This window comes from Plectropomus leopardus, chromosome 8 (genome assembly GCF_008729295.1).
Source record: "Plectropomus leopardus isolate mb chromosome 8, YSFRI_Pleo_2.0, whole genome shotgun sequence".
Classification (NCBI taxonomy): domain Eukaryota; kingdom Metazoa; phylum Chordata; class Actinopteri; order Perciformes; family Serranidae; genus Plectropomus; species Plectropomus leopardus.
Genome location: NC_056470.1, coordinates 23,035,470 through 23,308,414, shown reverse-complemented (window position 1 = coordinate 23,308,414; position 272,945 = coordinate 23,035,470). Strand labels below are relative to the sequence as shown.

Here is a 272,945-nt window from a genome sequence, read left to right as displayed (position 1 = left end):
ATTTTTATCAATTAGGACAACTGGATTTGCTTACTCCTGTCAGAAGACAAAACTGTGGATTCAAGTACTTTCAGATCAGAGTCACGTGGATGTTTTTTCCTTTTTGAGTGGACATAAATGAGTTAATCCAAGGCTGTATTTGAGCTTCAACCCACCATAGTCAGCGTTAATGCGTTAATCCTAATGGGATTACAATTGGTACATAATGCTTAATTTTTCAAATCGCATCAATCCCAGGCAATCCTGGACAATGTTCCTGTCTTTAAAAGGCTGTACTGGACTGAGTTTTAAAGCTAGAGTTGATAATGGTATGAAACTAGAAGAGCTAGCTATCTTCTCAGGAAGGGGGCTAAGTAATGCTCCAAAGTTTGGCTAAGTGTTGGGAGAGGAAAAGGCACGTCCACTTCACAGGGGTCCCTTAACTGCTCACCTCAAATAAAAATGGGTTCTAGTCTCCCTTTCACAGACAGGCCCACATTATGCTAGTCCCATGCAGTTTTTTTTTTTTTTTTGCATACAGTATAAACGTGTTATTTTTCGTCTATTGTATTTGGATATTTATACATATTGGGATCCCTACACAGTCTTGAAATTGCTCCCACCAACAAGCGGAGCACACAGGCGCAGCTAATCAGACAGATGTCAGCAATCAACCACATCAACAAAGCTGGAGAAGCATGGTTTTTGGAGTGTGGAAATTACCACAGACCTGTTGGATGGAACTAAATCAAAGTAGTTCACCACAGCACTTGCTGAATGGTTGAAAACTGACTGCTAACTTGCCAACATCAGTCAACAAATGTTGTCATTTGATTCCAAATCATGACAATCTGGTGAGAACTGCTTTACCTTGTTAATATTGACTTCAAAACTGTTTTAAAAGGCGAAATAATGGAATTGGAAATGTGATTTTAAAAAGCAGTCAATTGCAATTATGTATTGAAATTCAGCAATTAATTGTGATTTTCTTTTTTCTTAAATTTGACAGCATTACTTAAGATAGACAAAAAAAAAATAAATCTCACCACGTAAGGGCATAGTTAAGACCAGAACACAAGCTATATTCATACCATACAGCAATGCATCTTGGTAATTTACATTACAGTTAACTAAAAAAGGGAACATTTGCCTTAAGCCAGCACTCAGCCTTCGCTGTGAAGGATTTTATATCTGGAATTAATTGGTTTCAGTTGATAATGTGTTCCAGAAGACGTAGAAGTTGAATACTTTACACTGGGAACAAACTGATAAAATGTAGCACATGTAAAAAAGTAAAGTTAAGTTAAAAAAAAGTTTTAATGTTCACCATCCTGTGTTTATATAATAAAGAAGACCTTAATTCAATTGAATTTAACATGATTTAAACCATTTGTTAGAAACATCTGACACATTTTGAAGAAAAAATGAGGAAGTGATTCATGGGGACAGGAAATGTTGCTGCATAACGAGTGACTCGTTTCTCCTAAGTGCTGGTCGACGCTGCGCCCAGGGGTTGGTACAAATGACTTCATTCAGATCCAAGGAAATAAGAAAAAATAAGAAAATCAACAGAAGAAAAGGACAGGAGGAGTTACAGATAAAACAACTGGATACACATTTATCTCATGTGGCAGTCGTGTGGCACAGCGTGATGTGAAAACTTTTCTCCCACTGGAGTCGCATTTGTAGAGAGCAGAGCTGGCTCTACCCCCAATAAGCTTTACAGGGCCCCAGAAACAATTATTTTCAATAAACACAAAACAATAATAAAATAAAAAATGAACTTCCTAAATAACATTGAAAATATTCATGACATTTTGACACTTTTATTTATTATTTGGAGGATTTAGTTTGGCCAAGTAAATAACATACTGTCTGCTAAGAAACAAACATTCCAGAGATTTTGTGGTTAAAAAAAAGAAAAGAAAAGAAAAAAACTTTTCTGGTTGAATAAGACAAGGTCATTTTTAAATATCCTATAAGGATGATCTTCACAAGCTGTTCTCTAAACTTGGCAGCACTGCAGCACATGCTTTAAGTTAAATTCTTAACATCTGTGAGGCGGTTCAAGAAAGTGACATGATTCTTTTCATGTTACATCAGCCATATGTTACAGCGTGTCCTCAGATGTCTGCATGATGGCTGTTTCAGTTTGGCATTAACTGTGTTGCAACACATGACTATATTTAAAAGTTCCTCATAAGAAATCATAGGGAAAAGTAGAAATGTACCTCACATCCTGAGGTCTCTGTAATAATAATAATAAGCAGTTTAACAAAATTAAATTAGATAAAAAATAAGAAGTAACGCATGTACATAGTTTTCAAAAGTACTGCTTCAAACTAACTACTGACTTGCTGTATTAGTTTCTTTTGTTGCAATTTTAGGTAATTTTTTTTCATCTTTTTCATTTGATCACTTTACCAGACTTTGCATAATATCATTAGTTATTTGTAATAAATGTATGTCCTTCATCATATGGTTGCCTTGTGTATCATAGGTTTTTGGTAGTTTCATATCCTTTCTACATTTGGACATCTTACATATGAACACAGATGAGAAATAGCTGCTGATGAGTAACCAAGTGGCAACCTCTGTGGCTGAAAAATGAAGCCAACATATAAATGCCAAAAACTGCAGTTCTTCGGACAACCATTTGAGACTGGCCACAGAAGCCAGTCAATAGACAGGTTTTCAGGCCAAAACTGTCCTCGGCTTCTCATTCAGGTCCACCGCTCAAAAACATTAGTCCATGGTAGCTACATCCAGATCTAGATGTAGAACCCTCTGATGAAATTGCTATCTCGTATCTTTTAAACAGACTGGACGATATATTTTGTCTAAAAGAAGAAAACACAACTGCACTTTCAGTTTTCAACCAGCTCTGTGTTGTTGCACTATGGGCAGAACATGCAAATAAAAGACGCTCCTTTCTTGTCAGTGCAACATCTCAAAAACAACTTGAGGGAATTTCTTCAAATTCAGCATAAAATTCCACTTGGATGCAACCATTAACTGATCACAATTCGATGGTCGAAATACCAGGGTCACAACTTAAGAATTCATATGATTATTATGTCAAAATTTCACAAAAACATCCGAGGGGATATAATATTGAGGTGATGATATTTTGTATTATAAAAGTCAAGTGTCAGCTTCACTGTGACATCATAATGTTCTGCAAAAAAAAAAAAAAAAAAAAAAAACTTTCTGGCCATAACTTAACCTCATAACTCAGGAATTGAAGGGAAGGCATTTGGTAAGACTGAACTGGTGACAATAATTTTGAGTCCCCACCTTAAAACTGTGCATGTCTCGATATCCTGGCATGTTTCCTTTGTACACTCAAAAAAAAAAGTACCTCGTGGCTTTACAAACACCTCTTTAAACTACTTTTCACTTTCTGGTATGTCTGGGAAAATCCCTGCACTCAAGCTGACATGCAAACAATGTGCTACCAAAATGACCCTGCATAAATATGCATACAACATTAACTTCACTGATTATTAGATTCTTAGCTTGTTGACCATTTACGATAAGTGATTGATTAAAGCAAGTTCTGTTGTTTTTTTTCTTTTTTAAAAGATTCATAGAATTCACAGATTCCTACCATTGGTCTGCTTTGTTTTCACACCTCTCTTGACTCCGGACAAAACCCTCAGGCCATCTTGGCCCAGTCATCTCCTTCAGAGTTTTATTACCTGTTCAGTTAATTAAAACTGGTTTGAAAAGTGCCAAAGACACCAGAGGTAAATTGAACAGGACCAAACAGATCAGGCATGAAAACAACCTAAAGCTCACATTTAGGCAGCATCAACAAGCAGTAACCTTATTATTTAGTGGCTTTTATGCTACTTATTGCTGATACTTAATTTAAGTCAAGTTTATGAGATGCTTTGCATCTTAAAGCAGAAACACATTCTGCAGGCAAGACAACATGTGTAGCAGTATGAAATTGATGAGCCCTCCGTCTTGAAGGAAGAACAAGGCCGTCTTTAATATCTATATCTAACTGCAGAGCAAAACTGGTGAATATGATACAACACACACAAATATATCTATATACACACAATACCAATGCATGCAAATAAACTAAATCCTACATAGTCACAAATATGCACATACACACATCATACATGCATCTGGCCACATTGAAAATGTATCTATTTATTAATTTATAAAAACTGTGTTTGTTTACTGTTTTAACTGTATCAGCCCTGCACTCTGAAGTTGGATTTCCAGACTGGAAAGAACTTGACTGGTTTGGTCCTGAAATATATCTCCATTGAATGGATAGATGTCAAGACATTTCATACGAACATGTTCCTCAGAGGACTAACTTTGGGGATCCCCTTAATCCTCTTTCGTGACTTGTCATCCAACACCACTCTGATGTTCACACATGTGCTTTTAGAGAGAGATCTCCACAACTAATGGATTTCTATGAAATATATCTAAATGGATCATTTAGTTGTGTCGTAAAGTTGAAAACACCACGCAGGGGAACAAAGAAAATGACCCACACTTAATCACTTCAAGACTTGAAAAGGGTCATGCAGGCTCAACAACACTTGCTTGAGATGTGACTCCCACAAATACAAATGTAAATTTATTTAATATGTTTCAGCCTTTAAAATATGTTCAACTGTGAATAAAACTGTGCTTCAACCACACAAAACACAGCTGACCAAACAATGAAAACAAAGGAAAACCCAACAATTTAAACATATGAAAAGCTAATAACAAGTCTAACAACAACAACAATAATAATAAAGGAAACACATGAGCACAAAAGAACCAAGAAACTGAAAAGAAACTTGATATAACTACACAAACCAACCAAAAAGAAAAGAAAGGGAAAGGAAAGAATAGAAAAGAAAAGGAAAGAAAAGAAAAAGAAACAAAACACACTGCTTGTATTCTCACAGGGAAACCCCTAACATTTCCAGTGTTCTGAGCCGTCAGCTTCCGGCCCCAAACCAATTACCAATTAAAAAACAAAAATTAGCCAGCAAAAACAAAACCAAGTGATGCCTCTTTTGAATAGACAAGCTAAGCGAAGCACTATCGTTGTACTGCAGTTTGTATCTCCTTTAAAGTTTGTGTTTCCACCACCGAGCGGGACGCTTCGCTTTACCAGGAACGAAACACTATTAGGGGAGCACATTTCCACACAACACCTGTAACACAGCAGCTTCCGCCGGTGTGCTGCAGGCGGCACCGGTGACTGACGGCCTCGGAGCTGGACGTTTTGTTGCTGTTTTTTTTTTTTAAATGGAGGATGAAGTTGTCGGGAGGATTGAACAACGAACGACAGAGTAACTACCATCAGGACTGTGCTTCTTCCACTTCAAAGCTGCAGCTCGAGGCTAGCAGGTAAGTTAAGCTAACGTTATGCAGTGTGCTGTTTGACTTTCCGCGGACTCCCGCAAGCAAGTGGGGAAAGAGAGAAAGAAAACGAGTATTGCTGCGCTTAAGTTTTATACTGGGTAGGAAAGCCCTGCTGCTTTTTCTGTTCTAATTTTGGTCCTATATGGTGGGTGCTGGAAAATGAGCGTGCTGAATTGTCGCGAGAGTGAACGCTCACCGTCTGAGCGCGTTCATGCCAAGAACAACAAGGTTGATGTCTAAGCTGTGTTCAAAAGCCTCCCCTCCTTCACTCACTCACTATTCACTATATAGTGTATATTAAATAGTGCACTATATAGGGAATAACCAAACGAGATTTTGGACACTACGTTGGAATTTTTTTCCCCGGAAATACACAGGCGCCTTGCGTTGTTGTAGATGGGAGTTGAATGTGGTTTACATTGTATGTACACTCAAATTTGCTGTGCATTGTGGGCATTTTATAGTGCACTATATAGTGGGTGAAATTAACAGCAAAGAATTCAGAATTCGGACACCACTACAAAATTGCGAACACACTATACAGTGCACTATATCTGCATCTGTAAGGAGATCATGTGAGAAGTAATGCGTAGACACACCTGTAGGAGCCAGGAAATGAGTAGAAATCAGACGTGCAAACTAAACTGCTTATTGTATGTATGGTCTAATTATCTTACATTACAGGAATTTTGATGGAACATTGTACAGAGGGCAAAATCATCGTACAAATACAATAGTTATCGTACATCTGACAAAAGTGTTGCAAAACTGTTGCTTCCAGAGTTTTTGAGAGATTCTGCTATTGTTTTGAGCATTTCTTCTGATGTTTACAGAGTTTCTCCGGTTGTTTCTGCTGTTTTTTCTAGCGTTTCTAATGTTTTTTCAAGTGTTTTTACTGTTGTTTCCCAAGTTTCTACTGTTGTTTTATTTGTCTGCAGCTTTTATGAGAAATTCTATTGTGTTTTGAGTGTCTACTTTTGTTTTGAGTGTTTCTACTGTTGTTTCCAGAGCTTCTACTATTGAAGAGTTTTCAATAGAGTTTCTGTTTTTTTATTTTAGAGTTTTTACTGTTGTTCCTAGACTCTCTTTTGTTGTTTCCAGAGTTTCTACTGTTGTTTCAGAGAATCTGCTGTAGAGTTTCTAATGTTGTTTCTACTGCTGTTGTTTTGTAGTGTTTCTACTCTTCTCTCTAATGTTGTTTCTTGAGCTTTTAGTATTGGCCAAGGCTTTGCCAGCAATACATTCTTTTACTTCATATCAGGATACAGTGTATGGGCCAGTACTATACCGCAGCCTTTTTTCTGTCAAACATATTGGTCAAGATCAGGCCCATTTATGTTTGATTTGACCATCATGCTGTATTATGGACAGTCTTGGGCTGAGAAAGTGGCGTATAATGGGCCAGAAGAAATACAATACGTGGCCTAAGTATCAGCCTTCATAATCTTGCTCTATATCTGAGTGACGCTCATCATAAAAATGTCTGAAGTAGAAAACCCCACAAGAGTAAACATGTGTCTTTAAGGTGATTTAAAAACTGACTCGACAAAAAAGCTATTCTTGCTGACTTAGCAGGCAGAGTAAACACAAAGATAACAAAACAATACAAGCACATATATTCATCAGACGCCCCTGTCAGATCTTTTTGTCTCATTTTCTTTGAATTGGTTGGGAAAGACCTCTCATGTGACAGTGAGAGCGCCTCGTGCTTCCTTGCTCTCACATCCATGAATTGTCTTTTTTAGATTTTATCTGTTGACAGCAGGCAGTGAGGTGAGGGTGGATATCTCTGTCATTGCATTTAATCAACAGTACATTCAAACCATTGCAAAAACACCTATCATGCTTTGTGTCAACAGAACTGTTCAGAATGGAAACCAGTCAAGACAACCAGCATGTTTCACAACATATACTGTGATCTACAGAATGCCTGCCAAATATTTCCTGATAAACTTCAGGCTATATCCAAAATATTGAACTGAAGTAGTTGCACAAGCCTTCTTGCCTGAACATTTGCCCTGTCTTGCTTAACAAGACTCCAATCTGTCGATCTGGTGGCTGTATGTAACAAATTTCTAGTGTTTTATATTGTTGAATAACTATTTATTGTATATATTTATGTCATCATTTCAAGCCAAGAAATATCACTCGTCTAACTTACTTATTCACAGATTTTACACATAATGAGAGAAAACTCTTTTTACATTCCTCTACATTTTGGGCTTATCTCTTAAGTTTCTTGTCAAGAGTTAAACGAGAAGACCACTCATGAATAAGTGGAGGCACTGACGGCTAGGATAACTCAACCATTATAACTAATTTGAGCCGTCGTCAGATCTAATTTTTTCTTGTTTAAGTTTGGGAAGTTTTTGTTCCAAAAGGAGGACTAGGCCAGAGACATTCCTACTTACAGACATCATTAGAGTCTCTGATGTAATTGTCCACAATATTCATGTTAATTTATAACCCAGTCCTCCACTTCAGTTTTACTCTAAACATTTTGTGCTATGGAACAGAACATCATGATTGAAAATGCAGATAAACAAGGTCAAAAGTGCATAGCACCAAATTCTGGACCCTGTACAAACACATTGTATATGGGTTTGTCTCCTGCTCCTTCATTTGATTTTCTGTTGCATACATAAGAGCTCAGCCATAGACACATGCTGTATTACTGTGTAACCCTCCTGATGTCTTGCCCATGCCCTGAATTTGAAACCATATCACACTTTCCAGAACAGTCCCATGAACAGATTTCTTAAGCATTATTCAGTGTTGATAGTAGCGCTCAGGGCCTTAACTTAAAGTATAGCTAATTCAGATCTTCATATATGTTTTATTTTCTTTCTATTACTTAATGAAAAGATCAAACCAACACATTTATCTGTTTCTTAATACCTTCTGACTTCGCTTCATGTCTGCAGCACTACCAAGCCTGTTACAGCTGAAACAGGCATGAATGCAACGCTTCACGTGAGTGGAGTGGACAGGGGTTTTTTTTTCACCTGGTGCACAGATTTCTTTTTTGTGGCTTGTGGTTGCTGCCAGCTTCAAAATGTGCATATTGCCAAGTGATACTGAAATTGGTCATGCAGTGTTTGGAAGCTTATGGCTGTGTCCTGCGTTGTAAAACCTGTGTTTATGAGATACAGGTGAATTTTATCGTGCTGTTTGCTTTGAGTTGTGTAAATCCTATTGAGATGCAATGGGCCAGTCCAGAGGAAAAAAAATGCTGAATCTTGTTCTGAGTCCAACTCTTCCGATACACTATTTTGGTTCTGAATTAACTAACTGGATCATTTTATTTCCAGGATGCATTGATTTGATTGACTTATTTGAATGTGAAATGTAAAAACATTTATAATTGCCTCTGTTCCAACGAGGTATTCTTTTGAATCCTTTGTACCATTTTCTTTTTTACACAATTCCATGTAGTTTTTACCTGTTTTAGGGACCAGCTGCAAAAAAAATAGAGAAGAGCCCGTAGACTATGCAAATAATGAACGAAGCTCCCGTGACATCACCCATTGGTTTGTGTAGTGCAGTTTTGAAGCCTCAAGGTCAGCATTTAGGCTGTTGCCATTTGTGTTTCTTTGGAGCCAGAGTGACCATATTTGGATGAGAGGTTGTAGCTGTGGAGGAGTGAGGGGTGGATCTGACTCATAGACTGCAGCGAACTTACAGCCAGCCTGTCACTCAAGTGGCCAAGCCCCTAAATATATGTAATTTTGGGCCATAATAAAATGTAAATGGGTAAATAATTCAGCGTTGTACCATGAATAGTGAAATAAGCGATTGAGACTTAGGCTGGGTTTTTTTTTTGTTATTTTTTGGTACCAGGCTATAAATGTATTTCTGCTGTAAAGTTGAACATTTCAACATGGAGATCTATCGGGACTAAGTGAACTGCAGTTTTTGGCATTTGCCAGCCTTGGAGGTTGCTACTTAGAAGAGTCACGTGATGACTGCATGGGCAAGCACGGCTTCTGTGGTTAGTGTAGCAGCTTTAGTTTATTACAATTGATGCGATTTGGCTCACGTGTTGCTGCTTCCGTGTCAGATGTATTTTGGCAAATAGTTCCTACTGGAGACATAAATCTAATCACACACATTTCACAGGCATTGTTCCTTATGATTTCATGTGACATATGCATTGATTGATTGATTTTTTTAAAGATGACTTACAAATATGTAGTTTAAATTTTAAAAAAGGTTGATTAATTTCCTAGTGCTGCTGGGCACTGTAGTTTTAAGTAAATGTTACTGTAACATAAGTAAATAGTGCATTTGCTGGTGACTGTTTTCACTGGTGCATTAATACACACTTGGCACTTTAAAGAGTATAGAGAGCACTTAGACTAGAGAGTGCTGCAGGGATGATGTTTTTCTGTAGCCCGCGCGGACGTTAGAGGTGCCCTGGTTCCCTATGAGAGCCTATGAGATTTTTCTATTCTATTTTGGATCAATGCAGAAAATAATCTCAAACGTTTAAGTTACTTACACTTTTTGTTCAGCAAGATAATCTTAACAAATGAACACCACTTTTAGGATTTGTTAAGCCTGAATGCGATCTCCAGAAGTAAAAAGCCAATGCTAGGCTGTAAAGGGTCTACCCTACAGATGCACGACCTCAGCATCGCCACCACAACAAGGCTGGAAAGCCGCGTTCGGCACGGTTCAGCTTGATGATGTTCTGTAGTCTCATTTAGCCATTTTTTAGCAACCACCTTTTTAAAGAAAAATTAAAGCTTCAAAATCAAGAGTAGGGTATTTACTGACGTATTTTATGGCGTAGAACAAAACGAGAAAGTCTCTTAAGCTAGTGTTAACCAGAGACCTTATTTCAGGCGTCTAACCAAAAACCACTGTGTGTCAGATGAGGGAACAGGAGGTGCTGAAATGCATCACATTTCTGGGTTCTAGGACTCATTCCTGCGGTACTCTATTTACGGCAGCAGGATGCAATGGCGGTGGCGTGGCTGATCAAACGATATCAAAAAGTACTCATTACACAGAATAGAAGTCCAGTGTTCTATTATTGTTCTGATTTGGTGATAAAGTTATTGTTTCTAATGTTGTAACAAGTAAACGGCATTTTAATGTGATTGCTGCCAGAGTGGATCAGATTTTAACTACATGACATTTTTGTTGGGTATCGACCACAATGCATGATATTTTATTTGTTCATCACATGTTTTATATTCAAAAGGCAAAATTTCAAGTATGAAAACACAAAATCTCACAGTAGGACAGCAATAAATGACGCAGTTACAGGAGTTTACAATGCTTAATGCTGGAATGTGTTCAAAGCAATGGAATTCACTTCCTGTGTTAATAGATCCCAGACGAAATGTTTTTTTTTCTTTCTCTTGCTTTCTCTGTTGGAGTCTGTCGATCTGTTCCCTGTCAAAAGTAGCCTATAAAGGCGTTTATGTGGATTTGTCAGGTCATACACTAAGACCCCCACTGTCACCGTAAACCAATCCTCCCTATGGTGCAACATGATGGTGTAAAAAAAAAAAAGAAAAAAAAGGGATTCCTTGAGCAGCAGGAAACATCACCTGCCTTAAACAACCTCGCCAGAACCCCGCAGTGATCCGCTGAACTTCTCTGCGAGAGCTGAGTGGATCTGATTTTTCATGCTTGGTGGGTCCACTCGATCACAGTGTCAGAGCAAGGGTGTGTAGCCTTTCATCAGAAATGTTGCTGTCAGAGTTCACATGCAGACTTGTGTTTAAAATGCAAATTGCCTCAAAGGGATAAAGTTTCTAGAACAAGAACAGATGTTGTAAGCATCTATACCTCAAGCTCCCATAAGATTTATTGTAAAATTTTTCATTTTAGTAATTCCCTCAGAAGCTCACTCTGAACAGAAAATACATTATACAGGCAATTTACATTCCAAAAATCAATCTTCCATGACACTTCTGTAGAGACCAGGATCCTGTATTTTGAGGAGAGGTGGGAGGTCTTTAAAAGGGCTGTCTGTCAGCTGCGACAGTTAGTCTCGGTTTGAACTCACTCCGTGCGGGAGGAGCACATCATGCAATGCCTTTAAGAACAGCGCCACATGACGAAGTGTCAAATTTACTTAACAGCAAAATCCTTTCTGTGGAGTGGAACTGAATATATGAAAAGGATCTCTTTGCTTCAATGTGTGTGACAGAGGAGTCCAGTGTTTTCCACTGTCAAACACTTACCAGATGACCATCCTTGTGTCAACCCTGATTCAGAGCAAAGCTAAGGTAGGTGAGAACCTTTTCTATAAATCACTGTAGACAAAAATGTTTCAGTCAGTGCAGGAAAATGATGTTCTGTGTCAGTCTATAAAGTTGTTTGCTTGATTTGCTGACCTACATAGAGATATCATGAACAGCAGGAAGAGAAAAAAAAACATGTGACAGGTGACATTTGCATCATGTGCTGCTGCCTTTACCACATACCAGTGAAATAAATGGTTTTATTTGATTACATTAATTTGATCATCATCAATCAACAAGTGGGTTTCCAATACCCGTCAGAGGTTGGCATAATGTCTGTCAGCTCACACGTAGCTTCTTGTATAACTCTGGGAACCCCCTGTTATCTTCTTTGTTTCAAATGCCACTTTTTACCAGATTATTATTTTGTATTTGCTTTTATAGTTAAAACCACAAGGACACAGGAATTTCCCCCCCTTCCTTCAGATCCTGGCAACATTTGCATGCACATGCTGTACAGTTTGAATGCAAATCATGACACATGGTTACCAGGACACATAATCTTTACAGAGAGAGTCAAGTTTATGTTCCATAATCCAAAAGTTATACAAGAATAAATTGTACAGCTCTGCCTTATATTGGGAACAGACAACAAGAAAGAAAGCAACAGTGAAAGGAATACCTCTTGTCTCTGGTGGCTTTAAAAGAATTGCCTTTTGTGTAGTAATACATCTCAGAAGTAGAACAGGCAATGAGTAAGTCCTGTTTTATTGCTTCAAGTCAGATTTTTGCCAGCTTTTGTCTTAACTGTTGCAGGAGCTGAACACACAGGTCAAGTATCTCAATAAGATGACTATGAAGGAATACCTTCCAGTGCAGACATTTTGCCTGCACTGTGAGGAGCATATGCTTGTCAACATGTTTTAATCGTCAGTAGAAGATTAAGTTCATATGGAGCCCATTTTTACTGTAAAAGCTGCCAGAAGGTGCTTGGTAGCAGACATCATCGCCTACAAGAGGAGTCTGCTGCTCTTCCAGGCTGAGCCTCCGTGGTAGAGGGCACTGTTTGACCGTAGTTGGAACTTGTCTAACACGCGCTAACTCCTCTGAGGTCACACACAGTTAAATAACGGTCACCGGTAGCGCTGCAGCCAAAGAGGCACTGTGCATTTTGCTGAAACTCAAAACGCGATATTTAAACTCATCTAAGGAAACAGAAATACACACAAATAGTGTGCAGGGCTAAAAAAAAATTGATGTTGCTATTGCAGCTCTTGTACGTGTAGTTTATTGAAAATTTCATGGGCGCAGTTGTTCAGATGCATAGTGTTTAACTGTTTTGGCACAAATAGGAGGTAATTCCATTTAGGTTTGCTTTGAACTGCTTAAAGTTTCCTTTTAAAATCATTTATAAGAAATCTCCCTTATAAAGAAAACATTATCACCATTTGGGAGGGAAAGTACCATGCTGAGTGGATTCATATTGAATTGGTTAAGGTCAGGATGCATCCTTGACCCTTAATGTTGTCATAGATGAGATCATTCATCTTTGGGCTGTCAACATGCATGATATATTTGAGTAAGTTTTGTCACGTAATAGTTTTTAGGATGCATCAGTGCACTGGCCAGCTGAGTAAACAACAGAACATTAGTGGTGTGTCCATCACGTACCAGTTACAACACAACAGCTAATTTTCACAATTTTCACCTTAGATTATATATACTGACGAGCCAAAACATTAAAACCAATGGCAGGTGAAGTGTATAACATTGATCACGGTACAATGCAATGGTCTGCTGAGAAACGTTTGGTTCTGGCATTCATGTGGATGTGACTTGACACGTTCCAAACACCATTACAGCGCAAGTATTTCTTCTCATGACTAGAGTTGCAGAGATATATTGGTTTCAAGGTATATTGTGGTATGGAATTTTTTTTTTTTTTATAATATTTTTTGAAATTTCAAGTCTATATCAAAACATGCACTTGTGATATGAAAGTTGATGGTTGTCATTTTGTATTAATGCGCTTATCTATGGTATTTAAAAAATTAAAACTGACAATCTCTTCTGCACATTTGCAACTCCTTTTCCCCCTTGATTCCCTTTTTTATACATACTTCCATCAAAAAAAGTGTCTATTTTAATTATAATTGTTTGTTTCACCAAAGAAGACTCCTGTTTTCATTCTTTTAAGGCTAATTGTAGCTGATCATAATCAGCTACATAATAATATTAATAATAATTGTGTTATACCAAACACTGTGATACCATGAAAGCGTGATATTTTCTGAGATGGTTATCGCACTTTAAAAATCTCATACTGTTGCAGGCCTACTCATTACAATACTCTCTGATGACTAGGGCTGGGTATTGTTTAAAAAAAATGAAAATAAACCTTCAAGTAATTTTATTTGCAATCACAAGAGAGATAGATAGAGAGAAAGGGGGAAAAAAAAGAGCGAGAGAACATTATGCCACTTTTGTAAAAGCACCGGGCGGGTTTACGGCACCCAGTATACAGACACAACACCTGTATTTATCCTCTTTAAACAACCAAACTGGCCACCGACGTTGTTAGGAGTTGATATTTTGTTAAATGCATCCTTTGATGTCTTGTGACGAGAGAAATTGAAGATGTTGCTGTTGCTACTGAGTGTGCACAGAGGAAAGTTGTGTGAGTCCGCCCAGCTGCACACACACAGTGACAGGACTAACTGTTACCTTCACAAGGCTTTTCATCAAGGAGTTTAATGTCAGAGTCCAGCTGTCTTAGTGTCGGTGAGATTAAGTTGGCATGGTGTTGGAGATGGTAGATGCTGCTGCAGCTGTGTAGCTGCTGCTTACCGGGCAGATGTTAAGCTGACTGTTTTCCGTGAGGATAGTGGCTCAGGATGGCTAAGACAGAGAGTCTGCTGATCCGGCGGAAAGATGGTACGGTTTTAGGATCAGACCCCTGACGCAAGAAGGATCGAATGGAAGTGATGTTTGGCACAGAGTTGTTTTGGTACCTTTAAGGTATCAAGTACCAATACCCAGCCCTACTGATGACTCAAGGACCATGCCACACTGTAAAACCTGCTCAGGAATAGTCAGAGTAACGGGACAAGGAGCATCCAACTGGCTGGACTGCTGCCATTGCGGTTTGCCATTCGAAGGGCACTTGGTCTTTAACGGTGTGCGGGTGGGTGGAGTGTATCGGGTGGCTTTTACATGATTGCCAGGACCAAAGGTTTCCCAGCAGAACATTGTATTGTAACAGAATAATAAATGTTTTTTCACTTCACCAGCTACTGGTTTTAATGTTTTGAATGTATTTTCTATATATTCATTATCATACATATTTACAAATGTATTTAGATATCCTGATCTATATTCTTTATCTTTGCCACTTACTTTACAACAATATATATGTATTAGAGCTAGGGGATATGTAGAAAGTAAAATTTCACAATTTCTATCAAATACCTTGATACCAATATTGCAACAATATTGTTGGGTAGACTGTTGGTGCTTTCTCAAAAAATATTTACATGATAAGATTTTAGATAAATAATCATTACTAATGTAGATATAAGTGTGTGTATTATAGTTATCATGTGCAACTATAATGTTTTCTTATCTCATCTTAATTTAAATGTCCACGTGTGTCATCCTTCCCCTCAAAGACTTGAGGGAAGAGAGGATAATGTGCGATCGACTTAATCATAATAATGTTTGCGTGTGTTAGTTGCAGGTAAAGTGTCTGTGTGTAATTATGTTCCTGAGCTTCCCTCTGACTATGGCTGAGGTCCCTGGTCCATGCAGACACTCCATCACGAGGGAGCACCTGCTGACAGTCAGGCATCTGGTAAGTGTTGAAGCAACATGGTTGTTATATCAACATCAGCAACAAAGAGATCACCCTAAATGACCCGGGCTCCAATTTCTCTGTGTTGTTGTTTCTGCAGATGGACAACCAGTTGAGAAGCGGGTGCTCAATAACCTACACATTCATAGAACGGAGAAGTTTGGTAAGGTAACATTTGCTGACTGTTTCCTTTCCAAAACTTTGATCCACTTTCCAGTTTTCCATTATTTGTAACATGCTTTCATGTTTATTACCTCGTTTTCTGATTTCCCACAGAGCAAATGTTGCTTTGTAAAAGCTGCTTTACCTTGGATCCTGGAGCTCCTCACCACCCACTTCAAATACAGTCGGGGTTCAGTCAATGATGGCTACGTTCAGACCCTGAGAGCGCTCATCCTCAACATCTACTCTCAGAAATGTGTGCCTCAGATCAATGAAGAGGTGGAGGTGAGTGCGTGTTCTAAGTACAGCCTGTCTCTTCCAACTGAAGGATAAAATTTTCTATAATATGAAACATGAAGACAAAATATTTGAAGTGAAGAGCTGCCAAGCACAAGGAGATAAATCTGTAATACTTGGGAAAAAATTTAAAGCATGTTTCTCGGAATCTGCTGCAGGACAAGCCAGAGAGTTTTGAGATGCTCTACAGAGGGTCGACTTCAGAGGCGCTGCAGAGGGCTTCGGAGGTGCTCTCTGTGTACTGGGAGCTGATGACAACGAGTGATGCACCAGTAGACTGGACATGCCAGCAGGAATACACAGAAACCTTTGGCTCTACCACAGACCTATACACAGAGTCACCCACACTTTATTTTACAGGTGGGAATCTCTTCTGCAAAAGTTCTGTGATGACTTATGCAGATGTTCATAGCCACTGATATCACAGAATGTGTGTCTTTCTCAACAGAAAATTATGGTAGGAACTCGGTGAATGCCTCACAGAGAAGACCAGTCGCAGACCTGTACAAGCTTGGCTTCATCATTGTCTCCATCTGCGGAGGACTGCTGTTCGTACTCATTCTCTACTGTCTCATCACACAAAAGGTACCAATGCTTTTGTTGTTTTGACTCCCAAATCACATGTGCCCTAATAAAGTTTAGCCATGCATTCCAGTCATATTGCAGTAAACCACGCCTTGGCAGCCAGGCTGTGCTTTCTGGGTAACTCCCTCTGCCCTCCCTTATTGGTAAATACTGAGCACAACAAAATAAGGTGGAGGCTGGACTCACTGGTAGGAGCAGATTTTGCAGCAGCACAAAAGTCTGCAAATGCATGTGTGCATTCATGGCTTTTCTCCTATTTGAGGTTAATTGGTGTAGTCAGCTGTTTTCAAATAATATCTCAAAGCTGTGGTTTATGACAAGCTCAGGTAAACAATCTAACTAAATTACCTGGCGTCATTTGTGTGTACGCAAACAGAGCTGTTGTAGTAGTTTGTGCTACTTTTGTTGTCCAGTGTGCTCTCTGTCATATACATCCAATGTTTTCCTTAGTTCAAGGTTTGACTGGCTCCCTTTAATTATGCCATGTTGTTTCACCCTCTGCTGTAGTGCCACCTGACAGGACTCACTGAATCAATTCCCAATATTCACATAACAGTAGATAATGGAAATAACTTTGCATTTTCTTTGCTCATTTTCTGTGAATTTGGTTAAAATTTACGCCTCATTTAGATGGAAACACAATTATTGCCTTGCACGCAAATTTGAGGACATAAGTTTAGTAAAACATCAGTTCAGGCTTTTAGTTGTAGCTGAGTGCTTTCAACATATTGATCCAGAGAAACACACAAAACATTTGACCTGTTTTAAGCCAAAACAATCTTTTCCTACCCATAACCAAGTAATTTTTGTGCCTAACCCTAATCACACCACAGTGTTTAGAAATGTGAAGTTTAAGTGCATCTGTTACAAAGTAATGTACAAGTGCAAATTATCTGTGGTCTGCAAAAACAATGACAACTTTTCCTTTTGGTGATTGGGTTGTTTTTCAACATTTGCAGTATAGGATGCAGCTTTTTACAGGCTAACAAGTTTTAAAGAAACACTACAGCAGTGGAAAGTGCTTATAGGGATCACATCTACAATGATCAACCAGTTTTATAAATAAAAAAGCTTTTGATAGAATAATTCCAGTGCCATCAGCTATTATTTCAGATTACAGTCTAGCTGAATCTCACAATCAACATTTGTCGTTGTTCATTAAGCCTTGGTAATGACCTTAACATAATTTAATAGTTAAGCAACTAAATTATTTTGCGTAATTGGTATGTTCCCAGGGCCCGATGTCCTTGATTTAAATTAACATTGTAAGAGACTGATAAGTTCAACTTGTAAAAGACTGTAGGGAAACGGGCACTAAAAATCTGTTCACCCACTGTGGATATATTGAGGTCTAAAAAATCAAGGACATTGTCTCGCCTGCAAATTTAGTATTGGTTTCGTATAACATCAGCAGACATTTAGTGGTTCAACATAATGATCCAGGGAGACATACATAGAACAATGACCCTGGGAAAAACATCATAAAATGATCATAAAACCCTTTGAAAGGTCCCCTTATTTTGTCATATTAAGATGATATTGAGCAGGGGGACATAGTCCTGAAACAGCACCAACTGTAGTTTATCACCTGTCAAGGCTGTGGTTTCTTGAGAGCAGTTATATGCTAATAGGCCTGCTAGTAGGTAAAGTTTAACTTTTTTTCTCATGAAGGTCTCCATACATTCTGTGGTTTCATTCACATAACGGTAGACGACACTGATCCTTTAAGCCCAACATTTGCAAAAAAAAAAAAAAAAAAAAAATTAAAAAATCATACTATCAGGAAATCTGGGAATGGTTTTTCCTTTACTAAGTACCAGCCCTAGCATAACAAAATAATGTGAAGGCTAGTGGGAACAGAAGAGTTACTCTGCCGAAGCACATGCACAAAACTCTGCAAATGCACATCAGTGTATTTATGTTCTTTCTTCTATTTGAGGCTATTTGGCAACATAAGCTTTCATTTCAGAGTATTCATCGTATGACTCAGAGTAGTGGTTTTTCAAGTTACTGAGGCTCATGATTCACATTTGGCCATGTTTGTTTAACCTAAATCCTTAGCTTGGCATACTCTTATATTCAAACTCTCACCTATTTCACAAAACAAATACTTCACCAAGTGCAGTGCTTTTATGTCCCCTTAAAAACATGAAACATGCAAAAAAGGTGTAATATGAGCCCAATAAAGTGAGAGCCCTGGAACATTACCAGCTGTGGTGCTTCTCTCAGAGAAAGCTGAAGAAACCTGGCTTTCATTGAATTATGTATAGTAAGTGTTATATTAGGTGTCTGTGGGCTGTGAAGTGCTTACATTAATAGGAAAGCTGGAGATAGTTTTCCTTTTGACAAGAGTCTAAAAAGGCTTGGTGGCAGTAAATGACACTGCTCCATGTTTGTGTTCAGTGTTTATTTTGGAAAGTTTGAAAAGCTACATTTTATATATCCTAGTGGTGAAATTTTGTTTATGCATCTGACCAAGATATGTAATTAGTAAACATTGGGCAGCCACAGCTAAATCCCTAGGGATTAACTAATTCTGATGCCAGAGCTTTAAACAAACTACTACTACTACTACTAATATGCAAGTGATGCATTGATTGAGATCTGCAGGCATGAGCATGTAATCTGCACAAAGGGGCACACTGAGGGGCGCCTCAAGTTCAGATCTTATGTGTTTAAAATGTTCTGCATAGTTTTCACTAGTCATAGTCATAGTTTCATTAGTCATAGTTTTTCTCATAGTTCACTTTTGAGACAGAAATTTATTAAAAACAACATGCTATATGTATGTTAACAACCCAATGATGTGTAAAAATAAATATCAATTCCAAATATTCTATGTAAATCCCAATGTTAAATCCAGTGTTGTAGAACTTAAGATTGGTCTCGTATTAGACTCGACTGCTTATTCTCAGTTGTCTCAGTCTGAGACAAAGAGTCAAGTCAAGTCAGTTTTATTTATATAGCCCATTATCACAAAACATGGTTTGCCTCAGAGGGCTTTACAGTGTACGACATCCCTCTGCCCTTAGACCCTCACATCACCCAAGGAAAAACTCCCCAAAAAGAACCCCTGTAAGAGGACTCATGATTTTATTTAAAGACCACAATCCCTCCACAATACTACATCATCACTAAACAACATCACTAAATTGCCTGTGCAAAAAAAGGAGTTTTGAAAAAAGATGGTTAAACTCATTTCACCCCCTTGGTGTTTGTATTTTTCTGTTCACAGAAAACAAAGGAAAATTCCCACGCACTCACTTCCTTCATATACTGTATGAGGCAATAAAACAGAATTTAGAGGAATCTTCATTTGTTTTCTGTGGGTGTTTTTATGGGGATATGGATATTTCAGATCAGTTTGAGGATTGTCTATGGTTTGCATTTTGCACATTTTGCTGACCCTTGAAAGTCTGGGAGTTGAATCGTCAGTCCAAGACCCCTCAGTGGACTGAGACTGCTTCCAGTCAAGCAGTCATTTTTTTTGCCTGTGTCACAGTCTGGCTTTTGTTCGATATCTAGTTTTTGCAAAAAATGTTGTTGCACATTGCAGGTCTGTTCTTAGCACCGTTAGCTTGTTTACAATACTACATATTGCCGCTGTCACACTAAACGTCCTGTGTAGCCTGTTCAAACTTTAAAACTTCGTATGGAAAAAAGAGAATGAATCGTCAAATATTTGTATTAAGCAGCCTAATCTGATTTGACTGGCATAATTCTGAGTTGGGTACAGCTCTAGTGTTGTCTAGTCTTGGTCATGATTTGGTCTCAGTTTAGGTGGTGTTGACAATAAGGTTTTAGTATGCCATATTGCTGTTTTAAAAAAAAAACTGTAGCTGTCATATTTTGGGGTTATGGTTGTTAGTGTGGTTTTCATGAGATGCCAGACGTTGAGGTTTTCATGGATGTGGTTTCTTGGAAAAATGATAGATACAGTGTGGGCTATTTGCACATTTTTTTAAAAAAAAAATTAAGATTAAGCACTTACATGTATGTTTAATAAAACATATATCTTTTTAATATAAAAATATTGTCAGCAATTACATATAACATACTGTTGTATGTGAAGTTTTCCCTCAAATTTGAGGAAAGTAAGCTTAATGGGAAGAAGAAGAGCTAAATTTGTTTGTTTCCTCTGGCGTTCCCACTTGGGAGGCGCTTCTAAGAATTTGGACGTGCAATTTTATTTGTTGTTTGGATGAGTCAGTCAGCAGCATCATAAACGCTTTAACAAGTCCAATGATATGCTGTTTGTGGTACTCAGCTAAGCCAAGAAAACACTGGCAAGATGGCCTACATCTAATGGTGTTTTTTTTTTTATTTAATGATGAAGTGTTGTGATTTTTCTTGTAAGTATTTGTCATGCAGTCTCATCTTAGTCTGACATAAAGTTTTACTTTAAAATTTGAAAAACAAAAATGCAAAATATATCAGCTAGGAAACTAGGTTTAGCCATTTCACAAACATGTTGGGTTTTATTTTGATTTAAATCACATTACACCGGAACTGAGGGGAAGTTTATATCAGTGACTTTCAGCATTCAATCACATTAGAGTGCAACACAAGTGATGGGTTAATGGCAAACAAATGGGTCTATTTGAGGGGCCCTTTCAACTTGCATTAGCACTAATAGGACTTCATTAGTGAGAAGTTGGTTTCTCAAAGACAGCTTTTGATGATCAATTAAATCAGACATTTTAGCTTGAGGAAGAGTCAGCGAAACACAGTACAAGCAGTTCTTGGTAGATAAAGAGGGTATGCCCCTGGAAGGCAACCTAGGTCATTGGTGAGACTTGTGTTTTGGACACTCAAAATCACACTGAATCCTGCAGTGAAGTAATTTAAAATAGGAAGGGGAAACATACATTCAATTTCCAGCATGAATTGTTCCTGTCTTAAGTAATATAGCTTGAAAGAGCAGATTAAATGTAATTTGAAGCATTTACTGTTGAGATTCTTATTTAACCTATTGCATGCAATGACAGTACACACACAGCAGAGTCATTGGGATGCTGCATGGCTGGCAGTAAATGCACAAACAGACACTGCGTAACTGCAGAAAATTGCTTGATGTGGTTTAATTCTCCATTTGTGCATGCTATTCTTAGACTACAAGCCATGCTTTCTCCCTTTGTCTATGACGCCGCTCATTGTATTTCCTGTCTCGCCTGCTTTCCACCACAGTGTGTGGGTACATGTTTCCTTGCCAACTGCCCCTTAAGGCTTCAACTTTAACCCCTTTGAAGCTTCTCTGCCTTTAATGAACTTCATCTGTGCATGTGCAGTGAGAATGTCTTAAGTACAGAAGGATGCACAGGCATGTAATGCTCCGTGAGGAACACTGGAAATTGTACACCATGAACCTTGGATGAGGACACGAGCAACTTCATGTTTTTACACTTGTGTTTAAATGCAGGGTTATTTCATAATGGTTCTCCACTGAATTAACTGTGTAATAACAGTATTTATCTGCCAAATGTGCAAAAAGAAATCTTGCCAAAACAAGTAGTCCACTCACCTCAACAATCTTTGCAAAGACAGATGGTCAAACATTTTCTAGGCTGTGATGTGTTGTACATGTTGAAAAAACATTAGCTCTGTGAGAGAGTTTGCAGCTACAGCATGGCCGTTAACTGTGAACTGTCTTTGACACATGTGAGCTCTGTCCACCTGTACACCTTCAGGCAATATGGCAGTTTTAAAAAGTTTTATTGGAGGCAAGCCTATAAGTGCATGAAGCTCCAAACAGGAGCCAAACATACGGCTCTTTTTAATACTTAGAGACAAACAAATCGTCTGTTTCTAAACACCTGGAATTCCCATCCCAGCTGCACAGTTTCCCTGCAGCAAGGAGCAGTGTGTCCAAATCATAATCTGCAACACTGAAGATACAAAAGACTTCAAACGTAGTATTTATTTTGGATGGGATCGTCTTAAAACTGACCTTTGACCCGCCTTGGGCCACCACCCACCCATTGAGAAGCTGAATCTATATTTGTTTTGTCTAGAGGGGTGAGAAAAAGTAACGTTAACATTTGATTGCCAAAGACTTTGAAGTGATACTTGGCCGAGAACTCATCTTATGACTGTTTACTCAGTCGAGGAGAATGGAGGCTGTGTTGCAGTTTAGCTGTTAGAATGGATTTCAGCAAATTTGTGGTGGAAAAAAACATTGAATCACCCATAGAAAAATTTCCACTTCTTGCAGCTGTACCTTATACTGCCCTGTCATTTTGTGTGCTCAGTATGTCCCAACTCTGTCATATCTTTGCCAAAAAAAGGTCAAATTAAGTGTTTTTCTCTGTCTTCACATGCAACCCTGTCAGTCAACTGTTGCATCATCAAAAGTAATTTGCTTGAAAAGGGCTGAGTTTCTCCAAATAAGATCTGTGTGTATTGCTATGTGAATAAATCTATAGTTACTCTAATTATATTTCCTTTCCAAAAACAGAGAACTCACAACCGTCACAGATCAAGATCATACACAAACTCAAGGTAAGAACATACTTAAAGCTACAGTTGGTAACTTTGATAAGAAACATCTTTTTTCATATTTACTGACTGTATTCACACAGCACTAAATAAGATGGATAATGTGTAAGGGAAATCATATTCCTCTGTCTGCTCTAGTCCCATGTAGTATTTCTAATAGCCTTACTGCATGTGGACGAAAACAACCAATCAGAACTACGGAGTCTCTAATGCAGTGATAACGTGAGTCACTGCTCATGAACTGCGGTCACACTGTCAAACTAGGCAGTGCTGATCAAATATCAATCGAGATTCTGTAACTGCATTGCCAATTTCTCACCTCAAATGTTTTAACGTACTTTAGTGTACTGTTTAGCTGTGAAATGAGAGTTTGTGACCTGTCTGCTATGTTGGATACAGTTAAACAGGGGTACCATGCACCGCCCACCTGGCAGACCATCTTTATAATTTTACAGCTAAACAGCTAAAATATGTTTCTGAAAACTGAAAACATTTGACGGGAGAAATAGGCAACGCAGGAAGAGAATCTTAATTTATATTTGATCAGCACCGCCTAGTTTGACCACAAAAGTTACCAATTGTAGCTTTAAGGGGAGCTTTGGTATTTTGAACCTGGATCCTGTTTCCCCATGTTTAGTAACTATTGAGGACAACAACTTTTGTAAAAGAAAAAAACTGCATTATAATCTCTAAGGCATTGTACACCGTTAATTTACATCTATTGGTTTAGCCACTGACAGGATCAGATTGTTATCATAAGTAGGGCAGCTCGCTTATGGCAAAAATAATAATCACGATTATTTTTGATTGATATTGAAATCAGGATAATTTAACATGATTACTCATTGGCCTTCGGAACATCATGCAGTTATTGAACATTAACTCTGGTGTTTATTTTTCACTGGATGTCCTTTAACTTTAAATACAAGTGAACTTAAAAACAACAAAAGCTATGTGGTGCAGCCACAACTGTGTAACACATCTTGCTCATTACTGTAGTTTGTTCACATTCGCATAATAATAAAACCTAACCCAACTAAAATAATGTAACAATACATAACAGTTACTGTATCTATAACAGCAAAATCAAAATTTGAGTAAAGTTCAATGATTGTTTCACTAACTCAGGAGAGTCTCAGCACACTGACATTTCTTACTTAGATTGCTAACTTTGGAACTAACTTCTGTCACTTTAATCAGCAGCTGACATAGACATAGGAACGTGTGCTGGGTGTTTAAGAGTTTTAACATTTATTCACTGACAAACAGCCTCAACTGTTGACACATCACAGCTGCCTTTCACTTTATACTCTCTGCTCCTCTAGCTGAAGCGTCACTGTCATCATCACTGGCACACACACGTCCGCTCTTCCCGCTCCTGCTTGTTGTCGCTCGCGCTCTCTCTCTTGCTGCGCACACTGTCTGGATCCAAAATGAGATACTGAAGTTTCAAAACAACCAGAGAGGCAGTGTGTCGTGACTCGCTGTTTTCAATCTGTGCTGAAACTTCTGTTTGGACTTTGGTGGGATGGGCAAAGCACTAGAAAAGGCTATGCTTGATTTACAAAATAAAGGACAAGACAGAAGCAACATTGTTAAACTAATGTTGCACAAAATCGTTTCATCTCGATTCTCTTGTTTTAAAAATCAATGGAAGCCAATATTGTAATGGAAATTGAAATTCAATTAATTGCACAGCTCTAATCATAAGTGTCTGAAAACATTACAGAAAACCAAAATGTTTTTCCATACCTTTTGCTGGTTTATGCTATTTTGACTCAAGGTCTCAAGTCACACTCAACGAGATGTCCTGTTCTGAAATCTTGCAAGAGGTGTCTTGTTGCAGGAAAAACAATGGCCAAAAAATTAGTGAGAGGTGGAGGGAGGGAGTGCTTGGAAATGTTCGTTGTGTGGGGAGTACAGAAAGCGCAGTGCCTTGACGCAGCGAGCCAACAATCGACTGTCGGTCAGTGTTGGGCTGACAGTGAGCATCCGTGAACCTAGTCTCCACGATTGTCCCGCATCATGGGCCCTCATCAGTGCTAGTTGGCTTTTTTTCCAACGATTCAGCGTGTTGAATCAGCCTCCGCAACAGTGGAGCATGTTGGTGATAAAATCACTCTGATTGGCCGGTCAGCTCAATGCACAAGAAGAGACAAGGAAGGGAGGAAAGTAAACAATCAGCTAAAGTCAAGGGGGAGTGAGGTCGAAACAAACTTGTCATATAAGGGAAGATTATTTTTCTTTAGCCATTGCGCTCTGAAGGCACACTTCTTTGTGTTGTTGTTCACAAAATAAATATGCTCTGTACTTTCAGCTTTGGATTGTGGTGTTAATGCGCTGAACTAACTACCCTCATGGTGGTCATCTGGTTTTCCCCGTTTTGATAGACTATTACAAATGGCCACCGTCTGCTGGTATGGAGGGCTGTCTCCTTTCACGCAGGCGCAGAACATTAGTGCTTGTTAGCTGTCCGTTTGTTGTGCGCATGTGCAACTTTTGGCAGAGACACTACTTGTTGCAGCTGGTTCTCTGATTTTGGTTTGGTGGGTGAATATTTAGCTGATTTAAACAATGTGAAAATGCCAGCGAGACTTCAAAACAAAACTTCTTGAGAGACTTGGTCACAATAATAAACAGACGAGTGAAAGGCAAGGGTAAATGTTTCATTACTCTGTAGGATCATTTTTGTAATGTTGGACACTATCTTAGCCTGTCAGTGGTAAAAAGAAGCACATTAAGGGGACATAAATTGATGGTGCACAATGGCCCATAACATTACACTGCAATTTTGCAGCTGCAGCAATCTGTCTCAATAGTGGACCAGTTTGAAAAAAATATTTGTTTCCATTAGTCAGTTACTCACATGTGGTAATAGGGTCCAGGTAAAAAAAAGTTCCCCTTTAACATCTTACAATCACTCTTTCTGTGTTTATTGAACTTATCCAAAATTATTCATTTGTCTGTATTAAAGCAGCAACCTGCAGGACATGGAGATGGAGCCACAATAAAGTGAGTATCCTCCTCACCTACATCACCGACAGTTAAACAGCTGGAGCTGGCACATCATTATATGTCTTAATTTATTGTGTCATCCTCAATGTAAAGTATGACTGTTGTGAACATCCATCTTTATAGTCTTTGTTTTTTCAATATTCATTTTATCTCCACAGATAACACAGGGCACATCGCTGCAGCAGCAGATGGAGCACTTGTGAAGCTGCACATTTAATCCATCATGACCAAGTTTTCATATCAGTATTTGTGTGTGTGTAATATGTCATGCTCACCTATTTAATCAGAAGCTTGGCTTTGACTGAGAGCAAAGATGGGCCTTATTTGGAATAATAATGTATATTATGTTTATGCGTAATGTATTACAGATATCTTTTCACTAAAAAAGTTTTATTTTTACACTAGTTATGTATGTTGAATAATGTGTCTCCATTTGCTACCACTTAACCAACTGTTTGTAACATTTCCACAAGTTATTTATTAGTCTCACTCTATTCAATCACCGAATTGATAATAAAGGTTCCATCACTACCAAATCCAAACTATAACGCTCTCTAGCCGTCCAGCTACCAGCGCATTTATATACGAGCACAACAAAATCACATGTAAAGAGTCGGCAATGACCTCATTAAAGGATCTGGGCCACTTCATAGCCTACATCCTGTTTGACTTAATGCGTTTTTGCTTGTTAAAACAGCCTTTGTGAAGCAGTTTAGTTTCACTCGTTATCAGCCTACAGTGTCGATCAACACACAGTCTGCATGTGGCAAACTTCTAACAGATATGATCAAATATTTCTTCATCCAGTTTCATAACAAATCAGTATGGGCTCAGCGTGAACTCTGGAGAATATTCTGTTAATGTTAAAACACAGCAAGCTGTTGTCAGTTGCAGAGAGGCTGACATACGATCCAGATAGATACACACCAGTCGCTGCTGCAGCTAAACAAGGAATGTCCTCACTGTGCAGGGCATAAAAGACGTTGGTGGGAAATATATACTATCATAGTTTAGTCTTATATGTGACATTTTATCACTACTGAATGGTGGCAGCAAAAGCAGGACGATACAGAGAGAGAGAGAGAGAGGGAGAGAGAGAGAGGCATGCATTCCCTCGTGTTGTCATGACTTTCACTCATGTTTACTCAGTAGTGGTCCAGCCTCTCGTTTTATAATAATCAATTGCATAACGTCTGCATTTGAGAGGAATTTTATTCCCCACGCACTTGAAATGTACACGTCTTGAGGAGAAGACCACAACAGTAAATCCTGTCAAAAGACTCCCACATGTAACTGCATGCATGCGTGTTGGCCTCTAATTTTTTTTTTTTGTAGAATCTATGTAGGAAGCGGAGGTGGAGAAAAAAACAACACAACCCTACCCCACAGCTGCTGCAGAACTGTGTGCAGCCTGCAATATATCACCAACTATAACACTAATTTCACAGGCTGCCGCTTATCAGGGTGCAAACCGCCGCTGCCGCGCTGGCAGTAATCCATTCTATATCCCAAGACTTCGCCACATTACAAAACAAGGAAAGTATTTCTATAATCCAATTTAGTGCCTTTCTACTGAGGATTAAAGGCAGCTGTGCAAGATGAAAAGGCAAGTTGCCTTCAACAATAAATATGTGGGAACTGCCTAAGACCAGTTAGTTGTCAAGAGAGCTGCCGCCCTTTTTCTTTCTCCAAATCTCCCAATCTCACTGTCTTTTGTTTTTACCTTCAAATTAGAAGAAACACAGCATACTGTTGCTAAAATAATAGATCACTCTCGATAATTAGGGACAAAAATAACTCTGGAAGCAGATTTTATTTTCTCAAATGTAATAAGTGGTGGTTTCCAAGATAGAATATTCACTTTGTCATACTTTTGCTGCTAATTGGATAAATGCAGAATCATGATAGCTATGTTATAAATCTTGACATTAGCTTACTGACCATCAAGCACAGTACAGCACACATTGGCTCAGAAATTAAACTCCAAAAAGTGAATGTGTTACCAAACACACTACAAATAAAAACAATTATTAGATTCAATTATTACAGTCTTAAAACAAATATATAATTATCTTTGGCTAATTCATAGGCTCAGTTGAGGAGGAATAAATGTTTTCCATACAGCTTAAAATGTTAATAGACAAGTTGTAAAGTATTTAAAAGTAGTGCTGTCACTGATAGTACATAAGAGAGACTCGGCCAAATAATCATGGCTGCTCAACCTGCTGTTTTATCACCGTGTGCCACATGGTGGAGGCAAAGATCCAAACTGAGTCTCCCACTAATGATAGGAAGCTGAAGACAGGTTACACTTTGCCAGACAGGACACAAGCACAACATGTTGTCATAAGTTCCATCGTATTTATGCTATTTTTGCCAGAAAACATCAACTGCTTAAAGAATTAGTTTGTGGAAAATCATCTGGACTTTTCTCATTGGTCTTTGTCATCCATGTGCCATTCATCTGGATATGTGATTATACAGCTGTGGTATTTCCCGTTGACGAATGCTGGAGCTGTTTAATCATTTGGACAAATAGAAGCTCTCCTAACAGTTAAGAAACACATCTCAAATCTGTTTTCATGGAGTGGACTGTGAACAATTTAGGGTAAACATTGTGACAGGAGATTAGAAGTTGGGGGTAAAACAGATGAAGAAACACTGAATGAGACAAATCAGAGAGTGAGAGAGAGCAGGAAGAGCTACACATCAATAAAGGCAACACGCCGCAAACAGTAGGCAGCCTCAGAAGGAATGTCTTTGGCGCTGATCTCATTGGCATCCAAACGCAGCATTCGCAGCCTGGAGAAGTTTATCATGTCGATTGTACTGCAGAAACTTTTTAGAGAGAACTCTGAAACACAGAAGAGGAGATAGGTATGAAGGGAGGAAACGCGTTTTAGTCATCCTGTGCAGGAACAAATGTATTCAAATCACAGAGAGCAATCAAACCAAGCCAAACTTTATAAAAACGAGTGCTGCTGTGTAATCCCCCTGGGACTTTAAGTATGTTTTTGTGCTAGAAGGTTGGAGTTGGTTCTCATATTTCTATATTAAAGCTACTTTTGTTTGATTAAACTCAGTCAAGACTGTTTTTTTTTCTCCTCTTTTTATTTGGTTTTTTATTGGGAACTTTTGAATTTCGTGTGTGAGCTTCCACTGAAGAAAGTGTTTATAGAAAATCCCTGCCGCTAGAGGAGGGGCATCATTTCAAAGAGTCTTTTGCTTTCACCGATTGGTTGGAAATTTCACTTCGCTGCATGCTCAGTCCCCACCCCGAGAGTAATGTACGGTGTGACATCACTGTTGGGCGTGGCCAAGAGTGCAAGTCGAACTCTCAAAGAAATACCAACATAAAAAAAATCTGAAGCTGAACTGCCAAATGCAATTAAATGGTATAGTGAAAACAGCACAGCTCGAAACTATATGGGTGAACCGGTGCATGCCTGAACTTCACTTTGGGTCCAAAATCACAGAAGTCAACTGGAGTGCATTAAGTCGCTGGAGGGTTCACTAAAGTGTAAATTAAAGGATGCAAAGAGGTAAATGAGATCAGCTCCTTTAAATCAAATTGTTTTCTATCAAACTTCCTTCTCTCTAAAAAAGTTTTTTCTGCAACCTCATTAGCAGATCGTGTTGAGAGGGTCAACAGTTCCAACTTTGTACCCACGTTTGTGCTGTTAAAGATTTGTCAGACTTTTGTGTTGTTAGTCGCTCAGTTCTTATCCCGAGTGAGCAGAACAGTGTGTGTCTTGCTATGCCAACCAACCCAATTATAAAATCCAATTTAAGTAGCTCCTCATGTTTGATTTTAAACTGCGAGAAATGCTCAGGGAAAAAAGGGGTAACTGGCAATAAATAGTCCGATAGCTTGGCACCATAAATCATCACTTATATCAGCTTTTACACAATTTAAGTTTCAGTATGTTATTTTTGATAATTAGAAATAAGAGTAAAGGATTTTTCTAATCACAGAAAAGTTCTTCATGGTACGTCACTCTAATATCTCCTTTAAATCCTTAAATATGTTTACTTTTATATTGCGTTATAATAACAGAGAAGTGTCTCTACCTTTGATGTTATTGGCGTGTAAATAAAGGTTCTCCAGGTTCCTACCGACAACAGGGATCTTCTCCAGTTTATTGAAAGAAAGATCAAGCTCAGACAGCGTGCTGACATTGAAGACATTGGATGGAAGTCCTTTATCTGTCAGCTTGTTATGAGCTAAGCGCACAAACTGCAGTTTGGGATTCATGGTGAGGAAGCCCGCTGGCACGCTCTCTATGTCATTAAACTCCAGGTAGAGCTGCTGCAGCCTCTCAGGGAGGTTGTCAGGGATTTTCCTCAGCTTGTTTTTCCTCATATCCAGCATGGTCAGAGACTTAAGTCCCTTGAACACACCTCCAACATCCTCCAGAACATTTGCTTGGAGCTGAAGGGTGGTGAGGTTGGCCATCCCCCCGAATGAGCTGGGGGAGATTTTTGAGATCTTGTTGTGGCCAAGTCGCAGGTCCATGATGGACTTGGGCAGGTTGGGAGGCACATGTGTGAGCTCATTGTGATCCAAGAGGAGCCGTTCCAGGTGCTTGAGCTTGCTGAAGACATTCTTGCCAATCATGTCTGATTTAAGCTGGTTTTGAAACAGCACAATCCAGACCAAGTTGGTAGCATTGTCAAATATGCCATCTTTGATGCCTGTGATCTGGTTGCGCTGCAGGTAGACATACTTGACATGTGAGGGGACATAGGGAACGTGCTGAAGGTTGCGGCCGTGACAGTACATAGCTGTGGGGAAGGATGAAGGGCAGTCGCACTCCAGGGGGCAGTCCACATCATCGGCCCGCCAGTCGGTGTGCCGCCGCCGTCCTCGTAGATGAGACAGCCACTGCAACTGGCTGTAATACTGACCAATGCTCAGATCCACTGTTCCCATAATGAGGAGGAGCACCACTGTCCGCATGATCACTGATGAAAAACCAGGAAGAAAAAGATATCAAGTCAAAATTACAATACGTGTGACCCAAATCTGTAACGCACTCTGAAATGAAATATTCTGCCACAAACAATGACTCTCTGCTCCACTTTTGAAATGTACAGTTGGTACAGTATACCTACCAGTTGGTTGATCAGAGACGCTGCCTCCTCCCTTGCTCACGTCGCCTGTGTCTTTCTCAGACTGAGTGGATTATGTTGTTGGTATAGAGTAAACACCCCCCCTCTCTACGTAGCTACAGCCCCATCATCAGACACCCACTCTCATTAAAGGACATACATTTTTTTTTAGCTCACATGTAAAACCTACACTGCAACGCATCACCTCCAGCTTGGTCAATATCAATCCCATCTGTGAACCCGGTGCAGACATCTGCTTTTTAACAACCTTATGCTCCTTTACTGTGCTTTGCCTTATCATTAGGAGAGCCACTTGAAGTCTGGCTTGCTGTTTATTGTACAGCGTTGAGGGTATGGAGAGGGTAGGGGGTTTTGGTGTAGAAAATTTAACGAACTGGTCAGACACTGTAATTAGTGGTGTGGTAGTGGGTTTTTCTTATATAACACAATGCATCTTAGTCTAATCCAACTCATAAATTGCAGCATGCTTTTGTACATTGCTCATTGTATGTTTCAACATGTACAAAGTATGACAACCCTGTTATCTGTCAGAAATCCCACTCCGAAAACATGTTTTTCATTCTGTCCCCGTCTGCTTCAGGTACTTATTACTTTACTCAATTACAGTGTAGAAACTGTAGAGAAAGTTAACATTTGAGCTGGCGCCTGCAGACAGGACAGCACCATCATCATCCTGCAGATTGTTTTGAATGAATGGGCCTCACCGTTCATCTGCCTCACCAGAGCAGGAAAGATTGGAGGCAGAGTTACAGAGTTTTTCGTCCCCTCCAGTTTGCTTCCCTCACTCCCTCTAAAGGAGTAAAACAACAATGTGTTGATTTGAAACTGGAAGACGTTCAGCACTTAATAGAAGCTAATCACTAAACAATTACAACAGAGGAAAGGGAACCTGAGGATACACAGATGGGACTCCTTTGCACAAATGACTTGGCAGGTTTTTAGTCACGGTGCAAGTCTTTTGCCAAAAACTTGATTAAAACAGTAAAAACTGTTTTTACAACAGATGTTACATGATCTGATGTTTAAGAAGCGATGCAAATCATTCTGTTATAGCCTATCTAGGATAACATGAAATATAAATCCTTCCTCACAAATGTATCCAAAGTAGCAGTGGGGGACGATAAAAAGTTTCCAGGAAAGCAATATCTCTTTAAAACTTTGATGTTGGATTTTTCATTCAGTTATAATCAAACAATGTTTAGCTATCTACTTTATACAACAGGCATTAATATTTTACATCTGGGCAGCTTTATTTTCTGTGTGACGCAGAATGCGCCACAAAGACTGTCTGAATTGAAACAGGATGCAGACGCTGCATTATAATTAGAGCAACATGTTTTATCCAAAACATTTTGTGTGGCCATCATTTATTCATGGATCCAACTACAGCCTGCAAAACCTTAAAGACTTCATAGTACCAATTTTATGACAGTACACAATAAACATTGATTCCTAAGGCATTTTGCTGTGGCAAGCTGTACCATAAAGTGAAACCAAAACTATTTGATGTCATAAATGGACTGTAATAGGAAAAATATGCTGCTTTAAAAAGTATATGTTTGTTTATTGCCTGGAAATTCTTTAAAAATGAGAAGATCAGAGAGCTGTGATTTTTAATTAGTATGTATTCCAATCTAAATGACAATACTGGTGTCGTTTCGCACATTTACCAACAAAGGCAAATGCTGCTAGTAAATTCTCAAACCAGTTTTTTATAATAGATTACAGCATTTTGAGCAACATCGTGACTGCTCCAGACATTTAATGATAAACTATTGGATGGACCCTGAACCTTGCTTTATGTTCTTTGGAGAAAATGTTCACATGAATTTAACTGTCGTCACTTTCAGCCTAACATTTTTAACAATTTAAAGACGTGTTACATATAGCCTATAGCTAACATGTCATGCATTGAAAATGTTGCAGATTGTCATAATTTTTCGGTCTTACCTTGACAACACGTCTTACTTTTTCACTAGCCTTTGTTATTTTCTTTCATTTATTTTTGTTTCTTATTCAATATTGTTCAAGTTAGTTTACTGTGTAGGTTTGCCCATTTTATATTATTTTTATTTTTTTGATTTACTTTTTATTTTTTATTTTTGGTTTAGTTTTTATGAGTTTTAGAGTTAGTTTTATATATATTTTATTGTAATATTGGGGTAATTGTCATGGATGAGATATAAGAAGTTCAAATAGGCATTACTAAGGCAGTTGACTCACAGTAATGGAGACGTCCCAGTCCCAGTAAACATATGCACTTATACCTACTTGTGCTTGTTAGGCTGAAAAATTTGACCAAATTGACTAAAACTAAGGTAATATCCTACATTTTTATATTATTTCAGTTAGTTTTGTAAGTAAACAACATTGTTTCACTTAGTTGATTTTTTTTTCAGAAGTCTAGTTTTTCATTTTATTTCAGTCAACTCAATCTTTTTAATTACCTTTAAAAGCCATGCTCTCTACATATAAATAGATATAACATATAAAAAATGTAATGGACATTTAGAGGAACCTTACAATTGCAGTCCCCAGAAGTTACACCCTGATTATTCTTGCATAGCCAAATAGAAATGTGTTAGTTTGTAAGCCTATTTCATGGTTATATATTTTGCAAGCAGTTGTTTTTCTGTAACCTCATTACATTCTGTCTCTTTGCGGCCAATGCACCGGTAGCAGATGAAAGTTACCTTTGTGATAAACAGTGGCGCCTTAGAATTATTTTTATTGGGGTGGCCAGATGGGGCTACTGAAAAACTTGGGGTGGCACACTGAAATCAAAAAGCTATAAATCAATTTTGGGAATCCTTTCATGCTTTTGTCATATAGACTACTTGAAAACTATGTCAAAATGAGAGGAAGGGAGTCGCATACTGATATACTTTGGTTTCTTATTTTACAGTAAATGGTACTAATTATTTGATGTGCATGGATGAATAAAGTGCGCTTACAATTTCGAGTTCCACAACAATACTGTTTTAATTTGTAATGTATCTATGCATGTCAGGAGATTCATTGTTCCTTAGGCTGGTTGTCCTTCTCCTTAAAAAGACAAATATGCAGCTTTAATTTGAATGAGTACATCGATTGTAAAGTATAACCACAGACCTCATTTCAGTCAAAGCCCATTCAAAAAAAACATAAACCTGAGACTAGGGAACTGGGAGAGATAAAATGGTAACACATTTCCATGTTTTAGGACTCATTCTTGCACTACTCCATTATTTTTGATTCTTTTTGTGAGAGGAGGCCAGCTGTTTCGCAGGTAACCAGTTTACTGTGCCATATATATCTAGCTGTATCCAGCTGTAAACTAGTCAATCATATTTGTATTTTCTTAAACATGTTAACAAAACAGAACCTGCAGATCCTCTAACTTAATCACTGGCAAAACCCCCTATGTCATGATCAAGTTAAGTCAAGTTATTATTATTATTATTTATTTACTTCAAGGCAATCCGTTTTCAAGATTATTTAAGTAAGATCAAAGTGTCAGATTTTACAGTGTACGTGGTTTCACTGGTTGCAAACTACAGTGGTAGTAATGGCATATTGTGGGGCTTTTATGCAAAGTGAAACTTTTTCAGACACCGATTCATTTTTTTCACTTTTCATGGCATGCTAATTTAACATGCCAGGAAAAACATCCTTCATTTTTTTTAAACAGTTGAGCGACTGGATGTTTATTTGACTACATTCTCACAGGGAACTGCGAGCTGATCAAACAACAGGCAAAAAAAACCCAGTAAATATCAAGAGATTTAATCCGGAGTAAAAGACAGACAGGATAGTGTTGTGCAACATTTACCACTACATTTCATTTACATGTAAAAGTTTACCGTCCCATTTTCTCCCCATGCCTCACACAACAGACATCATGCAACAACTTTTATATCACAGCTTTGAAGAAAATACATTCTATAGAAGTATGTAGAGACCAGTTGGCGGCACAGTATCATCAATCTGCTTCAGTTATCGTCCGTCTTGTGAGCATAGTGAGCTTGATTATTGTTACACATGATAAATACCTTTTAGTAACTGCAAAACTGCAACGTGGCCAGAAAACTCCTACTCTGTGGTCAGGACAAATGCTTCAGCCATCACATCTGGATACAAAACAAACATTGTGGTTTCTGGTAATCGTCATTCAAAAAACAACTATGAATGATGCTTGCAAAATATCTCTCAACAAGCCCCTTAAGACATAAAATGTCAGTCATAATGGTTTCAACACTGAGACAGACAACAATCTAAAAACTGAGTTGACGCCATAAAGCTAACTAAAAAATGTACATGATAAAACTGTCCTACCATAGAAAACATACAGTACCTTTTGTGTCCCCCAGTGAGAGGATTTACAGATAATTGCACACACAGAATACTTTTCAGTGCATTCAAAGAGTTCAAAAGTCCTTGAAGCACATGGACCAAAATGCCTAGATGCATTTCATCTGTGAAAATAAAATAATTCGAGGTGAACAAAAATAAATTAAAACAGCTAAAACTCACTATAAAGGTATTATTTTAAAGCCACTTGGCAATGCACATCATCCCTAAAGCTCTTCTTGAAAGCTTTTTTTCCAACTAAATCTTACTCATGTGTGTAAGTGTTTGTGTGAAACTGAATACCTCTTAAAAAGTCTCGATTTTACGAGCCTGGAAGTTGTGTGGCTGACTTTTTACTTTTCTTCCTTCTCTTCAAGAGTAGAGGATTAGTTGAGTCTTCAATGGTTTTGATTTTAATTTGATCATAGTCCACTCTCATCGTTTGCAGTGCATTTGTCATTTCCTCCTGATAATAACAATAACAAGATCATTTTAATCAAACACAAGTGAGATGAAAACGGTACCCACAATATGCACAAACAGTTTAACTTAATATTATATGGATTTCAGTATGAAGTAACAGAATCGGGTATCCTGAAAGCATAAAATATTTGCATTAAATTAAATATGCTCATTGATTGTACCCCCTGTTCAACCCACTCCTGAGAATTCTCTATATAAACACAATTTAAGAGATGTTTCCAAGTGTCTAAAGAAGCATTAAAAAGTGCTGTACAGACACACTTACCTTAACTTGCTCCCAGACGTCTTGTTCCTCATGCAACACGCGGCTTGTGTGAAGAGGCGTTTGTGGGACCTCCACTGATTGCTGCATTGGTAAACGAACATAAATAAGTGTTCACCAAAATCTCACAAAGATCTCTTTAAAAGCAGCGGTTTTCAAACAGATTCAAGTCTTAAGGGAGCCGCTCACATTAATCCAGGGATGGTTTATGAACTCGGTGATGCTCATTCTCTGGGTAGGCTCAGTTTTCAGTAAGTGGCAGATCAGCTGTTTTGCTGTAACAGGAAATCATCATAATCATTATTCAATGTGTATGTGTGTCCCCCACTAACATGAGACGTATCTTTCGTAGACAGTCGTAGAGGATCTGAGATTATGTGGGACAGTTTTGTGGCGTCAGCCTGAAGTCGTATAACAACATTTCAGAACAGTTAAATAAAAAAAATTAAAATCAGGATGCCTTTGCAATGTGTAATTCATAGAATCCACTGAAAACAATGTGACTGCTTTGCCGTTGTGCTTTTGCACCAAAGCCACAGAATAATGCCATTACTGGGGTCATTTATACAACTAACCACGCGCGGTTTCGCTTCTTGGCTGAGTAAAAGAAAAGGTATGTTTTGTCTTCCCAGAAGAAACACTGTCATGTGGATGAGCACACACGTAAAGTACAGTGGTGGAGGAAGCATTCAGATCCTTTACTTAAGTAAAAGTACAAATACCGCACTGTAACAACGTTACTAGTAAAATCCCACATTGAAAATGTTACTTTAGTAAAAATATGTCGGTGCATTCGGGGAAATGTATTCAAATATTAAAGGTAAAATGACCTGTAATAGTAATTACTAATACTAGTGATTAAAAGAAAAAGCCGCAAGTCCTCATATTTTAGAAGCTAGAACCATGACAATAATAAATAAAATAGCAATTAGGTCACAGCCACTTTCAAGTCAGACTTCACCCACTTCTGGCTACATCTGGTACAGATATGGATCCAGATAATTTAGTTGATTTGACAGGTAAAGACAAAAGTACAGATAATGATGTGTGACAAAATTCAGACATGCCTCCCTCTCACCTTCCTCAGACACGTCGCACCACTCTGGGTTAGGGAACTCATATTGTCCATTGCGGATCCGCCTTTTCATTCCTGGGGATATTGCCAGACCATGATGTGAGAAAAACGGAGGATATCCACAAAGTCTGCGTGTAAGACAGAAGAAAAGAAGACAGCCTAATGACAAGCTAATCCCATGATTAGAGGTAATCTAAAAGTGATCTTAAAAGTGAACCATGTGTCATTGCAAGGTGAAAATGGTAAAATTGCAAAGAAAACACATCACATTGATTGACTTACAAAATATACATAATGACACCCAGAGACCACATGTCGCAGGATCTGTCGTACTTCTCTGGACCAAGAACTTCTGGAGCTACAACAGTGTTAACAGATACTATTTCAATTGGGAGAAACAGTTCTGTTTCACATTTAATACCTACACTCTACACAAAAGACAGATGTCTGTCAAAAAAACCCAAACAGTCATAAAAGTACAGTATACAGGATTTTCCAGGCATTCACAGCATGTAACTTCTCATAACCAACATCCGTCTGGCCAGTTTCCACAGGAAGAAAACTGTTAAGTCTTCTCAAGCATTCAACAAGAAATTGGTTACCTTCCACAAAGCACATGACAAAAATGTGATGAATCAAAATCAGGTTGAAAAGCCCCTCTCCAGCCTAAACCTCCAGGAAGTGCGGCAGGCTTTGAGGCCAATTTTCGTTGTGGCCAAACAGTGGAATTACAACTCCTGAGTCCGTCATGTGATAAAAACACATCAGTAGGCATCACATAATGTGAGTTTTTTAATCTGGTAGGAGAACTTTCCCATCAAAGGTGAAACCTCAAAGGTATGATGATTTATAGTTTGATATGCTGTGCTCGCCCAGTGAGCAAATAGCACAACTAATCAACAATGTTAAGGAAAGGGTCAGAAGAATATGGAATATGCTAAAAATGCCAAAATACACTGGACTGAGGCATGAATAAGTAATGAATTGACAGTGCAAAGAAAATGTTCGGATTTTGTGAATTGTACTGAGATAACGCATTTTGTTCTGTGATCTGTAAGGCTTTTCCATGTACACAAAAATGTGATTATCTCGCATAATCACAGTTGTTACTGTTGGTGTATGGCTGTCATTGACATCAGGAGGCCTCATCTCAAACAACCTCGCACAATTCAATAAGACATTCATCAAAACAAAAGAACATGTTCACAGCTGCACCTGTCAGTACCTCAGCATGGACAGATACTCTGGTGTAACTTCATTATGATAATATTACTTTTACATGTAGATCACATGTTGTGGAGTCTTACCGACATAGTAGGGGGTAAAACACGGTGTTGCTAGAGAGTTTAAGGTGGTGATTTCTTTGGCAAACCCAAAATCTGTCAGCTTGAGGAGGGCATCGGGTCTTTTGGAGGTGTACAACAGGTTCTCTGGCTGAAAGAGACAACAACAGCTGTCAAGTGTCTGGATGACTATATTCAATTCGGTCAGGACCACTTCAAGAAAGACAATTCTTGGCAGCTTATTGCAATTATTAGTATTTTGTGGTATGGCTCTGTTCTGGGGACCCCCTGCCCTTCCTCGTGCTTACGTGGAAAGCGTTAAAAAGGAACACTTTCCTGAGGCAGGGAGAGCAGTAGCAAAAAGAAAAGAACAAAACCCCCCACAGAGCAGGCACCAATGACACAACGTCATAGATCGAGTCAGAACAGCACAAAGGAGGAGGAGGGCGCAAAAGCGGCATGCAGAGGGAACAGGAAAGAGCAGATGGGCTAGAGCAGCTTAACTATGGCGCTGTGAGTGAGAAAAGCGAGTCAGATGCTTAGAGGTAAATCAGCTGGCCATCAGCTGATGATGCTTGCGTGATATCAGCTGATATCAACAGTAGCAGTGCTTGACACCGTGCTACGAACTAACACTATGCCCAATTTAACCCAATCTAAAAAACAGAAGACATACTGTTTTAAAATGATGTCTCGCAGTGCCTTTTGAAACAAAAACAATAACATTTACTATGTGAGTTAGAAATTTTAAGTTTTGTCTTTAAGCTCCAATAACACTCATAGATTGGTGAGGCCACTAGAGAGCCGATAACAACATAAAATGTTAGTATAGTGTCACAATGCTGAACTGTCTAACTTCGATACAACACTGTACCTTAAAAAATATCGATATTCAATACCATTTTCAATACAACCAGAAAAAATACACACCAAGGGTTTACAGGTTTAATTTTTAATTAAAAGATAAATATAACAAGGCTGTAACATTGCAGTGATGACTTCTCTTTTCTTGGTTAGTAAGAGAGAACAGAATAATATTAGTTCTACATTACCCATAACAGAGAGCTAGAAAGTGCAGCTGGTGCCAGTGCATCGATACTAGGAAAAATGACTAATGAAACCGTTTTATAAATCAAAAAATAAATATTTTTTACATCACTGTATTAGAATAGGAAAACAGGCACTGAAGCCCATTAATGAAGCTCAGGAAGTGCAATAACAATTACCAACCCAGTCTCACTCAAAACTCCTCAAACAACGCTTAATCGGTATCTCTCTGCATCCAATACCAACGCACCAAGGCAACCTGTAGTGGTGGTATGAGATGCATCTTGCAGCAGCATTTTTTGATGCTCAGAGTAACAGCTGTAGTATAAAGATCGAGAAAGTTCACAAGGGATGGACAGAAGGGAGGTATATGGGTCAAACAAACTCGACCCAGGAGCCCTCTGTTTGTGTCCTGTGTGAAACCAAAAGTTTTATAGTATGTGATGCTATATAACATTACATCTAAGTTTATTTTGAAAAGAGACAGAACATTATTCAACAAAATATAATGTGCAGAAAATTTCCTATGAAAATATAAGTTTGTTTTGAAAAGACACATTGAATGAAACAAGCGTGAATTGATCCGCCTTCCCTGGGCGTCCAAAACTGACTCTGGAGGGGTACCTTGAGTGGCATAGTTTGATGTGTAGGGCAAGCATTGGTATTTGACAAGCTGGGAGTAAGAATGAACAGATGTTGCAAATACACTGATTTATGCTCAGTTCTCTCCTTTTGTAAATGGTGGCAAAAGCAGGCATACCTGGTCACTGTGAGGGCTTCAGTTTAGTCTGCCTAGTGGCCTCTATTACACGTTACTGCCCTCTCTATCTCCCAATGGCTCCTGTATCTCTTAATAATTAACTGAAGACAAGTATGCCGTATAAATAGTCTTAATATCATATTTTGTAAACCTGGCTCAACTGGCATTACGCATGCTGGAATTGGACCATCAACGTAATTAATCTTTATTACAGTAATACCACCAAATATCCCTCAATAATTTTCAATATTATGTGCGTTCATGTCAAATCAAATTAGTGAAATATACAATGTTCCATTTACATGAGCACTATATATTTTTCGTTGCGTATAGCTGCACTTGATTTGTTCTTTCACTCTACAGTAGATAAGGGGAAAGAAAAAGAAAAAAAACTCAAGAACCTTTTAGAAAAAGCCTCCACTGTTGGAGCTGTTCATGGAAACAATATTATGTTTGTCATTAGAGGCTGTATCTGTCTTATTTAGCTGCCTTCACTGTTTGCTTGGATTTCCATATGTACAGAAGCCAGGAAGACTTCACTTTTGAATCTCCTCTTTTCCCCTGGTTTTTATACTTGGCCCTAAATATGAGCTCTTGGTCATACAAAGGATATTAAATTGTCAGTAGCATATGAGCATGGTAATAATTTTACTAATATGATGGAGGATCCCTTGTTACTTTCAATAAAACCATTCCACTGATGGAAGTCTTATGTCAGATTTAAACAGTGAAGTATTACCTTGATGTCTCTATGAGCAATGTTGATGGAATGCAAGAAATGTATCGCTTCTCCGATACTTTTCATGATGTCAGAGGCCTCTGAGTGAGAAGGAAGAGAGAAAATATGAATATGGTGGAGGTCAAATAATGAAATGCAGATTAAATTATACATTCAGCAGCACAGTTTGTGATTGTTACAGTTGTAATCATTCACAAATTCATAAAATCTCATCTTTCGGTTTTGATTGTTCATCGTGGTTGGCAGTTTTTCAGGAATATCCGTTCGATATAAACATACTTCTCTGTGCAAGATTCGAATTGCCATCACATGCATGAAGGAAACAAGGCATGCATACAATATTATACATTATAGGGATGCAACTACAATATTGCCAATACTCTTGAGCTACTGATTAAGTACAACAAATAACAAATAATCATTTTTGACATTTTTTGGTTTCAACAACTGACACAAGTAATAGTTTATTAAAAGAGGTGCAGATTAATTTCCTGACGACAGCTTTACTGCTAATCATTAACTTTCCAACAGCTGTAGCCTATTAGAACTGTATTTCAAGAATACTTCACTCGCAAAAGGACCAAGGTAATATGCCATGAGTACTTGACATACAAATGGTTAGAGTATTCCTTTTAAATACTACATTGCAAATTGTTTCCTACTGCCACTGCTTCGCATTAAGAGTGTACAACTGGTGAAAAACAGAAGACTTTTGTGGTAAAAACAGACACATTGTAACATCCGTTTGCACTGACCTTGACTTGATCAAAAATTCGTTAACAAAACCAGACAATGTTACTGACAACAGATCAGTTTTTAATACTGCTGGGATATAATAAAACATGTAGGCAGAGCCACCAAAGCTGTTACAGGCTGCACCCCTCCTACTCCTCAGCAAGATGACCAGCTCTCTGCTTTATTGTTGTGTGGAAAACCACTCACGCTGGACACCTTTGGCAAAACAGCATACATTGTTTTGGCTGCAATGTAAACAGATAGAGCAGGTGGTTTTCTGTTGTATTCCTGAGAAATATAGTTCCTTGAGGTTTGTTTGCTGCCCCCAGAAGTTTGAGACTTGGAGTGTTAAATCACACTTGCTCATATCAACAGTAAACACGAGTGCAAAAAATCAGCCAGGGGCCTGCTCCATGAAGCTTGCAAAGAAAAGCGGGGAATTATGGCCAACGCCTGACTTGAATTAACCTAACAAATCAGTCAGCTCTTAAGTTGTTCCATAAAGGTCAATTGCAGTTTGAAACAGATTCAAGATGTCAAGATTATTATTTGTGCTTCCTGAGAGATTTAACTAAGACCAAATCAATTAATCATAGCAAACAGCAGTGGGAAAGAGAGAGCAGCGATGTCCATGGCCTCCGAGCAGCAGGGAAGGGCTAGCAAGACATTGCTTACTGACTTTATGCATAATTTAAATTCTATTAAATCATTATGATACAACTTTTTGGGCACAATACATTCAGGAGGAAAGAAGGACGCGTACATCTACTGCTAGCTCACAGAGCACCACTGTGCTAGCTAATGTTACTGCTCTGGCAAAAAGGATGTCAGTAATGTTTACATCTCAAGCTTTCATGAGCATGAGCCTCTCACACATGAGTAAAGTCTCTCTTCCTTCTGAGCAGTGATATAAGTGGTGGGTGTCATTCGTTAGAAAGAAAATAGTTCCTTTGTGAAAGTGGTCACAACAAGTTCTGTAGATTATCTTGAGTAACTGGGTCATGAATTCTGGAAAGAGACATTGCTGTTGAGATTGTTTTGGGGGTTTTTGGCGCTTTGAGCACCACAAGCCGAGTGTCAACTAGTTTTATAATGTTGGAGTGAAGGTGGACATCTCTACGTCCGATATCTCCAATACTCTGCAAACCAAAATGCAAATTGATAAAGTAACAGTAAAGGCAAGAGGAAAAATTATGCATTTTGGTTGAACTGTTCACTAATTCAATAGCGGAAAGAAAGTTTGAACAGGAAATCCAACAAGTGGAGAAAATTGCAGGCAGAACTGCCAAAATCAAGACAATGACACATTTTTCTTCAACTGATGAGACTTGTATGTCTTGTTTTCATTAAATTAAATTGGAGGAAAAGTGGAAAATAAAAGCAACGAAAAACAGATTCAGTAAAGTCTTAACAGATGGATTGGAATGTTGAAATGTAACGCCAAACAAAATAAGTATTTGCATAAAATGTCTCTTATTACCCTGCCTGTTTTCATGTTGTCAAATATTGCCTTATCACCACAGTCTTCCTCTACAACGATCTTTAGCAGCCTCTCTCTTCTCAGGCAGGCAATGTTATAAAGCACCACAAAACAAGAAACAGTAATTTCACACGCCATTTGTGGAATCACCTGAGATTCGGGTACTGGAAACTAATTTTAATGAGACCAAACTTCATTTCTGTATGAGACTTGGTGCATGCTGGGGAAAGATTGTAGTTGTGCTGTGCCTCTGTCTGGGACGCCTGATGGGGAGTCAAGAGGTAAGACAGACATATCGGTATCCCTTGTCTCCAAGCAAAACCTCTGCATAGAGTACAAAAAAGAAAGCATCTAACTTAATCTACTATTTATTTAAGTTGATTTTGTATTAACTTACATTTTGATGATAATGGTTAAGAAGGTAAAATATCATAACAGCACACCAGAAATCCAATCTTGAAATAACTGCGTTCCTGTCCGGTCAGTGTTACAGAACCTCGGCATGTCTCGACAGCCTGGCTTTGACTAGCAGTTTCCCAGCACAAGTTGCCATGGTAACAAAGCTTAAACTTTGTTGAATTTGCTTTATGGAACCAAAATCAACTAAAATTGAGTCAGACTTATCTAAATAAACCTGGCTTATTTGGTAAACTCACTTTATGGAACAGGCTCCAGGACTTAAATCTTAAGGATTGTAACTTTAACTTGCTTGAGAAATAATAATCCCTTCACCTCTTTCTGTAAACGCGTGATTCCCTCTGTCTTGGATATGACTGAATAATTCACCTCCATCCATGCTGAAAAGAAAAACAGCAGTATAATAAGTTTGTAAAGGTTCATTATTTAACTCCTCAATGGAAAACAATTGAGAATTTCTTCTGCTTCCCCCAATATGGTAACAAATGTGGCAGCAGGAGCACAAGGCTGTCCAAGAACCAGATGTTTCTAATTTGCGGAGTGAAAATCAGTCAAACAAACAAACAAACTAACAAACTAACTAACAAACAATCAATTATTAACCAAACGACTGATGTCGATGGGATTAGCTTTCAGTACAGCTTGATTGGTAAGCTTAATGCAGCAGTGTCATTAACACTTTAAAACTTGGATCAGCATCACTTTTCTTATGCTGCGCTTTTGCCTTTGACAGGTATTTAAACCTTTCAACCTTAAGCAAAGTGATGCAATTTCTTTCAAAAATATGTGGGAAAAAAGGCAATGAGCAACTTGGCAAGAAATGTCCCACAAATTGGAGAAATTAGGAGATTCAGAAAATTATTAAAAATAAAGAAAAAGAAAAATGTCCAGAGATCTATATTTATAATAATCATAATTACTATACTAAAAATTATGTCACAGAATTATTATTTGTATGCACTTTTTTTCTACCTTTTTCCTTTTTTTTGTGTGCCAAATTTCAGGTCATTCTCTTTTACTTTTTTTCTTATTTTTTTATTGGGCCATTTGTTCTTAAGTTGCTCCTTCCTTCGTCCCATGTTTTTGAAAGAAATCAAGCCAGTTTGCTGAGGTTTGAACGGATTAATATCAAGCACAGACACACATCATCATCACTTTAGACATGCAAGAAGTTCACAGAGAAGATTCAACAGATAAACATAAAAGTTTTATGTGCAGTACATCTGACAGGGTTTGAGAGAAATGTCTACACTTCTCGTGGCAGTCGGGAGAAAACTTTTTAAAATGGGATGATTTGGTGGGTTAGGACCTCCAGCTCCTCCTGTAGCAATGTTCCTCAAAAGGGGGTACTGGTACCCCTAGGGGTCCTTTGGAGTACTGCAGGGGGCACAAAAGATTTTTAAAAATATCAGTCATGCATAATTCTTTTAATAATAATAATACTATAATAAATTCATTTTAAATTAATGTAAGTGTATAAACCACATTTTATGGAGAATACTTCTATTTTCAATGCAGTTGTTAAATGTTTTAAACTGTCAACATGTTCATTTTGCTGGTCAGGAGGTACTTGGGGTAGGTAAAGGTAAATTACTGAAAAAAGTTTGAGAGTCACAGTCGTCAGTTGGGGGAGTTGGTGGGCAGGGTGAGAGGGGTCAGACTCCATTATCGTTTTGTTTGTTTTATTGTGCAGGTGTGATATAGTGATTTAATTGGTGATGGGGGGGGGGTGTAATCTTGATGATGTATTGACTCTGCGCTGCAGTTTGTCACATGTGTGCCTATTAGTGCTGCCATAACAATTTGTTATGGATGGGTTAAAGATACTCTCCATGGTGGCTGTGAAGGAGGAGGATTTGTTTAACTTTGACTTTGTCAAGCTGTCGTTGGAAAAACAGTCTGTTCTCAGCTTTTTTTTCGTAATGTGGTCTGTATTGGTCCGTATCTGAGCCAATAAATTTAAAGTAGTCAGTGCTGGTTCTCCTCAGACGTGTATGGGGGGTTTTGGGGGGAGCTGAGTCTGGAATGAGTTAAATTAAAATAATAAACAAAATGTTAATAAGTTAGGAAAAAACAAAACATGTTAAACATGTTTTGATTCTCTTTTTATTTTTTTTCAAAGATAAAAATAAGTAGATAAGTAAATAAATATATCAGTTCTTTAAACTAAACAGAATCAAAGGGGTTTTTTTTATTTCAAAATTAAACTCATTATATACTATAGTTTTTGAGTTTTTAGATGTGTTAAAGGGATAGTTTGGATTTTATGAAGTTGGACTGTAGGAGATACTTAGGTTTAGTCAGTGTGTTACATACATTAGCTGGCGTTGGGTGCGCCTTAGGTTTGTAGAAATAGACAGGGCGCACACTCCACATGAGAAACAAAACTTCACATTGAAAACACTCTCAATACAGCATCCACTTAGGCTGATATGGTATTTTTTGGGGTAGGCTTTTTTTAGGTGGCTAAAACACCTTTTGAGGTCAACCCCTCTATATAGCCTGGACATGCTAAACTGTGGGGGAGCTGCCCCGTCTATTTCTGCAAACCAAGAGCGCACTGACTGCCAGCTACTGTATGTAATACTTACTAAACATAAATATCTCATAAAGCCACACTTCAAAAATACCGAACTATCCCTTTAAGCCAGAGGTGGTCATCAAGACACCATGTGACTGCTTGGGCATCCTGCAGTCTTCATTGTTGTTGGTTATAAGTCTAATTGTGGTGGTGTTATCAGCATATTTAAACAGACAGTTCACCTCAAAATTAAAAATACATACTTTTCCTCTTAGTGGTGCTATTAGTCAATCTGGATGGTTTTGGTGATTGTTGCTGAGTGTTGGAGATATCCAATATGATGCCTAAAGCACCAATGAAATTTTAAAAAAATCATTAACAGCAATGTCTCTTTCCAGAAATCGTGACCTGGTTACTAAAGACAATCCACACACCTTATTTTGAGCAGTTTCGGCAACCCTGTAACTCACACCAAACCTATCTAGATTGAATAATATTGCTACAGGTAGGGAAAAATATGTATTTTTGATTCTGGCATTAACTTTTCCATTATGAATGGTTACTGAGCTGTGGTGGGATGTATGGTTTTGTGTAAAGCTAGAAGAGCCAGGGTGAGAGGACACAAATCTGGGAGACGTCTGTGCTGAGGTTCACTTTTTGGTATTTCTTATTAAAGTTGTGATTGGGACAAAAGATCTCATGCTGTATCCTGATAATCCTGTTGTGGCAAAAGGCTTAAATAACTTTTCTCAACACAATGAACTGTTAGGTGAAAAAGTCCAGATCAAAATTTAAAACAGCCGGAAACATTCCACACATGTAACGACTAAATACTCACTCATCATTAGTCACTTTTATAGCTCAATAAAGAATTATAATGACACCGCGTTAATCGCATCCTATCAAGGTTGAGAGCATTTTTCTATTCTTTTGTAACCACAGAAATGGCTGAGGTTCAGGTAGAGGCTTGCCTTAGACAAAGGAGCCTCTGCCTGCTTTTTATTACTTTCTGGCCTGAAGTGATCTGGAAACTACTCACCTCAGTTGGTGCGCATTAACAAAAGCGGCTCCACCAGCACACAAAGCAACGAATGCAAGCTCCAACTCCCAGGAGCACTTCAAGGATGAGCAATGTCCAAAGAAGGAAATCTTCTTTTGTCAAAATAGATGAGATCATTTTTTAGGATCAAACATGTGTGTGTATGCTCGCGCATGCAAAAGAACTCACCACTCCATCAGGATGAGGAGGCACTTCCTGCCCTGGTAAAGATTCTCATAAACATCTATGATGGATACAATGTAGGGGCAAGTTGACACCCTCCAGTGGAGGTCCACCTCCCGCCGGGCCTCTGGACAATCCTGTAGCATCTGAAATGCACAGAAGAGAGATGAACCTGCCCTCAGTGTAATAGTTCAATATTTTTGTTTCATTTATCAAAATGAAATACCATTCTAGGTGGATGTTTTAAAAGCAATTACGGGGCTCATGCATTTTACCTACAAAGGTAAATTTTACAGCAGTAAAAGGGGAGCTCATATTATATTGATTTTTTTTCTATGAGTCTGTATACTCAGCATCATGGCGAATTCCAGAAATTTAGATGTGGATTTTGGTTTGGTGTGCCACCCCAAGTTTTTCAGTGGCCCCATTAGGCCACACCGATGAAAAATCTCTGGTGGTGGTACTGTTTGCCTCAGTTGCTAATAGAGCTGCTTTATCTATTAATTGATTGGGTAACTGACAAGAAACAGTAACGTTTTCAATGAATAAATTGTTTTTTCACTATTTTCTGAGTTTTTATGGACAAAATCTAGTTGAACTAGTTAAATTAGTTGCAGCTATAGTTGCAAATCAGCTCCATGCCAATTATTGGGTATAGTAGCAAGTGCATTCTTGTTTTTTAACAATGAATTATGAGAACAGTATTTATGCTACACTACGGCTAAACAAATATCTTTCATTTTAAGATACATATTTCATCTTTACATTTAATAGGCCACTTTTCACTGAAGCATATATTCATTCATCTATTGGGAAAAAATAGTAACTGTTGTATTCACCTGTATGAAGAGAGAGGTGCTTTGTTTGGTGCAGAACAATCTGAACAATACTGCTACAAAATGTATTATCTTGTATCACAAGAAAAATGGCTGTGTGCTGAGTTTTGGTGGCATTTGTCATTTTCTCTTCATAAATGTGTTGCAGCCTCAAGGATGTCAGTTTTACAGTCTGCTTTATCAGACTCTTTCACAGGACCCCAGACTATGATTTACTGTGGTTCATTTCTTTGACTGGATGAGCCAGTCTAACTCTGTTTAAAGTATCATAAGAAAATGTTCGCTCAGTTTCTGAGATGCACTGCTTTTACAAACCTCAGAAATGTCAGTAAAGTGATTTATGTTAAATCTGATGGCTCTGTGAAAGATTTGGGTTAACTGATGTTCATACAGATTACGAAGACATCTGTAACTGGATGTTGATGTACATACGTACACTGTGCATGATGGCACTTCGTGTCTGTCCCGTCTCGGTCATACTCAGTGTACACTTATACTGATATTGATCTGATATTGATTTTGTTAGATGGATAAAAAATTGTTTTCTGCGGTCCTGTCTATAACAATACATTGCTTAGATTCTGTGCCAGTGTTGTGGGTATGTACTTTATTTATCAGAGGAGGGAAGGTGGCCAGAGTGTGACTTATTTTTATTAAAAATAAATATAAAATACTACCTTTAAAAGTTGTATGCGCCTTACCTAAGCCAAAAATAAAGACACAAGTCCCTCCTCAGTGCTTAATTTTTTAAAGAATGCCTAAGCCTGTTTTGCAGCATCCCTTTCCCCCTCAAAATAACAAACAGTCCCTATCCCTAACCCCCAAGAGAGGCTGACTAGGAGCATTTGCATAAAGACCTAGTCCAGTTACCATATGACTGAGGTGTGAAATCAAGTTACATTATCTGGGTGTGTTAGAAATTGGATTTAGTACCATGTAAGTCTGTCCCAGATATTTAAATGTATTTTAAAAATCCAGTTTAAGTCAGATTAACACAATAATTCAACTTTTTCTGGCATCATGTAAACATACTGTAAAGTAAGGAAAATCATGCAGTTGGCCTATAAAAATTGCCCCTGATAGTGTTTTGGATTGATATTACTGCTGCATATTGTGTATTTTGCGCTTTACTGCTGTAGATTGTTAAGGTTGTGCTATTTTAACTACATTATATACTACTTATATAGTATATAAATATACTTAGGATGGTAACTTAGGTTAAGCTAAAGCAATATCCTATAAGATCATGATGTGTTTCTAGTGTTGCTGTCCTGAGAGAACCATGTATTTCTAAAAAGTCAGCTTTTCATGACCTCAGAAGAACAGCTGTTTTTTGCTCAGTGACATTGCATTTTACAGCTAATCCAAAAAGTTTTTATAGAGATCATTAAACTTCAATTAAACATTAAACTTGCTCAACTTCAAGTATGAGAATTTTCTAAATGTAGTTGTTTATTCAATGCAATGTTCAAATGTAGTGGAGTAAAAAGTACAATATTTGCCTCAGAGCTGTAGTGGAGTGAAGTATTAAGTTGTATAAAAGGGAAATACTCAAATAAAGTACTTCAGATTTGTAGTTAAGTAGATACACATCACATTCCATCACTGTACTCACTCTGTAAAGTTGGCAAAATGTCTCTAAAGAAACTGCACTGAGCCCATCTAACTGGGTGGGTCTTTAGCAAGAAATCATATTTCAGAAATGCAAATTAGAAGGCACACAAACAAAAATGTGGGACGGGACATTTGCTTCCTATAAAAAAAAAAAAAATGCAAGTAAAGTCTACTCAAATATGCGGCTCTGCAAATAATAAACACATAAAGCAAACCTAAGTCAGGGAAAAGATCAGCCGTTTGCTTGCTTATCCATTTTGTTTACCCATCTAAAACACTGCCTAATGAAAGCTGAGCGTGTGCTATCTGCATGACACCTCGTCCTGCTGTACCACACCAGACGTCATAATCTCTCAGTCATCTCAGGCCTCTCGCATGAGGCTACTTTTAGACACGGCATGTTCCCCTCTCTCTTTCTGGCTGACAGCATTTGGATAGGAAAAGTCAACACTCCTCTTTCAAAACACCTCGACAGGCCTGAGGCTGTATACATTTCACAAACTGTGGAATAGAAATTAGACCCTGACAAAGTCGTTGGTTATGTATGATCCCCTAAATTATAGGTTACCATAAAAAGCAAAACATAACTCATATCCAATACCTACTTTGACATCACTTCTTGAACTCTGGCAGAACTTCAATTGCTGCCTGTCAGTAAAATTGCACAAACCACAACATGTACTCTATAGCTGGATTTGCATCATACATCGCATAGGAGTAACAAATTGATCCACAGGAATGCAGTGGGATAACATCTTTATATATCTCCCCCTACTTGAATTTGAGATTAAAAGGTGACACATGCTGTCCTCTGGAGAGGAATGAGGAGACCGTGTATGAGAAGCAGATTTTCTAAAATCAAAGATAAGAGAGAAGCATCTGTTAACTTTCAACTCCGCTTGATACAACCCGAACTCTGCCTTGACTTCACTTTCTTTGACTCAGTTCTGAGAATCTGACAAATGACAAACACCCTCATCGCATGATATCATCATTTGTCAGGCTTTGATCCTGTTTATGGCACACATATTATGGAAAACAAGTTTCAGAGAAAAAATACTGTTTTAGTTGAGGAGATGAACTTAGATAGTAAGTGACAAGAACACAAGATGCTCTGGGGCCTAGTGGAAATGTTTGGTAAATGTGTATGAAATCGATCAAATGCACAACATGTTTTAGTTGATCCAAACCATTTAAATGGAGATTATAATCAAATCTGTATAATTTATCACAAACTGCTGGATTTTGCTTTTGAATTACTAAATTAAGAGTAGCACAATACACTCCTAAATCATTCTCAAAGCTTCATTCATGCATTAATGAGCTCAATATTACTCTCAGAAGGCCTGTAAACCATGCACAAAACATAAACATCTTGAACCATATCCCGTAGACCATTAATAATTTGTGGTTGTCCTGGATTGTGCAAAGGCCATTGCACTTGCCAGAGGTGACATGACTGGTTCAAGTGAGAAAAATGTGTTGACTGCCTCCTGAGTTATATACAAACAAAAACATTCATCTGCAATGAATCCAAACATGTCTTTCTCCATATCCAAACCTATATGAAAATATTTATCAATGTAATTGAATTTTAAGCAGAAAAATATAATTCCTCTCAAAACTTCTTCTGAGCATTAATATACGCAATCTTTACACTCAGAAGGACTTTTGCACAAAACATAAACATCCTGAGCCAAAGTTCATAGACTAGTAATAATTTGTGGTCATTCTGAATTATGCAAAGGTCATGGCAAGAACAAACTGTGCTCACCATCTCTGACACATCCTCAGCGCTACATACATATAAATACATTAATCTGCAATGAACCAAAACACACGTCTTAGTCTACTCCATGTCCAAACAATATCAAATATCTATCACTGTAAGTGGGCAATGCAACTGTTTACGTATTAGGGTGACATCTGGTTAAATGGGTCAAATAAGGTTTTACATCTCTTTAAAGTGGACCTATTACGTTTTTCGGGGGTATTTCCCTTTTCTTTATTTTTTTGTATAGCATTTTTGTGCTTGTAAAAAAGGTCTCCTTAGTAAAAAAAAAATCTAAGCCGAAGGGAGCTCTCTCTCCCTCAGGAGGCATTGCTCCAAAGCTGCCTTGAGATTCAGTGTTTACATCCGTAACTCGGTAATATCACAAAGTAACAAAAAGAATAGAATATGAATAGAGAGAGCCAGCTGACCAATCAGAGCAGACTGGGCCTCTTTGGAGGCAGGGCACAAGCTCAGAAAGACTGTTTCAGACGGAGAGCAGTATGAGACACATGATGTGTTTTTTTTAACATGAAAGCATGTTAACCTATTCTAGTAGACCCCCAAAATACAAATATGATCCTGAAAATTAGCATAATAAATTAAAAATTAGCAGCCAGTCACCAAACATGTTATTGCATTCGTTGTTACAAATGTACCCTATCATTTCTGTTGATCTGAGATAACTAGCATGGGCACACCAAAGGTTGAAAAAATCCACTGGTCACAAAACTTGCAAGAAAAGCCATGCGGCATGCTGATTATCTCACGTTGGTAATAAGAGTACTGCAGCTAAAATAATAGGGATATAACAACAAAAATTTTGTAAATATTTTAGGATGGTGCATGTTATTAATAGTTTGACTTTTGTTAAAAAATATTTTCACAATACACTTAACTTTTTTTATGGGTGCATACTTAATACATTTAGGTAAAATAGGACCAAAAAAAAACTAAAATAAATTATTTTTCTGCAGTGAAAACAGCTTAGTTTTTTTTTAGCTAACAGATGCCATAAAATCATGACTTACACTATCGTGTGCCATAATCAAATACAAATGACATTTATAGTATTTTTGTCACTCAGAAATATTGAAGATGATGCATCCATGTCAGCCACAGAAGTCCAGAATTAGCCATAATTGTTACTCACATGCAAGTACACAAACATGTCCAATGCAGACGATATGGCAGCAAAGAAACAGTCCACAAAACAACATTCATAAAAATGTCATAGAGTCATAATATAGTATGTCATAAAAATATTATAAAAATTCAATCACAGTATAACGTAAAAGTGTAAAAAATAAAATTAAAAAAATAAAAATCTTAGGATGTCAGAAAAAGTCAAGGTAGACTAACATAATATAGTAGTCTATGTCATAGAAAATGCATAGTATAGTATGTCATAACAAATGTTACATGTACATGTTTTTTAACATGTACCCAGAGGTTACATTGATGATTAAATGAATTATTGACTGAACTGTTAAATTGATTTAACCATTAAAAAACAAAACAAAACCCAAAACATTTCACGTTATGTCTTAATTTACCTGGACATGCCATGGGATTGAGGTAGGGGTAGGCTACTTGATGTGTTTGAAGGGCCACAGTTTCTAAAATATTTTACCTATCATCATATTTTCTTCATAAAAATATAGCAGAGAAAAATAACAAGTTCTAAAAAGAAAAACCTTTATGATAGTATTCAGAGTTTTATGTAGTTTTCTTGGTGGTCCTAACATACCAAAAAATGTCCTAAATTACCTGACGTCACTATAAAAACATGCTCTGCTATCTTTACAAGCAGATTATAGTAGTGCAGGTTTCAAACTCCCCAATTTATTGCACTCGGCCAATGGACGTCATGTTTCACAAGCACAACAGGTGTAAAAACACGAGCACAGAGAAGCGTCCATTCTCCTCTCAGCATAAATTTAACACATGTTAAGTAATTAATAATTAATATCTATAATTACTATAAAGTTGAGGAACAAGATTAAGATAACAGTGTGTTTACCTTCAGTGCATACTTTTCTCCACTCTCTTTGTGAAATACTTCCAACACTCTGCCATTTATCCCCATCCCGAGCACCTGACTCGTTACACTGTAATCGTCTGTTATTACAGTTCTCTTGATTTGAAGAGGATTGTTAAAAGGTTTCACAAAACACTGAGGGAAAGCAGCGGAGTTCAGGTTTGGCTGCGGTTGGATCGGGAAAGCCGGCTGTTTCGACATGTTAACTATCGGGAACACATGAGTCATGACCGTCCGACAGGTGCGCTTCTCCTCTTCTCACGGGTTACTAAGCCGTTTGCAACACCTGACATTAGCTCAGGTTGTCCTTGAGTGATATCAGCCCACCGCTAACGGGACAGCTCCCACTCAAATCCTCCAAAACAAGCGGGTGACTGTCCGGGAAGTTCAGCTTCTTGACAGACTGCCACTGAGTTTAACAAGCTGGCCCGGACTTCAAACCGTCATCTAATGAAAAAAAATTATGCTCATCAATCTGTGGATAAACAAATTACAAAACTTCTGGGCTGAAATGGTGGACGTTAAAGCAGCATCGCTCTCTGACGGTCCGACAGGGGCGTGACTGAGGACAGCAGGGCTGGAGGGCACCTCCGCTGCCACCCAGCTGCCACCACAAAATACTGATGTCTCATTGCCACTGCACAAAAAAACATGCCAACATCTGTAAACATCTGGCTTTTTTAATGCAATAAGAAGGCGTCTGATCAGTACACTGACTCTGCAGTACACAGGAGTTTTTATTGCCTCTGGCTCTGATCGACATTGACGGAAACACAACACCCGGGTGAACCATATACCTCTTTCCCACCAAAATTAGCGTTTGCACGCAGGTTTTTTAAACACAGGTAAACCCGCTAAATGTGACAATTGGCTGTTTTCCCTCTGCCACTAAACTCACCTCTGGAGAGTCAGCCTGTCATGAGCTGGTGTGTGTGTGTGTTTATGTCTTGTCTTGTTGGTGTGTCCGTGCAATGTCACAGACAGGCAGTAGAAACACTTCAACAAACATCAGGGAGATGAGAACCACCTCCAGTGTCAGAAACCGTCTTTGGGAAAAATGTATTTGGCATTTAATTTAAGTTTTTAGTTTGGTGCTGGTCCCATTCACTAATATGGGGGGAGAGGCTTTATGACCGATACTGCAAACAGACACCGGGGGGCGATCGAGATTGAAAAGAAAAGTTAGACGTTGAGGGAACTGTCACGTTCATCTTTATGTACAGTATATGGGGAGAACACGGTAATTTCAGCTTCTTAACCGGCGAGATGCAATGACACGCTATCATAATTACTGTCCGTCTCCACCTAAGCAGCGCTAAAACACTGATCCAAAATCATCTGCACCATGTGTGAAAGTGAGACTGAATAAGTAAGAGATATAAAGAGACGAAGAAACCACTGAAAAGTTTTCAAAGACATTTGTTCCTACTGCCGTCTACTGTTTACCTGCTCTCCAGCTTGTCTGTGACATTGCACGGACACAAAAAAAATAAAAATTGGCATGTACTCTAAGTTTCCAATTTGGCCCGTGTCCCATACACTAACAGGGGGGTAGTCGGGTTTATGACCTGTACTGCAGCCAGTCATCAGGGGGCGATCAAGATATTCATGTTTGGCTATTCAGTAGCCTACATGGCTCAAGCATATTTACAACTTCAGTTATTTAACAAACAGGAAATTGGACACTGCAAACAAAAAAATACGAAAAACAAGACGGAGACAAAAATAATGCAGGACAAACTAACATAAATGGGGTATCAACCAAAGTATCAAATGTTTCACGAATTACAAATGTCCAGTGTTTTCTCATCTTTGCCATCTTTCAGTCCATGTTATGTTTGGATGTAATGTTGTATTTCTATTTTGAATTCTATATTTTGGGTTTCTTTCAAGTCCATTTACATTAATGAATTTAATTTTTATATATACACCTACAGTGCCTCCAGGTCACATGATGCCCAAAAAGACTTTATCCCAGGGAAAGAGACATCTGTAATTTGTTTATTTATTTTTTTTATGGTCTGAAGGCAACAATTGGCCCTTGGTCCAGATTGTGGACCATAATGTTATCAAATACACCTGTGGTTCTCCACTACAATTACACGTAAAATTTCTGCTGTGAAAAAGGTCCTTTGTCATTGTTTAAAGCTCCAGACAATAGATGCATGTATGCGGTTGGACTATTAATTACACAATACTATATCCCCTCCCTTTTTTTTGTCACAGCCAGGTCCTCTTCATTTTGTTTGGATTTCCTCAAATGAGTGAAACAGCGCCCCTCTGCGCAGGTCAACACCTGCCAACCGGAGGACAGGTGAGCTGCTATATCTTGATTAAAACTACTGAAATACCTCTTAATCAGATGTAATCTCTGTCATGTCATTGTAAAACCAAACGGAGATGTCGCTGGAAAAGAAACGTGTTATTGTGAAGTCAGGCACACCCTGTCCTCATAAAAACAACAGAAAGTTTAAATTATTATAATAAAACAGTTGAGAGCGTTAGCTTGTTTCCCCTCTTATGCTAATGCTAATGTTGTTGGCGTTTTTGTTTGTCAAACTGTTAGCTAAGGGCCAAGCAGTTATGTCAACAAAAACACAGACCAGCACAAAAATTGGGACATATGTCATGGATACTTTATCTGAGACTAGGGAAATTAGATGGACATGAAGTCAGTTTGAATTTCTATCCGTCTGTTTTTTTGCTCTCTGGTTTCTTTCATGAAGGTTCAACCTTTCTTTCTTGACTACCTAACTTTAAAGCGATACTTTATATACTTTGTTTAGCATTATGTTTGTGCTTGAAGCATTTTTACAAAGCAGTGAACAATTTCTAATGGCCACTTTTGGGATGCTCCCTGTGGTTTTCGCAGTATATGCACCTTGCACTGGGATAACATAACGTTATTACTGACATAGTAATATCATAAAATAATAATAATACAAAAACACATAAAATAATAACAATAAAATCCTAAAAAACACACTAAAAACATTTTTTATCATACATGCCTGTGTTTCGTTTGTCCTGCGGAACTAACAACGTCACGGTACAGTTTCACGTCGGACATAAATATTCCACGGACTGCCATACCCATCGAGGAGCAGCTGCTCACTGTAAAGCCAATACAAGAAACACATTAAGCTATTTCGCTGCTATTGAGGCGTTGTTTGAGTGTTTGTGTGCTGATCTATTGAAAATAGTCACACCCCGTCAGAGGCGGACATGCTGAATTCATCGCAGAAGTTTTTTATTTTCTGAGAAGATGTTTGCGAAACCGTTTCGTGTCAAGTCCAACACCGCAATCAAAGGATCAGACAGGTGAGTCAGTGCTGCTGTCAGCTCAACCCACACTCATGACTGTCGCCATTTCATCTAAGCCACAGTTTATCATTTTAATCTGTACTCAAGTGATTTTCTGAACACCGCTAAAAAAAGCTAAACGTATCAGAAGGCTGCCCACATATTAGACGCCACCTGATGTTGCTGGCACAAGGTAAAGCTAGTTTGTCTATGCATCTATATAGATTCAGACCCCAGCAGTATATCTGTTTTTAGCTGTAGTTCGCTATTGTGTATTTGTAATTAATCCCACCACCTAAACTGACAGTTTAGGTGGTGAGATTCTTGACAGTATATCATATTTAGCGAGGATATTGTTTAACATTGTTATATTATCTTGGATCATTTTTCATGCTGCAATTTTAATGCAGTTCTGCAAAAGCAATATCAGCCAGATTTACACCCTATTTATCTCTGGAATACTTTGTCACCTGTAACACACTAATGTTATGAATAGTGCACAGTCACAGAATATTTGCCTGCAATTCACCAGTGTCAAACATGAACAACGCTACAATATCAGAGGAAAATAAAATGTCTTTAGCAGGAAGACCCTGGATGAGAAATGGTAAGCAGTTAACCCTTTGATGCAAGAGCAAATTGGCTTGATTTATTTCAGAAACACAGAGGGAGCGACAAACAAATTAACAAGAAATGGCCCCAGAAACTGCAAGAAATTAAAAAACTTAAAAGAGAATTACCTGATAATAATCAAAAAAGACATAAAGAAAAAAGTCAGTTAAAACCCCCTCTCCAAAAAAAAACCAAGAAAATGACAAAAAATTAAGTGCTATTTTTTTTCTTTTTTGTGTTATATAGTTAAAAAATATGTTGAAAGAATTATGAATATTATTTTCTGGACATTTACCCTCCTGATCATATCTAATAATCCCCCCATTTCCCACTTACCTACCTACTCACCCACCTAATTTTCAGACTATTTCCTTTTCACCTTTTAAATTCTATTTTTTTATTTATTTATTTTTTGCCATTTGTGGGACATTTCCTACCAAGTGGCTCATTAAAGGTGTTTCCCATGTTTTTGAAAAGAATCAAACCAATTTTCTCTGGTTTTATATTCTAGTGAAGAAAATTGATATAAATACCTAATTCAGGTATTAAAGAGCTAAGTAAGCCGTAAAGTCTGAGGAATGGTTTATGGGATTATTTGGATGATTGAAAACACCAGAAGGTTGTATTTAGTTTAAGAGAAAACAGTGCACATCGATTTTTTTTAATGAAAACTGTTCAAAATATTGCAACTGTAAAATACATATATCTCTACTTGTAGTCTTTGCTAGTATAATGTTACCCTGTGACTGAGACTTTTGCTTCAACCTTTAGGAGGAAGCTCAAAGCTGACATATCTGCTGCCTTTCCTTCACTGTCTGCTGAGGAGCTGTCTGAGCTGGTCCCCAACAAAGAGGAGTTAAATGTAGTGAAGATTTATGCACATAAGGGAGATGCCGTGACACTTTATGTTCTTCATAAAAATCCATTGTTCTTTGAACTGGAAAAACGACTTTATCCTACAGGTAATGAACAGGCTGTTAAGTTACATTGTGGTGATTGAGTGGACAAAATACTTATTCTAACCGTGCATTGTCATATTATAATTTTCAGTCTATGTGCTTTGGCGCTACCCTGCTCTTCTGCCAGCATTCAGAACATGGCCTCCTGTGCTTCAAAAGTTAATTGGAGGAGCAGGTACACATTATTTTCTAAGATCAAGACACGGGCAGATCTATAATTTTATACATTTGGATTATTATTAAGTAACAAACACCGTGTTTCCCAAAAGATCTAATGCTACCAGGTGTGGTGGTGCCTCCCAGCGGTCTCCCAGATGTGAAACAGGGCGACTGCTGTGCTGTTACGTTAGTGAGTAACAGGTAGGTTACGATAAAAGATTTGGAAAGAATATGTTCCTCACAGATTTGAGTGTGATGTTGTTTTCCTGGTCAACTGCAGAGCTCCTGTTGCAGTCGGCACTGCTGCAGGATCCACAGGAGAGATGCTCAGCTCGGGTATGAAAGGGAGAGGAGTGTGTGTTCTCCACACGTACATGGATAATCTCTGGTGAGTAGCTTTCATCTCCCTGCCGATTTCAGTGTTGCATTTTTTATTTAAAGTGATACTTTGACACGTTCTTACTGAGTGCCAGATGAGAAGATTGATACAGTTTGCTTTAAACTGTGTTTCCACCAAAAACTTTTGGTCTTGAGAAACAAAACTGACATTTACAGACACATACATAGACCTTAGAGCTGTTCAGCTTTTCCACTGCAGACAGTACTTAAATGTGGGTGTGGTTGTTGTTCCTCACTGCTCCATCCAGCTCTTGCTGTATTCCCTCTTCCCCTGCGTTGCAGAGGAATGTCTGCACCTAGGTGGTTAAAAAAAGCTTCAAAACCAGCCACAACTCACCACAGCAAGAGCATTGATTCAACTGACCAAAAAACAGACTGTGGAGCTTCTAGCTCCAATTTTTTTGTCGGATCAGTGTGTTAAGTACCCTAACAGAGATTTACAAAAATAGTGACGGTAAGCAACAGTGCTTCTGGTAGCATCCACAACTTTTCACCATGGATACACAAAAATAACTGTGTTAATGTCTACTGAATTGAACCAGGCTGCTTGGCAGACATGCAGCTTAAGAGAAGTAGCAATCTTGTCATCAACTCTCAGCAAGAAAGCGGCTAAACATATTTCCCCAATTTATTGAACTATTATTTTAATATTGATATCCCAGCATTGATCAAAGTCATCAGCTCATGTTTTTAGATTCTATTATGGTCAACAACTCTCCAAAAAAAATGCCTCATGCAGAGTTGGCACTCTGAAAAATTTTCTTATTTTAGCCAAAATTATGATCTTATACACAGGATCACTGTACAGCTATACACTTTACACATGTGGTTTTACCCTCTTTTTAGGGCTTTTGGAGACAAGTCAGGTCCTCCATCTTTACCAGATGCAGGGAATGAAGGGCAAGAGGTGACTGGAGAGGAATATGAGGTGGATAAGATAGAAGAAGAGAAGGAGGAGGTTGTGGCTGAGAACTGTGCGGAGGTGGAGCAGAATCCCGCCGGTGACACGGCCACGGACGAAGCCTGCTTTGTTATTGAGAAGCTGAGTCTGACTGAGCCGGAGGAGGAGAAGGGTGAAAAGAGCAATGAGGAAGAGGAGGGGAGCCAGGATGACCAGAAAATGCCCCAAGGTACCAGATTTAGTCACACCTCCCATCAATTGTTACAATGTCTTTAAATAAGGAAGTCTTTGAAGTTGTAGATTCGGCTTTGAAGTACCTAGCGCCAGTTGTACTGAATTGGCTTTTATTAAGACTCATAAGCTTCATAAGAACTCTAATCCCCAATTTAAATCAATTTGAGACATTCACTGCTAAATGATTGCAGGGCAGGCCTGAGGGCTCGCCGAGCTGTTTTTGTCAATTTTATGTTTTGTTAATTCAACTGGAGGATAAGATTTTCTGATGTGGCAAAATGGGAGCGTGTTCAGAGAGAAGAGGATGTGACCCAGGTCAAACCCTGATGTTACAGAGATAATGGATGCCCTGCTGCTGCAGTGTTTTCTCCATGCTCTCAAGAGCAAGGTGAAGAAGTCGGAGCTCCCCCTGCTGACCAGCACTTTCCTCCGCAACCACATGTTCTCCTGCTGGTAAAGTACAGTTCATCTTTTAAGATGTGCTGAGGAGGAGTTAAATATAGTACTAAAAACATCTTGTGTTATTTCAGCCCAAGTGGAAAACAACTTGATATCAAGAAATCCAGCTATAAAAAGGTATATAAGATGTCCACAATGTTGCATTTTACTCACATAAAAAGACTTAATTTATAGCTTCATCTGTTTTTTTTTTTGGTTTTTTTTTCCAACAGCTGTCAAAGTTCCTACAGGCAATGCAGAAGCAGCATAACCTCGTGCGAGTGAAAGAACTGACCAAGGGTGTGGAGAGCATTGTGGAGGTGGACTGGAAAAATCAAGAGTGAGCTAAGCCCTGCCCCAACTTAAAGAAATTCCTGGTTGTGATTCAAACTAACAGCCCACCCACATTCAAACTGACTAGCCCTCTTGTTTTTGTTTTTTCTTGCTTTACATTCTTCATAGACTGCGCTCCTTCAAAGTTCCTGAGGAGACTGATGTTGAAGTGGTTAAAGTGCAGGATGGAGGGGAAGGAGAACCTCCGTACCATCCTCCAGAGATCACAACTCTGTACTCTGTGTCGGCTCGACTGGAGCCTCTCTTTCTGGATGCAAAAAAGAGGTGTGTGTTTTCCTAACCAGGCCACTTGATGCGTCCACATGTTTGCACGGTTCAGACCGTAGGGGGACGTAGCCGGAAGTGTTGAAGTTTGTGAATCAGCAAGCATCCATAAGTTTCATGTTTTCTTGAATGTGACACTGAATCTCAAGTTCTCCAGTAGGGCTGCTCTGTAGCTGACCTCGACCTCTGTCGACAATTTTCTCATGATAGAAAGTCACACAAGTCCTAATCTCAGGCTCTTCTAAAATCACTCCCTTGTTTACTGATTTAATGCTCCCTTGTAGAAACTCATTTTATTTTCCCTTTAATGACCAGTAAATTGAAATCCTAGGGCGTGTGTCCACATTGCATTTTTTTTCAACAGAAAAGCTGTGGCAGGGCACTTCAAAATATGCTCCCAGCACTTTTTTAAATGCGTGCTGCGCGTAAGTTTTGTTTCTTTACAAACAACACCTTGACACAAAAGTTGGCTAAGTATGGGGCCAGTGCATTTACTTTTGCCACTCTAGTCAAAAAACAAGTAGGCTGCCCCTCTTTTTGCATTGTGCCATACCAGTAATAACACACAAAGGTCAATTTGCCATACACAAAAAGCAAATAACAGTAACAACAAAGTGTCACCAATATCAAAGTGTGCATGACTTATCATGCAGAGAGTTTGTGAACCCATATATGCTACAAATAATACACCAAATAGATCTTCATAATAAGTTCATTAACCTGCTTCAGAATTCAATACAGCAGAGTGGTGACAACACAGCTATTTTTCAAAAATAATACAAATTCAGCTCTTCAAACAAAAAAATACCTTTGCAAATCTCTCTACTATATACTACTTTCCTGTTTGCAATTGTGTATCAAAAACACATGACCTGCAGACTGCATCTTAAAGACTAGAAAACAACTAAAGCTCACCTTTCATGAGTATACGCAATGTTTTGCAAAGCCAAACTTATGTAATCTCTTTCCAGTCACGAAAACATTCTTCTGCTCAGCTGATTTTTCATGGACCCCAGAAATGCTTGATTAAAATTTTCCAGTCTTCAACACGTCTCTTGCAAGAGCTTACTTTCTCTCACTTCCAAAAACAAAGTTTAAACCAGAAGCAAAACATAACATCCTGCAGGCTGAATAAACCAGGGACAGGGCCTTTTCAGACTCGCTTCATTTGTTAACATCTGACTACAATGACCCACAGAAAACTCTCAGGCAGTAATGGTACCTGCTCCCTCATCCTCTCATTCATGTGTTTTGTTTTGTTTTTTAAACAATTCATTGTACTTACAGAAAGTGTAGCCAGGTATGCTAGGAGCCTGCAGTTACCGCTATTGGTTACTGCACGATTTCAATCATGAATAGTTGGCACACATTTTGCCACCCTTGCTAAAGTGCTGCCGAAGGCAACAGCCTAGTTTGCCTATATGGAGGTGCTGGCTGTAGCTGGATAGCTAGTGTAATGCTACATCAACAGAGGGATGATTACACAGTAAACAACAAGCTTACAAAGCATATGGAGATAAAAGCAAACCAGCAACACTCAGTGCCCGCTGGTTGATATGCTCTCTCAAATGTGCATTTCTGTTCTTTCTGGTCACAGCAGTTGCACAAAGAAGTCAGAGTGCACTGAAAAAACACACTGGGTGCGGTGCCTTTTCTCTAGGCAGCTGCATGCAGCCGCATATGCTCTCTCCTCATTGGGAACGTGAAAAAAGACGCCGGCGCTCAGAAGAAAAAAAAATGCTATGTGTACACAGGCCTTTAGGCGCTCATAAATCATCATTTGGCATCTTTACTGACAGCTCCAGCACTTTTTCATCTTTAAAATGGGACACGTTTTTTGGGCTTTTTTTTTGTTTTTACTGATCTGTTAAGTTTTCCAGTCAGTACATCTTTAGCTGTGTTGCACATACCTGCCATACGAAAAACAGTTTACCTAGTTTGCTATTATGTGCTTCTCATATTACCAGTTTACATTTGCATTAAACTTCATGTTGGGACAGGCATGTAAACTAGTGTTTAAATGCTGTGTTGTGTGACGTTGCCCTTGCTATAAACTTCTCATTAAGTACATAGAATCGATTATTTCAAATAGTCTGTTTTGGCCAGCTCTGTCTTTGTTTTTTTAATTCAGCAGATGAAATTCAGTAGCACTGCAGGAGTCTTTAAAATGCTGTAAGCTGAAGATATATTGGTACATTTCTCCAACATGCACATTTATTCTGATACTTATTTGTGCTTGACCCGACAGGAAAGGAACAATACTGCAGCCTGCTGAAGTGAGACATATTGTCACAGAGTATGTGAAGACGAATGAACTGGTGGATGAAAACAATAAGAAGTAAGCAGATGTATACATTCAATAAAAGGACCTTAGTGTGTTGGAAAAACAAATACTGCGTGTCAGTCAGCTGTCAAAAGAGCAGGAAGATCCTCTGTGATTGAACACCTCTGAAAGCACAGAGCTCTGCTTGAGTTTAAACATAACCACCCTGCCATTTTTTTCACAACTGGGTGAATTAATGAAAAGGCAGCCTTAATGGCTAGAGCTGACCCCAGATCATGTGATGTTTTTATAAATGGCCAAAATGTTAAAAATGTAAACAAAGCAGCATATTTCCTGTTGAGTGCAATGCTTCCAGTCTATGAAGTGCTTTTTTCAGTGTTTTCCTTCTTTGTTAACAGCTATGTGACCATAAACCCGACTCTGTGTGACTGCTTGCTGGAAAAATCAGAGTACCAGGAGGTCCAGTTTCTCAAGTGGGATGACCTCTTTAGCAGGTAAAGACTGATTTCTTATGTATGTATTTATTTTAGGAACCATGTAGGGTTAAAATATAAATGTTGCAATTTGATTAGGTATACCCAAAACTAAAAAAAATTAAGCTAATCCTAAAGTGACAAAAACTGCAGTTCCTCAAATGGCCACGTGAGGCTGGCTATAAAAGTGAGTCAATGCTATGTTAAAATGCCCAAATTCACAGCAGAAAATGGCCTGTCACAATAGTAGAAATAATATTAATAATAATACATTTTTTTTATAGTTGCCTTCCTAAGCACTCAAGGACACTTTACAAGACACAGTCAAAAACAAGCAGCAATGCTTCCATAGATCTTAAAGTCAAACAATCACTAATGAACAGCATTAAGTTAATATAATAACTTTGAAACATTGTCATAAATAACTAGGCATAAAATCATTATAATGAAATCATCATCAGTGCAAATCAAGATGTGTGTGTCACCATAAAATCAGACCAAATATGCCGGCTTGAAAAGGTGTGTTATAATATCGACTTAATGCCCGATATATGGACATGACCTTGATCATTTTGCTGACCTTGTTATTATTATGTGTTTGTTTCTGTTAGAATGTCACTGACATGATGCCAGAATAAACAGCAGGGTTTTCCTGACCATGACAGGACTTAGGAATAGAAATGTCCCTCTTTTTTTCTCTCCCCTCCGCCTACTTGCGTGAGTTAGAAGAAAAACAAAACAATACATAGAGGACAAAACAGCTTAGTTTAATGGTAGCATGCAGCTGCACTTTTGGAATGGAAGAGGCACAGTCCTGATAGTGATTTGCTTGCTAACCCATGGCAACTAGCCAAGAAGTCTTTTGTTTTAAGTTTAACCCTCAAATAAAATCGCCCTCCGCTCCTCAAATCTGCAAGCCAAGCTCCCAGGCCATCCATCCTTGGATTGCTAAAAATGTGAGTTTCCCAGAGCATCACTTGGCTTGTCTATTCAAAAGAGGCATCACCTGGTTTTGTTTGATTGTTTTGTCCAAAATTTGCATTAACTTTCAAACTGAGTCATTTTGGCCTACTTCCATAAAGGAATTTCAGTATTGGTTTGATTACTTTGAAAACTACATTAAATTCCAATGTTTGAATATTTTTAAGAATCAAAACGGAACTACTTTTTAAAAGGGTGTGCATGCATTATTATGCAAATATATTAACATTATATCAACGACACAGTGCATCCTGTTGATTTTTATAGATCAACAATTAATCAAGAAGAAGATTTATAAATTGACGTGTTACTGCAACATGTGAATACAATGTAATGCAGGCAGAGGGAGACAGTCATCATTTTATTGCAGGTTGGATGCAGATTAAAATAAACATCTTATTGCAAATCCATATTCCAGATCAGATTTGTAAACAACAATAATGCATTGTCTCTGAAGTTTGACAACATCTGGTTTCAGGAAAAACAAGATGCACTGTGAAGAAATGACAACATAGCAAAGTTCACTTAAGGCATGATGAAACTAGAACATTATGATTGTGTTGAGGCAGGGACTTTAATTACAACATAGTTTTGGTAGAAGTAATCAGTTTCTTAGGGATTCCATTGTACTGGTTGAAAAAAGACAAAGACCTCACATGCTTTGCTATTTCAACCATTTTTATTAACTTCGTAAAGAATTACTGGCTTCATTATCCATGTTGTCATGTTGAGCTCAATGATGATTAGAACTGACCTCAGTTTTATTATTCAGGTTAATTTGATGGACAAATAATGTCGCAATTTATCAGAATCAGAATCAGAATCAGAAAAAGATTTATTGCCAGGTATAGTTAACACAATACGAGGAATTTGTTCTGGTGGGTTGGTGCAACATGAATATAGAAAAAGAAAACAGATTAAATAGAAGATACAAATATAAAATATAAAATATAAAAAGTACGAGTCTTACAGTGCAAAACAAAACAAGTAACACAAGTAACAGTGTAACAGTGCAAGAAACAGAACCATGGAATTAAAGTTATATACAAGAATGTTTGGAGTGCAAGATATATATTGATATTTACATTGAAATTCACATTTATACAGGTTTGAGTGCAACTTTATCAATATAATGAATTTGAAAGTTGATTTGTGAAAGTCTGACAATTTAACATGGGGGTCTCTGGGGAATGACTTGCTTTTTGAGCCATTAGAGGAACTGCAATTTTTGGCACTTCGGCATTGTACTACCCAATTCATCAGTGTCCTTGTCAGTCTCCATATCTCTGTCATCTAACCTCTGGTGAAAGTTAAAGAATGCCACCTCATTTTCCCGCAGGACGTTGGGAAGAATGCAGGAGTGCTATCAAGTTGTGTTCCCTGGACAAGCACCCATAACAAAAAAGGGCCACATTGAGCCCATAGACATCTCCGTGGCTTCTCGAGGCTCCAATAAAAAGGTGACAACTCTTACCACAGTCCCCTGTATTACCAGCTGTGATCAGCACTTACCAGTAGAGTTTAATAAGAGTACAGCTATATTAGCGGCACGACAGACCATACCATAATTGTATAAAGAGAACTGGAGACAGCATTGGAGGTGGGCCCACTTCATTCCTATGAAAGTTGTTCAGTGGCGCATGAAGCAAAAAAAGGTTCAACTGCCACGTATAAAATTACTCTCATGATTGGCACTGCTTCCACGCTGTGTGATGCTGAGAGCACGCACATGAGAGACTTCCACCGCCCAAGCTGACTACTTCTTGTTTAAACCTCTGCTAACATGAATTAGGATAAAATAATTCAATCATGCATCTATCCTTGACTATCCAAATGTTAATGAACAGAATGGAACAAATTCTGATAGTGAAAAGAGTCATTTCGCAGGAGTTACGATGCTCTGAAAATGTCTCCACTGATTTGCCTCTCTTTATCCATGTAAGTTAATGGGAATGAGTATTTTCCGGCCACAAGGCATCACGTGACAAATGTAATTCCACAGTTTCGCCACAAAAACTAGCTTCAAAGTCTGGCAGACTTCCTGGGATCTTGGGCTGTAGTAAGTCACAGTGGTACTTTGAGCTAAATGCCAACTTTAATATGCCAAAAAAATGACAATGCCAACATGATTTTTAGCATTTATAATTGTTTGCCATGTTAACCATCTTAAGTTCAAGGTAAAGTTTAACATTCAGAGAATAATTCGAAACCAGAAAGTGGAGCAATGGCGTCCTGAGCAGAGAATGAACTCACGCTCCCTCTGTATGTGTTATGAACGTAACTTCTCTGTGGTTTTTTTGTGAAAGCCAATATGACCATATTTGCATAGTAGTGCATGTTTGTATCCCACAGCTAGCTCATCACCTCCACCTCCCCTTTTTTTGTATGGTGGTTAAAGCTGATACGGGGTTGGTATTGACGTAGAAGCGTAGCACCCACCCTCTGGTTCTCTCCTGGTTAGCACCATCGGCTCTTGACAGCACGCTGACATTGTTCAGCGCTGTTTATGAATTGGCACCGTTAGCTGCCAGATGCTTGCTCAGCTACCTCCGTGTTGAGAACCATGTTCAGACAATCCATACGCTCTCAATTTCACATAGAGCCCCTACTTTAAGTGTGTTAGCATCTGAGTTTTGCCATTTTGTAGTAAAAACAAAGTACAACTCTGGCTAAAGGGGTTTTTAGATTGTTGCAATTCGTCCTGAGGGAGGCATAAGAATTTTTATTCACAAATATCAACCTCATAATGGCACTAGGTCAAAAATGAGTGGTCCACCAAAAGTATGTGGTTTCTTTTTGGGGCACCATGAATGTCTGTGTGATATCTTATGGCAGACCATTTAATTGTTGTTGACATATTTGTCCGGACTGGAGTCGTGGACCGACTGACTAACAGCAAAGCCCTGGAGTCACCCTGATAGTGTGGCCAAAAATCTGATGATGATAAATCAACTTATACTTAAGGGACATTTCATTAGGAAATATTAAGTTTACAGACCTTTCTGTTTATACAAATAATGTAATAGTGGTGTTGTTCATAGGGCTGCAGCGATGCATTGACGTAATCGACGTTATCGATTACATTAATTATTTCTGTTGGAGAAAAGTTATAGTGTTATTCAAATTGCACTAATTTTACTATAAGATGTTTTGTTGGACTGCTAGATTTGTTACTGTAACAAAGAGTAACTGTTTTGTTACTCCTCCTAAAAGTATCTTGAATTTTAGTGTAAGAAGCTCTTGCATTAATTTTATTTTGGAGAGACTTTATATAGACTGTAAAACACATATTACCAGTTAAGACTGGGCTATTTTTTGATGGGGAATAATGCCCTGCAGTGTATAACAAGTTTTAAAATGTTATTTTAAGTGAATTTGTAGTTATATTTGAGTAATAAAAAAAATAATAGTTAGATCAATTAAAAAACTATAGAAAAGTCGATTAATCGGAAAAATATCGATAGATTAATCCATAAAAAAATAATTGTTAGGTGCAGACCTAGTTGTTTATAAATGAACTTAAAAACACATTTATCATTTCTGTACTGCAGTACACTTCTTGGCACGATAAAATCAGATATATTATTTGGCTGTACTAGCTCTAATTGTTTCCATGTGCTCTCTGTAGGTCACTCTAATAAAGAATCTGGAAGTGTATGGTTTGGATCCTGCAGCAGTGGCCTCTGCTTTGCAGCACAGAGTCCAGGCCAGCTCTGTCTTACAGCCCGTCCCTGGATCTAAGGATAAAGTCCTGGTCCAGATCCAAGGCAACCAGATTTTTCAAGTCGGCAATTTGCTGCTAGGTTTGGAACTTAATAATACTTGAAGTATCTTACAGTGTTTCCCAATTGCTTTGTTTAGTTGAACAAATAAATTCATTTTGTCTAATCTTTTATTTTTATTTCAGATCATTATCAAATTCCGCGCAAGTACATCCAAGGACTAGACAAAGCTCCAAAAGGTGGCAAGAAGAAGTAACATTTCAACCTACTTTACCATTCACTGTGTTTAAAGCTGCTTTATTATATGTCAACACAACAACCAACCATTGACAATTTGTGAAATAAAAGTGGTTCACTGTCATCTTCTAGAGGTTGATGAATGAAGCAATTTTGTTGTGTTTTTTTGTTTATAAAAAAGAAGTTTAATGATTTGACTTAATTTCTGGAATTTTGGTTTGATGTTTTTCAGAACATTTTTTATTTAAAATGAAATATTTTAAAATCACATGGTGAGTTCTCAAAAAAGAGTGACTATTCAGTGTTCAGTTTTTACAATATATACACATCTTTCATAATTTTTGAAAACAGCAAAGTTTTAAATGTAGCAACTCCTTCTTAATTTTTAATGCCTCTGCACCGGCGGCCAAATTAATGATGTTTCCATCCGTCAATTCCATTCCCATGAATGTGATATTTTAATAACATCTCAAGGAAATTTCTTGAAATTTGGCACAGATGTTCAAGTGGACTCAAGGATGAACTAATTAGATTTTGGTGGTTAAAGGTGAAGGTCACTGTGACCTGACCTCACAAAACATGTCGCTTCCCCCCATAACTCAAGAATTGATATGTTAATTTTGACATCAAATGGATCAAATGATGAAGTGATGGCATTATGTTTACAAAAGTTCGAAGCTCAACTTCACTATGAAGACAAACATGTTATACAATTTGACAGGAAATGAGGGGGGAGGGAGAGACGGGGAATGATATGGAAGGTACCCAGATGGACATAAACGGACGTTACGATTTATAATCTGTGCGTTAACTCTAAGGTCAGTCGGTACCTCTCAAAAGCAACTCTTAACCTATATTTTTCACATTCACATCTGGAAGCTCCACTGAAACAGTTCAGGATCAAGGGTGTTGTGTAAGGGACCCACAGTGCTGGTAATAAGGTCCAGGCAAGTCTTCCCTCGCCCGGTGTTCAGTCACTATGAGGTTATACCTGGTATATGGTGGTATACCTGAAAGTCCAAATAAACAAACAATAAATAGCACATTTACAAGCATGTCATTTTGTTTTGTTCAAAACACTGCAGTAAACAAAGAAACATGGATACAATGAAAAGCAGCAAACCTGTTTTAAACAAGACAGTATTTTATGCAGTGTTTTTGAAATTCAAGGCAGCAGTATTTCACATCACCACACCAAAGGACTTTTAATAATTCTCCTGTCTTAAATTCCTCCAAGCTCCTCAAATTTTGCCATAATTTTTTGTTTGTTTTTGTCAGGGTTTAAATTTGTTTTTTTAGTGATAGACTCAAGTTTGACTGAGGAGGCTGCATGCAATTACACAGCCTCAGTTATGCTGAGGTCAGGTCTTTTGGGTGACCATTCAAGTGCTCCATCTGCACATTTGCTTTCCAAGTCTTTATCATGTTTGTGGTGTTTTTGATTATGTTGTAGTGGTGAAAGATGAAATTTGTGCATATTGTTTCCCTTAAGGCGATCAACAAAAGATCTATCCAGCTTCTCACCCCCGGAGCATAATTTTAGCTGATCGTTTCAGGTTTTCTTACTGAAGTTGCTCCGGCACATCTGAGTGGATAAAGATGATCCGCAACTGAGTCTCCATTGAGTTGTTATCAAGCACTCTTACCAATGAGCTTCAAAGAACAGTTCACTCTAAAATCAAAATACATAATTTCTTACTTGTGCTATTTATCAGTCTAGATTGTTTTGGAGAGATGTCTGCCTTCTCTAAAATATAATGGAACCTAAAGGGACTCTGCTTTAGGTGCTCGGAGTGCCAAAAAATAAAACTGAAAAACTCAACCACTATGTCTCTTTTCAGACATCATGACTCGATCACTCAAGATAATCCACTGACCTTGTTGTGAGCAGTTTCATGTAGGAACTATTTTCTTATTTCCAAAGTACACCTGCCCACCATATCACCTAGCAGCACTGAGCTACCTAACGTTACAGCTCAGCTGAGGAAGACACCATCAATGTTTACATCTCACACCGTCACTAGCAGTGACATTTTTTTTATTATGAGTTTGTGAAAAAAATAATGAAATCATAAAAGGAAGATACAGTTTTTTTTTTTTTTAAAAAAATGCTTTAATGACCACTGTCTTTAGTTTGGGAACCCCAAAATAAAGACAAAATAGTCAAAAACAAATCAGAAAAATACTTGCGTTTTATTGTTGCTATATGGTCCTAAATCAAATAGTAACAAATGCTTAAATATTTAAATATAGATTTACATATTAAAATAGTGAAAGCTCAGTTTTATGTTATATGTTTGTAACTACATTAAAAAAGAGTCAATCTATCATGACAAGTTTGTACCAGAATATTAAAAGCAGCTTTACCAAAATTGTACCTTGTTTGTTTGCTCTGACTATGGAACCAATTGCAGGAAATGGATTCTTAAATTTAAACTACGATGTCAAAGAGTGGAGATTATCAAAAGCCATCCATCTTTAATAGAGGGGCAGATCGAGTAAAACACAGTAATAAAGAAAATTAAATGGGTTTTATGGAGTCCGAGTTCAATTGTAGGCTTTGTTATATGCTGAGAGCAACAAAGTCATTTACCATTTATGACTGCGGTGAGATAATTTCCTGTTTCTTGACAGCAGGAAGCAAACTTCCTCAGGGACAATGTGTCTGTGATTGTGTTTATTAAAGATGGGAGGGCTTGTTTACAGTTTTGTTTTGCAGTAGGTGGACACCTGCTGCACACAGGCAAAGAACTCTTGGCGAAACTTGGACTGGGTGCATACATACAGGTACATGTTTGCGGCAGCATTGGTCAGGCTCAGCATGGTGCCAATGTCTGCTGCTATATTTATCCAGAGACTGTAATCATTACGATCAAAACTGTACATGTGGGTCGTGCGGATGATGATCTGAGTTATAGCACGGGTGACAGACAGCAGCACAAAACTCATAGACACAGTCACCAAAAGCATCACAGATTTTCTCTTCCTGGAGTGCAGCAGAGGCAGCACTTTGTTGACCCTGGAAGTCAAATCAGCTGCGATATGAACCCGATTGCTGAGAGAGATTAGGCGCAGAGTCAGCCCGTTAAGTGTGAGGATGATGAGGAAGGGGAATATGTAGGCTTGCAGGGTTTGAAGTCCAACCAAGGCATGAATGAACTGAGTTGGGGCCTCTGGATTGTAAACACATGTAGTCTGGTTGTTCTTGTTGACTGAGGCGTTAGACCGGTAGTAAGGAATAGCAAAAACATGACTGAAGAGGAAAACTGCTGTTGTGGTCCATGCTGCACATCTTGTCGTGCAGATTTTCGTTTTTAGTTTCCATGTGTGGATGGCGACAAAACGTTCCATTGTAAAGACAACCACCAGCCACGTTGAGGCGTTGTATGCTCCATAGTTAAAAATGTCCCTCAGGCTGCACCAAGGCTCGTAACTCCAAAATGGCTCCTGCTGGTGGTACTTAACAGAAAGTTCGAGAACCACAATGAAGATGAGAACCAGGTTGTCAGCCACAGACATGGCCATGAGGTAGAAGGTGCTGGATCGGGAGAGCATGCAGTTCCTCCTCCAGATGATCAGGAAGGTGATAATATTGGCTGAGAAAAAGATAAGAAAGGCACCTGGATGCTGTAAATCCCTTATCCAATAAATTGACAGCATCATAAAACATTTTTTTTGGAAGAGCTCTAACTCTTTCAGTGATGTACTTACAGGGGATGCCAACAGTTGCTAGAGCAGGGTAGAAAACCTCTTGTATTGTCACCATCCAGTGTTTCTTTTGAGGGCTCATATCCTCTCGTGCCACAGTTGGCACAATGATAGGAGTCTCTAAGCTCGGTATGTACATAATGCTCAACATCAGATGATTACTCCCTCCTCAGCTCAACATACAAACCATGACAGTGTGTCAACAGCCTAGTGTTATGCTGAATGTTGATGATTAAAGGGGATTTATGACAGCGCAATAAAAGGTAATAAAAAAGGATGAATTCTCATTTAATTAAATTTGGTTTTTATCTTGGTCTATGGAGTTGTTAAATTAAGATTATTATGTGTTTTTACATGGTTTATTTGGTCGCTTGGAGGCAATATGATTTTGTGCCTTTTTATGCCTCTGCGTTGGCGATAGCTGAGGCTGGAGTCATCATGTTTTCGGGTTGTCCATCCAGCACATTCCTCAAGGACATTATTTCCAATTTGACACAAATGTTCACTTGGATTTAATGATGAGCTGATTGGATTTTGGTGGTCAAGGTCCCTTTGACCTTGTCTGTCTCATTCTTATGAATGCAATATCTCAAGAAGACCTTGAAGGCAATTTTTTAAATTTGGCACAAACGAGTTGAGTAGATTCAAGGATGAACTGATTAGATCTTGGTGGTCAAATGTCACAGTAACCTCACATTTCTTACATTCTTGTGAAAGAAATATCTCAAGAACAGCCTGAGGGAATTTCTTTAATTGGTTAAAAAAAAAGTCCACTTGGACTCAATAATGAGGTGATTAGAATAGATAGATAGACAGACAGACACATAGATAAGTCCTACTTTATGAAAGGGATGCTTTGCTGATTTTCAACCAGCTTTGTATCAAAACAATATGGGTAGTATGTGGAGATGAACTGTGGTAATCTTCCCTCCATCCAACCAGTGCCTAGCTATCCCATCTTCCCCCTGGCTGGCTCTTAGGACTGTTGCTCAAACTACAGTCTGTACCTCTGCATTTTCGCATTGCTAGCCAACCATGCTACTGCCACCATGCAGACAAAGAGTATAGATGCAGATCAAGAGATACGCCCGCCCTTCTCTCTTTCTCAAACTTGGACCGAAAGCCAATCAAATGGTAAAACTAGGCAGTGCTGATTGAATATAAATCGAGTTATGTTACTGAACTGCCTATTTGTCACCTCAAATTTAGAAATGTTTTTAAATGCTCTGTTTTGCTGTAATGGCGAGAGTTTGTGAATAGGAAGTGGGTGCCATCCTGCTTCCTGCACTGTGAAACAGAGGTTGGAAAAAAAACAAAAAAAAAAAAAACAGTAAAGCCAAGCAGTGCTGATTAAATATACACCAAGATTCTCTTACTGAGTTGCATATTTCTCATCTCAAATGTTTTAAGAAACATGTTTTAGCTCAGTTTAACTGTAACATGAGATTGGGCTGGCTGCCATTGTATTGAACAGACAAAGTCGCATAACGTCACCTAACAGATGAATTCTGGTAGTTTTAGGTTTTATTCCTATTTCGCAAAATCGTCCTTTTTCTCTGTTTTCTCAGGTCATGTAGCACCAGTTTCAAAAGTATTTGCGTCTTTCTTCTACAGAGATGGCGTAGTTTAATGTGAGGATTCTCTTTATATCAGTAAAATACTCATTTAATACAGCCTGGATTTTTTTCTATGTTGCTTTGACATGGCCAAAAGAAAAAAAGAAAATCACAGAACTTGTTTCCTGCTCTTCTGCACACATGGTTTGACTGGCCATCTGGCATATGGTGGATTTTCCCAGTGGGCTGCCACAGCTGAGATTTTTTAATTTACTTTTTCCTGACTGACCACTAAAATGGGAAGATCCGTCCAATGGTTACTGGGTTGGCTCAGTCACATCTTTAAATCTCCAGTTTGGTGTATTCATCAACCTTTGTTTTTCCAACAAAAAGAGTGCCAAATTGGATAAGTCAAAAAAAACATTGTAGCCAGATTTCTCAGACCTTTGTAGTCACTTCCTGATCAAGTCAAGTCAGTCAGTTTGGATCACAAATCAAATCTAAGCCCATTATCACAAATTACAATTTGGCTCAGAGGGCTTTACAGCATACTACATCCCTCTGTCCTCGGACCCTCACAGAAGATAAGGAAAAACTTCCCCCAAAAAATCCCTTTAACGGTGAAAATAACAAAACAGCAGCTCTCCCTCCCCTTTCTTGCCATGCACATGCAGGCAGGAGTGAGCTGCTGTGGTTACGTCAATCGGCATTGCCAGGTCATATTGTCATAAGTCTGTTGTAATGTCAACTATTTAAGTTTGAGGGAAAACATAGTATGTAGAGAGAAAGAGAGAAATGCAAAGTTAGAAAGGGCTGCTATCTTGTGAGGAACGCACACTGTTACCTGTGCCTGCTACGATGGTCAAGCAGTGGTATTTGGACAAAGTAATCATGATATATAACATAGATCCATATGACTTGTCAGCCCAGGGCTGGATTACAGACCCAATGCACTACCTTCATTCGCTTAACAGGACATTGTAAACTATCTTGTTTTTGGACTCAGTACATACATTTTAGTAACACGTGAACAGTGCGTACCTCACATGATGGCGCCCCCATCCCACATGGCATGATGTACCCTCACATTGTCAGTGCAGTATGTGTCCCCTCAGAAGTTGAAAAAAAAAAACCCTTATCCTTGTGTAAAATGATATACATATGACCTACTTTTTTATATCCTTGCATTCGTGCGAATTAGTTTGATGGGTGGCTGCAGGCCAAAATGCAAGGGCCATTTAGTTTGTCCTAGTCCTCCCCTGTTTATACACACTGATCTCATCTGAGATATATGTTTGGTTATCAGCAAACCTTGTTGAACAGTACACTTTCTTAATGTTACTGGCAGCACAAAGTGAGACATGGGTCTCTTTAATCTAATCTAAGATGGTTTGATCAAATTTAAGGCAGTGTGGGCTTGCCAGCTCCTGAAACTTAAATCAAACAAGCTATTTTCCAAAAACTCAAAGGCGGAAAGAGCATCTGGCATGTAAGGACAATAAATAATGCAGATGACTGTCATGCACATCCACTCCAGTGCTCAAATTAGGTTTGGGTCCCATCAAACCTACAGTTTCTATCTCTGAGCCAGGACAACAGAAAGAGCCAAGTCCAAGTATGATGTATTGATACTAATAAGCGCTGGTGTGAGGCCTCTAAGGGGCTTTCCAGTTGGATTGTGTCCTCTAGAGGCTTGTTGACGAGACCATGAGTGCTACTCTCTCAATACAGCATATTGCATTATTTGGGCCAATGTAGTGGGTCCAAAGGAGTAATGAAGTGTGAGCCAGTTCGATAGCAATAAGCTGTGGCTTTTTCACAGTCTACCTTACAGACAAACTGATGCTATAGGCTTTGTCAACACTTCACATACTTTTGAAAACCGATATTTTCCACATTTTGGCCTCTGGTCCACAGGAAAACCGAATTTTAGATCTCTAAAACTGAGGCATCTGTTGCACCTAGTGTTATTGCACCATCTCAGCATGATGCGCAGCTTAACTATTTGTCTAGTGGAATGCCAGATCTGCACTTAAAACTCATCCAAAAAGAACAGATTTGAATCAGGCACAGTCAAACCAGCAGATGTGACACTTTCCATAGTCAGATTGTTGTTGATGAGAAATGGAAGAAAACTTTAGCATTTCTAGAGCAGCACTCATAACTGTGACTCACTCACACATCCTCATATCTGAGGTGAATCAGCAATAGTGAGATTTCCAGGAGGTGTTTTGTTGTGTTAGCCTGTACACTTTTCTACCTTGGTGGCGAGGTGAGACTGCTGAAGAGCACTAAGAAGCATTTGGTGTCATTTTTGTGTCCTAGTGTGGACGGTTATTTGAAAGTCAAAGTTGAATGAACAGAATTTTTTTTTTAAAGCAGAGGGGGGAAAAATAAATGAATTAAAAAAAATACCTGTATATGTGCTGACAGGGCCATAGAGAGTTCCCATTCACACCATCAGCTTTCTTAACGTTTTTTTTTTCTACTTGAACAAACGCTCTAAACCTTCATGTTCTCCCAGACATCTGAGGGGCATTACACACGGTGAGTAAAAAGCCCCATCATTCATACACTCTGCAAAATGTTAAAGCACCTCTCATATTCTCACTGTCTTCTTCGCAAGAAAAGTTGCCATCATTTGAAAATAGCAGTCGGTAGTTGAGACAGACAGGAAATGAGGGGGGAGAGAGGGGGATGGCATGCCTCAAGGAACCTTGGCTGGAATCAAAATGGGAACATTGTTGTTAAATTTTATGCAGCTTAATCTCTCATACTGGGATGCTACCCTTCCACTGGTCAATGAGTAAGCATGCAAACAGGAGCATTGTTTGTGGTCTGTGTGTTTATTCCAAACCAAAATGGCTCAATCCTGTCTAATCCAATTTGGTTAAAACAGCCAGGCAAGGAGCTACACATATGAATATCATTCACGAAAGTACGTGAATGATATTCACAGTCGACAGTCTTGGCAAATTGATATAGCATAATGGTTCAAAATGTACCTCAATCAAATATTAATATCTGGTGTCATGAGGATCTGATTTACATCAGATCTGCATTAAAAATTGAGATTTGAAAAAAATAACCTCCACTGCTCAGTATTTTCTAGTCAGTTTACGGCTTTTGTTTTTTCGTCCCCTTTGCGTGTCTATCTGCACATCATGTTCTCTGAAGCCATCTGTTTGTCTGGTGCTGAAAACCTTTCCAAACCTTTGACACTGTTGACCGAAAAGGTAGCCAAACTTAGCAGTCACACATAGAGCAGTACATATTTCAGAAATTAATATTAGGCTGTCACAATTCAGTGCATTATGTGCCAACACTATGCACCCTCTTTTGAGGAAGAGGGACTCTCTCTTTAGGCTCACTATCAAGCCGCTCTCTCTCTCTGTCTCTGTCTGTCTGTCTCTCTCATTCTTTCTCTCTTTCCACATGCCCCATCTGCTAGAATGCTAAAGAGACTCTTTGGCTGTTCTTTATGAGAATAAAAAAGAAATGTCTTGTAGGCAATAAATTAAATTGGCAGAAAATCTAAATACTATGTGTCTAATGTAAAAGCAAAACTGAATTTATTTGTTTTCAGCATGTCTGAGTATGATGATTAATGCAGTACTAAACCACAAACAACTTGAAAAGTCTGGACTATCTAGCATGTTTTGATTTCAGGTCAGCACATCCACTTGATAAAATGGACATCACTTTTATTAGTTGTGGGGTTAACATTGCTTTGCATAACACAACGTGGTCTCAGCTCTTATGGATACCCAGCCTTACACTTAAAACCCTCTGTCACTTTTACATTTTTCATTTATCAAGGATTAAGGAGGCAAGTTGTAATGTGTTAATTAGTGAGCTTTAGAGCTGTTTGTAGGGAGATGTTTTTAAACTTTGGACAGAGCAGCGTTGTTAACCCCTGCTCTTATGCTAAGCTAAGCTAACTATATCCTGGCTCTAGGGGCGCCTGGTGGCCCAGTGGAAAGAGCAGTGCCCTGGTTTCAAAGGTTGTATCCTGGCCGCAGCAGCCGTGGGTTTGATTCTGGCCTCCACCCTTTGCTGCATGTCGCCCCCTCTCTCCCTCCCCCTTTCACGCTTAAACTGTCCTGTCTATTAAAGGCAATCAAAAAATCTTGATGATCTGTTTCTTTAAGTTAACAAACTGCACCATAAACTTACTGATTACAAATGCACTGAATCATTTTGTTTTGTAGGATGTCGAGGATTTCACAGCAGAGACATGCATTTGACTGAAAAGAAAAAAAACGTGAAGGAACAGAGAGGAAGAAAAACACCATTGGACATATGTGCTGGTTGCTATAGTAGATGTGGTGTCATGTTGCTGCGGAAACCAGTGTTCAAAAATTTGTTATCTCCAGACAGAAAGGAGTCATCTGGGGAGGATTTCATGTCTCCGGCTGCACAGAGGGTCATCTAATAATTCACATGAACTGGCTTCTTTCCAGGCTGCCCACAGCGATGCTGCAGGGTCGCCTGCTCCTCCCTGCAGCCACCTACTGAGGAGATATCTGAGTTTACTAATGCTGTGCCAAGAAATATGACTGTGATTATTGTGTGGTGCCGAGGTTACATAAGGCCGTAAGCCAGTCATTAGGAAAGATGTTTTTAAACATTTCTGAAATCTGTTTTTGGCATCCGCTAGCCTGTTAGTGAATGATGTCAATGGTTGTAGTGTCATTTTGGTGCTACAGATTATTTCTGTTTTCACCTTTTCTGTAACTGTGAAGCCTGCGGTCCATTGCCAATCTATGGAGGCTCGTAGACTTTATTTTACTACCGATAAAAGCAATATAAATTAAATAACAAATAATTTTTTGTTGTCTTACCTAGCTACATGCTTTTAAAGTAATATCCATTTGCAATGCATTAAAAACATATTCTGAGTCAATCTGACTGTTGCATGTCTAATGTTGGATTATGCTTTAATGAAGGATTCAACTTGCATCGGTTTCAATTTAGATAACACACTTGCTCATTGCATAACGGATGTGTGGTGATGCTTCTTTGGCGCTTACATCAGGATCACCGAGGTCGTCCTGATTCACTGCTGGACGAATTTACAGCTGAGAGGATGAGAAGATCAAAATTATTTGGATGTAGTTATAAAAAAAATAATCTGGTTCATCTGTTTTTAGTCTGTCATCACAAGCAACATGTTTTTTATAGTATCTGATAATCCAGTGACAGTGTTTGGGCTTGTAATGTGGTTCATAAAATTACAAAAAGGCAAGCAACTTAAATCAGTGTTCTTTTTAATGTAAACATGTATATTATTATGCTTTGGTGACAAAATTATTTCTTCACAGCTAGGATTTTGGGCAGGTCATGAAACAACACAGAGATGAAAAGATCCATCCTTTCATAATATCTCAGCCAACTGGGGTATGATAGCTATCAATCCCAACAACCCAGATGGGTGCTCAAAAATTCCTGAGCGCTGTCATGAGGGCAGGACAGTTAAAACCTCAAGGCAGAAACTGACAGGAAGCAGATGTCAAACAAGACAAAAAAATAAATAGAAAGTGAAAATAGTTTGATAAGAGCTAAAGGAGTCAAGGAACTGACATAATATGCCTATATTCCTGCACCCGGACCAAGCGCAGTACTGATTTAATGGGAATGTACACTAATCAGAAGGTGCAAATTAGAGAGAATTAGCAGACACAGTCTGTGTCGCCATCTGTTGGTCACCAGCCAGCACAGCAGGGACTCTTTACAGAAAATTACCAAATACCGAATTCCAGGCCCTATGCATAAGCAGTCTCCAAGGGGAAAGAGGGTCCGCAGCAAGCGTCCACTGTATTTTGATACAAAGTTCTGTCTCTCAATAGATTTAACCAATTTTAGTACAGTTGCAGCATTAATTGCTTAGAAAAAGAAAGTGCAAACAATACTAAACTTTAAATTCAAGGCTTTTTGAGGGCCCCTATCACATTGGGGCTGGAGGCTATCAGTATGTAGGCTATCACCACCACTATGATGTCCCTGCAAAGGTTTATTGTCTGCCATCACAGAAGATTAAGAGTCCCACACAATCTTTTAAATAAAAGTATGGCTTCTAAGTAACATCTGTGGACCATGGTTGAACAATGTAATAGGAAAGTAATGTTGCACTGCATCCACTTTCCATGATGTCTAATGTGATTTGTAGTTTTTTTTTGTATGGTTTTGTTGTTTGGTGAAATGATTTGTATTTTTGTACTTATGTGTATTTATATGAAACGCTTGATATCCTGGGATGCAAGACAAATTTTAGATTTTTCTCTGACAATAAAGCAAAATTAGATCAAAATCAAATATTGGTTTGCAGATTAGAAAACAGGTATTAATTTTATTGTGATTTACCTCCTGACATTTGAATAAAAAAAAATTCCACTTTGACCACAACAGATAAGTTGCACAAATATATGTAAATGCCACTGAGTTTATCACAGTGATGAATAACAGTCCCTACCAACAAGTAGCAGTCTTTCTCTATGAAATGCTTGCAGAAAAGGTTAGTGCAGCTCCCCATCGCTTCACATAGAACTGACGTTACCTGCATGCTATTCGACTAACCAACAAACAAACAGAGTTTTAGGATACATAGACTGAAATCTATGCTGCGAGTCACTGATCCATCAGACAGGCTACAGTACGTCATCATGCTGAGAGGATTGCACTGCTAGAACAGGATTACACCACTTGACATTTTTCCCGAGCAAAACTGCTTAACCACTTTGATTAGAGACACACAGAAAAAAAAAACATTTATAACGAAATGACAGATCAATTCAGAATATTTTAGGGTGGCTGATTATGTTCTTGTGATGTTGCTGAATAAGGCTAGATAGATTATTTGAGGGCACAGATGTGCCCCAGCTGCCCGACCAGGATACAGCATGTTCAGTGTAAATGTTATCGCTCTATGTTTATGGAGGATTTTAAACCCTAAATAAAATCAAATTTAAAAAAAAAAGATCAGATTAAGTGAAATACAATATGCGGTGTTATATTTAGTTTCTTTTTAGGTTTGGTTTTTCTGTCTCAATGTGAAATGAAAAACATTATTATTGGCAGGTCTTTGTATTGAATATTCATTGCACAAAACCTGAAAATATCCTTTTAACATATGTTTTCATTTATTTATATAACACAGTAAATGCATTCAATAAACATATAAACACATACAAATGTGGATCTTATTTTATTTTTTGCTCATTTTTTATAAGCATTGTAAATCTTCCATATACCTTCCTTAAGGGCTTCTAGGCAGTGTTTATTTTTATCTAGGCTAATCTTTTCACTGAAAAAGACAGATTTGTTCTTTGGACTGAGAAAAAATAGACTAAAGTACCATAAAAGTAAACATTTCACATAGTATTATATAGATAAACTATTTCCTCTCTAGGGCATATTTTCTATATAACACACAAGCCACCGGCAATAAAATACAACCAAACCCATCTGTTTTTTTAAAAATGTGTAATTCATACAGCTTCCCGCTGCAAATGGCCTCCTGGGTAAACGGGTGATGCAGTCAAGATAGGACTGCACCTCATTCTTCAGCGCCCAGATTCCTAAAACACATACGTTAGGATGTTGTAGGCTTTGTAGTTTGTGGACTTGTTAACTGTCTAGCTACATAATCCCAGAAGTCCTCCGCTCTAAACTCACCCAGCTCACTGGGTCTGTCTGTGGATGACTTCCTGAAAGACTAATGGCAGCAGTTGAGGTTTGAGAAAATCACATTCAGCAACAGGACCATAAACACCGGCTCCTCCTATACATGTGTGCTCTCACCTCTCTTCTTCCTCCACACCAACACCCATCTTTAGACAGAGATCCTCTAATAGGACAACCGACACCCTTCAATATGCTGCCTTTGCTTTTTTTTAAATGGAGCCGAACATAGCAGGCATTATGTCACCCCAGTGTGTGATTTTAGACAGCATGCCGACGTTTCGGAAGTGAGAGAAGTGCAGCAGGTGTGACGTGTAACGCAACAGAGTCAGCCTCCTGTGTGACATCTAACCATGGATGTATTAAGAATCTGGATACAGCCATGGAGATGGAGCCTTGTTCATTCCTAAAAGAGCTGTTCGTTGGCAAAAAAAAGCTCTTTTAGCAGGTATAAAGTACTAGATTCAATAGTTATGGCGATGGAGCACTGCCGAGTGGTGCCCACATGTGCTCAAACGGATAGCTGAGGTTGAATCCAGTAGGTGGCGGTAATGCGACTTAATGGACACCAACCACCATCCAACCTGACAGAAGAAGAAGAAGAAGATAATTACCAACCATGGATGTATCATCCATGGTTGTATTATATTATCCGACTTCACTGTAATACATCCATATGTATTATCGATCAGTGCCTGGCGCACTTCCTGGGGGCTTGTGACCAACCTGTGAACCTGTGATGTCCCCAGGTCATCCTACTGCGCATGTGTCGGCGTCTGTATGCTCCTGTCAGAGCCCCTGTCATAACTTGACTTTTTAGCCAGTTTTAGACCATATCTGTGCAATACACTTTTAGACATTGGTCGTTTTAACAATATATTTTAACTGGACAAAGGATTTCAGTCATCAGACTTGGATTTTAACTTGTTTCACGGACTTGCCTTTGCTGGAGCGCGCAACCATCAGCGAGCATATAGTCCACTAGTCACTCTGAAGGCCTATTGCCTCGCAATAACCTATTTTTAAAATGATTTTTTTTTTTTTTAACCGATGGTGGGGTTGCTTTAATGTTGTTTGAAGTTTCCCATTCTAACGATCATGTTGTGTTCTAATTTATTCCGGGACTTCCTTCGGCTATAATGGCCGTGTGTTTGCACTGCAAACACCACTACTCAAAGAGGACATCCAGCGCCTGAAGTCCGACCTTTGTAAAAGAGATCAGCCGATTGAAGGTTTTGTCTGTGTGGCGGCTGCACAAGCAAAACACATTTCCTACTCCCGGTCTTGCAGTCTTGTCGTCACGTCAACTGGCAGATCGCCTCCTCCCCCGGTGTCAGCGATTATCTCGGCAACTGCGGCGACCCTTCCCTGGTTACCTCCAACACATGCCGGCACTGATTGTCCAGCATCTGAGGAACTGAGCACTGCTCACAACTGCTCCACTGAACGCGAACACCAAAACACTGACGCCGCCAGAAGATCGGGAGGCCGGCTCGGGAACTAAACTCATGATCCCGGCCCACAGCTCCATTCCCAGCCGTCCTGGACAGAGGTGGTGCGCCGTGGCCGAAAGAGAGATCCTACTATTGGGAGGACGGTTCCTCTTCAATCTCCTTTCAACCCTCTCCAATCGCTACACCTCTCCGGTGGACTTGGCCCCCAGCCATCCTAGCGATGCGCCTGCAGTTCGGACTCCTGCGGCTCCTCTTGCACGCGCTCCGAACCATCCCGGCTCCTGTGGCTCCTGCGGCTTCGGGGGCCCCTCATCAGACGCTCAGGAGGTCCTCCCCGGACTGAGCCTCTTCGTCTCTGTCCACCTGAGCAGACCCTCCACCTTCTGTCCCTGTCCTCATTGCAGGAGGAGGCATCAAAGCGGCAGCTGTCCTGTCCAGGTAGTCCCCACACATGATCTCCTCCTCCTCTTCTCCCTTCCCCCTTCCACCACGTTAATGATATATTCGTTTATTTAAGCACTTAATTGTGCCCAGCCCACATGGTCTTATAAGACACTGATGATAATAATGCAAGAATACAAAGATGGTCACATAGCCTTTTCTAATACATCCACAGTACAAAATATATATTATACAAGGAACATTTCAAAATATACAAATCAATAACAGTCAACTGTACTATTGGAGTGCATACAGTGTTTTCTGGTGTCATATCCATGCATTTTCAATGAACCTGGCTAAGACATAAATCTCCTCCTTAAAGAGCCAACTCAACATATCACACTCAGCCAACCAAAATAAGTAAGGGTTCTTTGCCTGAACTTTTTCAAACAAATGCTTTCTCAGGTCAGTATACAAAGAGCAGAAGAACAAGATCACACAAAAGACACATATGCTGCTCTTCAGGAATACCTTTATACTGACTTCTGTCGCCAGAGGCAAGGTACCAGATCTTAACTGAGCACACAGGGACTTCTGTCCCCTCCTTAAGTTTAATGTTAGATAACGTTCAGTGTAGTAATGTTCTTTAATTTGAACATAATTTATGAGTTTTGGCGTACTCCAAATCTCCTCCTTCTATTGTTTTGTATGAAGAAAAAGAAATCAGAAAAATTAAATATTGCAGAGAGGTCTCTTGACCAAGGGTAATTGTATGCTTGATCCCACTTCAAAATCGTTAATAATTGGAGATTCCGTAACTTTTTTAAAATTCTGGTCCCATTCCCATTCTGGGTTTTGTAGCTGATCGTTTATTCTCAGTTTGCATTCATAGTTTCGTGGTTACATGGTTCATGGGAACGCGCGCCTCTCTTTAAAAAGTGGATTCGTCATAACTGCCGTGGGAGCCGAATGCTTTTGGTCAATATTCAGCATGTGGTCCTGTCTTCTCCACATGCATGACTGTGTAAACAGCAATATTCATATTTGTCATCTCAGGTCACTATCTCTTGCATTAGCTCCCCCTACTGTCCTCGCCTACATTGCCTCTTTCACCGGTCCATTTACCCATTCAGCCTGACTGTTATCTGCATCATGACATCCTGCTTAATAGACTGGTATTGGTTTTTCCGGGCCTGTCCTTCAGTGGTTTTCAACCTATTTAAAGGGAAGGACCGTCTCTGTTTCCCTCGGAAACATTACATCTGAAGAATTCAGTGTTTTTTGTGGGGTTTGACAGGGCTCAGTTATTGGTCCACTTCAATGTCAGTTTATACATGCTCCCTCTAGGTACCATCATACAGAATCACAAAGTATCCTATCATTCTTATGCTGATGATACACAGCTTTATGCCGCTCGTTCCCTAGACAACCTTAGTCCTGTAAATGACCTTGTTAGATGCATTGATGACATCAACCACTTGATGTCTCAAAACTTTTGACAACTTAACAAAGACAAAACTGAAATTCTGATAGTAGTTAATAATAATAAATAAGTTAATAATTAGTAGTTAATAAAATATTTTCTCTGAAGCACAGTGAGCATGTCAGAAACCTGGGAGTTATTATCGATTCAAATCTTGATTTCGACAATCACATCACAACCACCACAAAGACAGCCTTCTATCATTTGAAAAACATCTCCAAACTTAGGAGCTTCCTGTCCCAGTCAGACTCAGAAAAACTGGTCTATGCATTCATTTCTAGCAGATTAGATTATTGTCATGCCCTCTTTGCAGGTCTTCCCAAAAAGACAGTTGGTAGGCTCAAGCTCATTCAAAATGCAGCAGCGAGAATGTTAACTGGGACCCGAAAGTGGAACACGTTACACCTGTACTGAAAACACTCCACTGACAGCCAGACAGTAGAGAATTGCTTTTAAAATACTACTGCTTATTTACAAGACCTTAAATGGTATGGCTCCCAAATATATTTCTGACCTGATCACTAGTTATACCCCAGCCAGATCCCTCAGATCATCAAACATGGGTCACCTAAATGTACCCAGGATTAAAACCAAATCAGGTGAAGGTGCATTTAATCACTATGGTGCTGCTCTTTGGAACAAACTGCCTGATAACCTAAGATCTTCGGCAACTGTATGCTCCTTTAAAAGCAGTCTCAAAACATTGCTTTTCTCTCAGGCTTATTGTAGTTAGTGTGAGTGTGTGTGTGTGTGTGTGTGTGTGTGTGTCTATGTCTATGAGAGTGTGCCTGTGTGTATTTGTGTTTGCCTGTGTGCGCCTGTTGTTGTCAACTGTTATGGCTAACAACATTCTGTGTATGTGTGCGCATTACATGGTTTGTTGAGAGGATATTTTATTTATGCTTTTTATCACATTGTTAAATGTTTTCTGTTTTTCTGTAAAGCACATAGAGTTTACCTGAGTATGAAGTGTGCTATACAAATAAACTTGCCTTGCCTTGCTTTGCCTTTGCATGTGCACACATACTTGGCCAATAAACATCACTCTGATTCTGAGCAGATATATTGTATTTATCAGTTCCACATGTTGCCCACTTAACCTGCTGTCCCTTTCCATCCAACTCCCGCTCGGTTGAACTTAAGTGGATTCCCTTATCATCCATAATATCTGTTTTCCTGAATATGAATGTATAGACATGTGCATGTAATGTATCATCTATAATGTATCTATACATCTGTTTTCATGCACGCCGTCGGTCAAATCTAAAACAGCCTTTAACTGCCAGAGGTCAGAGCATTTCTGGCTCACAGCATCACAAGTGAACATATCACCATGTTGTGTGTCCATAACATATTGCAAGATCACACTACATTGCTTTTTTTTTGTTCCACCCATAATTATAATGTTGTGTTATACATAAATATATTTGTCTGATGTACAGACTTTCGCTCGAGCTTGTTTTCTACAAACATATTCATCTAATGACTTTCTGTATTAGAGCCAAAGTCACAAAAAGCACTTTTTTTTTTTACAGCCTTGTTACTTAGATGTGCAATCCATACTATTTTATAAAGTGACCTCCGGCTTTAATGACCTCCCCTGGGTAAAATATTGTTGAATCCCAATGGCAAAGATCAAACTGAGGTCATTCCGAGGTCAAAACCTAAGAACACAAAGGCAAAGCTAAAGGCACACAGAAAATCAAAGACAAGAAATCAGAGGATTGCTAACCCATGTGATCTCACATCTATTCAGTTGAATGGATGGTATAAGTGCTCGCACTAAACTGCAGCTGAAGGATTCGGTGTCAGGATGTGTCACTCAGAGTGCATCTTTGTTTCTGTTTTGAACCACTGCAAATCACAGGGTAGGGTAAGGGTAAAAACTGCATAATCACTGATCAATTATCTCTCAGTCTTATGCGTAATTCATCAACTGGGATTCTTGATGAATTTTCAGCAATACAGAGTAGACAAAAATCTGTTTTCTTTTATAAACATTTATGAAGGACAGTCAAGGACAGGGGACTGATGTATGGCATTCCCAAAGAGAGGAGGCATGCTTAGCAGTTTTATTTGCTACAAGTGTCAATAGTACATCATAAAATGTCAACACGTCACGGTTGTGGACATTGCCTGCTTAGGGGGCAGGACCAGAGATTATTTTCTTTGGCTGTACTTACTGACTCCAGCTTGGGGTTAAATTCAGAGCACCTCTATCTGTCATCCCTCCTCCGCATGGCTTCCAGAGTCCAATGAGTTAGTGTTCCAGGGGCCTCCATCTGAAAAGATTTGGGTCGTTGTATTTGACTAAGACCAGATTTTAAAAAAAAAGTTGTAATGGCTTTATTTTATCAGGGTCTTCATGGATCCCTGAAATTTTTGTATTTGTGAATTTAAGGGTAAAATCAAGGCCTCCAGAGCTTTAAGAAATAGGCATAAATGGACACTGGCCATTAAGAGCATCTTAATTCATATATTACGTGCAAGACTAGGAATTTAATTTTTTCTTTTACTGTCTGCCATTTCTGTAACATCACAGTTGAGAAGTGTTCACACATTCAAGCCTTTCTTTCTTTATAGCAGTCTGTGAGCTTCTGTAAAACCTGCTAATTCTCATTATGTAAATTCTCAGTGTTGTTACAGTAATTAACCTGTCAATGTTGGGTTTGTCTGTTCTTTGCTACTGTAGGAACATGGTGGTGCAACATCGTGCTCTCTGTGGATGAGGACCCACTCCGTATGTAGATACATGGCTCATTCTAAGGTAACAAAAACACAACACATAGGTATTTTCAGGTGATTATACTATAATGCATACTTATTATGTTATATTATATTATATTTCTGCCATTGCACCCCCCTAAATCATACACACTGGACCTTTAATGGTTATATGGCATAGCATATACTGGACACACTCTAACTGTTACACTCTTCTCCTTGTACATCCTTATGGCAATCTCTATATACTATTCACTGTTTTGTCATCTTGACTGAATTAACCGCCTCATCGTCTATGCTTGATAACAGTGTGAATTGTCACCTGGATAATTAATCAAAATCAATCAAAAGAGAGCAAGGGGTAAAAACCATCTGTTTTATTTGTTTCTCGTCACGACACTATCAAGATTGTTTTATCAAAACGTTTTCAATCTAATTTGAGATGACTACACGGATCAATCGTTGGTTTGAACCCGGTCTGTGTCTTCTTGCGTCACTGGAGGCATTTTTTCACTGAAAAGGTGTGATGACGGTTAAATGTGTAAATGCTGCCAGAGCAGCTGAATAAAGAACTGGGAGCCACAGAAGAGGCCTGGTGCTTGATCAGGAAAAATCAGTGCTCCATGGCCTTAATCTGCAGGATTAGGGCATCGGAAAGTTCTCTCCTGTGTGTCTGTGTGCATGTGTGTTTTTGCAAAGCTTTTTTTGAAGGTAACTTGCTCGTGTGTAGCATGTGCTAGCATGCTTTTGCATACTGAGACAGGTGTGAACGAGTGTGTGAACAATCGTATCAGGAGCCACATGTGCAGCAGCAGCAGGCAGACAGGAGGGAAGGGAGGTGCCCATGGGTTAAGAGCTAAAGCCGCTTGGCCCAGATGAAGATGGCTCTCAGGCTCTCTGCCAATCAAAACCCAGCCAACAACCCACTCTCACTGACAGGGCAGGGAAACAGTGCATTGGGCCTCACGCATACTTGATGCAGCCTGCAGTATATACAGACACAGTATGGTATGAAAAAACAGCATTACAGAGATAGAGACAGCGAGGGCTCTACTGAAAATTGCGTTTACATAAAGCTGTTATAATCAATATTTTTATATGAACAGTGAATGAAATTACTTGGTTTATGTAAAAGGGTCACTCTTACGAACAAACCCCCCTGACTCTGGAGTTAACCCCAGCCTGATGGTGCATTATTGCTTATTTTAGCACATTGTTGTGGTTTTAAAGCCCGAAAGTTATTGTCTTGGTTTACTTTCATCGCTCTCATGTTTTTCTCTTTGGCCGCAGCAGGCAGCTGTTTTTAGAGAAAAAGCTCTCGACACCTTCTGTATATTACCTGTCAAGCATAAAACTGAAGACATGTACAGTTAGCAACCAGCTGGTGAAAAAACTGAAGCATTTATCAGCTAAGCAGCCAGATATTTCCTTTAGAATTTGGTGGAGATCAAAACAGAGTGGAAAAGACAGTGAATATGGGACTTCAAATAATTAAATAAACAACAACAACAAAAACAACAACAACAACAACAACAACAACAACAACAACAACAACAACAACAACAATAATAATAATAATAATAATAATGATATTAATAAGATCTTGGATTTATATAGCGCCTTCCAAAAGAACCATGGGCACTTTACATAGAAATTAAACTAAACTAAACAACATACAATAAATAAACAAATACAAAATACAAAACTGAAAAAGGTAACAAAAAGTTGCAGTTAAATTCATCAGCAAGACAGAAACATTACTACTGTTCATGAATGATAGTGATGCTTCTTATTTAGAGGATGTGTAAATCCGTTTTTTTTAAAAATGAAAGAAATTATATTGCATATAAGTTTTTTATGCTTGAAAACGTTGGTATATCTATACAAGTAAAATATAGCAAAGTGCCATTGAAGTAGACTAAGCCTTAACACCATGAATGAACCAGGTGACATAAATTTTCACTTAAGTCTCACATTAAATGAGAGACTAAAAAAGCGTGCTGACAAAAACATTAGATCTGTGTAGAGCAATGAAGAGACTATAACATTACTCAAATTAATTCATGAAACAAACAAATGTCTATAACTTCTATCAGGTTTTGATTTATAAACATGACAAACATTTTAAAGTTGGGAATGTGAGTTCTTTTAATGTAATCTTATTTTGCCTTCTCCTGAAATGGTTTAATGGCACCGGACTGGAGAATGAACGCCAAAAGTTGTTTTAGAAAGTTACTCTGAGGTGTAAATAATCACTGTTTGGGCAACTTATCTCATACAACAATTTATATGCTATCTAATGAATTAGCACCCATGATGGCGTCATCCACTTACATACGTAACATAAAATTATGTACTTGGCATTAAGTTACAAAGGTTAGGTTTAGGAAAAGCGTCATGTTTGGGTGTTGCCAAGTTTTGTACGTAATGTTAAGTTACATACATAATCAAATATACATAATGTATAGTTGCGTAGGTGAGGTTTAGGAATGTTAAGTTAAGTAGGTTCAGATTTCGGAAAAGAAACATGGTCGGGTATGTTATGTTAAGTATGTAACACAAACTTTCAAACTTAACGTAAACTACTTAATGTAACGTTATGTAGGTAAGGTTATAAGAGAAGTTAAGTTATATACTTGACATAATGAACTTGACATAATGAAATTAACATAATGAACTTAACATAAAAGTTATGTAGTTAGGTTTAGGGAAATAAACATGGTTAGGTCATTATCAAAAAAGTACTTAATATAAAGTTCTGTAAAAGAAACATGGTTAGGCATTGTCATGTTCTGTAATTAATGCAAACTCACAGACAACATAATGTACTTAACATAAAGTTATGTAGGTTAGGTAAGGAAAAAGAAACAATCCCGATTACGTGGGTTATATACAGATTCTAGTGCAATACTTTTCGTAGGTATACATACAAACAGTGCATGAGAAGAGCATGGTTTGGTATTGTTAACAGTTTGGATGTGTGATTCATTACAAGGCATGAGACATGAGATATATGACTACATTTATCTCAAGGTCTGCGTAGGTAAATAATTTCCATTTAAATGCTCATCTTGTACTTAATTGACCCTGAACTTAATGCACACTTCTCCTTCTCTACATTATTCCTTTCTCTTTTTTCATCGCTCTGTCACTCAGATATTCTAACAGCTTTCTTGTATGTCTTGTTGTAATTACAGTGCCGATAGAGGAAAACATGATGTTTTAAAATATGAGAAAGGCCATGAACATGTTGCAGTCTGCAGCTGGTTTCAGTCAGTGAGGATAAAGTCTCTTTGAACATCTGCCAAAACTCAGAGATCATCTAACGAGAGATAAGCACACAGTTCACTGTGACATAATGTCAAGCATACAAATACTAATGGTTTCAAAAACAAGCTTCCTGTTATCCATTAAATGCCAGTTGTGTTTTTGGCCATGCTATCTTTATCACTAGGCAGGTGGTGTGGATTAGGGATGCTCTCTAAACTTCAGTATGGCACGCATCATACAAGAATTTATAATCCACAAGCCTGCAGCTTTTTAGTCCTTAACAGCCACCTGACCATCCATCTTTTCCTTGATTGCCTCATCTTCCAGCCTCTCCTCACTTCACTGCTCTAAATCTTCTTCCTATTTAGTCCCATAGTCCCCTTTGCCAATCAGCGAGCTCTGCCACATTTGTCACAATCCATCACTTCTGTTCGTTCAGCCACCCCTCCTCTGCTGCATGATGCTGCCTTCCTTACTAATTGAATTTTTGTCAGAGCTCAGGGTCCTTTAGGTGACCGCCATGCAACTTATTGATTGAAGTCTTAATCATTGTCATTGGTGTAAAATTAACACAAGTGTTCCAGTCCAATGCATGGGTAGTTTAGTAGAGCTTTTTAATCCACAGTTAAATATTAGTTAAAGTTAAGTTTTATTTACAAATTTGGTGCAATCAGCTCTGAAGGAGTCAGGCAGCCAATGTTAAGATGCTCCAATGGCTGTAATTCTACTGTTTTTGTTGTTTTGCTTTTGGTGTCTTTTTTTTTTTTTTACTGTTGTAACTATATCTTATATAAGATTAAATCTGTTCATGATTTTTTTTTATTCATGTAATCAAGTCAAAACAGAATTGTAGTAGTTCAGATGACAGAACACAAAAGCATGACTCAATCTCTTTGCATCAGTGAGAGCAACACTGTTTGATTTTTACAATATTTCTCAGGCGGAAAAAATGCAGTCTTACCCATGTAGCCATTACGGTTTATGTCATTGTCAAAGATGATAGCATTCTTCACTTATATTGACATTGTTATGTGTGTCGTCCGCGTTTCTATGAAAATTTATACTGTGCTGTCATAGAATTCAGCAGTGCCGAAGCATAAATAATGAAAAAAATTGAGAATTTATTGAACCCTGTGACACACTATATGTAATGTAATTGGATCTGAAACATGCTCAACAAACAAAAACTGTCTCAGTGGGTATGGACCCTGTTGAGGACAGTGTAATTTATTGTATCAAATCTGACACTTAATGCTTGTCAGTTTACTATTGTTAGCAGGCTCGCCAGAAAGTGAAAGTTGACAGATTCACTCTCATTTGGTGTTTTTTCCTGGCTTTTTTGGGCGCTGTGTCCTCTTGGATGCCTGCTTGCTTATGGTCTGACACCTGGTCGCTACCTTGAAACTGCAACCTCATCCGAACACCGTGGGGGTACACACCCAGAAATGTCCCAAACCCAGAGGAAAATAAGAAAGTACAGCCTGAGTCTCTGCAGAAAGATACACTGCCACACACTTCTTGCAGGTCATAAGAGATGATTGAGAGGTATTACTTCCATATGAGCCTATACATTATTTTTTTAGGAAAAATTCTTCTTAATATCTTTAAATCAAGGGGGACCAGTACGACAAAATAATAAAGGGACAGAACACTAGTATTGTAAGTTTGCCACAAAATCCACTCAGAGCAGCCAAGAAGTGCTTGTCTTTCCCTTTCAGTTTTGTCATTTGGATAAAGATTTTTAAAAAAATGCTGAAATTTAGAAACATATTCTCTCCCACGTACTTATCCAGGAGACCAAAGGTCTGTGTAGTACCAGTGAGAGACTTGCATTTTAAGTTTAAAGAGTTATACAAGAGCAGCCTGCAGCCTTACAGCAGATAATGGGTCATGACCACACAGGAAAATATAAAGGAGAGTAGCAGGGTAGGGGGGAAATAACAAAAGAGGGATGAATACACAGAAATGAAATGGAATCTCATCTTCCATCTGAAAAGAACATCAAAGGAGATGCTTAATCTCAGGAGGCAGTACTTTGTCATCTGATGTGCATCCCCTCTGTCTCTCAATCCCTCTCCATCCCTTTCTCATGATGAGATGGATGATGATGAACATGCGTGAGAGGGAGGGGAGGGGGAGGAGGGAGGAAGGGATAATACCTCCTGAATACATGATGAATGTAGTCATTGGGCTTAAACTGACTGGGGGGGGCGAGTGGCACACAGAGACCGAGAGCGTGCATGTGAGTGACACCGAATACCATCATCAACTCTCCCCCTGCAGCCTCTCTCAGTCTCTCCATCCTCCTCCTGAAGAGAGACACATGGCATCGTGCAACAGACAGGACAAGTAAAAAAGAGGATGAAATGCATCTTTTTTTCTTTTTAAAACTGAGCTACCAGAGGCAAGAGGGGGAAGAGACAAGTGAGACGCACAAGTAAAGCAGCATCTCGTGGTTGGCTCCAGCCCACCCAGCATCTTTTTTTTCCTAAGCAACAAGATCAGGAGCTGTGCTCAGTGTGCACAGCCTGAGGAGGAGAGAGGATGCTGAACAACATGACGGACTGCGAGGAGGGAGAGGGGGGACCCAACAGTCAGGGTGAGTGACGAAACCTGCCACAGACTGATGAGGGCGAGGAGTGCGTGGCAGTGTGTGGACTTGGGGTGCGTCAGTTCTCATGCAAATGGGTGCTGGATGTGCTCACACACGTGTGAGTTAAAGAAAGTTGAGGGAAGGAGATTATGTAATTTCAGGAAGATAGGTGTTAGTCCTTGCATCTGCCTTTTTGTATTCGAAGAGAGACAGAGATGTAGAGAGAAAACTTGCAAACTCTGTCAGCTCTGGTTGTTTGTCTGAGGTTGACTGGACACAAATATTATGTTCCACATGTTGAGAGACAGGAAACAACAAGTGCTCCAGTCAAGCATCAGTCCGCTCCGTATCACATCAACTTCGTTTTTGACTCTTTGCACCTCTTGGGGAACCGTATAGACAGACTTTTTCCACATTTTTTTCAAAATCAGCTGTTTATTGTCGGGTGGATGGATGGGTTTGACATCTTTGCTTAGAGGATGTGTTTTCGGATGTTGCCCCCCAAGAGGTTCATCCCATGCCTGTAGATTCATACGTCCATGTCAAACACACTTTTAGCACTCTACTACAAAAAGGTTTCCAGCGGACTGAGTGCAGCCCTGCAGAGCGTCTGGGGAAACCAGCCTTTCACTCTCAAACTCATTCATGTCTCTTCCCATCAAGAACAACTCGCCTGGGGCAATATCTGCCTTTCATAACTCTGTGTGTGTGTGTGTGTGTGTGTGTGTGTGTGTGTGTGTGTGTGTGCGTGTGTGCACACGTGTTTTTGTGCGTGTGTGTACAATCTGAGTGTGCTCAAGCATGCATGCAAATATAATTTGGCTTGCACCTTTCCATATATATTTTAACATATTTAAGATCCAGAACAACCTTTTTCATCAAATCTCTTCACTTTCAGTTTGCTTTCATTGGTTCTCACAAGTGCTGCAATAATTAATTAATAAGTGAATCGAAAGAAAATTTGTTTGCTACTATTTTGATGATCAATTCATCTTTCAATCATTTTTAACAGAATATATTCTCTGTTTTCAGCTTCTCAAATGTGAGGAATTTCTGTCTGTTTTGAATAGCTTTAGTTTTTTGAGTGGCTAGACAAAACAAGCAAATAAGAGACCTCACTGTGGTTCCTTTGTCAAATGTTTTAATTATTTAACAAATTACACAATTGATTCAATGTAAAAATTATAATTAGTTGCAGCTCTAAGTACTACAAATATAGTTTTTTTAGTTGTGTTTGTGTCTGTGTAGACACACTCAACAATGGAAATTCTCTGCTTCATTAGTGCTATAAGGTAGGATTTATCAGGACTAAGACAAATATTTTTTCTCAATTACAACAGTTTGGGATCTGTGTCACAAACCTGTTCTCATTTCCAGGTTGTCAAGTACCGACGCTTGGCCACGCCCCTTTGCTTCTCATGGCATCACACAGGGAATCCCTTTAGCTTGTGTATGTGACGCACAGCTGAACACCTTGTAACGTGCTTAATGTTGTAAAACTGATGCAGTTAGGTTTAGGCAACAAAACTACTTGGTTAGGTTCAGAAAAAGATTGTGTTTTGGTTCAAAATAAGTACATTCGTTTTTGTAACGTGACTTAAATATGTCACTGACTTATTGTAGGATAGACGTCTGTACGTAAATTGGATAATATTATTACAACATGTTAAAACAACACTGACTAAATGCCAGCGTCAGACTATTGTGCCTCATTGTGTTACATTTGTCCACACTGCATCTGTTTAAAATGGGACTCCGTCACGTCATGTATAGAGACCACTTACCTATCAGCTGTGCACTCAGAGACATAACCACTTAAAAGATGTGTGAGTACTCACTTCCTCATTGTTCATATTCACAACAATACTATCACTGGTAATTTATAGAAATATTGTTGTAGCTTCCACACTATGTCATACCACCACCTCCACCTTGTAAAACATGCTAGCTTGAAAGCATCCCACTATATTTTTCAATATTTACAAAAACATAAGCGTCCTCAAGATCTGCCTCCAGCTAGATCCCAACTTATTGTAGCGACACCCACATTCCCTTAATGTAGCTCTTAGTGTGCTGTAAAGTTATGCTCCAAAACGCAAATATCACTTTCTGTCAGTGCTTGTAATGTGTCTGTTCAGAATGTGGTGGTTTATGCTGTTTTCTTTTTGTTGTTGTTTTTAGTTTATAGTTTACAACATTAGTGAGTTGGCTGGTAAACTTCATGACTTAAGCTAAAATGCCATGACGAGTCTAATTACGTCATCTGTGTGGATGAAAAGAGAAAGTACCTTCTTTTTGAAAAGCATTTTCTCCCCCTCACCTGAGGCAATGCCCCAATGTCAAAATATATTTACATTAATAAAGACTTTTAATTCAAACATCTTCATTTTTAAGACTTCTGTAGCAGCTATTTCTCATCATATGCTGTGCTGTCAACGCGGGTGACAGGACTATCATAGAAATGGGGGCGTGCAGCAAAAGTTTTGCTCAAAACTGCATGCCGCATCATGCAGTAGTTTGCTGTGTCATTCACAGGCAGTTTGGACAGTCCAATAGGGAATAATGTATTCAAACACATTTAGCTGCTGATGCTTGCTTGCTAGGTAGGACACAGTGTAATACTTTCTCTGTCTTTACTCATGTTACTCTCACTGTCGTGTATTGCTGTGGATGGGTTTACATTGAAGGTAGTTGAATGCCCAGTGCATCTCATTAACAAAGTGTACTTTTGGCATCAATATCATATGGCGAGAGGCGTGATAAAGCAGCAGTAATTGATGCCCTGGGAATTAGAATGCACTGGCGACACATATTTTTTATCATTTTTTTATGTGTGTTGATTTCCTTTAAATTTTGACACCTCACATTACACACAGTCATGTTACTGCTTATATTTACACTATTTCACCTTTCTTGTGTTTTTCTTGATAAAGACGTTAATTTCATTGGAAACAGTAAAGTGGTCCCACGTGTCTGGGAATCAGACAGCTCATTCTAACAGCAGTTAAATCACTGGTGTTACAGAGATCTTGACAGGTTTTGGCTCATTGGTTTGATTTTTTTTTTTTCCCTCACACGTCGTAGAATGGGATCATTTTCAGAATCCACACATGTGCAGCCAAGTCTAATTTGGAAGGGAAAAACTTTTCTCCCACTGGAGGATTTTATTCTGTGTAATTGTATGAACTGGCTGAATCAGCTTACCCCCGAAGGCATTTGTCTAAAGGTATTAAGAGAGAAAACTGGATTACAAGGGCATTTAAAATTTATGGAGTGGAGATCCAGTCTGCAGTGACCCTCCTCTATTCTCTCAGAGTTTAACAGCTTTGACACACTGGCATCAACTCAAGGGGAAATATACAGAAACTAGTGGAAGGCGACGCACACACACCAATGCTGTGCGGGTTAACACTAAACATATCTGGTGATAAAACGAAAAATATGGCTGCTTCAGAAAACATTAAATTATCTCGCTAAGTCATCCACCTAGGTGGTGATAATTACTCCATTGATTTAACTGCACATAGAGGTTTGAGGTTGCTTTTATTTTAGTTTATTTTACCTGTCATTAAGCACAGGTGTCACTGATAACATCAACAAAGTCATGACAGTTTGACAGATTTTGCTGCGCTCAGCATGGCATACTTTTTCTTTTTACTTTAAGTACATACTACAACTGCCCTTACAATGTGTGTACTGTTGCATGGAGTGTTCAGACAATGGGGACATACTACTTTGTCATACAACTGCACCTTAAACTTTGACCTTCTTGCTCATATATCTACCACAGTCCACTTAGCTATGTGCAGCAATAAAATGTGCTGTCATACGTCATTGCGGCTTCTTTCAGTGGTCAAATAACTGCCGTCTGTCTGCGGTTCAGTTGATGTGATGTATCTCTGCTGCACAGAGGATTGTAGGTCAGAATAGCCAGAAAAGCATGCTTGCAGTACATAGAACATTCTGTTTTTTATGGCATGCTGCATTTGATATACTTTGTATTGGGACAAACTTATTTTTTTCCATACTAAATAGCATAGTTGTGTGGGCATTAGAACACAGTATGTGAGCTTAAACACAATCCCAATAACATTTTGAATTTACTACAAACTAAGACAAAATTTCCATGCATGGTTACATGAGGCAGATACTCTATATGCCAGCAATTTCAAATACTGCATTAGGCGACACATTAGGGGGACAATGACCTTTACTTTTTAAAGGTCATGATTTGAGCTACACCATTATGCCACAGGGGTGAATAATGAGGTGGCATTTATGGTACACTGGAGTGTGAGCACAATATTATAGAGCACAAGGGACAAGAGTGTACTAATGACTACAAATACCATCTCATTATACTCCTGCCTGTTTTAACAGAGCGGACGAGATGACAGATTAATGAGAGCCATAGAAGCTGCATGCTGTCCACTGGCAATAAAAATGGGTGTTAACCAATCAATAAGTTCAACAGGAGTGATTCTGAGGTGAAAAGAGGAATTTGTCATATGGTTTCAATCCTCATACAGGCTTGGTCCTCAGAGCATTTATTTTTTGTTTTGCTTTTTAAAAATAAATCCCTAAATAATGGACTTTTCTTTTAAATTACCTACCCATTCAGTTCCATGTTGATTGTCGACACCCCCTTTTTGCTCAGTGTTGTAATTCATAAATTATGTTTTCATACGTTTTAAAGATTGTGGAGTATCCATCAAGAATTCATTAGCATTTTGTATAACGTGCAGTCAAAGCTCTAAGACCAGTTTTAACCATTTACATTTTAAAACTGACCTGGAGAAATAAAAGATGTCTCTTAGCTAAACAGCAGACAATTAAACTAGAATATACTTGCCAAATTAAATATGAGTTGCCAGTTTATTAGGTACAGCGTGGTGCAATGCATACAAATATCCTGCAGTTTCCTTTCTTTGTAAGGTTTATGTGAGGTTTTTGTTGAGACTATGACAACTTTCTACAAATTTTTCAGGCTGTAGTTTGTTGTTGTTGTGTTGGACTGCACAGTGGTAGAAATATTGCAATCTTTAAGAAATAACCGCAGTGTAAATACTGCTTTACAAGTTCAAACATCACTTAAATTAATATATACAATTATAAGAAGTGTCAGAGTATTAAAAGTACCAGAATTAGCACCAATCAAAATGTTATTTATCTTGTTTTCATATATTATTGAAACATTAGTGCTGTAAAAATGGAGCTTATTTTAACTATGTGACAGCTGTTTGTTTGGGTAGTCAAATTTAAAACAATGCAAATCTGAAAAGAACCGATAATATCCTAAAATGTCTTGAAAGTAATATAATACTGTATAACATTGCATACAATAGAAATAAGTACAAGTGAAAGGATGTGGACTAAATATATATATTAAAAAAATAATACAACACAACCACACAACAGTTTAAATAATGTCTTTGAGCAAGGTATCTAATCTTTTATCATCCTAACAAGGATAGACTGATACATCCTGAGTCTTTAAAATGGGGAAACAGCAGCCATTCACTCCATGTTCACAGTTCTGTAGAGCCACCAAAATACTGCCTGTATGATCTGGAGCAGCTGCTGCAAGAGATAAACAAAGGTCACGCCAATGTCAAATTTCGGTGGTATTTATATAAAAGCATGTAATGACACTGTGTGAGTGATGCAGTGTCAGAGGTGAGGATATTATTAAAATACTGTATCTGATAGATGAACAAATACGTATGTAGAAAGATGTAGATGACAGAACGCAGATGACATTAAACTTACAAAAACAAAACAAGTTAAAGCAAACAAATAAGCCCTCCTCTCTGTGGCTTTGGACATGCAGACTTTTTTGAGACAAATAGCAAGAGTGTTTAAGTAAATTAATTTGAGAGTTATAGGGTGTCATCACATCACACAACTGAAAGTTCTTATAATGTCTTTGCCACATCTTTTTTTTTTATAAATGATAAATAATTAATTTAGACAGAAAATGATCATTTCATTTATAATGTATAATAGGATAAGAGAAAATGAGACTTTAATAATCCCACTGGGGGGAGATTCACACGTTACAGCAGCTCAAGAGTTTATAAAAGCGAGGAAGAAAAAGGAAAAAAAGTGATTGAGTGATGATTAAGTATAAAAATATGACAAAAATACTAATGAGATCAAATAAAGATAAAATAGTAGCAAATCTATATATACTATATATACACCTTTCACTTATACAGATACTGCATTCCATGACTGACAGTTGATGCAAAAAATCTTGACGATAAGACACTAGGTGCTGGACAAGAGATCCTGGAAAATATATAAATAAATGAAAATTATTGCATCATGTTTTATTTTTCAACTGAATGCTTATTATCAAGTAATTCAGCATGTCTTCATATTTAATTTATATCAAGTGTGTGTTTTAGATAATTGGTGTATTCATTTTAATGCTTTGTTCGTTTATGACAGATGACAGCAGGTTTACAGGCGCTGCTTCCCGTCTGGGTGACCTTGTCATTTTGGTCGGTCAATATGAGATCTGGGGGCAGATGGTCTGGACCTGCCCTCTCTGGGCTGTTTAGACTGGGAGAGATTAAACCTTGGAGATGCACACACACATAGGCTACAGTGTAGAGTATAAAACATGCTTCTGGCTGTCCCTATCGCAAACTGCTTCAAATATCCTGGTGCTTGAGAAATATGTCAGTCAGTGAGTGTTTCGTATGGTTGTTTATCAATTTCAGCTGAGCATCTGAACAAAAGTCTACAATTATGTTATAGAAGCTCCATGTGACTGTGTTTGGGTACAGTGGTGGTTTAAGGGTGGGTGGGAATGTCCTTAGTTTAAGAAGTCACAGGAACAAAGTAAGAAAAAAATCATCTTGAGAGAGTGATGAAGAGACCAGATTTAACAGAAGGATCAGAAAGTCGCGAAAATGTTTCCTCTGGGAATCTTGAATTTCACTGGCAAATTTCATGGCAATCCATCCAGGATATTTCCCTCTGAACCACATATGTAAACTTTATGATGGTGCTATAAAGGAGAAGTCAGGGGATGACCATAGACAGTAGGATTTATGGTTTATAGATCATGGATGTCTGTACTAAATTTCATGGCAGTCAGTCATTTCAGGCTGTGCCAAAGTGGAGAACCTCTGAACCTTGCTTTATTTGAAAAATCCTGAAGAGGTCAAACTCTGAAGAGTAAAAAAAAAGAAAGAAAGAAAGAAAGAAATATGCATAATTTTGTGTAGCAGGAATATTTCTTTCTGTGTGCTCTCCTATTCAATTAATCTCATGACCCCTAAGATTTATCTTCTGACCCTTGGTGATGGTCTAGACCTGCAGGTTAGAACTAAAAGCCTTACAACATGCTGGTGGCTTTTATCAGTCAATGCATGTTATTGAAATTAATCACTTCCGAAAGGATTGTTTTAACTAAATTGCTTCTCAGTCAGTAGAGTTGCTCCTGCTGTTCGCTCTGTCTCAGGTGAATGATTAATGGCTGACAGGGAACAAATCACTTCATTAAGCTTAAAGGAATACTCCAGCGTTTTTGAAGAGTATGCAGATTTGCTGCCTAACACAGAGCAAGATGAGATGTATGATAATAGTTTTTCTTTTTTCACACTGGCTAACTGCTTCCTGTCCTCAAGAAGTATTTCACTGAGAGAGTCCTAGAAAGAAAGACGTAAACACTTTTGAAGTTGGTGCCACATGACCAGAGAAAACAGAGAAAAAGTAAGCTTTTGCTTAAGAGGTAGAAAACCTACAACTACCAGAATGCATTATGCCTTACCAGATGCAAGTGGGTGATATAATGTCGAATGGTCCGTTAGAAAAAATGGCGGCCAGCGTTAGACATGTTTTGAAAACATTTGAAGTGAGCATTATGCAACTCAGTATCGATCTTATTATCTAACTCTCAGCAAGATTATTGCGAATAAGAGTATCATCCAAAATATCCTGTTATTCTTTTATTAGTCTGATATGTGCGCTTCTCCGGCCCTCTCTAACACAGCCACAGCCCACTGAGATAGAGTTTAATCTGCTTGCCAGATGTCGTAGCTCATCTGCTGGTGTTTGAATCTGAATCAATTTGTCTGATTGCCCATACATTAATGCAGAGTGCCCACCATTGTAATTTCACTCACAGAGAGGGAGAGAAGGGTCACCTGACACATTAGCACAGGTGGATGAATGATGCAAAGACAAAACCTCCCTCTCCATCTCTTAACGCAGATAACGATTCATTGCCAAGGTTGCAGCTGGAGGCTAAAAAAAGGACATAAAGACACCTGTTAATACAGTATGTTGCTATATTATTAATATTAATCATAGTATCAGAAGCAGCAGGATCATTATTTTAATTGTCATGTAATAAACAGATAATTAATTAGGGGAAATAACTGTGGTCATTAAAAGCTTAAACATGATAAATACTTCAACATGAGAATGGTTTTGTGTTTATGCGGACATGAGCCATCACGTAATTGTGCATCAGGCATTATCTAATCGCAGCTGCATTATTTAAAGCTGCTCTCTTAATGCCATAGAAAGGATTTTAATATTGCTGCTTCTCTGTAATTTCACTGATGTGTCCTCAGATGATTTACAGATTTAATAAACTAGCTCAGAGCAGGAAACACACTGGTCTGCAGTGTCCAACAATACTGTTTATGTTTATTTCTGAGGGAGGGTTTAAACAGTGAGCAACAGTAAGATAAGTCTTGTCAGTGATTGTCAGTAATCCTCTGATGAGCTGTATGTTACTAAGTACTGAATGAGGAGTGTGTATTACACTGACTTTTAATCTGTAACAAGTGAAAAGATCAGAGTGTTAAAGTTGGATAAAGAATCCTGTGAACATTTGCATTTCTGTGTTTAATGTATGTGTGTGGTCCATTTTATGTCAAAATAAACCCAATTCATGTCCTCAGTAAAACTACCGTCTGTGATGTTACATCACTGCCATGTTGTTGCTGCATGCTGCAACGTTGATATGTGTCATCATACAGATGCAGTTTTTATTTATCTTAATTTGGGCACTATCTTTTAGTGATTATGGTTAAAAGTAGATCAAACATTGTTGCATGACATCAGTTTTCTTCCAGGAAAAATTTGCAAAAGATGATTGATGATAATAATAATAATAAAAAATAATAATAATAATAAATAATAATAATAATAATAATACTAATAATAATAACTTTATTTAACACACCTTTAAAACAGAGTTTACAAAGTGCTTTGACAAACAAAGCAAAGCGGAAATTGGATATATAGACAGCAAAACAATAATGGAGAGCCAAACTGTCTAATTCAGCACAAGTTTTAGTAGTAGAATGTCATTGTCTTCCAAACCGGCACAAGTGTACCAGGAAAAACCTCAACATTTTCTGATGTAACAACACTTGGGTCAGACATTAGACAGACAGGAGTCGATTTTAGGTGTAAACCTATGAACCATCATTTGTGGAAATAAAACACGCTTGACATGGTGGGATTGTGCATTTACACCCACTTGCTCAGCACCAGTCAGACCGCACATCCATACAGTACATCACATTAAGTATAAAACAGAAAGGTCAGGAGGTAAAATCAAACTAGATCTCAGACATGTGGTATGTGATGTGGTGAATTCTTATGTAATTAATCCGTTTACATTTTATTAAGGCTTACAGTTACGCGTAACCAAGGACTGGTCACTTTGAGTGACAGGCTGTCTGACAATAGTGTCCTCGGATTCCAGTCACATTCACTGCTAGCTCCTCCACAGCACCAGCCTCTCACCCAAATATGGTCACTACTGGTTTAAATACAAAATGGCAACGACCAAAATGCCAAGCTCAAGGCTTCAAAACAGAAGTCCAAAAACCAATGGGTGATGTCGCAGTAGCTACACCCATTAGTTTTACGGCATTATGAGGTCATGGTCCTTTCACATATTTTTTTGTGAGATCGCATTGTCGCTGTTGTTGTTTTTTGTCCACATGGGGCAGCACAATAAGATGTAAAGAGAACAGACATATCATCACCTTATAGAGTTGGCAAATTTGTGACCAAACAGTTACTTATTTGCATTATCAATTAATATCAAGCAACATTATCATTCATTCATTTGGAGCTGTGAGTCTGACCACCTGTTTTGTGTCCCAAAAAACTCCTGAGGGAAACATCTGTCTCTTTCGCTGCTAGATGCTCCAGTATGTTCCAGTACCTAGTCATTAACTTTGCCATTTGGATCGAATAGGTCATAGTGAGACTCACTAAAATCTGAAGTTGTGGCCTTTAAACCCAAATAACAAGTTAAAAGAAGCTATAAAGCCCTGTCGAGCTGAGGGGAGCTGAAGAGTCTGGTGATGATTATATGTGGGTTTTTCAACACCCTTCATATTACACAGTCATTTGATCTATTGATAATACAGGCTCATTGATATAGCAGCTTTAGGATTGGGGAATGTTTTTCTAGTCGTCTTACATTCAGATCTGGGACTATGACATCTTTCCTTCCTTCCTGTAATACCTTCTTTTCTAAAGCAGTGATATGACTCACTGAGGCTTTGGTTGCTTTACTAAGACCATGATCACTCTCCAGAGGTCGACAGTTTGAGATCCAGGAGCAGAGTCACTGAGCTAGAGAAAGAGAATAGTGATGGAGCTTTCCACTAATCCTCCCACTGAGCCACAACATCTCTCCATCCAGACATCTTAGATTGGAGATGATTAAAAACAGTGTGGTGTAATCCTTTCTTCCTCATCACTTTCCCTTCCGCAGCTCACTCTCAGCAGTTCAGTCACTCATTCCTCTGTGCCATAGAGCTTTGTTGTTGTTAAAAACTGTTAAAAAACACATCAGTGAGCCATACTGTCTAACTGACTGACGTGTTCCTTTATTATAAAAAACAGTAGTTTCCACAATCACACATAAACATGACGCAGCTGCTGAAAATACACTACTGCTACTACTAGAGCAACAAATCTGACACTGGAAGTAGACCCCAACAAAATTAGTCAAAATAATTTTTTATTCATTGTTTTTTCGTCTTTTAATTGGATTTGTTGACGATAACTGAAAAATTATTCCAAGCAACATTTTCTTTAAGTAGCACCAGATATTGGCTGGAAATGATGGCTGATGGTCCTGGAAAATTAGTTAAACTGGGACAAAGTAAGCAGGTACATTTAGAAGATAAGCATAACCTACCGTACAGTGCTATATAGAATAACAGGAAGATGTGAGATAAATGTTTTGTGACAAGTATAAGAATATCCAAATGTTTTTCTGTGAAATTTCCAAACTTTTTGCTGCATACTTGCAGCTATTTTGTGTACAACTTTTGTGTACAAAACTGCCGCATCACATTTCTAAATACAGCGTATACTTGAACTGATCATTCTTTTTTAGGTGGCTAAAGTATGTTTTTGAGGCAGCCCCTGTTCATAGCAGTTCATTGTTTAATGTCAGTGTCGGTATGTAGTTTATCAAAGATGACAGCAAAGCAACAAAGTGTATAAAATAAGCACAGCAAAGATGTCTCATAGGTTGAATTACAGTATTTGCATATATATCTTTAACCTTTTGTAACCTAAGCAAACTGGCTTGAATTCTTTCAAAACAATAAGGTAATGAGCAGTGGAAAAAGAAATGATCCAAAAATCTGCAAGAAATTAGTAAAAAAAAGAACAAGAAAAGAAAGTTAAGCTCATGTGTCCCTTATATGTTTGTGAAAAAAATCGCACCAATTTGTTCAGGGTTCAAAGGTTTAATACTTGTGAAAGGCTTTTGAAAGGCCAGCTGTCTCCTCGGAAGTGATTATTGTTGTAAGTGCAACATCACACTGATTTAGTCTATAGACCGTTTCGCTAGGTAACAGCTTGGGTCCATTTTCACTTCCAAGCTGTCAGCTGATGTCATTCACCAAAGCTGCAAAATATTCCAACAGGGAATACAAAGAGACCCACGTTTACATTGTCAAGTTTGAAACGGTCTATTAAGTTGATCAGAACAAACATCTTTCTGTCTTTCTCTCTTCACATCTTTATCTTCATCACCAATTTCTGACCCATGCATACTTCTACAAACACTTTTCATATGGCTCTCATATTCCCAAAGTAGTTTTTTGCCTTCACCTGCATCTGTTTATTGTATCCATGTCCACTCACAAAGGAAAATAGTAGTAAAGTTCACTTTAATTTACATCATGTAGTAAATTATTCCTCATTAACCTTCATGCACCATTGAGTTCTCCCTGTGGATGAATCATTTGATGTTCTCTGTTTGGGGGAAATGTGTTGAGCACTCTGCAGCTGCTTGGCCAGTGGTCAGGACTTGATTTTGTCCCAAAACCACAGATGAGTCAGTCATTACAAAGACTTTGCTAGTTCAACCTTTGTTTTTCTCATTTTGTTCCCCCATAACAAATAAGCAAAGGCATATTATGGGAAAACTGATTTAGAGCTTGCTTTATTGATGATAAACCTGATTTCAACATGCATTTTTGGGTCTGTGGTTTCTAATAATACAACTATGAATTCTTTAGTCATCTAAATGGAATCAACATGATACTTTGTCTTTGTGTCTCAATCCTGCGTGTGTGAGCATAATCAGTATGTTAAGTGCATTTCATTTCAGTAGAAATCTGTTGTCATTGTTACTTCGTGCCCTGAATCCGTGCCCTGCTGAGCAGCTGAAGCTCAAAGACAGGAACACTAATCTTTCTGACACACTGACTTAGGGGCTCAAAGACCTGAATTAGGATACACAAATATAGGCTTATAAACAGACCATAACAAAAAACGCACTTTTACTGTTGTTTTCCCTTTTGATACTGTCAGCAGCATTGTTTGTTTATTCAAATGGCCCAAAAGCCAATCTCATACCACCATAAAGAGGTTGGTATGAAGATGTTCAGTGTAGTGTATGAAACTTTCTTATTTCATTAGCAAAGACTGGAGCGCTACCCGAAATTATTTCTTTTAACTTGAAGTATAATGTTCCCATAACCATAAACAAATAGTTTTGCTGTCAAAAAAAAAAAAAAACAGTTGCAGTTTGCACCCATGTTTGTTCAGGCTCATATATGTAATAAGGATTATGAAGGGATTTAATAAAATGCATTACATGTATTTCTTGGTTAAATGGTAAATGTTACTGTAATGACGTGTGATTCCAGCAAATAATCACCAGTGAGAAACATGCTTTCTATACATTTTTTTACAGAAAAGTACAAAGGACTGATAAAGTTTTATCACATTGTTCAGTGACAATTGCCTGAAGCTTGATATCATCAAAACCAATGAACTTGTGGTTGATCATCAGATGTGCGGGGTAGAACACAAAGTTGTAGCCATGACAGTTAGACAGTGCCTCAAATATGCAGAAGAAGATAAGATCTCTAAAACGTTGAGGCTTCTCACACAGCTCCAACTTGGCAGAACAGAAGATCTATACGATCAACTCAGTTTCAAGGTGGACACCCAAAATCAGGGTCACCAGTTAAGTATCTGACCAAATGTCTCTCCTTCTGTTCCTGAGTTATGATGTTGAGTCACAGCCAAACATGTGTTTTTGCAGGGCATTATGGTGTCACAGTGAAGCTGATGTTTGACCTTTAGGATATAAAATGTCATTACTTCATCATTTTATGGTATTAGACATTTGTGTCCAATTTTATTGTATTAAGTGCAGCAATTCTTGAGTCCTGGCCAAAAACATGAAGGTGCAGCAACTGTGACCTTTGAGCTTCGACCAGCATATTCATCAGTTCATTCTTGAGTCCCAGTGGACATTCATACCAAATTTGAAGGAATTCCCCTAAGGTGTTCTTGAGATATTGCATTGACGGGAATGTGATGTATGTAAAGTCTCAGTGACCTTGACCTTTAACCACCAAAATCGAATTAGTTCATCGTTGAATCCAAGTGGACGTTTGTGCCATATTTGAAGAAATTCCCTCAAAGACAAATCATTTTCACAAGAACTGGACAGACAAACCCAAAAACATAATGCCTGTGGCCATGGCTACAGCCAAGCAGCTGGCTGACATAGATTAACAGAAAGGCTGGAAACAGGAGGGAACAGCTAGTCTGGCTCTGTTTGAGGGAACATCTACCAGCGCCTCTTAAGCTCACTTATGGACAGGGTTTATCTTGTTTGATAGTTTTTCACAACACTATTTCTTAGTCAGGATCCACTACCTGGCAAACAGTTAAAATCCAGGAAGTTATTGATCCTGACCATCAAACAGTCCGTACATAACCCTATGTAAAACATTGATTTGCGACTTTTACACTGTCGGGCAAAACCAACCTACGTTAGCTGTTTGCTGGTTTGTTGTTGATTCATATTTATTGAACAGATATGCAAATGGTATTGATTTGTGGAACTTTTCTTTTCAGTTCCCTCTTATTTGTGATAGTGTAATTACTGGCAATGGTGCACTGGGACATTTAGGACACACTGATCTGTCTTCTCATGAAGGTGGTAAACTGTTGTTATGGGTGTGACTCTTCAGCAACTTTTGATCTGTATTGCAGTGGCGGCTGTGCAGTTCTATGTATTATTAAACACAAGCAGCAGTTAACTTAGCAGACGGAGTAACCAAATTGTATAAACATGTCATGTTAAGTTTACTGTTGTTTTTGTTTACTTGAAACAAAAGCAAATCCCTGGCTGTCAGTAGGATATGCCTCCTGTATTTATAGCCTGCAATCTGTATAAACAGTATGTGGGTCTGTGGTTGCTGTGTTGCATCTTCTCCCCACATCTAAGCCTCTCCTGGCTGAAAAACATGTGAACAAGCACAGGAACAGCATGGTCTCATTAGCAGCTGAGTTATACAGGGAACACCAATTCTCACCAGCAACTGAGTGCTATTCTCTCTGGTGAACACGCCTGTCATGCGTGTTGGAGAGGCAGAAGTGTAAAGTGATATCAGAGGCAACAACATTGTTTTGTTTGACATGAAAAAAAACTCGACATCTGGAAATGTTGAGGCTGGTTTGAATTTGGAGCAGTTTTGTTTTGAAGCACCATGATGAGATCGATTGACAACTTCACAGATGTGCACGAGGTCCAGTGTTTATATCTTTTTGGGTCCGGTGAAGCATTGCTAGTGATATGATCACAGCAATCACACAAACATTAGGACTTTATGCAAGTGTGTCACATGAAGCAGCTGATGAGAAAGTTCTGTATGTGTTTTATATCAAAACAAGAGGAAGGGGGATATTCGTGAAACTTGATGCCATGCTGTTTTGACATGTGTTCTGCAAAGCAATGGAGTATAAAAGAAACTATTTTCTGCTGCTGAACATTATATTTTGGTTCAAGAGAATGAATGTTTGGAAGTTAAAGCATGAATTCATCTCTCAAGAAGAAGACTGCATGTGGTGATTTAGTCTGAACAAAAATATAAACGCAACACTTTTGTTTTTAGTCCCATTTTTCTTAAGTTGAAAAAAATATTTAATATTTATTCAAGAAAAGACCTGGTTCCCACAAATTTCTTTGAATCGACCAGGTTCCCACAAATTTCTTTGAATCCATCTTAGTGAGCACTTTTAATTTATTTCCTCTCATGAAAAATGGGAATAAAAACAAAAGACTTTTCTTTATATTTTGGTCACTGTATTAGATAGCCAGATGTGGTAAGGTCAGTGATTAGATGAGTCATAAAATGTCAGTATGAGATATTTGGTGAACTTTTTTAAATTATTTGAATTGGTTTATTGGCCTTTTTCTATTACCACTCTAAGTTATACACACAGAATTGTGTGGCGGTGTATATATTTGCAGAGATTCTGCCCTCTGACAGTATTTTTTTATTTTCTTCTCATTTACTGTGTTGGAGACATTTATGGGCGTTTACCCCCACAGTGCTCAAGTGAGGTTGGTACTAGCTGACAAGTGTGATTTTGTACATAGCAATTTCACATAGTATAACATTAAGTTACATTTTGCATTTAGGACTTTAACTTGGTGTATTTTTTGACTATGGTATTGTTAAGGTCCAGTGTGTAGCATTTAGGGGCATCTTTTTATCACCCTGCTGACCACAATCTGCCTGGAGACCGAAACAAAGACAGGCAGCAGGCTGTGTGCGACATACGCAGTGAAAGAGACTTTCAGTCAGGACGTAGATTTAAATTAAACAAATGACTTCATGGAATTAGCTTTAGTTCCACAGTTACAGCAGTCGGGGTGGAAAATGAATGAGGTTTGTGTGTGGTTGATGTAATTGTGGCGTTTGCTGTGCAGCTGATTGGTGCAGTCCTCTCACATGCAGAAGTTAATTTCGGCCTTCCTCTGTGGCCTCCAGCAGCTGCTGGATAATCCCCTTGAGCTTGTGTCCCATTAAGCTTTTAAAAGCCGGTATAAACTGTCCATTTTGTAATAGCCATGTCACATCAAGGGTACAAATCTACACCGCCCACTGCCTTTCATCTGCAGTCAAATTGCAGTCACAGCTCTGTCCGCTGCAGCAGCAGCATTTCAGATCTTGTAGTTTTGCAGTGATGTCATCTTTCTGAGCCGATCACTTCTTATCAATAAGTCGCGTCTGTCTGTCCAAGGGATAAAACAGGGCTATGCACAGTAGGATTATCCATCAGTGACAAACAAATCATTTCAAGCTGCTGAACATTTGAGTCACAAACTTATCTGCCAATGTTTTTTTTCAGGGCAGATTCTTTTCTTTTATTTAGCTCTTTCTTTCTGTGTGTGTGTTTGTGTTTTGGACAGATTAATAATTCGACACAGACATCTTCCTCTAACGTAACCACATGTATTAATTTCCTCATCAAAATCTGTCACCTCCTGCTCCAGAAATATTGTAGTTTAATACAGAAGGAGAGGCGAGCTCCAGTTAATGAACTCTGTCACACAGTCTGAGAGTTAACAGTCTTTAATGACAGCTCATTTATTGTTTAAAATGTTTAGTAACTTTCTGCCACTTCCCATCAAGCACTGAATACACTAAATCATGAGGGTGAGAGCATCACCACTCTAAGGCCGAGGCTAATTCTTCTCTCTGGGTAATTCCCTTTTGATTGTCCCTCGGCTGCAGAGTTTAGACTGCGAACTTCAGAGGTCTCAGACTCCTCTGAAGGGATGAGCAAAGAAAAACCTAAAGTCAGCATCAAACAGCTGAGACAACCTTTGTCTCTGGGCTCATTTCTTCTAACTGTAGATTTGAAATGCTGCAGTTTAGCCGCCAGAATAACATGTTGGCATTGTACATTTCTTCACACTACAGATACAAGATGTTTCCTCTTCTGTCAGATCAAATAGAAAGACCTGGTTGAATGATGTTTTCTAGGATTCAGCCAAGTTGTGGTGAATCACAGGATATTACAGTTTCTGATATCCATCGGAACATCAGTAATCTTTGTAGGCTGTGGTATGACAGCTTGTCACAAGATGCTGATTTTTAACTAAACAAATTAAAGTATTTAATTATGTTTTATTTGAACATTTGCCCCAAATGTATATCATGAAGCATGACTGACTGAACCATTAAAGGCTGAATGTATTTACTTACAGTCTAAACTGTTAATATAAGACAAACTGGAAAAACCTGCATGTATATGATAAGAGCTAAAATGTATTCACTTTGTGTTTTAGAGGTGTGTGTGAATGTGTGCGTGTGCATGTGTGTGTGTGTGTGTGTGTGTGTGTGTGTGTGTGTGTGTGTTTAAGCGTAGGCAGACAGACAAAGGAATACAAAGAGCTTGTCCAGGGGCAGTAATATGGGTCAGATGGGGCGGCTCGTCCTTGTCTGACCTGCACAAAAAACATAAAGTTCGCTCAGTACTTTTGTATTGTTGCTTTACATGTTCAGACCCACAGTAACATTTTTCCTTTGAAGGAGTCTGGGGAAAAATTGTTTCTGGAATGAGAATCTGCAAATCCTTTTGCTTGCCCATGTTGTTGTTGGTGGTGAAAACTTAAAGAAACTGTTTCTGTTCCCTGGTGATTTCCTGAATGTTCTCATGTGTGCAGATAATTCTAAAGTACTTTTCACACTGATATAAACCTCTCAGTTTTAAGCATTTGCAGACATGTATCTATATACTAGGTTGCTTTCAACACTCTTAAAATCTCCCTGCCAATGATTCCTCTGTGTTGTGTAATCAAAGGGAAACTGATGTGTGCACTTTGATTTCATCAGACGTGTATTATGTCAAGCACATGTAGGTAGTCCAAAATACCCCAGACAGACATCCATTATCAATATGGGGTCAAACCAGAGGTTAAAATCCTTGAGTAGAGCATGTCAGATTGTATCACAGTCAAAAATGAAGAAGAAAAATGTTCTATTCTTCCTGCATTACAGCCCCCAGGTAGCTCCACCAGACTGGCTGACTCAGTTCTCTCTTTCAAAACATTTTAAATACTTTTTCCCCCTAGGCGACCTCTTCATGATCTGTGGTCTAACTTTTTATGCTGTGCATTGTGCCTCTGCTACAGAGAATAACAAGACAGTACAAAAACAACATATATATATATAATTATCACTGTGAAAGAATTTCCTGTAAAATTAGGGTAAACTGCTGGCAGCTGTAGTTGCCAGCATAATACTGTCACGACAGTATTGACATCAACAGTATATTATTACTAAATTCATTATAGTTTTCTACAGTATAATTGAAATTTGTAGTGTAAACTGTAGCTAACCTACATATGGTTTGTCTCCGTCCGTTAGGCCTTCGTTTGATAAAATCAAAAATACCACATAATACTGTAAAGTCATACAGCAGCCTACCATTCGTGTTAACTATTTTATGGCTCCAAAATACATCTAGATTAATTGTGTTTTACTTTATTTAGAAAAATTGCACATAGTGTTTGAATTTTGCGGGATTTTCACTGTAATTTGTTACAGTGTAGAATGTAAAATTGTTTTTTATTTTAAAAAAACAGTAAAAATTAATGTTGTTCATTTACTTCACACTACTGACTTCATCTCTTGGTTTTTTACCTTATCTAACAAATTACATATGAATTGAGATGCTAAAAATATTAGCCTTTATTAGTAAGTAGTATTGAGTAGAAACAGAATATTTTGCAACTGTCATTTAAAACGTATTGTCCAGAGTTAGAAAAATAGTTAAATGTATTCATGTTAACAGTGAGGAATGTGTTCAAGTACTGCCCTTTAGTACAATTTGAGGTACTCGTACTTGAGTATTGAGTATTATGATACTTTGTACTTATATTCCTCTACATCTCAGTGGAAAATATTTTACTTTTTAACCATATGACATTTATTTGTTACTAAGGTTACCTTGAAGTGCTTTTGGTAGTTGAAATATATTTTGATGCTATCACTTAACTTTCATGGAGTAACATTTTATATTGGGAGTTTTACTTTTGACAAAGTATTTTTACACGTTAGTATTGGTACCTTTACTTAAAAAAATGGTCTGAGTAGATATCTGGGGATTTTTCCTTTATTATAAGACATATTGTTATTCTTTAAATATAAGTTTAGCCTGTATATTTACATCTGGGGCTATTTGTGAAACATTCAGGGCTGAAGCCTCAGACACTGAAGCCTAACAGCACCTCTACTTTAAACTATTGTTAGAACCAGTCTACTACTTGAGTACATAAACTTTATTTTACTTTTTTCCAACAGACTGTGGTGATGTGACCCTACACTGATAGACAAGATCAGTGAGGCTAAAGAGTAAGCATGTCTGATCCATACTGCCGAGCCATTAAGTGCTTTGTAAACCAGGAGTAAAACCTTAAAATTGACGCTAAAATTCCGGGGATATTTGAGAGATTGAGTGCTGTGCTCAGTTTTTTGGTCCTGGTTAAAACTCAAGAACATGATCTCCTTTAAATGTATGAAAAGGGCTTTAAACTTTCCAGGTCAGAGCAAGTTATTCAGAAAGAAGATGAAAACATTTTGGAAATATTACTCAAATTATAGAATGACTCAGCTGTAAAACTTCAGCGCAGCATTGATGATAGTTGTGCTAATCAACTGACTAAAAATCCAGTGAAACATTTTCTTCTTTTCTGCTTTTCTGCAAAACACTCAGCAATCAAGGAAAATAATTCTGTCATCTGCAAAGCTTTTAAATCTGATCATCTAGTATCAGTACTTGTACATGTCAGAACTGGCTGGAAAAAACTTATTGTTCTCTTTGTCAGTGGCCCAGTTTATGCTGAATCTGTGCTTTTGAGCTCAGTGGAATAGCGAGTACACCTTCAGGAAAAAAATGATTGAATTGTATCCCCCATCAGAAGGTCAAAAGTCAGTCATGGTTGATAATATGTCAGGTTTAACACAGTTTAGATCTCAAAGGGAGAGCAGATCCTTACCCTCTGAGCAGGAGGATTCGTGAAGAGTTAAGGTAAAAAAAAAAAAAAGTGGGGTTTAATTGGATGAAAGGTGGACAGTAGGCACAGACAGTATCTTACCTGTGAAGGATTAACACTGCACAGGCATAAATTTCTGTAATCTGAATTTATTGTCTGGGCATCTGCTATAAATTTAGATCTCTCTGTATGTACATTATCAGGTTTAAGGGTCATTATACCTTAAAGCTTTTTGTCTTTTTGGCTAACATGCTGATGTTCAGCAGGTATAATGTTAACCAATTTCACCATTGTAGGTTTATTGTGATGGCAGGCTGTCTGAGGTGGGATGTGATTCATCAGGTAATTGTATTCAATATGCTGAGACATTAAGCTAGAATGGCAAAAAATGAAACATAATCTGCTGCAGTAATATGTTCAAGACGCTTGGTCAAAAGTCACTTTGAGTTCTTGTGGTTAGGCAACACTTTGTGAATCATTAATTATTGTTTGTTAACTCACACTTGAATATGATCTCATCCCGAATTATCATTTTTCATGCTTGGGCGGAAATCCGTGGCATGGGTGTAGTGACACTGGGGCCTTTTGCATTCTTGATTCAGGTAGTCAGTACTTCTGTTTAAGGCAACAAAACTACTTAGTTAAAATTATGAAAAGATCAGGTTGTTGGGTTGACAGATGTGATTCAAGTAACCAGTTACTGATGTTACAAAATAAATCAAGACTGACTTAATTTCACACATCCACCTCCCCTCCCACCTTACCTGAGCGGGCTCTCTTGCTTATAATTTGTCCGCTGCTCTGATTGTCTAATGGTGACACAAATAGGTTAACATTGGAGTTGGTTAAAAGACTCGTGTCTCATACAGACCCAAAAGGATGCACTGTGCGTCTGTAACTGATGCTAAGGGCTACTGCCCAAGCAGAATTTTTGAACTCCCTAGGAGTGAGACGAGGTTGCATGAATTGTCTTGGATTGGCGTCTGAATGCAGAGCAGTATCTGTTCTCATAGAAATATGAAACAGTTTTATCAGTATGAAAGTCAGACACAAACATCCACATGTTGTTGCATATTTACTGTAACTGACACATTTCTAAATGCTGCATTAATCATATAATATGCACAAAAATGCATATTGCTCTTTGCATATTCTCTTTTGCAGAGATGGATCAGGATATCAGTTCCAGCAGAAGCTCTGGTAGATTTGTTTGTTGGTTAGACTCCAAGGTCACTCACTGAGTGCAGTAAAGCATGTGGTTTTTAAATCTGAGGACAGAAAGGGATAATGTGTGGTTTGTTTTTATGCTGCTTGTAAATGGGTGATTATTGTTGACATTGTTGTAAAATACTTTACTTTATAAGCTCAGTTCAGCTTTTATCATTGTTTGAATGTTGTTTAATGAAGGAGGTTTATGACATGACACGCACACGTCCCAGGGGTAACATCTCAGGGCCGCCAGCGAGAATCCATCACTGCTTACTTGCTGACTCTGACACACAGCTTCATTGCGTGAGAGACATGAACATGTTTTAGCAGCTTATTGAGGGTCAGGAGGCAGAAAACAGACTGTGAAGTGTCAGCTAATCTGCCTCCTCTGCTGCAGATCTTTAGAGTGTTCGACATTAATAAATAAAAAAAAGACAAAAAAAAAAAAAAAATCTTTCAACTAGACTGTGTAAAATATATATACATATTAAAAACAATAGAATAGAATTATTCTTAGTGATACTTCATAACATCACACTTTTCTTTTATAATATCACTATTATTTACAATTGGAGCAAAACAATGCAGTACATAAGATAAGTACAGCAGACTCATCAGAAAGGCCATATGACAACATTTGGCTGTACATCTTACAGTTACAGCTGTAAGACAATGACAACAGTTGAAAACAGATATACAGTAGACAGGTTTGCTGATTTCACGTCTCTGCAATAGAAATCAATTTTCGACCTGGAAGTGATCGTTGTTATTGTGACGTTACGGTGATTCGGTCTATAGTATGCATAATCTGTCACACACATAAAAAATATTTATACATACACAGAGAAAGGTTTACACACACACACACACACACACACACACAAAGGCATTTAGTAAAACATGGTTTTAAAAGCTGATTTCACTCTAAGCCAAGAGCTAAAATGAGCTTTAAATGCAGATTTAAAAATCACGGTGGATTACAGAACATTCAGGTGGTTGGCTTCAGCATCATATGAATTGCAACGAAGAGCAGAAATGAAAGATTTACTCTGAGTCTTAATGTCAGAAAATGCAGTTTGACACTTCAGGTCTTCATTGTTGTCTACTGCACAGTCTGAAAGAGTTTTATCTGCATGTCATTTAACATCATTTACTGCAGCTGGGAAAATGCGAAATGAAATTCACATTTGTCTTCTCAAGTTTTAAAGGTCTTTCACATCACTGATGTGAAATCCCAGAGGAAAGTGGCACGTAGTGTTTAGGTGTTTTGAATGTGTTGTGCTCATGTATTGATAGAAAGCTGATAAAAGCTCTAATCCTCCATACAAACTCAAAAATGACATTAAAAAAAATGAAATGCTGTCTAATCCAATTTGACAGGCAGCACGTCTTTGGGATAGCAGTCCGTCGTTCAAAGGATTATGTGCTGCGTGAGAGCAGTTTGGCTGGCATTTGACTCTCCTCTTTGCTCTAAAGATTAGTGTATAATGCTGCTGCAGCTTGGGGAATTGAAAGAGACGACTTGATTGTGTTGCTGAACTGCAGGATGTGGTTCTTTTCACCACTTACGCTTTTAAATGCTATTATACTTAAAGATAGTTTAGCAAGTACCGTTACTGAGGTGAGGTTTGATTTGTTCATTGTTGCACAGGAGCTACAGGATTATTGTATTTTACAGCTGTTGCACTTACTGCTTAAGAGTTAGATAAAGAGGACGAAGGTAAAGAGATGTCTTATAATGAGAAGTCAGAGGGGTTTTAGGGAAGCAAAGAGTATCTTAATGCTTCAAAATGTGAATATAAATTCAGGACTGTCAGACTGGGATTAAAGGTTCAGATGTCGCCCTTTAAAGAGCAATAGATACAGACACTCATTCCCATCACATTTCCCATCTGAACTCAGTTCAGGTCTGGGGGGTATAGGTAATGGTAGTGCTGTTGAGGATCTCTGATGAGGATGAGGATGATCATGATGACGTTGGTTGTGATAATGTTTGATGACGTTGGCTATCTGATTATTTTTGTTTGCTATCAGGGATTTATTTGTTTATATAAGTGATGTTTATCTTGTAATTGATTTCCCAAAATTCTGTACTTTATTCTTGAATTAAATTATATGATTAGTGATCTTGTGTTTTTTCGCAGAGCTCCCAACATTCATTGTCTTGGCCAAAGTTTCCAACAATGAGATAAATACATGTAAAAGTGAACCCTCAGGCTACAGACTGTTCTGAATATTCTTTTTCCAACATTTATTTCCTCTTTCAGTCATCATTTCAAGAGCCGCACATTAGTTAAATACCAAATTTTCAATTTTTATTTCACGGAATATAAAAACACCATATTGTCTTAGAACACAGAGAACCAAAAAATATAGCAAGAAAGACGAAACACGTCTGGTTGGGTTTAGAAGCTTTTAAACTGCCGAAGAGGGGAAAAAACTCATGAAGACTTCTACCTGTGTTGAGTTCATGGACCCGCAAAACGTCATAATTCAGGGAGGGAGCGCCATTGTATTGACAAATGCAAATCAAGTCTTAACCTTAAAACCTGCAACCTTCAAAAAACCAAATCAAATCTGTCTGTCGTGTAATTTGAGTTTTTCTTTGCGCCAGTAAAGATTTTACAATTCCTCTCAGCACTGAAATTTCAACACAGTAGTTTGATTTAGTAACAATCTGCTAATAATTTAGTTGTCAAGCTATTTACACAATGTCTGTTTGCAGCTGTGCATGAAGACTCGGCTCTTAATTAGCTGATTTTCTGTTTTTCAGGTGATGGGAACCCTAAGGAAAGCAGTCCTTTCATCAACAGCAGCGCAGCCAGCATTGCAGATAAGAGCCATCAGTATGACGGGAAGAATATGGCTCTGTTTGAGGTGAGGAAAGAATAAAACATAGGGCTCATATCACCAGTTAATTGCTAGCTCTAATGTGACTGTTTGTTTCTCTCACTCTGTGTCTGTGTGTGTGTGTTTGTGTGTGTGTGTGTGTGTGTGTGCGTGCGCTACAGGAGGAGATGGATACCAGTCCAATGGTCTCCTCTCTGCTCAGCAGTCTGGCCAACTACTCCAACCTGCCGACGGGCAGCAAAGAGCACGAAGAGGCAGAGAATAATGAGGAGGGGGCACGTCCGTCTAAAAAACCAATCAAGGTAGAGTACTGTGTTTGATCTGTTCATCCACACCCTGCAGTGATCTGAACCTGAAGATCAGATTTATCTCAAGAAAAAATCATGAAACTAACCAGAGAGCAAAAGTTTACAAGTATTCTTTTATATTTATTTCTGAAAGGAGACCAAAGGCTGTATACAAAATACTGTCCGTCTCTGTCCAAACAAGGAAAACCAATTTTGAAAGTGAGAGACTTAAAAGGAAAGATATAAAAAGAAGAAGTTAGGTCTGTGAAATTTTCACTGGCCTCCATACACTAACCTGTTTTCCAGTGAGTTCATGATGTTGAAAATAACATGCCAGAAAAAAACAGAAAAGCATACTCATCTACTGCAGATTCTGCACACGAAACTGGGGCCAAATTCACAAAGACTCCTAGTGCAAAGAGCTGCTCCCAGTGATGAAACTCTGTGGAAATTCTTGGAATCATTATATTTTCTAAGAATTTCCTCTTACATTTAAGACTTGGTAAAGATAAAAGTTATTCACAAAGTATCTTAGGCCTTGAAATAGCTCCTACAGTGAAAAAAGGTCGTGTGTCTTGCCTAGCAACAGGGTAAACCCCACCTCCTTAAGGTAAAAGTTTCTGTGCTTTCCTGGCAACAGTTGTTCTGAGAATTTTCCTAAATCCCTCCTAAGCTAGAACTCCTTGCTAGGAGTTTCTAGGCTAAGTTAGGAGCTCACAGTGAGTATTCTCAGAGTGATTGTGAACACAGCCACTGGTCCACTGTGAATGGAAATGCAGACTGTAGGCTATTTTTGCAGGGTTTTCCATGTTTAAATAAAATTGCATTTATGTGCTAAGTGTATGTTTTTAGTCAACAGGAGGTTATGCAAAAAGTCGCACACATATTGCTGCACCATTAAACTATTGACAATTTGACTACTTCTCAAAAAAATAGTAACCTTTGACTTCAAATAAAGTATTACTTTGCGTTTGTTTTGTAAGTTGTCACAATAATTTTTTCACTGTCCTCAAATTTAATTCAATTTCCTCCATTGCTTTTTTTTGGTATGTATCCTGTCATTTGTACTGGGAGCATCCAAAACATAGAGTTTTGGTATGCAGCTTTTGATTTGTTGAAAATCGACCAACCTCAAGGGAGGAACAGACCAGCCAGTGGTTGAAATGAAAACCAGCAGAAGACAGCTGACAAACTTTTGACGAAACAGACATTGAGAACTACACAGTGTTTTCACAGGACTTTTACTGTCGACATTTCATGATATTGATGCGTTAAACTTTATTTTCTGATACTTGTTTTCAAAGAACAGCCATGATCTCCACAGAGAATATGGGGAAATTAGATCATATTAAGCAATAGCCGCAGATTTGATTTTCAAGGCAATTTAAAATAGTTTTGTCAAATTGTGTATTTAACACATGCCTGTACTTCACGTTTGTTTCTTCTGGCTATATAAAACAATAACCCGAAATCTCTCTGGATTTCCCACCAGTTTCTTAGTTATTGTTTGCTTTGGGTGTGTGTTCAGCTTGGCTCTTTAAGCCAAATGAAAACTGATTCTAGTGGAACCCAAAATACAATTTTTTTTCTAGAATCTGTATACAAAAATTTCTTGAATTTTCCAAGTTGTATACAAAACAAATTACATTATAGTATCTCTGCCCTCTTAAATCCATCTCTGGATCCCATTTGGAGAGAGCAGACCTCTGCCGTGGCTAATAGTCCAGCCATCTGCAAATTTGTAACCGTAACCACTGTATATGTGCGGATATATTTCCAAAACTATTACAAGATCAGAATGACATGTTGTTGAAGGCCACAGGTTCAAACTTCATGGTCAGTATTACTTGTTCTCGTGAAGTGTAAAGTCCGAACACTTTTCGTCAGTATCTCTGTTGGAGTTTATTGCAGACAACCGTAGTTTGAGAAAGAAGTGTTGTTACAGTTGTACGTTCGTTTGTCTGCGAGTGCTCCATGACATTTCTTTCTGTATGAAGTCTGAGCAGCGACATGTTAACACTGCCCCAGAGGACCATGAATGTGGACTGTGATGTGGAATTTCCACGATTGGCTTTTTGTCACCATTGAACTTTACTACCATCTGCTGGATTTTAAGATGTGTGCAGTTTTTTTTGTCAAGGCCAATTGTCCTATCTCACAATATTTCAGATCCGCCCCAAAATCTTTCTGGTTTCCTTCTTCCATCAAATTTCATGAAAATCGGGCCAGCAGCCCAACAAGAAACCAACAAGCAAACTGAACTGAAAACAAATCTTCCTTGGCAGCGGTACATGAGGCACAACAGGCCACATCTACCACAGTCTGTAGAGGTTTGTAAGGCAGGGCCCAGGGATACAAACATTTTGTGATTTTTTTAATTTTAGATCTTGCAATGTACCCTGGAACAGACTTGTTGTTGCGACCTGTTGTGTTGCTACGTGCAGTGTGCTGCAGAGGATGACCTGAGGTCAGACACCTGCAGGTAGTGAGCTCATTAGCTGAACATCAGTCGACGCTACTGCCCTCAGTGAGTGACTAGCTGTAATAACCTGATACATACTGGATATTTGATTTATTTTGCTTTTCGGTTGTTACAGCAAAGCATTTTGTCTCTTTCCTGCCAGATCTTTCCTTCCTTTAAAATTGTCACTGGACATATGATGCAACTGATAGAAAGTATTATTGCTAAGATTTATATAGTGATACTAGCTACTCTATCATAGATGGTACCTATATAATTTTACCTCCTATGAGGGGGTAAAATTTATATTTATATATTTTTTAACATAATCCTCTCTGTTTGTAATTGTAGGCTTTAAATAGTGCATGACAAAATAGTAAAACAGTTATATTGATAGAAAATCTGTCTTAATAGGAGAACTAAGAATTGTTTAAGAAGGCAGAGACTTTTATGAATACACACGTGCCCATATGGGTGCATACAATTACATTATAATGTATCATTTATTTTATGTTTACAATATACTGCTTATAAATGCTAAGTCAGCGGAATTTATTTATTTTATTTATTTATTTATTGCCCATGAAAAGCAACAGCACACTGAGGACCTTGAAATCCTTTTCCACTCATTTGAGACACGAAGTCTGCAGGGAAAGACACAGACGGAGGAGCTGAGGGTCAGCGCAATATGAAGACACTACTCAGACTGAGTCACCCGAAGCATCCTGCAGCGCGGGCAGTCAAGCTCATCACAAGCTGACTCTCACTGGCTTTTCCCCAGCGGACAAAACACAAGCCGTGACTTTGATCTGTCCGTTCATCTTTCAGCTCCTTCTCATCACATACATCTGTTCCCAGAGCGCTCTGAATTCAAATGAAGACTCCCAAACTCTTCAGACTTTAGAAGAAAAGAAAATCCTGAATCTGATAAATTATTTTGTTTTCCAGTGTATTCTTTACATTGTAACTTTTTTAATAATATTAAAATATTAAATATTCTGCCCTCTAACTCCTTGTGGAACCGCAACCAGTTATGGTAGTATTTTCTTTTACACTTTGGCAACTATTAATGCAGAATTTTAGAGCTGTAACTGTAAGATGCAAGTTTTTAAATTAAACCTAAACACAAGAATAAATATTGGCATTGTATGTTTCTGCAAACCACAAATATGTTAAATGTGTACATTACACATGTTGAAAATATATTGAAAATTAAGCTTCTTTACATTTCAATTTTCATATGAAATGTACAGTATAAATGTAATGTGTCTGCGGTTTGCAGAAACTTACGATGCCAAAACGTTTTCCATGTTTCTGTTAGTGACTCTGGCAACAACAAAGTCAGCTCAGTTGCCAGACAGATTCACTGACAGAAACATGGAAAAAAAAACCCAAACATTTATCTTCCCACTTTTCTGCAGAGAGGTTACTAAGAGAAAATGGACCCATTTCAAGTGAACAAAGAGCTTGTTTTCCTTGGCTCCACAGAAAATTACCATCTCTTTGTTTTTGAAAAGAATAAACCTCTTTCTTTCCGTTTTGTGAATTTAAAAGGCAGAAAAGATTTAAGGAGACTAAGACTGAAAACAGTGCACTACTGGCAGTTTATAACTCCCATTTTTATCCATTCAGACGTTGCAAGACTGAAGAAAAACAAACTTCAACTAATCACTTTCCATGTTTGTGTTTTTCAGGCTCCACAGCTGGGCACTCTGATGGGTGTGTACTTGCCATGCATCCAGAATATTTTTGGTGTTATCCTCTTCCTGCGGATGACCTGGATGGTTGGGATTGGGGGTGTTTTTGGCTCTTTTATAATCGTCTTCATGTGTTGCTCCACAGTGAGTAAAACTGCTGTCAAATATTTGTTGTGTAGCACGACCGCTCTGTGTAACTTACTCCACTCAAAACAGATGTTTCATTAAAATATGGCCATATAATTTAATGCTGGAGGACAATATAGCTGTAAAAATCCACCCGCAAGATTATATCGGTCGAAAGTGGTTCCCCAGAGCACACATACCCAATTTAGGTAGCATGAGGTGTGATTAAACTACAGGCTATTATAAAATATAAAAGGCTGTATAATTCTAATTTTCATTGCACAGATGCTGAGGGTGGCATAGTAAATCCTGGCATGAGGCAGACTTCCAGTAAACCAACTAACACCCCACAACCACCAAATTTCCCCTGTTGGAGTCTGTCAGTTTGCAGCTCCATCAACAACCAACTTGTGTTGCACTGTCCAGATTTGAGATTTGGGGCATTTTTGTTTTCAAAACATGTCTTCCTTCAGACTAGCGGAAAGAAAATGTCCAAAATAAGAATTTACATTTATTTTATTCCAGATTTCTGGTCTGGACATGTATCTAAATTATTGCATAATGACTTTGATAGTGCCTCATTTAATCGCACAGCTTTTTTACTCAAGACAGAATTCTCAATTTCAGTAGTAATTACATACACCACACTTTCCAGTTCTTTCTGTTTTACGGCTGTTGGCAGTATTTTCTAATGTATGAAATGCAAAAAAAAAAAAAGATTTAAAAAAATCTCTCAGTTAAACTTTGAACTGTAGTAAACTCTAATATTTTACCAGAAGAAAACAAGAATGTTGAACCAGTTAAACCAATTAAAAAAAAGAGTTTAATTAAAAGAAAAATTAAACCAAATCATAAACCCAGTTCCAGATTTTAAACATAAGTATTAAAATGTAAGCTGGAATGTGTCTACATTTCTAGTTTTCAACAAATCATCTTAACCAAAACTAAACGTAGTTGTAAGATCCCAGATGATCCCAGATGATCATTTGCAGTCCAGTGTACAGATGTATTTGCCAAGTAGTGATTATTTCCTTAAAACCCCACATAATATTTACAGACAGTACAAAAAATGCACTTTTAGAACAAAACTTCAACCAAAGTGTGGCAGGAAAAAATACAGAAACTTACATGAGAATAAGATGGTGATACAAGAAGTGGTTAACACCATAACATATCAAAGTCGCCATTTAGAACCATTTCACCAGGTAAGAACATGGGCGCTCTGTAAGTGATATTTGGTACTTGAAAATAGACTTAAAAGGTCAGGTATATATGATTTAGGGACATTTTTTGGCTGAAATTATTTATATCATTCCGCCATGTTTCTACAGTAATCCAGAGCAGACAAATCAGAAACTGGCTCTTGATGGGGCCATTCGTGCTTTTTTCTTCAGCCACCATAGTTCACCTACTCACTTGGTACATGTGAAAAGTTTCAGTTTTGCAGCCTCACCACCGTAGATGCCACTAAATCGTACATACTACAATTTGGTCTAAAATGTACAGGAAACAATAAAATTGGTTGTATGCAGGCCTCTATTGTATGTAATCTTCTAATATCGATACAGGCCCCTTACTTGTGTACTTAACGATTGTATTTATATTCAGTAAATGTAGTTCGTTTCTGCCTCTGGCTTCAGCTGAGAATGTCACTGAAGTGACAGTATGTGCCGTGTAGTCATTAACAATTCAACATGACCAAATGAGTCAGACTCTTATGCTGTTGGATGTTTTCCTCCACTCACTCCCTCAGTTCATTAAAGGCCTCGCTGTCGGCCATATTAAATTTGAGGTGCCCACCTGCTGCCTCTCAGAGTCCAGTAACTCTCTGCTGTCGTCTGTTTATGCTTCTTTTTTCTTTTTTCTTTCAGACGATGCTCACAGCCATCTCCATGAGTGCCATCGCAACAAATGGAGTCGTGCCAGGTGAGAGGATATCTGAGAGTGTGTGTGTGTGTGTGTGTGTGTGTGTGTGTCTACGTGGGTGTGTGTGCGTGTGTGTGTGGCAGAGCAGTGCACTGACTCTTCTGTGTGTCTGTGACTCACAGCTGGAGGCTCGTATTACATGATTTCTCGCTCTCTGGGGCCTGAGTTTGGTGGAGCTGTTGGGATCTGCTTCTACTTAGGCACCACTTTTGCAGGCGCCATGTACATTTTGGGCTGTATTGAAATTCTGCTGGTAAGTTTCCTTAATTTACGAATAACTCACATGTCTAATGTTTTGCATATTGTATTTACAGCCTTATATATTTTCCATTGCAGCCTTTTTCACCTCACACATTTTGGCATTCATGACGAGTAAAGAAAATATTAAACTTCTAACTAGTTAGTCCCGCTGTTATGTGTACTGCTGGCTCACTGTAATGACTACTGGGATACTTAAATGGAACAAATGCAATATTAATATATTCTACAATCATATATCACAATTTTCTTTGCTAGAACTGATATATTAATAATCAAGAAGCAGTGGCATCATTAGAAAAAAATCTGTTTTTTTTTATCATACCATAACACAGCATACTGCTGTAACAAGAAAATCTTCTCATTATAATGAAAATAATGCCTTGTTATACTGAGGAAATAATATTTTAGATGTTGCATCAGATGTTGCTGTTAATCTTTTTTCTGTCTCCATCCTTCAGCCATTATTATTGTTTCTGAGATACTTTGACCCTAGCATTTTCTTTTCACTAGAGCTCCAACTAACAATTTGAATTTTATTATTATATTATTGAATATTCTGCTTAATATTTTTCTTGATTAATCAATTAAGGCTTCTGTCCATAAAATGTCAGGAAAAAATCAATGAAAATTGACCATTACTATTTCCCAAAACCCAAATTAACATGTTCAACATATTTTTTTTGTCCAAAAAAATATCCAAAGCACTAACATGTTCACTTTATCATCAAATCTGACAAATAACAGTATGAACCAATGTAAACAGCAATATTTTTATGTTTTTGCTTGAAAAATGACTGAACTGCTTAATGAAGTGGTTGCCAATCAGGGACGGTTTGTCTCAAGAGGTAGAGCAGGCCGTCCGCTTATCGAAAGGTAGTTTGAAGTAAAAGCACAGGCAGTGTAGTGTAAAAAGGCTCTGAGTGGTCAGAAGAGTAGAAAGGCGGTATACAAGTTTAGGTCCATCCAGTTAATCTTCCATCACACAACTAATTGATTAATACATTTTTGTAATATAGACCTACAACCAATCAGAACAATGAAATAGTGCTGAGTGACGTAAAAATGTAAACAGACTGCAGCTTGCAGAGATGAGCTGTGATGGTAGCATCAATATATCTGTCAACAAGTGTTTTGCCATCAGAATGTGAAACTTAAAACTAAAAGGTTTTATTAGTTGCTCTGCTTAAGTATTTGAAACAATAGTCCTTCTTTCAAAGACAATATGTTCAATTCTGACATGATGGAGGACTCCGCAGAACGTTCCACATCAGGGGCAGCCATCTTCGTTTAAAAAAAAAAAAAAATGTATCAACAACACTCCTCTGTCATTTGTCATATAACACCTACCCAATACCAGATAAATAGCTGTGATTGGCTCAACCAGGGCCAAGTCAAGTGGAAATCTGTTTGAATGTAAGGGGGAACAGACACATATGCTGGAGCAGGTGAAATATGAGTTCATACATTCATCAGATTCCCAGGCTATCAACTTTCATATTAGAATGAAAAACTTTCTTAACACATTAAAATTCCTTTAACATAATGTGAAAAAATTAGTTGAAATAACATGATTTTTATGAGGGTTCATAACTATGGTAATTAAGTATTTAACACTTTAAAATTGCTTTTGAATATGTGGAAGATTTTTTTGGGACCAATTAAATTTTTGCTAATGATCAACTTAAAAATGTGTGTTCATAATTATGGTAACAGTACATAATGCTGTAAATTTTCCTTTAAATGATGTGAAAAACGTAATTTTTAGTTAACTTAAACATGTTCATTTGTAAATATGATAATAAAATACTTAATTTCTATATTTATGAGCACATGTTTTTAAGTTGATAACCCATACAAGTTAAAAGTTTTCCACAATATCTAAAAGAAATTCTAAACTGTAATGTACTGAATTACCATATTTCTGAAAACACATTTTAAGTTAATTACTTATAAAATAAAGTTGTTCCAACTGTTTTTTTTCACATTATTTAAAAGGAATTTTTAAGTGTTAACAAAATAAACATACGTATTCATTTAAGTAAAAACAAGTTCACATTGTAACAAGGTTTTGTTTAGTCTCACTGTGGCTGCGCTACATTGACATTGAAACCAAATGTACAAAAGCGCTCACAGTTTAAGCAGTATTCTATCATGAGTGTATCCTGATTAATTATTATTTCTTTGTGCTTTCACTCTTCTCCATCAAACTACACCCCACCTGCCATATTCACCTCCCTCTGCTTCCTCTGCCTTCATCTTTCTACGTCCATCTTTCCGTTCTTTCAGATTTATATCGTTCCTCAGGCAGCCATCTTTAAAATTGAGGGTCTGGAGGGGCCTGAGGCAGAGGCCGCTCTCCTCAACAACATGCGGGTGTACGGCACTCTGGTGCTGAGCTTCATGGCTCTGGTGGTGTTTGTGGGAGTCAAATATGTGAACAAGCTGGCGCTGGTTTTCCTGGCCTGTGTCATCCTCTCAATCTTGGCAGTTTATGGCGGAGTCATCAAGACCGCCATCGACCCCCCTGCCTTCCCGTAAGTGACTCTTTAATTCATCAGTCAGAGTCCCCAGCAGTGATATGATTATGTGACAGTGATGTGTGTACTTTCTTTACAGCGTCTGCCTGCTGGGAAATCGAACTCTTCTTTCCAAAGCGTATGACGTCTGTGCAAAAGTTATTGACATAGACAACGAAACAGTCACCACCAAACTGTGGAGGTCTTTTTGTGATTCTGACAGCCTCAATGCAACATGTGAAGATTACTTCATCAACAACAACGTGACAGAGATACAGGGCATCCCGGGGGTCACCAGTGGCATCCTGGCAGGTCAGAGATGCCTTATCAATAATACCTTCTATCAATCATCAGAGTGAGGATCAATCAAATGCTCATTGAAGTGCTTCTCTGTCCTTTAGAGAACCTGTTTGGTAACTACCTGGAAAAAGGGATGTTCCTGGAGAAGCGTGGGCTTGCATCGGACGCAGATCCAGACAGTCCCACAAGTGGCTCCAACCGCTACGTCCTGGCTGACATCACCAGCTTCTTCACCCTGCTGGTCGGGATTTACTTCCCATCTGTCACAGGTAAGCTGCAGACATTTAAAGGGACAAGAGGAGGCTGTCCTTATCAAAACTATTTCCACAGCTGACAGTATCTATATTCTTCTATCTATACACAAAGAATACTCTGAAGTTCCCCTCAGCGATACCAAGAATTTCAGGGTCATTTAACTCGTTTTGGTTCTCTCTCAACACATTAATCAGAGTTGTTTCCAGCATAGCAGCAAGGGTGTAGGTTTCATCTCAATATTGGAGGTACGCATATGAAACCCGGGGTTTGGAAGTCCTCTGCCAGAACATTTTTAGCATCAAACACTTAATTTCCTGCTCTCTGGTGATTTTTTTGCACTAATTTGTGCCTTTTCTGCACCAATTTATGATGCAAATGTCTTTAATTTTGTCAGAATAAAAGCCCTCTTCTACTTTATTTTTTTTTTAATTTGGAAAGACAAACGCATATGGTTCAAACATTGAAGGCAACTTGTCCTCTTCGCTCCCCCTCAAAATCTACACCTATGTGAAACAGGAAGCTGTTTTCACTAAAATGCTCTAAATACTCAAAAAAAAAAAATTTTTTTTTAAAAAAGTAAAAAGGGGCCCTTAGAAGCTCAGTTGGTAGAGTATGTTTTCCTGCTGAGAGCCTGATTATTGGGGCACTGGTGATATGACTTTACTGGACAGATAGAAATATAACCCCATGTAGATTTAAAAGCACAACACTCCTGACTATTTCATCTTGCTCCACTTGCAGGTATCATGGCGGGCTCCAACCGCTCAGGAGACCTGCGTGATGCTCAGAAGTCGATTCCCATTGGCACGATTGCAGCAATCACCACTACATCTACTGTGTGTATCCTTCACTGACGCAGAGGTCGATAAAACTCTGTGGATCTGAAAGTGCTGATGATGTTTTTTATATAACCCTCTGTTTGTTAATGTAATATATTTGGATCAAACATTTCCGCCAATACATTTCTTAGCAGGTTTTTTCCAGACATGTCCTGTGTGGTGCTGTTTGGTGCCTGCATAGAGGGAGTAGTCTTAAGGGACAAGTGAGTAATGATGCAGATTTGTGTAGATTATGTGCATTGTGTAAAGTATCTTTAACTTTATTATTATTATTATTATTATTATTATAACTGTTACTATTACTGTTTGTAGTAGTAGTAGAATATTTGTTTTCTTTCTTTTTTTATATTTGCATCATAGAAGATTGTTCATCTAAATAAATGGTAAGCAATTAATTGTATGTTATTACAGCTTCTGAGTGTTTTATTTTTGCCTTTGTCCACAGGTTTGGTGAAGGAGTCAATGGTAACCTGGTGATTGGGACTCTGGCGTGGCCGTCTCCGTGGGTCATTGTGTTTGGCTCCTTCTTTTCCACGTGTGGAGCAGGACTCCAGAGTCTGACTGGAGCTCCACGTCTCCTGCAGGCCATCTCTCGAGACGGCATCATCCCATTTCTCAGAGTGCGTTCACGTGAAGCATTCAAATACATTTCTATCATAAAAGCAGAAAAAGTATTTCAGACTTCTCAGTCTTACATGTTTTTTTGTAGCTTCAGGCTGGAGAGACAAGCATCCAGTCCAGTACAAATGTACTTATAGAGGGCATTTAAAAGACAAAAACAATTGGCAAAGTGCAAAAAGGTTTGATAACAGTATAAAAACATCACAGGAAAACATAGACAATAGAAATTCAATGATAATAATAATAATAATATTGATTCAATGAATAACACAGGGAAAACACAAACAAAAGGAAAAAAGGACAATAATAAAGAAAGGCAATGCTCATGAGTAAAAAGCCAGAGAATAAAAATGCATTTTAGGACAGGATTTAAAAACAGGCAGTGTAGGGGGCCGCCTAAAATGTAGAGGCATTTTGTTCCAGAGTTTCGGGCGCCTCCTCTGAAAAGGGGTGGTCTCCCTTGTGCTTTAACCTTGATCTCATGACAACAAGGACTTACTGGTCAGCGGACCTTAATGACCTTTAGGGGACAGAGAAAGGTTGGGCTAGCAAATTTAATTATTTGTATGTAAACGATACAATCTTAAATTAAATCTTAAAACGCCAGTGAAGGGAGATCACTTTGGAAAAATGTGCTCTTGCCTGTGTGTTTTGTTAAGAGAACAGAAATGATAGTCACATTATTACATTATTAAAATCTCACAATTTATTTGTATAGCACTTACTGTCCAAGAAGCTGCCATGAAATGAGATTTAATTGAATCCTTTTATGTTGCTGCAGGTGTTTGGACACGGCAAAGCCAACGGGGAGCCCACCTGGGCCCTTCTGCTCACAGCCAGCATCTGTGAAATTGGCATCATTATCGCCTCCCTGGATGCAGTCGCACCAATCCTCTCCATGTAAGTACATTGCATCTTCTCTCTCTCTCACACACACACACACACACACACACACACACAGTATGTTCATTACCAGTATTGGGAGGGTTATTTTTGAAATGTAGTATTACAGATTACAAGTTACCCTGTTAAAAATGTTATAAGTTACGGAACTATTTTTTATTACTTCATCAAAGTAATTTAACTTTGATTGGTATTTCATGACTTTTCTAACAAATGTTTTAAACAGGACAATAAAGCTGAAAAGACATAAAAAGTGCCTAAATGTTGTGCTCATATTTGTCTCAACTGCTTTGCTGACCCGTGTTATCTGAAAATACGCCAAAATAAGGCATTCCTGCACAGAAAAAAAGATGTAAAGCTAAAGAATGAATGTATTATTTAACATATAATCTTTGTATAGAATTTTTTTTCATATCTAACCCCTTTTGTAATCACCAACATTTTGATAAGTCACTAATTTAATTACATTTTTTTCTCAGTAACTGTAACTGATTACAATTACATTTATTTTATAATGTTATTACTGTAAGTAGTTACAACCCAACACTGTTCATTTCTCTGCAGGCCTACTGTAGTTACAACCCTTATTTCTGTCTAACTCGTGTGTGTTTTTTTTCTGTTCTGTTCTTTTCTCTTCCTCTCTTCTCTCTTTAGGTTCTTCTTGATGTGCTACATGTTCGTCAATCTTGCCTGTGCCCTGCAGACTTTGCTGAGGACGCCAAACTGGAGGCCACGTTTTAAGTTCTACCACTGGTGAGTTTGTGTGTCAGTGTTAATAAAACATAACACGCATATCAGTATCATGCATTTTACACAACCTCTAGCGGGTGAAACATTTCTCAGTAGCAGCACCTGTGAGATGATGATGTTAACCAGCGTGCACCCGAATCACCACGGAAAGCTGAAACCTGTCCATTTTCCCGGATGACTTTAGCAGCAGACAAATTACAAAACAATTTACAAGCAGTGGTCATCACTGTGCTCGAGCCAGCGGTTTGAAGCTGGCAGAAATTCTCAGACCAAACATGTGACGTCCTGTCTCCTGCAGGGCTCTGTCTTTCTTGGGTATGAGCCTGTGCCTGTCGCTCATGTTCATCTGTTCCTGGTATTACGCTATAGTCGCCATGGGCATCGCCACCTGCATCTACAAATACATTGAGTTCTGCAGGTAAGTCGTCATGGTGACAGCAGCCAACTTGAGTTCTCACCCTGCTTTTCCTTTGCAGTACATCCAGTTATTCTGCCTTTAGTTATTGTTTTCGTGCGCTGAGAGTGGATTGGGCTTGTTTTTATTTGTCATAAATTCTGTGCTCACGTGGTGACCCATTATTGTGTTGTTTCACAGAGCAGAGAAGGAGTGGGGTGATGGGATACGTGGTATCTCTCTTAGCGCAGCACGGTTTGCCCTCATGAGGCTGGAGGAGGGACCGCCACACACCAAAAACTGGAGGTCAGTCCACACATCTTTAACTTTTTAACTTCAACCGTTTATATTGCATGGTGAATTGAAAATAACAAGTCTTTACCTTGCTGAGATAAGTCATTTGTTTTTTGTCAGACCTCAGATTCTGGTTCTGGTGAGCGTGGATGCTGAGCAGAACGTCGAACAGCCTCGTCTGCTCTCTCTGACCAATCAGCTGAAAGCAGGGAAAGGCCTGACCATTGTTGGCACCTCAGTTCAAGGGACCTTTCTTGACAACTACACTGAGGCCCAGCGGGCTGATCAGGTCTCTTGGCTAATCTCTAACATATACATTGTGATTTTAAAAATCAGCACAGGAGATTAATATCACTCAGCTCTCAGCACAGTTTATCACAGACACTAACAGCTGTTGTCCTCTCTCTGTGTTCGTAGTCTTTGCGTAAATTGATGGAGACAGAGAAGGTGAAGGGTTTCTCTCAAGTGGTCATTTCCTCCAATCTGAGGGATGGGACATCCCACCTGATCCAGGTTGGAGGACTGGGAGGTCTGAAGCACAACACTGTGATGGTCAGCTGGCCCAGAAACTGGAAACAACCAGAGTGCCACCAGCAGTTTAGAAACTTTATTGGTAAGTCTTTAGTCACTGATAAAATAATACATGTCTTATCTTGTGTCCAGGCCCAACATGTTTTTGACCCACATGTCTTGCTCAATAGATATGCTCTCAATTTAATCTATGCAGCTGTCTGCACCAGCAACATTTTGGGTATTGAGTATTCCTGGGAACATTGTACATTTACTGCCATCTACTGCACACAGAAAGTTGGCTGCTTCTTGGGCACTTAAACAAGCCACATCTTTAACTGCCTGAAAAACACAAGGGTGGGCACTGGGTGCTTTACTTTTGCCAAATTTCAATGGCTCAGAGGTGGTGTGCACTTGACGTTGGTAAGGGACCAGAGCCTACTTGCCAGAAATCCCGAGTTTGGAGCTAATCCTCTTCCAGGCATTGTTTTTTAATACACATACACTGATATTTACAAATGAAAGTTAAGGTAACCTCCAGCTGTGATTGGTTGTTCCAAAAATTGAACTCTGTTTATATCAGGGTGCAGCCGTCCACCCTGAAAAATAGGCCCTTAGGAATGCCCGCTGCAACAGTGTCGCTTTTTTTTTTAATCCTTTGTGGTTCAGGCTTGAGACCATATGAATGTTCTGTTAATTATATTCAGTTAACACCATTACCAGTGAAATAAAGTTTGTTTTAGTAAACATCCCCCTTGCCTATCTACTGAGGTGAATTAAACAAACAATAGTGAGTTAGCCCTTTTTAGGCCCTTCGTAATATTTCATAACAAATCCATTCTGCCCCTTTGCAGAGGTGGTTAGGGAGACAACTGTAGCCAGTCTGGCCCTGTTGGTACCCAAGAATATCTCCAGCTACCCATCCAATGGAGAGCGCTTCACTGAGGGCCACATAGACGTGTGGTGGATTGTCCATGATGGAGGCATGTTGATGCTCCTGCCCTTCCTGCTGCGTCAGCATAAGGTGACAAAAAAGACCCTATGAAATATTCTTTTTTATTAGAGAAGGTTTCACGTGATTCTGTTTGAGGAAAACTAAATAAGGAACACAAGTTACAAAGCACGCAGTGTAAAGGGTTAAAAGAATACGGAGAATTTTTGGTTCATCACCTGTGAATGTTCCTGTTTTGTCCCGTAGGTGTGGAGGAAGTGCAAGATGCGCATTTTCACTGTGGCTCAGATGGATGACAATAGTATCCAGATGAAGAAAGACCTCATCACCTTCCTCTATCACCTGCGCATTGACGCTGCGGTGGAAGTGGTGGAGATGGTGAGAAACTTGTCTGACACTTAATCTGAGTTCACAGACAAAGTGTGCAAGGTTTTGTAAACTTGGGAAGTAGCTTTGTCTTCTGAGATTAACCCAGTTTTTTTTTTTTTTAAATCTGAAACAAACTTTGTTTCATAATGCAACTCCTGTTTCATAACTTTTTTGTGATTGTGTGATAAATAAGAAATGTGCTTTTTTACTTTGAAGCATGACAGTGACATCTCGGCCTACACCTATGAGAAGACACTGATAATGGAACAACGATCGCAGATCCTCAAACAGATGCACCTGACCAAGAATGAGATGGAGAGAGAGGTAAACCAGAAACGTTTCTGGAAAATGTTTCTGATGACTCTGAATGGAGTACGCTTTACAGTTATAAAATTAGCCCTCTCGCTCACTACTGGACCATTTTCAAAAATTGTTATTCTTATTAGTCTCTTAGACTCAAAAACAGACTTGTACACTGCTTTTCAATAATAAAGCAGCATTGTAATTTTGAAATTTTAGTCAGCATTGGCCCCTGAAGACATTAATGTTGACATTTTCATTATCACTCTGTGTGCTCCAAATCTCAGCTCCGGGGCAGGGGATTTGTTTATTATAAAGCATTGTTGTCTAGACTTGTTTTCACTCATTTGATGGAAGAAAGAAGGAATTCTGGAGGGAAATTACAAACCTAAACCTAATCCATTTCCTTACTTTTTCATAACTACAGATCCAGAGTATTACGGATTCATCCCGTGGGTCTATTCGGCGTAAAAACCCGTCTGACTTGCGCTCGCAGCACAGCACTGATGAAGGAGCCAGTGTGGCAGAGCAACCAGAGGACGAGGTAATGCTGCCATGGCCCTTTTAGGGGAAATAATGTGTTTAATTGCAAGGCCTCTGTCCTCGTTCCCTCCACCCCTGTTGTCTCTGTGCTCTGGCTCGGGCAGAATATTCTGTCTGTGCTATAATGTTTTATTTCAAGTTTTTGCAGCAATGTGTCGTTCTTTCCAGTGATTGCCCTCTGATTTCCCACTGGCTTCCAGAGTTTCCCCGACACTGATGGTGTCTCTTTTCTCTCTTTCACTGTCACGTCACGGTGTCTGTCTCTCAGTCTGGTGCTGTCTCCAACCCAAAACAGGTCCAGCTGATCCACAATAAGAATGCCTCCACACCGACCAGCCCCACAAGCCCCACGTCTCCCGCTGCGCCCGCAGAGGGCGTTGCAACCTGGACAGACAACAAGGGCGCAGACAAGGGGAAGACCCTTTTAGCGACCCCAGAGGTGGGCAAAGACCTCTTCAACATGAAGCCGTAAGTGACCTGTCAGTTTCACTCATGACACATGGCATGCACACGAGACGCTAGTTTTTTTAGGATTGCGAAGGCATGACCCGCCATAGTCTGTCTCTGATTGGCTTACCCTAACATTCTTACTGTAACCAATCCCACTCCTCATGCTAAACCTATCTCATCCAACCAACAAAGGCAATGAGTCGTAGCCAATCAATGGGAGAGTAAGGTCGAGCCCACGCCATCCTAAGAAAAGAATTTTAGCTACAGAGACGTGTGTCAGTGGTTAATATTTGTGTGTATTGATCCATGTTCTCGGGTTAACAGAGATCAGTTTCATTCCTGCACATGTGACAAACAAAACTTTGAACTTAAACAACTACACACACACACACACACACACACACACATACATACATGTGCTGTTTGTAATTCACCATTCCTGTCTCCCTCCTAACATGCTGCTGTAGGGAATGGGAGAACTTGTAAGTATTTTTATTTTGTGGGGAGACACACAGTGTGAGCTGAGCAGGATGACAGGATGATTTGTAAACCTAATGTGGCCTTTTGGTTTCTTCAGAAGCCAGATTGACGTGAGGCGCATGCACACAGCGATGCGGCTCAATGAGGTCATCACAAAGAAGTCTAAGGAGGCAAAACTTGTCCTGCTCAACATGCCTGGACCACCCAAGAACCGTGTGGGCAATGAAAACTGTATCCTACATCAAGCACATGACGTACTGTGCTGCATTGTCTTTGTGTACTTTGCTCAGCTCAGCTCAGAGCCTTATAACCCCACGAGGGCAAAATGATTTTACAGCAAAGTCGCATAGAAAACATACAAAAACACTATGAAACTATAAAAACACTATGAGACAAACAGAGACATTAACCCTTTGAAGCCTAGAACAACATCAATTTTCTTCTGTTGCCTTTAGACGCCTTCGTCAAACCTGTGAACCGTGGAAAAATTAGTTCAATTTATTTTGAAAACATGACTTAAAAAATCAGTGAGCACATTGGCAAGAAATTAGGAAAAGAAAATGAACTGAAAATTAGTTTTTCAAAAAAGGGACATTATTAAAAGATAGCATTAAAAAAATAGAGGAAAATGTCCAGAAAACTACATTCATAATAATTATTATCATAATTAAATATTTTATCTATATATTTATTTTGTTTTTGTTTTTTGTTGTTGTTGTTGGGGTTTTGGCTAAATTTCAGGTAATTTTTTTGTAACCCATAAATTGTAACTTCTTCCCATATTTTTGAAAGAAAACAAGGCTACACACACACACACATACACAATTTCCTGTTGTAGCTACTCAGAGTGGAGCTTTTAAAAACTTTATTTTCAGATCATTTTGGGCTAATGCTTTCCCACCTTCAAAGGGTGACAGGAGAGATCTTAGCAGTTGCAAAACAATTAATGGAGCAAGAAAGAAGGAAAAACACAGCTCCTTTGCAAATATTTGTTTTCTTTTACTATTATTATTCTCTAATATTTGTTATTTTGTGAAATATTGGATACTTTTACCTCTTTGGACCTTGAACTGTTATTTAAATGAAAGCATTTGAGGTGTTTAGAGGAGATATTACTCTCTCATGAGCCCCTTTTACAGAGATCCTTCAAACTGCAATAAAGACCCCTAATTATGTCAGCGTATTTTTAAAATATATAAAATCAAACAATGCAGACATAATGCTGCCCCTGTGTGTGATTTTAGATAGTGGCGTTCCAAAAACAAAAGTGGCATGACGGGTGTGATGTGTGACACTACAGCGTCAAACTCTAGTTGACACAAAACATATGTGTTGGGCAGCATCGTTTAATCGATAACAATGACATAACAATCATTTGCCAACATTGTTAAAAAGTGCAAACTGCTGCTAAACCTCCTGAGATGGGTTGCACACATTTCACGTCATTAAAACATCACACCTCTTTCGTCCTTACCCTTTTACACTGACATCAATATAACGCTGTTTCTACCTCAGCTGCCAACTTTAAGGTCAAACAACTCTGTTCCTCTTATTCCACAATTGTACCTACACACATAAAAAATGGCCCCAAATAGACACAGCTTTTTGTAAGAGGTCCACAAGCCAAGCCAACTGTGACCTAATGGTTTTAATTTTAAAAAATAAAATCTGCAAAGTACAGCTCTAAAAGTTGTAATGTGAAAGTAATGGAGAAATGGTTTAAATCTCTAGCCAACACTTTTATATGATGTAAGAAAACTATACTCCTTCACTCTGATTGTCTCTCAGACATGGAGTTCCTGGAAGTTCTCACTGAAGGTCTCAATCGGGTCCTTCTGGTGCGTGGAGGTGGACGTGAGGTCATCACCATCTACTCCTGAAGGGTTTTAAGGTCTTTTAACGGCACCTACATGAACTCTGCCCTCTCTCTCCAGTCAATATTGTTCCAAGAAAATCCTCACATACCCTCTTATAGCATCAACTCATTTAACCTTTTAACTGTTTGTCCACATGAGGAATTATTATACATTATGCAACAGTCATGTCTCTGTTCTCGACTCGTCAGCTGATAACAGCCAATGAGTTTATGGTTAGTTCGACAGGTTATTGCAAAACAAAAGACTCTAAAAGCTTAATCTGAGAAAGTGGGAGGTTTTCTTTCCCTTTTCTGATAGGTAAAGTCAGCCTTCTGTCCTTTTGCTTTTATTCCTGACTATTGTAAAAGAGGAATGTTTTTCTTTATAATTTTTATTATTTTTTGTTATTTATTTATTGGTGTTATTTAAGTATTCATTCATCTAATCTTGTCTTTCTTTGTCCTGGTCTGTTTTTGTCTGTCACTGTATGGTTGGAATCACACAGGTATTAATATTAGAGATACTGATCATAATATTCATTGATCATGGAAAAGAGTTAGATAAGGAACTTTCTATGTTCATGTGATGATGATGTGATGAAAAACATTAGTGTTAAAAAAACAGAGGTGGGAGCTGTATTTCAATATGTACATAAATTACCAAAACAGACAAATTGGATAAAATATATTGAGATTTAGACATTTAGATTTTGCACAAACTTACATGCCCGAAGTCCAAAGGCCCAGACACACCAAACCGACATCAAAAAACTGGTGGAGACGAAGGCCATCTGTTACATCACCTGAAGTCACAATTAGAAAAAGTTTCCGCTAACAAGCTCTATTGCTGAAAAAAAATCTCATCTGATATAGCAAGTTTGTTTCAACCTCACCCCCTCTTGACTTTTTTTGTTTGTTTGCTTTCCTCTCTTCTGTTAATCTTCTCGTGCGCTGAGTTAAACTGTCAATCACAGTGATTTCATTCACCAATGGGCTCCTTGTTTCGGATGCCGTTTCAACTTGCTGAATTGGCCGAAATACAGTAAACAAGGGTCAATGGTGCAGCACATACTGCAAAAACTAGAGCGACAGACGCTCACCGACAGCCAAATATTGGCGACTGCCGACCGGCAGCTTGGTGTGTCTGGGCCCTAACATTACATCATCTGTGTAACTGCAGTTTATGCCCCGGTCATGAACATCATAACAGCAACAGTATCATCACAGACTCATTATTCTTATGGCAGGGATTTTATCTCATTGCAGAAATGAAAATCAAAAGATTATCATGATCCTAAACCCGATTGCTTGAGTTTATTATCCTCGCAGTCCGACAGGGATCATATAGATTGAATGGACTCAGTAACACGCAGTGATGCAAAAAGCCTCTGAGCTCTGTGATGTAAATACAAACATTCAATAATCGTCTGATATGTATTACCTCCAGTGTTTTGCAGTTATGTTTCCCAGAGAGCCCAGATACTGTCCTGTGGTAGATGTTGTGCTGGTTGATCTGGGTGCACTTAGATCTTTTTCTCTCTTTTGTTTTCAAATGCAAACATTAGAAGTAAATTCCTCAAATTGTCAAAGATATGCTAGAGTTTGGTACATGATTTCACATGACATATGAAGTCTGCATTTTATCTCTAAAAATCATTTACCTCACTTATTTTCTCTATTGAGTTCAGGAAAAATCCTCTTCGTAATTCTTAAATTAGTGAACCCTACTTTTGTGACAATACACAATGCAAACAATCAGACATTGAAATTGTTTAATATAACATCAAATTCTTAAATATAACATTATAAGTGGAAGTTAAATGTGAGAATTCAACAAATTTAGAACAAGGCATCTCGAAAAACTTAAATACAAGTGCGAAGTGTTATGGTGAAAGTTAACAAATCTTATTATATGTTTGTAAAAAGTCATTTTACAGCAAAAGTTAGTGCAAGATGTTTATAAATACATATTGATATTACTTTATAAATTTTATCTCAGAGAATTTATTTTTTGATAGCATGGTTCAGAAAAAAAAGTTTAGAAATTATTTATGAAGAAAAAATTTAAATAGTCTTATCTGCAGTCTTATGCATAATGAGTGCACAGAAGCTGTTTGCTCAATTGATTTCGTGCCGATAGTGATGTAAAAGAAGTGATTCCACTCTCAGCTGGAGCTTTTTTTTAGCATAACGACCGGAAACAGCCAGGATAGCTCTGTCCAAAGGTCACAAAATCCACCTACCAGCACCTCTTAAGCTCAACAGTTAATAAATCATTTCTTATTTGTTTAATTGGCACAAAAACCAAGGTGTAAAAATGATAATTAGCCTTTTTATGTGTGGGTGTGAGCCACAGTATTACTTGACAGGGAGCAGCAATTTCCTGGAGTCTCAGCTTGGTGTCAGCTGCTTAGCCCCCCCCCCCCCGTAAATGGCAAATTGTCTCGTGTCAGAGGACGCTCTTCAGGAAGGGCCAGGCGACATTTCCAGTCTTAATTCTGTAACTTCATATTTACTGCAAGCTACCCATGAGAGAGTGGTGTCAATCTTCTTATCTAACTCTCAACAAGAAAGCAAATAAGCGTATTATCCAAAATATCAAACAACTTATAATGTTTTTTCGCTGCTAAACTATTACAAACTATTTTAAATGTGAAGGAATAAAATCTGCAAATGAAAAACGTTTTCGAGCTATCTCAATAGGTGCATATTAAACTATTTAAGGATGATTTATGCTGCTGACGTTTGATGTTTAGTTTACTGTGTGTGAGAGTGAATACAGTGGATGTTTAGTTTCTGTTTGTGTGTGACATAAATTCATGCACGTGCATTTTTTGTCCTAGGTATTATTCACACTTGTGAAAATCAACTGATACAGCAAACATTTCATGGGATATGACCAGTAAGAGTGAGGCCAGTGTTCATTATCTTGTCCCAGCATGTACATAGTCTATGATATCAGTATGGCAGAAAAGCGTTTATTATTAATAGTTTATGATGATTTTTTAATCCAACATGTATGTACACAGTAGTTTAATTTTACTTCCCTCTTCCCCTTCACATTTAGTGCCCTCAAGTCTTATTTAGAAATTTCTGCATCACGTTATAGCAAAAAGCATTCATTGTCTTTTCCAGGAAATCATAAGACTTGTCAGTATTCTAATATCCTTCAGATTTATTGTATAAATGTATTGTTTTTAATGCTGTAGCAGATACAGAACCTCATCTTGTCATACACATATTGATGCATCGTCTTTTCTGTGAGTATCTGTGCAGCCGTCAGTGTTTCCCTCATTACCTTGAAAAGTGTTGGTGCAGAATAATAGCAACAACAGAAACTCGATTTACTTTTGATTTATAAGAAGGTGGTGTAGCTCTACAGGCTGATATATCGGTCTACCGGTCTGCAGAAATTTAGAGTCACAATTTTTAAACTCCCAGAGAGAGAGTGTGTATGTGAGCATCTGTGTGTCTGTGACTGTATGCCTGTATGCTGTGTGTTAGTGTGTGAACCTGTTTAAGTGAGAGCAGTGTTCTTAACAGCAAGATAGGATGAAGATGGGACATTTGTAAATAGATGTGTGATTTTAGGCTTAGAGGTAACACGTGTAATGTGTGTTAATGCGAGTTTTATAGATACAAAATAGACAGTTTGTATTGTCTTTTAAAATGATAAATTTAAAAACTTTGTTTTATGTTCTACCATGTCTTATGCAATTATGTAAGAGTAATGGTTCAAAGAAACCATTTTATATGTCGGCACAAAATGCAATAAATTAAAATCATTTTAATAGAACAGACACAGTTCAAGTGCCTGTCATTTTCTTCTTACTGTGTTTGCTTATAGATTATGCCTATGGTTTGTAATTTTGCTAATGGCCGCTGTCTACATCCCTCCACTTTTTCAGCATCACACATCTTGAACAGAAGAATTTGCTCTTTAATTGTGCTACAGTGTTGTGTCAGGGATAAGACAACAGCAATTTGTATATGGAAGCAAGAATTAATGTTGCTCTGAAGTAGGAAAGGAGGCAAGACTTCTTATTGACTTATGTAACGTTAAGCACAGCAAGTATAACGTTTATTACACCATGTTAGTTTATTGGTTCGCATAGTCAAAAGTTCCTCATTAGCACCACACCAGTATAAACATAATGGACATAGCCATCATGATATCACTCATTGGCTTGTGGTCTCTTATTTTGAGGGGTCTAAATATCTAGATGGTAAACCAGGATTTGCAAAAATTCCTGTTCCATGTTTCAAGTGATCATTTTAACCCTCTTTGCACCTAAATCTAACCGGACTTTAACCACAGAGTTGTCACACCATAAAACAGGAAGACAATGTTGTGGCTTGCAAGGGCTTTGTAAATGTACAGTTACCATCTAGCCATTAATGTTTTGAAGCTCTGAGTTTTTTTTTGGAGCCAGAAAAGACTATGTTTCGACTAGAGTGTAAAAGTGACTCAGTGATTGTGTTGATTCCCCTCAGACAGCCTGACACTCAAGTGACATCGCCCTTAATTATGCATAACATTAAACCATAATAAAGTTTCAATTGATGAGTTCAACACAAATGGTCATTGATGTTACAATTAACTATAGAGACCAAAACCATATATTGTTCTAGGCTGTAAATATGTTTATTTCTGCTGTAAAGTTGAGCATTTTAAAATGGGGGTGTATGGGGATTTGCAGAGACAGCCTCAAGTGGCCGTTCAAGGAACTGCAGTTTGTGGTTTTGTTGGCTTCATTTTTTGGCCCTGAAGGTGCTGCTTGCACCAAACACAAAGAACAGTTGAGACTTACAGAAATGTCATATGTTTTACAGATATCAAACAAGTCAAAATTGTGACCTGATGTTGGCATTAGGGGAAATGTCAAGGCATCATTACGATGCATCCTCTGGGAAACATGAATGTCTCTACAATTCAGCATACATTTTGGACAGGAGCAAACACTTCTACCACAATGAATCAGTTCCAGAGTTGGCAACAGTCTCTTAATTCTTATGCTATTTTTAAGAAAGCACATAAACAAAAAATGTTCACAATCCTAAAATTAGTCATTACCTTTATCTGTACTCTGGTTTATTCTGACCTGCACCATGGAACAGCACCACAGCTTCAGCTTAATAAAAAAAAAAGACTGTAGCAGCCTTTTAAAATTTGGGGTTAATAATTTATTTTCATTTTAGACCAAATGGTTACAGAACTGTCGACATGCAGCAGGTGTCAATAAGGAAGTTGTGTAAATTTAATCTAGGATACAAACTGTTATATCAGTCTCCTCTTATCACTTTAACCAATTGTGACGCAACAAACATATGTCCCGACTGTTTGACACGGAGGCTCACAGGTCAGCAGACTGTCTTTCACAATGTTTCCAAATGGAAATCAGCCAGCCACAATCACAGCAGGCCAAAAGAATTTCAGATTAAATCAAAAATTTACATGGCAACACAAATTATGTTAGTGCATATAAACTCTTATAAAGTATATTTTTATTGTAAGAGCTTTATTAGAGGACGTGTGTTTGTGGAAAATGCATTGGTAATCGTTAAACTCTTACAAAAAATTATTCTGATGACAGGTGCCTATATACTTTTGGAGGCAAACTACTTTTAATGTACAGATGCAAAGTCAGTCTGCAGTTTTGTGTTATAAAATATCCACAAAAAAATGCTTAGGTGTCAGAACTATTACATGTCCAAAGTCCACACAGCAATGTCTCTCTGTGAGGGAAAGTGCTTATGTTTGTTTGAAAGAGTGCAGGAATGACGAATGCCTTTGAGCTGTCTTATCTAAACAGAGATAATACCTGCTGCAGAAGAAATGACTGTCATTTGTCCCAAAGAGGCATCAGGATGAAGACGCAGTCAACCAGCCTGCGAGTGAGATTACCTGTGTTTTTGTTTGTCACACAGGTGATTATGGTCGCTTTGTATGCTGCCTTTGTTACATATGATGAGCACGCGGACGCCAGATTTCAGACCAACAGGACTAACCCCATGGACAACGCAGTGTACAGGGACTATCCCGTTTTTACAGACGTACAGGTCATGATATTCCTCGGCTTTGGGTGTTTGCTGGCTTTTTTCAGACTGTATGGCTTTGGAGGGATGGTGTTTAACTTCCTCACAGCTACTTTTGCAATCCAGTGGGCCATTCTGGTGCAGGGGTACTTCCAGTTCAGCCATGATGGTAAGATCCACCTTGGGGTGATCAACCTCATCAATGCAGAGTTCGCCTGTGCTGTGGTGCTGATATCTTTTGGGGCAGTGCTGGGGAAGACGAGCCCGCTGCAGCTGCTGGTCATGGCTCTGCTGGAAGTGCCGGTGTTTGCAGTCACAGAATGGGCCGTGCTCAAGTATCTGAAGATCAATGACGCAGGAGGATCCATCCTGATTCACCTGTTTGCCTGTTATTTTGGCTTGGGCGTCACTTTTGTGCTGTACAGACCTCGCCTAAACGAAGGCCACGCGAAGGAGAGCACCAGCTACCAGTCTGACATCCTGTCTGTGATGGGGACCTTGTTCCTTTGGGTGTTTTGGCCCTCCTTCAACTCGGCATTGACCCTGAAAGGAGACGACCAGCACAGAGCCATCCTCCACACCTTCATCAGCCTCAGTGCCTCAACGCTCACAGCCTTCGCTCTCTCTGCCCTGCTGAGCAAGAAAGGTAAGATCACCATGGCGGATGTTCAGAACGTGACGCTGGCTGGAGGAGTGACAGTCGGGGCATCTGTAGATATGATGATAACGCCTGCAGCTGCATACGCTCTGGGGATGATGGGCGGCACTGCATGCATGCTCGGCTACAAATACTTGAGCCCCCTCCTGGCACGGCGCCTCAGGATCCAGGATCAGTGTGGAATACATAATTTGCACGGCCTAACAGGACTTATATCCTGTGCTGCAGGGATATGTGCTATACTGATGGCTACTGAAGAGATGTACGGCCCCAGTTTGTATGAGATCTTTACCCACAGAGCACCAATGGAGGGAGACCCTAAACTGCAAGAGCTCCAGATGTTAATCCCCGGTTTACAGCCGGGGTTGGGGAGGACTGCCCGGGAACAGGCTCTCTTCCAGGTCGCAGCTATTTTCTCCACCATCGGGGTATCAGCTCTGGGAGGCATCCTCACTGGCTTCGTCTTGAAGCTGCCGTACTTCGCAGCACCATCTGATGATTTGTGTTTTGATGACGAGCTGTTTTTCGATGTTCCTCCAGACTATGATTCACCACTTAAACTCAATAACACAATTACAACTGAGGATTCGGCTGCCTGAAAAGCAGCAGCCAAATGTGGTCAACACATTTGACTGCAGAAAAAAATGTAAATAAGCCTTTATTTGTCTTTATAAGTAGTGGAATTTACCATCACTCAACAGTGTGTTACAGTAACTTTAATTAAATGTTTTTACCCATTACATTGTAAATAAGATCATTAATAATGAAAAACAATACTTGTGCAGTGACACTGTCCAACACTGTCTAATACAACCACTAATGGTGTTATTTATTGTCTGACATGCAAACGTGAAAGGAGACTGAGTGTTCTAGCTTTTTTGGCCAATTCATCACAACTTTTTGATGTGAAATAAACACTTTTTAAGCTGCGTGCAAATTTGTTTTATTTAAGCTATGAAGAGAGATGTAAACACCCCAGAAATGCACCATCGTGTTTTAAGCAACACAACAAAAACAAACAATATTAATCGAACTATAAAACAATAAAAAAAATAATAATTAGAATGTAGTAATATAAAAACAATGCATCATCTACACAAAAAGCAAAGTTTGCACACTAGACTATGCTCTCATAAATGTTTGATTCAGTCATTGCTATGTGCAGAAACACACCTTCAAATACTCACAAGGCCAAGTCACATGAGAGATCATCTGAAAGGTCACCTGGTACCCAGCAGGCTAACTTCCATAAATACATGTTTGGACAAAACATAGATAACAACTTTATACAGTGTCAATAAAACATGTAATGACAAAAAAAAGAAAGGAAAATGAACTTAGGAAATATAAAATATGAATATACGCTTGTATAAATATAGATATAAATGAAGAAACAGCACCAGTGTATAGTCTGATCAGTACCTACAGCCAAACAACTTGAAAAGCATGTGAATAGCACTCAGTTCATATTAAGAAAAAAACCTAATGCACTGAAAAAAAACACAACCTGACTATGATGTGAGAATCATCATCTACAAAATGTGAAACTAATGAACAAAATGAGTAAACGGCTGCCAGACCACAGATTGGGCTGTGTGAATAGTAGGGCTGCAAAGCAATGAAACTTAAATACTACATATAGTACAGGAAAAGGAAAAAATAAAGATGATAACAAAAATAGCAGGCTAATAAAAGATAAAAGTACATAAAGTCAAAAACAAGAAAGTAAACAGGAGGGGAAATCTTGCAGTTTTTAAAAGAATTGATAGATCCCAATGAAGACAAATCTGATTGTTCTTCAAAGTTAAAAGCTATTTAGAAATTAAAGGCAAAGAAAACAAAGTTTGTGGGATATGTAGATTTCGAGTGAGCATGGTTATCTAAATGAAACTGAAAACTTTTAAATGTGGAGCATTTAAAACAAGTGAACAAGTGGTAGCCATGTGTCCTCATACATGAAACAGCGATGTGTAGCAAAAGATAAACATACACAAAATAATCAACAAATTATATTTGAAACTACATTCAAACGGTTATTATTGGCTTCAGAGATGTCCTGATGGATTTTGGTGTTATCTTTATCTAGAACAGGAAATGAGAGATAAGAGTCGTTTATTCAAATCACCACCAGATGGCGACACAGAGCCACTGAACAAACTAACGTGACTTTGTTCTCGCGTGGAAAAGCCCCATTCTAAATCCCAATGACATTTGTGCCCGCAGTTTTGTTTTACAGGGAGAACAAAAGGAAGGTTGTTTTTTTGTTTGTTTGTTTGTTATTTCTAGGGATATTTTTCTTCTTGGACTTAAAAAAAAAAAAAAAAAACTTATGTCTTGGTACTTTATGTATCATTTTTTCATAAGCTGATCATTGCCTTCTCCCCGTGTAATGCATCCATGGGGTGAGGCAGACTGTATATAACTATATGATCCAACTACAATACAAAACAATACAATACAATATAATACAATACAATATAATATAATATAATATAATATAATAATATATATAATATAATATAATATAATATAATATAATATAATATATATAATATAATACAATACAATACAATACAATATAATGCAATATAATATAATACAATATAATAGAATAGAATAGAATAGAATAGAATATATCGGGGAGACAGCGGCGTAGTGCTGCTGAGCTCCAACAGGTGGCGGTAGGTAAACACCGGATATCGCCGATGCAGCAAACTCTCGCAGCAGAGGAAGAAGACGAAGAAGACGGAAGGCGAGCATTTTGATACCAGGCCACGACCTGCCACGGAGAGCCGCTATCAGAAGAAAAGGTTACATAACTTCGATAATTGTGATTTCATCTTATCTTTCTGTGATCTACCGAGAGGGAGGCGTCGAGGCGAGTCTCTTCAGCTGCCCATTTCCCGTGATTTTTTGACTTTGGCACATTATTTCATCAAATTCAAACGGTAACGTCAATGTTTGCTAATTAAGCTAGCTCGCTGCCGCGGAAACGCTGTTAGCCATATTGGCTGTTAACTTGTTTTTCCAACGTAAACATTACACGAACTACTGTAAACATCCAGGAGCAATGACGTTTAGGATGGATTGTTAGTGATTATATTCATGTGTTTAATCATATTTATATAAGCAGTCTAGCCAAACGCTGTTGTAAATTATTAATAAGGGTCATTGAAATGAGCTAACAGAAGCTAACGTTGAAACGACGGAGATGTAGCATCCCGAGGTGGCTAGTTGGAGTTAGCTTCGTGCTGAGTGCAACGCGTGTTTATTCTAGCTTCAGTTACCTAATACTGAACCTATGCTCAAGGTCTGTTGAATCTGTAACTTTAAGAGTGAAATACTGAGTCTGATTATATACCTTTTAAATTGATCTGATGTAATATTTAATCAGGGAAATTGAGGGAAATGTTACGGAAGTTTTGGACAAACAACATGTCGCTTCGTTGCCATCTAACTAACTTATTTTTAGAAAACGTTCATCTAGCTGTCCTTACCTTGGTAACATACATTTAATTTACGTAAATATTTCTTGTTTAAAACTAAAACTTATTTTACTGGCTTTGTGGGTGTTAGATGTTAAACATGAGTTCGCCTCTGTTGCTGAAACGATGTCTACCCGCGCAAATCAATCTTTATCTGCTTGTACAAAATTATTCAACAAAAAATCCAGGACAAATAAATTACAAGGCTGGTAACATAACAAAAGGTATGATACAGTTACATGTTGCATCAGCTTCTGTGTGTATTTAATGGCAGTGGTGGATTAAATACTTGAAAGTCATACTAATATAATTTTCTGAAAAGTAAATCACTACAAGTTAAAGTCCCCTTTTAGAATAATTCTTTGCTAAAGGCGTTTTACTATCAGATACATAGTGTACTTTAGTATCCAAAGTAGCTGTGTGATGTTAAGTGTTAGTATTGAAAGAAAGTACAATGAAATAACTTAAAAAATAAGTGCTTAAAATTTTGAGAACTACGAAGTTTTTCTCTTTATTACATTTACACCACTTTAATTATTATTGAAGGAAAAACAAGGTATTTTTCACAGATAAAGGAGTTGAAGAATAAAATCCAGTTTTTACCTCTTTTCCATTCCTTTATTCATTGATCTGTCCATCCTCCCTTCCTTCCTGCCCACCGTCCCTGTTTTGTAGCAAGAAACTCAGATGTGTTGGGGAAATGTGTTAGAGTAAAGTACCAGGGTTCTCACAGATCCTTAACATGTTTTAAAAGTCATTGAATTAGTTAATCTGTAAATAAGGCCTGACAAGATATTTAAAAGTTTCATGTTGAAAGTGGTAACACATGGATAGTGGGATTTTATGAATGTTTGTGTTTCAGACATTGCATTATAGAATCTTAAAATAATTGGTAACTTTATAAAAGAAAAATTCACTGAATGCCACCAAAAAGTCATATGTTATGTTCCTGTAAATATTTGGGTGAAATTCTCTCTAACTTAAAGTAAACCTTGAGTACACATATAAAACAAGTACTGTAATAAATTATCAATACTTGCTTAATTGTAATAATTGTCATCTCTCTTTCACAGGATCATCATGGCTGATGATTTTGACGTTGAGGCCATGCTGGAGGCTCCATTCAGGAAGGTGGGTTGCAGATTACAGAGATATGAGGCTTGTTTTCACTGTTATGATTTACCCTTTGAGACCTTTTTATATTTGCTACTGTGACAAAGTTTACTTGAATGTTGTGTGGTGTGATTGAGTATTTAAAACGCAATACAGAATTATAAATAAATCCACATCTATCTCTCTTTATAGACTTCCCTAATGATATCTCACCTCTACTCCCATGAATTCATCTTTGATTCCACTGTGAACTGTGAAAAAAAGGAAGGTAGTTATTGTGCATATACTGATGTACTGTGGTTCACCTTAGGACTAAAAGAGATTCAACCTAGAACATCCAATCCCTATTCGGTTGCAACAAGGTGAATGCCAATGGTTGATAAGCCCATCTTTACTTGTCCAGCAAAGGAGGCAGTATTCAGATTTACAACCCGCATGCCATCACTGTTTCTGAATGTGCAGTCTTAAATAATCTGCTTTAAACCTCAGAAATGGAAATACAAATGTGTCTCTCCTTAGTTCATGTAGTTCAACTTTCACCAAATTGCTCTTTAGTTTGAATCATTTATTAAGTTGTGTTTGGAAATATAATTTTCCCAAATTAATAAGAGATCCTGAATTGTGTTTGTGTCAATCTACAACTGTTCTAAATTCAGCATATTTATTATGACAGTAGTATGCTTGAAAATGTAGGTATTGCTGTTGTGGAGCGAACTCTTCAGCATGATGTCATGATTTTATGGCAAAATACAGGATTTTTCTTGTTCGTAAATATGAATACTGCCTCTTTGCCATAGTCAACTGTAATGTGAATCAGCATCTTGATTTTGCATGCTACACGATACCACAGATATTGATATATTACTAGAATAACTGTAAAATAGATACTTATATCTAGCATTATTGTATTATAAAGTGAGCTACTTTTCAGTAGTTAGTAATTCCATTTAAGTCAAAAGGTTGGAAATATTGCTTATATGCAAACTAAAGATAATGGCAGTGTAACACGTGGCTGATTTGATGGATTTATTTCATTTTTAAAAATTTTTTAATCTTATTTTATTTATTCATTTATTTTCTTGGGCGTCAATATTACTAAGAAGTGTGAATCCCTGTTTGCTTCAGGGCAAGATGTGTGACAGAGGTGGCATCGAGCTCTTACAGTCCAAGAACGAAAATGGGTGAAGATCACTGGACTGACACCAACCACACAGGATCTCTTTTAGTGGTCGTGGGCCATGCGTGGTCACATGATTAGGCACAAATAGTGGCATTGGTACGACCTATGAGAAGGGGAATGGTGGAGATGATCTGACTTCTGACAAAGCTTCCTGAACTCAGCTAATATGTTGGACACTCTCCCTTAACTTTGCTTTGTTGCATTAAGTACTGAGCAGCCTTGTAAAAAAACAGGAGTGGGATGGGAAGCTATTGGGGTGGTGGAAGGACACTGTCCAGACATGACAGTAGGAAGTTTTGAAGTATTATTATTAATTGAATATATTCTGCATTTTCTCTTGTCCCACCCCATCCCCTTTACCTTGACGACTTGAAATGTTTCATCTACGTCCTCATGATGTTCTTCTATCAACCTTGCTTAGGATGAGATCAAGTCCTCTCATGCAAATGGACATGAAGACCAGAACAAGAAGTAAGTTTTGAATTTATGGCATATTGGTTTTGTGGTTCTGATGTCATGTTGTGCACGCCGATAGCAGTGTTGTAACACGTTTCAGGAAAAGGAGGAGTCGAAGCAGGAGCCGGAGCCCAGGCTCCAGGAAGAGAAGAAGCAGGAGCAGAGACAAAAAGAAGGGTAAGAGGAGGAGCAAGAGTCGAGAGAGAAAACGAAGCCGCAGCAGAGACCGCCATCGCAGCAAGTCCCGAAGCAAGGAGCGTTCTGGGCGATACAGAGCACGCAAGAGCCCAGTGTATGTGACCTCTTTTATACTGGATGACATATTTATTTTGTGTCCACTTTATTAGCTACACCTGTATAATCTACTGCACTTTATTGTCCTGCATAACATCTATCTTTATTAAGTATGCAGTTTTTGGTGACTTAGAGATGTGGTAATTCAGTTATACGTTTATTGTTTAGATCAGGGATCTTTTTTCAGGCCCAAAGACCACTTAGCTGAAAAAGAGACAGAGCAGGGACCCCTACTACATTTATTGCATAAAATTGCACTGCATGTGAAACCGGGCAGATGGAGGTAGTCGGGCAGAGGGCTATTTCAGCCTTATGGCTCATTTATACTTTATGCACAAATTTAGATGCGTCAGTTTTAGCCGTCAACATTACTGTCATACTTCCATGCGTCCTTTATGCTAATTTCACTATATATCACCAGTTCCTTCTATTCCACCATTATTCCAACTTCTTCGCCTTCTAAGGTCTTATCGTGCTTGAACTTTGCTGCATTGCCACCACGATCTCTGTTGGTACTGCTCAGTTATGTCCCGATCTTTAAGCTTTCAAAAACGTGAACAATACAGATGAAATGAAGGCAGAGAACGAACAGAAGGATCCCTCCGTCTCCATAAAGTAGCTAGTTTTTATTGGACTAAAGATTGTACAGGTGTAGTTACTGATGTTAAAAACAGCTGTTGTGCCTGTCAGGTATCTTTGTTGTATGTCCAAATAAGTCAGAATAATATTGTCCTCCAATTTCTGCTTTGACAGCAATATGATTATGTTCAGAAAATATTTAAATGTATTCGTGTAGAGAAATTCAGGTACTCAAATAGGCAAGTATGTAAAGTTATACATTTTGTCCTCAGAGAGTATCCTTAGTTGCTTCTAGGTCTTTTTCAGAGCAGAAATTTTGACTTGTGATAGTAGAAGCACAAGTGTTACTAATAAAATTAACAATGGCTCTATTTAGGTGTCCCAGTAAGCTGCGATAGGGAGCCAACATGCTTAATACCGTCCAAAGATTTTTGTTTCAACTTTATTTAAAATACAGCAATTCTTCTTCATGTTTTAGGCGGAAACGTTCCAAAAGTCGCAGCCCCCCCTTCAAAAAAGAGAAGAGTCCCATCAGGTGAGATAAAACCTTCAAATGACTCCTTTTCAGACGTATGTGTGCATTTTCAAATTTTTGTCACAGCCTCCGGAAACCCAGTAATTGTCTAGAAACTCACTTTGAGGTTTTTGAGCATTATTTGTGAATTTTTAAAGGTTACATTTGGTCAAAAACAAATATTTAATGTATTACAAAATCAAGCAGTTCAACCATGACTTGCTGTTAGTTTTAGTGTTTTCTCCTGTTTATTAAATGGTTTGTTCTCATATTTCCAAATGCACTTTTTAAATTTTTTTTGGTAATTCTCGTCTTTTAAAGGCAACCAATCGACAATCTAACACCAGAGGAGAGAGATGCCCGCACAGTTTTCTGCATGCAGCTCGCTGCGAGAATCAGAGCTCGAGACCTGGAAGATTTCTTCTCAGCTGTCGGAAAAGTCAGTTAATTGTCAAGCTATTATCCCAAATAATTCAGCAAGTCTGTGTGTAGAAATTATGTTAAATCGTCGCCGTTTTTCTCTCTGTAGGTAAGAGATGTGAGAATGATCTCTGACAGAAACTCCAGGAGATCTAAGGGCATCGCATACATAGAGTTTGTGGAGGCCTCCTCTGTTCCACTAGCTATTGGACTGACCGGCCAGAGGCTTTTGGGAGTGCCCATCATCGTCCAGGCCTCTCAGGTGGGTGTTTTGACTTAATGGTAATATAAATACAGACTGCATCTGAATTATTTCTTCCGCTTTATCTCTATTAAACAGATTTTTTCAAGTATAAACTCATTTAACACAGTGCTTTGAGTTTTGAATAGATTGGGTTGTTCTGCATTGATATACTGAATTAGTTTAAATACATTACTTTCTATTTGTAATTACAGGCAGAGAAAAACAGAGCTGCAGCTGCTGCCAACAATCTACAGAAGGGCAGCTCAGGTCCGATGAGGCTGTATGTGGGCTCGCTGCACTTCAACATTACTGAAGAAATGCTTCGAGGGATCTTTGAGCCTTTTGGAAAGGTCGATATCACGTTTCATGTATAAATTGTATCTTAAATCCGTTTTGTAGATGCATTCATGACAAACGTCCCGTACGGGTGTGCTTTTTTCCCCAAAGATTGAGGGAATCCAGCTGATGATGGACAGCGAGACCGGACGATCTAAAGGATACGGCTTCATATCTGTAATTAAATCATCCGTATTTCATTGACAATTGTTAATTGTTTGCAACTCATTTGAATCTAAACTTTTCCCTTTTGTGAAGTTTGCAGATGCAGAATGTGCAAAAAAGGCCTTGGAGCAGTTGAACGGCTTTGAGCTGGCTGGACGTCCGATGAAGGTGGGGCATGTTACAGAGCGCTCAGACTCTTCAACAGCCAGCTCGTTCCTGGACAACGATGAACTTGAAAGGACTGGCATCGACCTCGGCACCACAGGGCGTCTGCAGCTAATGGCTCGACTAGCAGAAGGTTCGTTATAATCTGCATTGTTTTGTGTCGACAGAGAGAATGTAAAACATAAGTTATTTTGTCACTGGGAACAATTTTTTTAAACATTTTATTCACAAAGTTTTTTGCAGAGCAAAATCACTGTCTTCCACATGTATTTGCTTACATTAAAATATTTTTATGTGTATTTCTGCACAGGAACTGGTCTGAAGATTCCTCCTGCTGCTCAGCAGGCTCTACAGATGACCGGGTCCATACCCTTTGGAAACATCGCTGCTCCACCAGGTGAAATGATGGAAAACATTTTGTGTGTTTATTGATTGATTTATTAGAAATTTCAGTGACGAGTAATGATTCTCTTTTTGTTTCAGCTGTTCCAACTCCAGCTCCAAGCCAAGCTCTGAACCTCCCATCACAGCCACTTGCAACACACTGCCTGCAGCTGTCCAACCTGTTCAACCCACAGTCGTAAGCATGTTCCGACAGGATCACTTTTTTAAAGTTTGTCTTTAAAGAATAGTAAAATGTGCTTTGAAAGAGACTGTAATTTTTCATCCTGTGAAGACATATCATCTTGAAGTGATTTCATTGTGAGTAATGGGAATTGTTTTGAGTAGTGCATCCTTAAATGCATCCTTAAAGTCCTACTAAAGCTAATCTGAGGTTTTAGTGGTAGAGTTAGACAAACCCAGTGGGTGTTGTTAAAAGAAGAAAACCATACTATCACGAAATTCATTGTTTTTCACAGATTGCCAATGTATGGCGGGGCATTGCAAGTATTTGCAGCTCGTCTCATGGCAAATCATTGGTCCTAAAGTCTTCTTGTTTCAGGAATACGAACAGTTGAGGCTTTTGAAGCCATTGTATCTAACACTACCATGTTACCATGTTTTCTCAGGGAAAATGATCCCAGCTGGGCCATTGAGATCCAAGATGATGTTATTGAAGAGTGCAACAAACACGGAGGGATTGTTCACATTTATGTCGATAAGAACTCCGCTCAAGTAAGTTGATTCTTACAGATGTATTAAAGAGTCTGTTTCAACAAAATAAAATCCACTCTCACTGGTGGATCGAAGGTAAATAGAGTCTGTGTTCCAAAAGATTCACAGACCTCACTGTGGACAAAATGATTTAAAAAAACTCATACAAAAACTGGATGCTGGATTACTTGACTTCTTTGTTTTTCACATAGGGTAATGTGTACGTGAAGTGTCCCTCAATACCAGCAGCGATGGCAACTGTAAATGCTCTTCATGGACGCTGGTTTGCAGGTATGTAATGATGCCATTTGGTTTTCAATCCATCAATGTCAATAATAAACAGAAAATGGCGATTGTGAGGTTTTTAAAAAATATATTCTTTCTTTTTCAGGGAAAATGATTACTGCTGCCTATGTTCCCTTACCAACCTACCACAACCTTTTCCCTGATTCAGTAACTGCAAAGCAGCTTCTAATGCCAGCACGTCGATAGTCTGAGACATGCTCATGAAAGTCAGTGTAAATACATTTGTTTGCTGTCATGGAAAAAGACGCATTGGAATTAGTTGGCTGTGTGTAATGAAAAGTTGCCTCAAGTTCATGTGTTCACCATTGAAGATTAGGCAGTTTTTTTTTTTGTTTTTTTTTTTTGAGTTGCTTTTCAAATTTTTTGTGGGTTTGTGTTGTAAACTACCACCGAGAAGTAATCTGCAGGTATCTATTGGTCTGTATGTTTTTAAATATTCCTGTCTTATCTGCTTGTTTAAATCAACAGTTTTAGATTTAAAGTAAAATGCAAAAAGTTACAAAACTGTGTTGGGTTAATAGGCCTTAAATGCCAAAAGTATATCAATGTCATCAATAATCCTTTGTAACTTTTTACAGCCATAATTTCATTTTTTGTATGAAGGCTCCCAATAAACTTTGGCAATTTGACGATTCATTTTATGGTTCAAAGTATGGTGAGTAAGTCTTAGTATAAGATGTTTTCCAAAATCATGAAAAGAAAGACTCATGAAGCTTTGCTAAAGTTCTGTCAGGAAGACTCTTAATGCTGAAATTTCATTATAAATCTCACTTCTTTTTTATCAGATGAGGATATCAATCTAAATTAAAGCTGCAAGCAGCATTGAAAGGGCCCTCATACCGCCACAAATGTTGGGTTACTGGTGAACTCCAGCTAAAGCAGCCATAAATTTCTGTGAAAGTCGGATAATGCACGCAGAGTTGGACCTTGCAGTGAGATATTTCACATGATGTAATACTCCAGCGCCCACTAGATGGCACTGAAGGGCACATAAATTCCACGTTGTTTTGGTGCACATTATTTGTAGAACAAACTGAAAATTTCATGGAAGTTAATTAACATTTAAACAAAAAACCTATTTGGAATGTTGAGTTTGAACTTTATCCAGGGCAGGCGAGTTTTACAGGCCGCTTCTCAAAGAAGAGTCTGAAGTGCAACTCAAAACACAGTTGAAAAGTCTGGAAGTTTAGCTCAGTTGGTTAGAGGGCTTACCTGCAGACCTAAGTCACAAGTTCAAACCTCATCCAGGACAGGTGTATGCAGTTCTCCAAAGTAAAGAGCTATATTCAAGGTGAAACACAGGTGTCAGATGCATTGGCTGTCTGTTGAAATACTTATAAACCATGAGATTGCAAGTTCAGGTTTAACAATGTGGGAAACATATAGTGTTAGGGGGTTTATCTCAGTGGTTAAATCAGGTGGTTAGTGTGCCTGAGGTTGCTAGTTCAAGTATTATCTGGGACAGGTGACATTTGACTTTGATAGCATAGATAAAATATCAGCTGATACATCTGTGCTCTGCTGATTGATAACATACCTTGCAACTAACACTTAAAACAGTTAAAAAAAACACAAAATTATCTTCTTTTCGCCTGAATTTTCATATACTGAATACTGAATTTTCCCTGCCAAGAACTTAGCTGATTATCGGCCTGACTCATAAGTCTGTCAAGTTTTCAACAGATATTACCGCCAACACTGATCTAAAGGAACAAATACAAATACTCTGTGTCTGGAGCTTTAGCTCAGTGGGTAAGTGAAGTGGTTAGTGTGTCCTAGGTTGCTGGTTCAAGGCTTGCCAGGGTCTGTTGACATTTGACTTTTATGGCATGAGTAACATACTATATCAGCTGATACATCTGTCTGCTCTGCTGATATGTCATAGGTTGATTTACTTCCAACAAACACTTAAAACAGTTTAAAAAAAAACAGCTGTCACCCTGTCTCCTTTAAATATACCAAATACTGAAATTTCCCTGCCAAGAACTTAGTTGATTATCGGCCTGACTCATATATCAATAAAATTTTTCAACAGAGCTCACTGCCAACACTGATGGAAAGGGAATGTCAAAACATTTCATTCTGTCTGGAGCTTTAGCTCAGTGGATATGTGAAGTTGCTAGTGTGCCCAAGGTTGCTGGTTCAAGTCTCACCTGCACAAGCTGATATTTGATTTTTATGGCATGAACAAAATAAAGTATTGGCTGATAAATCTTTTTGATCTGCTGATATAAGACATTGATGACGTACCTCGCAACAAACACTTAAAAAGTTTAAAACAATACGCAGCTGTATCCTTGTCTCCTGAATTTACTGAATTTTCCCTGACAAGAACTTAGTTGATTTTGGGCCTGACTCATGAATCAGTCAAGTTTTCAACAAATGTCACTGCTGATACTAAGCAAAAGGGGATGTTAAAAATATGCAATGTGTCTGCAGGTCTGGCTTAGTGTGTAAATAAGGTGCTTAGTGTGCCTCAGGTTGCTGGTTTAAGTCTTATCTAGTACAAGTGACATTTGACTTTCATGGCATAAATAAAATATCAACTGACTGTCTGCTCTGTGGAAAATTCAATATCGGCAATGGCGCCTGTTGAAAACTCAACTGATGTATGAGTCAGGTTGATATTCCTTGATTTTGACAGACGCATCTGCTGATACTGGTTTTACCTGTTTCAGGACCACGTAACCTGATTTATTGGCAAAAACAGTATATCGTTCAACTTTAGGTGCCTGAATTTGCTCTGCAATATTACAATCAGTGTCAACTGTATGAAATTACAGACAAATGATATTTTATGGCATAGGTAAAATAAAATATCAGCTGATATATCTGTCCGCCCTACTTATATAAGGGTCATATGGTGTTGAAGGACAAAATTCAGTATCTGCAGCGACGTCTGTCAAAAAACTCGCCTGATATGTGGTTCAAGCCAATAATCACCTAAATTCTTGGCAGGGCAAAACTCAGTATTAGCAGTGGATTTGTTGAAACTCGACTGGTATATGAATTCGGCCAATATTCCTTGACTTTGACAGACGCATCTGCCGATACTGGTTTTACCTGTTTCGGGACCACTTCACCTGATTTATGGGCCAAAACGATATATCACTCAACTTTACATGCCTAATTTGTTCAGCAATATCAACCTGTGTCTAAACTGTGTGAATCTACAGCCAAATTAAGTTTTATGGCATAAACAAAATAAAATGTCCCAAACAAGACTTGAACCTGCATCCTCAGACATACTAACCTCCTGCATTACCAACTGAGCCAAACATCCAAACATGGTTTGCTTTATAATCAACATGCTTTATAGCACAGTAAAGGCAGTGACATCTGTCCAAAAATTTGCCTGATATATGGTTCAAACCGATAATCTAAGGGATGTGGCATCCCCTTATGTCATCTTTCCAGATTTGTGCCATGCTGCGTCGTGCTCATCCTGACTTTCCTGTTTTACTGCTCTGCCCCGTTCCTGACTTTTCTGTTCCAGTCCTTTACTTTCTTCTTTCTGATTAGTTCTTTTTACTACTTTCACCTCCTATACTCTCACAGTCTACTTCCATCTTCTACCTACACTCAAGTGTCTCTTATCTCAACTTCCTGTTTCTTGACTGTCCTTCCTGTCTTCAAACCCAACTGCATGTAACTTGACTGACTTTCCTGTCTCTTCATAATCTTCTTGTCTTTCACCCAACTTCCTGTTTCTTGACTGTCCTTCCTGTCTCTTAACCCAACTTCATGTATTCAATGTTCCCTTTAGCTCTTTGCTTGCTTTGGGTTTAGCTCAGTCTTCAAAATTCACTTGTCCCAGATAAGACTTGAACCAGCAACCTCAGGCACACTAACCACCTGAGCTACCCACTGAGCTAAACCTCCTGACATGTTAAATGGTTTCAACGTTCCCTATACCTCAGTTTTGGCACGAGGTAGGTCATTGATGACTTATATCGATAGATATAAGATATGTATCAGCCGATATGCAATATCGTTGCTCGGGCCCTAATTAATCCTACCAGATTTTATCACAATATCTTTAAGGCCAATCATATTGTTGCAGTCCAGCTTAAATCTGTTTTCCTCTCTGCTGCTGTTAGTTGTCATTTCAGGACAAACAGATGTGACCCTCCTCCCAACCATTCACCCCCAGTCTTCAGGACATCCACTGTCCAGACCTGTTACTCATCCCATCACCCTCATCCTTCAGCCATCCCTCTACCACCACCCCCAGGATCTAGACCCCGCCAGAGGTAATATTCCTAAACTATCCATGCCATATGTAAGCCCTAAATTCATAGTATGTCACAAAGAGGTCAAATCTTTATTGTGCACTTTGGAATTAATTATTGTTCACATATCTCCCCTGATTAAAAGTGGGAAAAAAACCCATAGCATATTATGTCGTTCAAAATCATGAAAAAAGTCATACTTTAATATGTCATCCAAAATAATAAAAGACAGTCATACTAAAGTATGTTGTCCAATATCATGAAATAAAGTCAAATTTTGTGTGTCGTCCAAAATAATAAAAAAATTATAGTATGTCTAACAAACATCACAATCAAAAAGTATTTCAAAATGGTTTTAAAAAATTGAGACTATAGAATGTCATCCAAAATCATGAAAACAAAATCATAGTATGGTATGATGGTATGTTGTTCAATATCATGAAAAACAGTAACAGTATAGTATGTCGTCCAAAATCATGAAAAAAGTAATTGTATAGTATGTTGTTTGAAATAATGAAAAATCATTCTTTACCGTGTTGTCCAAAGTCATAAAAAAAGTCATAGTATAGTAAGTTGTCCAAAATCATGAAATAAGTAATACTAAAATATGCAATTCAAAATTATGATGTGAAAAGTCATAATGTTGTAGGTCTATCAAAATTATGATAAAAAGTCATAGTATAGTATCTTGTTAGACATGATGAAAAAGAAGTCAGACTGTAGGGTCTTCAAAAATCATGAAAAAAAAATCATAGTATTGTTTGCCATTCAAAATAATTTTTTAAAAAAAGTCCTACTATAGTATATTGTCCAAAGTAAAAAAAAAGTTATACTATAGTATGTCATCCAAGTTCATGATGAAAACAAATCTTACTATAGTTTGTCATTCAAAATAAAAAAACTCAAACTATAGATTGTCGTCCAAAAGAGAAAAATTGTTATTTAGAACATGGCAAATAAAATCAGACACAATATAAAAATAAATAAAAGCATGGGCAAAAAAACAACATCAGAGGCCTACACACATATATACGGATGTACATAATTACATACATACATTCACTTATATACACCTACATACACATACACATATACATGTACACCATACACACCTTGATCAGATCAAACAGGACTTAATACGAAAAGAAGAACAAATCAATCTGTATAAATACAAACACATCACAGGACAAAGAAATACATAATCAGGAGAAAAACAAATTCACACTAACAAAAGTGGCCGACCTGTCTTGTATCACTTCAAACCGTGCCCGTTTCCCTCCGTTCTATCTGCTCATATCCCGTCAGTATATTATTTGTAAAGACATGTTTAAACTCATGACAAAAAAAGTCACACAATAGTATATAGTTTATTTTTCAAAATCATAAAATAACATAGAATGTTCCAAAAATGGCCAAAAAACACCATAATATGGCATGTGGAAAAAACTGACCCAAAAAGCAAGGCTATAGTAAGGTGAAAATGTCAAAAGATAACATGCTTAAAACAAATGGAAACTGCGTAAAATAGTGTGGAGAGAAATGCCATAGCATAAAATGTTCCAAAAATGGACAAAAACACCATAATATGGCATGTAGAAAAAAATGAACCAAAAAGCAAAGCTATAGTAAGGCGAAAATCTCAAAAAATGTCCCCAAAACAGCCTAAAACTGCTGAAAATTGCGTAAAATAGAGTGCAGAGACATGCCATAGCATAAAATGTTGCAAAAATGGACAGAAACACCATAATATGTCATGTTGAAAGAATGAACCAAAAAGCAAGGCTATAGTAAGGCAAAAATGTGAAAAAATGACATGTCCCAAAAGCAGCTTAAAATAACTGAAAACTACATAAAAAAGTATGCAGAGACGTGCCATAGCATAAAATTTTGAAAAAAACTGCCAAAAAGACCATAATATGGTACGTGGAAAAAATGACCCAAAAAGCAAGGATATAATAAGGCGAAAATGTCAAAAAATGTCATGTACTAAAAACAATTAAAAAACAGCTGAAAACTGCATAAAATAACATGCTGAGACATGCCATAGCATGAAGTGTTGGAAAAATGGACTAAAACACTATAACATGGCATTTCAAAAAAATATAACCCAAAAAGTAAGGCTATAGTTAGGTGAAAATGCCAAAAATATCATGCCCCAAACACAGCTAAAAACAGCATAAAATAGCGTGCAGAGACATGCCATAGCGTAAAATGTTGCAAAAAGGAACAAAACACCATAATATCGGCATATCAAAAAAATGACCCAAAAAGCAAGGCAATAGAAAGGCAAAAATGTGAAAAAATGACATGTCCCAAAAAGGGCTTAAAACAACTGGAATATGCATAAAATGGCATGCAGAGACATGCCATAGCATAAAATGTTACAAAAATGGACAAACACACCATAATATGGCATATGGAAAAAAAAAAAAGACCCAAAAAGCAAGGCTACAGTAAGGCGAAAATGTGAAAAAATGACATGTCCCAAAAATGTCTTAAAACAACTGAATTATACATAAAATAGCATGCAGAGACATGCCATAGCATAAAATGTTACAAAAATGGACAAAAAACACCATAATATGGCATATAAAAAAAAAGACCCAAAAAGCAAGGCTACAGTAAGGCGAAAATGTGAAAAAATGACATGTCCCAAAAATGGCTATAAACAACTGAATTATACATAAAATAGCATGCAGAGATATGCCATAGCATAAAATATGACAGAAATGGAAAAAAAAACCATAATATGGCATATCAAAAAAAATGACCCAAAAAGCAAGGCTATAGTAAGGCGAAAATGTCAAAAAATGACATGTCCCAAAAATGGCTAAAAACAACTGAAAACTGCATAAAATAGCGTGCAGAGAAATGCCATAGCATAAAATGTTACAGAAATGGACAAAAACACCATAATATGGCATATCAAAAAAATGACAAAAAAATGACGCAAAAAGCAAGGCTATAGTAAGGCAAAAAATGTGAAAAAATGACACGTCCAAAAAACAACTTAAAACAACTGAATTATACATAAAATAGCATGCAGAGACATGCCATAGCATAAAATGTTACAGAAATGAGAAAAAATACCATAATATGACATATCAACAAAAAAAAATGACCCAAAAAGCAAGGCTATAGTAAGGCGAAAATGTGAAAAAATGACACGTCCCAAAAACGGCTAAAAACAACTGAAAACTACATGAAATAGCGTGCAGAGATATAGCATAGCATAAAATGTTACAGAAATGGACAAAAACACCATAATATGGCATATCAAAAAAATGACCCAAAAAGCAAGGCTATAGTAAGGCGAAAATGTGAAAAAATGACATGTCCCAAAAATGGCTATAAACAACTGAATTATACATAAAATAGCATGCAGAGATATGCCATAGCATAAAATGTTACAGAAATGGAAAAAACACCATAATATGGCATATCAAAAAAATGACCCAAAAAGCAAGGCTATAGTAAGGCGAAAATGTGAAAAAATGACATGTCCCAAAAACGTCTTAAAACAACTGAATTATACATAAAATAGCATGCAGAGATATGCCATAGCATAAAATGTTACAGAAATGGACAAAAACACCATAATATGGCATATCAAAAAAATGACCCAAAAAGCAAGGCTATAGTAAGGCGAAAATGTGAAAAAATGACATGTCCAAAAAATTGCTAAAAAAACAACTGAAAACTGCATAAAATAGCGTGCAGAGAATGCCATAGCATAAAATGTTACAGAAATGGACAAAAACACCATAATATGGCATATAAAAAAAAAAACCCAAAAAGCAAGGCTATAGTAAGGCGAAAATGTGAAAAAATGACACGTCCCAAAAACGGCTAAAAACAACTGAATTATAAATAAAATAGCATGCAGAGACATGCCATAGCATAAAATGTTGCAAAAATGAACAAAAACACCATAATATGGCATATCAAAAAAATGACCCAAAAAGCAAGGCTATAGTAAGGCGAAAATGTGAAAAAATGACATGTCCCAAAAACGTCTTAAAAACAACTGAAAACTATATAAAATAGCATGCAGAGATATGCCATAGCAAAATGTTACAGAAATGGACAAAAACACCATAATATGGCATATCAAAAAAATGACCCAAAAAGCAAGGCTATAGTAAGGCGAAAATGTCAAAAAATGACATGTCCCAAAAATGGCTTAAAACAACTGAATTATACATAAAATAGCATGCAGAGACATGCCATAGCATAAAATGTTACAGAAATGAGACAAAAACACCATAATATGGCATATCAAAAAAAAACCAAAAAGCAAGGCTATAGTAAGGCGAAAAATGTCAAAAAATGACATGTCCCAAAAATGGCTAAAAACAACTGAAATTATACATAAAATAGCATGCAGAGACATGCCATAGCATAAAATGTTGCAGAAATGAACAAAAACACCATAGTATGGCATATCAAAAAAAATGACCCAAAAAGCAAGGCTATAGTAAGGCGAAAATGTGAAAAAATGACATGTCCCAAAAAACGGCTAAAAACAACTGAAAACTGCATAAAATAGCGTGCAGAGACATGCCATAGCATAAAATGTTACAGAAATGACAAAAAACACCATAATATGGCATATCAAAAAAAAAAATGACCCAAAAAGCAAGGCTATAGTAAGGCGAAAAAATGTGAAAAAATGACATGTCCCAAAAATGGCTAAAAACAACTGAAAATACATAAAATAGCATGCAGAGATATGCCATTAGCATAAAATGTTGCAGAAATGAACAAAAACACCATAGTATGGCATATCAAAAAAATGACCCAAAAAGCAAGGCTATAGTAAGGCAAAAATGTCAAAAAATGACATGTCCCAAAAACGGCTAAAAACAACTGAAAACTATATAAAATAGCATGCAGAGATATGCCATAGCATAAATTGTTGCAAAAATGGACAAAAACACCATAATATGGCATATCAAAAAAAAAATGACCCAAAAGCAAGGCTATAGTAAGGCGAAAATGTGAAAAAATGACATGTCCCAAAAATGGCTAAAAACAACTGAAAACTGAATTATACATAAAATAGCATGCAGAGACATGCCATAGCATAAAATGTTACAGAAAATGGACAAAAACACCATAATATGGCATATCAAAAAAAAATGACCCAAAAAGCAAGGCTATAGTAAGGCGAAAATGTGAAAAAATGACATGTCCCAAAAATGGTCTAAAAACAACTGAATTATACATAAAATAGCATGCAGAGATATGCCATAGCATAAAATGTTGCAAAAATGGAAAAAAAAACACCATAGTATGGCATATCAAAAAAATGACCCAAAAAGCAAGGCTATAGTAAGGCGAAAAATGTCAAAAAATGACATGTCCCAAAAACAACTTAAAAACAACTGAAAACTGCATAAAATAGCATGCAGAGAAATGCCATAGCATAAAATGTTGCAAAAATGAACAAAAACACCATAATATGGCATATAAAAAAAATGACCCAAAAAGCAAGGCTATAGTAAGGCGAAAATGTGAAAAAATGACATGTCCCAAAAACGGCTAAAAACAACTGAAAACTGCATGAAATAGCGTGCAGAGACATGCCATAGCATAAAATGTTGCAGAAATGAACAAAAAACACCATAATATGGCATATCAAAAAAAATGACCCAAAAAGCAAGGCTATAGTAAGGCGAAAATGTGAAAAAATGACATGTCCCAAAAATGTCTTAAAAAAATGAATTATACATAAAATAGCATGCAGAGACATGCCATAGCATAAAATGTTACAGAAATGGACAAAAACACCATAATATGGCATATCAAAAAAATGACCCAAAAGCAAGGCTATAGTAAGGCGAAAATGTCAAAAAATGACATGTCCCAAAAACAACTTAAAACAACTGAAAACTGCATAAAATAGCGTGCAAAGAGATATGCCATAGCATAAAATGTTACAAAAATGAACAAAAACACCATAATATGGCATATCAAAAAAAAAATGACCCAAAAGCAAGGCTATAGTAAGGCGAAAATGTGAAAAAATGACATGTCCCAAAAACAACTAAAAACAACTGAAAACTGCATGAAAATAGCGTGCAGAGACATGCCATAGCATAAAATGTTGCAAAAATGAACAAAAACACCATAATATGGCATATCAAAAAAATGACCCAAAAAAGCAAGGCTATAGTAAGGCGAAAATGTGAAAAAATGACATGTCCCAAAAATGCTAAAAACAACTGAATTATATACATAAAATAGCATGCAGAGATATGCCATAGCATAAAATGTTACAGAAATGGACAAAAACACCATAATATGGCACATATCAAAAAATGACCCAAAAAGCAAGGCTATAGTAAGGCGAAAATGTCAAAAAATGACATGTCCCAAAAATGGCTTAAAACCAACTGAAAACTGCATAAATAGCGTGCAAGACATGCCATAGCATAAAATGTTGCAAAAATGGACAAAAACACCATAATATGGCATATCAAAAAAATGACCCAAAAAGCAAGGCTATAGTAAGGCAAAAATGTCAAAAAATGACATGTCCCAAAAACAGCTAAAAACAACTGAAAACTGCATGAAATAGCATGCAGAGACATGCCATAGCATAAAATGTTGCAGAAATGAACAAAAACACCATAATATGGCATATCAAAAAAAAAATGACCCAAAAAGCAAGGCTATAGTAAGGCGAAAATGTGAAAAAATGACATGTCCAAAAAAAAATACGGCTTAAAACAACTGAAAATACATAAAATAGCATGCAGAGATATGCCATAGCATAAAATGTTACAGAAATGGACAAAAACACCATAATATGGCATATCAAAAAAATGACCCAAAAAGCAAGGCTATAGTAAGGCGAAAATGTGAAAAAATGACATGTCCCAAAATGGCTAAAAACAACTGAATTATACATAAAATAGCATGCAGAGACATGCCATAGCATAAAATGTTACAGAAAATGAACAAAAACACCATAGTATCACATATCAAAAAAATGACCCAAAAAGCAAGGCTATAGTAAGGCGAAAATGTCAAAAAATGACATGTCCCAAAAAAACTTAAAAACAACTGAAAACTGCATAAAATAGCGTGCAAAGAAATGCCATAGCATAAAAATGTTGCAAAAATGACACCATAATATGCATATAAAAAAATGACCTAAAAGCAAGGCTATAGTAAGGCGAAAATGTGAAAAAATGACATGTCCCAAAAACAGCTAAAAAACAACTGAAAACTGCATAAATAGCGTGCAGAGACATGCCATAGCATAAAATGTTGCAGAAATGAAAAAAAACACCATAATTTAGTATGGCATATCAAAAAAATGACCCAAAAAGCAAGGCTATAGTAAGGCGAAAATGTGAAAAAATGACATGTCCCAAAAATGGCTAAAACAACTGAATTATACATAAAATAGCATGCAGAGATATGCCATAGCATAAAAATGTTACAGAAATGGACAAAAACACACCATAATATGGCATATCAAAAAAAAATGCAAAAAGCAAGGCTATAGTAAGGCGAAAATGTCAAAAAATGACATGACATGTCCCAAAAACGGCTAAAAACAACTGAAAACTGCATGAAATAGCATGTAGAGACATACCAAAGACTAAATTCTGCAAAAATGGAAAAAAAACACCATAATATGGCATATCAAAAAAATGACCCAAAAAGCAAGTAAGGCGAAAATGTCAAAAAATGTTCAGAAAACGGCTAAAAACAACTGAAAACTGCGTGAAATAGCGTGCAGACATGCCATAGCAAAAAAATGTGGCAAAAATGGACAAAAACACCATAATATAGCATGTGGAAAAAATAACCTAAAAAGCAAGGCTATAGTAAGGCGAAAATGTGAAAAAAAATGACATGTCCTAAAAATGGCTTAAAATAACTGAAAACTGCATAAAATAGCGTGCAGAGATATGCCATAGCATAAAATGTTACAGAAATGAACAAAAACACCATAATATGGCATATCAAAAAAAAAGTGAGCCAAAAAGCAAGGCTATAGTAAGGCAAAAACGTCAAAAAATGACATGTCCCAAAAACGGCTAAAAACAACTGAAAACTGCGTGAAATAGCGTGCAGAGACATGCCATAGCATAAAATGTTGCAGAAATGAACAAAAACATCATAATATGGCATATCAAAAAAACAACTCAAAAAGCAAGGCTATAGTAAGGCAAAACTTGTTGAGAATGAAATGTCCCATAATAGCTGCTAATAAAACAGCTTAAAATCATAAAACAGCATGCAAAGAATATGGCATGTCAAAAAATGCATTTATTTGCACTGTAAAAAACAAATCAGAAAAACATCAACATAATAGGAGATTTTGCAGGTGAGATACAGAAACCCCCTAGAGCAGCGTTTCAATATTTGAAAGCCTAGTAGGCTGTTATTATTAGCAGCTATGCAAGCCTGCATGCTTGGTCAGGTCGACGAGGCTGTTGAGTTTATAAAGCAATGATTATGAATGATCGAAATGAGAGAGAGATCGCACAAGTGATCGTCTCAGTGAGGGTGAGGACTTAAATGCAGTGATTCATTTCAGCGCGACTGTGAAAAAACATTTATATTTACATTTCGCTCTTTAAGCTTTGCGCATGCGTAATTCATTTTGAGTCAGGACGCGGAGTGGCGAGGGTCTCCTCTGCTCTGACTGCAGCTAGGATTGTGGCACGAGCCTACTGTGGGACTGACCGCCCGTGAGTGCTTTGGGACGGGAGGGGCTCGCGGCAGCATCCGGCAATCGCTGCTCGTTGAGGACAGTAACTGCAGAACGATATGTGCCTTCATGTCAGAGTCGTAGGTGCAACTCCCGTTTAAATGATAACGCTCAGTTTTAATTGATGGATCAGTAAAAGAACCCGTGTAAGCTTGTTTAGTTTGTTTGTGTCAGTCCAGCCCTTGCATTTTCGCCACGGATGGAGCTTTCACTAACCAGCGACAGGTCCACGACCCTTTTTCTCTCTCCGTCTGTGACATGGGGTGCGCCCCCAACTTTGAGAACCGATTATAAGAGAATCTAACCTTAAAATAAATTACAAAAGCAAATAAAGTATCCTTCAATAAAATAATTATAATAATAAATTAAAAAATCGATCAAGATCAAGCAGGCATAGGATCAATAAAGTACAATAACAATGCTTACATGATATAGCAGAAAACATAAAATAAATGGGACATAATGAATACATTTTTTTTTCTAAAAAAAGTAAAAATACATCAATAATAAAATAAATGTACTGAGGGTGTATGAACCTTAGTGTGTTTATGTACATGTGTCGGTGTATATGTTTATGAATGAGCGTGAGTAAGAGTGTGTGCAGGCAAAATACAAAAGCACATTTATGACAAGTCTACATTTCACAAAAGAGAGAGGGACAGGAGGCCAGAAGTAGTCAGATTGAACAGTTAAGAATGTTTAGTTAACGTATGTTTCATTGGACAGGTCCTAAGCCTGTATTTGTGGTTTTTAAGAGAATTGGACTGAAGTGCAATTTGGATATAACTATACCATAATTTAGCCCACTTATATCCAATAGAGAATTGACAGAGACCAGTGCAAACATTGGAATGTGTAAACATTTAGCATGTCTTGTATTGTAATTGTGTACTAGGGCTGGGGTGTTTGGGATGTCATAGAGAGATGTTGATTCACTGGTCAACCAGGTTTCTGTAAATGCTACAACTGAGAATTCATGATTTAATGAATTGTCCCCAAAACAGCTGAAAACTGCATAAAATAGTGTGCCGGGACACGCCATAGAATAGAAAGTTGCAAAAACAGCCCAAATTACCAATATATGGGATCTTGAAAAAACGACCGAAATTGCCATGCTACAGTATGGCGAAAAATGTCAAAATATGATATGTCCTGAAAACAGCTGAAAACCACATAAAATAGTGCGCTGAGACACGCTATAGCATAGAGTGCTGCAAAAAATGGCCCAAAAGACCATAATACAGCATGTCAAAAAAATGGCTGAAAATGCAATTTTATAGGTTGTAGAGAGAAATCATAGTATACAATGTTGAAAAAAAATGCCAAAAACGTCATAAATTATTCATTCATTGTCCGTAACCGCTAGTCCTCGTGAGGGTCGCGGGAGGCTGGAGCCAATCCCAGCTGTCATCGGGCGGAAGGCGGGGTACACCCTGGACAGTTGGCCAGACTATTGCAGGGCTGACACATATAGACAGACAACCTTTCACGCTGGCACAGGGAGAACATGCAAACTCCGCACAGAAGGGCCACTGCCCGTCATAAATTAGCATGTCAAAAAATGTCCAAAAAAGCTATGGTATAGTATGTCAAAAAACTTCAAATTTTGACATGTCAAAAAAAAAAAGGGCTAAAACAACATTTTATAAATTGCAGAGACACGTCAAAGTATACAATGTCGAAAAAACTTCATAATTTAGCACGTCGAACAAAAGTCAAATTATGACGTCAAAAAAATGGCTGAAAACAAAATTTTAAAGCTCATGGAGACACGTCATAGTAAACAATGTTGAAAAAAAGGCCAAAAACATAATAATTTAGCATGTCCGAAAACACCATAGTGTAATATGTTGCAAAATGTCAAATTTTGACATGCCAAAAAAATGGCTAAAAACATAATCAAGCTTGTAGACACGTCAGTGTACAATTTTAAATAGAAAGGCCAAAGACGTCATAATTTAGCGTGATGAAAAAATGGCAGAAAACACCTTAGTATTGTTTGTCAAAAAAACATCAAAAATTGAAGTGTCAATAAAATGGCTTAAAACAACATCTTATATCTTGTAGAAACCCAAAAACGTCATAGTATAGTACGTTGTCAGAAATGACCAAAAATTGCACAAAAACGTCATAATATAGTATGTCGTCAAAAATTGACCAAAATGGTACAAAATCATAGTGTAGTTAAAAATGACCCAAAAATGTCATACTATAGTATTTTGTAAAAAAAATGACATAAAAATGTCATAGTATGGTATGTAGTCAAAAATACCCCAAGTAAGAAATTACGCCAATGCTGATGTGTCAAAAACTGCAGTTCCTCTAATGCACACTTGAGGCTGGCTCCAAATCAGAGTAAATACCCCCATGTTAAAATGCCAAACTTTACAGAAGAAATATCTTAACAGCCTGGCACACAAAAAAAGGTTTTGGTCTCTATGGCTACATTCAAAATCTACAATAGCTATAAGGGGGTAATCTGTAACTCACCGGTTTACATTTTATTTAGACCCAAATTCACAAATATCTAATGGATTCGCCAAATGAGTATTAGGCTGTCTGCCAATAGTGTCCTCTGCTTTTCGGTCAGATCCACCCTAATAATTACTTGGATAGGTGACAGAAAGGCAAAACTTTTGCTTCATCAGAAGTGTTTTCGAATAGTATGCATCAGCTTTACAAGAGAAAAGACCTCCATTAAATAGCAGCACACATCGGCTTCCCTGAACTTTTCTATGAACTATTTACTTTTCTATGTTGAGACAGTCCATCTACGACTGTCTCATCCAGTGCATGGGAACAGGGACAAAAACGATTTTAAACCTTAAGTCAATGTGCTGCTGCGTCTCCCTTTTGCACTAAACAAATCACACAAGACAGGTTTAATGCATATACTGTGAACTTTATCTTCTAACAAAAGGTACTGCAACAACAAAATAGCTTTAACTTTACTTACATATCTATTATTTGTCAATTTACATATCTCTCTTCTTTTTTCCCCCAAATTTTACTTTTTTTTTTTTTTTTTTTAAACTTTTCCCTCCTCCAGAAAGTCGTTGACATCTGGAAAAAATGACATGGTTTAAGTCTTTATGTCTGAAACTCAGCACACTTCGAATGAAATACAGCTGTGCAGGATTCTTTCTAAGCTATCAAATCATTGTCACAAATGCAGCCCAAGTCCTAACTTCCTAATGTTCTTATCAAATATCAATTTATCAAATAAGAAAATAACCATCACTACATGCAGATACATGCAAAAGCATGTCGGATCAGAGAGGGCTTAGCACAGGTGATTTTTCCACAACTGGACGTAAATGCACCAAATTTCCACTGCAGTTTTGTTTTGAGCAACTGAACAGTACACGGTCAGATCTAAACCAACATCCTTCTTAATTAAGTCAAACGAGCATACTGCTGACAGATACTGCAAACTTGTAGTAAGTGTATACCCTGAGTATTGAAGGGGTCTAAGAATCCGTTCATTGCTGAAGTCGCACAACACAGGAACAGGAAGTTGTTGCTGACCTGAAAGGGCTCTTCACTTCTTGGGAGAGCACTCCTTCGCCTGGTGAGCCTGCAGGACCGCGATCGCCTCATCAACCTGATCAAAGGAAAGGGATGAGATGATGGGATAGCTTGGAATAAAGACTGGGAAGTGCTGACTGTACATGAAAGGTGGACACCATGACAGCTCCCCATAGATGAGGCCAAATATCTTCATCGCCCCCTGATGGCTTGCTGCAGTACACGTCATGAACCCTTCCCATTCAGGTTAGTGAGTTGGACACGGGACAAACTAAAAGCTCAAAGTACCCGCCAAAGACATTTTTCTCCAAAAGTGGTTTCTGACATTACGGGTAGTTTTCACTGTGATCTTTGTTTACTTTTCTGATAAGTTTGGTTTTAAATTAGGTTACTGTCTTTAAAATACTGATCCTGATCGCTACATTAAACTAATCTCAAATATCCATACATCTCATTTAGCACTGTGTGAAACAAAATCAACAACAAGAAAGCAACTTGCACTGAAACATCTTTTAATATTTTAAGCTGGGTTTTCTTTTGGAAGGACTTAGATATTTTAATAGGGCACTCACCTTCCCACGAGCAAATGTTCCACCAAAACAAGTTCCCGGCAGACACTATTTTGCAAGAGCATTGTCGCTGCATCCTGGGCTTAGCACCACCCAAAATGAATAAGATTTGATCAAAGAAACCCAGAGCATTTTTCCCCACACTGCAGGTTTATGATAAGTTCAGCCACAGCTTTCTCCAGCGCTGCCAAAGTACTCACATTAAGTGTTAAAAAAAGTGTAGGTCCGGCTACCCGAGACTATTCCAAACATAAGACAATTCACCTACCAACGCCTCTAAAGCTCACTACTTAAAACTTTATATCTCACCTCCATAGAAAAAAACAACACGTTGTGTTTGTGTGGTTTTAGGAGGGGTCGTGTGCTAGACTGTTTTTTCAGCCAGGCTGGTGAGATCGGTATTGTTTTCTCCGATTATGCGGAGAAGATTAAGAAGCAGAATCATTACATTGATAAACTATTGTTTTAAAAAGTACTAATAAACTAAAAGGGTTTTTTTTTGCAACATTTGCTTAACTTTTTATTGATAAACAATTCTCACTGCCCTGGCAGATTCCTGCTTTCCCCTCATCAGCAATTACAAAGAATTAGAATCAGAAATCTCTGGAAAACACTGCAGTGTCATCTCCATTTTTTAAGCTTCAGAGAAATCACTTTCTCCACGCAAAGTTACCAAATACCCAAATACCATCCACTGTAGACTTGTAGTTAAAAAAACAGTCTAGTGTGTGTTTGTGCGCATTTACATTGTAAAACAAACACTTTTACTATCAACACTGCAATGACAGTGATACTGCCTTTTTTTGTCTATGCCTTGTTGCCTCAGTGTCCCAAATACAAGCACAACCCAATTTTTGGCTACAAGAAAATCATGAAACCTTGCATTTGGGACAGCTAGAGGAAAAGAAACATCTCTGACCTGCTTCTACTAGAGGATTCCTTCTAATGAGCATGGAGTGATTTGAGGGTTTTAGTCTAAAAGCTTTGTGTGAGACAGGCAATTCATAACTAAAGTCTCAGAATATTCACCAGTCCATAAAGGTAACTTTGTAACAGTGAGAAGAAAACATGAACATAATTATAACCTTGGAGTGCAGGGACTCGGGCGTCTCCAGCATGTGCAGCAGCTCCGAGTTATCGATCTCCAGCAGCATCCCAGTGATTTTTCCAGCCAGGTGTGGATGAAGGGAATGAATCACTGGGTACAATCGCTCCCCTGTGGATCGCAGCAGAGAGAGAGGATTAACAACCAAACACTGAAGTTACTTCAATCTACAAATAAAGGAGAAAAAGAAAGGCAGAACTGAATGACGCCTCACCAAGAAGCTGTTTCTGATCCATTAGTGGAGCTGCAGCCAACATCGAGGCAGTGAGCGGCTCATGGGCCTGAATCTTTGCCGGAGGATCCATCACAGGTGCAGGAACAGCCTAAAGATCAAAACATTTTTAATACGCATATACCATTAGATTTCAAAGTCATATATTCAGGCTAAATCCCCTGGAAGTAAAATGGGTATATTGCTGCCGGCAAGGAAAAGGAGCTGACCAGAAGATATATGGTGCATGTTGTTCCTACAATAAATAACTGGATAGATGTGACAATGAAGATTTACATGATGGAAAAGGTTACTTTCTCTTTGCTCCTAAAGATGGACATTTTCAACAACTGTGGGAAGAAGTGTGTGCAATATATAAGACCTCCAAGACTGGACTTTAACATAATTACTCAAAGGAACATCCTTAATTTCTTATTTATTCATTTTTCCTTTATGTCTGTTGTATTATCTTCTGTTTCGAGATATTGCAGTAAACGTGTTTTGTGATGCCAAACTGCTAAAAGCATTTTTATTTATTTTATTCTACCATATTTTAGCCTTCACTGCCACCTCTCTGGATGTGTACAGTTTCGTTATGGCTCTTTTTCCATAGCCATTCCCTGAAAATGGACAGAAAAAGACTAGGAGTCCATCTAAATGGAAATACGTCTAAGAGGTTTTATCTGTGATACAAGATTCTCTCCAACATCCAACACATTTAAATCACTCTTGGCTTTTTATTGATGTTTGTATATTAATCTGTATTGACTATGGAAGTGATGAAAATGCATTTTAAAAAAATTAAAATAAAAGTACCTGTAGCCTTTGCATGGGTGCAGGGACAGTAACAACCTGTTGGACATTTCTCACTGCAGATGAATACTTGTACTGACCACCTCTGGTCATACTGGGCACGTCAGTGCGCCCTCCTACAGTCTGGGTGCCAATGTTATCTAAATGAAGACGTTACATGTGTCAGATTTTACCATCCACGTAAATGGCACATTGTAAAAGAATGGCGTTTATCATGTTGTCAGACTTCTTGTACTTGTTTTTTGTGTGGAGCTCATGACACGTGGAGCCTGGGTGGAGGCCTGTCTGACTGTAGCAATGGGGGCTGATCCACGTCGGGGAACAGGGGTACCCACAAACTGGTTAGAGTAGGGGCCTAAAAAGAGGGGAGATGACATTTATGAACAGCTCAAATATACATTTATAAAGTATAATATAGAACTAATGTCTCCTTCACCCTGTAGTCTTGGAGGTTGTCCTGTCCATCGAGGCACTGGTCTCATGTTGCTCACAGCATTGTGGTTGTAGAAGGAGCGAGTGGGAGGCTGCATGATAAAATTGGTTAATGGAAGCCTATTGCAGGTCTGAATCATATTCATTTTGAGGTTTTGTAATTATCGGCCTGTGGCAACGATTGGAAAGTTATCAAACTTGTTATACTGCACAATATACATCATTCATGAAAAAAAAACTTGTATGTGTGCACATACTTGGCCTATTAAGGTAATTCTGATACAAGACTTGTCCAACTGCATGACACACGGCATTCAAGCAGGATCCCAAACTAACGGTTAGAATCAGTGAAACACATCTGCAGACCCATCTGGACATTTCGCATTAACCATGGAGCATATATCTTCACATCTTGATGTCAGTGAAATTTCCTTTTCTCTGATCCTCCATAATGATTGCAAATTAAGACAGCGGAAGATTGTGAATGTATCCTACCAACACATTCACTGCCAGGCAAAAATCACAGTCAGGTGAGTGTTCACATAAGTGCACACTGCTAAGACCAGGTGCAGTCAAGACGAGGCTTACCTATAGTTGATTCAATCAACATTAAGTCCATTTTAAAGACTGATGCATAATAATAAATATTTAGAAGCAACTGAATAAATATCAATTATTATTAACAACATTAAAAATACATTTATTGAATAAATAAAAGGAGTATAGTGAAGACCAAGGCATTATCTTGCTGTACAAATGAAACAGTTGGGATAAATCATGTTCTCTTTGTACAGCATAAGACAATTACTGAAAAGCAATCAAAGACTTTTTTAAAACATGATGAATATCTACCTCTATGTTCTCACTGTTCAAACATTCATACCTGTGGTACAGTCATGTAGTATCCAGCCTGCTGGTACGAGTCAATGATTGGACTTGTCATGGTCCTCAAGGTAGCGAGTCTCTGCATGTATTTATTGGTCAGGATCGCTTTCCGCTCCTCCCTCCGCTGAGCCAGAGCCACATACAGCGGCTTGGTCGCAACAATTCTCCCGTTCATTTCAGTCACTGCTTTTGTTGCTTCTTCTGGTGACGAGAAACAGACAAAGCCGAAGCCCTTGCTTTGGGAGCCATCTGTCATGACCTGCGGGAAAGAAAGAAATGTTTAAGATACTTGTCCGAATTAGAGACTTAAGACACAAAAGCTGTCACGTATAATTAATAACAGAACCAGGATGGTGCAAGAATTCACTTTTGTGCCAGTTCCTGCTTTTAGAGCTCCTGTTCAGTTTTTGTCAAATACAAGATTATTGTTAGCATGTTTTTATTTGTGCAGAGTAATAATTTATAACAATAACATTTTTTGTGCCGCTCGTGCTGTTTAAACAAGACACCATTCATACTAAGCATACAAATGGATGTGGACTATGTTGAGTTGATTTTTATTTATTTATTCGAATTTTGAATTTTATCCTCCACTGTGAAAATGTTTAGTGCTCAAATACATTGTAACCTAAATGAATTCACTCTCAAGTTGAACAGAGCTGCTGTTTCCTTCTGTGGAGGACATAATCAGCAGAGTGTGTGTCCCTCTTACATCTACAGAGCGCTGAGTCCTCGACCCTGAGACGATACATACTGTAATGAGTACCCCTTTAAATTTTATTGCAGGTTTTTACGGTGTTGTGGTATAATAAATCAACAAAAAAACAACAATGATTACTACATGTGTGTACTCGCAAAAGTCTTTTGTCATTACCTTGGCACTGGTGATGGTGCCATAAGGGGCAAATTCCTTCCGGAGTCTCTCGTCATCTATGCTGTCGTCCAGATTCTTCACATACAGATTCACCCCCTGAAATCAGAAAAATACAAAATGTTGTATTTTATATAATGTATTTTTTAGCACGTCTTTTTTACAAGTGTATACAGATGTACATTTAACCTTTCCATTACAATCTGCATATTCCTCATAAGTTTGTAAAGTGGCTTGTTTCATCGTTCAGCATAAACGTCGACAGTACAGCGATGTTAGTAACTACCAACCTATGTTTAAGATGTCCTGCATGTTGAAAGTCCTGAAATCACTAGTCAGTCAGCTAATACTAATCTATGTGATTTGGAAAACATACAGTACAAACCTTCGTTTTAAATGATTTCTTTTTTTTTTTTTTACTCTTTCCAGCATACGCATCGCAAGCATGCTTCAGAAAATGTTAAAGATACACCCTGAAAAATTTGAAGAAAAAAAGTGATTTTGATTATTATAGTCATGTGACTCGTGTATTTATCACACCTGTGGATACTCATGTAATTCCCCTGAGTTCTTTGGTGTGTGGTGGTTGACTTTGTTTTAAACTTTAAATGAACCTACTTATTATTTCTTTACAAATATTCTAACAACATGTATCAATTCTAAAAACATAAAAGAAAGACTATAAACAATGTCTTTGAATGTCAATGTGCACACACTGCAACAGCACCTGATAGCGCTGGATGCGGTCCTGTTTGATCTGGTCGAACTTGCGTTTGAGCTCTCCCTGGCGCTCCAGCCTCTTCTGAGCCCGACCAGCGTAGATGATTTTCCCATTTAGCTCCTTCCCGTTCATTTCATTCACTGCCTGGAACAAAAAGAGGAAAGCATCAACATATCTAACAGATTTTAAGTGTGTCTAAACTGTGTCTATACAATGGTTCTTTATTTCCTTTTGAGATTATTTTTTTTATTTTAATGACTGAAATCAGGGCTTTTTTTACTTCTTTCTTTTGTTGGGCTGTTTGTCCCAAGCATTGTCAGTTTTTATGCGCAAGCACCGACATTAATACTTCTGGTTGTCCTATCACCAGATATCTGTCACGTATTTGTATCCACTTTTCATCTCAAAAGGCCAATAAAAAGGTTAATCAGAAAAAATATCAAATTTCTCTGTGGTGTGACTGACTAAGAACATATCTGTTTGTGCGGATTTGAATGTCAGTGTAATGAGCTGCTAATGTTGACAGACATCTAGTCTGCATGGACGTAAAAACTTGTCACACATTACCTTCTGAGCATCCTCGTGGTTAGCGTAGTTTACAAAGCCAAATCCTCGTGAGCGGCCCCTCTCATCCTTCATCACCCGCACACTGAGAGTCCTCCCTGAGAGTTTGAGCACAAGCCAGTCTGTGACTATCTCAGATGCAAAATGACAGTTATACAAATTACCAACTGTGGCAATAAAGTAACCTTCGGAAGGCCCGAAAATGAATTTATTACCAAATGCAGAGAAGAGTTCCTTGAGTTTTTCATCGGTGTAGTCTTCACCAAAGTTTTTGACATAAACGTTGGTGAACTTCATAGCTTTGGTGCCAAACTCCACCTCTCTTTCCTTGCGGGACTTGAAGTGGCCAACAAAACTTCAGACAGAACAGAACCCATCACCAAAGGAGACAAAAAGAAGGGACATAAACAAAAGAAAGTAAAACAGCTGAAAATGTAATTGTTCACAGAGTAGAAATATGTCTTTGGCTTCGGCACAAAGCATCAAAAACACCACAAGACAGTTTATGAAGACAAACCGCAAGAACACAACATCAACAAACAGCGTACATCTGTTTTAATACAACTAATCATTTGACTAAGTACAGCTTTCTGATAATATCTGCTTTTCCTGTTTAGGCCTAAAAATCACAATACACACAAAGACAACAAACCTAGACACAGATCCTACCTATTCACTGACCTAAGCAGGGACAACTGACATTTTCGCCCCAGCAAATGGGCCTTTGGGTTGACAATGCCAGAGTCCAACTGTTTACCTGTCTTTTGACTGAGCAAAAACACACATGAAAAAGTCAACCAGCGTTAATTTACAATCTATAAAGTGAACATGCATATATGTATATTCTGTACTGTTCTTTGCCTCAACTTACTATTTTCAATATGCCATTTTTGCCACATTTTTGGACTGTAATAAGTTAACTCACACTTTCCTATCATTTAGCAGCATCCCATTCATGGTACTGATGGCCCGGTTTGCAGCCTCTTGAGTCTCAAAGTGAACAAATCCATAGCCTTTGGATCCTTTCTCATCACAAACAACCTACAAAGACAAAATGAAAATTACAAAGCTTTTGCTGCAGAAAAAGCACTTTGTTTTGTAACAAAGTGCTTTTGAAATATGTTTTGAAATATCTTGTAATGGACGATAATTTAGATATATCAATTATCCACTGATCTATCAGGTGAGTAATAAGATCAAAACATTGTTTTTGTAAAGGATGCATTGCACAGATCACTCCAAAACACAGATCAATTCAAAAACAGCCAACAAAATCATGAAGGGATCGGTTTTAAAACATCTGCTTAATAATTAGTGCAACATTAGCTTAATACACACTGCAAGACCAAGACCCGAGCGCTACGTCAGCCCTGCAGGCAGTCTTAAAAAGGATGACCCAGGCTGCTTACCTTGCAGGACAAAATATTTCCAAAGGCAGAGAAGGTGTCATACAGAGCCTTGTTGTCAATAGACTCATCCATGTTCTTAATGAAGATGTTCCCCACACCAGACTTCCTGAGTCCAGGGTCACGCTGAGACCACATTATGCGGATAGGCCGGCCCTTGATGACATCGTAGTTCATTGTATCTAGGGCGCACTCCGCTAAGAAATAAAAAAATAAATAAAAATACCTGACTATGATTAATTTGTTTTACTATATCTCTCATAGAGCAACACCACACACTATGCAAGACAATATCAAGGCTTTGTGAGGGAATCCAGCCTACTTTTACCAGGCCAAAATAATCAGATTAGTTGAGTGACAGAATCATTTCACTGTATTTCATGTATCTCCATGATTTAAAAAAGGGCAATTTAATGCTTTTCTCTAAGCCAAAAAAGTGTTGGACTTCTCTAAGGAAAATTTCTAAAATACTTGAAGATATTAGGGGAATTACAGCTGTATCCACATCACTGTGCTGTCCAATGAACGTAAACATCAGCAGCACAATAAAACATTAGGCTTTCTATCGAGCAACACTTATTCTGATCATCCCAATTTTTACCATTACGCTGTCAGTTAGTCCATTTGCTACCTCATTCTTGCAAAATTATGACATCAAACCTCTTTAACATTCCCCCTCTTATTTATTATTTATATAATTGTTGCTGCACTTACAACAATCAATTCCATGTAGAAAACTGGCAACTGATTACAATAGTGGAGATATGTTAAATCGAAAAACTTGTTGATTGATGTTGTCATTTTCAGCCAGAACTGTTAACATTTAAAGATATACAGTTTAACACTCTGATCCAACCCCAACTGACAGTTCTGCTGTGCTTATTTTATGTACTAGTCCCCACTTACTTACTATCATCTGATACATTAACAAACAGGAAATAAAAAGGGATCCTAACACACCACAAACAGACAATGCCTGCTTTAGCTGCCTGTGGCAGAACTTTGTAAAAGAAAAAAAAAACTTTAAAGCTTTATTTTGTGTAGATTTGGCCAAAATGGGTACTTTACCATCAGCAGGCTGCTGGAAGTTTATGTAGGCATATCCCAGAGATCTGCGGGTGATGATGTCACGGCACACACGGATCGACATGATGGGTCCAGCAGGAGAGAATTTCTGGTAGAGCATGGCCTCTGTGACGTCAGGATGCAGATCCCCCACATACAGAGAGGCGAGGGGATACGCTGGTCCACTACTGTTCATCTTGGGCAACCGCTAGTTCAAAAAAGGAGAATACTTTATTGTACTGAGTTTTTGAGTTCCTGGTCAAGCTTTTTAAACAGTAAAAAAATATATAATTTGGACATGCATGAAGACTATACCCTCTGTGCTGCCAGTTTACTGCACCAAGTTACATGCCATGAAAAACTATTTAACAGCTTTGCAACAATTTTTACCTTTATGAAGGTTATCATATTCTTTCATATTTATGTTGACCAAATTCAGCTCTATGTTCGCTTGTAAGGTTGTGGTAATATAATGAACACCCTTTTTTAAATACATCCTTTATTTTTAAATATGTTAAACCTGTGCAAACTCTCAGGGGACTGGAGCCTCTCTGAGCATGCCGAGGTTGGGAGGTGGTGTATGTCCCGAACAGGTCAGTTTATATACAAAGGTTTAGGTCTTATGTTGTATCTGCCAACAAATTTCAAATTTTTATTTTCAGCATACTTTATCTCTTTTAAAAGAGAGGCCTGGACAAAATGGCTTTGTAGGATAGTTACATAACAGCATACACATTTTTAAATAACAACATACTCCTCTGAATACAGTGCAACACAATTTAACAGCACAAGCTTCCGAAGTGACCACAAAATTGAATCAACACATTTTTGATACAGTTTCAACAAAAATACTACTACTGGGGACTTTGACTCTTTAATTTAACGATACATACTCTCAACTTCCAGGTCCATCCTGTTTGTATCAACGAGGGTAAACTAAGTGAATACACGTAAGAAGAAAGTAAGTAGAAGTAAGTAGAAACACATCTTTGTATAAATCAGTAGTTAAACAGCACTACCAAAGTAATACCAACTTCCAAACTAAATATTATGTTTTAAGCAATACCTCTAAAACAAACCAAAACATTATAAATTTAATTTCAGTAGGATTTAACTGTTAAGACTATATTGATTTTAACTTGCTCGGTGTACCAAACAAACTGGCAGCTAACGTTAACTGCATTTATGTTTGAGAAAAAAAATAATTAAAATTTTCTATTACTCATTGCGTCAAAAGAAAGTGCTTAGCTCGAACCGCCTCTTACACATTAAGCGTTGCCAAAATTTCGTTTCGAAACGTTATTTGTGGTAGAGCTTTAATGACATGGCAAGCTAGGACTACAAGTAAGTGAGTTTAAAGTAAAAGTTAATATAATATTAATTGAACTGTCACTAAGAAAAGTCTTGCGGAAGAGCTAGCTAAAGTTAGCCTCTCTTGGAGCACACCACTTCAAAATTAAGCTAACGTTAGCTGCCAGCTAACGCAGGTGAGTCAACCAACTCTAAATCCAACAATTCTACACAAACCGCGTTAAAAATAACCTTACTTACAGCTTTTTAATATCCAAAGCGTTGAAATAATGATGTATTTTCAGTGGTTGTGAGCGCCGTTCGGCTTTTTCCACATGGGCGGGAGGTTGTTTTTGTTTAATTGTGACCGTGGAACACCTGCAGCTCTCCTCCGCCTGCCGTCTTTCCAATTAAGCTGTGAGAGGGCAGAGGTTAGCTGACGTGACACTCCGCGATGAAAACTAGTTCTCGCGTATCAAGAGCTACAATCTTATCATTTCGCCCTCTGGTGGATGACTTCAAGGTCTTGTCTGGAGCCCCAGCCCACACACAATTTGTCACCAAATCTAAGTAGATTAAATCTATATTTATGAATCTCTAAATAATTTTGTGAACAAAAATGAAGACGTAATTTGCCTGTTATCTTAAACGAAACTTTATTTCACTGAATGGTCTTTGACACTTTCCTATTTCTTACATGTATAGTGAAACTAGAATGGTTTTAAGATACATAAACACAAAGCTAGAATTACACCAACCATTGTTTATCTCCATTTCGTCATTGCTTTTTAGAGCTATTCTAAATTTTCACAACCACGTGTGTGCACTGGGTAATAGACTGTTACAGAAGCATTTTTTTTTTTTTTTTAGCCATAAGACTTGTCAGTAAAAACAAAGCAAGTAGATACCTGATATACAGACAGGCTTCGTTCCACATTCACTAACTGCATTTTCATCAAGCATAATAATAAACTGACATGAGTTTTTTTTTTTTCAACAAAAAATTATTTCAATTCATCGGAGCATTTTCAGAGTAAACAGACTGTCAGCTATAATGTGGAATGGTGTCTTCAACTACAATATGTGGAATGTAGTGGTGATAAATGGTATTGTGACACTGAGCTTCTTTCCAAAGTGATGGATTGGGCTTCTCCAAATTGCACCTTTCAAAATAGACCTGATTTTTATTTTAGGTTATCATTCAAACCATCTAACAGCAGAGAGATGCACCTGGGTATAATCTGAGGTCAATATTTAACAATTTAGTCTGGTCTAACTCGTTCCCTTTGAGATTTCTAAAAACAACAAGCAGATGCCGCCACACAGGCTGCAAGAGAAAGCCAGGCACAGATTTTTTGGGGGAGAAAACAACCGCTTTAAGAGGAATATTTTGCAAGCAGGGTTGATACAGTGTGGTAAGACATTTTCAATTAACATCAATAAAAGGTTACTTTAGGGTTTTACATACAGATGATAGTCAATCTTGCAAAATACATGGAACCACATTTACGCACATACAATTTTTCATTGTACTGAGATCAAGCAGCACCTTAACAGTGAGTAAAACTACAATGATAATCCATACTTAGTTTAAAAAAAAAAAAAAAGATGCACTGCCTTTCCAAAGCCTAATAATGTGGAATGTCTGAACAAATCTAACATGACAATTTAAGGGGTCCCTTAAAACTTTAAAACTGTGAATTTGTGAACATGATCAAGGAGCATTACACCAAGATGTCAGTGTCACAATACAGCCTGCCTCCTTTCTGTATGAGCCCACAGCAGAATTGCAGTTAGTTGTTAATACAGGATTGTATGCGTGTCTGGAAAAAATTTAAAAACACAAAAACTGTTTTGGGGGTTATGAAGCAAATGGAACGCCTACCATCACAGTGTTTGGTGGAAATCAACTGCCAGTTTAATTACCATACAATAAAACCTGTAAATATCATGAGGAATCACAAATAAGAAAGTAACAAAAAAAAAAAATAGGGATGAAAAATGCACAACAAACTAGCTGGGACAAAGGGATTTGGAAGGACGATTAAAATTCACAACACCCCCCTCCCCCCCAGACCACATTCTCTCTCTCTCTCTCTCTCTCTCTCTCTCACACTCACACACACACACACACATGCACGCACTCACGCACACACGCACACACTCTTTCACACTTGCTCTCTCACTACATACAGACGTACACACAAAGCCGACAAAAACAACAGCAACATGGACTCACTAATCAATACATGTTTCCACAACTCTCTCTCACTCACACACACACACACACACACACACATGCACGCACTCACGCACACACGCACACACTCTTTCACACTTGCTCTCTCACTACATACAGACGTACACACAAAGCCGACAAAAACAACAGCAACATGGACTCACTAATCAATACATGTTTCCACAAAGTGACTGAATCTGCTAACTGAAAATTACCCTGTCACCTCACAGTGAACTGAGAGGGGTAAACTAGTTGGTCAGGAGCAATTCAGGCTGCTTGTCATACAGAAGTGGGAGGAGCTGATGGAGTGGAGGGGGATGTATATAAGCTGTCTGTGTTTAAGATAAGAGTGTAGGTGGATTAACAGTGCAATTCCATTAGTTTTCCCCGTCTCCGGTCTCTCCCTCATCTGCCTGGTTTTCTGATGTCCACAGCTGGGAAAAGAGAAAGAAAAATGTTTCAATTTTGCTGTGAGTAGCACAGTGCGATCAGAGGAAAAACAGCATGGGCCTTTAAACTCACAGTCAGGTTGTCCCTTAGTAGTTGCATGATCAGGGTGCTGTCTTTGTAAGAATCCTCGTTCAAAGTGTCAAGTTCAGCGATGGCTTCATCAAATGCCTGAAATACAAAGATTACACTTGTTATTTAAACTTCAATAATCCCTCAGCATCTTTGGCTGCAACTGTAAATATCTCAAAATTCCTTTATCATGAATGCAAGTAATTATATTCTGGCTATTTGTGAAGTTTGACGACTTAAATCTTAAAAATGTACAGTTGACATGTAAAAGGTTTCAAAACTATAATAACAGGCTTCAGTTCGTACCGCCTTAGCCAGGCTGCAGGCCTTGTCCGGGTTGTTGAGGATTTCATAGTAAAAGACTGAGAAGTTGAGGGCCAGGCCAAGCCGGATAGGGTGTGTTGGCTGCATATCCCCCTTGCTAATATCAAAAGCTTGCTGGTACGCCTGCTGGGAGTTGTCCACTGTGTCTTTAGGCAGAAGAAGATGAACAAGAAATTAACTTTCATTATTTCACACATTTTAAAGCAGCATTAGTTGATTTGTCAGCCACTCGGGGGCGGCAAATGCGAAAAACGACAACCTGCATTGTAAGCTTAAAATTCAAATGGCAAAAGAGTTTGTTTGGACGTATTGAGCACATGTGGAGCAATTTCTTTCTGCTAACAAAAGACAATCCAATGATCACTTTCCTTTTTGCTCTGTTTTAATCTCCAAAAAGTCCCAAAAGATATATAATGAATTTGCTGCCGCAAAATTTTTAAAAATTAGCTGGAAGAGGCTACGCAGAGCTGAGTGAAAATGCTTTATGGGCTTCTCACTATGGGTGGCTCCTTTCACATATTTTTATATTTTTTTAACCCATTGTAATCATAAAATATTAATTAATGCAGCTTTAAGCATAATTTATAATGTTGATCATGTCCTCACTTACCCTTCTTAGAATCCCCAGATGCAACCTCAGACAGGTATCTATAATAGTCGCCTTTCATTTTCAGATAGAACACCTTGCTCTCAGGAGCAGATGCATTGCTAATGAGAAAGTTGTCCAGTAGCCCCTGAAAACAACAATCAAAATTGATTAGTTTTGTCATAATAAGGCTAAATTACACATGAGCAATGTTGTCATGAGTGTTTGAAACAGGACTGTTTTTTGTTTGTTTTGGGGGTTTTTAAAACACCAACAATGTATGAAACCCTTACGAGCACATCATTGCAGATTTCCTGCAGCTCAGCTTCAATCTTCTCCCGGTATTCACGTGCCATCTGCTGTTTTTTGTCATTGCCCTCAGTCTTCTGCTCGATGCTGGAGATGACACGCCAGGATGAGCGGCGTGCTCCTACCACATTCTTGTAGGCAACAGAGAGAAGATTGCGCTCCTCATTTGACAGCTCAGTACCTTGCTCTGTCACCGACTTCATGGCAGCAGCCATGTCATCATAGCGCTCAGCCTGCTCAGCAAGCTTGGCCTTCTGTACCAGGTCGTTCTTATCCATTTTCTAGACTGGGGAGAAGAAGAAGAAGAAGAATTATGAGTTATTACATGTAATTGATATAAAATACAATGAAAAATGTTTCACAATAGCCCTCAGGTTGTCCATTCATAACATGTTTCTGGTGGTTTGAACTTTGTGTTGTTAACTAATTTTAATTTAATTTGGCAGGCCAAGTCTTTAAAGCAAGGAAACCACTGTCTTCAATGGAAAGTGAGGATAAGCACTGCGAGCTGGGCCCCTTGGCAAGTGGGTCAACCATACACATCCCTTGCTAAGGTTAACCGTTAGCTGCTAGCTAGTGGGTAGCGCTGAGCGATCCTTTCTCTTCCCCATTAACGTAATATAACTGAATACGACCGAATCCACCTCATTTACAGTCTTACAAACTACCATAATTTAAAATTTAATATGCACATCGGTTAAACTGGCGTTTAATGGCGTTTCAATCGACAGTTGCTACACTGAGTGAAGCCTTCCCGGGTCAGGCTTTAATGCCCTCCCCTTATGTTGCTAGCAGCGCTACATTCCGCTAACTGATGTCACCGTTAGCTTGTTAAATGCGACCGATCGGAGTCATCGTTTATTTTCTTCTCATTTCACGTTGACGATCTAACTGGATTAGATAACGTTTATATAGCTAATCTGTCGTATTCATGATTACGCAGAGCGAGTGGAGCGGCTAACCGTTAGCTGGCCGCCGTCGTCTAATGTACCGCTATTCTAACGGTAACGCTGGTGAGCTAGGCCAGCAAAAGCGACGATTGGCTTTCGTTTAAAAAAACACGACGAGGGTGTTGGCAATCCACATCTGCCATTTTTTAAGAATCAATAGAAAGCAAATTATTGTGTTGTAATGTATTACTATCGCGTTTAATTCATTTTCAGCAGCTGTATCACGGCCCGCCCAGGCGGGCGAGCCTGTCAGAACAAAGTGTCACGGAATCCGACCGTCGGTTAGCTCCGTGGTTAGCATTAGCTGCTAGCCAGCGAGCTAACCCGCTAACCTTTCACAAAACCAGCTAGCTTGCCATCATGATGGCTTCTCAACAGGATTCAACCGGACACGATGAAACAGCCGTTCTTCACATGAAACTACGAATAAAAATCCGATATTGTAACGCGCTATGCATACTTGCACCGTTTTTACACTTACAAGATTGGCGATTTTTAGTCCTGCTTTTTTTCTCTCTCTGGACAATTCAGCCTCCGTCCTCCGTCTCGCTCAGCGTATCGTTCAGGGCAGTACCACTTCCGCTACACTACCACTTCTGTTTCCTCTTTTCTCACCACACATCTGCCTTATGTAATGCAAGCACTGTTTAACAGGATAAATTAGATCATTCATATCACCAAATATAAATATATATATATTAAAAACACTCTTATGTGCGCCTACATCACATTTTCATAATCTAACGTTTTTTTAGTAGTATCACTTTCACAATCGGTGGTTTATACGGATTAAGACGGTGACATGATGTGTTTTTATTCACCAATAATCAAAGCAAATACGGTAATACATATGTGCAAAGCTGCTGATCTACGTCTTGCATCAAATTTAGTTACTCAGACATAATTATCTAGGCCTCACCAAGCGCGCCGGTAGAGGAAATGCCGGCGCAAACCATGTATACCTCAACAATGGTAATGGTAGATTAATGCACATAATAACATCAACACAATAAGTCAAAATGAATAACAAAACGATCGTGTGTGTGTGTGTGTGTGTGTCTTCATGCCAAGCTACATATACAGTATATATACACACACACACACATATGTAATACACACATATGTCTTCAATGCAACCTTGTGTAAATGAACAAAATGTTCAAAACATGCTAAGTGGGAAGGGAGGTCACACTAAATACTTACAACTTTGGCTTTTTGACGTTGTTTTATTCTGAAATATTTGTGTTTTTAAAACTGTATATATATTCCCTGTATGTTCTGGTTGTATTCTGGTTATTGGTTGAAGATGAACCTTATTACCACCAATTATATACCACTTATTGCCACTAATTACCCCTTTACTTAGAAAATCCATATGTGGAAGTCATTTACGACTAAGTTTTGAAAAAAAAAAAAAAATACAGACAGACTAAAATATAAACAATAGCATTATTCTGAAACATTTCATACAAAATAACACTCATGCCCTAGTTTTATATTTGTTTACCACCAAATTAGTATACTTTTATTTAATTTGCAGACTGAACTACACAGTTTTAATTTGTTGTCGCAGCCATTCCACAAGTTAACCCCTCTGATAGATACAAATCTGCTTTTTATGTTTGTCCTTACTATGTTTTTTGGGTTTTTTTTTTTAACACACCTGTTCCCCTAAGTTCACACTTGCTCTCTATGATTTTAAACAGCCTCTGAATACAGGTAGGAAGCAAATTATTTTTTTACTTTGTACATTATTTCTGCAATTTTAAAGCATATGAGTTCATAAATAGAATATTGGTTTGCTCATAATAATTTGATCAATTTACAGTTCTAATAACTAAAGATGTTGCATCACTGTATAAACAACCATGGGCAGGAAATTTGCTGACTCTTAATGGTTGTAATACATGAGTGACTGTTAAATGTGTTAGAAAGCTTCTTTTGCTTTCCATCCAGCACAGCAAGTTCAAAGGTAAAAGTGAGTTGCAGAGTTTGACCTCTGTAGCAAGCACGGCTTCTGTGATTTGCGCAAGGACAGTTGAGCAGTTGAGATGTTTATCAGTGCAGAGGCTTTAACCAGACAAATCTGCCTGAAGCACATAAGAATAACAGTAAAGTGAAATATCTTTAAATCTTATGACATTTTCCAGCAGGTTCCGTGTTTGATCTTTGCCTGACTACATATGACAAACATGCTTCAGCTAATTATCATTTTCATTATCATTTACCCTTTTTTTTTAAAACAAAAATATTCCACCACTATCATAAAGTGCACTAACGGCTGTTATTTAAACCAAAGTATTAAGTTTAAAAAAGGGGACATATTCATAATACTTGTGTCTCTCCAGTTTGGTGCTTGTTTTGGCATTTCATTTCATATTTTTCCCATCAATTACTGGCACTCAGGAACACTCTGTTTTCCAGTAACAACATTCTTTTGTAAGTGAAAGTAAAATTTAAAAGCAACATTCATGATGTTTACTTCAATGATTTGCTCAATACAACCAATGTGCAGGACTGAACACTGCAGGAAGTCCTGCCTGCCAGCTGCCACTAGACTGTTTAATGTACACAGCTGAACTGTCATGATTAGATATATGTAAGGCATAATACTGTTTATTGTGAAAATGTGTGTGTACATATATTTATATGGGTACTGTTTATATTTTATACTTTTAGTGATGCTCATATGTACACTTCATACATATTAATATACACATATCCTTTTTTATAATGTTAGAGAAGCCACATTGCATATTACTGTGATTTTTTATCTCTATACATTATGTAAAGTTTATATTGCTTCATCATGAGAGCTGTGCTCAATACCAACAGCAACTCTTCCTGTCTGTTTGCTTATGTATGTGGTCTTAATTATCACCCTGACCACTGAGAGCAACACAAACACAGCATGTATTGAGTTAAAGTTTGTTTTTTTTCTTACTCAGCAGTGAACTGGCAGCTTAATAGAATAAAAAAAAATAAAAAACTGGATGGAAAATTTTCCTGCTCACATGTACCTCTGATCCCAGCCTAGCAGACAACACTCTCCTCTCTCACCAGCAACTTAGACACAATGATGGAATTAAGGACTTTAATTATCACATCTGTTATGCTCCCATGGATACTGTCTTCTGCAGCAAAGGTTGAATACATGGAGGTCAGAAAACCTAAGGTAAAAATATCTTTTGTCAACGAGCGGGTGGAAGACATGCATGATAATAGTCGTGAGTCGGGAGGACAAGTATAGCTATTGTGAAGATTTCTGCTTTTTACAGAAAGACGTTGTACACTTTCCAGACTACACCCTTCCAGAGTCGGACACTGACCCAGCATCTCTGAGAGCTGAAGGTAAGGTTTGTCTAAACAGATAAATACTTTTCAACAACTGTTTCAAAGCTGATTATGCAACAATTGCTGAGGCATTCTTCCACATTTTTGTGAATGTAGCTAAAGCCCAGATTATGTAATAATGGGGCCGGTCAAGTGTCCTCATCTAAACTGTGTGGAGTGTGTTTTTAAGCTGCACAGTTGCATTGCTGAGGCCAATTAGTCACTATATTCATTAGACAAAAACAAAAAATGACGGGAAAAACATTGTGGTCTTTTCAGAGATGCCGACATGTTTGCTGTGTGTTTGCCTGAGTGGATCTGTTTACTGCGAGGAGGTGTTCCCTGAACTGTCAACTGTCCCAGCACTGCCAAAGGAGACAGCATATCTCTATGCACGTTTCAACAAAATCACAAAAATCAGAAACCAAGACTTTGCAGACATGGGTAAATAAAAGTCATTGTAATAGTTAACTCTTCAGTGAATGTTATCGATCAAGCACCTTCTCTCCCATTGTTGTTTTTCTCCACAGCCACATTAAGAAGAATTGACCTCAGTGTGAATCTCATTGCCGAGATAGACGATGGAGCGTTTTCAAAACTTCCCAATCTTGAGGAGCTCAATCTTGCAGAAAACAAGCTGACCAAACTTCCCATGCTGCCCACCAAGCTGGTATCATTTAATGCCAATTTCAACCAGCTGAAAACCCAGGGTGTGAAAGCAACTGCTTTTAAAGTAAGAAAGTCGATTGATCTTAAAGGTTGAGTGTGTAGAATTAAGTTAGATCTCGCAGTGAGGTTGCAGAACTGAAAATTCTCTGGGGGGCCAAGCGTGTAGCAGAACTGAGGCAGCCGACACAAAAACATGAATACTTTCTGACAAAATATCTCACTAAATCCTACTCACTGGACCTTTAAATGTGTTAAAATGTTTAAGACATTATGAACTTCATAAATGTTTAGATGTTTAAGAAGCATCAAAAATAGTGGTTTTTGGTTGTTGCAGAAACTAACAAAGCTGGCATATCTTTACCTGGGAAACAATGAACTGACAGCCGTGCCGCAACTTCCAGAGTCTCTTCACATCGTGCACCTGCATGTAAGTTCAACTGTAGTTCACATAAATTTATCAGAGAAGCTATGCAATTTTTTTTGTCTGCAGATACAGTAGTTACATGACAGGCCAATTGTGTGCATGAATTGGTCTCCTGTAGAGATGTTCCGTTACCATTTTTTCCTTGCTGATAACAATTTCGATACCTGAACTTACTAAGTACCACTCAATTACCATTGTGTTATAATAAAATTTAACATTCATGTACTTCTAATCCATTATGAATGACAAAAGATTGCTACCATTGGTGTATCGCATGGCTAAACCCTTAAAAAATGTGAAATATAAACAAATACATCTGTGATGCATCATCAAATGCTTTATAAAATTTCTAAGAGACTGCCAACACTAGTTCCACACCCTTAATGTAAAGTCTTACACACCGTGCATGTTGCTGTTTGACTGGTGCCACTAGTATAAGTATAAAATATTCCCAAATTGCTGACATTTTCTAAAGGCTAATGTTACACTGTTTACAAGGAATCAATTCTTCTTCGTCACTCTAATACCCCTTTTCCACCAGAATTAGCATGTGCACGCAGGTTTTTTTTTAAAGACAGGTAAACCCACTAAAAATAGTCAGTGGACTTCATTCCTATTGCCAGTAGATCAGATCTGTGTACTCGGCTCTGCAGCAGATGAGTATGCTTTTCTGCGCGTGTGTGGTTTTTTTAGGTTGTCACATTCGACATCGCAAACAGGCTGGAAAACAGGTTAACAGTAGAAAGCAGCATGGATGAGGGTCTTTGAAACTTTATGCTTTATACTTCCTTTTTTATGTCTCCTACTTATTCTGTTTCTCTTTCAAACTTGGAGCAGATTGATTTGGATCAATGTTTATGTGCTGCTTGGGTGGAGATGGACGGTAATTTGTGTCAGCATGTCATTGCATCTCGCCGGTTAAGGGGCTAAAATTAGTGTGTCCACTCAGGTATTGTGATTCCATCAATGCCGATCGCAGCTGGAGCCGATAAACCCGTGACAACTCCAGAGTCATTTCAGCTTGATGTGAATTCCAATTGTAACCTTTCCCATTATATTAAAAAGCCAGATGTGAGCGTGTGTTGGCGTGGTTTTTGTGCAGTGGAAAAGAGGCATGAAACAGCAGTTGCTGTTGCACAGTGCAACTTGCTGCGAAGGCTACTGTTAAGAGAGGTGAAAATAAACTGATTTCCAGGACAACTGCTATTTTAACTGAGTGTGAAACTACTTTAAACTTAATTCCAGATAAGTGCAAAGACTCATACAATCTCCGATACCTGATCCAGCATTTTGGACAGTATTGGAGGCATTTCCAATGGTATCAGTATTGGAAGAACTCTATTCTCCTGTGTCTTTTCTGCAGAACAACAAGATCAAAACAATAACAGATGAGACGTTCTGCAAAGGTAACACTAGTTACTACATCCGGACCAACATGCACGAGGTGAGACTGGACGGGAACCCCATCATCCTGTCGGCACATCCTAACAGCTTCATCTGTCTGGAGTCTCTCCCCATCGGATGGTACAACTAAAAAGGTCTGTGTAAAATGAAGGATGTAGATGAACCAATAGTAAAAATGCCATTTGCAAAATGCGGTTCTTAAATTACATTTAATATACTCAAATCTACTGTACAGTTCAAGACCTCTTAACAGTTTTATGATTAGACGGAAAATGTATAATAACAGAACAGCTACTTGCCAGTAATAAAAACATCTGTGTACCATAAATATAAAGACAATTTCTGTATTTTTACTTTTGTTACTATTTAGTTGAGACTTTTGTGTCTTGCAGGTGCTATTCAATGTTTTTAACACAACACATCGACATAGGCTCGTTGTCATGTCAATATAAGACCATTGATAAGATTTTTTCATTCATTATTTCTGTTTTTTTAACCTGTAACAATAAAACTTGCATGTTTTCCATCAGCCTTTCACTCCTGACTCCTTCATAACTGTGGTACGGTCGCTGTAACCCAGTAACATGCTATGAAGTCCATTCCAGCCTTTTGAAAACAAATAAGGGAGCGAGAGTCCAAGAATGTGTCCTCAGACGACACATGTGAAGTCCACATTAAACCCGACCACCGTTCACTTGGCCGCAGGCTCATTGAGGACTATCAAACCATCTGCTATCTTCTGCTGGTACTCCCGCTCTGATCGTTTTCTTCGGTAGACATCATCTACAAAAACAGAATTGAGAGACTGAAATGAGACACTTAAAGTAAAGACAGCGTTTAAACAGTTAAAGCTGCAGTGAGTAAAAAAGGGTTATATGATGGACTACTGAGACTACATCCTGAATTGTTGATGCTTGCCACCTCTGTCGTATTAACCAGGCCTTTTTAAAATCTTTTCAAAGGAAAATATTATGACTGCACTCCATTTAACTGAGCCCATCCCAGGGTGCTGGCTCACTAACCTGGCTTACTGGAACACTTAATGGAACTGAGCCACCTTTGAGCGTTTTCGTTTTCACCTGTGCTTTTCCTGCAAATCAAAATGTCTGCAGTGAAATAGGTCTTTACCATATTTTGCAACCAAAACAGCTGTAATTAAATTGCAATTTCAGTGCTTTTCCTACTGTGACGTGTCAAATTTTCTTCTGTTAAAGGTTATCCTGCACATAAAAAGGAAACTACTTAAAGATGAGGAATGAAAATAGGTATCAGAGTCTGTTCTCTGTAGAGGAAAAGGATGTGTCCCTAAATGGCCTCAGAGTACTCTAGGATCAAATATGCAGGGCAGCTGGGATTTTTTTTTTTTACATTAGAATATTTTGACTCCTGAAATGGCACATTTGAACACATCTGGAATAAATGGATGAGGGCTCAGTGAGGAGAAAAACACATCAGGGTTGTTTTTCTTTTTATATCTTTTGAGTTATCCAGCTGCATTTATACTCTACAGGTGTAACTAGAGACATATCAATGCATTATTAAAAATGTGATACACAGATGTGGAAAATACATTTACTCAAGGACTGGCCCTAAAAGTACTAAGATATAGTTACTTATACTTGACTCGAGTTTATTTCTTCTTATGCTTCTTTATAGTAATTCTACTCTACTACATTTCAGCAGGAAATATAATACTTAATTCATATGACAGCTATAGTTCCCAGTAATTATTTTGCAGACCCATATACAATTTTACATTTAATGTGTAAAAGATTTTGTACTGTAAAGTACTGGACTGTACATAATGTGGCTTTATCTCTCTATTTCTCCCAGGTGTAACATTAAAATGTTGCTTTCATATGAATATATCAAGACTTAACATCCAATGATATATTAAACCTGAAACAATTTATTGATATTTTGATCAAAAGAAAATTAGTCCGCAACAATTTTAATAAAAGAATGTTGTAATTGTTTATCAAGCAAAAATGCCAAAAAAAAATCCAACTTCTCAAACATGAGGATTTGCTTTTTTCTATTATAATGTTGTTGAATTTTCATTTTATTTCACAATCTTTTCTGATATTTTATTGATTCAATGTTTAAAGCTATAGTAAGTAACCTTTTTTTTTTTTTTAGAAAATATGATGCTGTCAATCGTGCCAATAGAGCTGTCACTATCTGGTTGGTTGATCAATTGGTTGGTCAGTATGCGCTTGCTGGTGTTACTTTAATAACGCCAAAGCATTTATTTTCCCAGATGAAAAATGCCAGTTGTTGTTGTTCATAACAATAGTGAACTTTTTGTTTGTCAATGAGTAAATGCTCCTAAAGACTCAAACCAAGCTCCTGTGTCTTGCCTGCCACCTGCTGATTAAGGTGAGGGGGTTAGCACTGACGTTACCTGACTTGAACCTGGCCAGGCTCACTTTGGAGTGAACGGTTGAATTAAGGTGGACCAGCTTCACTCATTTCAGTAAAAATCTCAGCCACTCCAAAAAAATAACAGAGAAATATCGGGCTGCTGAATCACTCCTGAGTTAGGGACACCATTACTGATCACAATCCAAAATGTATTGTTATATTTTGTGTTATATTATTATTGGGACTGGGTTTTATTTATAATGTGAATTTGTTAATAGTGTTTTGTTTTAAACCATGTTTCTACATTTAAGTATACTTTAAATGCAGTACACAGCTGACAATGTGCAACCCCAATGAAGCCCAAATTAAATTGCTTACCCCAATCTTAATTAATTAACCCAAAAAGATATATAACTAATAAATGCATAATAATTAACTTAAAGAAAATCACATAATCAATTTTACTTTTAATATTTGAAGTACCTTGTTGTAATATTGTCATGATGTACAGTATGTTGTACTTCTACTTTAAAGCCTACATTAGGGTTTACTGATATAAAATCCCAGTGATTGTTTGAGACTATATCACTTGCCTATAGCGGGCCATGAATTATGAAAATCACAGATTACATAAAAAATTTAATCAACAATAAAGGTACACAGGACATTTATTGCACGCCTGTCCATCCTGGAAAAGGGATCCCTGCTATTTTTCTTTCTTTTTTGTCGGCTGTGAGGGTCCAAACACACAGGGATGTCATATGCTGTAAGCCCTCTGAGGCAAATTGTGCCTTTATAAATAGTACTGAATTACACTGTAGTGATACTGCGTCCAGGTACATTGTGATATTTATTACTCTGCGTTAGCAGCTGTTCAGTTTCTTCGATAGTCTGACCATCTAACTGCCTGTACTGTGGATGTGTACTGTGTATTGACTGTTTTCCACTTTTCTCTCACTTTTTCCACATGTTTTACTGACAGCGGAATAGAGGAAAGGAAAGTTTGAGGACATGTTTGAAAGGTCAACCAAGTTATTATGTCCTAGGCCCACTGTAAAGTCCTGGTGACAACACTGTAACGGTACAGAAACTACCAACACGGAAGTTTTTAAGTCGCTACAACGTTTAAAGTGACTCACTTAGTATGTTTTAGTTTTGTAGTCAACAGCCGTAAACACTTAAAAGTTAGCTTACATACGAAGGCACGAGGCTAACAAGCTGACACTATACTGATGCTAAAGTCAGCCAACTTAAACGACAAGTGAAAAACGAGGTTTTTGTGTTTAAAGGAAACTCAAATTGTGATTTCACACTCACAGAAAGTCTCTTTTCCTATCCTCACGTTGATCATGATCCACTCCATGACGCCTCCGATGCAGAAGAAAATGGGCAGAAACCTGTACGTCCCCAGACGCTGTTTGCCCGGGACAAGGCTCAGTATATATCTGACTTTATCATTACTCCTGTTAAACATCCTGCTTAGCAGACTGTTGTTTTCACGATGAACAGTCAACAATGCGGCGCTGACACTGCTGTTTCAGTCAGGGCAAACATTCATCTTTTGCATGTCCTTTACACGAGTTATGAGAGCAACGGTCGTAAGGCGCTCGTTTTGTTACTTGGCGTAAAGCCAATGGGCGGAGATAGATAGAATTTAGAGATGAATGCAACGCAGCGCGGCGTTGGAGTTTAAAACGAACGCACCGAGGAAGAGTCGTCACTTCCGGTTCCGTCATTTTAGCTTAGTGCACCATGCACCAATACCATACATCCATGGGTTTAAATCATGGATATATTATGGTTTAAATAAGCACCAGTTGGTGGTCAGTAAAACAGTCACTAAAACACTAACTACAAAAATGAAGAAAAAAAAAACTAAACTAAGAAAAACAAATAATAATTAGAAAAAATATACATAAATAGACAAGGATTTAAGGGTCACATAATGTTAATAGCTGTGTTATTTTTTTCCCTGTGCACATATTAGTGAAATGATTCCATTATAAAATTGAGAAAAAGGGTCCTACCAGACTGCAGACTTTCAGCTGACCAGGCTTCACCTTCACACAAGAGGACATAATGATGCACGTCAAAATTGAACAACTTAGATACACTACTGGGGGAGCAATGGAGAGTTTTCCAAAAATCTGGCAGCTATTCCTATGTTGGGAGTGAAATGCAATCTTTCTAAAATGATTTTTGTTTTTTTTGTTGTTTTTTTTTTCTTTTCTTTGTTTGTTTTGTTTTTATTTTCAATTTCCATTTATCTGCGAGCTTGCTATGTTTTGCATCTTTTTTTATGTAAGACTAATGGTGTGTACTGTGTATGTATTGCACTGTTTTATATATTTTTTTATGTACTGGTATGTTTTTCTATATTTAAAACCCAATAGAAATATTTGTATAATGAAAGTGAGAAAAAGAGTACTTTGGGGGGTTTTTAGGATATATTAACCTACACAAACATCATAATAAAGGGGTTTCTGGAGACAGCTGCACTTTAATGCACAAGTAACAACAGAAACAATGTATGTTTGTTTAAATAAAAAACCACTAGTGGCTACCTTTCACTGAAATTGTATTCATATTATTTAATTCGACATATAATTTGATTGATTGATTGACATGAAAATACAGTCTTCTTCTTCTCTCTCTTTTTTGGACAGACATTAGTTGTTGTGTAATTGCCATGAAGGAAATAATTGGACAATGTCTCGTTTGTGTGATGATGTGTGGTTTCATAGATCCTTAAATTGTGACTGTTGGTAGTGTTTGAACGTTTGAGTATCATTGAGTAGCGATGCAAGGTTAAATCAATGTATTGTATATACTGAAATTTATACGTACTATTAATGTTTTTAGCATTTCCTTGGCATGCATATGGAGGATGAGAACTGCATCATAGACATCCTTAACATTTTCTCATTTCCAAAATAAAAAAAGCATTGGCTTTCATGTTAAAAAAAAAAATGAATATAGCCTTGTGAGGATGTTAAATCTAGATGAATTTAGAGACATCTGAGCATGTTTCTAGTTTTCTGATGCCTTTTCTATTGGGATTCAATACATAATCAACTAAATAGGTCACTGGATGGAAATCCAATTATGCCACAGGGTTGCACTGGCATAGTAAAGTAACAGAAAAAATAAGTTAATGTGACAAGTTAAAAAAGAGTCTTAAAATTTCTTATCAACATATGAACCTTGAGAATTGCAATAACAGATTTTGCTCCTCAAACTTAATTTACTCGGAAATAAAATTGGTTTTTGGCAGGGAAAATGTAAGTGAAGACATTAGCTGTCATCTTTAATATGCACTTTAAAACAAGACATGAGAGAAGGCCTCAAATCAAACTGGCAGCCTGGTATATGGAAGGTCTATTCTGTAGCTCTCCACTTATATTACGAATTTAACTTTATGAAAAAAAAAATTAAAATTACTCCTGATGCTCAAAGAACTTTAAAGTGGTTGGGTATTTGAAAGGTGGCATACTGATGGAGCTACAGTGCAAAATAATCCAGTTGAAAAGTTGCACCATAAAGGAAAACTAATGGCTGACAAATACACAAATGGGTTTATTTTGGCTGGAATGACCAAACACATCACTGTTGATATGAGCTCTAAACTGTAACAGTATGACATAATACTGCAAAGGGCACAATTACATATACATACACAAGACACTCAGACACATGCAACAACGACTATGGTCTTCAGAAATAGTACCATACAAGGAGATACGAGAGCTAAGACTAATTTTAAGATCTACTATAAATTGGGCTAAAGATTATCATAATTTATTATTATTACTATTAAAAAAGGTTCACTCCTGACAATTCTGAATCCAAAAAAAGGTCTTTGTTCAGTGTTTCTGGTCCACAACATGACCAAAACAGCTTGTGTAGGGGGACAAACTTTTTTTTCTCCTCTTTCACCTCAAATTATGACCTTAATATAGATTAATGCAGGTTAAGGCATAGATTTGATACTGTATGTTGGCATAAAGTCTCAAACCATGACTATCTGTTTACAATCACTTTATTATTGACTTTGGAGTAAACAGATTTATTAGAACCACATTTAATTGCAACTGTTTCTATAAAAATCAATGTACCCACATTGTTAGCATTGTTGGAGTATAATTGTGTTCCCAAATGAATAAAGCTGTAATAAAATCATTTCTATAGGGTCTTTCTGCTTCATAAGAAAGCTGTTTTTTGTTTTGGAGACATTAGATAATAACGTCAGCATTTTTTTTCCTGGATCCTACTTTCTCATACATGTGTTTAACTAACTGATGTGAACAGTTTTTGAAACTGGCCCAGTATTGAGCTAAAGGGCAGCAGCCGGAAGCTGTGCAATGGTCCGCACTGTAAGCATATGGGGCAATTGAACATTGTCACTATTTCTTCATTTTAAGTGGTTATTCTTGCCACAGACAGGCTCAGTTTGGCATTTTATGTGGCTAAAGTGTCTCTTTACCTTTTACTTGATCCAGTTTTTTATTTCTCATCAAGCAGAAGTCCCGTTCTGAAATCTCACGCAGATGTGACTTGTTGCAGGAAGGCGCAGAAATGTGAGTGAGAGCTGGAGAGTGGTGGTAGTTTACAGAAAACAGCCTGACCGCAACTTGTTTACCCTTTGCTGCCTGTTGATCCTTTTCCGCCCCTTGTTTACTTTTCAATAAGTAGGCGCTGTTCATCTGTATACTTCGGCTCAAATAAATACGGGCGGCCATAGAATTCAAAGGCCTCCACCACATGTTGAATTTAGCTTAACAATCATCCATCAATCTTCTTGATAACACTTAACCAAGTTTTCCGTAAACTACTCCTGTTACCACTCTCTTCATCTCACACTCAAATTTCCATGTTTGTCCTTCCTGCAACATGTCACATCTAGTGAGATTTCAGAACTAGACTAATAGGGCACAGAACTATGCCAATCTCATCAGATTTGGCAGTTAATTTCAAATATTTGAAGATTAAGAGGTTTTTTTTTTTTTTTAAGTTTTTAAGTTTGAATGGGGCTCAGCAGAATGTTCGCACAGCACACAGCCCTAGAAAATAACAGCAGACTGGATCAAGCAAAAGGTAAAGAAACACTTCAGCCACTTATAGCAACAATCTGAGTCTGTCTGTGGCACAATAACCAAAACTGAGATACAGTGACGGTGTTCAATGTCGCCATATGTTTACATTGCGACACACTGCACAGCTGCTGCCCTCTTTCTCAGAACTGGACCAAAATTTCAGTAACTGTTGATGACATTAGTCTCTTAGACACAAATACATGAGAAAAAAGGAACAAAGATCAAAGTTGAAAAATAAAAGTTATCCTTTCACCTCAAAGAAGAGTTTAGAGATTAAAGTAGTGGTAGCACAGATATGAAAGTGTTCTTGCACTCAAACAGGTGAATAAATCAAGAATTCACATTTTCATTGTTTTTATGCGATCTGTCTGGACTTTTGAGTCTTGTGCCACGGTGCCACATTGACCAAAACAAGAAAACAAAACCACTGTATGTGACACATTACTGAAAAAGAGGTCAAAATTCTTATGTTTTTGATAATGACTTTTGTATTATGAAGACAAATCAAACAGTAATGTCACTCACTCTGCTGTAACTCAGTCTTCAACTTTATGAGCCGGTCTACAAAAAGTCCAGTGATGCTCCACCGTGTTCTCATTTGCACGCTCACTCATGTGATGCACACGTGTGTTTCGGATGGTGAAGCCTTGCTTCATGATGTAGTCCATGAGGTGAACCCTTAGGGACACCTCTTGGTGATAGTCACATGGTCCGAAGGTGAATGACACCTGGCAGTCTCTGGTGTCCATCATGTGTTTGTTCCATTTGGTGAAGTTGTTGGAAATACCCTCCAGCAGGCCGTGGACCTTCGTGGTTATGGTTAGTTGTGTGATGATAACGGCGACTGGGTTTGAATATTTTGACAGTTTCCGGGTGCTGGAGAGCTCCACGACCTGCTCGAAGATGTCGGGAGGGTACAGCGGCTTGGGATCGTTAAGGCACTGGATCAAAGGTTCGATCTGATAGAAGTCTGCTTCTTTCCTCAGGAGGTCTGTCTCTGTGAAGTCCAAGGGGAGGGTAAGCTCAGACGTCCGCAGGAAGTTCAGGATGTAGCGGAAAAGCGTGCCATCACGATCGATAAAATAATTCCCCTGGGAATCGCGAGTTGTGGGGAAGTCTCCCCGGAACATGGCACCCAGCATGGAGTCTGGATAGCGCTGCAGGGTGGATAAACTGGTGGTGTACAGGTGGCCTCCCACGTTTAAGGTAACAGGAGTACTCATCTATGGGCATAAAGGAAAACAGCAAAGAGGATAAGAATCATGTTTTTCAAAATACAAGAATCACATTTTTCTAAAATACAAGTATGTTAGAATTTGCATCCTTATAATAGTGCTAATTTTAGCAGCCAACTTAGCTTAAATAAATTGAGTCTACAACAAAGGCCCTGCCATAAATCATGTAGCTTGTGGTGCTGTGTTGATTATACGAACAAGAAAAGCTTTGATTCCCGGGGGGATATTGCGATGCGTTACTGTCACTTTGATGTATGGCACAGAAAATATTAGAAAGCACAGTTCTGTGCAAAAGTCTTAGGCCACCATAGATTTGTTGCTTTAGCAAAGTTGTAAAAGGATATCTCTTAGTCTCTGTACTGAGATACAAACTAATAATACAGAGAATGTGTACACTGCAATAAAACACCAAAAAAGTCAGAAAGAAACAGCTACTTCAAACTGAAGTCAATCTGTTGTATGAAACATGGAATCTTACAATCATAACAAAAGGTAACTCAAACAATCAGCATAATAGTTTGGACATGTAACCTGGTGTCAATAAACCAGAGGTAGTAAGTAAGTAAGTATTGTAAATCTCATATTGTCTAGGTCACAGTAAATACTTGCAACTTTAGCCTTTTGAAGTTCTTTCATTCTTAGATATTTGCATTTTTAATACTGTATACATATTTCCTGTATGCTCTGGTTGTATTTTAGTAAAGACATTACTGAGAAATAAATATGCATGATTATATCCTTGCTAAAATAAAAAGTTTAAGGCAGTCAAAGACTTTTGCACAGTACTGTAGAAATAAGAGGTATAAAATAAAAACAATAAAAAACTATTTGCATTAAGGTACAATGTTTAACACTAACATGAAATATATTAAAATATATATTCATCCCTAATATTTTAAGAGTGTGAAAAAAACAAAACTTATACTTTACATCCATTACAATGAAAAAAAAGTATGTAAAACTTTAGAAATATAAAAGTTTGTATAATCCACAATATGCACTTCATATGTTTGTGTACGTAAAACTTCTAGGAATATATTAGGATACTGAAAAGCATATTGCACAGTTGAATAATTGCACAGAATTATTGCATTACAGTGAGAAAAAAATGGGGTTTTTTTGGGGGGGGGGTGTACTTTTTTGTCCACCCCACTGATACCAATTAAACCAAATATTAGAAAGACCTCTCAGTAAAATACAAAACAATTCAACAGAACAACAAACTACTGCCTCCAATCAGATCATAATGTTGAGTCAACACCTCTCTGAAACAGTTGCAATAAATCCCAACACTGCAACCTTCATGAAGGTAGGGTTTACTGCAAGGAAATTATTAGACTGCATCAGTTTTAGATGCTAGACGTAAACTCAACAGCAACGGAGTGAATTTAACATTTCTTTATCAGAAACAAACACCTGGCATTGCTCTTATTCTAGTCTGACCTCTATCCATCTCTTACCCTATGGCCCCAGTCTCCATTATCCATTTGTAGAACAAAACCCACTTGGTCAGAACCAAAATAGAGAGGGAACGGATACGATTTGGCTTAATTCAATTTCACCTGTGAAAAAACAGTCACATTAATATGAGCTGTAACACAGTTATACACAATATGATTGATACAATAATGTAGTCAAATCATGTGTGTTTCCAGTGTAGATTAGTGCTTGCAGTACATGTACCTGTGAGTGTGTGTGCTGGATTACATGAGTAATGTTCAACTTGTTTACTAAGAAGGAGGTGCTGACTTTGGGGATTAAACAAATTCACTGTATTCAAGTTGCGAAGTTGTGAGTTATGTTATTTACGGTCACATAAAGTGAGTTAGATTATTGCAACTCTAGATTGAATACATGTGCTTGCTGGTAAAGCAGAAGTCTCTACTTGACAAAAACAACCTCATTGCAAGAAGACTTTAGTAGCTGTTCAGGAGCTTTTGTTCATATTACATTATTTAAATTGACAGATGGAATTAAAACCTAAACTCTAAACCAGAAACACTCAACAAATACAGTACATTTTACTCCACTACATTTATTTGACAGCTTTCGTTATTCATTACTGTTCAAATTAAGCTTTTGTTTGTTTATTTTGGGCTTGAATACCTAGTTTTGTCTCAAAAAATGTCTGCAAAATGTCCCATGATCTCATTAAAAGTACCTGGTTTTGTAGTATAGGCCCACAAGCCAAAGGTTGAGTATCACTGCTCTAAATCTTTTCAACCAACATGGTCCTGAAATCCTTAAATAAAAAAAAGAAAGTAAATCTGTCAGACTCCATCAGCTGATGAATACAATGTGACATGATCGAAAGCTCCACGACAGCTTCTAAATAGGACAGTTTCACAAGCTGTTTCTTTAAATGTTAAAAATTAACTCCGAACCTCACGCATAATAACATGAATCACAATTCCCCTTAAATGAAAGTGAAACCTAGCGCTGCTGGATGAACGTAAACCCATTACTTTACATTTCGTAAGATATTTAGCGATAGTGCGAGTAAACTATCTGATGCAGCGGTGAAAGCTAGTGAAGCTTTGGCTTGATAGCTAAGTCTGAAGGTAGCCGTCCGACGTGAAAGCATTCACTTTCTGCTTTGAAAATAAGGAAAGCTGGCAAACAAACTGGTATCCCAAGCAGAAAAATGTATTTTTAACGACAAAAAATGTTACAAGCTATATATCCAGCTCGGATACACTGATGTATGTAGCGTTTAACACAATTACCACGCTGGAAAGATTTATCGTGTAGCCTGCTGGCTAATTGCTAACTAGCGAGCTAACATAGCTAGCAGTCCCAGTGCCGTTGACGTTGGTTGCCGTTACTACGGTTGACGCCAGGCTCTTAATGAGACCACCGGGAAGTAACATTAAAACAAAGCCTTACCGGCTCGCTGTCTTTCCTAGATGTCTGTTTTTGCTCGGAAACTGCAGCTTACGGTGGGTGTTTAACGGTGTAGCCGGATAGTCAGGGATGTTTGCCGCTGGTCGTACCGGGCAGCTGTGCTTGGCTCCGGGCTGCAGCAAAACTGCGCACACAAGGAGGGTGCAGGAGGGGAGGAGGTCCTGCTGCAGCCACAGGCACCTCTGCATGAGCAGCCTGCATTCACACACCTCAGTCACAAACACAGACATGCATGGGACTTTTATTATCGTGATGCAGTTTACACATTAAATGCGATTTATTTGATCATCTAAGACAGTGGTTCCCAGCTGCTCCAGCCACTGGTCCGCAAATAAGAAATTACCACATATTCAAGTTTATTTCACAAACTGTAAATGGCACGTGGGCTTAATGCAGAATGGAATAAAACATGTTGCAAAAATAATAAATAAAAAATAAATCAATACATATATGGATTTTAAATGGATATTTATTTTCATTTTGGGCGATTTTCTTTTTCTCTCAAATTTTTGGGTGATTTTTTTTTCTCTAAAAAATGTTGGCAATTTTTTTTTCTTTGAAAGTGTTTGATGATCTTTATATAAAACATGCCTTCCAAACCCATGGGCCCACCAAAATAAAAATCACAAAAATCCCACAATATATTACAGTCAGAAACTGTAAAAACAGAAATTATAGTTGGATTTTCAATCTTTTCTGATGTTCTGAGGACACAGCATGTCAGATGAACACATCATACATTTTCCCCCAAGTCACAGAGGGCGGATCTAGGAAAAATATTTCTATAATATGTTACCACCCACCCTTTGATAAATAAAGAATTTAGGCCTATTCTTTTTTTAATCTTTAAAAGAAAGTGATTTTATTGTTGTTGTTGTTTTTTTCTCTCAATGGCCAGGAGTCACATGTGGTCCAGTCAAAATGGACCCACAATCCACTTTTGGACTACAACCCATCAGTTGGGAACCACTGATCTAAGATGCTGCAGCACTATAAAGCGTGCTTTCTCTTATTAATGACATTTTTTGCAGCTCAGACATCTGTTTACATGTGCATGTCATATTACAGGGAACATGTGAAGAATTGCAGTGGAAAGAAATAATTAAAAGTCTTAAGTTCAGGAAGACTTCTTTGTGCCACCCCTGGCATCTTGCTGCAAAATGATGAATTCCAGGATGAGTTTGGCTGTCCGACAAGGCCTCTCCATCACCACAGAGTGTCCACAGTTGTCCAGCAGGTCCACTCTGCATCCAGGCAACACCTCTGCAATGACTGCAGCTCCAGAGACATCCACCACCTGGACAAATACAAGACAGTCATTATAACAGTCGTTATGTCTGTGTAGGTATGTGACAGGAGTGGGGATGTCATGATTACGTTTTTTTGGCCCCAATCCTTGGCTGAGTCATTGAGTATGTGCTGATACCAAGTCTTGATTCAATGCTTTATTTAACTTGATAATACAGCTGCAAAATGCAACAAGTATTTCAAAGTTATCAAAATCAATCCAGTGTATATGCTCGACAGTTTAATAGCACTGCAATGAAAAACAAGAAAATATGCCTGCATCCAAACAATTCCTGAAGAGTTTTTATTTTATTTCTTATAAAATAACAAAGTAAACAGACTAAAAATATTTTTATATTTTTATATCACAATTCAACAAGGTGCAGCATTGGTTTTTCAACAAATCAACGAAGTAGAGAAGGTAAAATGTGTCTTTAAAAGCTGCTCTCAGATCCATTTAGTGCAGCATTGTAATAAAAGTATTGAACACTATAAATAAGTAATTTTATCACAATTTCACTTCAAATTAGTGTTTTAGCTTAACTTTAACATTCTAGTATTGGTCACTATTCTGCTTACTACAGCATTATGATAAAAATAGTTAACTAAAATTGGAAAATTCAGTTCCTCTTAAAGTGGTGTAACAGCTTAAGTTGAACATGAGAAAAAAATCTGTGTCTACATATTAGAGCAGCAGCATTACAATAAAACTTAAATATCTGCTGCAAATCGTGCTCTCCATTTTAGACACCTGTGTGACAGCGGATGTAAACAAAAGGTGGGGGTGCATGCTCAAAATAAATGCATTGATTGGGCCGGATAATGATCTGATCGGGACATCCCGAGACATCACTATTCAGCACTGAGCAACTAACCTGAGCCAACACCTTTAGATTTTAAGTTTGTACACAACCACATGTATTTTAGAATTAGTTCAGAAGCAAAATATGCCAGGTATTCACTTCTGTGTTTGTAAAGGCTTTGCTGACTCACTGTATTTGTTGAACATCATCTGTTACCTGGTCTTGTTTGCCCCATATCACTTGTAAAGGTGCAGTGATCAGATGTAAGTGCTCCTGTAAGGCGTATCTTGATTTCTCACCAACAATCTCCATAAATACTAATAAAGAAAAAAAAATGTTACTGGTATGTACTATACTATTTGCTCACATTGGAAATACTGAAAAATTTCAGACGAAAGTGAGCTAACCTTCTTCATAAAATGTGTTGTGAGGCTGACGAACGTCTACCAACCCTTGAAGAATCTAACAATGACAGCACATAAATAAACAGCAGCAAACCAACAAACATTTAATACAATAGTATGATGATATTATCACCCACTGTAAGTTCACACAATCCATAAGGTTTTTATTTTCAAGTTTGGGCCTGACCTGCTGAGGGATTTTAAAGCGAACATGAGAGCAAAGTCTGAACATGTCCTCCATCTCCTCGGGTGTGGTGGGGATCAGCGGGATGTTTAAAGTGTAATTGCTGTGCTCCAGGTCCTGCAGGTGATTGTCAAATTTGGTCTCACATGGGTGTCTTATACCTGCGGGATACAATAAATGATTTCAGATGAGAGATGATAATGGAGATGATAATGGACGCTCATATTTTATTTCGAATGTCAACCAGAGCAAGCCACAAAGGAAAAGGTAAGGAATTAAGGGTGTGAGTTATCATAATCATGCCAGGTCACGTCTTTGTAAAAACGTTGCTGTAAGTGAATTAAAAAGCCACTAAAGTCACAAAGAGTGAAATGTTCCGTATAAGAGAGCAGATAATCTTCAGTCTTTTTAGTCTGTTGTTGTAAAAAATGATTTTACTTGTTTTGCTTTGTCTTGTGGTATTTAGTTTTATTCAGTATTATCTATTTTTGACTATTCAGTTTTAAATTGCTTTTTTCCCTGTGTAATGTGTAATGTTTTTTGTTGTTGTTATAATTTTCTGAAAACTCAAATAAAATATGAATCATAAAAAATAAAGAGATTTAAGTTTGCAGATGGTGTAAGTGGACTTTTTTTAAAGAATGCTGGGCAATGTGTTTTTTAATGTTGCAGTATGACGTTAGGGACGCATAATTTACTAAAATAAAAGCATACAGGTTTTATTCTTTAGGTAAGTTAGCATCGTAGTTCTTTCACACCTAACATACAGTCATAGAGAATAGGTTGCGCTGTTAATTTACTTCTTTATGTTTTTTACATGGCAAAAGTCTTAAGCACAGACAGCAAAAAGAAGTGATGGACCTTTCGTCTGGTTGAGTCTCTGGATGAACCCTCTTGACTAAATGCACCCATTTTTACTTGAGCTTTGATTCTCCGCTCGACCTCAAATGGGCTGGAACCCACCCGCCGGGTTCAGGGCTGTAATTTCTCAAAATTGCACCAGGCTTGATTTAGTTGGGGTTTGGACCAAGTTCCCTGCATTTCTATTTTTATGCAGACCTTATAGTCTGTGTAATATCATGAATAATGTATTGGCTTTGTTGCCATTAACTGATCCTGACTCCCGCCGCTCATTAATGGGGAGATATGTTATAAAATTTCTATTTATTATATGTGGCATGTGACAGTTTTTGGGCTGTGCTGAATATTCAGTCGGAGAAGGCAAATGTCTGTTACAGAACTGAAAATACTTAAATTAACTTAAGCTTATAATTATTTTATAATTTGTTTTTTGTCTTGTTGTTGTTGTTGTTTTTTAGTATTCTTCAGAGTGGAAATTTGGGTTTTTAATCCAGCACAGGCTGCTGCTGTGGGTCAGATTGGGAAAGAAATGTAGGATCAGACCTGATTTTTTTGGTTTGATCATAGCTCTACTCCACATCACCAGTTTGTAACACAGATCTAACCAAAGATAACCGAGATGACATCACTATGACATCATCAGGGTTATTTTCGCTCTAGAGCCACAGAGAACAAAAATGAAATAAAATAAAATAAAAAATATTCACTGGTCTCTGTGTCTGACCTTTCTTTTGGCAAAACACTGAAATTGTCAAACACACACACATACACACACACACACACACACACACACACACACATACACACACACACACATAAAACCTTGCAGGGTGTCATACAGACACAGTGACTGACCGTCTGGACAAATGAGCGTCATGCTACAGATCTCTGAGGGGTAGCAGGCTGCGTATACCCCGCCTACATTTCCCCCCATGGAGGTTCCGACCACATGGAAAGGTTTCCTGTTTAAGCGAATCGTTTCCACAAACTGAGACAAAAAAAAAAAAAGATTTTTTGTGGAATGATTTCTGGTACCAGACAAATATGTCCAGTTATATTTCATTTCTCTGACTTCAGTGTACCTGATGGATCCTTCTGACCTGCCCCTCAATGGAGTAATCCTCTGTGTTGGTGCGTGTCGTTCCCTCGTGACCAGGCATGTCCACACACACAATGTGCAGATGTTTTGGTAGATACTGGAGCAGCAAAGGAGAGTACATCTTAAAACCATTAATGTATGCATGAAAGCAGAGACAGGCAGGGTAATTGAAATCTCATAACAAGCAACTGAATTTATAGCAAAGAAATGTTTTAATATGAAGAGTCTATCTGAATTTATGTTGTTTGCATTAAACTGTGAAATTTCAAGGTCATTTTAAAGGGGTGAAGTTTAAAAACATATTTTTGAAGGAGGGATGCACAAATTCAGACCTCCACTGTTTCCATCTGAACCAAAGAGGTAACATTTAGGGAAAGGTCACCCATGCAGGTGAGTGATCGTTGCCTGCCGAGTTAATATTTGTACTGAGTGTTGGCAGTGCTCGGTGTGATGATCAGAAAATTACCACTTTAACGTGTGAAAATTTTGGACACGTCAATTTACTACCTCAATTTCCCAAACCTTAAACCAACAACACCCAAAAAATAACCAAAAAAACAAAACAAAAACAAAAACCACACACACAACTTTAACATCAGGAAATATAGGACCCGGAAATATCAAATAGTTCAAACCACATGAATTCAAATAGATACTCCCAGCAATAATATATAAAATGTATGAATCCACAGCATTAAGTATTCATTATTGATTCATTTTTAAGCATAAGGTTCATTCGATTAATAAAATACCCCCTTTTTTATATTATTATTTAAATATAACCTGTGTTGTCACTGCTTCTTTAAAAAATCAGGTTGAACATCTTTGTTTTGATGAAATCTGTCCTATAAGTTAAAACAGTTGTGTTTAGTGTTGCAGAGCTCCTGACCTTGACGACAGTGAGCCACGTGTCTTTGTGAGCAGAGAAGCCGTGCAGCATTAAAATGGAAGGTCTCATCCCGGGCTTTCCTCTGTAGGAGTAACAGAAGCGATAACCACCGCAGTCTGCGTAACGCACCTGCAGGCCCAGAGTCCTCCTCCAGTACCTGAAGAGAAGTAAGTACATCTGAGTTGATATGTCCACATAAACATGAGGCACTGGAATTCAAATTTGGGTGATAATGGGCTTGGATGCATGTGCTATGAGCTATGCTGCCAATTTTCTTTATGTTAAGACTTGGATACATTAAGGGTTTCATGCTGAGGCAAATCTGGAATTTGTGGCTTTATAATTTATTTGACATGCACTCTTACACAGTTTATGTTTATAAATTTCACATTAATCCCTTTTCAAGACTGATCTCTTTTTATTCCATACAGCTGTCACATGTCTCGGCAAAATTAAAGTGACCAACACCGCTTTCAAAAGCACATATGGATAAAGTAGTAACGGATAACGTGTATTTGGGATTACATAATCAAATTACAAAACATGGGTAATTGTAATCAACCTAAATTACATTCGAAAAAAGAAAAAAATGTGTGATTAGATTATAGCTGCAGTGTCATGGGATTTTTTAAACTTTAAACTAGGAAACTATGTTGTTTTTTTTTTCCAAGATAACAAGTGCTCTATTAACTCATCAAATGTACGTTTGACATGTACAGCTTTATGGATAATGTAATATTTCTTCCTTTTTATTAACACTGAAAATGGAGGATGAACATTTAGGCTAAGTGTTTCACTTATGTTACAAGAGCAAAGTCCTCCCTATGGCCAATTAACAGAGACAAAAATTAACAAAAGAAACAGCATCCCACCTGCAGTACACACTGTTCACCAGCTGTGAGCTCTACATGTGCAAAATAAAATGTATTTGCATTGAAAATGTTTTGATATGTTTAACGAGAAGAAAGCATATGAGAGGAACCCAAATTTTTGTGGCTACATCTGTTTTTTTTAGTAAAAGGTGCAATATTTTCAAGATTTGATTTTAAAGTAATCCAAAAAGTATTCAGATTCTATTATATATTTTTTGTAATCCAATTAATTATGTAAGTAATTACAAAAAATGCCATGTAATTTGTCTTCGGTTACTCACTAAAATTCAAAATAATATTTAAAACATGCAATATGGGCATGTGAGTGTTGTTTTAAAACTGTTTGTGCAGCCAAATAATTTGCTAATCCAAACCCAGGCAGATATTAGGGGGGGTAGGTGGATAAAATAATGCACAAATGCACAAGACATGATTTTTTTTTCTATTTGAAGAAATGGTAAAGACATAAAAAATATCTAATCTAGGGTTTGAATATTCAGTCTATGGGTTTGAATATTTTACTTAATTTAAACATCGTATAGTTTCCACAACTAGAAATAATTACTACAGAAAGTATAAATTTTTTTTAAAAAAAGGAAATTTGATAGTAAGTGGCTAAAACTGAAAAAAAAATATGTATGTTTTTTCATCAGTACTTTGTAATTTATTGTAAAATATTCGTGGTGGAATTATTATTTTGAGCTAATAAGAGGACATTTAAATCACATAAAGTGACAGGGAGGACAACAAAATTATCGACCTTACCAGTAATACACTTTAATGAGTGCTGACGGCCAGAGGAGGAAGGAAGCAACAAAGGCCAGAATGGGAATAGCCAGTGTTCCTCCCGCAATGATAAACAGATTCACCACGTCCAGATCAGCAGCCATGGCTCGACTACAAAAATACAGGAACACACACACATTACACACACATGCAGCATCACATGAACATAGCATGTCGGGGGAGGGGTCAGTATTCATACTGTTTTAAGATAAAAAAATAACAACTCCCCAACATAACACATGAAACATCTCTCCATGCCACAAAATGTCTTATCAAAACTGTAAAAACTTACTTTTCAGATTAGTTTGCTCCCTTCTTGTTTCCTGTATCACACGTGATCGCTGTGACTCTGTTGATTAGTTTTACCGCATGTAGATACTTTAGTTTATTTAAAAGAATAGTAAAAGAGTTGAGAGCATAAAAGGTCAGCTTTTCTTCCTGGTATTTAAAATGAATAAAACTATCCCTGTGGAGTGTCGTTAGTCCCGGTAGATTATGTTTGCTCTGGATAAACTCATTGATTATTACTCATCATTGGGGAAACCGGGCCACTACATTATTCGGTCAATCTTTTAAAGTGAACGTACAACAGGCCAGACTTTGCTTCTGACTGAGTCCAGGCTGTCATACTGTCAACACATAAACATTAATGGAATAACCACCGTGAACACAGTGAGAGCAGCTACAGCCAGTAAAATAAACACAATAAACCTACAGTAGATTTTACTGTTGAGCAACAAATGATAATTGAAGATCACTGGACAAATTTGCAGTGGAAACATAGTATATGATGGGGGTCGACAGAGTATCGGCCTGGCCGATTATCGGAGACAATATTTGACATTTTGACGATTATCTGTGTCAGCGTTTCATTTTATTGATCACGATTAAAATTAATTAAAAAGTGCAAAGAAAGTATCAATATGGGAGGAACTTTTACTTTGTTAAACCTCAGGGAGCTATTTTTTTTATATTTATATCTATACCATATTTTATTTATTCATTCTTTATTTAAATTTTCACTTCATTTAAAAAAAAAAAAGTTGCTGGGAACTTGCTGTATATGATGTTGAAAGTCCAAGTTTTGATTAATCATTTGCTAAAGGCATTTAAACAAAGTTTTGTGCTGGAGTTTGTTATGATCCAAAACTTAAAATATTGACAGAAAGATTTTCATTTTTATTGTTAATGTATATTGGTTACAAATATAGGTTATTGGTCTCTTAACTAGTATCAATCGGTATCGGCCCTGAAAAACCAGTATCAGTCGACCCCTAGGCACATTTGCATTAGCACAAAGAGACATTTATATTATAATACGGCTGATCACGCCTTCCAAGGAGGAGCCAATCAAACACGGGGCACAAGTTTCTATTGTGTAAAATATCTCACTCCAGGGTCCAAACTCTCTGCATGCATTATCCAACTTTCACAGAAATGAACGAACACTTTAGCTGGTGTCCCACCAGTACTCCTGACATACGTGGGGGTGTGAGGGCCCTTTCATCACTGCCTGTAGCTTTAATTATTATTATTATTATTAGTAGTGGTATTGTTGTTGTTGTTATCATATAGTTCCATGTTAAAGGACATTATTTGACGGTGGAAATCACACTTTTTTCACACCATGTTTGACAGATTGTCTTTGAGCACACTCCAAACAAAGCTGTTATATTAAGTCACTGGATGCTGTTTTCTGTCTCCACTGTTAGTTTGACTTAAGAAGTCCAAATTAGACAACATCCAAGCTCCATGTCCAACACTTACCACTGGGTGTCATGATGGAGACAGATCGGCATTGTCCCCTGTTTTGAGTCAGTAGTGAAGATCTGAGGGCTTTCTTTGCACAGACCACAGGGTGTCATGATATCCACAGTGTGTGAGGCGTCATAGACTCTGCTTCAGCTGACAGTGAAGCTTTGAGGGAGTCCAGCTCAGACTTTACTCTCGGCACTTTGAGGTTTCCTTGACTGAAGCAAATAAAGAGAACTGATATATTTGAGAACATACTGCCCTCCAGAGGTGATTTTAATTTGGATATCAGATCACTGGGATGCTCTGTATATTAACCCTTTTAAACTGGAGCAAACTGGCTTGATTTCTGAAAAAAATGGGAGGAAGGCAATGAGCAATGAAAGAAGAAATGATCACAAAAATAACAGGAAATTAGTAAAAACTACATCAAAAGTACCTGAAAATTAGAAGAAAAAAAAGAAATAACAGAAAAAGAAATAGAAACAAAGAAGTCAAACAAGACTTTGAAAAGTGCTTAGAAATGATAATAATTCCTTAATATAATTTTAAATATCTAATAAGAATAATTCTAAATATAGTTTTTTGCTAGAAATCGTACCACTTTGCTGAGGTTTCAAAGGACTACATACAGTACTTGTGAAAAGTATCTGAAGTGACATCACTTCAGGTTTTAAAGGGTTAACATGATTTTTTTTCAAAAGGCCCTTACCACTGTTTTGCATGTGCTGGCCTGTTTGATACATACAGATATTTATATATAAAAAAAAAAACATGTTGTGTATCACTGTGAGTAGATAATAAGTTATATTTCCTAAATATGGGGGCTGTGGATGTTTGTATAGAAGGATTTAGATACACGTACAATTACAATCCTCAGGATTTTCGTCTAAAGGACTTCATCCTAAATCAGCAGCAGTAAATTTAAGCTGAGGCCCAGAATTACACAGTGAAAATACGATCTGATGCATCTAATGTGGAGCTGCCATTCTGCTGCATCTCTGGTCCACTACAGATGACCTACATACAAACTGGAGCAGAACAAAATGGACACGGCAACTCTGCAGAGAGGCTCGCCTTGCGTGGGAATGATTCTCATATTTGGGTTTATATAGGGCGAAGAGGCTGTCCTCAATCTGCTCACATGTCACATACACAGTGTATTTCCCCAAGTCACCTCAGGCTCACGTCACGATGGCCGCGTCATCCTGGTCGTCATATTGTATCCTGAGAGCGTTCCTTGACACAGCAAAGCCTTCTGAAAACGCACATGATGGAGCCAATGTATCAAAACCAAAAATGAGGACCAGATGTGTCATGATGAGCATCCACATGTGGTCAGTGATTTTCTCCAAAGCTATGACCTTATAGACATTGTGAAATTTGAAATTTAGCAACAAGTTTCTCATCCTGTTGAGAAATATACTACATCCTCTTCCACAGAGATGCCATCTGTGTGGTCTGCCTGCACAGAGGGCGTAGCTGCACAGTCTGCCTCACCCTGTAATCTTCCAGCAGAAGTTAAGGCCAACACAGTCAGCAGTCACATTAACTCAGATCATCAAACGCTACAAATCCATAAAAGTTGGTCTCACAAGATATTAAAACAAGCGTGAATATGCAACAGCTGCGACCTCCAAATTTCAGCCTCATGGGATAAATATTGTGGCCAACAAAGGGTGGGGACATTTTGTGGACCAACTGGCCAGACAACAGTCAGAGCGAGCTATAGATACTCTGGTCACAGCTAAAAAGAAATGTCCAAAAAACAAAACAGAGCCTGAGATATCCTAACTTTTAGTCCCCTACATGGGTCACAAATATATTTTTTTCATTCAATTCAAAGTGCTTTGTTATTTATTGAGTATTTGTTTCTGTTTAAAACTGTATGTTGTCTTGCTATTTCATGTTGTGCACCACCACACAATTTCATAAACTATAAAGTACTTTAGAAATGCTGCTTTGACAAGTGCAATATAAATAAAGTTTATCATTATCATTATTATAAATATTAATATTATCTTCCAAGTATGTGTTTAATTGGCCAAAGTGCCTTTCCTGACGACATTATATAAAAGTTGACCCTGCCCCGTGCGATGCCACCCTGAGTGCCGACAGGCTCCATTCAGATAAATGAGAGTGTTATTTTTTTTTAAGCACATGGCTCCAGCCGGTCTGATTGAGTTAACCCTGATGACATCATCATGCCATCATCAGGGTTATTTTTTCAAACTGAGAAAAGGTCCTTTTAGAGAGACAGAGGACATAATAAAACTGTATTTAAAGCATGAATGCTAAACTGACCTTTATGTTAACTGTCTCCTGTAGAGAAACGTTTGCCGGATGTTTTTCACCTTTGAAAAATATAAACCTGGTACATTCTTGATTTATAGAATAAAAACTGGGAATGAACAATGACTCAAAAGTCTTAAACATTGTGGTGTGATTCCTGCTTTATACCAAGACTGGCTCAATCCTATGACCCTAACAAAAAAGCATATAATGTAGACTTTAGGGGACTTTTCTAGAGCAGATGACTGAGTGTGTTAACATGACTTCTTTGACTCACATGTTGACACTATCCCGAGTTCAGATCCATGTGTCCAGCCTCATCTGTCTGATGTGTTGTCTCCTGGTCATCTTACTGTGGTTCAGCACCTCCAGACAGGAAAATAAAGAGTTATTCTGTCACTACTGAGTGTTAGCACGCATTGCATTGAACCACTTTGTATACTGTTTGTGTGCCAAGTCTCTTTCCACTTTGCATTTTTGGCTGACTTGCACACAAGCTGTGCTCACCTGAGAAAAACTCACTCTGCCGGACACATCAGCATCAGCCAGACTTTTTAAATGCCATCTTCAGAACAGGGAGCTATTGGGAGGAGAGCAAAACAGGAAGTATGAGATCTGACCCAACAAATTATCTTGCTAGAGGCAAAAATATATTTCCCCTTCCCCTAATATGAATGGACAACATGAACAGCTTACCTCAGACGTACTGTATGCACCCTGTGCTCCTCTGCAGCGAGCTCAGCGGGACGGAGAACAGAAGAAACAAAACAGACAGCAGCAGGAGTTCTGACCTCATCTCCATAAAACTTGGTGGCTTTAGTGACTGACTGCTTAGGTAATTACTATATAGGTGCAATTATGATGTTAAGATATTTAACTGAGGTCCATCTTACATTTTAGAGCAGTTACTCATAAACTGTAAACGCAAGAAACTATATATTTCCATCTCTTTACAAAATATATAGAGTTTGTACTTATTTACAACTGAACTATCAGAAACACAGCATATTAATAAATATATCAAACAAGTTTTTTATTAAATATAATTTGCCCCTGAAAATTTAAAGAAGAATAAAAATAGATTTTTTTTAAAAAAGCAGACATTAATTTAAAAAAAAAAAATTTTTAAAGAAAACATGCCCTCCAAATCCATGGAATCTGTGATAAAATAAATAAAAAATACAGTCTTTTAGAGTTGTATGTCCCTCCCTAATGCCAAAAGTGCATTAAAAATGATTTAAAATGCCACGTGAGCAGACATAAAGGGAGGGACGGAACATCGGGAGAAAATGAAAAAACTTTGTGGTGAACAAATAAATACATACATATATACACCATAACCAAAACATTGCCACACTTTGATGAATATTAAAACTACGTTATTCTGTCAGCTACAGAAAATAAGCTCAGTTATGTTCATTTACTTCACAAGACACGTTCCCATGATTTTTCCAAAGCTTTCAATGTTTTTACTAGTTCCATGACTTTTTCAGGCCTGGAAAATGTGATTGTGAAATTTCATGACCTTTCATGGTTTTCCATTACCGTGGTAATCCTGATCATATTTGTAAAACACTTTTTGGAACTATTAATGATGCTACACAGAAAAACTCTGCTCCCTCTGCTCAAATACCTTCTCTGGGTTGTTCAAAATTGTCCAAAATGTCCTGAAATGTTCCACTGATATTTACAATGGCAAGAGATTATATTTCCCACCACAACCATTAACTGATGTTATGTATCTAGGGCAGACATCACTCAGTTAGGGGCTGCATTATTGTGACAATATTTATTATTCTGACAGTTACAGAGAAGTATTACATTTAGGGAGGTCCAAACTCCAGGTGATCCATCTAAAATATCATCATTTATTTAGAGCTAATTTAACATTTCCTTACATTCATTAATGGGTATTCTATAAGTCATTATAGTAAACAAAAAATGACCCAACTAGAGTTCCTTCAAAAAATAATAAGCATACAAACAAACTTTTTCATTTGCACACAAAACTGACACATTCTTTTATTAACGTTTCTTCTCATCTAAAATAGAGCATCTTAATATTAAACAGTGTTAAGTACGAGCCCTCCTAATTAATAGTGCAGATATGATAAGGGGGCAAATTTTTCAGTGCAGAGATGACAAATATGGATTTGTGTGTGTGTGTGTGTGTGTGTGTGTGTGTGTGTGTGTGTGTGTGTGTGTGAGCACACTGCCCTCAGGTCCTCAAGAGCACGGCAGCCGTCACAGCTGTTAGAGCCACAGCAGCCACAGGCCCCCAGATCATCCACAGTTTCTGAAACAAGCGGTGACACAGAAATGGAAACATTACCATCACCACATGAAACCGCCCATCTTCGTCATCATCATCATCATCATCATCATGGGATCGCCAAAGCTTTGACAGAGGGAGCTTGCCATTGAAATCAATGCAGTGCACAGAGAATGAAAGTTAAAAACAGCCCTTTCAGATAAAGATAAGCTCATTCAAGCCAACTGAGAGACACAGCTGTTAAGCGTTAGCGATCCAGACAAGACAAACAGATGTCAGATGTTGGAACTGTATGATTAGAGAGGTTAGAGTCTCTGAGACGTCAATTTTTGGAGTTTACCCCCTAAGGAAGGCATTCTGGGGGGATGAGGAAAACCTGATTAAGTCATGCAATGCTCTAAAAGACGCTGATGGGGATGAAAGATGTAGGCCGATTTGACAGGAGTAATGTGTACCTTACTACCACAATGCGCCGAAGCACCAATACAGCAAAGCCAGGATAAGGCCGATGACTATGGCTTGAACAGGCAGCAATAGGGATGTCTACAGAAGGGAAGGGATATTACAGTAATCAACTGCAATGGGACATACTTTAGTTGGGCGTGGCTTTATTAATGAACCCCTCAGTCAGTAGTCTGTGTTTGTAATTGGTGTTTACACAAATCTCAAAGTCACACACGGCTGTCAATGTCTAAAAGCAACAGTAAAAGACAGTGGATGAGTAGAGAGGAGCTGATGTGTTGCTGCTGAGAAAATAAAAAATAAATTGTGAATCTCACAAAAGATTCACGGTTATGCCCGGAGATATTTCACAATATGAAACAGATGCTCAGTGCACTGTTGTTGCAAAATCTGAAGCAAAGCTCATGCTTCTGAAACTAAAACAACTGAGGATGTTTGCTTCTTATGCAAAGCTATTATATGTTTGTTTTTTTAGGCTTAATTGCAGAACATTATTTCTACACTTTACACAACTTTCATGTCATTTTTCAAACAATTATATATGATTTAGTTAGTGTGTGAGCACTTACCTTTGTCCCTTTGTCCTGTAATTCCTTCAGCTGGGCTTTGCACTCCTCAAAATCCCCTGTAAGCATCTGTTTTTCCTGCTCAGTCTTCTCATATTTTTCCTTCAGGTCTGATAGTTCTGTCTGGACCTCCTCATACTGTGCAAAACAAATTATTATATTTACCTCTTTTATTTTATTCAATTTTTTTTCAAGCAGCAATCACACAAAGCAAAACTTATAAGAACGACAACATGCCATTTGTATATCAATGACTTACTGCATGCTATGTTTAAATTGTGAAGAAAACATTGTTTTTCTCAAATACCTCCACGGTAAACAAAGAATTTTAAAAAAGCCAAACATTCTTCATAAATTGAAGTAAACGGGGGCCAAATATCACAACAGCAAAACTATGTCAAAACATGTGTTTACAAACTCTCAGACAATTCATTCAGTATAATTAAAGGCTCATTTATCCAGTTATATGCTCAGTACTTCCCAAACACATGCAGTTTTGCTAAAATGTTGCAATATAAAACACTTCCGCCAACTAACAGTGTGCATAACATACCTGAGCACATGCCTGTGTATGACTCTGCTTGAGCTCAGCTAAAATGCATGAGTGTGCTCAGCACAGAAATCAACGGTGCACAAAACTGTACTAACGTGTTTTAAATCAGAAGGTTTTAGCGAAAATGCATGAGTTTAAGGAAGTATTGAGCATAAGACTGGAAAAATGAGACTTGAATTACACACACGATTTGTGTGAGAGTTTGCTAACTGATGTTTTGATATAATTTTGCTGCTTTTAAACGTGGTCCCCAATGACTTTCAATGCATGAAGAATGTTTGCCTCTCTCTCGGATTTTCTGTTTGCCATAGAGGCAAGCCGGAAAAACAAACACCAATTCAAGGTAAAGTGCACTGAGTGATAGATATTAAGTGGTCATTTGGGAGGTAAAGTATTCCTTTAATGTAATCACAAGGCAAATTCATTTAAATGTCGGTTCAGGGTACTTAAGGCTGACAAAGGAGCATGCTGAGACCAAAGGTTACTGATGTGAATATCAGTGATTGATTCAGGGTGGTGGCGGTTTGTCTCATGCTTTGTCCTCCAACAGGGATTAACTGGACAAGCAAGGGGCACCGTGAGAGCTCTCAGTTTCCACTTTTATTCAGTGCCTGAAAGAGCCACACCACATTGGGATGAATGACTTGTGGTTAAGAATGACTTCATCTTTGCTTTTGGCTATTCAACAGTGCCCCTCCTGTCTGAGAGCCACAGCAGTGGCTGATCCATCCCCATCCAGCCTTCTGAACCTGACTGGGAGCATACAGCAGTGTGCCACTGACAACAACAGGCTCACTGTGGGCTGTTTGGACTGGGGGATGCTTTGAGTTTCACAACATCTTGTTATAATAAGAAAGCTGGAATTTCACTGTCACTTCAACGTAGTTTCAGTTAGGTAGACTAAGTATCTATGAGCCATTAGAGGAAGTCATTCATGCAGTCTCTGTCCTGGGCTGGATGACACCAGAAAAATCCCAGAAGGTGATGAGTTCAGTGCCGTTATTTATCAGCTGTCTCAGAGTAATAGATCAGCCCTCACTGAGTCAAAATTCTCAAGGAGTAATCTCTTTTTAACCCAAGAATATCCTCCTCATACTGCAGATGTTAAGGAACAGTGCAAATCAAAAACCCTAACCCTAAAAAAGTACATTTTTTACCTTTTACCTGCAGTGCTATTTAGCAATCTATCTATTTTGGTGTGAGCTGCTGAGTGATGGAGATGTCAGCTGTGGATGTCTGCCTTTTCTATAATATAATGGAGCTGGTTTTCACGCGGCTTGTGGTGCTCAAAGCATCAAAATTTGAAGTTGGAAAAATTCAACAGCAATGTCTCTTTCCAAAGATCATGATCCAGTTACAAAAGATAATCCACAGACCTTGATGTGAAAAGTTCCATGTAGGAACTATTTTCTTTCAACATCAGCTGTATCACCATGCAAAAGGCAGCATACAATATAATACATGTCTACGGCTGACATCTCTATCACTCGACAATTCACACCAAACCAACTAGACTGAAAAACAGCACTATAGATATGAGAAAAATATGTATTATTTTATTTTTGAGGTGAAATGTCTCTTTGAACCACCTCTATGATGACCCAAACAGATAAAAAAACTTTTGGATTAGATAACTACAGAAAGCTGTTGCCTGCCTGATAATCATCTTTCGATATCTTAACTGATTGTGAGCTATGGCACAATATCAAATTATGTATACAGGAAAAGAAATTACTGCACACTTCATGCCCAGTTAAACAGCAGTCAATGGCTCAGATAGACAGATGAGAGTCTGTAATTATATAGTGCAGAAAAATCTGTCCTAAATGGAGTTGCACTTACATCTCTTAAATCCTACATTTAGGCAATGGGGTTAACCCCTTTCTCACTGAGAAAAGTCATCTATATACTTTAGCTGCTATAATATTCACAATCACTTTAGATCTGGTTATGCTCACAGAAAGTCATTATTACAAACATAAAGGGCGATTTATAGAGGTCACATAGTATCAGAACACATTGTTTATGCATTCTTGATCCTTGATATTGTGTTAAATCTAATTTTATGGCTCTGTGTGTCATGAAAGTGTGATTTTATTTGCTCTCTAAAGGAGAACTTCGACTCCTTGCTGAGTGTGCATGTAGGAAGTTTCATAAATACTGTAACACCTCGTAAACACTGGCTGTGCACAGCAGCGTGTCAGCAGCACACCGCCGGCAGCTGCAGGCAGTTTCTGCACTGGATCCATCCTGCCCACTGCTGCTGTAAACGCAGGACTGTTTTGACATATCTCAAAAATCGAAACACATAATTTACTTGTGTGTACAAGTGGAAAAATAGACTTGAAGCTGTTGGGTTATTTGGACAGTAAACAATGTCACCATTGTAGACAGCTGCTCAGCTTATAATGAAGCTATAATTGTTAAATCAGTCACAGGATTAAAAACTGACTGAAGGCACAAGTGTGGACGAGGTGTAAGTGTCAGGTTTATTCTTAGCCCTAAAGTTAATTCCTATGAGTGATTCTGAGATGCTCAATCCTTCAGTGGATTTTCTGGTCTTTTGGGAACATACCTCTCTCTGCAGAGCCTTGCTGCGGCTGTCTGCTTCATCCAGCTGGGTTTGCAGCTTGGTGCTATCCTGCTGGTGCTGGAGCTGCAGAGCCGCCAGCCTCTTCTCCAACTCCTGCTGGGATCTCTCCAGGGCTTTGAGGCTGCTGCTCAGCTCGGCATTCTGGGCACGCGAACTACCAGAAACAAAACAACACTAAGTTCAAAAGGTGAAGGATCACACGAAGAGGAGTGTAAACTGTGAAGCAAAACATGCTGGAAGACAGTCCAGCAGATGAGACACAAAGGTGGGGGTGAAGCTGAGCTCTCAGTGATGTAGCTTAGTGCACTGACCTGGCAAGGTCCTTTTCCAGCTGCTGCTGTCTCTGCAGCACAACCTCTTTCTCAGAGCGCAGAGCTGCACATTCACTCTGCAGGTTGCTCTTCTCTTTCTGGTGAGTCTTGAGGAGTTCCTCCTTCTCGGCCCTGAGGGAGGCACACTCACTTTGCAGGCTGCTCTTTTCCTTCTGGTGCTTATTCAAAGTGTCTTGTTTTTCAGATCGCAGGACAGAGCACTCCTTCTGAAGCCCGTTACACTCCACCTGCATGGACTGCAGCTCACTGGCTGTGGAAATAAAAGGTTTTATGTAACAGTCATTGAGCAGATGCTCTTTTTTTAATTAGCTCACAAATTAGCTGAGTGTTCATTTGAGTCTCGTAATGCTTGAAACTAGGGCCATCAGCGTTAACACGTTACCACATTAACACGATGCCATTGAGGGTTTTTTTTAAAATCGTGTTAATCGCTGGCCGACATTCCCATCTTTAAGAGTCTGTACTGGGCTGAGCTTTAAAGCTAGAGCGATGATACCAGTCTGAAAATAGAAGATCAGAGGAGTCCAGTTCTAACCATGTCATGCTAGCTTGACAGGGAGATGACTAAATAATGCTTCAAAGTTAGGATACATTTTGGCAAAAAACAGCACGGTCATTTTACAGGGGTTCTTTGACCTCTGACCTCAAGATATCTGAATGAAAATGGGTTCTGTAGGTACCCATGAGTCTCCTCTTTACAGATATGTCCACTTTATGCTGCTCCCATGCAGTTATTTACTGTCATTTAAATCATAATCAAGACAATCATGTCAATACGGACTTTAAAAACTGTTTTGTAATGCTACATAATGGAATTGAAAACATGCAATAAAATAATACATTTAATTTTGATTAACTATTGAAATTCTGCGATCAAATGCAATTTAAAAAATTAATTGTTGACAGCCCTACTTGAAACAATAGAGCTCTACTTAAAATCACATCACTGTGTCAGATACATATAGAACTTTTTACCATATATTATCACCATACTGTGTGTCAGTATGTGTATATAAACCTTGTATCTCTGCAGTCTTCTGCCACTGCTTGCTCTGTTGTTGAAGGTCACGCTGCAGGTTCTCGATCTCACGCTCATATTTGTTGGCAGTCTGACGCCATTTGTCCAGATCCTTTGAGACGGTTGCCAGGTTGTTCTGGATAACAGCGACGTCACGGTCCCGCTCGGTAGTGGCTGCCTCTAAGGCACGTTTCAGCGCCTTCACCTCGTCACGTGCACTCTGTAACTCGTCGTGTGAACCAGAGGAGACATCTATCTGCTCCCTGAGAATGTGTGTTTCGTCTTGGAGCTGCCTCAGCTGGCCTGTCCAAACCACAGTCGGTGTTTAGATTTGTGATGTTGACATTTTAAGTACACTCAAATCCATAAACACAAAGACATACCTTGAAGATGTTTTATCTGTTTTGCAGATTCATCAGCTTGTTTTTTATTGTCTTTTCGCTCTTCCTGCAGGATGCCTGCAAAACATGAGTGCATTTATTTCCAGCATTAGTGGTTTTCTGTGCACAGTGGAAATCTAACATCAGAGGTCAGTGCATGTTTTTTTTAAAATACTTTTTATTTATGAAGCATAAACACAAAAAGCACACAGAAAAAAACAAAAACAAATATGAGGTCATGGGATGTTTCAAATATTCCTAATTTAAGGTAGGTTATAACACATGATACATACAATAATTTTGAGAGATCTGTCACACTGGCTAAATAAACACTTTTTTCCCCACTGTTTTTCTCTGTTTTTCTTAAGTCAGTATTTTGTAATGGCCTTAGAGATTTTTACCTTGTAGCTCCATGCATTTGTGTTTCTCAGTATTGGCTAGCTCCTGGGCTTCTCGAAGCTCATCTTTCAAGTGCTGGATGACTTTCTCTGAGTCACCAGAAGACCCCATGTTTGACCTGGTCAGATCATCTGATAAAGAAATACAGAATATAAATTATTATCCAGATTAGAAGAGTCTTTCTACCCACATGAGACCATCTAGCTGTAAGAGGAGAGCTTCTCATCTTCCTGCAGAGTCACTGGAGTGCATACAAAGACTTTAGAAAGTAAAATTTAAGCTATGGTGACACATCAGGCAGTAATGGTGGCAATTCACTACTATAAAAATAGAAGGATAACTCAGTTCCACCACATTAATTCTGCCTCAGTCCCAAATATTCAACCAGGGCTGACATAGTAGATGATTTCCCATGATATTAAAATGGGACTATTACATAAACTAATTGCTAACCCAGAAATAGACACAACTGCATTTTTTTATCCACGCCTTTATTCCAAATTGTCCATTAACCCGGCAACAAACAAGTCTCTGGCACATCTACACTGCTTGTTAACAGTACGTTACTGTACACAACACACAAAGGGAATGGACTGGCCAACGTTGTCAAGGGTCTGTTGTGTTTCCTAGAGGTGGAAACAAGCTCCACAAATACTTGGCCTTTGCAATTCCCAGTGAATATCTTGATCCCCTAATCTACCGTGGCCAGGAAAAGAGATGACCTCATCTCAGACCGAGCCTTTGGCAGAGGCGAAAACAAGAGTCACGACAGGTCAAGCATGTGCACCATATATGGACACATGAGCGCACTGCCATGAAATACTGCGTTTGTCGTGAAAACTGTGATTTCATTGTGTCCGGCATGCTCGGCCACATAAACTTACAGCACAAATACACACATGTATTGTTAGTGGTGCTACCAGATGGCACAGATAAATGCCCCTAAAATGAAAGGATATGAAGCAACTGCTGGAGGCTGGTGGCACCCTCCGACTCGAGCACATGACCACGCGGCTGTTTGCTAGACAAAGGATGGGCGGGCAGTGCACTGTCCTGCATGTGTGTGTGAAGTTGCGTGCCCCTCATCGCATGCATATTTATGAGTGAGAGTCAGAATGTGAGTGGGCTTCCTGTACGTGGGGATTGTTCAGTTTGTGTGAACGATGAATGACGTCTGGGGAGCACGAGATAAGGAGAGCATTCCAGATGAGGGCGTTCGACGTGTTATCTTTAGTAGCATTATAGTTGTCATGTCTTTGTGTCACAGACTGACACCTGACAAATAACGGGATTAGCCCGTGTGTAAAAATACCTCTGTGACTAGTTGGGGGATACTGAGCATCACACTGCCTCAAGTGACAACAGGGGGAAAAAAATGTAGGAGAAAGTCTTTTTTTAGCTCAAGTGCTGAAGGCTAAAGCCATCATGGTCTATCTTTCCCCTCTGTCGGTTTCCTTCCCAATGAATGTGACAGCGTACTTAAAGCAAATCGGAGGGTTAGCACGGCTGTCACAGAAACTAACGGTATTCAGCGGGTCTCTATAAAACTGCCGATAAAACTGCCTCAATTGATATCAATTTACAGCCACACAATGTGCTGTATGTGACTGAATCTGAGAAATATCCTCCTCGTCCTGAAAAGACTCAGATGCTGTTATCGTGAAGACAGTGATGGCTTTGTGCTGCCTATATACTGGGCAGCGTAGCATTACAAATTCATTCATCATGCAAAATTGATTCCCTCGATTACATGCCCGCACATTTTCTCATGTTGATTTTTATGTTCTTAGTATTGCACTGAAATTAGCAATCTCTTTTAATAAGTCACCCTGAATGGCACGAACAGACAGTCAGCTGATGTGCCCTCTGTGCAAAGAGACTCCATCTTCTAATAAGCTGTTGACACTAGAGAAATCAGCCTCTTAAACAAGGCCATCCACAGCACTCTCTAAAGCTACCCAACTGCCCTTACAGGCTCAGGTGCGCTCCTGAACTGTGACTCACGCTTTTCTTTTCTCTCCCCTCACATCGTCAGTTAGTAAGATGTGCTGAGTCATTTAAGACGCATTTGAAAAGCAAAACAAGTCATTCAGAAAAGAATCCAGCTGGGTTACCTTTAATGTGAGACACGTTATTCAGAGAATCACTCAGCTCTTTCTCATCCATTTGCTTATCTGTAAAAAAAAAACCAAATGACTCATATCGTGTCAACAAAGAGATCAAGAGTTAATGCTGACAGATAAAATATATTTTAAAGAAATATCTTGACTACATCATAAAGATTATGGTTACTGTTGTTAAAAAGGTAAACATAGAAATGCATGCTCATCCATCAACACATAAGCGGTACTTTTAAAAAAGCTGTGAAATTCACAGACACAAAAGTCACAGAAAATGTACCAATAAAAAGATTAAGGATACAACTTAGCAGGATACATTACCTTCGTGTGATCCAGGAGCTACAGTACTCTGTGTGCTGAGGCTACAGCGGTCCCTGGCATGAAGAACTCTTCTCCAACTATCAGATTTTTTCAGATGCGAAACGGACCAGTCCAAGCCGTGAGGAGGGGGGATACCGAGGGAGATGACAGACACTGTGCACCAGACCTCCCTGCTTCTGTTAGACTGAAACAAGTGAAAACAAAAAAAAAGCCTCTATTAAGTCTACAAATACCTTAAATGTGATTAAAAAGCTACACCAGATATAAGTCGGATGAATGTCCTCAAAAATATGACCCCCCTATCTGTGGCTGAAGTCCCCCAGCCCCTCCACACTAGGTCATGCATCCGAGTAGGGCATGTCGGAAGCTGCAGCTGCATAGTGACACAGAGAGGTTTTGTTTAGGGAGCCGAGCTGCTCTCTGACCAGTTGGTACTGATGTAAAAATCCACAGGATGACACAGAATAGGGAAAGCCAGTGTGAGCGTGTGTCCTGTGTGCGCTGCATCCACCTCCCGTCTTGTTTTGCCCTGCAGGCCTCTCTTTTGTCAGGTTAGATAAAATCTACGTGTCATCCTGAGGGCTGATGTTGTGCTGTGACTATTATAGAGACAAACTGTGCGTGGTGTTGAGCTAATTAGCACTGGATTGAACGATAAAATTGATTTTTTTTCACATTATATGTAGGTTGTTCTACTGTACTGTACACTAGGTTTTTATTTTAAACTAATGCTAGTCATTTTCTAGTGATTTTCTAGTAAACTAATACATTTTCCTGTAAAATTATAGTAAACTACTGGCAGCTGAAGTTGCCTACTGTTATTTTACACTGCCACTAATATAAGTAACTTTAACAGTATATAGTACTGGTGAATTTATTACAGTATACTACAGTAGTATGTGAGGTTTGGCTCTAAAATGCATCAAGGTTTACGGTGTTTCATTTTTAAAAAGCTTCACATTACTGTTAGAACTGCAGTACTTTTACAGCAATTTCACTGTGACAAATTTTGCTGTAAAATTACAGAATCCCTACAGTACAATTTGAGGTTTTCGGTGTAATATTGGCTCCAAAAAGCACAAAGATTTACAGTGTTTTACTGTATTTTTAAGAAAGAATGTATATCTGTAAAAATGTTGCTGTATTTTTACAGCAATTTGTTACAGTGTGTTGTAAGATGGGGATATGTTTATATATATATATATATATATAATATAATATATATATATATATATCTTTTTCTCTTGTCATCACATGTTTAATCCACATTGTGTTAAACTGTTATCAGTTAATGTTTTAAAATGGGAGTCTACTGGATACCAGGTGATCTGTCAGGTGACCTGGTGTATTAAGTATTTGAGGTTTTATGTCTGCATTGTTAACTTGTCGAATGAAGTCCACACGCGGTAGTTCGAAACGTCACCTTGGTGGTAATTATATTAAATATTCATGGGAGCATAATCTAGTGCGCTGACTTTGTTTTTTCCTTTATTGAACTGTAAAACACCTTAGAGAGCCTCTTTCAGCATGCTTTGAAATGTCTTTATAAACAAGATAATAAAAGAAAAGCAAGATATTTAAACACATTTTTCTACATGTAGGCAAAACTAAATGTTTCCTTCTGGTCAAAGGCTTTCATAACTTATCGTGTCACATCAAAAAATCCTTGAATAATGTATGAGGTCCACACACAGTCCTGCAGGTTTGTGATGCAGGCTTAAAGAAAGTGGGGTCATAGTTTAGAGGACATTACCTCAGTAAATTTAAGATTTTATTATTTAATTCTATCATATATAAAAGCATGTTAACTTTAAAGTTAGTCTACGTCTTATGAAAAGCAGATTTACAAATGCGGCCCAACGTAAGGCTCTATAATTTCATATAACTGATGTAATATTATGTGTCATAAATAATCATTATAGTAATGCCACAGACTCAGTGGTGCAAGTATAAGCAGCTTATGTGTCAGCTATGTTTCCACATTATTTACATACCTAATTCTTGATAATAGAAAGCTGCACTGGGCTAGGACCAGGTGATAATGGAGAAAATCAAACATCAACACTGCTGAACAATACCTTGATATCAGTATTGCAACAATATTGTAGGGTTAACTATTGGTGCTTTCCAAAATATTTACACAGTAAGATTTTTAGGGTAATGTAGATATAATAACTAAGTGGGCAAAGATTAAGTCTTTGAAAGCTGTATTGATATCAGTTATCTTGTGCTGCATTTAGATGCCTTTCACAAGCTATTTGGCCCTTTGAAAACTGAGCAAATTTCTTCTGAAAACATAGGATAAAAAGGTGATGACAAACAAGAAAGAAATGTCACACAAACTGCAAGAAATTCATAAAAGCTGACAAAAAAATTACTTAAAAAAATATAAAAAATAGAATATATATATATATGTATATATATATATATATATTTATTTATATATATTTATTATTACTTTTTGGGTAATTTTTTGCCATGTCTTAATAAGTTTATTATTGCACTCTCATGTGTCTATAAAATAAATCAAACCAATTTGCTCAGCTACAACAGTCTGGTAAGTTCATAAAATGACATCACTCTACTATAATGTAGCGTTTAAAACCAAGAAAAGACAACACAGTGTTATCCAAAATCTAAGATGATATCTAATCTTACATCACAGTATTGATATAATATTAATGGATATTTCCCAGAACTACTACACTTACTCAAAAAATGCAAACCGGACAGTGTTGTGAGGAGACTGTCACTGAGCTAGGTGCAAAAGTGTTGATGAAAAGCACAATTTCATCATTCAAGTTTAGTGAGGAAACTAAGAAGCTGCCCCTACAGATTGCAGGTCTCTGCCTGCAGCTACAAAATAATAAATGTAACAAGATAATGAATTGTTGAACAGAGCATGGCCGTTTTTGCCTCTAGAAACCAAGGACTAAGGGGGTAATCTTAGGACTCACAGAGTGAAATCTAACATCAGAGGGGTTTAGTTAAAATTAAATTAAAAACAACAACAACACCAGGGGCATGTCTCTTAGTGAGTTTGAAGCGTAGGACTTCAACCTTGGTTGGTTGGGCAAGCGAGCACTGAAGTAAAGGTTTACAATATAAAGCCACAAATCATTTACGTATATTCAGTCAATAATCAACCATTTTGGCATCCTACTTTATTCTCAGGAAATGTTTAGGGTTCCTACAGTTTAAGGCAGTTAGATTTAAGACTTTTTTTTTTAAATGCCACCAATTTGACAATAACTAAAATTAATAATTAAATTACTCAGGGTTTGGTAAGGTTCTTTCACAAATGTTTATTGTAACATAAAACAATACCTTTTTGGTCAAGTTAAGAAGTCAGAGGTATTTCAAATGTTATAAAAAGTAAACTGTTTTTCCTCTGTCCTGATCTTTGAGACAATCTGTAAAAAAAAAAACTTTTTTTCTTTTTAAAACACATATTACTAATAATTTTGACATTTTACAATGCAATGTCAGGAAAAAAATATTCAAAATATCCTTTTTAAGCTTTTGAAAGATTGATGTAACACATTTTAATGCTAAATAAGGCCTTATTTTGAGATTGTTAGGATTTAATATTCAGGGTTCCCACAGATCCCTAAAAAGTGTAAGAAGGCATTTAATCAATCAAATTACATCATGACATCCCACAAGGGTGTGGGTTTTCTCCAAAGAAACTTTACTAGCCAGTCTTCTGTTAAGGAGATTAAGAGAGTACATAATTCTTGTTCTCTTCAAAGACAAGAGACGGGTAAACCCACGTAAACCTGTTTTACAGTGGTAGTCACCCAACTTGTCTAACAGAAAGTTCTGCAGCTCACGGAGTCAATATGACCTAACGTTGCTTAACTACTGCCCTCTGATCGCATGCTTTACTACATGCCAAACTCCAAAGATTTTGTCCTATTTGCTTTTAAAGCTTTTAACAGCACCGTGGACTCACACCGAACGTGGTTTCGTTCTAACAAGCAACAAAGTCTGCTTATTGTCTCAGCAATAAGTCTGTCAGTATAGTGATACGGAGCTTCGTAAACTGAAGTACAGCAGATCTAAACTCAGTTATCAGTTTAATACAACAGTCCTCCAATTAATCCTACCTTTATGAAGTTAAAATGTTCAGGTTTTATTGAAACTGTTTTAGAGAGTAGCTGGTATAACTTTTACAAGGTGAATATTATAAACTTGATGGGTGTACCTTGATGTAGATGGCTGGCAATGGAAATATATATTAGAGGTTTCTAGAAGGGAGATGAAAACAATATCAGTAGCTATTCATTTTTGTGATGGTTATTCACTGGAAATCAGAGTTTACCCAGCCACAAGAAAGTTAATTAGTTTAAAACAGCGACTCTGTTGTGTTTAGAAACAGAGTAAACTAACCTGTAATGAACATTAACATTAGCTTTCAGCTAAGGGACTATTCTTTATTTATCGGAGGAGGGAGTGGCTGGGGTGTGACTTCAAGTTTTATTTTTATTTTTAATTTTGACCCCCTCCAAAGCTACAAATATTTCCTTGAGCCTCCCTGAGTGACTTTGGGATAATGCATGACCCTCCCTCCACCATAAATTAGTAGTTAGATTTTAAAAACTTACCCTTTGATGCTTGCAAGTTAAAAGTTATTGATGAAATATAACTATTTTGAGCTTGGATTTGGTTATTTTTTTCTGATAGAAACATTTGTCCCATATTACATGTTCAAGAACTGTTTGAAGTTTGAAAATCAAACAACAATTTCTGTTTTTACAGTTTCTGACTATGATAAATGGTGTAAATTTGGTGGCCACTAAATCTGAGCACTGAGAGTGAGTATATGTCAACACAACCACAACTTATACAAACACAAACAAGTCGAGAGCGATTGTTAACACAGAGAACTGATAAATGTTCAGGCTTCAAATCATATTGTGAACATTACTGTCAATGCAGGCATTTATTTGCCAACTAGGAAAGCTGCAATGGCTTTTGTCCTGTAGAGCGACGCTGCTGTTTTTGTCAGCTGACATTATGTGGTTGCTGCCACTGGCAGACAGATTTCTCTCCATCTAAACAGCCTTCCAGGCCCGTTACCATTACATGAGTAATGCACCGGCTCACTATTTGACATGCCACCTCCATGTGCACCACCCCAACCTCAGATAAATAATGAACAGTCCCTTACTGATAGCTTAACGTCAGCTGGCTACTTATTTTGTTTGTTACCACATATTGCCTTAAAATGTACTTCACATTACACTAAACAGTCAAATGTGGCTGAATACTTTTCAAGAAGTATTAAAACTGCCAAAGTTTAACACGAAAACACTCCAAATTATGATTAGGTTAGTGTTAGATATCTATGGTGGCTAATTTAGCTTAAACTAAACATTGTTCAGCACTAATTATAAATTGGGAGTGTAGTATTTAGGTTTCAGCTGGTATTAGCTGCCTTTAAATCCCCAACATAAATTTATTTTCAAGGCACTATTCAACTTTTGTTAGTGTGTGGTGGCATACTCTATAAATAAACTTGTCATTAAATGTTTTTAGGTTTTAAAATCGTTATAATCTCGAATTAATCGAGATCTCCTTCAGTGGGGTAACAGTTAACTTCTCATTTAGCTATTTCAGGTGGTTTAAGTAACAAACATTGGCTAACTGATGGCTCACCATTAGCTAGCTACTTGTTTTGTTACCCGACATAGGCTTCAAACTTAACTTTTATTAAATTACAGTTAAATGTGACTCAACACCGTTTAAAAAGTACATAAATAACTATAACTCACCGCCAAACAACACCAAAAAACACAGTTAACTGGCTTTGGTGGCTAGCTTAGCTTAAACTGGAGAAATAACGTTTAGCAGTGTAGCTAAGTTTCAGTTAGTGTTATCTGCCTTCAAACCCCCAATAAAACCTTATTTTATGGCACAATCCAGTGCGTGAGAGGTAAATCCCAAAGGATGCCTCCTCTGAATAAGCAGTGTGTTCATCCCTAAAGTGGAAAACATCATTCAAAGTTGCCTAATCAGTGTAGTGAGGTGGGTGTTTCCTTTCAGACTTACGTGTCAGCTAGCAGTCCGCAGGGTTTCAGTGAAGTGAGTCTGTGTCAGTGCTCAGAGGGCGGAGTGCAAACATCACTGCAGAGGATCTCACTTATTTCAACCAATCCACCAGATGTTCGACAAGTAGTTTCCACTATTTTATTTCTACCTTTTTGCTTGTACGGTTTGCCTCGAGTGCTTTTCTGCTCCCCGATGACTTCCTCTATCTCAGCCTGGATCTGGAGTGAGAGATTTTGGCTTCCCGAAAATGTTACATGGGCGGACCTGGAGCGACCACCACCTGGTGTGGAGTTTCCCCGAGTGAGACACATACTATATGCCCTGCCGCTGGCTGTCGGGGTTTTCCTTCTAAGGTTGCTTTTTGAAAGGTAATGTTTCATTTGTCCTTTATTTGTTGTTAATGTTTTGGTGAAGTTCTTCGTTTGGGCGCGTGCTCTGTGTGCGTGCACGGATGAGGGCTTCAGCCTATGTGGCAACTATTACTCATAGAAAAGGTCAAAAATACATCGCTACTAATCTTACTGCAATAATATTTATATGCATTGGTGGAATGAAGGTACTGCACGTAATTACGAATTTGAGTTATTTGTACTTTGAGCATATATTTTTTTATGTCACTTATACTTTTACTCTACTACATTTCATTGAAATATTGTACTTTTTACTTAACTACATTTATCTGAACCCAGTATTTACTTTGCAGATTAAGATTTTTGCATAAACATAAAAAGAGTTTATAAAATCAATTTATGTTTTTTTTTGTAATAAATTAAAGTATCAAAAAGTTTCTACAAACACAGCTGCAATGACTGGTTGATTAATCAATCAGTCGATTGATAGAAAATTGATTGGCAAATATTTTGATTTTTTTTATTAGTTTTGGGGTGTTTTTCTTCTGACAGTTTTGAGTTTTAGGATTTTTGTTTTATTTATTTATTTTAGAATTATGAGTTTTTGGGGTGTTTTGTTTTGTGTGGATATTTCTTCAATGGGTTTTTTTTTACTTTTAAATCTATCTAGTATTTTTACTGAGGTAAAATTTTTAAAACAGGAATTTAACTTGTAAAAGACTATGTTTACACACACTTTTAAACAAGTAAAGGTTCTGGATACTTCTTCCATCACCACTGTTTATATGTGAGTCATTCTTTATGCACTAAAACTTTATGTAAACATCCAAAATCCTGAGTTGTTGCTGGCACACACACAGTTGTTATGAAATTATGCAAACGTCTTTTAACAAATTGACTTCCTAGACCTCAGTTTCGGTCTCTCCATATAATTATATGCTCCGTCTCTCCTGTTGTTGGTTTTAGTTTAGCCTCTTATTAGTAGTGTTAGGATTCCTCTGAGCTGATGACATCTAATAACTCCACTGGCTGGAAACACACGTTAACCTTGCTCAGCAAGAAAGTTTGCGTTTAAAAAAAGATTGACGTGACATACAACTATCATGCAGTTTAATTCATTTTGTGATCACTGGAAACTGAGCCTAGGTCAGGGCTTTAAAAACCAGCTTGTGCAGTGTATGTTAGTCTCTCTCAGTATAAACCTTAATACAGGGCACCTGTGGATCCTTAAAAAGTCTTAAAAGCCATCACTAAATGGTATTACATTGACTTAAATTAATCTTTCAAAAGCCTTAAAAATGCTTAGACATGGGAAGTAGGATTTTTGATTCTTTTTTCTGTCATTGCATAGTAAAATTTCAAAATAATTGGTAATATTCATTTTTTAGTTTAACAATTTATTAAATTCCTCTTCTTCAACTCATCATGATGGGAATCCAAGCATTGGGATCTCACATGCCGAGTGTAAAACATAAAATCACCCAGAAAACTGGACAGAAACACCAGATATCTCCCACTTCTGCTGGTAAACCAAATAGATACTTTTATAATAACATAATACGTCCATTGTCTTCTGTGTGTTCCACTCTAAAAAGGGTTGTTTTTCCAGCGTTTGATGTAGAAATCAAACTTTTTTATTTTAACTTTGGAAAAAAATAAAATTGTCCTTCTTCAATTTGGGGTCATATAAAATTGGTCATAATTCAGAGTGGCTTAAAAAAGTCTTAAAAAATCTCAAATCTACCTAACCTTAAGCTGCAGAACCCGGTTAATAGCACAGAAAGTCGATTCTGTGATGTGTTTTATGCAAATTCAGCTGCATTAGAGTTCTGAATGTCCATCATTTAGAGAAAGATCCCCAGTGAGAGAGCCCAGAGCCCAGTCTGTACTCCTATTCATTCACTCTTTTTCCACATTAAGGACACTATTCCAGATAGGTGGGGAGTTGTGAGATTGACATGCTATTCATTGCTGCGTGAACACTGGTCAACTTGGATGATCTTGTGACACACATCAGTGTTTTGGTTAAAGGCGGCCCTCCTCATCCCCATCTCCCCCACCCTCACATGACAGGCCATCACGCTCTGTTTAGACTAGGTGCTACATTCCCCAGGAATCCTCCTAACGCTCGCCTGTGTCTCCCTTATTACACTCTCACCCTCCCTCTAAGACAAAGTCAAACATTACTTTATGAGCAAACTGCGAACTCAGCAGCTCAAGTCAATGAAGGAGGCTCTTAGCCAATTTTAGCTAATGGTTCATCTGTTCCTAAAGCCTGTACAACAAGCTTAACTTATCTCTCTGACTCTCTCCTGTGTTAATACATCACCATCTCTGTGTCCCCTCCCTGCCCCCACCTCTCGCTCTCTCTCTTTTTTTTTGCCTCGGTCTGTGTGTATACAGGCTGGTGGCCAAGCCCTGTGCCCACATACTTCAGATTCAGGCGGGAGTGCCTCGGCAAGCTCAGTCCAATGCTGTCCTGGAGAAGGTGTATCTGTCCAAAACGGTAAATAAGGCCAATATTTGTTCTATAGACCATTAAATGTTCCTCTACAGCAGGGGTGCCAAACATACGGCTCGTCAAAGGGTCCAATGTGGCCTCTTTACTTTGCAAAGTGTGACATTTCAAATTAGTGTTCAATACTAGCGCCTGATTGATTTTATTTCTGACAAATAAAAAAAATACCACTAAATTGCAAGGAAATTGTCTTTAATCTTTGATTTTTGGGGGTTTCTGGAAATAAAAATTAAATAGATCATTCCTGACATTGACAGGTGCATTTCATGTTGTGGACATCTCTGACTTTATACAGACATAAAAATAAAGCATTATAATTATATACATTTAGAAATATTACAAAGTATGGTCCAAAGTAAGTCCCACTTTTCTATCTTGAGATGACTTCAAATGTGAAAATTGAGGGATTATAAAAAAAAACATCGCTCCATAATCCAGACAATAACAGAAATATTTGAGTTAAGGAAATCTCCAACGAAACCTATACTTAAATTTAAAAATCTTTACTGTATCAAAGTTTTTTAAGCTGTAAAATATCTGTTGGTTTTACTGGTTCAGCCCAACTGACATAAAATTAGGCTGCATGTGGCCCCTGAACTAAAATGAGTTTGACACCCCTGCTCTACAAATCGTAATACTGATGTTACTGCAGTGAAATACACAAAATATTCAGTGATGTGTATCATTGAAGCAGCATGACAGTCATATCTACTGTTATTGTGGTTTTACAATGAAAAACAAGTGGTCTGTTTGTCCTGCACTGTCCTCTTTAGAGTCTGGACACGAGGCAACTGGAGGGACTCTCTAAGCAGCTGGACTGGGATGAGCGGAAGATACAGAGATGGTTTCGGGTCCGTCGGAACCAAGACCGGCCCAGTATGCAGAAAAAGTTCTGTGAGAGCATGTAAGTTCATCCTAAACTGCTTTGCGTCGTAAACCCAACAATTGAGTGGAGAATTACTGTATTTCTACTGCAGTACACTGACGTTTATGGAAGCATTACGGACTCACTTGAGAAAAAAACATTTTCTGAATCAACAAGATTATATCAGAATTCTGAGAAATGTATTCATGGAAAAACTCTGCTCTGCTTTCCTGAATTAACAAGATTATTCTGTATTAATTCTGATAACGTCTTTATAGGGAAAAAAATCCTTGTTTTTATGAATTAACAAGATTGTTATGTCAGAATTATATGTTTTTTTTTATGGGAAAACATATTTACCCTACTTCTCTGAATTATCGAGATAATCATCGAAAAAAAACTAGATTATTTTTTCATTGATTCAGAAAAACAAGCATATTTTTTCCCCTATAAAAACGCCTCTTGTAATCCTGAGGAAATAATTTTGTTATTGCAGAAAAACATGGAAAATATTATTTCTCAAGTGAATGCATTAGACCTCCCACATAAATGTCAGCAAATGTCAGTCTGGTGGTCCATACTGGACTATTCTCAGCAACCACCGAATTGATTGCCTTGAAATTTTGTACAGACATTGACCCTTTTTAACAGATGTATTTGATTTATAAATAGCTACTTTGTCAGGAAAAAAGAAAAAAAAATTCACAGTTGGGCAAACAAACATTAAAATTATAAAACATGACAAGGTGTGAATTTACAAAAATAAATCAATTAAATATAAAAATACATTACAAGAAATGGATGATGAAATCTGTGTGTCATCCCCAACCTGTTCACAATCCCTCCAACAAAAATCAGTTTTACTTTTATATTTTGATACAATGAGAGGAGTTCTAAAATACCCAATTCTGAATATTCAGTTCAGTCATGGCAATTGTTGATTATTGGTTACTATTTGTCCCCCTTTAAAGACATTTATGATAAATCTTACTGACTGTGGTGACTCCCCGTCTTTACTTCTACAGCCACCCACAAGTCAAAGTTTTCACTTATCCTGTACACCTCTTTTTTTAAGACGAAAACGAGTTACATTTTTTTCTCCCAACTTTTCTCTTTTCTTTCTCTTCAGGTGGCGATTTACATTTTATCTGGGGATTTTCATTTATGGCATTCGACATTTGTGGGTGGTGAGTTGCATTAGCAGGCTGACTGCTGTTGCACAACACTAAGCCTGTTTCAGTGATAAGTTTTAATTGATATTTTTGTTGATCTATTTTGCACATTTTTTTGTTTTCTGTCAGTCACCTTGGATGTGGGACACCAGAAAGTGTTGGTACAATTATCCTTTTCAGGTATTTTGTTTTTTTATTTATTTTGTCTTATCTGCACAATCATCATAATCAGCTGCCTTGATTATGACTAATCTGTTCAGCACCACCTTGTTGTCAGCCACATATTTGTTAAAGGTGTTTTTGTTTGACTTCCTCATAAAGCCTCTGAGTCCTGAACAATACAACCACTATGCAGCTGAGCTGGCTTTCTATTGGTCTCTGATGTTTTCGCAGTTCATAGACATCAAACGTAAGGTAAGTCAACACTATTGCGCTGCCTCTCCTCTGAACACTTCACACCATTTGTATTAGAACTGTTTTTCCAGATTTCCATGTCATAACTGTCACACCACCTCATGCCACCAGTTTATACTTTAACAATGCGCTCTGATGGAACAGGTTAGACACCGAGATGCTGCAGCGCCACAAATACTCAATGTGTCTTTTATTTATGGCGTCAGATAAGCCTGTCATCCCGGTATTTACATAAAGTCTTTCAGTTGGTGTCATAATGAAGAGCTTTGTTGGATGCACAAAGACAGGCTGTCCTCTTCTCATTACTCTCATAAGCTGCAGGTGTTATTACATATTCGTAAAATTACAGTTCAAGTAACGTGGGCATCCAACATCCAACAGTTGTGGCCCAAAACATGTTTTATAAGGTCACCGTTGCCTTGAACTTTGACCTTCAACCATCAGATTCTAATCAGTTCATTCTTAAACTCAAGGTCACAGTGACCTTGACTTCTGAACACCAAAATCTAATCAGCTCATCGTTGAGTTCACTCGGACTTTTGTATTAAATTTGAAGAAATTCCCTTGACCAGAAAACATTATGCCAGCGCAGAGTTATAAACATAGACATAAGTACGGACACACACAGGGATTTAGTTGATTAGTTATAAAGTTGTGAAATTTGCATAAATTATATCTTTGGTAATTTTTTAATGACATATCTTTAAGTTTTATATTATGTAAAGATATGTATCTAGACTGGATTTTTTAAAAAGTGGTATATGAGGGTAATTATATTTTTTTTAAAAAGTACTGTTGTTGAGCAGAACATATTTGTAAGAGTAAATACAGTATTTTTTGTCTCTCCATCAAGAGCCTGGTCTGTCTGTTTAAATTTAGCAGGTGCTACTGTTTTACTTCCTCTCTTTGTGTCATGTCTCATCATTTCACTGATGACAGGATTTCTTCATCATGCTTGTCCACCACCTGGCCACCATATTCCTCATCACATTCTCCTATGCAAACAACATGCTAAGATTTGGCACTTTGGTCATGTGTGTGCACGATGCATCCGACATCTTTCTCGAGGTAAAGAGCTCAATAATGATCTTTTGTTGCAGCACCTGTTCATAGAAGCTAAACCTGAGCAGATATAATTTGGCTCATGTTGTACAAATCGTAGGTAAACACAGCTGAGAACATATGAGCATGGAAATGATGACATAGTGCTGTGAACTACCTGTAATACCTGTCTGACAGAAAAAAAACTCATCTCTAACGAGCATTTCCATGAAGTGATGTCACCAAAATGTAGCAGCACACAGTGAAATCATAAAAGTAGTTGAACGACTGAAGACAATACACCTCGTCATAACTGAGATGTTGGGTGTGTTTTTCCAGTGCTGTGAATCATTAATACCTTGTTTATTTCCAAAGGCTGCCAAGCTGGCCAACTATGCCAAGTACCAGAGGCTATGTGATGGCCTGTTTGTGGTGTTCAGCATAATCTTCTTCCTCACTCGACTTGTCATCTTTCCTTTCTGGTGAGTCAAATGAAAGCTTATTTACAAATCAAATGACACACTTTTGCCTACTTGTCACATGTTTAACTATTAGAAGCCATTTTGTACACTTAAATAGTGTTTTAAAGGGAAATGTTTTTCCAAGTGGCCACTATTGCAGCAAAAAAAATCTCCAAACGAGCATTTTCCCCAAAGATCACCTTTGTAAAATAGATGTCTGTAAAACTGTTGTCAGGACACCTCGAACTGCAAACAAGGTCAATAATAGGGCTGAACCAAACTCAGAATTATGTCAGTCGGATCAGATTTGGCTGTTCAATACAAATATTCGACAATTCATTTTGTTTTCCATATAAAGTTTTACATTTTGAATTGGCTCCGCAGACGTTCTGTGTAACAGCGTCATTCATGTAATACAGTAAACAAGCTGACAACGGGTCAGAAATGTGCAATTATATTATTAGTTGTATTATTTCTTATAATATTTTCAGCGTCTTTTATTCCTATATTTGATATATCTTTACTTGTTTAGTGCTGTAACTGTCTTTCGAGATCTTCCTGTTTTATTCCTTTTATTTGCTTTAATCTTGTTGACCTTTCGTACACGCAGCATTTTGTTCTTGCCTCTTTGTTTGACCTTTCTTTGTTTGGCTTGTTTTCTGATATATATTTCCTGCCTTTGTTTTGTCTGTCAAAGCACTTTTTAAATAACTGTTTTTAAAGGTGCTATATAAATAAAATTATTATCCATAATATATTGAAAACTGCAGTAACCTGTGTATGTGTATTTGTTGCAGGGTTTTTTACAGCATTCTGATTGAGAGCTGGGAGATCATTGGACCATACCAGGCCTGGTGGTTGCTCAACGGGTTGCTGTTGGTGCTTCAGACTCTTCACATTATCTGGTTCTACCTCATCGCTCGCATCGCTATCAAAGCTATATTCAAGGGAAAGGTAAGTCTGGCTGCCTGTTGTGTGTAGCACTGTTTTTAGCAATGCAAGCAGGTTAACATAACTGGTTAACGTACCCTGCATTAGGATGTTAACATGCTTACGGATATGTTTTATGTTTTTTTTTTTTTTACACTTCATTGCTCATTTTGTCAAATGATAGTAAAAGTATCATTTGTGTTTCTTTGAAAAGGTATCAAAAGACGACCGCAGTGACATCGAGAGCAGCTCGGACGAGGAGATTTATTCCAATTCCAGTAAAAATCCCAGTCAGACCCTAAAGCCAAAGGAGAGCGGTCGCAATGGAAACCTTAATGGAGAAACTCACTGAGAGGATGTTTACTTCCAGTGTGGCTTTTATTCACCTGCTGCGTGCCTGTGTGACCCGCCTTGTCACTTTAGCTTCTCAAAAAGACTTCTTTTTTTTTTTTTCACTGAGAAATATTTGTTGCTCAAATGAAGGATGGACTCGGGCACAGCTCCATGTGCAAACTTAGCACCGTCTTACTGAGTCAGGTTTACACTGTGTGAGGTTTACACCTGCTTTTAGCTTACAGCAGAAATGTGTGTGTTCTGTCTGCGCCTCGCTGTGTGTGTGTGTGTGTGTGTGTGTGTTCTTAAAGTAGGAAACTGAAACAGAGCATGTCAACACTTCTATTTTGAGTCTTTTTTACATGTAAATACATTTTTATTAGTGAAATTGGTAATATATTTTACAGCTGTAAAACAAATCACTGCAATCTGCCTAACTGAATATGTTGCTTACTCTTGTAAGTTAAGATGCCAAAGATTTCTTAATAAAATCTTATTTTACCAAATTGAATTTTGAATGTGTAAGATCTTTATTATGTGATATATGTTGAACTAAAAAAGATTGCCTATTGACATATGATATATTGACATATTGCAATGCAAAATATAGCAATGCTATGCTTTATCCATTTTTTTAACCTACTACTACCTTGTACAATAACAATGTGGATAATATGTGTAAATAAACTTTGTTAAACTTCCCTCCTTCTTACCAGCACCCAGACCTTCCTGCTCATTTGCCAGCGGAAATCTGCCAAATGACACAAACGATTTTTGCTTTTAGGCTGTTGCCTTAATACCGATTGCATGCCTTCACTATCGTATTGCCTGCCACCACCGCGGACACAAAGAAAAGCAGATCAGCAGAGAGACACTCCTCTTTCAAAAATTCAGACGAAACTCAGATCAAACTGTAAAACCAGGCAGTGCTGATTGAATATAAAACAATATTATGTTACTTTACTGTTTGCTTCTGAAAAGCTTTCAGACATATTTTAATGCAACATTTAGCTGTAATATGAGAATTTATCAACAGGAAGTGCATGCCATACTGTTTCCTGTGTTGTGAAAACGGAGAGTGAAAATACTGAGATCAAAGTAAAACTAGGCAGTGTCAAAATACTGTTACTGCATTCTCTATTCTCACTTTAAATGTTTTTAGAAACATAGGCCACTTTTACTCGGAGATCGCGCTATAGGGCCACAACAAAGTCCCCCCTTAATACCACCCCTGCACCGCTACAGCGCGCGATTATACAGTGCATCGCAGCATATCGCGAACAAAAGAGGCATGACAGGAATGACGATAAACATATGAGCGTTGGCCTCTATCAGGATATATAGTATGTGCATCTGTAGCGATTTCTTACTACCTCCTGTCCCTGCTCAGAGGCGAGACCACCCTCTGTCTGTTACTGGGCGATATATACAGAACAGCGAGGCAGCATAATGGCGACATTCCCGCCTTGAACAGGCAGTGGAAAAGCTGCTATATTTCAGTTTAAAGTTTAACTGTAATTCGAAATTATTCGTTACCAGCTGACCCCCATATTGATTTATTTGTCAAAATGGCCTAGCTCAAATTACATCGTCCACTAGCAAGGGCTTTTTTTGGTCCAGTACAGCACAGTGCATTCTGGTAGTTGTAGTTTTTTTTTTTTTTTTACCTCTTAAGCAAAAGTGAATGCCACATCCCTTTTTCTTTGTGTTGTCTGGTCACGTAGCACTAATTTTGACAAGCATTTGCTTTTTTTATACTGCACAGATGTGCTAGTTTTATGAAAAGGTCATCTTTCCAGCAGCGAAATACTTATTTAAGTGTATGATGAGTAAGGCTGAAATTGGTGATTATTTATCATTATTGATTAATCTGCAAATTAATTTCCTTAAATATCATTTGATCTAGAAAATATCAAAAAATCGTAAAAAGTGCATTTTCCTTAAGGCAAATTTTTAGTATTTCTTGTTTTGTCAGACAAGCAGTCCAAACCTAAAGACAGTTAACTTACAAAGTTAAAAGTAGTTGAAAGATAAAGAAAAATAAAATAAAATTTTAAAATGAGAAGCTAATAATAGCTTTATAACTGAATTTTCCTCAGCTCTTTTTGCTTGAGAAATTATAGTGCTTTTCTTATTGATCGACAGCTGGATTATCCATACAGCACTGTAAGTGATCCTCTAGCACAATGTGTCTAATAAATGCTCTTCTTCAGTACCTTATTTTATCACACTCGTTCAACATGTTGAAAACCTCTTCAGAGAAGTCATTGTACTTCAGGCTGAAAGAAACAAAAGCAGTAGCTGCTTGTTAAAAATGTTTTTTTCGTGCTTAGAAGCTTTATGTGAAGCACGCTGGCTAAAGATGGTTTATAATTAACTGCAGTGAACGGGGCTTACTTCATCTCCTGCATGTTGTGGCTGTCCTGCATGACTTGGACGAGGGCAGGGACGGAAACATCAGTGAGGGAGTTGTTTCTCAGTTCCAGGCTCTTCAGGGTCTTACTGGCTCTTACTGCAGCACACAAGTCCTTAACACAAGCGTCCGTCAAACCGCTCATCTCAACACTACCGTAAAAGAGAGACAGATTTGAGTAGAGTGCAAACAGCAATGTGGTGATAAAAAAATAGTATGATGTTGTAATGTTTTTTCTGTTTTTTTATTTTTTTTTATTTTGTCAACTCACTCCAGTTCTTCCAACAGACAGTTTGGGTGTGCAACGGCATCCCAGAGATGTTTAACCCCTTGATCTCCCACTGCATTTATACCCACAATTAGGGACTTGAGTCTTGAAGTGCCACTCATCAGCACTGAGCTCAGCTCCTTGAAGACCGGCTGGGTTAACTCACAGCGTTTCAAGCTGTAGGGTGGAGCAGAATATACACCAAATATTACTTATCAATAGTACTTTATCACAGAAAAGTAAAAGAGACACTCTAAAAAATAGCTGCAATAACATATTTTTTTGAGGAATCAACTGTGTGTACAATACTGGTAATAAGTGTATTAATTGTGTTAAAAATTCCTTGTAAATGTTGAACAATTTGATGGACCAATTTAATTTTTACTAGCAATCAACATTAAAATGTGTGTTCATAATGATGGTAACAGTACATAACACTTTAAAATGAAATTTTTTTTTTATGAGGAATCAACGTAAAAATGTTCGTTCATAAATAGGGTAGTTAAATATTTTATTACCATAATTATGAACACAAGTTTTAAAGTTGGTAACGCATTTAAGTTAATTTATTCCAACTAAGTTTTCCACATTAGCTAAAAAAATTCTAAAAATGTATGAACACACGTTTTAAGTTAATTATGCATAAACTCTTTTTTCTCCACATTATTTAAAATGAATTTTACTAATACAGGCCACAATACCCTAGTTTTTCCATTGGACATCCAGGTCGGCTGAGCGCTTGGCAGAGCAGCAGCGCCCCCTCCTGGCCCAGATCATTCACTGACAGATCCAGCTCTGACAGGGAGCAGTGCTCGGACATCAAGGCCTCCATCAAATGAGGACAGCATGCACCGGTCAGCTCACTATCAAAGAAACTAAAAGAAAAGGAAAACAAAAGTTCACCAATAACTAAAAAATATGCATGCAAAAGTAGGATTTGTCATGCACATTCTGCAGGTATTTCAAGCATCTTTTTCACACGTTTGTGTCACTTTTACAAGTCAGTCAGCTCATCAGAGGAGAGTCACTGCGTGCAGTTTTATCGTCCTGTAACACAGACTTACGTGAGGGTCTGCAGTTTACCAAGTGGGTGTTGCAGGGACTTGCACAAAGTCTCCACTCCTCCATCACCAATTGCGTTTTGATTCAGGTCCAGCTTTCTCAACTCTGATTGGCCGGAACACACAGCTGCTGATAAAGGCTCCATGGATGCTGCAGTCAACTCACAGAGTTGAAGCCTTTAAATTAAAAAAAAAAAAAAAATTAAGTCATTTTCAACAATAAATAGACAAACACAAAGACTTTTACAGGTCAGGTGTGTCCGATTTAGGTGGAAATGTTACCAAAAATCAAATACATTCTAAGTATGTTATGTTTGATGTATGTTCACCTGAAAATGACAATTACTGTGTTTTTGTTATCTTAGTGTGAGCCATTTATATCTATGGGGAGCGGTTCCTCTTCCACGTACACGCCATGTTTCTGCACTGGTCCAGAATGGACTAACCAAACACTGGCTCTACTGAAGGCCTTTCGCATTTTTGCATCTTTGAAGAAACACTGATTTGCACCAAAAAAAAGCTTCTTTTTTTTTTAGTGTTTTTACCAGTTTTAGTCACCTGATCCATTTGTTCTGGAGAGGAAAAGACCTCAGTGGATAATTTGACTCCTGGTAAAAACCTCCTGAACAATGAACAATGAGGAAATTCTAACTGTGAAAAGTTAGAATTTGAATCCTCAGCGATGGATGCCACTTAATCCCCCTAAGTCTTACACACTGACCCCTTAATACAAATTATACTACTCTGCATAAAATACATACAGTAGTGTCTGTAGTTTGCAGTGAGGACTCTGCAGTGCTTTGCACAGTTTGGTGAGGCCCTGGTCCCCGATCTCATTACTCCTCATGTCTAACACACACAGCTGAGAGGTGGCTGAGGTCAGGACAGACGACAGGTCTTCACAGATTCCCTCCGTCAGTCTGCACGCTAAAATTCTGGTTAAATCAAAAGCAAATTATCAACGACTTATTCAGTTTGAGAAATTTAAAGGAATGCATTTATCTTCAATCTTACTTTAATGTGTGCAGCTTGCAGTCTTTGAGTCCAGCACAGAGAATTTTGAACTTCTCATCTCCGAGGCGGCTGTTAGAGAGATCCAGCTCCTCGGTCAGTCCTCCGCTGAGAGCTGAAGCCAGATGACGGACAGCGCCAACGCTCAAGGTGCTCCCTGACAAACTGGTGGACACAACAGAGCAGTCTTACATGACATCTTACTAAACACATGAAATAATGGATGCTTAGGAACTGTTCTTTATTTACTAGATGAGGGGGGTGGCTAGAATGTGACTTCATGAAGCTACAAATTTTTTCTTGATCCTCCCTGAATGACTTTAAGAAAATGCATGACCCTCCCTCCACTATTAATTAGTTGTCAGATTTTTAAAACGTATTCATTTATATTTATATGCTAAGAAATTCAGTGCAGAACTCACTCACAGGGCTTGCGTCACGCCCTCCCCCCTCATAAGTAACAAACAGTCCCTTAGAATGTGATTGTGTTACATTATCTTATGCGATATGCTCATAGTTGGAGCCAGCATCTCTGCTTCCTCCTCCGTCAGATTCCTTGTACGGTACAGATTCAACTGCTCCACCTCACCGAGGCACATGAAAACATAATTCAGAGCTGCACAGTCCTGGAGGCTCACGTCTCCGTAGCTGATGCCTATTCGTGCTGAGGGGGTGATGATCTCTTTCACCAAACTCTTATTTTGAGCTTGGTGAAGCAGGTGGAAGCAGCGGTAGTGCTTGTCTTTGTAGCACCCCTTCAGCGTCTCCACCGAGCTGCTTTTAAACCAGCGTTTGAAATCCATGATCCTTTCAGCGTTCAGCTCCCCCAGCAGGGTCTCCAGCGGTGTGTGCTGAAGCGGCTCTGAGAGCCCTGACAAGAAGAAATCCAGAAACTTTGCACAGTCTTTCTGCTTCTCCAGCATCTTCTCCACACCCTCAGAGGATGACTTGTCCAAAAAGAAAGACAAGGCCAAGAGGAACTCTTGAATCAGTTTGGAGTGGAAGGAGAAGACACGTCCATCTGACTGGTCACCCTCAACATGCAAGAAAACACCAACTGATGTGAGAAATGGTTTTATACCAAATGAATCAATTTCCTCTTTGGTGCAGCTTGAATGCAGGTCAGAGGAGCAATGATTTGCCATCTTCCCGAGGGCCAAAACCAGATCTCTGCTGCACGTTTGGCTCAGCGAGAGCGTCTGAATCAGGTACACCAGGATGTCTACAAACAACTGAGATAATGTTTCAGGAAGTTTTGCTCCAGCATCCATCAGAGATTTGTAAACACAACAAACTGTCCAACAAAACTTCGGGGAGGTGCAGATATCATAAAAGCCTAAAGTCCTCTCCATGTGTGTTCGTGCTTTGGTGGCAGCAGCTGGGTCGGTGAAGAACCCCTTAAAGTAGGCCTCTCTTTGCGGCTTCAGAAACCCCAACACCTCCACCCGGGTGCCGCTCAGATGCTCCAGACATCCAGTCGGCCTGGTGGCCACCACGAAGGCAGCTCCTTTCAGCAGCGATCCATGAAGCAAACTGGACACTAGACAGGACACAGAGACTGTCTGCGTAGGGTCAGAGCAGAGGGTGTGGACGGACGGGTCCAGGCTGTGTTTGTATCGATCCAGATCATCAAATGCAAACAACACATCCTTAGGCTTCTGCAGCAGTAGGGGCACAGACTCAGGAGGGACATGACCATGATGTTGTAGCAGTAACGCCTCCAAAGACAGCGTCCTATTAAGAGAATTTAACTCCTTGAGCCTAAAATGGAAAACATGAGTAAACTTTTGAAGGTGCTCTCCTTTCGCCCAGCCCACAACCAGCTTCTCCAAAGCTGTGGTTTTACCCACACCCTCAGGACCGACCAGTATCACGGTTTTCATGTCACCACACAGAGCGGCGTGAATGGCACAATCAAGGGAGGGCAAGTCATCTTCCTCATTTCTGTCTGTCGTCTGAGCTCCAGCAGTCAGTGGGGATATGTACTTATTGTTGTTGATGACACTGACAGGGAGCTCTCCACCAAGAAGTGTCGACATGTCGGTTAATTTCAGGATGTGAGTCAGCACAGAGTCTTTGTCCACTGTGTGTAAATCACTGTAAAGAGAATAGATAAAATAAAATACAGTCAGGAGTCTGCAGTAAACATGTTCTTCATGTCTGCAGGTAAACTGCTTAAATTACAGTGTACTTAACTGTACTGAAATGCTTTAAAAGCTGTCAGCAAACATGTCCCACAAGATGCAGTAACAATGCACACTGCAATTTTTCAAACACGTGAGTAACGTTAAAGGTACACTTACATTGTACGCTGCGCAGACGAGACAAAAAAGTATCTATAAAGAAATATTTAAGTTTTTATGGGTTGGTAACGCCTTCGCTGGGATCGCTGCTGCGGTGACACGCGGGTTCACTAAATACTAAATACACGTCGAGCGGACAAAACAGGAAGTACAATGTGATATTAAACCCTGCATACGGACTTACAGGCGACAGGGAGTGCCGCGAGGACGCTGGTAAATCAAAAATACCAGAATAAAAGTTTGGATTATCCAACTTTGTCCCAACTTTGTTGTTTTTTTTTTTGTTGTTTTTTTTTTTTTTTACATTGATTTAAACTGTACATAAAGTCTTTAAAAGTGATAAAAAAAATCTTACACGTTTTCACTGTATCAGATAACTGAGATAAATTTCTATTTGAAATACCAAAATAAAAGTTTGAATTGTCCCACAACTTTGTTTTTTCTTTCAACTATAAATAAAGTCTTTAAAAAGGAATAAAAAAAACTTTAAAAATTTCCACTGTATCAGATAACTAAGATTTTACCCATATTGTTATGTATTTCATTGTATTATTATGTTATTAGTTTTTCTCACTTTGCTGTTGTAATGTTACATTTCCATTCATAACTCAGCTAAAAGCACTTCTTTGTGATAAATTCTCAATGTTTCTTCTAAGACATTTGTTTTCTGTAGGCTACTCATCTTCGCATGGCAAAATCTTAGTATTTCCCTGTAGTTAATTAATGTGAATGTGGCCATACTCCTGTACATTTTCAATAAGAATAATTTTTAAAAAAACATAATTATACTGGCACCTTTTGAAATTGTATTTATCTATTGTCAAGACAAAATAATGACCCCTGCTTTCTTTGTTTCAGCATAACAGAAGCACAAGTCACACAACTTTCTCCGTAAATTTAGCCCTTTAGGCCATGACGTCTTTTCAAACTGTCTATATATTCTGTTCAGAAGTCAGTCTGATGTTGAGACATCTTCTCCCTGCAGGGTAAAGTGTAGTTTTAAAGGTGTAGTTTCTCATTACTAGCACTGGATAGCAGCAATGCACTCCTTTTTTAGTCTGAACTGGGGCGTGAACATGTGAACTGTTTTTGTTTCGACAAAATATACAGACTTTAAAACAAACTGTGTTGATATTAGACCAAAACACACAAACAAGAGTAAAGTTATTGGGTATATTTTAAGCTACATGCATTGCTATTGTACATTGCCAGAAGAAAAGTCTGAACTATTTTCAAAAATGTTTTTGACACATAACATACTCTTTAGCTATGTTTTAACAAGAAACTTAAGTACATAGTTAAAAGTTCTTAAAACTACACTTTTGCCTCTGACATGACAAAGAATCTATGATTATGCAAATACTTCTAATTTCAAATGTTTATCTGCGTGGTGCAGAAAGTCTTCTTGTTGAATATTACAACAAGTTTACATCCAGATTGAAAGAAAATGATCATAAAATGCACTAAATTCAATGTCTACTTCACAACCACCCAGGAAAAAGGAACGGACATTATGCAGCTGAGTATATCTTTATTACAAACACAGGAAATTAATCCAACAGGAGGAGACAAATAAAAGAATAATAAACTGCACCAGTTCAGCTCACTGGTGCAGTTGGCTTATTGTAGGTTACAAAGAGATTAATATAAAGGTTAAATGAATACAGTGTTCCAGCAGACTAACATGCTGCAGTGTGTTTTCTGCTTTAGCTGTATGTTGCATCATAGGTCTCCACTGTCTTGATGAGGACTGCACTTGGCCTTCGTGGACGTCCGACTTTAACCTGGACAGCTGTTTTGGAGAGGACAATAAAAACATATATATGTCAAAAAATCACATACAAACACGAAAACTGTGGGCTGTCATAACTAATGCCAGAGGTGATCATTATGTTGTCTTCTTTTTAAAAAGTACTTACTTTTGGTGGGCACTGTTTGGATGCTGACAACAGAGTCCTGTCCAAGTCTGTCAGTGAGAAAGCAGGAAATTCATGTAGAATATGTTACTGTAAACATTGATGAATTAGCAAAGAAAAAAGTTAAACTCTTTTATACATCAACTGTTTACAGGTCTTGGCTAAGTTTGCTTTTGAGTGTGGAGCGGGCTCATTTTTGCCCCTTGTAGCCTTTGGGGGAAACACTGCTGCTCACTACGGCTCAAAACTACATAAATTAGCCACTACTAGCAGAGTTACTGACCCAACTAGCATGTAAGGGAAATTAATAGTCAGGGTTTTGTTTCTTAAACCATGATCCTTTTCCTTAACCCAACCAAGAAAGGGACACACTTCATTAGAGTTGTCATTGCAGCTTTTGCCTTAAGACATCTTGCGAAAGGTCTGTGGGTCATTAAGTTGCATTCTGGGTAATGTAGGCATCAAGGGCATGTTCAATCAAAATGTTATGCGGCATTCTGCTGCGTTTTTTTTGCTACAGACTGAAGGACATGTTTCTTTTAAACAGTGTGAAACAGCGTGCAGAGGACTTCCAGGTGTGTTTTCTCCTGTTTGGTGGGTGTGTCAGATGTGTTACCCAATCAACAGCGACATGTCCATAAATAAATGTCTAGTAGATCAATACTTAATGTACTGACATGTTTTTTACAAGTTTCACATTTGCTTTGTTAATGTAAACATATGTTTTCAATGCCAAAAAAGCCATTTGAGCTCAAATGAATCAAACCTTGCCGTATTAATAGGCCACGCGCCTGCGTAATAAGACAGGGTGTTCAATGTACCATAACTTCTGTTTAAATAAACCTTTTGCAACTTCTTGTCGAGGCTGAAAAAAGCCCAGGTTTTAAAAAGGAAAAAGATATAAAATTTTAAAAAGGCTGCATCTATACGCCAAACGATATGTTTTCTTACTACCCGCCTTGTATCCAATTATTTTGCAATGGTGTGATAAATCTGTTGAAACTCTTTTAAACTGTAACTAATGATTGACTACATAAATTACATTTCAGAAACACTGGAGCCTAACTTAGGCTTTTTTCCACTTAAGAGACTCAATTATCCTTCAACCGGTGAGTTCTTATGTGATTAAAACTTGACACTGCTGAGATCTACTTATACAACTCACCTCTCCTCCTCCCCCTCCAGCAGTTTCCTGTAGGTGGAGATCTCAATGTCCAAGGCCAGCTTGACGTTCATGAGCTCCTGGTACTCTCTGAGTTGAAGAGCCATGTCCTGCTTGGCCCTCTGCAGAGCCAGTTCCAAGTCCTTGATGCGAGCATTGGCATCTTTCACAGCCGCATCCCCACGAAGCTCCGCCTCGGTTATCTGACCCTCCAGGTTAGTACGCTGAAAATAAATAAATAAAGATAAATAAAAGAAAATAAATTAAATTAAATCAAATAAATTAAATTAAATTTGAAGTCTTTATAAGACCACAGGCTTAGCCCTTAGAAACCTGGAGCGACATCTTTTTTACAAGTATTTAAACCTTTGAACCCTGAGCAAATTGGTTTGATTTCTTCCAAAAATGTGGAGAAAAAAAGGCAGTAACCAATTCAGTACGGACTTTTCCACAAATTGCAAAAAATTAGGGACATTTAGAAGTTATTTTTTAAAAATGTCTAGGGAATAAGAAAGAAACAAGGGAAAATAATATTTATCAAAATTACATATTTAAAATTCAGTTACAAAAATATTATTTATCAAACTTACATAATACATATTCAAAATTCAGTTACATAAATATTATACTTTTCAGAGCACTTTTCGCAGGTCACTTCCTTGTTTTTTTAACATTCTTTTTTTTTAATTAATTCATTTTTTAAATTAGGATCATTTCTTCTTTCTTTGGTCACTGACTTCTTCAACAAGTTCAGTGTCCATGACTTTCAAGATATCAGGCACTCTAAACCTCACTCACCTGTCCCTTTGCAGCCTGGATCTCGTTTTGCAGGCGGCTGATCATCCGGTTGAGCTCAGATATTTCCGCCTTTGTGTAACGCAGCTCATTGGCATACTGGTCGGCCTCAGAAGTTATTTGGTCAATCTGGTGCCGCAAGCGATCAAGCAGAGGAACAAAGATGTGAGATTAGTAATTATCAGGTTTGACAGGGTGGATCCTGTCAAAAAGAAAGTAAATTTATAAGCTTTGGCCTCTTTAATGTTCCTTGTTTGGTAGAAAAACTTGTTTAACTACAAATTTTATGGCATAAACAGCAACATATAATTACCAGCTGAGACCACGTCGGTATGGCTGGTATTGTTTTTACTATGTGAGTACTGTTTTGAGTATTTCACCATATGTTTATATGTCTGTACTTCTGTCTGTCTGTCTGTCTCTGTGGATAGATTTTGTCAAAGACATAGAGTTGCGACATTGAAAAACAGAGATAAAAAACTTCACAGGTATGCGGTTGAGATAAAAATGTAGGTGGTGTTCAAAGACGAGAATGATCCAAGCAAGTGGACAGAGGTAGGGGGGTAAGAAGAAGGGAAAGGGCTACTGACGCCCCTATCCCCCATAAACACGATTATCCACATACACTTTACGGCCCTGGGTAACGAAACTTTACAGGTGTTTATTTAAAAACGCAATTAAGGTTGATTTCCATGATGGGTGTGGTCCGAAAAAGGGGATCAGAAGGTAGAGGAGGGATCGCTGTGTCCACAACTGGAAAGGTGGGCTTTTTATAAAACAGAACGTCTATGCAGAAGAAAGATACAAATTAAGTGCTTCATGCCCAGAGAAAACAGATAAAAAGGGTTGTGGCATTTGCTTTTGCTCAACAGGTAGAAAACCAACAACCACCAGAATGCACAACACTGCACGGACCAATAAACGGATTCTACACAATGGCAGCTGACTGTTAACAAACAATCTTGTATTACAGTTAAACGGCAAGCTGAAACATGTTTTTTCAAAACATTTCAATGGAAAAATTGGCAGTGGTTTTGTTATTCTGATTAGTTTAGAGGTTAGTCAGAGCTTGAGAGGGAGTGGCGTGTCTATCTCTCAATACGCTACTATACTCTGTGTGTGACCATGGTGGCAGCATGGGTGGCAGGCAATGCAAAAATGCAACAGCAACAGCCTGAGATCCAGCAAAACTCTGGAGCATGATGCAAAACGTGTCCTTCAGTGGAGTTTGGCTGGTGGGGACACAGGGAGATCTAGGCACTGGTTAGAGGGAGGGAGGTTAACCACAGTTCATGCATACTACCCACATAGTTATCATACAAAGCTAGCTGAAAATCACCGAAGTATCCCTTTGATGATCTCTTGTTATTAATTATTCTTATTTTAGTTCTTTACTTTTTTCTTGTTCCAGTTTTCAGCTTCTTCACGGCTGCGGGCAGCAATTTCCTCATACTGAGTCCGAACCTCAGCCACGATCTGATCCATGTTCAGGGCACGGGAGTTGTCCATCTGCACTATTACAGAGGTCTCCTTCAGGCTCTCCTGCAGCTCACAGATCTCCTTTTTAAAGAAATGATACATACAGCGACAGTAAGAATACAAATCCAGAATACAAAACAACCTCATATATATATATATATATATTTTTTTTGTTGTTGCAATTGTCTTTTTACTGGTTTATAGTGACAAGTGGTTTATATAGATAAACAAAATTCACAGCAACATGAACACAAGGACCTTTCAAGCATGAATTTTAAAAAAAAAAACTTTAAAATGAATAAGTAAATAAATAAACAAAATAGAATAAAGTAAGGATAAAACAAGAGATAAATTAAATAAATTAAATTGCTAAATATATATATTCCTTTTTTAAATTGAGGTATGAGATCAAAACACACACACAACTATCTATTTGTATTGCTTTCAGTCTATTTTATTTCTTTTTTTTCTCATTCATGTTTAGTAAGACTGTTGGCTCTCTGTTGTTATATTGCCCTCTGAGTATCCTGTTTCTGCTTTTGCTTTGTAAACTATATTTTTAAAGGTGTTATATAAATAAAGTTATTATTATTACACAGACGCAATGAGGGAATAATGATTTCACTGCAATGTTTCCTATACTTTGTATATATTTACTTATATTGTACACATTTTTGGCAAATGGTTATTTACCTGGTCATACAGAGCCTTGAGGAAGTTATATTCATCCCTGATGAGCAACACCTTGTCTTCTAGCTCCACCTTGGACAAATAGCCTGCATCCACATCCTGCAAGTAGACAATTAAACACAAACATCTTCTCAGTGCTTAAGCTTTTGCATTTGACAGACGTGTTTATATTTCATGTAATTCGCTAAACAACACATGGCCAAGATTATTTTATTATAACTGTAGAAACAGATAACAGTTTTGTAAGCCAACAAGGAAAATAGAGAGCAGTGAATGTCATGTTTCTACAAAACAGCTTACTCTGCCTTTTTGTTAATTTAAACACATCCCACTGACTGCACACTGTACCTTTTTGAGCAGCACAAATTCATTCTCTGCATCATTCCTTTTGACGATCTCTGTCTCATACCTGAAACAGACCGCATATATCAGATTACTCATGCAGATCTTATCAGTTAGCACTTACTGTTCCCAGATTTCAAAAATGGCTCAGTTTTTCTTACAAATCTTTCTTACTTTGTCTTGAAGTCGTCCACATTTTTGTGAACGGCGTTGTTCTCCACTTCAAGTCCTTGTTTGTTGTTGTTCAGAAACTCCAGCTGCCTTTGCAGGGTGGTGATGTACGACTTCAGCATGAGTTCAACGTTAGAGGAGGTGGCAGTCTGTCCCTGCAGCAGCTGCCACTTGGTCTCCAGCATTTTGTTCTGCTGCTCCAGGTGTCTTACCTGTGGCACAAGGAGGAACTTACTGACCAATTCAGATTCTTTAACAGAGATAATATAAGTCTTTAAATGTCAGTTTTAAGGTCTATAATTCCTCTAAATGAATTATCAGGATTATTAAAAGGAATTAAATCTGAAACTCAGCATCCATCAGAATGGGTTTTGGTGAAATTTCCTCTTACCTGATCAATGAAGGAAGCAAAACGGTTGTTGAGTGTCTTGATCTGCTCTTTTTCCTGGGTGCGAACTATTTGGACGTTGGGGTCAATGTCTATCTTCAATGGGGCCAGCAGGCTCTGATTGACGGTCACTGGTGTAATCGAGGACGCCTGACTAAACCTCTGACTGATCTTGGGGATGGAGTAGGTCCCCATGGACTTGCTGCTGAAGCCCCCAGAAGACATGTGTAGTCCTGTTCGGCGGGTGTTCCTCAGACTCATGGTGGTATATGGAGATCTCTCAGCTGGAGAGGATGGAGAGGGTCGTGTGGCGGTTGAGCTCTGTTGTGCATCTCTCTTATCTTTTGGGTTCTTCTTTATAGGCATGTTTGGGTGTGGCGCGATAGTGAAGTTATGTGGCTCCCCAACGTAGGTAAACCAGTCTGACACATGCCACATGCTCTCCCACCTACCCCCCCGCTGTAAAGGTTGCATTGTTGTTACGCTGGAATTCAGGCCTGCTCTGCAGCTTATTCAGGTGTGCTGCGATTGAGCAAGACATTTAAAATGTTTCCTTGAGGTTAGTGTAGTTTCTCGAGAGTCAGTACGGAGATCGAAGAATTCATCAAGTGCAAAAATCCTTTCTGACAATTATTTAAAGCATTTTTGGAATCAGAACAAACATTTCTGTTGGCTTTATGCCCAGATGAGATTGCGCTGTAGGTCACAGTAGTGCTGTTGGAGCAGTGAATGAGTTTCAGCTGATTTAACCTGCAGGATTGTGACAAGTTTTTTTATGAGAAACTAAGGACACAAAAGGTAGCTGAAAAACTGGTTTTCAACCTTTCTTGTGTCAAGGACCCCTAAACTGATACATGTCAGGTCACAGACCCCCAGTTGATAAGATTTTAGTTGTTAGATATGATGAAGACCATAATTCTACAGTTTAAAAAAATCACCATGAAAGTGTGTGTCTGTGTATGTGACCATCAATATAATATATATATATATATTATAATCTATATATATATATATTATAGATGATTTTGCAGTGTTGTGTCATAAATCCCAACACAGTTGGGTGTAAACAAAGAAACTGGGCTGTCCTCTTGGTGTCACACAATGTTTTTTTGTCTTTTGTCTTTTGTCTTTTTTTCAAATGCCCTGCCTTTCTTTTGAGACTGATTATCCAATCCTCACCTTCCTTTAGAAAAACTACGGACAAATAAAATCCCCAACACAACCGCTGAAGCTGTGCCATCTTGGTAGGTAGAGCTGAGAGAAAAAAAGCTGCAGGTCACTGTGTGAGTGCACGTTTATTTAAAACACTACTTAATATTTTTATGAATGTATTTTACAGAAATTTAAATATCTTCTCTAGCTCTCCTCTTGTCAGATATGAAGATTGCCGCGTTCAACATACAGAGGTTTGGACTGTCTAAAGTCTCAGATCCAGACGTTCTGTCAGCTCTGGTTAAGGTAAGACACGTCTCACTGGAGAAGTCACTGCACAGTAAAAGATCACTCATTATGAGGGTAAAGAGTCAGTTTTGGGAATGCGTGGTTTGCATCACTAGTGTGATTTTTGGAAAGAAGCCAAGAAGGAACAAGAAATAATTAACATGAGGTGTGAAAATGATTCCCTCATCATGCCTTTGTAATCATAACCGTCATTAATGAAGCAATCACACAACAAAGAAAGCCTGACTGACGTTTCCCACAAGGATAAAATGTGTCGTCTTTTATCTTTTTGTCTCTTGTAGATTGTGTCTCGATATGAAATCATACTGATTCTGGAGGTGGTGGATGTGAGCGGAGCTTCTGTTAAACTGTTCTTGACAGAGCTGAACAGGTGCTTTTTTTAAACTTCAAACTTTGAAGCAAAGTTTGTTGATGCTGCTTTTGACTATATGTACGTTCACTTTTTCTGTCCTATCAGAGCCAACACAACTCATCACTACACTCTGCAGCTCAGTACCCGCCTGGGGAGAAACAGATACAAGGAACAGTTTTTGTTTCTGTACAGGTGAGACCAAATCACATCGTCAGACTGTAGTATGTTTCTCATGTAACCATCAAACAGCTGCGCTGAGACACATTTTTTCTCCCTCCGGAAGGGATGACATTGTGGATCTGATCGACTGCTATCAATATGAAGACAACCAGGTGAACGACGTTGATGCTTTTGCAAGAGAGCCGTATATTCTCCACTTCAAACCACACAACACAGGTCAGTCGTAACTGGAGCTCAAGAAATTACACGGAGCTACAAATATCTGTGCAATATCTGTGACGTTGCGCATGCGAAAAGTGCCTTTTGGCATCGCAAACTTGCACCAAAAGCACTGTCAAAGCAGCATTATTTTAGCGTTAGCGTTATAGACTCCTTGTCTGCCAGGCTCGCTCACACAACAACAACAACAATGCTTATTTTCAGGTGATTATAAACCTATGAAAACAGATATGAATATTATATTATATACAGAAATAACCCACCACCAAATACCATTGAAACTTATCCAGTCAAACATCACCCTCATTTATTCATTTTTGCACCCAGATTTAAAAAAGACTGGTTGGTTTTGTCCGCAGCCAGTTAGTGTAAGCTTTTGTCTTTTTAATCCATCCTGTGACTGCCCTGCTACAGCAGCAGCTACAACTGATAAAGTCTGTACTGTGGTAAAGTCAAGTGATTTTAGTCATAAAATATAAAGAAGTATTTATGTAAAAATCATTTGGATTGGGAGAAGCGTTGATGGCATTTTACACAACTGAATGTTTCAATTCACAGTAACAATTCCCAGCATGTCTGAGACATGTTTATATATAGACTTGTTTGTTTTCTCAAGGTGAATGGGTCTTATTCAGGTTGACATGTTATTCAAAGGAGCAGAGGGCAGGTTTATCAAGTTTAGTCTGTCTTGTGCTTTCTCACTGATGAAAAGTCATTATCTGGCATGTTTGGGGAAAGACGCACATTTGTGGCTTACAGGACTGTTTATGGTTGCAGTGCTGAAGGACATTGTGCTGATCCCCGTCCACACCAAACCAGGTGACAGAGAGAGAGAGCTAGACGAGCTGTATGAAGTCTTCCTGGTAATCAGAGACAAATGGAAAACCGATGTGAGTTACATCATCCCGCTCCAGTATTTCAGCACCAAAGCGTCACCTGAAAGTAGTGCTTAAATGAGTTCATGGTACACAAGATTTATTTTATACTCAGCTGAGATGGCTGCCAAGACTGGCAAACTACAAATCCGGTTATTTGTGTTTCTTTGGCAAGAAATTGGCAGTATTTCTAGTCGTGATTCTACCACCAAAACCGACAGTTATTTAGCAAAACATTACTACCAGCCATGATTTTGCCACCACACTGTCAGTTTTTTAGCGAGACATTGAAGGCATTTGCAGTGTTGATTGTGACACCAACTAGCTGTTTTTGAGTGAGACATCAGCAGCGATTCTAGCCACGATTTTGCCACCAATTGGCTGTTTTTTAGTAATACATCAGTAGCATTTCCTGCTGTGATTATGCCACCAAATTCATTGTTTTTTAATGAGATACAAAGACACTGCCAAGCTGCAGCCCACCGTTCAAGATCTGCAATCAACACCAAAAACGTTTTTTAAGCCAAAACATATTTTCATAACCATAACCAAGTGTTTTTGTGCCTTCACATAACCACACATTAACCACAGCATTGTTGAAATGTAAAGAAGCACTGAGCTACAACATATACCCTACATAATAACGTAAAAATGTTCCATATTTGTGGTTTGCAGAAACGTACAATGGCAACATTTTTTCTGGTGACTGGGTTTGCATAACTCATTTGAGCGTAATCAAATGAGTTATATGGCCTATAGACAGTTTCACTGGAATTACATTGCTATGCAACAGCTTGGGTCCATGTTTACTTTCTGTCAGTTGATGTCATTCACATAAAATGCAAAACATCCAAAAAGGAAATACACAGGGAGCAATTCAGAATGTTTGTTCTGTCAAGTTTGAAACAGTCTATAAATTATCTTTTGAATAACGTTGTAATATAAATCTTTTGAAGGGAAACAACTTCCGTTTGCACTAAAATGACCATTTCTGATCTCCTCTAGAACATAATGATCCTGGGGGATTTCAATGCAGATGGTGCCTATGTCACCCAGAAGGAGATGAAGAAGATTCGTATTCGTAGTGACAAGAATTTTCACTGGCTGATCGCTGATGATGTGGACACCACTGCAAACACATCAAACGAACACACCTACGATCGGCGAGTGTGCATTAATTATCTCCATTCATGCAATTCCAGAGGAGATGATTTTACTTTGCAGCAGGATTAAATGTGAATTTAATAAGTATGTATATATTAATGGAATTCATTTAAATACAACAGGATTGTTGTGTATGGAAATGACATGCTTGCAGCCTTTGTGCCAAACTCAGCTAAGCCATTCAATTTCCACAAAGAGTTTGCTATGACAGAAGAAATGGTGAGTTGTCCCTCAAACCAACATGTTCTGTACTACTGCTGACCTTTTCATTACTTCTGTCGCTAGAGCAAAAACTTTGGTCCTGCTTACTTCTGCATTAACAAACATTTGAACAGGAAGTACAGGAGACCTATTAAGACTGTTTATGGTTAAAACAGCAATCTTTTATTTTCACTTCCCGCCAGCAATATTCTTGACTCAGTGTATGCGTCCTTCCACAGGCCCTGAGAGTGAGTGACCACTACCCCGTCGAGGTAGAGTTACGTAAAGCTCTTCCATTCTGGCAGACAGAGACCAACCAAAAATGTGACATTACCCAGCATGCATCAGACAACAGAGCTGTCACAGGTGAAGAGCTAAACTGTAATTTACTCTATCCTGCCACTGACAGATATGGAGGGAGTCTTTGTACTCGTGCCTCTCTTTACATCTACAGTGCAGTGGGGCCTCTTGTGACAGACGGGTGCAAAAGATGAAAGGGAATGTCTGGAATTCCAGGAAGTTTCTTGTAAAACGATTTACAGCTCAAAGGTTTCACTGTACAAGCTTTAAATTTTTTGTATTAATAATAACTCTGTTTTGCATTATGGGGCTTGAAGACCAGGTCTCATGACTCATGATACATTTTATCATTTCTAGAAATCTCATTAAAACACCAAAAATAACAATGAATTGATCCTACTAACAAGTTTTGTTTGTGTGTCCAAAGCCTGATCAAGCCTTTTCTGTTGTGCCACTGATCTCTACTTTATCCTAGCCAAACACTGACTACATTATTACTCAGAATTAAATTCAGACTGGAGAAGCCATTCAAACCCTAAACCACTTTTTCTTATCTAGACTGTTTCTGTCGAGTGTTTCTTCTTAAAGATTTATGTCTTCAGCAGGAATGGGCTTGGGGCTGCAATGCTGACAGAGGTGTGAAGTATTAAAAACAGAACTAACACAGACACTGAATGTGGTCTTTTCACATGATTTGTTGACGATAACAACAGATCAGCCTTAAAGATAGAGCTCTCTCTACTGACACAAGTTGAAGCATCTCTTTTGAAGCCTACTGGAGAACATTTTTAAAATACCATATTTCATGTTTCAAACCCAAACACTGAGGGAGGCCAATGACACATATTACACAATATGCCTGTAACATGTTTTCTTTTTGTTTGTTTATGTGTTTGTGTGCAGAGAGTCTGCAGGTTGATGTGTTGAAGCTACAGAAGGAAAACCTCCTGCTGGAGCGAGAAAAACTTCAACTTCAGATCTCCTTATTAAAACACCGGCTTGCCAAACTCCAATTAGAGGAATGACAAGAAGATCTCAAACACCACTGTTTTTGCTGCAAACCAATCGCCCAAAGAAATGCAGGCATTGTACTTTCCTGCAAACCATTGATATAAAACATATGTATGTTATTTCATTATCAGCATATTTGCTTTATGTTAAACTTAACATTCCAACAACACTGCAGTTAACGTGTGATTATCAAATCAGCTTCAAAGCCAAGCCCTCAGGAACACATATCCGGGCATGAAGCCAGTTTTATTTAGTGCCAAATGTGCAATTACAACATCCGGATGTATGATGCTGTGGGGCCCAAAATATCTTTCCCATAAACTTACATTGTGAAGGGAGCTCTGTAAATTAGTGGATTTTTTAAAGAATATTTTTGGGGCTTTTTTGCCTTTATTGGATAGGATAGCTCATAATGTGAAAGGCGGAGAGCGAGGTGACGACATGCAGCAAAGGGCCAAAATTGAACCCGTGGCTGCTGCAGCAAGGACACAGGCCCTGAGCATGGGGCATCCACTCCACCAGGTGAGCCACTAGGGGCCCCATGGATAGATTTCTTAAGTGTCACAAGCCCCGCAGAATAACTTGTTTCACGATCAGGATTTGATCCATTCAGTTCAATAACATTTCAAGATTCAACAAGAGCTGCATGATTTAATCATATAATCCCCATTCAAATTAGAGGAAAGATAAACCCCAGTAGATTAGTGTTTGGTGCGCTTTCTCAATGGGCCTCATGATTTGGAAGATTTTATAAAAAGGCATAAAAACATGGTGCCAGTGATGTTTTTTAGAACGACTTGGCATGTTTAACGTTTGAATGCTGGTCACAATAATTCAATTGTTTAGGAGATGAGTGCAAAGCCTTTTCCCCTCTTTGCATTAGGTTTGGATTAGGGTAAGGTTAAAGGGTTACATGTCGTTACTTATAAGGTAAAACATGTCTTCATGTATTCTGAATAAAGTACCTCAAGAAAGTTAATTATTGCAATGTTAGGCCTCATATTTATAATTATTATTATGTACTTAGTCACAACAAGTGGTGTTGTAGCAGACATCGTTCTGACATTGAAATCTGAAACATTGTGTTTTGGGATATTTGTTGCAGCATAGTGTCCAGTGTTTGCATACAGTAATATTTTACTGGAAATAGAAGGCAATCTACATACATTACATTTTTAGATTTAAGTTATTGACAAACTAAAGAATCTCACATGCTGCTTAGTGTATTGAATAACATGTTTGCATTGAATTTCGGACACAGCCTATGTTAGATTGGCTTCACAGCCTGTTCCCCAGGGCTTGGTAAAAACAATACAATGCCACATTTCCTTCTGGGGACTGTGCTGTTTGCTAAATTCCTAATTTGTTAATTTCATTTTAATGTATATGATTTATGTGTCAGAATTTATATTGCAAAAAATAAATACATGTTTTCATACACAAACGCTGCCATTTTTAATGAGGTAAACAGCGTCAGTATGACATAGCATATATGGCTTGTTTACAAGTGTTTGTCTTCCCCTAGTGCGAGGAACAAGGTGGAGCACTGTTCGTCTAGTTTGATGGTTAAACGGTGGGACAAAGGACTTTGCTATTATTCTGAAACACATCAACTCTCATAAAATCAAAGAAAAACAACCCCAAAGAGTTGCTGATATTTGTATTTTGTTTGATAAATGTGATCGTGGTGAGACGCTGTTCAACACGTAGAGGGAAAAACGGTTCCAGAAATGTAGTGACATAGGCTGCATTCAAGTAACCCGCTGGAGCTCCGATTTTTCAGCGTCAGAACTCTGAAAAATCGGAGCTCCTGCATGCCAAATGCACGTGATGTAAATAAATAAATAAATAAATAAATACATAAAATTAAAAAAATAATAAATAAAATTAACTGGACGCAGCACTTTGTTTGTTTTAACTTTTTACTTTAGTCATTAAACTACCCTTTATTTTTACTTTACAAACCAAACAGACTAAAATAAAATAAAATAGACACGAGTATGGGTGCACACAGGGCTTAACGTGAGTACTTCTTTTTTGGTTGTTTTTATTATATATTTTTAAGTTTGATAATGTTTAAAGATATGTATCTAGATCTGATTTTTTTAAAGTGGTATATGAGAGCAATTACTTAGTTTTATTTTATGAATGACAAATTTGGCCAAAATAATGGGCAAATTCATCAGGTAATGTTCACTCTTGGATGGATTGTTAAATATCAATCAATAACAAATCAGGTTCTTTTAGTGAAATGTTCTTGCCAAAATGTCTGGAGAGTTAGTGTTCTAATGTCTCTACCATTATGTTACAGGAGGTGTATTTGCTTTTATCTGGAATGTATCTTTAAATAATAGAATTTACTGGATAATATCCATTCAAAATGTTAATTCAATTAATTTTTGGGCAGCACATATTTGTAAGGAAGAGCAAATAAGAGTATTTTATGCCTCACTATCAAGAGCCTTGTCTGTTGATAAAAATATTTATCATCAGTATACTGCTATTCTCGGCTAAATAAATTTTTGATTTAAATATCGTTAATTTTTATTTATTTATATTCATTTTGTAAAAACTGTGAATCCATCCACGGGAATGCTGTACATAGCTCTATATTACAGGAGAATAATAATCGTCCGCCGTCTTGTGAAGCGTTAGTTTCCCGTCATCCTGCACTGCACGTGAACTGCACTCACTGTAGTCACGTGACCGCCGAACCACTTCCACCAAAACATTGAGCAGCAGACCAGTTTGTCAACAACTGTGCAAAGAGGTGTGACACCGAGCCAACTTCCTCAGCGTCTACCGAGTAAATTTTGTTGCTAAACCAAACCATCGCTCTCCTGTCCGGTAGACAGGCCGTCTCAATGCATTACAGAGGACCGAAAACATCGCGGGGATCATGGATGTGTCCGATTTGTTTAGCAGCTGCAAAAAGGGCGACATTTGTAGAGTCAGGTAAGCAACAGCTCAGCTGACGTCTTGCCTGTTTGCTGCTGTGTTTGCAGTTATTATGTTGTTGTTTTTTCACTAGCTTTCATATGCACTGTAAAACCCAAGCTTTTGCATTGATTTGCACAGCGACGGGATGTAAACACGGAAGGCAGCGTTGCTAACATTAGCTTTGATGACCCAGCTGGTAACTTTAGCTAACGTTTGTAGGTCAACTCAGTTTCCAGCTGCACCGTAGGTAAGATCCTATCTGTCAGTGTTGGTTGTTTACTGGGACGCTATGTAGAAAATTTACTTACCGCTGCCAGCTATACAGCCTAAATTTTGAGTGATGTAAGACATCTATTCTTCTTTAGGGCAGGCTGGTTTATCCTGTCCTGCAGATTATCAAGAAAACAGCAGCAATTAGTCCAGACAAGTCAAAACAATACCCACTCAAACTCACTCATTAAAAAACTGCAAAACTATAAATGCAATATACCACTGCAGAACACAGGATCTGTCACATCAGTGTATAATTTAATCTAATTTACTGTAGTCTACATGTATTGATAAAAACATAGCAAGACTTGGCATAGCATAATAGATCAAAAGGGGGTTTACACCAACTAATCCTTCTGTTTGTCATATATATTGTAAAACAAGTCAATAGCATAATATCACGCTATTTTGCATGATAACATTGTATCAACAAATGGACATCAAGTATCCAGTGAATTATTAATATTACAAATACAATTAAACTTTGGGTCGTGTATTGGAACAAGAAAACCATTTGCTTTTTCACTCAACTAGATACAAATAGCTGCAATCAATGTTTTTAAGTGAGATGAACAGACTTAATCTCATTAAATAAAACAGAGAGGTGATAACTTGCAATATGTGTCATTGCAATACTCAGCATGCTGCAGCATGTTTTAAGCGCACAATAATGAAACTGTATTGTGACTTAAGTGTCATGATAATATTGTATTGGTGGGCCTCCGGTGAATCCCACCATAACATATATGCAGCTGTGTGAACAATGCATCTTGTCAATTTCTCCATCCTGCATTTTGCTCCTATGTGATGCACCCATTTCATTTTCATTGAAGCTATTTGACCTTTTTTATACATTGTAGTCAGTGGCTCAGTTTGTGAGAGGTTCTGACTGTCATCACTAACCTTTTTTTTTCTTTGCTCTCTAAGATACCTTGTTGAACAAAGAGACGTGGAGCTCAATGTAAGAGATAAATGGGACAGCACCCCTTTGTAAGTACAATTTTAGGCAAATGATCCACTTCTGTGGCTAACACAGCATAATTATACCGACAACTAAATGTGAACGCTTTTATTTTCCAGGTATTATGCTTGTCTCTGTGGTCATGAGGACCTGGTCGAGTACCTGCTGGCTAGTGGTAAGGTTATTTTTTTTAGTAATGCAAACATAATTTTCAATAATATAAAGCATTTGGTAACTTTGATTTGAAAGGTGTTGAATAAATATAGTTTACTATTTATTTCATTATCATAAAAGTGGTAAAACTGCTATAGTGTTATGTCATGTTGAGCATTATCACACTGAAATATTCTGTAGTGTTAATAGTTTATTTTTTATATATATATATATATATATATATATATATATATATATATATTAATAATAGGTTTTTTTGCTCTCAGGTGCCAAGTGTGAGGCCAACACGTTCGATGGCGAGCGGTGTATGTACGGCAGTCTGAGCGATTCTGTTCGACGCCTGCTCAAAGATTACAAGTGTATCAGTGTCCAAGCCATGCAGCGGGATGATTTTAACTACTTTCTGCACACGTAAGCTGGACATTAAAGGAATAGTTTGGGATTTTTGAAGTGGGGCTGTATGGCATACTTATGTATGGTCAATGTATTACATACAGTAGCTGGTATTGGGCATGCATCCCACAGAGGTTTATATAAAAATGTCTTTTAGCCACTTTAAAAAAGACCTACCAAAAAAAATCAATATCAGTCATATCAGAGTATTTTCAGCGCTACTTCACCATCACGCAGCATTTTCCTCTGGCACTAAAGTTTTACATCTGCGGTCGGTCAGCTGTTAGGGTCAGAAATTGCTGTTAGGGCCGTTACACAATCTGATTGAAATGAAACGTCACTATTTTTCTTAGGTAGGCATTTTTTAGTGGCTAAAACACCTTTGATGTCAACCCCTCTATATGGCATGGATATGCTGAACTGTGGGTGGGTGTGCCCCAACTGTTTCTGCAAATGGAGCGCACCAACCGCCAGCTACTGTGTGCAGTACACTGACTATACACAGTCCCACCTCAAAAATCCTTAAGTATCACTTTAATGTAAGTAATCTAATTTCTCTGCACAGCTGTTCATTCTCCACCCAATCCTAAAGTTTGTGTTTTTACTCTAGGTTACTGGAGCAGGGTCAACACAGCGACGTGAAGTTCCTCGTTCATGGGCAGATATTCACGGCTCACCGTTGTGTTCTCAGTGCGCGCTCAGAGTACTTCACCGAAATGTTTGAGACCAAATGGAAAGGGAAGAACTTGATCACCCTCAAACACCCTCTGGTATACAAAAATATATATAATTTGGTTAATTAATTTTGTATTACTGCATGTTAATGGCTTTGTTGTGTCAACACCGTTACTGAGTTAAAACACTGTGTAAAACGTGAAAAAAAACATACTGCAATGATTTTCAAACATTTTTCACCTATATTGAATTGAGTACTGGACAAAGACAAGATATTTAATGTTTAAACTGATAACCTTGATTGTTTTTGAGAAATATACACAAATTCTGATTTTGATGCCTACAAAACTTCCCAAAAAACGTTAAGACTGGCATTTTTACTATTGTGTTACATCACCTTTTCACTCAAAAAGCATTTGGGAACCCAAGACACAAACTTGTTGAGGTTTCAAAAGTGTAAATTCGAACTCAAGATTCACAGGCGGGACCCCAAAATCTTCAAGATTTAAAGACTGTCTGTATGGAAAAATAGGACAAAATCCAAACGTAAGACTGTGAGACATTAGTAACTTCATACTGGAAGCATCTTTAAGCTGGCATTGAAAGGATTATGCATTCTGTTTTTATTCACATTTTACACAACATCACCACTTTTTTGGAACTGGGGTTTTTGTAGAGTGTTGTGTCTTATATGCAATCAAAAAGGCATATTGTGTTTACATATCTACATCTGTGTTGATAAAAGCTGTTTTGATTTCAGATCAATCCTGCAGCCTTTGGAGCCATCCTGCAATATTCATATACAGGTGGGTGTGTATCAGACCTGCAAATATTTGAAAAATTTGCAAAGAACGTAGCTTTTCCGATCTTCTGCTTGTCATTTTCCATTCTTAGAAATCACATATTTTAATGGCATAACATATCTTTTTATTTTGTATCTGAACAATATCAACATAAATAAATAACCCAAAATAATCAAATCAGAAAACCAGAAAATACATACACATGCCTATACTTTGGACTTGGTTTGCCAAAAAAACTGTATTTTATGGAAACAAATAACAAACTTTAAAGGGGAGCACCAACTAAATTAAGAATTCTCAGTTCTGAAACAGAAAATGTACTCTGAACATGCCCCTGGGTACTCTCAGTGTCATCTATAACATATTTTAGAATAGAATATATCTTTATCTTTTATTTTTACCATTAATTGTCTGTTAAGCAGTTCCTGACTTTATAGCCTATGACATTGCAAATTTGGGTTTGAGCAATGTATTTTTTTACACTTGAGAGAACTGTTCAACTTTACTAATATTTTGGACTGTCTTAAACCGAAGGAATAACGTACGGATTTTGTAAATGGGCGTAGTTTCCCTTTAACTCCTCTCACTGAATGTTTGCCTCGGGGCACCTTTTAAGTACAGGTTTGGAATTTTTCCAAGTTTGTCTTAAACAATAGTGAGGGGCACATATGAACACTGAAACTGTTTTTTTTCTTGTTGAAATAAATCCAAAATCTACAGTCCTTGTTCTGTGGAAAAATATCTGAAGCTAATGTGAGGCTTCTGAGTGAGACAAATCAAGTTGATATTTTCCAAAGTTAGACTATTTTTCATTAAAAATTCCTGCTTTTTGGACATCACTTTATATAATAAAACATACATGAGGACTCTCATAGTTTAATTACCCCTGCAGTTTAGATTTTTCAAAAAATGTAAAAACTTTGTACGTACACATATTACTTGACACTTTGTAATATATGTATTATAAATTTAATAATAAATGTAAAGGTAATTATTTTTCATAATATACAAACCACCATGCCCATACTGATCTATTGTCTGTAGTCAAGAAAAATAATGGTTCTAAGAGTCCAACTCTTAATTTTTATGTTACAGGACGTATGGATATTGATATAAGCCTTGTGGAGGACTGCAGACGACTTGCTAAGCAGTGCAGAATGGACGATCTGATAGAGGAGCTGGAGAATAAGTGCAAACAGGTCTATGAGTTTGGTAAGACGGACCTCTTGGTTCAGTACCTGCATGTGTATTAGCACTATAATAAACAGCATTTTAAATACCACCACATATGTTAACTGTAGTGTCTCTTTAACTCAGGACCCTTTTTCTGAAGCGTATACTTTTTTCCCACATGAGTGATGTCTGTTGTGTCTCTTTTTTTTTTTTTTTCTTTCTGTCCTCACACTGAAGTATCCAACAAGCCAGGAATCTGTGTGAAGGTTCTCAGCCTGGAGCCTCACAGCTGTCAACTTCAGGAGGAGATGGCTCAGTTGGCAGACTGTGCACTTCCCATTGAGTTAAGAGTAAGGACATGACGGCAAGAAAACACAACAGGCCCTATTTAAACAATCTATAGCGCACAGTCTAAAGTGCGTGGCTCAATTGCTGGAAGGCGCGTCCAACTCCACTTTTGATAGTTCAATGGGGCATAATATGGGCACAAAGGAGTTATATTTAGTCCTTAAAGTAACATAAATTAAACCAATCAGAGTTCAATCTCCCATTTCCTTTAAAAGCTGGGAATGCCTGCACCTAGCGTTTTGCTATTTACATGGTGGGTTTGGCAAATTGGAGAAGCAAGCGGTTTTCTGCTGAGAGTAATGCAGTAAGAGCAGTAATGTCACTGCAACAAATATCGAAGGACATTTAAGCAGCAAAACTAAAAACTGTACTCATAAAGTTGACAGGAAACAGAACTAAATTGTCTCAGAAATTATCTATTAAGTTACACTGCACCTTGTGCATAAATGTGGATAGCATCTCTCTTAACACGTTAAATTCCTTTAAAACACATGTTTTTCCAAGTTAATGACCCATACAAGTTAGTTTTATTTGTTCCAACTAAGTTTTCAGCATTATCTAAAAGAAATTCTAAAGTGTAATGGGTACTTAATTACCATATTTATGAACATACGTTTTGAGTTAATTACTCATAAAAATAAAGTTAAACAACCCCTCCCCCCCAAGATAACTTAATAACTTAAAAGGAGGTTTAATGTGTTTAAGGACTGCAGCTGTTCGCTGTTGCATTCGCATTTTAGAGAATCTAACCAATGTTTTCCTCATTAACTATGTATTATTTGACCCACACGTCCCCGTGTGTTTAACAACCAGAGTGTGCACGCACTGTGAACCTGCCCATGTAGGCGCATCTTACTATCTGAATAATGCAGCCTTTAAATAGCAGGAAAATACTGCGCTTTTGACTTTAGACCAGGTTTTGTTTGGTCAATGGCTCAATTGCTTTCTGCTACATCAAAATAGCAATGTGCTAACAATGCCCTTTACCATACTTTTTTTTTTTTTTATTAAAGACCCATACACCCATTGGTTCACAGATGGATGCAAGTAGTTACAAAAAGTGGGCGCTGGCCATGAAAATGTTGTCATTTTGAAATTAGCAATAACAGTTGCACTGTGCTCTGCTTTGCACCGGGTGTAAAATAGGGCCCTATAGCTACCTGCTTTGAATATAAATAAGCCTATTTTGACTCTGTCTTTTTTCCCTCTCTATTCTCCCCAGGTTGGATTTGATGAGCTTCCCTTTAACAGAGTCGACCGCTTCCCCACTTATCCTGACATCTGCTTCAGAGTCAACGGTTACAACTTCTTGTGCCATAAGGTATGAACCACAAAGCTCACACAACATTCCTCCATAACATTAAAGTCCCCCGCATCCTGTCGCTCAAAATGATTATTAAAGTTTCAGTGTGTGTGTGTGTCCCCAGGCATTTTTCTGTGGACGTAGTGATTATTTTAAAGCCCTGCTGGTAGATCACTTCAGTGAGGGAGAGCAGCTGCAGTCCCAGCCCAGCACCCCAGTGATTACTTTGCACAACATTTCCCATGAGATATTCATCCACGTCATGTATTACATCTACACTGATGACACAGAGGTTAGTGCACAATTTCTGTCTGAGATTATTTTGTGGAATTATCAGGGATGCAAACATGTTATTCAGTGAGAAATTAAAAATGGCTGGTTTGTCAGTGTGCCAGTCGTGAAGGCATAAAAAAGACAAAACAGAAACCTTATCTTTAACAACCAATTTGTGGCTGAAATTCCAGCTTCCTGCTGTCAGTCAAAACCTTGTTGAAAAAAAAAAAATTGTGTGGTACAATGGTGTCAGAAATATGCAGTTTAGCTGTTGATTTTTTGAAAATGATCCTAAATGTATTTTATAATAATACTAACTTTCTAAGAGTTCTTTGTGTAGTGTTTGAAATGCTATATTAATGCTTTTTAATTTGAAAACTTAAACTTCTATCAGTTACTCACCCCATGTTACGCTGAATTTGTTATTCTCGAGTTGAAGTACATGGAGACCGCATTTCACAACAGCATAAAAATATCAAAACAGCAGCAGCAGTTTACAAACTCTCACACAACTTGTGCAGTTCTCATTTATCCAGTCGAATCCTCTATTCTTCTGAAACAACTGCAGTTTCACTTAAAAAATAATGAGTTCATACACGTCATTATAAACAGTCTCATGTATTACAGAGCAGCACACCTGGATACATGTGTGTTCTTTACTTTGCTCCAGTGGGGCTCATATGCACATGCATGCATAGGCACACTAAGGGCACCCTACTCCTTGGCGAAAATGTTTTATATTGTAACAGTTTGGTGAAAATGTATGTGTTTGGGAAGTACTGAGCATAGAACTAGATAAATGAGACTTGTTTGTTATGTTAAAGTTTGCAAACAGAAATTGTGATATAGTCTTGGTGTTTTTGAACGTGGTTTCCGTTTACTTCAGTTCATGAAGAATGTTCACCTTTTCTGAATTCTTCGTTCACTACGGAGACGTGCAAGTAAAAAAAAGTTTTCTTCATGAATTCAAGGTGACACACTGAGAGCAACTGATACACAATGGTTATTTTGTTGGTGAGGTTTTCTTTTAAAGCAGCAATAGTCAATTTACAATGGATAAAATATCTAATTATATGTGAATGGGGTTGCTCTTAGCCCTCCAGTAACCTTAGTTATTGTGTGTATTAAGATTTTTACACACTGACATGTTTGCATCCTTTACCTATGTAACATATTAAATAAATTAACGATATATTTGGTGGGACTGTCCACCAAAAAGTACAATTGCATTTTGATGATCTTTTAAAATGAAACCAGTGATTGTGATCACAAACTCCTTAAACAACAATGGTTAGCTTACTTATCATCTCTGACAGCTGACTAGATTTTTTTTAATGTCCAGCTAATAACAGATATCGTGTTTGACGTGCTGTGCGTGGCTGACATGTATCTACTGCCGGGGCTGAAGCGTATATGTGGGAAGGCGCTCGCCAAGACTATATGTGAAGACAACGTTATTTACATGTGGAAGATGGCAAAGCTTTTCCGTCTCTCTCGCCTGGAGGATCACTGCACAGAGTTCATGGCCAAGATCATTGAGCGGGTGGGTGTGTGCTTCTCTGTGTTGACAATAGAGAGAGGCTTTATTTTGACTTGCAATGCAAGTGGTTTATTTTAAATGTTTCTTTTTTTAAGTAACCTATTATTTTGATATTTAACGTCCAAGGTAGATTTATTAATGATGCATTGTCAGAAAAAGGGATTCATGAAATTGAATCTTTTAATGTCTTAGCACTCATAAGACTAAAAAATAAATAAATAAATAGATATTTTAAGACATTTTAAGACCAATTAGGGCCATATTTTTAGATTGATTAAGTCAATGCCTTTTAAGACTTTTTTAGGATCCCAGTCTAGCATAAAGACTGGGAGCATGGGAAAAGTTCCCACTCCTGGCCAGAATGGTTCAGCACATAACTCTGCATAAAATTCATAGTAGTTAAGAGCTTTAGAGGTGCTTTTTACACCTTTGGATTGAGCCAAAAAAATATTTAAAGTACTAGACTGGCCCTTGTACATCTATAATTGCCATTATACCAACAGTCACAGTAAAGACAGACCTCTGAGGCAATGTAATACTTTTTGTTGTGTCTGGAGCAAAATGACATAAATCCTAGTTTTGAAATTTTACACCTGGATGTTCTGGTCAGCCACTCTCAGTCCCCCCGTCAGGATATATATTCACACCTGTCTAACCTGTCTGTTGCAGCTTGTGGAGCAGCCCGAGTTTGCAGAGCTCGTCAAAGAGGATGCTGCGTCATTGGAGGAACGTCACGAGACCGACTCTGTCCCCCTGGTGGACGAGATCCGTTACCACATCGCCGGCAACGTGCAGACTTACAGTGCCATTGAGGAGGCCAATCAGAAGTTGGATGCCTTGGAGGAGCTGCTTACCACCATCAACATCAACTGCTGAGGAGTCAGCAGGTCATTGCTTACAGCTGCTGCAGAGTTTGAAGTTTTTAAGGTGATGCTTTGGGAAGGTGATGGTTCAAACATCTGTAGTAATGAGAGAAAACATATGCGTCTGTGTGTTAGTAGGTTTTATTTTATTTACAGCATACTGTACAGAATATATATTTTCCAAAGGATTTTCTGATGCATTTTCAGAGAAAGCTCTCAAAAGTTTCTTTGAGTGAGACAAAAGGTATTTGGCATAAAGTACTGAAAGATGGGTTTGCAGAAAGTGCATATGATTTATATACTACAAAATGTCTTTAAGTTACACATTCATGGATCTATTTTAGGCATCATTTGTAGCTGATAGAATTTGTACTAGCTTGTTTTAAAATGTACTTTTGCCCCAACGAAGTTCAGCACCAGCTCTCATATCAAACTCCATGAACTTATATTTTTATGCCAAACGAAAGCATGCCATGCACTGACACACTTAATAACTATGGGTCAAAGACAAACAGTACAGTGTGTTCACTTCATTCACCCAGAAAAATAATTTTAGTCTCTAACTCCTCATTTTAAGTTTTAAAGATTGTAGCATTATGATGTGTTTCATGCGTAGAAGCATACAGCAATTATTTTGATTTTTGATTTGATTGGATTTGTCAGCTGAACTTCACCACACTATTCAACCTGTGACATTCCTCCTTTGTGGCACTTACAGTTCTAAAACTGAACACATTTTTGCTCTTTGTGTGAACCTAAAATGGTAAACATTTGATGTCCTGCTCCCTTGTATGACAGCAAACCTCTCTTCCCCTGTGTGTGCACAAGAAAATAATGCTGTTCCTAAACTGTTTGCATGTAAAATCCAGAGATATTCAGATATTCACTTCTCAGTTTCACCCGGCTCTTATAAAAATGTATAAATAACTGCTCTTGATTTTGACAATTAAAAGTGGTATTGCAAGCACGAGTTGTGTTTTATTCAGTATATTTAATTTATTTTGAAATGTGTTATTGTGGCTGTATAAAACTGGATTGGTTTTATTTTTTCAATTTACCGTCAAGCAGTCCACCGCTTTGGTCCAGACGTAATTATCTTTACAACTAGATGGATTGCCACAAACTTTTTCACAAGGTCTGTAATCACTCTGGTGAGGTAATCTAGCACCATTATCTGGTCAAAATTAAATTTTGTCCAACACTTTGTTTTATGAACAAATATCTGCAAAACAAATGACATTACTTTCAACCAAAGCTGTGGCAGTAGCACTTCCTGAATTCCCTCTATTTAGCATTCATACTAAGCATTTCATAAAGGGTTTTAAACACACTAAAGCATAGTTGAGCAAATAGCTTGACTAACTTAAGATGGTTAAGCTGGTTGACAAGCTTGTTTGACCATCTTTAGGTATGTTTTCAAATATTTTTTGATGCTTTAGCTGGTCATACCAGCTTGTGATGGTCACTCTAGCTGGTTTATCGATAAAAGTTCCTGTAAAATTTAAACCAAATCAATGTCCTTCAGTATGGAGAAAAAAACAGTGTCACAGGGGGGAAGTATAAAAGATGAAGGGCAAAAATAAGTTAAGTCTACTGTCACTGGATATGCATAAAGAAAAAAGTACTCAGCTTGACAGGCTGGTTACACAAGCATGTGAGCCTGATGGCGCACCCAGCTAAACCATCAAAGGCCAGAAAGAACTGGGTCAGAACCTCCTAAGACCATCTTCAACCACCTAAAACCAACCAAAATCAGCCACCAGCATAACCTGTTTTTTCAGCAGGTCATGACTTTTCCAGACCTTAAAGATTGTAAAATTCACGACTTTTCTAGGTTTTCCATAACAGTGGGAACCCTGAAAATAATTCCTGCATGAAACTACCCACAATAAGGTCTGTA

The 272,945-nt window shown here is 38.0% G+C and overlaps 20 protein-coding genes across 33 annotated transcripts; 9 read left to right on the top strand and 11 right to left on the bottom strand.

Annotated features, from left to right (window-relative positions):
• Positions 1-5,211: 5,211 nt before the first annotated feature.
• csf1b (colony stimulating factor 1b (macrophage)) lies at positions 5,212-26,519 on the top strand. 3 transcript variants are annotated; one of them, XM_042491687.1, is made up of 10 exons: positions 5,212-5,355; positions 11,537-11,615; positions 15,301-15,420; positions 15,521-15,583; positions 15,697-15,867; positions 16,038-16,239; positions 16,328-16,464; positions 22,919-22,962; positions 25,934-25,971; positions 26,133-26,519. In XM_042491687.1, exons 1-9 carry the CDS (start codon positions 5,261-5,263, stop codon positions 25,968-25,970), a joined length of 948 nt encoding a protein of 315 aa, XP_042347621.1. In that variant the 5' UTR covers positions 5,212-5,260; the 3' UTR covers position 25,971; positions 26,133-26,519. The 3 variants fall into 3 exon arrangements, with proteins under 3 accessions (XP_042347621.1, XP_042347622.1, XP_042347623.1); XM_042491688.1 differs by having other exon boundaries at positions 5,213-5,355; positions 25,937-25,971; XM_042491689.1 differs by lacking the exon at positions 11,537-11,615 and having other exon boundaries at positions 5,315-5,355.
• An 862-nt stretch (positions 26,520-27,381) lies between these two features.
• Positions 27,382-31,129, bottom strand: fmodb (fibromodulin b). The gene is made up of 3 exons (XM_042491690.1): positions 31,090-31,129; positions 30,046-30,939; positions 27,382-28,828 (listed from the first exon to the last, which is right to left on the bottom strand). Exons 2-3 carry the CDS (start codon positions 30,932-30,934, stop codon positions 28,677-28,679), a joined length of 1,041 nt encoding a protein of 346 aa, XP_042347624.1. The 5' UTR covers positions 30,935-30,939; positions 31,090-31,129; the 3' UTR covers positions 27,382-28,676.
• A 3,772-nt stretch (positions 31,130-34,901) lies between these two features.
• On the bottom strand, positions 34,902-54,264 carry LOC121947328 (MAP kinase-activated protein kinase 2-like). Of its 4 annotated transcripts, none has more exons than XR_006106072.1 (11): positions 53,705-54,264; positions 47,467-47,606; positions 44,033-44,097; positions 41,086-41,165; positions 38,564-38,690; positions 37,539-37,614; positions 37,260-37,384; positions 36,371-36,456; positions 36,185-36,265; positions 35,441-35,902; positions 34,902-35,216 (listed from the first exon to the last, which is right to left on the bottom strand). XR_006106072.1 is itself a non-coding variant. In XM_042492329.1 (11 exons), exons 1-10 carry the CDS (start codon positions 53,948-53,950, stop codon positions 35,759-35,761), a joined length of 1,170 nt encoding a protein of 389 aa, XP_042348263.1. In that variant the 5' UTR covers positions 53,951-54,264; the 3' UTR covers positions 34,902-35,561; positions 35,740-35,758. The 4 variants fall into 4 exon arrangements, 3 of the variants coding, with proteins under 3 accessions (XP_042348263.1, XP_042348264.1, XP_042348262.1); XM_042492329.1 differs by having other exon boundaries at positions 34,902-35,561; positions 35,740-35,902; XM_042492330.1 differs by having other exon boundaries at positions 35,740-35,902.
• A 2,548-nt stretch (positions 54,265-56,812) lies between these two features.
• On the top strand, positions 56,813-69,189 carry eif2d (eukaryotic translation initiation factor 2D). The gene is made up of 15 exons (XM_042491924.1): positions 56,813-57,043; positions 58,409-58,599; positions 58,688-58,771; positions 58,866-58,956; positions 59,036-59,143; positions 60,001-60,284; positions 60,625-60,742; positions 60,820-60,865; positions 60,961-61,067; positions 61,190-61,345; positions 63,594-63,683; positions 64,028-64,123; positions 66,423-66,543; positions 68,712-68,886; positions 68,991-69,189. Exons 1-15 carry the CDS (start codon positions 56,988-56,990, stop codon positions 69,059-69,061), a joined length of 1,794 nt encoding a protein of 597 aa, XP_042347858.1. The 5' UTR covers positions 56,813-56,987; the 3' UTR covers positions 69,062-69,189.
• A 2,553-nt stretch (positions 69,190-71,742) lies between these two features.
• On the bottom strand, positions 71,743-72,889 carry LOC121946460 (probable G-protein coupled receptor 139). The gene is made up of 2 exons (XM_042491022.1): positions 72,754-72,889; positions 71,743-72,638 (listed from the first exon to the last, which is right to left on the bottom strand). Exons 1-2 carry the CDS (start codon positions 72,887-72,889, stop codon positions 71,743-71,745), a joined length of 1,032 nt encoding a protein of 343 aa, XP_042346956.1.
• A 20,953-nt stretch (positions 72,890-93,842) lies between these two features.
• Positions 93,843-137,446, top strand: slc12a5b (solute carrier family 12 member 5b). Its single transcript, XM_042491395.1, has 26 exons — positions 93,843-93,897; positions 118,194-118,297; positions 118,432-118,572; positions 122,713-122,859; positions 124,713-124,767; positions 124,890-125,020; positions 127,315-127,562; positions 127,645-127,856; positions 127,946-128,113; positions 128,841-128,939; positions 129,084-129,141; positions 129,384-129,558; positions 130,341-130,459; positions 131,117-131,215; positions 131,511-131,630; positions 131,808-131,912; positions 132,021-132,189; positions 132,318-132,513; positions 133,265-133,434; positions 133,609-133,740; positions 133,948-134,055; positions 134,459-134,575; positions 134,843-135,042; positions 135,492-135,506; positions 135,602-135,735; positions 137,293-137,446. The coding sequence occupies exons 1-26, from the start codon at positions 93,843-93,845 to the stop codon at positions 137,382-137,384; spliced, it is 3,369 nt and encodes a 1,122-aa protein (XP_042347329.1). The 3' UTR covers positions 137,385-137,446.
• Positions 137,447-143,203: 5,757 nt separating this feature from the next.
• LOC121946702 (ammonium transporter Rh type B-A-like) lies at positions 143,204-144,933 on the top strand. Its single transcript, XM_042491396.1, has one exon. The coding sequence runs from the start codon at positions 143,228-143,230 to the stop codon at positions 144,650-144,652; it is 1,425 nt and encodes a 474-aa protein (XP_042347330.1). The 5' UTR covers positions 143,204-143,227; the 3' UTR covers positions 144,653-144,933.
• Positions 144,934-146,782: 1,849 nt separating this feature from the next.
• rbm39b (RNA binding motif protein 39b) lies at positions 146,783-155,041 on the top strand. 2 transcript variants are annotated; one of them, XM_042491797.1, is made up of 15 exons: positions 146,783-146,863; positions 148,612-148,669; positions 150,253-150,302; positions 150,388-150,579; positions 151,639-151,695; positions 151,996-152,113; positions 152,204-152,356; positions 152,551-152,688; positions 152,786-152,851; positions 152,933-153,137; positions 153,315-153,401; positions 153,488-153,584; positions 154,015-154,120; positions 154,312-154,390; positions 154,491-155,041. In XM_042491797.1, the coding sequence occupies exons 2-15, from the start codon at positions 148,619-148,621 to the stop codon at positions 154,589-154,591; spliced, it is 1,500 nt and encodes a 499-aa protein (XP_042347731.1). In that variant the 5' UTR covers positions 146,783-146,863; positions 148,612-148,618; the 3' UTR covers positions 154,592-155,041. The 2 variants fall into 2 exon arrangements, with proteins under 2 accessions (XP_042347731.1, XP_042347730.1); XM_042491796.1 differs by having other exon boundaries at positions 146,791-147,001.
• A 15,223-nt stretch (positions 155,042-170,264) lies between these two features.
• LOC121946859 (embryonic polyadenylate-binding protein-like) lies at positions 170,265-181,275 on the bottom strand. The gene is made up of 16 exons (XM_042491659.1): positions 181,093-181,275; positions 179,545-179,749; positions 178,480-178,673; positions 177,996-178,111; positions 177,286-177,425; positions 177,074-177,168; positions 176,513-176,650; positions 175,789-175,884; positions 174,913-175,173; positions 174,034-174,121; positions 173,833-173,952; positions 173,601-173,737; positions 172,788-172,896; positions 172,554-172,684; positions 170,900-170,975; positions 170,265-170,434 (listed from the first exon to the last, which is right to left on the bottom strand). The coding sequence occupies exons 2-15, from the start codon at positions 179,735-179,737 to the stop codon at positions 170,913-170,915; spliced, it is 1,881 nt and encodes a 626-aa protein (XP_042347593.1). The 5' UTR covers positions 179,738-179,749; positions 181,093-181,275; the 3' UTR covers positions 170,265-170,434; positions 170,900-170,912.
• Positions 181,276-183,136: 1,861 nt separating this feature from the next.
• Positions 183,137-186,340, bottom strand: LOC121946546 (14-3-3 protein beta/alpha-1-like). Its single transcript, XM_042491156.1, has 6 exons — positions 186,240-186,340; positions 184,793-185,094; positions 184,524-184,647; positions 183,896-184,059; positions 183,593-183,688; positions 183,137-183,504 (listed from the first exon to the last, which is right to left on the bottom strand). Exons 2-6 carry the CDS (start codon positions 185,084-185,086, stop codon positions 183,448-183,450), a joined length of 735 nt encoding a protein of 244 aa, XP_042347090.1. The 5' UTR covers positions 185,087-185,094; positions 186,240-186,340; the 3' UTR covers positions 183,137-183,447.
• Positions 186,341-188,765: 2,425 nt separating this feature from the next.
• ognb (osteoglycin, paralog b) lies at positions 188,766-192,117 on the top strand. Its single transcript, XM_042491155.1, has 6 exons — positions 188,766-188,933; positions 189,037-189,109; positions 189,371-189,535; positions 189,622-189,824; positions 190,095-190,187; positions 191,548-192,117. Exons 1-6 carry the CDS (start codon positions 188,835-188,837, stop codon positions 191,716-191,718), a joined length of 804 nt encoding a protein of 267 aa, XP_042347089.1. The 5' UTR covers positions 188,766-188,834; the 3' UTR covers positions 191,719-192,117.
• LOC121946547 (small integral membrane protein 4) lies at positions 191,779-195,540 on the bottom strand. Its single transcript, XM_042491157.1, has 2 exons — positions 195,270-195,540; positions 191,779-192,371 (listed from the first exon to the last, which is right to left on the bottom strand). The coding sequence occupies exons 1-2, from the start codon at positions 195,424-195,426 to the stop codon at positions 192,280-192,282; spliced, it is 249 nt and encodes an 82-aa protein (XP_042347091.1). The 5' UTR covers positions 195,427-195,540; the 3' UTR covers positions 191,779-192,279.
• Positions 195,541-197,508: 1,968 nt separating this feature from the next.
• On the bottom strand, positions 197,509-203,636 carry kctd6b (potassium channel tetramerization domain containing 6b). 5 transcript variants are annotated; one of them, XM_042492206.1, is made up of 4 exons: positions 203,167-203,636; positions 202,442-202,522; positions 201,741-201,842; positions 197,509-200,268 (listed from the first exon to the last, which is right to left on the bottom strand). In XM_042492206.1, the coding sequence occupies exons 3-4, from the start codon at positions 201,765-201,767 to the stop codon at positions 199,582-199,584; spliced, it is 714 nt and encodes a 237-aa protein (XP_042348140.1). In that variant the 5' UTR covers positions 201,768-201,842; positions 202,442-202,522; positions 203,167-203,636; the 3' UTR covers positions 197,509-199,581. The 5 variants fall into 5 exon arrangements, with proteins under 5 accessions (XP_042348140.1, XP_042348139.1, XP_042348141.1 ...); XM_042492205.1 differs by lacking the exon at positions 202,442-202,522; XM_042492207.1 differs by lacking the exon at positions 202,442-202,522 and having other exon boundaries at positions 203,219-203,636.
• Positions 203,637-203,786: 150 nt separating this feature from the next.
• Positions 203,787-214,946, bottom strand: abhd6b (abhydrolase domain containing 6, acylglycerol lipase b). Of its 3 annotated transcripts, XM_042492022.1 has the most exons (11): positions 214,921-214,946; positions 214,691-214,779; positions 212,137-212,339; positions 210,349-210,480; positions 208,712-208,868; positions 207,806-207,919; positions 207,579-207,711; positions 205,866-206,023; positions 205,682-205,736; positions 205,491-205,591; positions 203,787-204,481 (listed from the first exon to the last, which is right to left on the bottom strand). In XM_042492022.1, exons 3-11 carry the CDS (start codon positions 212,232-212,234, stop codon positions 204,302-204,304), a joined length of 1,128 nt encoding a protein of 375 aa, XP_042347956.1. In that variant the 5' UTR covers positions 212,235-212,339; positions 214,691-214,779; positions 214,921-214,946; the 3' UTR covers positions 203,787-204,301. The 3 variants fall into 3 exon arrangements, with proteins under 3 accessions (XP_042347956.1, XP_042347957.1, XP_042347955.1); XM_042492023.1 differs by lacking the exons at positions 214,691-214,779; positions 214,921-214,946 and adding an exon at positions 213,299-213,443; XM_042492021.1 differs by lacking the exons at positions 214,691-214,779; positions 214,921-214,946 and having other exon boundaries at positions 212,137-212,484.
• Positions 214,947-216,187: 1,241 nt separating this feature from the next.
• Positions 216,188-225,502, bottom strand: slmapb (sarcolemma associated protein b). 2 transcript variants are annotated; one of them, XM_042491005.1, is made up of 10 exons: positions 225,430-225,502; positions 225,103-225,162; positions 222,991-223,119; positions 222,593-222,667; positions 222,210-222,512; positions 221,171-221,441; positions 220,842-221,013; positions 217,717-217,851; positions 217,141-217,228; positions 216,623-216,709 (listed from the first exon to the last, which is right to left on the bottom strand). In XM_042491005.1, the coding sequence occupies exons 2-9, from the start codon at positions 225,152-225,154 to the stop codon at positions 217,145-217,147; spliced, it is 1,221 nt and encodes a 406-aa protein (XP_042346939.1). In that variant the 5' UTR covers positions 225,155-225,162; positions 225,430-225,502; the 3' UTR covers positions 216,623-216,709; positions 217,141-217,144. The 2 variants fall into 2 exon arrangements, with proteins under 2 accessions (XP_042346940.1, XP_042346939.1); XM_042491006.1 differs by lacking the exon at positions 217,141-217,228 and having other exon boundaries at positions 216,188-216,709.
• Positions 225,440-246,740, bottom strand: si:ch73-233m11.2 (NACHT, LRR and PYD domains-containing protein 12). Its single transcript, XM_042491004.1, has 10 exons — positions 246,624-246,740; positions 244,813-246,417; positions 244,324-244,485; positions 244,071-244,244; positions 243,313-243,486; positions 242,950-243,123; positions 242,252-242,425; positions 241,965-242,132; positions 241,784-241,846; positions 225,440-225,613 (listed from the first exon to the last, which is right to left on the bottom strand). Exons 2-10 carry the CDS (start codon positions 246,357-246,359, stop codon positions 225,520-225,522), a joined length of 2,730 nt encoding a protein of 909 aa, XP_042346938.1. The 5' UTR covers positions 246,360-246,417; positions 246,624-246,740; the 3' UTR covers positions 225,440-225,519.
• On the top strand, positions 231,490-241,202 carry LOC121946445 (ceramide synthase 5-like). The gene is made up of 10 exons (XM_042491007.1): positions 231,490-231,851; positions 234,237-234,339; positions 235,125-235,255; positions 236,346-236,403; positions 236,518-236,568; positions 236,710-236,802; positions 237,742-237,870; positions 238,219-238,325; positions 239,102-239,258; positions 239,449-241,202. Exons 1-10 carry the CDS (start codon positions 231,676-231,678, stop codon positions 239,584-239,586), a joined length of 1,143 nt encoding a protein of 380 aa, XP_042346941.1. The 5' UTR covers positions 231,490-231,675; the 3' UTR covers positions 239,587-241,202.
• A 1,404-nt stretch (positions 246,741-248,144) lies between the features above and the next one.
• Positions 248,145-254,004, bottom strand: LOC121947159 (intermediate filament protein ON3-like). The gene is made up of 9 exons (XM_042492089.1): positions 253,570-254,004; positions 253,182-253,390; positions 253,014-253,074; positions 252,669-252,764; positions 251,892-252,056; positions 250,500-250,625; positions 249,705-249,925; positions 248,543-248,589; positions 248,145-248,415 (listed from the first exon to the last, which is right to left on the bottom strand). Exons 1-9 carry the CDS (start codon positions 254,002-254,004, stop codon positions 248,330-248,332), a joined length of 1,446 nt encoding a protein of 481 aa, XP_042348023.1. The 3' UTR covers positions 248,145-248,329.
• Positions 254,005-254,742: 738 nt separating this feature from the next.
• LOC121947160 (deoxyribonuclease-1-like) lies at positions 254,743-260,517 on the top strand. Its single transcript, XM_042492091.1, has 10 exons — positions 254,743-254,810; positions 254,927-255,024; positions 255,309-255,397; positions 255,485-255,571; positions 255,663-255,775; positions 256,556-256,668; positions 257,659-257,816; positions 257,940-258,036; positions 258,258-258,384; positions 259,222-260,517. The coding sequence occupies exons 2-10, from the start codon at positions 254,944-254,946 to the stop codon at positions 259,341-259,343; spliced, it is 987 nt and encodes a 328-aa protein (XP_042348025.1). The 5' UTR covers positions 254,743-254,810; positions 254,927-254,943; the 3' UTR covers positions 259,344-260,517.
• A 1,529-nt stretch (positions 260,518-262,046) lies between these two features.
• On the top strand, positions 262,047-272,012 carry abtb1 (ankyrin repeat and BTB (POZ) domain containing 1). Its single transcript, XM_042492605.1, has 12 exons — positions 262,047-262,284; positions 263,467-263,529; positions 263,620-263,675; positions 263,941-264,085; positions 264,678-264,837; positions 265,503-265,548; positions 266,641-266,757; positions 266,956-267,068; positions 268,289-268,387; positions 268,494-268,661; positions 269,985-270,185; positions 270,852-272,012. Exons 1-12 carry the CDS (start codon positions 262,229-262,231, stop codon positions 271,056-271,058), a joined length of 1,431 nt encoding a protein of 476 aa, XP_042348539.1. The 5' UTR covers positions 262,047-262,228; the 3' UTR covers positions 271,059-272,012.
• The last annotated feature ends 933 nt before the right edge of the window (positions 272,013-272,945 follow it).

Bases quoted from the DNA above. Each gene is read 5' to 3' on its own strand.
- LOC121946445 (XM_042491007.1), top strand. From the start codon at position 231,676: ATGACTTCCTCTATCTCAGCCTGGATCTGGAGTGAGAGATTTTGGCTT. The intron at 231,852-234,236 runs GTAATGTTTCAT...GTGTGTATACAG, and splicing joins CTAAGGTTGCTTTTTGAAAG to GCTGGTGGCCAAGCCCTGTG. The intron at 235,256-236,345 runs GTAAGTTCATCC...CTTTCTCTTCAG, and splicing joins AAAAAGTTCTGTGAGAGCAT to GTGGCGATTTACATTTTATC.
- fmodb (XM_042491690.1), bottom strand. From the start codon at position 30,934: ATGCGGACAGTGGTGCTCCTCCTCATTATGGGAACAGTGGATCTGAGC. The intron at 28,829-30,045 runs GTAGAGACACTT...TCTGTGTTTCAG, and splicing joins ACACGCCAATAACATCAAAG to AGTTCTCTCTAAAAAGTTTC.
- LOC121947159 (XM_042492089.1), bottom strand. From the start codon at position 254,004: ATGTGGCATGTGTCAGACTGGTTTACCTACGTTGGGGAGCCACATAAC. The intron at 253,391-253,569 runs GTAAGAGGAAAT...CTTGTGCCACAG, and splicing joins TTGCTTCCTTCATTGATCAG to GTAAGACACCTGGAGCAGCA. The intron at 249,926-250,499 runs GTGAGTGAGGTT...ATTTATTTTCAG, and splicing joins TCCAGGCTGCAAAGGGACAG to CGTACTAACCTGGAGGGTCA.
- csf1b (XM_042491687.1), top strand. From the start codon at position 5,261: ATGAAGTTGTCGGGAGGATTGAACAACGAACGACAGAGTAACTACCAT. The intron at 5,356-11,536 runs GTAAGTTAAGCT...TGTGTGTGACAG, and splicing joins CTGCAGCTCGAGGCTAGCAG to AGGAGTCCAGTGTTTTCCAC. The intron at 15,868-16,037 runs GTGAGTGCGTGT...AATCTGCTGCAG, and splicing joins AGATCAATGAAGAGGTGGAG to GACAAGCCAGAGAGTTTTGA.
- eif2d (XM_042491924.1), top strand. From the start codon at position 56,988: ATGTTTGCGAAACCGTTTCGTGTCAAGTCCAACACCGCAATCAAAGGA. The intron at 63,684-64,027 runs GTAAGCAGATGT...CTTTGTTAACAG, and splicing joins GTGGATGAAAACAATAAGAA to CTATGTGACCATAAACCCGA. The intron at 66,544-68,711 runs GTGACAACTCTT...TGCTCTCTGTAG, and splicing joins CTCGAGGCTCCAATAAAAAG to GTCACTCTAATAAAGAATCT.
- kctd6b (XM_042492206.1), bottom strand. From the start codon at position 201,767: ATGGATAATGGAGACTGGGGCCATAGG. The intron at 200,269-201,740 runs GTAAGAGATGGA...TTATGCCCATAG, and splicing joins ATGGAGACTGGGGCCATAGG to ATGAGTACTCCTGTTACCTT.
- LOC121946702 (XM_042491396.1), top strand. From the start codon at position 143,228: ATGAAGACGCAGTCAACCAGCCTGCGAGTGAGATTACCTGTGTTTTTG.
- slmapb (XM_042491005.1), bottom strand. From the start codon at position 225,154: ATGGATGAGAAAGAGCTGAGTGATTCTCTGAATAACGTGTCTCACATT. The intron at 221,442-222,209 runs GTTTATATACAC...TTATTTCCACAG, and splicing joins GAAGACTGCAGAGATACAAG to CCAGTGAGCTGCAGTCCATG. The intron at 217,852-220,841 runs GTATGTTCCCAA...TGTTTTGCACAG, and splicing joins GCAAGGCTCTGCAGAGAGAG to TATGAGGAGGTCCAGACAGA.
- LOC121946546 (XM_042491156.1), bottom strand. From the start codon at position 185,086: ATGGATAAGAACGACCTGGTACAGAAGGCCAAGCTTGCTGAGCAGGCT. The intron at 184,648-184,792 runs GTAAGGGTTTCA...TGTTGTTTTCAG, and splicing joins AAATCTGCAATGATGTGCTC to GGGCTACTGGACAACTTTCT. The intron at 183,505-183,592 runs GTGAGTTTAAAG...CTCTTTTCCCAG, and splicing joins TACTAAGGGACAACCTGACT to CTGTGGACATCAGAAAACCA.
- LOC121946547 (XM_042491157.1), bottom strand. From the start codon at position 195,426: ATGTTTAACAGGAGTAATGATAAAGTCAGATATATACTGAGCCTTGTC. The intron at 192,372-195,269 runs GTGAGTGTGAAA...CTGTTTTTGTAG, and splicing joins GATAGGAAAAGAGACTTTCT to ATGATGTCTACCGAAGAAAA.
- si:ch73-233m11.2 (XM_042491004.1), bottom strand. From the start codon at position 246,359: ATGTCGACACTTCTTGGTGGAGAGCTCCCTGTCAGTGTCATCAACAAC. The intron at 244,486-244,812 runs GTAACACAATCA...TGTGTCCACCAG, and splicing joins AGCATATCGCATAAGATAAT to TTTGTCAGGGAGCACCTTGA. The intron at 242,426-242,949 runs GTATTGTGGCCT...TCCACCCTACAG, and splicing joins TGTCCAATGGAAAAACTAGG to CTTGAAACGCTGTGAGTTAA.
- abhd6b (XM_042492022.1), bottom strand. From the start codon at position 212,234: ATGACACCCTGTGGTCTGTGCAAAGAAAGCCCTCAGATCTTCACTACT. The intron at 207,920-208,711 runs GTCAGGAGCTCT...TTGCTGCTCCAG, and splicing joins CGTGGCTCACTGTCGTCAAG to TATCTACCAAAACATCTGCA. The intron at 205,737-205,865 runs GTCAGGCCCAAA...TGTCATTGTTAG, and splicing joins GCTTTAAAATCCCTCAGCAG to ATTCTTCAAGGGTTGGTAGA.
- ognb (XM_042491155.1), top strand. From the start codon at position 188,835: ATGATGGAATTAAGGACTTTAATTATCACATCTGTTATGCTCCCATGG. The intron at 188,934-189,036 runs GTAAAAATATCT...TGCTTTTTACAG, and splicing joins TGGAGGTCAGAAAACCTAAG to AAAGACGTTGTACACTTTCC. The intron at 189,825-190,094 runs GTAAGAAAGTCG...TGGTTGTTGCAG, and splicing joins TGAAAGCAACTGCTTTTAAA to AAACTAACAAAGCTGGCATA.
- rbm39b (XM_042491797.1), top strand. From the start codon at position 148,619: ATGGCTGATGATTTTGACGTTGAGGCCATGCTGGAGGCTCCATTCAGG. The intron at 148,670-150,252 runs GTGGGTTGCAGA...AACCTTGCTTAG, and splicing joins TGGAGGCTCCATTCAGGAAG to GATGAGATCAAGTCCTCTCA. The intron at 153,138-153,314 runs GTTCGTTATAAT...ATTTCTGCACAG, and splicing joins AATGGCTCGACTAGCAGAAG to GAACTGGTCTGAAGATTCCT.
- LOC121946460 (XM_042491022.1), bottom strand. From the start codon at position 72,889: ATGTACATACCGAGCTTAGAGACTCCTATCATTGTGCCAACTGTGGCA. The intron at 72,639-72,753 runs GTAAGTACATCA...TCTTTTTCTCAG, and splicing joins AGCAACTGTTGGCATCCCCT to CCAATATTATCACCTTCCTG.
- LOC121947328 (XM_042492328.1), bottom strand. From the start codon at position 53,950: ATGACTCATGTGTTCCCGATAGTTAACATGTCGAAACAGCCGGCTTTC. The intron at 36,457-37,259 runs GTGAGAGGGAGG...TTCCTGTTACAG, and splicing joins GTGCGACGTGTCTGAGGAAG to CAAAACAGCTGATCTGCCAC. The intron at 36,266-36,370 runs GTGAGCGGCTCC...TTACCAATGCAG, and splicing joins TAAACCATCCCTGGATTAAT to CAATCAGTGGAGGTCCCACA.
- LOC121947160 (XM_042492091.1), top strand. From the start codon at position 254,944: ATGAAGATTGCCGCGTTCAACATACAGAGGTTTGGACTGTCTAAAGTC. The intron at 256,669-257,658 runs GTGAGTTACATC...GATCTCCTCTAG, and splicing joins GAGACAAATGGAAAACCGAT to AACATAATGATCCTGGGGGA. The intron at 258,037-258,257 runs GTGAGTTGTCCC...GTCCTTCCACAG, and splicing joins TTGCTATGACAGAAGAAATG to GCCCTGAGAGTGAGTGACCA.
- LOC121946859 (XM_042491659.1), bottom strand. From the start codon at position 179,737: ATGAACAGTAGTGGACCAGCGTATCCCCTCGCCTCTCTGTATGTGGGG. The intron at 177,426-177,995 runs GTGAGTTAACTT...TTCTGTCTGAAG, and splicing joins CTGCTAAATGATAGGAAAGT to TTTTGTTGGCCACTTCAAGT. The intron at 176,651-177,073 runs GTAATGTGTGAC...TTTTTGTTCCAG, and splicing joins ACCACGAGGATGCTCAGAAG to GCAGTGAATGAAATGAACGG.
- abtb1 (XM_042492605.1), top strand. From the start codon at position 262,229: ATGGATGTGTCCGATTTGTTTAGCAGCTGCAAAAAGGGCGACATTTGT. The intron at 262,285-263,466 runs GTAAGCAACAGC...TTGCTCTCTAAG, and splicing joins GGCGACATTTGTAGAGTCAG to ATACCTTGTTGAACAAAGAG. The intron at 263,676-263,940 runs GTAAGGTTATTT...TTTTGCTCTCAG, and splicing joins CGAGTACCTGCTGGCTAGTG to GTGCCAAGTGTGAGGCCAAC.
- slc12a5b (XM_042491395.1), top strand. From the start codon at position 93,843: ATGCTGAACAACATGACGGACTGCGAGGAGGGAGAGGGGGGACCCAAC. The intron at 129,142-129,383 runs GTGAGTAATGAT...CTTTGTCCACAG, and splicing joins GGAGTAGTCTTAAGGGACAA to GTTTGGTGAAGGAGTCAATG. The intron at 131,913-132,020 runs GTCAGTCCACAC...GTTTTTTGTCAG, and splicing joins CCACACACCAAAAACTGGAG to ACCTCAGATTCTGGTTCTGG.